Below are 288,358 nucleotides of genomic sequence, written 5' to 3' on the forward strand. Positions count from 1 at the left end.
TGATGCTGTCAACAAGGCTGCCCAATTGTAGCAGGTGTCTGATATCATTAAGCTTGTTGATAAAATTTCACAGATGGTCTCCTTCAGCTGCTCCAGATTGTCCTCTGTTTTTTCTAATCATTCAGTAAATACTGTCTACAGAGTAATAAAAGACTGGCTAGATTCATTGTCAGTAACTGGCACATAACTCAATATTTTCAAAAGTCCATTGACTTCCATGTAAAAAGAAACACAAATTTCTACTGAGGCTTTTATTCTATGCTCAGGATTTATAATATCATTGGTTAGATACCTAAATTTGCATTTGCAAACAGATCAATAATAGGTCTTGTGATCACAGTGTATAATTTGCTGTTAGACAAGATATGATCATATATTTAACAGTGCAGACTAATATCTTTTTCATGGAAAAAAAAATGTACTAGATCTGTACTCAAATGCAAAAGCTCCATAATAAAGTTGTCTAGTACTATAGATATCATAAATCTCTTCACTTATGAAGTTCAAACAGTACTAACTATTATTAAAAATATCTTTCATTAAGTATTAGCACATTTAGAAATAATACTGAAATACCTGGTGCTTCTTTCACACTACTGGCTTTATCACTTCTGGCTAAATAAGTAGAGTTAGAATAATTCTCGCTTCTGGCTAAATATGTAGAGTAAATAAGTTACAATGGTGCAAACAGACTCTTATTCTAAACTGGTGGTAAATGCTATGGTGTTCAGTCTTTAAGCAGACTATCTTTTTTTTCACTTAATAAATATGATCTTTACCTATAAATCAATGCTTTATCAGCCTTGGCCAAAGAGAGGTAGACAGTGATCAATAATAATTTAGCATAAAATTTGAATCATTCTAGTATGTTAAAGCAAAGAGTACCCACACACATGAATATAAACAGACATGTCATTTGTAACCTCTGTCCAGTTTACCTTTCTACTTATCAAAATTCCTGACCTGTAAATGAATCTGTAAGTTACATTTAGTTCAATCTATATTCATATGATTTTTGAAAGACTGACTGACTGACCAACTGTAAAGTGAACACATATACAAAGCAAGCAACCAAGAAGTGCTGCAAATACTACAATACCTTATCCATCCTTTCTACATACACTAAATAGGATAGACAGTAAATCATTGTGCCCTATAAACAGAAGATTCTCCAAGCTCTAACATCTATAGATAGGTAAAATCAGACAGAGGCTAGATCACTCACCCAGGTCCATGATAGGAATGCAACAAAATGTGTATGATAACCTTTATGATTATTACCCAAAAATCATTGCAATCATCCTCTCAAGAGTAACATAAAAATCTAACAAAATATTATAACAATCCATAAGTTGGATAGAGTTGTGCGCAGGAGGATGGATGTGCTGGAAATGAGATGTTTGAGGACAATGTGTGGTATGAGGTGGTTTGATCGAGTGAGTAACGTAAGGGTAAGAGAGATGTGTGGAAATAAAAAGAGCGTGGTTGAGAGAGCAGAAGAGGGTGTTTTGAAGTGGTTTGGGCACATGGAGAGAATGAGTGAGGAAAGATTGACCAAGAGGATATATGTGTCGGAGGTGGAGGGAGCGAGGAGAAGAGGGAGACCAAATTGGAGGTGGAAAGATGGAGTGAAAAAGATTTTGTGTGATCGGGGCCTGAACATGCAGGAGGGTGAAAGGAGGGCAAGGAATAGAGTGAATTGGAGCGATGTGGTATACCGGGGTTGACGTGCTGTCAGTGGAGTGAATCAAGGCATGTGAAGCGTCTGGGGTAAACCATGGAAAGCTGTGTAGGTTTGTATATTTGCGTGTGTGGACGTATGTATATACATGTGTATGGGGGGGGGGGTTGGGAAAGTAATCGCAATGTATAGTGTTTTGATTATCATAATATCTCTGTCACATAATGTGACAATGTATTTCACAATGATATAACCATCCTGAATTAAATGTTGGGAGTTTAGTCTTCACCAATACAATTAAATATCTGTATTCAGTAATTACTTTGAAGATAAAAGTACAAAACTTCAGACAATTAAATTTTTTTGCTTTCTTACATACATTCTAATAACACAATAAGAAAAGTACATATATCTTTGATAATGTGGTCAAAACAAAACTAGAAAATGAAAAGAACTGCAAGGTTTACACTTCAGTCTCTCTACTATGAAAAGATCCATAACACATGCCATGCCTCTTTTATTCAAGGGTAAAATTCCTTCATACAGAGCTTTGTAAAAGCCAATCTGTGCAACCACAAGTATGAACAAAATCTATGTGAACATCACTACTTAATCATATATACAGTGCTGAGGAAAACTTAAAATTTCATTATGAAAGACTTCTTTCTATACCTGGCAAACATATGAACTAAAGAACTATGCTTCTAGGCTAAAACAGTAAGGGAACAACACCACCCAACTACTGGAGAGTCAGTCTACCAAACAATGCTTAACCAATCCTCCGTCAACTAGCTGTTTAGTTCCTTGCGTTAAACCTTACCAAAAAGATATAGTACCCTGCCTTGTAGCAGGTAGGAAGGTAGTCGGCCCTTTCAACAGGCATAGGACTTACAACACGTCAGAATCAGGATATACTGTATAAATTCGTTATGAACAAGCTTTGCATGTGTTGAATCTGTGCTATATTAATGATAGGATGGGTGATATCCAGGAAATAGACAGGAAAATGTGATTGTGTTTCCCTGAGGAGTGCATTTCCTGATATATGTATGTACGTTTGGTGGGGTGGTGTTAAGATTGGGTTGAGAAGGTGGTTGTTTAATGCATGTCATATTTTTTTCAGTGTGTTTGTGTTTTGTTATTATGTTTCCAAGGGGTAGGAAGGATCTGAGACTAGTTTTTGCTGAAGTGTGAGGCAGAGGTAGGCTTTTAATTTCTGCTTGGGGGTTGGTGATTAGTTGTGAAGTTCACTGGGCGTAAAGGGTCTAATGCTGTTGCAAGGAATCGAGTGCCAAGCACATTGAGATGGGATCGTGTGAAAAGGATCTTTGTTTTATTGTGCAAATATTGAGTATTTGTGGTTGCTAAACAACCAATGATTGTTCCGAGTGTTCCCTTTTGTGTAGTTTTCCTCTTTGTCATCTTTGATTTTGAGAGGATAGAAGACTAAGCATGTGAGGCATAGTTACAACTGAAATCAAACAGCAACAGACCATTGGGTCCCCATGAGGCTGTTTGTGATAGTGGAAGGAATTAGTCATTTATTAATGTGGTAAGAGTAAAGAGAGAGATTTTTCAAAGAGAAAGACCTATGTACTTATTGCATAGCTAAGGAGGTGCAAGTAAATTTAGTTATGGATTTGAAATAAAATATTTAGCACGTCTGTGCTTAAACATATTTATGGTATGGCTTTCAGTTGCTCTAATGGGTAAATTGTTCCATATGTTAACGATTCTGTTGAGGAAAAAAGTACTCGTCTCTTTGAGGTATATTGTTTGCCCACTACTAAGAGTTATATCAGATTAATATGTTTTAAAGTAGCTTGTGAGATCAAAACCATTGAAACCTTTAATTTGAATACTTGTATTAGAACACTTCTTAACCTTCACTTTTCAAAGAAAAATAAATTCAATTCTTTTATTCAGCTCTCGTAGGATTTGCTTCTTAGGCCAGGAATCATCTTGGTAGCTCACCCCTATATTCTCTCCATTCTGTCTGTCTTTCCTCAAGTAGGTTGATCATGATTGGATGTAATACTCCAGATGGGGATGAACCAACGAGTTGTAAAAAGAGTAATTTCTTGAGAGTTAAATTTAAAGCTCCTGCCTATGAATTCAAGAATTTTGTTCAGCCATTTTACTGTTTCTATGCACTGTTTACTTGGGTGTAGGTCACAAGAAATTATCACAATCCTAAAGCCTTTTCCTTATTTACCTTTTGCAGCTTGACAGAATTCACATTATAATTTGCCTCTTAATTTTTATTACCAATATGAAAAACTTTTTTTTTTTTTCATTTTTCCAAAAGAAGGAACAGAGAAGGGGGCCAGGTGAGGATATACCCTCAAAGGCCCAGTCCTCTGTTCTTAACACTACCTCGCTAATGCGGGAAATGGTGAATAGTTTGAAAGAAAGAAAGGATGTAAAACTTTGCACTTATCAATATCAAAATTCATTTGCCACATACTAGCCCAGTCCATTACTTTTTTCTAAGTTAGTTTAAGGCTGCAGATGTTCAGTTTTTGATGAAGATTTACTTCCCAACTTATTATTGTTTGCAAATTTAGAAATCTTACAATGCAGCCCATTATCAATATCATTAATGTATATGAGAAAGACAACTGGTCCCAATCCCTCACAGCACACTTGTTACATCTAACCATTCACTTTGTTTACATCTAACGTAACTAAAACTCTTAAGGTTTTCCCTTTGCTATCTTCAGCAATATACACTTCACACTGACATTTGCTTTGATGCATAAGTCTTAAAACTCTAAAGGTTTTTCTTTGCTATTTTCAGCCATATACACTTCACACTGACATTTGCTCTGCTTGGGTTAACAGAGTGATCGAAGACTTCTGTGGAGATAACGACATTCTCTTCTGGGTGAGCCAATGTTCCAACTGTGTAATGTAGAGCTGCATGTTTGTTGTTGCTATTTGTGAGGTCATCTGGATATGAAAGGTCTTTCATGTTGTTTTCTGAAAGAAGTGGAAGGTCATGTAGAAAGAAATTCATGGGAGATGGATAAAAGAACAGCCCTGTGTTGCCCCTACGTAGAATTTCAAGGTTTTAGAGGTAATGCCCTTGTGAGTGCCTCTGCCACAGTGGCTGGCAATGAATTTGGCCAACCATTTCATCCTTGTTTTGGAAATGGTGACTAGTAGCTTATGTGTAAAAATGATTCAGGGATAGTGTCCAATGCTCTGCTGATGTCTATTCACTCGCATTTTGCAAAAAGAGTCATGGTTGCTTGAAGCCATTTAGTGTGTTCTTTAAGATCACTTTGTAGAGTGGTGGTGGAGTGGTTGGGTCTGATGAGATGTTGTGTAAGTTAGATATAAATTGCTCCATTGTTGAAATTTTTTTCACAGTTCTTGGATACTGAAGACAAAAGTGATATATGGCAGCTAAAAAGGGGAGCTGGGTGGTAAGGAGGACTTTAGGACCTGGTATTATGTTAGCAAGTTTCCAGATGTTAGGGACTTTGTTGTGTAGCCAGGAGTAGTTGGAGATGTCTGGAAGAGCTTGGATTCCAACAAGGCCCCCTGTTTTATGTAGAAGCTGTTGTCAGGGCCTGTTGTGGCCCATATATGAGGGCTAGTGAGCAGATGATGATATCTTGTGAGATTGGCTGTTGGAGGTGGTGTGTTAGCAGATTGAAGATACTGAAAACTTGCTGTTGGTTATGAGCAGTTCACCTTCAAATCTTTGGTGTGAGTGCTGAGCCAAATGGGTTGATGGGCATTGAAATCTCCACTCAGATACATGTTGAGTATGCTGGTAAGGCCTTGGGTTTGAAATGCATTACTTGTGTTATGAGGGGTGGATGGGCAGTTGTTTCTGGATGGATTTCATGTACGTTTTTTATGACTTTTCTGTTTAGGAGTAAGGTTGGTTTGTGGCTGATAATGAGTAGTGTCTTGTGAGTTTGTTTATGTGTTCTTTGGAAGAAGAGATGTCATTAGAATGGTACAGGAGTGCTTCAGGAGCTTCGGCTGATTAGTGCAGTAAGTGCAGATCTTCTTTAATGTATGCCTGAATTGGTTGCTGTTTGTCTTGCATTGAGGAAGGAATGCCAATTTGTAGTTTGCCCTTAAGTGACTTAGTTGGTGATGGTTTTCTTCTATCTTTAGATTTGTTCTCTACTTTCTATTGATGATGAGTGACTCTATCAGTGCTGGGTTCTTTGTTTTATGAGTGTTCTCTACTTTCTATTGATGATGAGTGACTCTATCAGTGCTGGGTTCTTTGTTTTATGAGGTGTGTAACTTATGGAGAGAAGTTTGGGTTATTTTTCTATGTACTTGTGGTAGCTAGCTTGGTTGGAGATGTTGGTAAAATATGAGGCAGAAATATCTTGGGATGGGATACCATCTATACAGAAATTTTGGGTTAATCATTTTGCTTTCCTGTAGTCTTTTTTTCATTGTTGTGTGGACTGTGTGGGCTAGGAGGAATGTTAACAGGATGAGCTAGTGGTCAGAGGACAGTACACATAGCATGCCTCAAGTGGCCCATGTATGAGGGCTGGTGAGCAGATGATATCTTGTGAGATTGGCTGTTGGAGGTGGTGTGTTAGCAGACTGAAGATACTGAAAACTTGCTGTTGGTTTACGAGCAGTTCACCTTAAAATCTTTGGTGTGGGTGCTGAGCCAAGTGGGATGGTGGGCAATGAAATCTCCACACAGATAAATGGTAAGGCCTTGCAGTTGGGGAATATATCTGGAGGGGCTTATAAAGGTGTTGATTACGTTGTAGTTAGTACTGTGAAGTTGTTTTCTTATGGATGGTATTTCTGGGGAGTTGTCAATGTCTGTGAGCTGCTTTGTAGTGTCAGTGGTGTGGGAGAATATTATGTTCTGGTAGACAAGTGTTATGATTTCTCCTGTTTGTCCTTGTTTGTCTTTACTTATGGTTATGTAGTTGTAGAAATGTGAGAGGGTGGATATGAATGTGGACACTGGTTTCTTGGATTAGGATATGTGAATGTTGTGTTCTCAGAGTTGGTTGAGTATTTGTGAGTTCATTTCTGATGACATCGGGGTTAAGTTTCTGGGTGTTTAGTTTGTTGCTGGGGTTCTGTGGAGTAGCAGGATTTGTTAGTAAAGGGCAAGGCTGTGCATTTTGTGCTGTTGCTTGTTCGGTATGTGCTAGGGGTGAGATTTATGAGGGGATTTTTGGAGTTACTGTCTAATTGGGTGTTTCATATCCAATGCTCTGAGTGGTCTTTTATGGATGACTGTAATGTGCAATAGAGGTGGTACCATTCAATGCAACTGGAGCATCTGATGCAATAGTGTGTTTGGCACTGTAGGTAGAGACCATTATCTGCCAGCTGTGAAAAAATGTATGAGTGTGTTAAATGTTTGGGTACAACTTGTGGTCCAGCACAATGAATGGGGACAGCTTGAAGTTGTACACTGTATGAAAGCTGCAAAATGGTGTCTCTTGTGCGGTAGGAGGACATGTAGTGGGCACCTGGTTGAAAACGTTTTGCTTTAGACAACTATTAGCATAAAATCAAAATATACATCAGAAGCATGGCTTTATTCAGATAAACCACACATTAAGTTCCCTTTCCTCAAAACAAGTATCTAGTTTCTCTTTCTTACACAAAATAACCAACTCATATCCCATACACACCACAATTTCAAGCTTTTATATTTCATTTGTACAGGGTAATGAGATACTGTATACTACAGCTATATTCACTAGCATGCTGGACGGCTGCAAAATCAAAGCCGAGTCCATTCTTGCATATTATCTATCTGCATTGAGAACCATCCACAAGGGTGAAGCTGAGAAGTTTCTCAGCTGATCATTGTATTTTCCTTTTGGCCTCACAACAGGGCAGTAAATTTTGGAGGAATGGATGCAGTATAGCCAGATTACCCTAAGAACTGGATACCACCATCATTTTGCTCAGGGTTGAAGGTCCCTGTTCTGTAAAATTCATTCACATTAAAGGTGTATGCCTACATGCACCTGATCTACCCTACATATATGAAATGAGGTTAAGGGCAATTGATGGCAAAAATCTAATTCACATACGAATCACAGGGAACAATCTATGTTTCAAAAAGGGCCTCAGCTACAGCATAAACTTCACACATTTCCAACTCCATCGGCTTCATCATCCTGAGCACCCGTATGAAAACAGACTGTTCATGAAAACACTACGTTGAAGCTTAAAAAGCTTGAGACACATTCATTTTGAAAATTGAAAAAGCCCTGCAGCTTGTAAAGCTTAAGAATCCCACATAACTTGAAAACCACATGAAGTTCTTGACACTTACAAGTTCACTGTTGAATGCCTCTCACTGTTCTGATTTTTTCCAGGAAGTGAAAAAAAATAGTGTATCACTTTCCATAAACCCATAAAAATAAGATGTAGACTAGCACTTCCAATATCCAACTGCTGCAACAGTTGGCTGCTTCACTGCTGACATGTGAAAATTAGGGAGGCCTGTTCTGCTAACTAGGAACAGGCAATATATGGATGACATCAATATCTAAGAAGCTTAAGCAAAAGGGCTTAAATTGGGAGGGGTCACATCTTCTCAGCTCACAGCTTGTGAAACATTAGTAGCTGGATATTGAGGAATGTGAAGCCACTCTGATAATCCACCCTTCCTTTGGATGGGTAGGGCTTTTCATTTCCTTGTCAAATATAGAGAGCATATATACTTAAAATTTATTCAATATTTGACCATATGCTAAGTAAACACAGAGATACCTTGATTATATATACTGGGACAAAATTTGGCATACTTTATGTTTTACACCTAACAACTGTGAGCTACTGAATTTAGCAAGGCCTATGTACAGTACTCACTCAACATTTAAATATCTAGAGATAAATTTTTGTAATTTCCCTGATGTATCTCATATATTCTAGTGTGAATAAGTTAAACAATGCTAATGACTATTTACATAAGTGACCCTCTTTTTATATTCCATGAAATGCCTTCTCTAATATCAAAGGGCATTCTCATACCTTCTATCAAATCTTTTAACCTTTTTTAGTACAACACTTTATCATCATTACTGCCTTTTACCTATCTCTATTTACCTTAAATCTATTTTCAATAAATCTTTCATCATTTCCCATCTTTAATGGTCTTGGGAACAGTAGCTTAAGCTTTTAAAACGAACTTATTCCATGTTAAATAATTTACTCTTCTCTCTAAGTACATATCAATATTCTTCAGCATCAAGAGTCCATATTATAACATATACATAGACCAAAATCAAAAGACAAATAAAATAAAGGGCAGACTGATGGAGAAGCATGTGAACAGACACACAATGCATACATTTGTATAAACATAAACATAAAAAAAATATAAAATGCATACACATGCAAGAACAAGGACACACACACTTTTCTCTCTCGTTTGACAGCTCTATAATTGCCCCTCTTGACTCGATGAATATACTTGGTATCACTGTAACATAAACTTTTTCTTGGAAACCCCATATTACAGAAATCGCCAAGTCTTCCTCTATGAAACTGGGAGTCCAGATGTCGAAATTTCTTCTTTTTTTTTTTTTTTTTGAACAGTTGCTCTGTTTATACAAAGGATTGATCCATCCTTGTATGGAGTACTGCTCTCACATCTGGAGTAGTTCTATCTCTGCACCCTTACCTGACAAGAGTCAAAAGTTGTCTACCTATAAACTCTCCAGACTAACTTCAAAACTTGACTAGCTTGCCCTTTGCTGCAATGTTGGTTCTCTTTTCCTCTTCTAGATGTATTACTTTGGTTTTTGTTTCCAAGAGTTGGCTGCCTGAGTGCCCCTACCACTAACTAAAACAATCAACACTCCGCAAGCTGCTGCATCACATGATTAGTGTGTGGCCGTTGGCAACTATAGGGTGGGCTGTTACATTACTTATTTCTTTCCCTACACTTTAAAGCTTTGGAACTCTCTACCCTCTCATATCTTTCCCAATAACTATAACCTGGCACAAATTAAAAGACAGGGTTTAAATTCCTCTAGAATTCATAAGTACTCTCCGTTGTCTCTTCTTTCTCCCTTTCATACACCTCTCTATATTTCAATTAAGACCCAGTCTTAAGGTGGACTTTGTCCATGATTGTAACCAGCAAAGTAAAAAAAAAAAAAAATACACACGCAATCAACAAATGTTCTGTAATGTTCTCAATTGCTATTTGTAAGTTATCAATCACAACAAAAACAGATATCAAGATATCTTGGTAAACATCCTCTTTGCTCATTTGCCTTTTACTTTCACAATTTTTCAACTATCATTCACATCCACTTTGTTTGTTCACTTTGCTCTGATTTGTATCTCATCAACTGCCATGTTTTTCAAAGTTTAGGATGCTAATCAGTTTGCTCCCTTCTCCTTGCCAATAACAGCATCAGTCCCACTCCAATCTCTACTGAAATATAGGGTTCACTGTCCTTCCATCACTCTGTGAAATGTGCACATACAAATGCTTTTGCATTAAAATACCATTGATCTCAGTATTCAAGACCTAAAATTTTTCATTCATGTAATTTTTCATATCCATTTTCTATCCATAACCAAATTTTTCATACAAAGACTGCTTTTATGTAAAATCACTCATTCCTAAATTAGTATGCACAGTACATGAATTTGTATAAACACAGCACACATACACAGTATATGCAGAAAGTAATCTGACGTCCCACATACCTAGTTATCAAAGGAATATAACTCTATAGAACTACCAAGTATTAAGGGGAAAGTACTGCATCCATACTTAAAACACAGATTCACTTTGGTTATATTTTCTCACTCTTATATCTAAACAACTGCTACATAGCTGGAAGGCAAATACTGTTGAACACTATATTTGATTAACATTTTTCTTTGTTACTGGACATTTTTGCAAGATATATATCCATTCATTTGCTTATCAATGAATAATCTCTCATGATTAAAAAAGGAAACTCAGGATTTCTCTTGAAAAAACAGAAACAAAACATGCTTTGATAGTAAGTTCCTAATACTTTTCTACACAAATAATCAACATAAAAAGTGATACATGCCCTTCAAACTGACTAGTTTACAAAACCATATCACTGGCTAAGCAAATGACATCACCTGAAAAATACAATAATCATCCTGATTAAGGCATTTACTACAGTAGAATTCATGGTCATACAGAATGTTTCGCACCTTATGCATTCAAATTACAAGAAATGTTATACTGCAGTGGGGCATTTGCCCATAATCTTAACTGCATAGGTCATAGATAATATATCTAAAAAATTCTTAGCATCAAGAATATATAAATACTGGAACTATCAATATCAAATACAAGATAAGATATATTGTTAGCCACTATGGCACTGGGTCAGCATAATACTGCAGGTATACATTAATGTTTGAATATCTTTTTTATCTTGATGTACATAGTGTATATGTAACCACAATACTGAAATGCAGCATATCAAGAATAGCTGTGTGCTCAAATATATACTCACACAGAAAGAGAAAAAATTGGTTTTGAAGCATAATACTTATTTCTCTTCATGTCCAACAAGTAAGCATTTGAGTAAGATACCTTTCACCTGTCTGAGTACAAGGTATTAAGAACACCACTAAAGAAAGACTTAAAACAAATAATGAGACTGGTTACCAATGGCTCACCAATCATGAAATGAGTTGTCTTCTAGTTTGATCACACATTATCTAAATCAATCAAAGCCCTGAGATAGTAGCCTCTTTAATACTGATAGCAGATGAGCAGTTCCTTCAGTCATGCCTATCTTAAAAGTGTGAAAGCATGGATAAGTGGTCATGTACCTGATTACTGGACATACACAGTAACTGTTCCACTGAATGAAAGTAAATGGAGTAAATGTGAAACCTTAGTTAATACAGGGCAGCATGACCATGTAGAATGTATGGCAGATGATAAGTCAGTAAAGAAATATGCATCAGTCAAGGAGAAGTTGAAGACTGTGGGTGAAATGGATAGAAGCTAAGAGAGAATTAATTAGGATTAAGAGTATTTCAGATGAAGATCCCACAGAAATTGTGAAATCAGATACAAATGAGGCATTTTTTGTACAGAAATGGTGTGAATGGAGACATTAGTTTCACTTAACAAAACACCTTAATGTGCAAAGTGTTAAAGCAAGAACTTTTGTGAATGCATTACTCCATCCTTCACTTTGATACTGATAATGGGTTAAGGATGGATATGAATATCACGAGCTATATATAATTGAGCCTGCTCATGAAACTGGAATTACTGATGATAATTATTCTTATAACCTCTGCCCTTTCTGGGTAATGTTAGTACTATTCAAAGGACCTTGTTTGTACACTTAGTCTCTGTCATGTATAATGAAGTAAAAGCAAAGTCTACTATCCACAGCCAAGCACTGTAGATTACCCAATAGTTTACCTTGACTGCTTCATAAGCCCTCGTTCAGCCATTAACAGCATGATGCTACCTAAAATCCACACCATTCCAATTCTCTCAATCAAATACATGCCATTCACATTCTTGAACCACTTGGATCCACATGCCCCAAATCCTCCTTAAGTCTACCCTTTCATCTCCTTGGATTACCCTGTGAGACAAGGAATTTTGTGGGTGTAAGAACTGAGAACTAAACCTAAAAATTGAACAACTAGTTGTAGGAAATACCAAATCATCCTAACATATATAGCTATGGAGTGTTGCAGCAGAACACAATAGCAATGTGAACAAAGGAATATATATGGGGAGCATCACCTGCTAGCCTTGCCAGCATATACACTTGCAAACAGCCTCTTAAGCAATAAAATGGGTCAATGCAAAAATTAGGGCAAGACATACTGATGAACATTTGCGTAACATTTTAAGATCAAAGGTCATATGCACTGAACTTGACATCACTGCCCTTTCTAACAAAATGCCACCCAAATATCACATTGACTAAAGAGGTAATTTCATGTTGGTATTATTGTTTTTTGATCAGCTAAGTATCTTCAAGAGTGACTGCATTTTTTTCCTTAAATTCTAAAGCTTAGTCATTAATGTAATACTTTTGAAGAAACAATATTTCTGAAGGTTAGTGGGTAGTTTTCATGGTAGTATACTTTTATGTATCTTAGCTGGGTATTCTCAAATGTAATCATACTTTTGATTTCATATCAATCATTAAGATACACTTCATTGCTGATTTTTGTAATGGGTGACAATTTGCTGATTAAGATTCTTTTTTTTTTTTTTTTTATACTTTGTCGCTGTCTCCCGCGTTTGCGAGGTAGCGCAAGGAAACAGACGAAAGAAATGGCCCAACCCCCCCATACACATGTATATACACACGTCCACACACGCAAATATACATACCTACACAGCTTTCCATGGTTTACCCCAGACGCTTCACCTGCCTTGATTCAATCCACTGACAGCACGTCAGCCCCGGTATACCACATCGCTCCAATTCACTCTATTCCTTGCCCTCCTTTCACCCTCCTGCATGTTCAGGCCCCGATCACACAAAATCTTTTTCAGTCCATCTTTCCACCTCCAATTTGGTCTCCCTCTTCTCCTTGTTCCCTCCACCTCCGACACATATATCCTCTTGGTCAATCTTTCCTCACTCATCCTCTCCATGTGCCCAAACCACTTCAAAACACCCTCTTCTGCTCTCTCAACCACGCTCTTTTTATTTCCACACATCTCTCTTACCCTTACGTTACTCACTCGATCAAACCACCTCACACCACACATTGTCCTCAAACATCTCATTTCCAGCACATCCATCCTCCTGCGCACAACTCTATCCATAGCCCACGCCTCGCAACCATACAACATTGTTGGAACCACTATTCCTTCAAACATACCCATTTTTGCTTTCCGAGATAATGTTCTCAACTTCCACACATTCTTCAAGGCCCCCAGAATTTTCGCCCCCTCCCCCACCCTATGATCCACTTCCGCTTCCATGGTTCCATCCGCTGCCAGATCCACTCCCAGATATCTAAAACACTTCACTTCCTCCAGTTTTTCTCCATTCAAACTCACCTCCCAATTGACTTGACCCTCAACCCTACTGTACCTAATAACCTTGCTCTTATTCACATTTACTCTTAACTTTCTTCTTCCACACACTTTACCAAACTCAGTCACCAGCTTCTGCAGTTTCACACATGAATCAGCCACCAGCGCTGTGTCATCAGCGAACAACAACTGACTCACTTCCCAAGCTCTCTCATCCCCAACAGACTTCATACTTGCCCCTCTTTCCAAAACTCTTGCATTTACCTCCCTAACAACCCCATCCATAAACAAATTAAACAACCATGGAGACATCACACACCCCTGTCGCAAACCTACATTCACTGAGAACCAATCACTTTCCTCTCTTCCTACACGTACACATGCCTTACATCCTCGATAAAAACTTTTCACTGCTTTTAACAACTTTCCTCCCACACCATATATTCTTAATACCTTCCACAGAGCATCTCTATCAACTCTATCATATGCCTTCTCCAGATCCATAAATGCTACATACAAATCCATTTGCTTTTCTAAGTATTTCTCACATACATTCTTCAAAGCAAACACCTGATCCACACATCCTCTACCACTTCTGAAACCACACTGCTCTTCCCCAATCTGATGCTCTGTACATGCCTTCACCCTCTCAATTAATACCCTCCCATATAATTTACCAGGAATACTCAACAAACTTATACCTCTGTAATTTGAGCACTCACTCTTATCCCCTTTGCCTTTGTACAATGGCACTATGCACGCATTCTGCCAATCCTCAGGCACCTCACCATAGCATTAGTTTGAAGTTTGTTATATCCAAGTTCATCAGTTGGATATTTCGTGTAATCATATTTGATTATATTATACAGGGACCTCTTGATCTACCTATCTGTATCTCTGATGCATGTTCCCTCTGGGAATTCCCACTGAGAGATGGTCAAGGCAAAAGAGTCTCCACTAATCCCTGTCCTTACATGCCTCCCTCGCATTCACCATTCCATGCATTCTTCCAACATTTCTCTTCCTCCAGTATTCCTTCAACCTATTTGCCAATGTCACTGGTGGTCTTCCTCTTGCTACAAACCCCTTTAATTATACTGTCATACATGCTCCCAGTCTTGCATTCTTTCAACATGCCAAAACCACCTCAAAGTATAACATTTCATCCATTCTACCACTCCACAATTCACACCCTTTGCATTATCTGCCATACCACATCTCTCATACACCCCTGCATTTCTGTCTTCATTCCATCTAGTCACACCACATGCATTTCCACAGCCATGTTTCAGCTGCATAAGTCAGGGTTGGGAGGACTATGTTGTCCCCTAATCATCTCTTCACTTCCATACTTACACCTCTACCCTTCATTATTCTATTAAGGGACCCAATGACTCTTCTACCCTGTACTACTTGCTCCCTTATCCCTCCCTCCATACCACCAAACTTACCCACAACAGCTCCTAAATACATATACTCCCTTACTTCTTCCAGTCTTTATCTCCTATATCCAAAGCATAATTTAGTACACTTTCTTCTTTTACTCTAAATAGTTTTACCAAATCTATACTTTCACTCTGTTTACTTTCAAACACCATTACTTTACTTTTCCTCACCTCCAATTAAACACATCATAAAACATACAACCTTCTACAACTCCTCTTCACTCTCAACAAACAACACGGTATCATCTACAAACTGGTTTGCCACTGTCCACCATATCTCACTGCCACAATCCATCTCTGCTCCCCTTTTCTCTAGTTTTGCTTTCATCTCTCTTATCACTCCATCATATGAATATCAAAAAGCCATGGTGACATATCACACACCTGCTTCACACCTATATGTACCCCAAAACTTTTGCTCAACTCTCCATCCACTCTCACACATGCATTTGCTCCTCTACAGAAGGCTTTCACACCATCCAACAGTTGTCCCCCTACACCAGACATCTTTAACACATTCCACAAAGCATTCCACTCAACTGTCATACGCTTTCTCCAGATCCATAAAAGCTGCAGACAACTTATCAACTTTCGCTAAATACTTTTCCATGGTCATCTTTACAATGAAAATCTGATCCCCACATCCCTACCTTTCCTAAACCCCTTTGCTCTACACTTATTCTACATTCAGTCACTTCCATCACTCAATCAATTGTTTTCCTGTGAATAAAGGAACAATAATAGCTTCCACCCAATCATAAGGCACAATCTTCTGTTTCCATGCTAAATTACATATCAGATGCATCCTTTCTATCACACTTTCTCCTCCATACTACAGCATTTTAGCTGTAGTCAAATCCACTCCAGGTGCCTTTCCTACCCTCAGCACTTGTATCCACTTCCTTCCCTCCTCCATACCCATGCATGTAACAACTGCTGCCTCCCTTCCTCCCACATTTATAAGTTCTTCAAAATACTCTTTCCATCTTCCTTTCACTCACTCCTTTTGATTCAGCAACTCCCCCTTCCTTACTTCTCGCATCAACATTTCCACGCTTACATCTACCTCTTTCCTTTTTCACCTCCTTCCAGTTAAGTCTCCTATTATCCCAAAACTTTTCACTTAACTTTCTTCCAAAATCTTCAATTACTCTTTCTTTGCTTTTCTGTTTCAGCTTCTTAACATTCGACTTACATATTCTATATTCTTCCCTCACAGCTTGCTGAACTTCCACTGGTACATTCCTATTCAGTAATCTACCATATCCCTTTTTCTTCTCCTCCACAGCCTTCTAATCTCTTCTGTCCACCATGCACTGCCCTTTTTATTCCTATATCTCCTGACCTTGTATCCAACTACTAATTTTAGAACCTTTCATAGTATTCCTCTAAACACCTCATTCATACATGACTGAATCCCTACATTCACTGCATTTCCATGAAAGCTTTCAGTTACCTTCCTTTCATACTCCTCCCTGCATCTTATCTTATTCTTCTCCCTTGCCAATACTTTTGCCTCTCCATTCTTCCTTATACCATACCTCCACTTCTCCCTGATCCTCATCTCTGCAAGAACTGCCAAATGGTCAATCTCCAAAGAATCCTCTCACAACTCTAGCAACTAGCATGGCCTTTCTCAATCTTTCATCTACTGCCACACAGTCAATCAAAGCCTTTTGCTCTTCTCTTCCATTATTCCTCATCTCCGTATATCTGTTGATCATCTTTTGCTGAAAAAAGGTGTTTGCAAAGAATAAACCCCTTTCGGCACAAATATCCACAAGATAACTTCCATTATCATTTACTCAAAGCACTTCCCATTTACCAATTATCTCGCCAATTTCATCACATCCCACTTTTGTAATAATATCATCCAATAAGACCATGTTTATCTCCTTCTCAAAACGTTTATACAATCATTCAAATTTCTCCAGAAAAACTTCATTTCATCCTTACCTCGTAGAGTCTTCATTAAATGACTTATGCCATTCCTAGAATGACACACACAGTCCATTTACATATTTTTTTTAATCAATGTGAGCTTAAGGTTGGAATAATGCAGTCATCATTAGGCTGGCAGCAAAGTGCTGTGGCACTGCCAGCTCTGTGCAAAAAGCACCATGTACACATGGTGTGGATACAGTCTCTATAGTTATGGAGAGCTGCAGCATTCTGTATATTGCACACATTTTGCCCTTTGCATCACTCTACCAAAGTGTCTTTTAAGTTCTCCTGGTACCAGTGGTGCTAAGCAGCATTAGGCCTTCACCAGTGAGGTTAAAATGGATTTGCTCAAACATTATGAGGTGAATGAACAGCTGATATTATGAGTGCCATTGGACTTGGTGAAACTACTTTATGGACTATTTGTTGTAGTACAGAAAAGAATGAGGACAGTGTTAAGAGTAAAACATTAAGCAGTGCATCTAAGACCTCAAATTCCCGAAGTTCAAATATGGAGAGAATGGAACCAATCTTGAGCACATGGATTGAACACCAAGTGCAAAAGTATTTTCTCACTTGCAAGACATTAGTGAAAGCATTTCACCACATTGACCTTGCTCTTGCTTTATTTGACAAGGCTAAACCAAACACAGAATGCCATTCAAAGGTGTTCCCATAATGTCTTCATTGACATCAGGTGCTAAAAAGAAATACACTATGAGAAAAAAAAGAAAGCTAAACAGATAGATTTCTTTTTGAAGAAAAAGGACACTCATAGGAGGACCAATAGCTGAACTCACTTGAACATCACTACCACCTTCTACAACTACATTATCAGACCCAGATGATGACCCCCTTCCCCAATAACTCCTCCTCTCACCTCCTCCCTCTCCATCCATACCAGCAAACAATTCAGAAACAGCAGTAAATGTAAGTGTTGCAAATGAAATTATGCTTTTTATAAATATTTATTCATTCTACTTTGTCGCTGTCTCCCGTGTTAGCGAGGTAGTGTAAGGAAACAGACGAAAGAATGGCCCAACCCATCCACATACACATGTATATACACACACGTCCACACACGCACATATACATACCTATACATCTCAACGTATACACATATATACTCACACAGATATGTACATATATTCACAAGTACATAATTCATACTGTCTGCCTTTATTCATTCCCATCGCTACCCCACCACACATGAAATAACAACCCCCTCACCCTGCATGTGCATGAGGTAGTGCTAGGAAAAGACAACAAAGGCCACATTCGATCACACTGTCTCTAGCGGTCATGTATAATGCACCGAAACCACAGCTCCCTTTCCACATCCAGGCCCGACAGAACTTTCCATGGTTTATCCCAGATGCTTCACATGCCCTGGGTCAATCCATTGACAGCACGTCGACCCCAGTATACCACATCATTCTAATTCACTCTATTCCTTGCACGCCTTTCACCCTCCTGCATGTTCAGGCCCCGATCACTCAAAATCTTTTTCACTCCATAGAATCCATAATTCAATATTATTGTACCTTATATTTCCTGGTATGAGTAAACTGTATCTTAAATTTCAGGGTATGTGTAAATTGAATTTTACAGTGGTAAAAAATTTGGTACTGTCTTAGTAATAATGAAACCTTCTAATCTCCATCATTTACATCATTCAGTTTACACAACCATTTTCAAGAACGTAACTACTGTATAAATCGAGAGATCACCATACTGATGAGTTACTAGTTTGTTTTACTTTCATGTTCATCAAAAATAAAAACTTAGATTTTGATTTTTTTCATACTAACATTAACAATCTTTCATAATTTGCATGCTGTTTAAGGAAGAGGTACAGATAAAGATTTGTACATTTCCAATATCTAACTTATTAAACAGGAAATCAGGTAAGTAAGCAATTAATTCAAATTTCCCCTTTTGAAATATGGCGCTTCATCACACATTCAACCATTAAATGTGGCCCACTGTGCAAAATGGTTGAGGACCATTGTTTTAGAGGACCTACACATATTCTATATATTAGTGCTATACCAAAGACATACAACGTATGTTAACTCACGTATTTGTATATAACTCTGTTACAAGTATTTCTTTCATTCTACAATGGAAAACGGAAATTCTACTGAACTCGCCCTCCTCTGCCACCCCTTAGGAAGATCTATGCATATCATCATTGCTGTACCACTGCCATACAAGGTATGTTAGATTTATTCTGTTTATCTTTTTTATCTTATTTGAATTTTTTCTTTGGAAAGAGAAATTCTGAAGACTTATTTTGTTCCTATCACAAACAACTCTTTACAATTCATTTGGGACTTTAGGGTTAAAGTGAAAGCATTTAGCATCCTGCTGATGCTTTCTCATAAGACATGGGGAGCACACTACACAATATTACTGTGGATGTAGTCATCACTAGTTCCTAGCAGGCTAGACTATGGATGTGAGGCATATTCAGCATTGCCCACAGTTCTCAAGAAGATGGATCCTGTCTGCAATGAAACTCTGTAGATCTGCAATGGGATACTTCATTCTTATGCAGTATAATCCATTTGTGTATAGTGCAGAACTATCTCAATAATTTCATCAAGAACTGTGAACTTAATTTACTGCAACAGGGTGGGCAGTCCTTGGTGGGAGAATGACAGAATTTGTAATGGATCACATTTTGAATCTCTTTGGGATCTTGCCAGTTGGAGTACCCCACAACACACCATGGATTTGATTGCAATGGAGAACAGGGAAGCATCAAAGAGGACATCAAGCAGAAATTCCAAGAGCACACTTCAAAGCATCAAAGTTCAATAGAATATACAATGATGGCTCCAAATCTGATAATGGCGTACATTTAGCAGCAGTGAACAGTTAGAGCATCGCTCGAGCTAGCCTACCTCCTGTAACTTCCTCCTTCAGTACTGAACCTTGTACCATACTACTGGCAATCAAGAAGACTTTGCAAGCTATTGCCAGACTGAATTAACCAAACCAAGTGATGAAGAACATCAAAGACTGGCTTGCACATGTCGGCATGACATAAAACAATATCTCTATGATGGGTTTCGGCCTATATTCATATTTGTATGAACAAACAAGTTAATCAGCAGATAAAGGCAGTTGCAGCTGCTTGTTTTGTTGCTTGTTTACCTCTCCAACAACAATGATATAAGGCCATAGATATGAGGAATCTCTACAATAAATGGAGTCAAGTAACAAACAACAGGCTGTGAAGAATTAGTGCAGGTCTTGGTAGCTGGGTAACAAGTGTTCACAAAGCAGAAAATTAGATGTGGTTCATGCTAAACTATGGACCTAATACACAAGATTGACTTGTGGTGTGGGGGGTTAATAGCAGGAGACGAAATAATAGATTACCATAACAGTCAGTGCTTGCATGGTAAGTCTCCTTTTAAACTTAAGAATATATTGGAAAAATTCTGTATTGTTCCTGATCTGACTGATTTCCTAGAAAACCAATATGCTACACAAGATGCAGTTTATTCTAAATGGATTTTATCCATAAATATACCAAGGTATCTCATTGTTTTGGAAACTTTAAATTCAACATTCTTATATCTTTAATATAAAGGTATAATCGATATCAATATTTTAGAATCTTTAAGATGTTTCGAGTTCTAAAAAATGGATATGTGCCACTATTAACCATTGCTTTTAACATGGCAGTTAATCATATCTCACTAGTCAATCAATCAATCCATTCGCAGCTTTAATATTTGATGAAAAAGGGGGATCACAAAAAGTAATTTCTCATAAGTTTCCTTATAAGAACCATGAGAGGCAAAAGCTACTTGAGTACTGGGGATCTTGGCCTTAATTGTTGGGACTCAAGCAAATAATTTGAGCTGTGGCTGAAATAGTGTCTAAAGAACACATGGAAGGCATGAACATCACAGCAGATGGAAAGGTATACATGCACTTAAAGAAAGGTGATAGTAAAAGAGTTAAAAATGCAGAAAGCTTTTGTTGTAACTCTGGCTTAGAGAGAGAGAAGACCCACCCTTGATATATGAGCAGTGCTTTATAAAAAAAAGCTACTTACAACAAAAAATAATTTTGGCATCTATACAACATCCCAGCTTTTTCAAAGCAGATTTTGTATCATTAATTATGTGAGGTTTATCAGGAAGAATAAAGGATACGGTTATGCCCAACATGCTTATGTTCCTGCAAAGTTGACTTGTAGGGTTTTGAAAATCAAAAATAGGAATTGAGTGAGATTCACACAGAGATAAAGGTATACAATCCCTGCACCACTAAACAGTACTATACTGAATTTAACTAGTTCTCAATTAATAAGCCCAGGAACTTAACCCCAACTACCATCCTGTAATTCAATTCAAACTTTAAGTGCCATGTCCACTTCCAAGTACAGGTAAACCACCGATTTTCTGGCACTCTTGGTTCCAAAGCCTTGCCAGATTAACCATTATGCTGGACCAACCGTAGACACATTAATAATAATTCATCAACACACCTCTAACCCACTAATCATATATCTCCCATGTGTCTAAAGTATCCTATGGACTGCTAGAAATTTAAATAAAACAAATATCAAATGTAAATTAAATAACTAAATGAAATACATTATACACCTGCTCAGGACTGAGGTGCTCGTCAGCTAGGAGTTTTGCAAATTCGTTCACACATTCAGCAGCTCCTTCGTGGTTTGCAGGCCGCATTTCTCCACAAACTTTATTCATGGAAATTCCATGATGCTTCCTGAATCCTTAAATCGATCCTTCACTATAGTCACACTCGTGCTGTAATTTTAGCTCTCTATGGAACAACTTAGCCTGGTCCATCATCACACTACCTGACAAGTCCACTTCATCACTCCGATTTTGTCAAAACCATTCCATCATCACTCGATCGTGCTCAGTACTCTTACCATATTTCATAGTTTTTCTAATCATTTGCTTCATGGAATCACTGTCTGCATAGAATTTAATCATTTTCTCCCTCTGCTTCTTTATATCATAAACAGTTGATGAACCAATACTGTAGATGTTACACAGCTTGCGCACCGAAACACCACATTCCATTTTTTTCAACAGTTCTACTTGGATTGATATGGACTGGTGTTTACATTTGACACCACAACTGACACTCTCACATGTCTTAGAAGCCATAGGTAGGGTTAAATTTAAGCAAAATAAGCTAAGAATCTCACAGAATTGTGATATCACCACCAACAAGTGCAGTGTAAAGAATGTAAATAAGCACACCCTACACACAATGTCATCTATGGCCGTCTGGTGGCCGCAGTAATTTCAAGTTCCCTCAAATAATTTTGTCCGGACTAAGGAGGTGCCGAACCATCAGTTGCCAGAAATTCGGTGGTGTATCTGTACCTATAACTCTCCAAAATCTTCAGATCTCCCCACATAATCTCAAACTTAAACCATCCTCCGTCATCCCTCTGCACCTCATTACCTTAAATCTTGTTTGCATTAACTCTCAGCTTTCTTGTTTTCCACATAACTCTATCACACACTTCAACAGTTTCTTTGTAGAGTATGCCATAAGAGTCATGTTATTCACAAAGAGCAACTGATTTACCTTCCATACCTCCCTAAACTCTAGCATACTGGAGATCCACCTTCTTCACCAGCCTGTTTACAAACAGAGTAAATAGCCAAGGTGACATAACACATCCATGATGTAGACCAGTCTTCAAAGGGAACTACACATCTTCCCCCCTTCCTACTCGCATACATGCCTTACTATGACACTTAAACTATCCTACCAAAAATAAAGATCTAATAATGAACATAATGCATGAACACCATGCTTTGCCCATGACAATTCTATCTGTATGTTGGTTTTTGGTATCCATGTTGAAGGATGTGTATATATCTCATAACTGAAGGATTCAAATCAACTTAGCTCATAATCAGTAAGTTCTCAGTGGCTACTCATTTAAGAAGAGTACATCTACATTGCTTCATAGTTAATACAACACAATCTATTGGGTTTATCTTCCTGTCTCTATGGATTGTTATCAAAGACAGAAAAACTGGAATAAATCAACACATTGCACATTCATAAATCAAGATTATCTAAAAATGCCTTCTTGATTCCATTCACTTAATACATTTTCTTGGCAATAAAATTGGATGAGAAACATACTGAAACTCAACTGCTTCATGTTCTAATCCATTTGAACACACATTGACATAATCTCTACTTGATTATGCCTCATACTTACTAACCGACTAAATACTCTGACAGCCATAAGAGGTAAAATTTGTGGAGGCAAATTCTCAATAAATACTGTTTTTAAAATGCTTCCCAAGTTACAGTAAAAATTAAATCCCTGTAACAAAAGACAAGCATGTTAAAATTTCCTATGAATACAATGTTACCTATGTATCTGATCTCCACAGGTGTTATAATTAAGTACATATTGGAACTTCTCTAATTTCTTGTCAGTAAGCAATTAAGTACCTTTCATCTTACAATCTTTTAAGATACAGGAAAATAGTTAATCCCATCCACTGGAAAATACAGCATTCTACTGTATTTCTGTCCTATTGAACTTTTTACACAGCTGACTCATACCATTAACTATAAGATGTCCTATTTCTATAATACATCATATTAATAATACAACTTCATGCCATATGAATTTTGGTTAAGTGGAAGATATCAAAGAATATTCCTGAACACATCAATCTACTACAGCTGCAAAACAAATTACATCTAAAATAATTCTGGAAATCTTACAAAAAATTTGACACATTTTGTAAGAAAAATCAATAAGGTGTATAAAAGTGACATTGAACATTGACACTTCCTTATTCTAACAAAAGGAAATATTTCTACAGTTGTCTATGCTTTCTTACTTTTTGAAAATAACTTAAACTTCACAATATTTCTTACAGATGATGGATATTTTGCAGTCTGTAGAGCATGTCATGATATAAAAAAATTAAAAGAACACTTCAAATAAACATAAACATTGAAGTGAAGAAAGAGAAAATTGAAAATGGCTGTTATTAAAGCTATATGTTGTAAGCAGGATATGGGAGGAATATTCTGGATAGATACTAAATGTAAGGTGCAAGGAATATTTTCATACACCAGTCCATGAAAGAATTAGACTGGGAGACTGAATACGAAAATGGATCTAATGTGATAAAAAATACATCAAAGTGTAGAGTTGACTACAGTGGACCATGTGACTGGAAATTTATTGAGGAAGGAACTGATGAGCTGTGCAGAGGTTTTCACATTTCATGTCACAATGTATCTTACCACAAGAAATGATGGATGTAATAACTTTACTTTTTTATATAAGCAGAGTCTAAAGACTAAAGAAACAAGGAGGTAAAATTTACAGGACAGGAACAATTATGATTTAAAAATTGGTGTTACTGGCAGCTGTCTGCATAAGGTTACACCATTTGTGGAAAGTTGCCTTCAGCGAGGTTGTAACACCACTGGATGAAGAGTATAATGTCTTCAAGGAACTTCTCATTTTCCTGTTATGGGCTGCAACTTAGCCTTGAAGATGCAAAAATCCCATAAAAAGGGTCCTTGGGTTATCTAATCTAAAGAATTTAAAATCTATGGAAGAGAATGGTTGTAAGCATCTGATATTTACCATAAAAATGATAGATTAAAAAGTGGCTCTGAAGAAAGACTGGGATGGATTCATAAGCATTAATCTGATGTACAAGCAAAAATATATGGAAGAGGCATAAGGTTGAGTCATAAACTTTCAAAAATATTTTCTCTTTTTCATGTTCTCTTATCTCAATCCTGGAATGAACTCATAGGTAATGAAGAACAACTTTTTAAGTCGATAACATGATGTAAAACAATTTCCGATAAACAGTTTCAGCTACCCAGGATCTACTAAATTCACTAATCAAGACACATGAGATATGACATTAATAACAGTCAGTTTTACATATATATATATATATATATATATATATATATATATATATATATATATATATATAGGGGATAGGGGAGAAAGAATACTTCCCACGTATTCCCTGCGTGTCGTAGAAGGCGACTAAAAGGGGAGGGAGCGGGGGGCTGGAAATCCTCCCCTCTCAATTTTTTTTAATTTTCCAAAAGAAGGAACAGAGAAGGGGGCCAGGTGAGGATATTCCCTCAATGGCCCAGTCCTCAGTTCTTAACGCTACCTCGCTAACGCGGGAAATGGCGAATAGTTTGAAAAAAAAAAGAAAAAAATAGATATATATATATATATATATATATATATATATATATATATATATATATATATATATATATATATATATATATATTATCCCTGGGGATAGGGGAGCAAGAATACTTCCCACGTATTCCCTGTGTGTCGTAGAAGGCGACTAAAAGGGGAGGGAGCGGGGGGCTGGAAATCCTCCCCTCTTGTTTTGTTTTTTTTTTCCAAAAGAAGGAACAGAGAATTGGGCCAGGTGAGGGTAGTCCCTCAAAGGCCCAGTCCTCTGTTCTTAACACTACCTCGCGGGAAATGGCAAATAGTTTGAAAAAAGAAAAGAAATATATATATATATATATATATATATATATATATATATATATATATATATATATATATATATATATATATGCGGGGGGGTGGGGGGAGGGCGGGGAATGGAGTGGGTTGGATCGATGTGGTATACCGGGGTTGACGTGCTGTCAGTGGATTGAATCAGGGCATGTGAAGCGTCTGGGGTAAACCATGGAAAGCTGTGTAGGTATGTATATTTGCGTGTGTGGACGTATGTATATACATGTGTATGGGGGTGGGTTGGGCCATTTCTTTCGTCTGTTTCCTTGCGCTACCTCGCAAACGCGGGAGACAGCAACAGAGCAAAAAAAAAAAATATATATATATATATATATATATATATATATATATATATATATATATATATATATATATATATATATATATTTTTTTTCATACTATTCGCCATTTCCCGCGTTAGCGAGGTAGCGTTAAGAACAGAGGATTGGGCCTTTGAGGGAATAACCTCACCTGGCCCCCTTCTCTGTTCCTTCTTTTGGAAAATTAAAAAAAAATGAGAGGGGAGGATATATATATATATATATATATATATATATATATATATATATATATATATATATATATATATATAATATATATATATCACTAACTGCAACTAAGATAAAGTCTAAATTTGGTTTTTCAAATGGAATGAGGTAGACAAAGGATGGCAGCACTTAAAATGTAAAACCCCACTGCATGTGAATTATAACCACTGAACAGTTTGGGTGCAATATTTTAGAGAATTTTAAAACCCAAAAAATTCCTGAGTACAGTTTATACAGTAAGAATTCATGAAGTAAATATATTTGCATATTCCATGTACTTTCTTTGGATGGGTGTAAGTACTCTGTTTATTAGCATTACCAGATTCTATCTGTTATAGTTACGCTGTGAGTGAAATGTCACCTTCAGCGAGGTTGTATCACCATAAGTGGATGAAAAGGGGTACCATCTCGTCAAAGAACTTTTCGCTCCGAAGTTCATTCTTTCCCAGTTACTAATTGTACTGTAACCCTGAAGCACAATATCCCCAAAGAAGGGATCTTGAGGATATATGATTTAGCAATATAAAATAATCTATGTATGTACAAAATCACAATTACATTGTACATTTGTATTAAAACTGACCAATCACTAATATGTAACAAATTTAGTACTTTCAAACATCATAAAAGCCAAAATTTTCATATCCTAAAATCGGAACCAAAGAATAATTACGATAAGTGTGGGGCTTGTTTTTCAATGCAATTAATACAGCATTACCTAAAAGGCAATTTCTTCATACCTAGGGTGCCATTTCAAACATCATTAGGTTCAACAAAACATCCCCCTTGAAGAAACAATCCATCAATCACCGTGAGACATCCATAATTATAGGGCTGTGCTAGCTATGTCACTGAGAAATAAATGAGCATCCACTTGCAAATTCATAAAAATCTAAAGAGAGCTAAATACATGTTTTGAAGGCACAAGCAGAGCCCTACAAACATGTAAAAAAGCATGTGCTCAGACAAAAGATCAAACAACAATGTATACCCTGAAATGAAGTGTATCTGTGAGGATACCCCTCCTTCAAACACCGAAAATCGAGAAGGCCGCAAGATCCCAGTTCTATCTATCTGTCTATATCTCTGAAACATGTTCCAATTGGAACTCCTTCAAAGGGGTGGCCACCGCAATATAGCTGCCATAACAAGTGAACTCCAGTGGCCCTTCTTAGCCTTTAGTGCCTCATCCTTAACAGGCTACTGGCAGAGGGTACTCTAGTGCAGTCTTTACTGAGGTTCCTACCTAATGTTCCTACTGACTACTTCTATCTAATGCTCCTACCAACTACTACTGCTTAATGCTCCAGCCTAAATGTTCCTACCTACTACTTCTATCAACTGCTGCTTCCATTTTGCCAAAAGGCAGGGCTAGCACATTGTGCTCACCACAGGGAAAACTAGAGTTATGAACAATGAGCTGTGTGAGTTAAGTGCTGTCAAGTGTTACGTACAACAAGGAGAGTGTGCAATTGTGGAGAGAATGCCAGTAGTCCACGTGTTAGTGAAGCAGAAAGAAAAGACAGCTATCTAAGTCAGAGGAGTGCAACTTGACATCCACTGAAGCTCTGGCTCATTAAACAGATGTCACTAACCCTCCCAAGACCAGGTGGGTAGTACTGGTAATATACCTTGCTGGTCATTGGCTGCCTACCAACTACTACCAATTCACAAGGATTTAATGGCCTTACAGTAACCAGTCCAGGCGTATGGTGTCACAGCATGAAGGTGAAACAAATGTGACTGCCAGTCAAAATCATTTCACTGCTGACTACTGGTGTCTGTGCCACTAGCATGTTACAGGTTGTTCCTCTTTCATCCAGCAACCTTGGGACCTGGCCATTACTGACTACAGAAAATGATGGAAACAGAAACTGACCACCTAAGTCATACACAATTGATGATCTGATCTCATTGTACTCACACAAATTCTTTACAGAAGTTCTTTTATCTAATCTTTTCAGTAACTTCACCTTTTCAAGCAAAGATAATGATTTACGCTTCTGCTTATTAGCACTAGCACCATCTTCTGCACCTCTCAGTCTCTTGGATGATATCCTAATGGGCTACAATACAGCCGAATATAAGACATTAACAGGACTGTTAATTAGCTTGGCTGCAGTGTAATCAGATTTTGGCACCTTAGAACTGCTAACAGTGCCCTCCTGGTGGCAGATCCCCAAACTAATAACTAATAGCAGCAGATTCAAAATGTGCCAGACCATGGGAGCTGCCAGACCATTCCTGGTGGCAGATCCCCAAACTAATAACTAATAGCAGCAGATTCAAAATGTGCCAGACCATGGGAGTTGCCAGACCATAGAGCACCAGATTAGAGAGGTACAACTTGTACTGCCAAGAATAAATGAATAGTTTTTTTAAAAAAAGAAAGAGGGAAGGAGGGTAAATGCATGCTCATTGGCCTCTGCATGTGGTAATGTTTTTTATCCTTCTTAACCCACACATCTTACCTTTTTACAAAGACCTCTATGACCATCAGAGAGCATATCCAAAGGCAGGAGGGACTTCACAAATATCTAATGGACTAAACTAAGAAAAAAAATTTGCCCTTGATTTTTATAACCCCTGATTGGAACTATCCTCTTCTAAAGGTGGTGCACCCAAAACTAAACAAGGAAGGTTCACCAGATAGAAATGGAGAAATCAGTGAACTAAGGCGACTCATGAATGCCACAGACCTGTCTTGTTAATCTCATCCAATGACAGTTTTTTTGAAAAAGGAAACTTCCTTTCATTATGGGCTTTAACAGGCAGCCTGGGCTGTGAAGGGAGTAACAACTATTTGATCTAACTAGAAATGTTCCATGCTAATAAAGGCTTCTGGAAGCTTGGATGATTAAAAAGTTCTAAGTAGTTTTCTGTGAGATAAAGTTATCCTTTAAAATTGTTTCCTGTTGCATAAAGAATAATGCTCCTACAAGAAAATTCTCTTGGACTACGTATATTAAGAGAGTTACTTTTAAATTCAACCATCCCATTTTAAGCCAAGGTCTTTGGGTTTGCATCAGTCATTGCCCATTTAAGGTGATCTTCAAATCTAAGAAGATTCCTCCTGATTCTAAAACTATGAGGAACAGGGTTTTCATAAAAAGACAGTAAGAAGCCATACTCTCTGTAAAATTAAAAAGCAAAATATCCAGGATAACTGACAATTCTTTGACAAAGAGGTTTCCTTACAAAATCTCTTCTCTAATCTACTCCATAGAGGGAGAGAAACACTGTCAGATCCCACAGATGAAGGCCTCTGTAAAGCACTTGAATTAACCAAAACAGTGTTACTATTTATACTTAAGCAGACTAGAGAAAAATTCTAAACAAGTCTATCATTTACAACTTTTCATTCAATCTTCTAAAAAAGAATGAACAGATTTCCAAACAGAATGGTATTGTCTTTGTGAGGATGGACAAACATTATGTCAGAGATCAACTGTTGTGCATTCTCCAAACTTTCTTCTAATCCAAACATGAAGATTCAAAAACAAGAAATCTGATGATGAATCAGTCCTACAAGGAGATGGTTACTGAGGAGACTGAAGAAGCTTGCAAAGGAACTGGTGCACCTACAACAGCCTTTTGCACCATGGCTGCTGTACCTATTCTGAGGTTACTAAGAGTCCCTGAACCTTAAAATCATCATGAGAATCGTCTTCTCCAAGAACCTTTAACATAGGAAAATAATAAATATGATTACAAACATTCCCATCTTATATATACCAGAACATGTAATATCACACACACGTCAATGTAAACAATTTTACCACTTCATGCCCATTCTTGGTAACAGGTTCAATTCTTAGGTATACAATGATAAAAGTGTTTACATTGACTTACATGTGAACATCTCATGTTATGATATATAAATATTATTGAGATGCCCCCAAGTTGATCTGTGGCATCCTCAGGATCAGGATGTAGGCTGCCTGTCTCCTCCTACTGGCCCACAGTGAGTGGGTGGGGCCCTAGATCTGTAGATAGCCATTCCAGCAAGATAGATTTTAGCCCAACGGTGGTCAAGTAGTTATGCCATCCACTTGTTGTTCAAGATAATGAGGTTCAATTCTCAGGAAAGCATTGATAAAATTGTTTTCATTCCAATCTAAGGTTATGGCAATGACCCCTACTGCCCGAGCTGAAAATTTGGAAATATAGGCCAGTGAAAGACAGGCCTTCATGACAAAAATATTCACCAGAGGGTTCACTTCTGATGACAAGAATCCACGTGAATGCAGCTATTCCTAGTATCATCTTGGATGACTGTTCTTGACCTTAATAGGATGTCAGCCCAAATGCTACACACTAAACTTGGAAAAATGCTTGAATAAACTGTTTCTTTGAGGTAGCTAAGGTATGAATGAGAGCTGTTGCCTCTAAAAGAGGAAGAAAATGGCACATGTCCTTATTTATTAAACACTATTGTGTTGATGTCCAGCATAAATTATAATCCTTAGCCTGACTTCAAATAATTTTGAAAGATTAGTCAAAGACCTGTCAACTTCTGTATCTGTCAATATTTCTACTACGTGACCTTTAGAAAGTGACAACCCCATCCAAAGTTCAGTAACTCTGTCCAAATCACCAGCAGATTTAAGATGCATCTGTTAGAACCATCAATGTATGTCTGACATTTCTGTCAATACTATCTGTGGAACAACCGAGGGTCTCAAAACAATGAGTCGCTTCATATTTCTCTCAATGGAACACCACTAAAGAGCTTCTTCACAAAGCTCTTGTAGAATGTCTCAAGATGTCTTCTTGTACAAGAGAGAACCTCTTCATCAAAACGGCCATTCTTTTGGCTTTTACTGTTCACATAACTGCAAATCCTTACAAAACTGAATCATTCCAGGAAACCATCTAAAAGACAACGATATACCGCTATCTGAATTAGCAGTGTGGCAGTCACTTCCGAAAAAGCCACAGCTCTGTCTGCTGAAAGGCAAAGCAAACTCTTTCTTGAGCACAAATCGATCCTGAACCATGTGAACCTCTGACCTGGAACATTCTCAGACTCTCCTGCATTTAAGATTACAACCTGCTGGAAAAGATTTGTGATAAACCTACTTTTCTTGGTGCACTTTTCTTTTGAATCTGCTTTTACCAGAAAATTGAGATAATAAAGCACTAAAGCTTCATCAACATTTGTCCTCTTAAAAAGGCTGAAATCAAATAAATATAAATCTGTATCTTGGTCTCTGAACTGCTAAGACTTGCTGCATACCTTGAAAGTGAAATTACTCCTCCTGATATGAATCAGAATATTCAAAAAAGGATCCTTCAAATCTAGCCTGAGTGGTTCTTGCATCCCTGTTTAAGATACCATTGACACTTTCCATTGTGGCTTTTCTTAAACTTCATTGTTTTCCTTCTTTGTTTGATTTCAAAAAATCTAGAACCATTATTATCTTCCTTGAACCTTTCTTTACAAAAAAAAAAATCCCTAATTTCATTTTACTGGATTTATCACATTTTCATTACTGATTTTAGTTTAATACTGTAGAGCCCTTTAAAGGCTGCCAGGGTTTAGCCTGCTACTTGCGGAGAGAGATTCTTGAACTGAGCCCTGACTCTCTCGATAAATTTTCTTACAACTGATGTCTCTACCAATTATCCTGAGAAAAAGTCTTCAAAAACTGTGCTCTATCCCTGATGAAACTTGTCTTCTCTATTACACCATCCTTAAAGAGGACCTGGAAGATTTTGAAGATAACTCTCCTGGAAGCACTTCCTTACAATCATATAGGGCCGTTCTCTTAGCCTATTCATACTCTACTCTGCCTACACTTCCTGATTTCTTAAAACTTGTTGACAGATAAATGATTACCTTAAACTGAACAGATTTCCACAAATGTAGAGCTTTCTGAATCACATTAACAGGAAAGAGGGACTTGCAGAAAGCAAAGCCTACAACTACTCTCATTGATCTGCCTTCCTATGAGAATCTACAGCTTCTATAATGCACTTCCCTTTCATTTCAGGCAATACTGAATGCTCTGTAAGGGTTTGAGAATTGGTTAAAGGCATGCTCAAAAAAAATTCTAGAAAGTCCAGCGTAAGAGATAAAAGGATGGAAATTCCTTAACTTTGCTACAGAACTTAGCTCATACTTTATGCAAGCTTCACTTAAGATTGCTAAAAAAGGCACTTATATGAAAAACTGCCTTCCTTGTTTGTTGTAACATTAGAAATATTTCTTCAGCATCAAAGAAAATACATTTAAGTCTGCCTTTGCTCACAAGCCAACTAGGTAGATATTCTACAACTGTCTGAAATTTGTCATTTGTAAAAGCAAGAACAGGATATCCTAGTACTATTCAGTCTCATCTCAAAGTTCTTCCATCTTCAGTGCAGGAGAAGGTCTTAGTGTCATGTTTTACACAGAAGACAACTTAGAGACTGCTGCATCTTCTTGTTAATTCACAAAAAAAAGGAACTTTTCATTTCCCTTTCTTATAATCCATAAAAAATTTGCCCTGTCCTTGGAAAGTGCAAATTGTGGTAGGTAATGCTTTCCAATAATAGTATACCCAAACACTTGAGGGCTATCAACCACTTCCAATCGGCAGAACATCTCTCTGGGAAGTACATTTAGAATGCAGGTCATCATTCTCAATTCCCAATACAACCAACCACATAAAAGACTCGTTGAGGAAGCAGCTTGCCCCAGAAGAATCCTAAAATTTTCTGCTAGCAGTGAAGATATTCTGAAACGAAGGAAATCAACTACATCAAGGTAACACCAAAACACCCCTAAGAGAATACCTTGAGGGACTCAGAGCAAGTGAAAATACTTCAACTACAGTTCTGCATATCAAAGAACTACAAGCTCTCATAAAATACTTCTTTAATGATATATTTGCATACCTGGAAATATCAGTCAACAAAGGAACTGCAGTGCTCATAACCCATGTTTATGACAACAAAAGCTAGGGTGTTTGGATTATCAACAACAAAAGCTTTGCTGAGGTTACATAAGGACCAGTCCCATTAGGGGATAAAAAGATTCCTCCAGGTAGACACCAGAAATGATTCCCTTCATGATTCTGCCAGATAAACAATGATCAAACTGGCTTCCCTAGTTCATCACTGGTATACTTAAAGGGACATGGGAACCTTAGATGGCATCTAGGGAAATGCTACCTGATTTGGTACTCCTAGTCCACAATTAGTACAATAGTCAAGGCATGGGATCTTCAGCCTCAGAGTCTGTTTCTTGTCTGCCCTACCAATGACAGGTTTACAAGCTAATCTCAACAAAATCTCTAGCAGTGACAAAAGTAATGGCAAAATAAGCAATCTAATTAATGGTAAGGGCTGCTTGATAGACTGGTCTTGTTGAGAATCAAATCCTCATCCTCTTACAAGGTTGTTAACATTCCATACATTATGTATGACCATCAAAAACCAGGTCCATACACACTATTTCCACTATGAAATTCTTAGAATGAAAGATATCACAGTAAACCATTACAAAATCATAAAAGAAAAATACAAAAAAAGAAGCATAAAAGCATATACAAAATGTATTAGAAGGGTTACTTATGTCAAAACAAAGTCGAAGGTCACTACCATACTATGCCAGCTGAGGCTGCCACTGTCCTCAAGCATAATAAATAAATAAAAAAAGATGCCAATCAGATATAAAGGAGTACCTAGGTGAAAACACCATAAACCACATAAAGACATGAACAAACAGAACACAAAATGACAGAGTGAGCAAGCAGAATGAATGGTGAGGTTAGCTGCCTCCACCATTTCACCTTCACACTACAGTTATAAGTATGAGGAGGGTATTGTTTAGTTTTCATCCTTAAACTCCTTTCATTATCATATAACAGTCCTTAACTCTTAAGTGCAAGATGCCTTCCTGTGTTTCCACCTCAAAATGGGCAAAATTAATCTTCAAATTTTGATTCCCTTCTCAAAATGAAAGAAGTACATATAAAACAGGTGTGCTAACATAACTTATATGTTGGTGGTTTGGCCAAAACATTAATGCACAGACTGCCCAGTCAAGGTGGTAGAGAAGGGTTGAGGAACCTGATGTATGGTAGAGGATTAGTTAGGAACTGTTCTGTGTGTGTGTTAATCTGCAAGATAAGTCCTATAAATGAGCATCTACAAGCCCTGTATATTTCATGATGGTTGAGGGGTGAATGTCCTCATGAATATATCTCATTTCAAGGAGTATGCTGGTGTTTTAACCCCCATCAGCTAACTTCTTTCTTAGGTGCTCAAAGGAATCTGTGCATTATGAAATATACTTAATCCTGTAACTTCACCTTTAACTTAGGTGACATTATTATAAAGGTTGAAGAGGAAGTTTTATAACTGATTTTCTTCATAATCAAAGATATGGGCATAGTTTTCCCAGTCTATAATAGAAAAAATCAGAGATATTCCTTAAAATATTTCCCAGTCAGCATTTCATCTCTGTACAATATTCTACAAGTTACACATGCTTAAAATTTACAATGAGTAGGTACAAGCTCTATATGGTTCCCCTTCCTGTAAAGGTGAGGAGTTCAGTATATGTCAGTATAAGGCTTTGTACATTTAAATACAATAATATTTCTTTTAAATTAAGCATGCTTTAACCTACATGCAGAGCTGGGTTACACTGCTAAAGGGAAATCACATAATTATTAACAAGCTTGTTTGACTGTAGAGATATTCCTGTAAGGCAACCATCTTTTGATGTCAAGAAATTATCTATCAACATTTAAGCATACTCTAGTATGCATAGGAAAATCTTTGCATATAAATCTGTTTTCCCTAGAGATGAAATTCTGCACTCAGAGGAATTTCAATGGACACATGATTGCTTAAACTCCTGTCTAATCAAAGCAGCTAAACTCTGACATAGGTGTACAAATATCCAAACAAAATGTCATCTGTTGTGAATAGTATTTTTCTTATAGACTTACCATTCATGGCCCTCAAGGCCAAATAAACAGCTGCCAAGTCTTTACATCCCAATTACGATAGACATTTGACCTAGACATAGACAACTACATTGCAAGTGGTTATACAGAGGATTTGTTAAAAAGCACTCTTCATCTAAATGGAAGAGATGTTCATGTATCCTTAAAAATTTTATTCACATTCACTCTCAACTTTCTCCTTTTACACACTCTTCCAAACTCAGTCACCAACTTTTGCAGTTTCTTAGTTGAATCTGCCACCAGTGCTGTATCATCAGCAAACAACAGCTGGCTCACTTCCTAGGCCCTTTAATCACCCACAGACTACATACTCGCCCCTTTCTCCAAGACTCATTCATTTACCTCCCTCAGCACCCCATCCATAAACAAATTAAACAACCCTATATATATATATATATATATATATATATATATATATATATATATATATATATATATATATATATATATGAGACGTTTGAGGACAATGTGTGGTGTGAGGTGGTTTGATCGAGTAAGTAACGTAAGGGTAAGAGAGATGTGTGGAAATAAAAAGAGCGTGGTTGAGAGGGCAGAAGAGGGTGTTTTGAAATGGTTTGGGCACATGGAGAGAATGAGTGAGGAAAGATTGACCAAGAGGATATATGTGTCAGAGGTGGAGGGAACGAGGAGAAGTGGGAGACCAAATTGGAGGTGGAAAGATGGAGTGAAAAAGATTTTGTGTGATCGGGGCCTGAACATGCAGGAGGGTGAAAGGAGGGCAAGTAATAGAGTGAATTGGATCGATGTGGTAGACCAGGGTTGACGTGCTGTCAGTGGGTTGAATCAGGGCATGTGAAGCGTCTGGAAAAGGAAAAATGGAAAGCTGTGTAGGTATGTATATTTGCGTGTGTGGACGTATGTATATACATGTGTATGGGGGTGGGTTGGGCCATTTCTTTCGTCTGTTTCCTTGCGCTACCTCGCAAACGCGGGAGACAGCGACAAAGTATAATAAAAAATAATATAAAATATATATATATATATATATATATATATATATATATATATATATATACACAATATGCAGGAGGGTGAAAGGCGTGCAAGGAATAGAGTGAATTGGAATGATGTGGTATACCAGGGTCGACGTGCTGTCAATGGATTGAACCAGGGCATGTGAAGCATCTGGGGTAAACCATGGAAAGTTCTGTGGGGCCTGGATGTGGAAAGGGAGCTGTGGTTTCGGTGCATTATTACACGACAGCTAGAGACTGAGTGGGAACGAATGTGGCCTTTGTTGTCTTTTCCTAGTGCTACCTCGGGCACATGAGGGGGGAGGGGGTTGTTATTTCATGTGTGGTAGGGTGGCAATGGGAATGAATAAAGGCAGACAGTATGAATTATGTACATGTGTATATATGTATATGTCTGTGTGTGTATATATATGTATACGTTGAGATGTATAGGTATGTATATTTGAGTGTGTGGACGTGTATGTATATACATGTGTATGTGGGTGGGTTGGGCCATTCTTTTGTCTTTTTCCTTGCGCTACCTCGCTAACGCAGGAGACAGCGACAAAGCAAAATAAATAAAAAATAATGTAAGAAATGATCAGGTTATAAATCTGAATATACAAAAGAGGGTGAATGTGTTAGAAATTCAGTGTTTGAGGAAAATATGTGGTGTAAGGATGTTTGAGTAAGAAATGATGAGGTATGAGAATGATATGGGAATAAAAAGCGTATGGATGAGAGAGCTGAAAAGGCTGTGTACTATATGGTTATACAAACAATGAGTAAGGATAGGTTGACAGTGAGGACATATTTGTCAGAAGTGGTAGGAACTTGGAGAAAGGAAAGGGTAGGCTGAACTGGAGACGGAAGCTCAGAGTGGAAAAGGTTTTGAGAACTCAAGGCATGAACATGCAAAAAGTGTGAGACATGCACAAAATAGAATGAATTAGGGTTATGCAGTACACAAGGGGCAACACAGTAAATGGACTGAACTTGGACATGTGAAGTGGCAGACGGAAATGCAGAAAAATGTGTGTGCCTGGTTGTGCACAGAGGGTTGTTGTTTCAGGGCATTATACATGACATACAGTGATTGGATGAGAGTGAATGATGCCACTGCTTTATTTCTTCCTGGCACTACCCAGCTGAAGTAGAAAATGGAAAACAAGTATGAAAAAAAAGAGGAAAACTTATACAGTGATATGTCTTTAATCCAATGATCTATGGTCTATAAACATCTATGGTTTGGAAAAAATCGATTTGGCTACTTCAGCAATATTTCTATAGTTTGGGAAATTGCTAATATCTGTAAACACCAAATACCACCAAACAGCCCTGAAATTCAAGAGGAATGCAATAAAGATGGTGAATTATACCTATAATACTGTAGAAGACCCAGTTGACTGAAAAAATTTGTTTATATCAAGAGAAACTGCACAAGTTAGTAACTGAGTTTGGTAAAGTGTGTGAAAGAAGAAAGCTAAGAGTAAATTTGAATAAGAGGAAGGTTATTAGGTTCAGCAGGGTTGAGGGACAAGTTAATTGAGAGGTAAGTTTGACTAGAGTAAAATTGGAGGGGAAAGCTAAGAGTAAATTTGAATAAGATGAAGGTTATTAGGTTCAGCAGGGTTGAGGGACAAGTTAAATTGGAAGTAAGTTTGAACAGAGAAAAATTGGAGGAAGTGAAGTGTTTTACATATCTGGGAGTGGATTTAGCAGCGGATGGAACCATGGAAGCGGAAGTGAGTCACAGGGTGGGAGAGGGGGCAAAGGTTCTAGGAGCGTTGAAAAATGTGTGGAAGGCGAGAATGTTATCTCGGAGAGCAAAAATGGGTATGTTTGAAGGAACGTTATATAGTTCTGAGGCATGGGCTATAGATTAGGGCTGTGTGGAGGAGGGTGGATGTGTTGGAATGAGATGTTTGAGGACAATATGTGGTGTGAGGTGGTTTGATCGAGTAAGTAATGAAAGGGTAAGGGAGATGTGCGGTAATAAAAAGAGTGTGGTCAAAAGAGCAGAAGGGGGTGTGTTGAAATGGTTTGGTCACATGGAGAGAATGAGTGAGGAAAGATTGACAAAGAGGATATATGTGTAGAGGTAGAGGGAACAAGGAGAAGCAGGAGACCAAATTGGAGGTGGAAGGATGGAGTGAAAAAGATTCTGAGCGATCAGGGCCTGAACATACAGAAGGGTGAAAGGCGTGCAAGGAATACAGTGAATTGGAATGATGTAGTATACCAGGGTCGACATGCTCTCAATGGATTGAACCAGGGCATGTAAAGTGTCTGAGGTAAACCATGGAAAGTTATGCAGGGCCTGGATGTGGAAAGGGAACTGTGGTTTCAGTGCATTACACATGACGTAGAGACTGAGTGTGAACGAATGTGGCCTTTGTTGTCTTTTCCTAGCACTACCTCACGGGGGGAGGGAATGCTATTTCATGTGTGGCAGGGTGGCAACGGAAATGGATGAAGGCAGCAAGTATGAATATGAATGTGTATATATGTACATGTGTGTGTGTATATGTAAGTATACGTTGAAATGTATAGGTATGTATATGTGCGTGTGCGGGTGTTTATGTATATACATGTGTATGTAGGTGGGTTGGGCCATTATTTTGTCTGTTTCCTTGCATTACCTCACTAACGTGGGAGAAAACAATTAAGTAAAATGAAAAAAAAAATAATCAACAGTTTACTGCTTTTCTGTAAATATTTTTCATGAAATGGTAACATGATCTCCATACTTTCTGTTTTCTAGAAAATAAGTATTTTTCAAGACAAAACAGTATCTCTCCCAGGAAGCAAAAGAAAGTCATATAAGAATAATATAACAACCAAGAAACAGTCCTCCCCTTATCCAGGAAGAAATAACAGGCTACCAAGTAGTGTACTGTTAAAAGTGTGGTGAGCACTACACTGTCTGGTGAAGGCATGCCATGCTTGGCAGAAGTTATTTCTTTATTTGTTAGCGCAAACTACATTTCCTATTAATGCCTCATATATAAATATTGTTCCATATGTCTCCACTGCTTATGAAGATGTGTATGTATTTCCATTATAGCACTCATTGTGTGGTGTTTGGTGAGATTTGTTGTTTAGGGAGATAACAACTGGAAGATGTTCCTTACATTTCACAACAAACATAATCTAACACAATGATTACCAATTAGGATACATCTATACTCTTTCCCAACTCATTTCTCTCAATAGTTAATGCATAGCATGTATTCTGTTGTTGCACGAATGACTTGAAAACTGTTGGAATTGAGTTAATACACAAAGAGACATGATTTTGATTCATTATACATACAGTGCCCTTCAAAAATTGATGCCAGATTTTTCTGTTGTTAATTAATGCATTATCATTACATTAAGCTGTAATGTATCTTAACCGATATCAACATTCACTATACGCTTTATCTTAGGTCATAAAGTTAAGAGACTAATAAGCATGGACTTCCTATTGTAAGCATTCAATAAAATTTTCAACTTTTTCAATTACATATAGTGCAAACATTGAAGAGTTTGTGTGGCATTCATCTGTCTGAGCATCCCAATTCAATGTGAACAAACATAGCATTCTAGTCCCTCCATGCTCATTCCCATTGAGTGAGAGCTAAATACTGAAGATGTACTTCTGGTTAACGGTACTATAGTGCTGCTAAAACGAGTGAATGCCCAGCATTATGGGTAAGAAAAGCTCAGCATCTAGTGTAGTAATAATGGATGTATCAATCTGACAAAAGATACAACAGTAGATGACAGTAATGCAATAAAGCAAAACGATAGTGATATCAGAAAAGCACTTACATTTGCCATATGTGACACACAGATTGGCATATGTGAGAAAATCCCCATTAAATAAAATGAGGTCTTTTGGAAACATTGGCTTCATTTAATGATTTCACTTAGGGCAACACTTTTCAGGAATACATCCAGTACATTACACAAGGAGTCTGTGAATTATATGACTGCATTCTCTTACTAGAATTAGCTTGCATTTTCACACTTTATTCTTTGTTAAACCATCAGAATCCTTGCAAATGCTCATTATCTATACTTAGGAAAAATCACTAGTTCAGCAACTGCTTGGTCCCAATCATGCTGAACTAAAGATATTTCACAGTATATATAAAAATTTTCAGGTGTTACTATATTCTGCCTGCATGATGTTGCACTGCAAGTGAAAATACCCCTTTGGTGAGGTTGTTTCATTATGAACAAATGGAGTATAATATCACTCTTCACTCTAAAGGAATCTATCTCCTCCCTGCTAATGATTGTAATGCAGCCTTGAAGCTGTGTAAAATGGGTTCCTGGATTTATATTATTAAAAAACATCATTTTTCATACCAGAGCACCATGACACTACCTGGGTGGCACCCAACATGCACCACTACATCACATACACAGAATACTGGCATGCCCAAACAGTGTCTCCACCACCAAAGAAATCTACCATCGATCTCTCAACCCCTGACAGACAACCATGAGTAATTGGGTTTTCTATATCTAGGTTCTACTTCTTTGACAAGACAGGACTGGAAGCATGTGAACTTCAATTCTATGTTGTAAGCAGTACAGAGTTTCATGACCAGTACAGTTACAAGGTTTAAATTCTAATCAGTCACTAATCTTTTACACACACTGTAGAAGTAATACTGTATAACAGAAAATATTTCAGAAACAGACAAAAAATTATTTAAAAAGATTTAAAAAAACAGAGCACTTTCTTATTATGAATCATGCCATATGCAAGGAATAAATTAGGTTCAAATAAATTATGGGTAATATAACGACTTCTGCAGCTCAAATAGTTGAAGAATCAAAGAGCACTTTGAGCAACATGATCTTGACTTTCAAAAGTTTTGTTGATTTCATCATCTTCCCAGTTCTGGCAATGTGGAGCCCAAATTTCAGCTGCTCCCCTGTAAAAAGGAATAACTTTTTAGTGATAATCTAGGTATCTGAGTTAAAAAATCAATATAAATCCCATGAGTCTTTTTCAGTTACAAATTCTCTTCTTTTAGTCAGCAATCAGGCTGTCAAAAGAATAAGCTGTTTCCTTTGCATCTAGCACAGATATCCTAAACAATACAACTTTTCTTTCCTACATAAATGAGTTAGCTGTGATAAATCATATATCCCATGTGTTACACAGGAAAAATTCTAAACAAAAGTAAACACCATATACCGACTGAACTAAAAGCATCCATCAAAAGGAAAAGGAGGAAGTCGAGTGTAAATGCGAATAAAAGCAAGGTTATTAGGTTTAGCAAAGTTGAGAAATGGGTTAGTTGGGGTGTGTGTTTGAATGGGGAAAACTTAGTGGAGTGAAGTGTTTTAGGTACCCAAAAGTGGATATGCAAGCTATAATATACCAGAACAGCAGTGTCAGTATCCCATCCTTGCCTTCATGTAAATAAAGTACAGTTTTCACATGAAGTTCATTTGAAAATCCTACAAACAATAAAACTCCATGATTATTAAATGGGAATTTGGAGGATAGTAACAGAGATTCAAAGAACAACACCTACTTGTTTGCAGCTTATAGTTTCATTACTGTCATTCTTCAGTTTTTCCTGGCTCACTGTAACACAATCATGGGAAATTTCATTGTTCTATATAGTTCTTCCCAAGCTTTGTTATATTTAGTTTTATATAGCAACAAACATGGAATGGGTAAAACAAGCCCTAATCATGGCCAATTTATGTAAAAAGGAAACAGAGTAAGAAAAAGCATAAAGAAATTAATTAGAGTTCTTTAGGTGTCAATGTACCTGCCTCTTAAAGGTATAACAGTTACAGGAAGACAGGAGGAAAAGAGTAACATATCTTCACTATTCAAGGAAAGGAGGTATCGTAATGGTCTATCCTACTCTGGAACATCTCCATAATGAAGCTATGAGAAGCATCATCTATCTGCAAAACACAAGTCCAAGCCCTGGTGGCAGGGACACATACCTCATAAGAGATATGGCCAAAACAATACCTGTAAAATAGGGAGAGGGAGGCAACATCACACTGCACAGTGGGGGATGCCTAAAGAGAAATGACACCTGAGGAATTAATAAGACAGAAGGTTTTTGATTCCAATCTAATGAATGAAGAGGGTGGAAGAGGAGCCATTCCAAATATGTGAGCAGTAACCTATAATGGGATAAATAAGACCCATTTACATATGATATAGTGTAGCTGCAACAGGGAAAATAATTACAGCTCGTATACAACATCCCTAGCTTTTGGGAAACAGATTTTGTAATGCTGATTATAGGGGTTTTCAGGATAGTGTGGAAGTATGGTAATATCCAACACATTATGTTCTCACAGGGATGAATCATGGTTTTATCCGAAACTGAAGAGGGAAATGAGTGACAGTAAAAGACACAAGCAGATATTGTATTTCACCACTACTAGAAGATTCAGACCCTCTACTGAACTTTGGACTCAGAATTACACTGAGGAGATGCTCCAAAAACAACAAACATTTACTGTGTTTTCTCAGGGATTGATAGAATGGCATTGTTTAGTGATATAACCATTAGTCCCCATCATTTTCCTCTTCATATGTCCCATATAATTGGCACAATCTTCCCACTCAACCCTAACATATTTTCCCCAAAACATATCACTGTAGCAGCTAACAATTTCTATCATGCCTACAAAAAGGATGAATTTTTGGCAACTGTGAATGGAGGTTAGTCATCATGTGTCTGACAACTACCCTCATGTGTCTATAAACAAAAGACGGACAGCACTAGTTTTCTAGAGTATAAAATGGGGATGGGGTTGTTAGGGAGGTGAATGCAAGAGTTTTGGAAAGAGGGGCAAGTATGCAGTCTGTTGTGGATGAGAGAGCTTGGGAAGTGAGTCAGTTGTTGTTCGCTGATGATACAGCGCTGGTGGCTGATTCATGTGAGAAACTACAGAAGCTGGTGACGGAGTTTGGTAAAGTGTGTGAAAGATGAAAGTTGAGAGTAAATGTGAATAAGAGCAAGGTTATTAGGTGCACTCGGGTTGAGGGTCAAGTCAATTGGGAGGTAAGATTGAATGGAGAAAAACTGGAGGAAGTGAAGTGTTTTAGATATCTGGGAGTGGATTTGGCAGCGGATGGAACCATGGAAGTGGAGGTGAATCATAGGGTGGGGGAGGGGGCGAAAATTCTGGGAGCCTTGAAGAATGTGTGGAAGTCGAGAACGTTATCTCGGAAAGCAAAAATGGGTATGTTTGAAGGAATAGTGGTTCCAACAATGTTGTATGGTTGCGAGGCGTGGGCTATGGATAGAGTTGTGCGCAGGAGGGTGGATGTGCAGGAAATGAGATGTTTGAGGGCAATATGTGGTGTGAGGTGGTTTGATCAAGTAAGTAATAATAGGGTAAGAGAGATGTGTGGCAATAAAAAGAGTGTGGTTGAGAGAGCAGAAGAGGGTGTTTTGAAATGGTTTGGTCACACAGAGAGAATGAGAGGAAAGATTGACAAAAAGGATATATGTGTCAGAGGTGGAGGGAACGAGGAGAAGTGGGAGACCAAATTGGAGGTGGAAAGATGGAGTGAAAAAGATTTTGAGTGATCGGGGCCTGAACATTCAGGAGGGTGAAAGGCATGCAAGGAATAGAGTGAATTGGAACGATGTGGTATACCGGGGTCGACGTGCTGTCAATGAATTGAACCAGGGCATGTGAAGCATCTGGGGTAAACCATGGAAAGTTCTGTGGGGCCTGGATGTGGAAAGGGAGCTGTGGTTTCGGTGCATTATTACATGACAGCTAGAGACTGAATGTGAACGAATGGGGCCTTTGTTGTCTTTTCCTAGCGCTACCTCGCACACATGAGGGGGGAGGGGGTTGTTATTTCATGTGTGGCGAGGTGGCGATGGGAATGAATAAAGGCAGACAGTATGCATTATGTACATGTGTATATATGTATATGTTTGTGTGTGTATATATATGTATACGTTGAGATGAAGAGGTATGTATATTTGCGTGTGTGGACGTGTATGTATATACATGTGTATGTGGGTGGGTTGAGCCATTCTTTCGTTTGTCTCCTTGTGCTACCTTGCTAACGTGGGAGACAGCGACAAAGCAAAATAATAATAACAATAAAACTTAGTATAATACTTTCCCAAAAACAAATCACCCCAGCAGTCAGCAATTTCTATCCTGCCAAGGAAATGGACACTTTACACATTACAGTGTATAAAAAAGGAACTATTTTTGTATTACTAGGTTCATAATAGCACTTTTGAGCGATTTTATTGTTCTAATACAGCAGTTCTTTTGTAGCAATTTGCTGGTCACTTCCTGGCAAGTTTACCCTAGTATTGATTGGTTTTCCTCCAACTTTGGTTGCTACTGTAGAATCCAAACTACTTTTATTATGAATATTTTGTTATTGTACCTTTAAACATAAAGTTGGGGGTAATACTAATTTTTTGTATTTCTTAATTTGCATTGCATTTAGGCACTTTTGTGGGAATTCACCTTCATTCTCATACTGTAGTGTTCACCTAGTTGAACTGATCATGGGAAACCACAGAACAGTCAACAGGACTTGGTCTGAATGGGGGCTTTGGTTTTAGTTCCTTATACATAAGAACTAAAGAGTGGATATAGGCAAATGAGGCTTCCTTCATTTGTTCCAGGATTAACAAAAAACTTAGCTTTCTGCAGATCTCTTCATAGTGAGTATAACTTTGCAGCCATTTTAACCCTTTTGCTGCATCAAGCATACATACCCACTCACACATATTTCTGTTAACTATGACAATCAGACTTGTCCCATGGCTTCAGAAAACTCTTCTTTGTATCAAAACAAGTGGAAATGCCATCTACATCCTTGAAAAGCCCACCACACCATGCTTGCTACCATCTATAAGTAACTTTACATTTAATGTTTGTATAAAACCATAATGTGACCGAACACAGAGTGAGCAGATGTCTCATTTTCTGGGTTTTGGGGTTGATTTTTTTGGTTTATTGTATGTTATATCTTACAGATACATTCAGCCTCAAAGTATCTATCCTTTGATATACAATTATATGCCTGAAAGTTTCTAATAAACTGCTAAAATACCTATATATTTCAGTGCTTATGGAATTTGCATTCAGTTTTCTTCATTTAGTCCACATATATGATGTATTACCTTGGATTCTTATTTTTGGCAAATACAAAAATCTATCGCAGATGGCATGGATGCTGTTGTGCATAATCTGAAGTCTCTGGATCACTATCTATGTCTCCACTTATATATTGGATTTGAGCCACTCATGTTAATTCTTCTCATAATAGCTCAACTAAAACAAATCATTCTAAAATCTTAGGACTTATGCAATAGCAGTATTGGCAGTCTTAACAGATTTCTGGAAAGCTAACAGTGTTACAAGAAATTTACATAAATGATGCAAGGGCAGAACATTAAGGTGACATCCATTACTGCTGAATTTCATCTTACATTTATCAAAAAAGTACTGCTTGTCCCAACTGCAGTCTATCTATCTATCTATCTATCTATCTCCCATCATGGGATGGCCGTGGCAAAAGAGTCTACTTTATCCCTGTCCCCACATGCCTCCCTTGCATAAACCCTTCCACGTATACTTCCTCTGTTTCTCTCCCTCCAGTATTCCTCCACCCTATTTGCTCATGTGACAGGTGGTCTTCCACTCACACCACCCCCTTCAATCATACTACCATACACTCTGCTTGTAAATCCTCCCATAATCCTCTCTTCACTTCCATATTTACACCTCTACCCTTTATCATCCTATTAAGGGATCCAACGACTCTTGTACCCTACACTGCTCTCTCCCTTATCTCCACACTTACCCAAGACAGCTACCAGATGCTTAAATTCCCTCACTACCAGTCTTTTTCCCCCCATATCCACAGCACAATCTAGTACACTTTCTTCTTTCACTCCATATGATTTTGCAAAATCCACACTTTCCCTCCACTTCCTTTCAAACACCATTACTTTACTTTTACTTGCATTTACCCTCAATCTCCTCCACTTACACACATCATAAAACACACACAACCTTCTGCAGCTTCTCTTCACTCTCAACACAGTATCATCTGCAAACAGGCTTGCCACAAGCTACCATATCTCTGCCACACTTCATCTCTGCACCCCTTTTCCTTAATTTTGCTTTCATCTCTCTTATCACTAAATCCATATATATATTAAAAAGCCACAGTGACATCACATAACCCTACCTCACACCTACATGTATCCCAAAACCTTCACACAGCTCTCCATCTACTCTTACAAATGCATTTGCTCCTCTATAGAAGGCTTCTACACCATCCAACAATTTCCCCCTATACCATATATCCTTAATGCATCCCACAAAGCATTCCACTCAACTCTGTCATACACTTTCTCCAGATCTATAAAAGCTGCATGCAACTTCTTATCTTTCGCTAAATACTTTTCCACTGGTCATTTTACTGCAAAATTCTGATCCACACATCCCCTACCTTTCCTAAAATCTCCCTTGTTCTTCACTTACTCTACATTCAATCACTTCCCTCACTATGTCAATTAAAGTTCTTGCATACACTTTTCCTGGTGTGCTAAACAGACTTAATCCCCTATAATTGCTACATACATCCTTGGCACCTTTTCCTTTGAATAAAGGAATAACAATAACTTTCACCCAATCCTCAGGCACAACCTTCTGTTTCCATGCATGCACTCTATCACACTTTCTCCTCCATATTTCAGCATTTCTGCCATAATTCCATCCACTCCAGGTGCCTTTCCTACCTTCAGCCTCATTACTGCCCTTCTTACCTCCCTCTTAGTTATAGGCCCCTGCACTTATATCCTCTTCCTTCCCTCCTCCACACCCATGCATATAACAACCGCTGCCTCCCCTTCTACATTCATCAGATCTTCAAAATACTTTTCCCATCTCCCTTTCACTTCCTCCTTTAGATTCAGGAATTCCCCTTCCTTACTTCTTACAGTAACATTTCCATTCTTACATCCACCTATTTCCTTTTTCACCTCCTTCCAGTATAGTTCTTATTATCCCGAAACTTTTCACTTTCTTCCAAAATCTCCATCTACTCTGTCTTTGTTTTTCTCTATTAGCTTCTTAACATTCCACTTACCTATTTCATTTTCTTCCCTCCTCCTTTGCTGAACTTCCACAGGTACATTCCTACTCAGCAATCTACTATATGCCTTTTTCTTCTCTTCCACAGCATTTCCAATCTCTTCTGTCCACCACGTATTGCCCTTTTTATTCCTGTATCTCACTACCTTGTATCCAACAAATGATTCTACAATCCACAAGTATTTCTCTAAATACTTGAAACACCTCATTCACACATGACTGCATTCCTATATTCACTGCAATTCCATCTAAGTTTTCAGTTACTACTCCCTATATTTTTCCTGATTCATCTTGCTTACTAACACTTTTACTTCACCATTCTTTCTTACACCATACCTCCACTTCTCCCTCATCATCTTAGCTGAAAAAAGAAGTTTGCAAGAGATAAATCCCTCTCAGCAAAAATATCGACAAGATAGCTTGCATTCTCATTTACTCCAGGCCTTCCCCATTTACCAACTATCTCACCAATTCCATCATATCCCACTTTCATATTCATATCATCCAATACGACCACATTTTTCTCATTCTCAAAACCATTTATACAGTCATTCTGATTCTTACAGAAAAGCTTCATTTCATCCTTATCTTGTACAGTCTTCATATTCACAGGCACATATACATATACCCATGCATACTTCACAATCCCAATCTTTCCTTTCATTCACACTTTTCTTGATCCATATCATTCAATGCTCTGTAACGCCCTCCCATACTCTTGGTGATAGTAGAATTACACATCCTTCTTTTCCTCTTCCCCAATAATTTTCACTCATTCCTGTCCACACAACACCTCCTTCCATGCCCTTCCAGAACTTGCATTCATCATTTCCATTTGCATTCCACACACCCTGTCCAAGGATATGGGTTTCCCCAATCCCTAGCACATCCATGCTACAACTTTACACCTCTCCACAATCTCACTCCTTTTATTATCCCCAATTATCCCATTCACATTCAGTGTCATTACCCTCAATCACTCATTCCTTTCAACCCTTGACATAACTGGTAGACTCCAGTGCCACTTCTTAGCCTTTTGTGCCTCACCCTTGAAAGGTTACGGGCAGAAGGCAACTTCAGTACAGTGTCTCCAGAGGTAGTGAGGCTCAAAAATTTTCAAAACTAAAAGTAACAGCACACCTATAGTGTTTCTCCAAATTTAAAACTTTTGCCCTGATGTAACTGGGTAATACCTACCCCCTTAGTTCCACCCCTAAGGGGTGTACTGAGGAGGTTACCATGAGATGATGGGGTGTGACTTGGCTACTCCAGTAAAAGTAGAGTACCCCTCAAGGTGCTGAAAGTTAATACTTTTCCCAATTTCGAGCTGCTTTACTTTACACAGTAGCAGCACCCCCTACTTCTCTGGTTACAATACATTTTTAAAGGCGATACACAGCTAAGGTTTGTTGTGGGTACAGATATATGATACTCTTACGGTGAAATCATTGTACATCTAGTTGCTGAGACTAGTGTTTCTAACAGTGTGAGCACTAGCAACCAACCTCATTGGGCTTCAGGCTATCTTGAAGGAAGGATTTTTTTTTTTTTTTTTTTTTTAACATCTAACTGGCTGGCATTTCATTTTGGAAATTTTACTTCTGAGTGCAGTATTTCTTCCACATGTACTCTAAGATGGTTGGGTCTTACATTTTTAAGAAAGAGAAAGCATGAACTCTTGCCTGGTAGCAAAAATGTGAGACTTCTATGTGCCAAGAATGCACAATCAGGTGGCTGCTCCCTGCAACACCTTGTCAGTACCTTGCCTCATTCAGGAAATAAAAACCCTATGGACCCAAAATATGTACAAAATGGACATAAAATACTTCAGGAACCCTACCAATTCCATGCCCAGAACATCAGCAGGTGGTAATTAAGGTCAAAGGATAGATAACAAAGTACTGAAATCTAGGTGTGATATTGCCTTTGAAAATGTATGAGGAGGCAGACAAAGTTTATTGTGGACACTATATATATCTTGTAAATTCATAGGCCTGCTAGTTTCTCAGATGTCCATTTTTTCTATGTTTTAACTGGCAGTAAAGGATTAGGTCACATCAAGTACTGATAAAGCATAGTAAATGACAAAAACTGGCTAAATATGGGAAAGAAATGATTCAAAGAGAGAATATATAACTAAAAGATTGGCTTACAAGAGAATCATATTCTTTTGTTGTTGATTTAAGTATACTATATGATTTTGTGCCTGCTGACATTTTGTGAAAAGGTAAGTGTATTCAAGCTCTCATATTGAAAATAAGTCAGGAAAGAAACTATAAATATATATATATATTTTTCTTTTTCTTTTTGCTTTGTCGCTGTCTCCCGCGTTTGCGAGGTAGCGCAAGGAAACAGACGAAAGAAATGGCCCAACCCACCCCCATACACATGTATATACATACGTCCACACACGCAAATATACATACCTACACAGCTTTCCATGGTTTACCCCAGACGCTTCACGTGCCCTGATTCAATCCACTGACAGCACGTCAACCCTGGTATACCACATCGCTCCAATTCACTCTATTCCTTGCCCTCCTTTCACCCTCCTGCATGTTCAGGCCCCGATCACACAAAATCTTTTTCACTCCATCTTTCCACCTCTAATTTGGTCTCCCACTTCTTCTCGTTCCCTCCACCTCCGACACATATATCCTCTTGGTCAATCTTTCCTCACTCATTCTCTCCATGTGCCCAAACCATTTCAAAACACCCTCTTCTGCTCTCTCAACCACGCTCTTTTTATTTCCACACATCTCTCTTACCCTTACGTTACTCACTCGATCAAACCACCTCACACCACACATTGTCCTCAAACATCTCATTTCCAGCACATCCATCCTCCTGCGCACAACTCTATCCATAGCCCATGCCTCGCAACCATACAACATTGTTGGAACCACTATTCCCTCAAACATACCCATTTTTGCTTTCCGAGATAATATTCTCGACTTCCACACATTCTTCAAGGCCCCCAGAATTTTCGCCCCCTCCCCCACCCTATGATCCACTTCCGCTTCCATGGTTCCATCCGCTGCCAGATCCACTCCCAGATATCTAAAACACTTTACTTCCTCCAGTTTTTCTCCATTCAAACTCACCTCCCAATTGACTTGATCCTCAACCCTACTGTACCTAATAACCTTGCTCTTATTCACATTTACTCTTAACTTTCTTCTTTCACACACTTTACCAAACTCAGTCACCAGCTTCTGCAGTTTCTCACATGAATCAGCCACCAGCGCTGTATCATCAGCGAACAACAACTGACTCACTTCCCAAGCTCTCTCATCCCCAACAGACTTCATACTTGCCCCTCTTTCCAAAACTCTTGCATTTACCTCCCTAACAACCCCATCCATAAACAAAGTAAACAACCATGGAGACATCACACACCCCTGCCGCAAACCTACATTCACTGAGAACCAATCACTTTCCTCTCTTCCTACACGTACACATGCCTTACATCCTCGATAAAAACTTTTCACTGCTTCTAACAACTTTCCTCCAACACCATATATTCTTAATACCTATATATATATATATATATATATATATATATATTTATTTATTTATTATTATACTTTGTCGCTGTCTCCCGCGTTTGCGAGGTAGTGCAAGGAAACAGACGAAAGAAATGGCCCAACCCCCCCCCATACACATGTATATACATACGTCCACACACGCAAATATACATACCTACACAGTTTTCCATGGTTTACCCCAGACGCTTCACATGCCCTGCTTCAATCCACTGACAACACGTCAACCCCGGTATACCACATCGCTCCAATTCACTCTATTCCTTGCCCTCCTTTCACCCTCCTGCATGTTCAGGCCCCGATCACACAAAATCTTTTTCACTCCATCTTTCCACCTCCAATTTGGTCTCCCTCTTCTCCTAGTTCCCTCCACCTCCGACACATATATCCTCTTGGTCAATCTTTCCTCACTCATCCTCTCCATGTGCCCAAACCACTTTCAAAACACCCTCTTCTGCTCTCTCAACCACGCTCTTTTTATTTCCACACATCTCTCTTACCCTTACGTTACTCACTCGATCAAACCACCTCACACCACACATTGTCCTCAAACATCTCATTTCCAGCACATCCATCCTCCTGTGCACAACTCTATCCATAGTCCATGCCTCGCAACCATACAACATTGTTGGAACCACTATTCCTTCAAACATACCCATTTTTGCTTTCCGAGATAATGTTCTCGACTTCCACACATTCTTCAAGGCCTCCCAGAATTTTCGCCCCCTCCCCCACCCTATGATCCACTTCCGCTTCCATGGTTCCATCCGCTGCCAGATCCACTCCCAGATATCTAAAACACTTCACTTCTTCAGTTTTTCTCCATTCAAACTACCTCCCAATTGACTTGACCCTCAACCCTACTGTACCTAATAACCTTGCTCTTATTCACATTACATCTTAAACTTTATTCTTCAAACTTTACCATAATCATCACATTTCTCAGTTTTTTTTCCATGAATCTACACCAGCGTTATCAGTAGCGAACAAACATGACTATTTCAAGCTTCTAATGCCCAACAGACTTCAACTGCCCCATTTCCAAACTCTTGATACCATAACGCCCATCCATAAACAAATCAAACAACCATGGAGACACAGCTCCATGCGCAAACCTACATTCAATGAAAACCAATCACTTTCCTCTCTTCCTACACGTACACATGCCTTACATCCTCGATAAAAACTTTTCACTGCTTCTAACAACTTGCCTCCCACACCATATATTCTTACATATATATATATTATATATATAATATATATATATATTTATTTTAATTTATTATTATACTTTGTCGCTGTCTCCCGCGTTTGCGAGGTAGTGCAAGGAAACAGACGAAAGAAATGGCCCAACCCCCCCCCCATACACATGTATATACATACGTCCACACACGCAAATATACATACCTACACAGTTTTCCATGGTTTACCCCAGACGCTTCACATGCCCTGCTTCAATCCACTGACAACACGTCAACCCCGGTATACCACATCGCTCCAATTCACTCTATTCCTTGCCCTCCTTTCACCCTCCTGCATGTTCAGGCCCCGATCACACAAAATCTTTTTCACTCCATCTTTCCACCTCCAATTTGGTCTCCCTCTTCTCCTTGTTCCCTCACCTCCGACACATATATCCTCTTGGTCAATCTTTCCTCACTCATCCTCTCCATGTGCCCAAACCACTTCAAAAACACCCTCTTCTGCTCTCTCAACCACGCTCTTTTTATTTCCACACATCTCTCTTACCCTTACGTTACTCACTCGATCAAACCACCTCACACCACACATTGTCCTCAAACATCTCATTTCCAGCACATCCATCCTCCTGCGCACAACTCTATCCATAGTCCATGCCTCGCAACCATACAACATTGTTGGAACCACTATTCCTTCAAACATACCCATTTTTGCTTTCCGAGATAATGTTCTCGACTTCCACACATTCTTCAAGGCCCCCAGGATTTTCGCCCCCTCCCCCACCCTATGATCCACTTCCGCTTCCATGGTTCCATCCGCTGCCAGATCCACTCCCAGATATCTAAAACACTTCACTTCCTCCAGTTTTTCTCCATTCAAACTCACCTCCCAATTGACTTGACCCTCGACCCTACTGTACCTAATAACCTTGCTCTTATTCACATACATATATATATATATATATATATATATATATATATATATATATATTTTTTTTTTTTTTTGCCGCTGTCTCCCGCGTTTGCGAGGTAGCGCAAGGAAACAGACGAAAGAAATGGCCCAACCCACCCCCATACACATGTATATACATACGTCCACACACGCAAATATACATACCTACACAGCTTTCCATGGTTTACCCCAGACGCTTCACATGCCTTGATTCAATCCACTGACAGCACGTCAACCCTGGTATACCACATCGCTCCAATTCACTCTATTCCTTGCCCTCCTTTCACCCTCCTGCATCTTCAGGCCCCGATCACACAAAATCTTTTTCACTCCATCTTTCCACCTCCAATTTGGTCTCCCTCTTCTCCTCGTTCCCTCCACCTCCGACACATATATCCTCTTGGTCAATCTTTCCTCACTCATTCTCTCCATGTGCCCAAACCATTTCAAAACACCCTCTTCTGCTCTCTCAACCACGCTCTTTTTATTTCCACACATCTCTCTTACCCTTACGTTACTTACTCGATCAAACCACCTCACACCACAAGGTTATTAGGTACAGTAGGGTTGAGGGTCAAGTCAATTGGGAGGTGAGTTTGAATGGAGAAAAACTGGAGGAAGTAAAGTGTTTTAGATATCTGGGAGTGGATCTGGCAGCGGATGGAACCATGGAAGCGGAAGTGGATCATAGGATGGGGGAGGGGGCGAAAATTCTGGGAGCCTTGAAGAATGTGTGGAAGTCGAGAACATTATCTCGGAAAGCAAAAATGGGTATGTTTGAAGGAATAGTGGTTCCAACAATGTTGTATGGTTGCGAGGCGTGGGCTATGGATAGAGTGGTGCGCAGGAGGATGGATGTGCTGGAAATGAGATGTTTGAGGACAATGTGTGGTGTGAGGTGGTTTGATCGAGTAAGTAACGTAAGGGTAAGAGAGATGTGTGGAAACAAAAAGAGCGTGGTTGAGAGAGCAGAAGAGGGTGTTTTGAAATGGTTTAGGCACATGGAGAGAATGAGTGAGGAAAGATTGACCAAGAGGATATATGTGTCGGAGGTGGAGGGAACGAGAAGAGGGAGACCAAATTGGAGGTGGAAAGATGGAGTGAAAAAGATTTTGTGTGATCAGGGCCTGAACATGCAGGAGCGTGAAAGGAGGGCAAGGAATAGAGTGAATTGGAGCGATGTGGTATACCGGGGTTGACGTGCTGTCAGTGGATTGAATCAGGGCATGTGAAGCGTCTGGGGTAAACCATGGAAAGCTGTGTAGGTATGTATATTTGCGTGTGTGGACGTATGTATATACATGTTTATGGGGGGGGGTTGGGCCATTTCTTTCGTCTGTTTCCTTGCGCTACCTCGCAAACGCGGGAGACAGCGACAAAGTATAATATAAATAATAATATATATATATATATATATATATATATATATATATGTGTGTGTGTATTATCCCTGGGGGATAGGGGTGAAAGAATACTTCCCACGCATTCCCCGCATGTCGTAGAAGGCGACTAGAGGGGACGGGAGCAGGGGGCCAGAAATCCTCCCCTCCTTGTATTTTTAACTTTCTAAAATGGGAAACAGAAGAAGGAGTCACGCGGGGAGTGCTCATCCTCCTCGAAGGCTCAGACTGGGGTGTCTAAATGTGTAAGGATGTAACCAAGATGTAAAAAAAGGAGAGATAGGTAGTATGTTTGAGGAAAGGAACCTGGATGTTTTGGCTCTGAGTGAAACGAAGCTCAAGGGTAAAGGGGAAGAGTGGTTTGGGAATGTCTTGGGAGTAAAGTCAGGGGTTAGTGAGAGGACAAGAGCAAGGGAAGGAGTAGCAGTACTCCTGAAACAGGAGTTGTGGGAGTATGTGATAGAATGTAAGAAAGTAAATTCTCGATTCATATGGGTAAAACTGAAAGTTGATGGAGAGAGATGGGTGATTATTGGTGCATATGCACCTGGGCATGAGAAGAAAGATCATGAGAGGCAAGTGTTTTGGGAGCATCTGAATGAGTGTGTTAGTGGTTTTGATGCACGAGACCAGGTTATAGTGATGGGTGATTTGAATGCAAAGGTGAGTAATGTGGCAGTTGAGGGAATAATTGGTATACATGGGGTGTTCAGTGTTGTAAATGGAAATGGTGAAGAGCTTGTAGATTTATGTGCTGAAAAAGGACTGGTGATTGGGAATACCTGGTTTAAAAAGCGAGATATACATAAGTATACGTATGTAAGTAGGAGAGATGGCCAGAGAGCGTTATTGGATTACATGTTAATTGACAGGCGCGCGAAAGAGAGACTTTTGGATGTTAATGTGCTGAGAGGTGCAACTGGAGGGATGTCTGATCATTATCTTGTGGAGCCAAAGGTGAAGATTTGTATGGGTTTTCAGAAAAGAAGAGTGAATGTTGGGGTGAAGAGGGTGGTGAGAGTAAGTGAGCTTGGGAAGGAGACTTGTGTGAGGAAGTACCAGGAGAGACTGAGTACAGAATGGAAAAAGGTGAGAACAATGGAAGTAAGGGGAGTGGGGGAGGAATGGGATGTATTTAGGGAATCAGTGATGGATTGCGCAAAAGATGCTTGTGGCATGAGAAGAGTGGGAGGTGGGTTGATTAGAAAGGGTAGTGAGTGGTGGGATGAAGAAGTAAGATTATTAGTGAAAGAGAAGAGAGAGGCATTTGGACGATTTTTGCAGAGAAAAAATGCAATTGAGTGGGAGATGTATAAAAGAAAGAGACAGGAGGTCAAGAGAAAGGTGCAAGAGGTGAAAAAGAGGGCAAATGAGAGTTGGGGTGAGAGAGTATCATTAAATTTTAGGGAGAATAAAAAGATGTTCTGGAAGGAGGTAAAAAAGTGCGTAAGATAAGGGAGCAAATGGGAACTTCAGTGAAGGGCGCAAATGGGGAGGTGATAACAAGTAGTGGTGATGTGAGAAGGAGATGGAGTGAGTATTTTGAAGGTTTGTTGAATGTGTTTGATGATAGAGTGGCAGATATAGGGTGTTTTGGTCGAGGTGGTGTGCAAAGTGAGAGGGTTAGGGAAAATGATTTGGTAAACAGAGAAGAGGTAGTAAAAGCTTTGCAGAAGATGAAAGCCGGCAAGGCAGCAGGTTTGGATGGTATTGCAGTGGAATTTATTAAAAAAGGGGGTGACTGTATTGTTGACTAGTTGGTAAGGTTATTTAATGTATGTATGATTCATGGTGAGGTGCCTGAGGATTGGCAGAATGCATGCATAGTGCCATTGTACAAAGGCAAAGGGGATAGGAGTGAGTGCTCAAATTACAGAGGTATAAGTTTGTTGAGTATTCCTGGTAAATCATATGGGAGGGTATTGACTGAGAGGGTGAAGGCATGTACAGAGCATCAGATTGGGGAAGAGCAGTGTGGTTTCAGAAGTGGTAGAGGATGTGTGGATCAGGTGTTTGCTTTGAAGAATGTATGTGAGAAATACTTAGAAAAGCAAATGGATTTGTATGTAGCATTTATGGATCTGGAGAAGGCATATGATAGAGTTGATAGAGATGCTCTGTGGAAGGTATTAAGAATATATGGTGTGGGAGGCAAGTTGTTAGAGCAGTGAAAAAGTTTTTATCGAGGATGTAAGGCATGTGTACGTGTAGGAAGAGAGGAAAGTGATTGGTTCTCAGTGAATGTAGGTTTGCAGCAGGGGTGTGTGATGTCTCCATGGTTGTTTAATTTGTTTATGGATGGGGTTGTTAGGGAGGTGAATGCAAGAGTTTTTGGAAAGAGGGGCAAGTATGAAGTCTGTTGTGGATGAGAGAGCTTGGGAAGTGAGTCAGTTGTTGTTCGCTGATGATACAGCGCTGGTGGCTGATTCATGTGAGAAACTGCAGAAGCTGGTGACTGAGTTTGGTAAAGTGTGTGAAAGAAGAAAGTTAAGAGTAAATGTGAATAAGAGCAAGGGTTGAGGGTCAAGCCAATTGGGAGCTAAGTTTGAATGGAGAAAAACTGGAGGAAGTAAAGTGTTTTAGATATCTGGGAGTGGATCTGGCAGTGGATGGAACCATGGAAGCGGAAGTGAATCATAGGGTGGGGGAGGGGGCGAAAATCCTGAGAGCCTTGAAGAATGTGTGGAAGTCGAGAACATTATCTCGGAAAGCAAAAATGGGTATGTTTGAAGGAATAGTGGTTCCAACAATGTTGTATGGTTGCGAGGCGTGGGCTATGGATAGAGTTGTGCGCAGGAGGGTGCATGTGCTGGAAATGAGATGTTTGAGGACAATGTGTGGTGTGAGGTGGTTTGATCGAGTAAGTAATGTAAGGGTAAGAGAGATGTGTGGAAATAAAAAGAGCGTGGTTGAGAGAGCAGAAGAGGGTGTTTTGAAATGGTTTGGCCACATGGAGAGAATGAGTGAGGAAAGATTGACCAAGAGGATATGCATGTCGGAGGTTTAGGGAACGAGGAGAAGTGGGAGACCAAACTGGATGTAGAAAGATGGAGTGAAAAAGACTTTGTGTGATCGGGGCCTGAACATGCAGGAGGGTGAAAGGAGGGCAAAGAATAGAGTGAATTGGATCGATGTGGTATACCGGGTTTGACGTTGAATCAGGGCATGTGAAGCGTCTGGGGTAAACCATGGAAAGTTGTACGGGGCCTGGATGTGGAAAGGGAGCTGTGGTTTCAGGCATTATTGCATGACAGCTAGAGACTGAGTGTGAACAAATGGGGCCTTCGTTGTCTTTTCCTAGTGCTACCTCGCACACATGAGGGGGAGGGGGATGGTATTCCATGTGTGGCGAGGTGGCAATGGGAATGAATAAAGGCAGACAGTGTGAATTGTGTGCATGGGTATATATGTATGTGTCTGTGTGTGTATATATATGTGTACACTGAGATGTATAGGTATGTATATTTGCGTGTGTGGACGTGTATGTAAATACATTGTGTATGGGGGTGGGTTGGGCCATTTCTTTCGTCTGTTTCCTTGCACTACCTCGCAAACGCGGGAGACAGCGACAAAGCACAATAAATAAAAGCAAATAAATATATATATATATATATATATATATATATATATATGTATATATGTCCAGTTAAAAGTTACTGGTATATCAACTGACTAATTGTGATACTTATATCAGGAAACTAGTTCCATATATTGCAGCTTGCATTAACTTTTCTACAGTCACATATTAATCAATAAAAACACAGAGTTGACCAGTATTGCTTACAAGAGGTATTTGCTTCATGATCTCAAATGACATGCTTACACTCATTTCTACTAGAAAATAATGCCTCTGACATTAACTCTAATACACACAGAATGAAGACCGAAGATTTTCATCTTCCTTTGTGCAAGATAAATGAACATCAGTTCAACATTCTGTGGCGTAAGGAACATTAGAAGAGTGACCTGCTTCATAAAAATCTGGAAATGGAAACCAAAGTGATCAACACTTTTTTATAATCATTTTGAAAATCTGTATATTTGCTCTCGAGTATGGTACTGGAAGCATTAACAGAATATGCAAGACTGTGGTTACTCCAAGAAAGAGAGGTCACCTGTGAGGTTAGATTACTGGAGTACAATCTCCTTAAGAACTTCTCACTCTAAGAGAGTCCATCCATTTCTTACTATTGATTGTACCACATCCTTGAATCTAGAGGAACTCCAGGAGAGAACTTCCTGGGCTTATATAAAAGTAATAAAGTAATAGTATTGATAATAATGATAATATAAAGTGTGTGAAAGAAGAAAGCTAAATGTGAATAAGAGCAAGGTTATTAGGATCAATAGGGTTGAGGGACATGTTAATTGAGAGGTATGTTTGAATGGAGCAAAACTGGAGGAAGTGAAGTGTTTTAGATATATGAGAGTGGATTTAGCAGCGGATGGAACCATGGAAGTGGAAGTGTGTCACAGGGTGGGGGAGGGGGACGAAGGTACTAGGAGTGTTGAAGAATGTGTGGAAGGAGAGAACGTTATCTCAGAGAGTAAAAATGGGTATGTTTGAAGGAATAGTGGTTCCAATAATGTTATATGCTTGCGAGGCATGGGCTATAGATAGGGTTGTGTGGAGGAGGGTGGATATGTTGGAAATGAAATGTTTGAGGACGATATGTGGTGTGAGGTGGTTTGATCGAGTAAGTAATGAAAGGGTAAGAGGGATGTGTAGTAATAAAAAGAGTGTGGTTCAGAGAGCAGAAGAGGGTGTACTGAAATGGTTTGGTCACACGGAGAGAATGAGCGAGGAAAGACTGACAAAGAATACATGTGTCAGAGGTAGAGGGAATGAGAAGTGGGAGACCAAACTGGAGGTGGAAGGATGGAGTGAAAAAGATTTTGATCAATTGGGGCCTGAACATACAGGAGGGTGAAAGGCTTGCAAGGAACAGAGGGAACTGGAACGATGTGGTATATCATGGTCAATGTGCTGTCGATGGATTGAACCAGGGCATGTGAAGCATCTGGGGTAAACCATGGAAAGTTTTGTGGGGCCTGAAAGTGGAAAGGAAGCTGTGGTTTCGGTGCATTACATATAACAGCTAGAGACTGAGTGTGAACGAATGTGGCCTTTTTTGTCTTTTCCTAGTGCTACCTTGCGTGCGCATGGGAGGAGAGGGTGCCATTTCATGTGTGGCGGGGTGGTGACGGGAATGAATAATATATGTCTGTGTATGTATATATATGTATATGTTGAAATGTATAGGTATGTATATGTGCATGTGTGGACATGTATGTATGTATATACATGTGTGTGTGGTGGGTTGGGCCATTCTTTTGTTTGTTTCCTTGCGCTACCTTGCTAACGCGGGAGACAGCGACAAAGTATAATAATATAAAAATATAAATAAATATATCTATATGTGTGTGTGTGTGTGTGTGTGTGTGTGTGTGTGTGTGTGTGCGCCACTCTTCTTATGTTTCCTGGCACGACCTCGCTGACACAGGGAAAAGGCAATCAAGTATAATAAATATTAATGAATACAATATAAGTTGGTAAGGATATTTAATGCATGTATGACTCATGGTGGGGTGCCTGAGGATTGGCAGAATGCATACATAGTGCCATTGAACAAAGGCAAAGGGGATAAAGGTGAGTGCTCAAATTACAGAGGTATAAGTTTGTTGAGTATTCCTGGGAAACTATATGGGAGGGTATTGATTGAGAGGGTTAAAGCATGTACAGAGCATCAGATTGGGGAAGAGCAGTGTGGTTTCAGAAGTGGTAGAGGATGTGTGGATCAGGTATTTGCTTTGAAGAATGTACGTGAGAAATACATAGAAAAGCAAATGGATTTGTATGAAGCATTTATGGTTCTGGAGAAGGCATATGACAGAGTTGATAGAGATGCTGTGTGGAAAGTGTTAAGAATATATGGTGTAGGAGGCAAGTTGCTAGAAGCATTGAAAAGTTTTTATCGAAAATGTAAGGCAAGTGTACGAGTAGGAAGACAGGAAAGTAATTGGTTCTCAGTGAATGTAGGCTTGTGGCAGGGATGCGTGATGTCTCAAAGGTTGTTTAATTTGTTTGTGGATGGGGTTGTTAGGGAGGTGAATGCAAGAGTTTTGGAGAAAGGGGCAAGCATACAGTCTGTAGTCTGTTGTGGATGAGAGGGCTTGGGAAGTGAGTCAGTTGTTGTTCGCTGATGATACAGCGCTGGTGGCTGATTCGAGTGAGAAACTGCAGAAGCTGGTGAGTAAATATGAATAAGAGCCAGGTTATTAGGTACAGTAGGGTTGAGGGACAAGTCAATTGGGAAATTAGTTTGAATGGAGAAACACTGGAGGAAGTGAAGTGTTTTAGATATCTGGGAGTGGATTTGGCAGCGGATGGAACCATGGAAGCGGAGGTGAGTCACAGGGTGGAGGGAGGGGGCAAAAGTTCTGCTAGCATTGAAAAATGAGTGAAAGGCGAGAACATTATCTCGGAAAGCAAAAATGGGTATGTTTGAACGAATAGTGGTCCCAACAATGTTATACAGTTGCGAGGAGTGGGCTATAGATAGTGTTGTGCGGCGGAGGGTGGATATGTTGGAAATGAGATGTTTGAGGACAATATGCGCTGTGAGGTGGTTTGATCAAGTAAGTAATGAAAGGGTAAGAGAAATGTGTGGTAATAAAAAGAGTGTGGTTGAGAAAGCAGAAAAGGGTGTATTGAAATGGTTTGGTCACATGGAGAGAATGAGTGAGGAAATATTGACCAAGAGGATATATGGGTCAGAGGTGGAGGGAACGAGGAGAAGTGGGAGACCAAACTGGAGGTGGAAAGATGGAGTGAAAAAGATTTTGAGCGATCGGGGCCTGAACATGCAGGAGGGTGAAAGGCATGCAAGGAATAGAGTGAATTGGAACGATGTGGATGTGGTATGCCGGGGTCGACGCGCTGTCAATGGATTGAACCAGAGCTTGTGAAGTGTCCTGGGATACACCATGGAGTCTTGTGGGGCCTGGATGTGGAAAGGGAGCTGTGGTTTCAATGCATTATACATGACAGCTAGAGACTGAGTGTGAACGAATGTGGCCTTTATTGTCTTTCCTAGCACTACCTCGCGTGCATGCGTGGGGAAAGGGGTGGTCATTTCATATGTGGTGGGGTGGCTACGGGAATGAATGAAGGCAGCAAGTATGAATTATGTACATGTGTAAATATGTATAGGTCTGTGTATGTATATATACGTATACACTGAAATGTATAGGTATGTATATGTACGTGTGGTGTGTGGACATGTACGTATATGCATATGTATGTGGGTGGGTTGGGCCATTCTTTCGTCTGCTTCCTTGCGCTACCTCGCTAACGCGGGAGAGAGCAACAAAGTATAATAAAGTAAATATATATTCGCCATTTCCCGCATTAGCGAAGGTAGCATCAAAAACAGAGGACTGAGTCTTAGAGGAAAATATCCTCACTTGTTCCCTATCTTTGTTTCTTCTTTTGGAAAAGTAAAACAAGAATGGAGGCATTTTTTATATGTAAAAAAAAAAATCAGATTGTTATAAAAATAAATGAGACAAAAATATATGAGACTGTTTAGTACTATACTGAAAACTTGCAGAGAAATTATACTAACAAAAGGCTTGCATAAAACAATGCTCTCTGTGTGTAATACTGAAATCAATAAGGCCATCTATGTTCAACTAACCTGAGCATATTTCTATGCATTGTTGATGCCTGGTACCACAAAATCATTCCCAAAATGGCTGACCATGTGCGTAAGGGACCCAGAAACAAGGCCATTGTCCCATATGCCAGCCAGAAGAAATATGCAGTTATCATCTATAAAAAAAAAAAAAAAAGCAATGTTATTAGGCTCAGAAGGGGTGAGGGACAGGTTAATTAGGAAGTAAGTCTGAATGGAGAAAAATTGGAGGAGAGTGAAGTGTTTTGGATATCTGGGAGTGCACTTAGCAGGGAATAGAACCATGGAAGTGGAAGTGAGTCACAGGATGGGAGAGGGAGCAAAGGTTCTCGAAGCAACGAAGAATGTATGGAAGGAGAGAACGTTATCCCAGAGAGCAAAAATGGGTATGTTTGAAGGAATAGTAATTCCAACAATATTATATGGTTGCAAGGCATGAGCTATAGATATGGTTGTGAGGAGGAGGGTGGATGTGTTGAAAATGAAATGTATGAGGACAAAATGTGGTGTGAGGTGGTTTAATCGAGTAGGTAATGAAAGGGTAAGAAATATGTGTGGTAATAAATAGAGTGTGGTTGAGAGAGCAGCAGAGGGTGTATTCAAATGGTTATCTCACATGGAGAGAATGAGTAAGGAAAGATTGACAAAGAGGATATATGTGAAAGAGGTGGAGGGAACGAGAATGTAATATGTATAATAATAGTAATAAATTTATTATACTTAACCAATCAGAAAGGTACTGCAAGGAAACAGGCGAGGAATGGCCCAACCCACCCACATGCACATGTATATACATTAATGCCCACGCATGCACATATACATACATATACATTTCAACATAGAAGGTGACTAAAGGGGATGGAAGCAAGGAACTAGAAACCCTCCCCTCCTTGTATTTTCACTTTCTAAAAGGGGAACAGAAGAAGGAGTCACACAGGGAGTACTCATCCTCCTCGAAGGCTCAGATTGGGGTGTCTAAATGTGTGTGGATGTACCCAAGATGAGAAAAAAGGAGAGATAGGTAGCATGTTTGAGGAAAGGAACCTGGATGTTTTGGCTCTCAGTGAAACGAAGCTCAAGGGTAAAGGGGAAGAGTGGTTTGGGAATGTCTTGGGAGTAAAGTCAGGGGTTAGTGAGAGGACAAGAGCAAGGGAAGGAGTAGCACTACTCCTGAAACAGGAGTGGTGGGAGTATGTGATAGAGTGTAAGAAAGTAAGCTCTAGATTGATATGGGTAAAATTGAGAGTTGATGGAGAGAGATGGGTGCACATGCACCTGGGCATGAGAGGAAAGATCATGAGAGGCAAGTGTTTTGGGAGCAGCTGAATGAGTGTATTAGTGGTTTTGATGCACGAGACTGAGTTACAGTGATGGGTGATTTGAATGCAAAGGTGAGTAATGTGGCAGCTGAGGGAATAATTGGTATACATGGGGTGTTCAGTGTTGTAAATGGAAATGGTGAAGAGCTTGTAGATTTATGAGCTGAAAAAGGACTGGTGATTGGGAATACCTGGTTTAAAAAGAGAGACATACATAAGTATACGTATGTAAGTACGAGAGATGGCCAGAGAGCGTTATTGGATTAAATGTTAATTGATAGGCGTGCGAAAGAGAGACTTTTGGATGTTAATGTGCTGAGAGGTGCAACTGGAGGGATGTCTGATCATTATCTTGTGGAGGCGAAGGTGAAGATTTGTAGATGTTTTCAGAAAAGAAGAGTGAATGTTGGGGTGAAGAGAGTGGTGAGAGTGAGTGAGCTTGGGAAGGAGACTTGTGTGAGGAAGTACCAGGAGAGACTGAGTACAGAATAGAAAAAGGTGAGAACAAAGAACATAAGGGGATTGGGTGGAGGAATGGGATGAATTTAGGGAAGCAGTGATGCCTTCTGCAAAAGATGCCTGTGGCATGAGAAGCGTGGGAGGTGGGCAGATTAGAAAGGGTAGTGAGTGGTGGGATGAAGAAGTAAGATTATTAGTGAAACAAAAGAGAGAGGCACTTGGACAATTTTTGCAGGGAAATAATGCAAATGAATGGGAGATGTATAAAAGAAACAGGCAGGAAGTCAAGAGAAAGGTGCAAGAGGTGAAATAGAGGGAAAATGAGAGCTGGGGTGAGAAAGTATCATTAAATTTTAGGGAGAATAGAAAGATGTTTTAGAAGGAGGTAAATGAAGTGAGTAAGACAAGAGAAGAAATGGGAACATCAGTGAAGGGGGTAATGAGGAGGTAATAACAATTAGTGGTGAAGTGAAGGAGATGGAGTTAGTAGTTTGAAGGTTTTTGAATGTGTTTAATGAAAGAGTGACAGATATAGGATGTTTTCGTCAAGGTGGTGTGAAGTGAGAGGGTCAGGGAGAATGCTTTGGTAAACAGAGAAGAGGTAGTGAAAGCTTTCCAGAAGATAAAAACCGGCAAGGCAGCGGGTTTCAACGATACTGTAGTGGAATTTATTAAAAAACGGAATGACTGTGTTGTTGACTGGTTGGTAAGATATTCAATGTATGTATGGTTCTTGGTGACGTGTCTGAGCATTGGCAGAATACATGCATATTGCTATTGTACAAAGGCAAAGGGGATAAGAGTGAGTGCTCAAATTACAGGGGTATAAGTTTGTTGAGTATTCCTGGTAAATTATATGGGAGGGTATTGCTTGAGAGGGTGAAGGCATGTACACAGCATCAGATTGGGGAAGAGCAGTGTGGTTTCAGAAGTGGTATAGGATGTGTGGATCAGGTGTTTGCTTTGAAGAATGTATGGGAGAAATACTTAGAAAAACAAATGGATTTGTATGTAGCATTTATGGATCTGGAGAAGGCATATGATAGAGTTGATAGAGATGTTCTGTGGAGGGTATTAAGAGTATATGGTGTAGGAGGTAAGTTGCTAGAAGCAGTGAAACGTGTTTATCAAGGATGTGAGGCATGTGTATGAGTAGGAAGAGAGGAAAGTGATTGGTTCCCAGTGAATGTTGGTTTACGGCAGGGGTGCATGATGTACCCTTGGTTGTTTAGTTTGTTTGTGGATGGTGTTGTTAGGGAGGTGAATGCAAGAGTTTTGGAGAGAGGGGCAAGTATGCAGTCTGTTGTGGATGAGAGGGCTTGGGAAGTGAGTCACTTGTTGTTCACTGATGATACAGCGATGTTGGCTGATTCGGGTGAGAAACTGCAGAAGTTGGTGACTGACTTTGGTAAAGTATGTGAAAGAAGAAAGTTGAGAGTAAATGTGAATAAAAGCAAGGTATTAGGTTCAGTAGGGTTGAGGATTAAGTTACTTTGGAGATAAGTTTGAATGGAGAAAAGCTGGAGGAAGTGAAGTGTTTAGACATCTGGGAATGGATTTGGCAGTGGATGGAACCATGGAAGCGGAAGTGAGTCACAGGGTGGGGGAGGGGGCGAAGGTTCAGGGAGCGTTGAAGATTGTGTGGAATGCGAGAACGTTATCTCGGAGAGCAAAAATGGGTATGTTTGAAGGAATAGTGGTTCCAAAAATATCATATCGTTGCAAAGCATGGGCTATAGATGGGTTTGTGTGGAGGAGGGTGGATGTGTTGGAAATGAAATGTTTGAGGACAATATGTGGTATGAGATGGTTTGATCGAGTAAGTAATGTAAGGGTAAGAGAGATGTGTGGTAATAAAAAGAGTGTGGTTGAGACAGCAGAAGAGGGTGTATTGAAATGTTTTGGTCACACAGAGAGAATGTGTGAGGATAGATTGACAAAGAGGATATTTATGTCTGAGGTGGAGGGAATGAGAAGTGGGAGACCAAATTGGAGGTGGAAGGATGGAACGAAAGAGATTTTTAGCGATTGGGGCCTGAACATACAGGAGGGTGAAAGGCGTGCAAGGAATAGAGTGAATTGGTATGATGTGGTGTACCAGGGCGACATGCTGTCAATGGATTGAACCAGGGCATGTGATGCATCTGGGGTAAACCATGGAAAGTTTTGTGGGGCCTGGATGTGGAAAGGGAGCTGTGGTTTCGGTGCATTACACGACAGCTAGAGACTGAGTGCGAACGAATGTGGCCTTTGTTGTCTTTTCCTAGTGCTACCTCGCCCGCTCAGGGTGAGGGGGGGTGCCACTTCTTGTCTGGTTCCCAGTGAATGTTGGTTTACAGCAGGGGTGCATGATGTCTCCATGGTTGTTTAATTTGTTTATGGATGGGATTATTAGGGAAGTGAATGCAAGAGTTTTGGAAAGAGGGGCAAGTATGCAGTCTGTTGTGGACAAGAGAGCTTGGCAAGTGAGTCAGTTGTTGTTCGCTGGTGGCTGATTCAGGTGAGAAACTGTAGAAGTTGGTAACTGAGTTTGGTAAAGTGTGTGAAAGCAGAAAGCTGAGAGTAAATGTGAATAAGAGCAAGGTTATTAGGTACAGTAGGGTTGAGGGACAAGTCAATTGGGAGGTAAGTTTGATGGAGAAAATCTGGAGGAAGTGAAGTGTTTTAGATATCTGGGAGTGGATTTGGCAGTGGATGGGACCCCGGAAGCGGAAGTGAATCATAAGGTGGGAGAGGGGGCAAAGGTGGGAAGAGAGATAAAACTGGGTATGTTTGAAGGAACAGTAGTCTTAACAATACTGTATGGATGCCAGGCATGAGCTATAGATAAGGCTGTGTGGAGAGTAGATGTGTTGGAAATGAAATGTATGAGGACAATGTGTGGTTTGAGGTGGTTTGATTGAGTGAGCAATGGAAGGGTAAGAGAGGGGCATGGTAATGAAAAGATTGTGGCTGAAAGAGCTGAAAAGGGTGTGCTGAAATGGTTTGAATACAGGGAGAGAATGAGTGAGGGAAGGTTGATGTGAGATGAAGATTTTGGAAAGCTAATGGTCTCGTGACCATTTTTTCAAATTGTTAAGTTGACAACTTGTACAATCAGGTGATAAGTTGAGGAAAATCTGCCAATTCTTGAACATATATGCACAAAATTCCAGGCAAAGTTTATGCCTTTATGCATAAATAAGAGTTTTGTGCTGTGGAGAGGTCATCTGGGAGAGTTCACCAGAGATGTGTTCTCCCTAACACAACACTGTGTTCAAATACACAGTGTACATTATAAGTATCTTTACTTTTCACATGAAAATTTTCATATCATATAAAAGCAGTTATCTATATAAAGCTATTGCTATACTTTCCCAAAAATATTATAAAGCTGCTACAATGTGTGTCTGGCAATGTAGAAAAAGCCGTGTAACCTTAAAAGTATGCAAATGTTAATGGCAAAAGGACTGCCAAATCCCGATGAGTCTTACAATATCACCATCAAGACAGAGTATCCAATCCAATTTCATTATCAAATATACTTTATAAAATATCTTTTTATTTTTGTAATTACTGCCACAAAGGGGATATGCTATAAAAGTAACCAGCCATAGTGCACTGTTAAATGTCCATACCATTGCAGCACACCCTCTTCAGCTTTCTCAACCATATTATATTTATTACCACATCTCTCTCTTACCCTAATTACATTACTTGATCAGCCCTCCTCACACCCCATTGATCTCAGATATTTCATGTCCAATGTTTCCTCCGCATATTCTCATCTATAGCCAATGCCTCGCATCTATACCATCGTTGGGACTGCTATACCTTCAAACGTACCTATTTTCACCTTCCCATATAGCAAACTCTCTACACATTCCTTAATGATACCAGAACCTTTGCCCCCTCACCTGTCTGATAAATCAATGCTGCTTCTATGGTTCTATTTACTACCATGTCCACTCCCAGGTTTCTAAAACAAGCCACTTTGCTGAATTTTCTACTTTCATATCCATACTAACCTGTCTCTCTGCACTAATAACTTTGCTTGTATTCACATCTACTCTCAACTTCCTCCTTTCACACACTCTCCCAAACTCAGACACCAGCTTCTCCAGTTTCTCACTTGAATCTGCCATCATACCCATGTTGTCAGCAAACAAAAACTGTCTCACTTCTCAAGCCCCCTCACCCCTTACAAACTGCATACCTGACACTCTCTAAAAGACCCTTGCATTTTCCTGCCTCACCACCTCACCCATGAACAAATCAAACAACTATGGTGAAATCACACCTCTGCCACTGACTCATCTTCAACTGGAAACACTCAACCTCCTCTCTCTAGCTACTTGCATACACTCCTTAGTCTCTTGATGTAAACCCCTGACATTCTTCAGTGCAAAGACTGAATCACACATCCTTTACTACTCCTGAAACCATAACTAGTTCAATCAGCTAAACAGCCACAAAATTCTACCCCCATTAACATATAAGCACTTCTAAAACTGAAGAGTCATGAGATTATAAGTAAAAAAAACAAGCAGCCAGTAGGTGGCTAACAACCAAGGAGGTACATTACCAGTGCCACCCACTCAGGTATCAGGAGGGTTAGTGATGCCTGTATAGTAAGCCAGCCCTTCATTGCTAGTCAAGTTGCAATCCTCTGACTCATTTAGCTGTCACTTCTTTCTGCCTCAACCACATGTAGACTACAAGCAATCTGTCCACAAACATACAATCTCTCCTTGTCATACATAACATTTGACAACACTTAACACAGCTCATTCTTCGTAACCAGATTTTCCTGCAGTGAGCACTAACTGCTAGCCCTGCCTTTTAGCAAAATGTATGGAGCAATACATGGAAGTTGTAGGTAGGAACATGTAGGCAGGAGCACTGTGTAGAAAAATCAGTTAAGTAAATAAGAGCATTAGGTAGAATAGGAAGGAACATTAGGCTGGAGCGATAATGGGTACAAGTAGTCAAAGGGAACATTAGGTATTAGCCTCTGCAAACACTGTGCTTGGTTGCCCTCTGCCAGTGGCCTATTAAGGGTGAGACACTTAAGGCCAAGAAGCAGCACTGGAGTTCGCTAGTTATAGAGACTCTATTGCCGAGGCCACCCACTTCAAGGAGTCCAACTGAGAACAAGTGTTAGAGATACAGATTAGATAGACAGATAGACAAAAGACATGATGCTCTGGAAGCATCAAATGCCAGAATTACATTTACCACTCTCCTTTAAGTTACAACTATTAAGTGAGCTGTTTCAACATCTTAAGCTACTTCAGTGATCACATACCACACATAGGACTACAAGTATGACTCCTGTTATCATGTAAAAAAGCAGTAATAATGAGCAACAAATATCTACTAAATCTAAGTGAAAATCTACAATATAAACATGCAAGTAGATTAAAATAACTAAAAAATAATTAAAACAGAAGAAAGGGATACAGATTCATGTGAGAAACTGCAGAAGCTGGTGACTGAGTTTGGTAAAGTGTGTGAAAGAAGAAAGTTGAGAGTAAATGTGAATAAGAGCAAGGTTATTAGGTACAGTAGGGTTGAGGGTCAAGTCAATTGGGAGGTAAGTTTGAATGGAGAAAAACTGGAGGAAGTAAAGTGTTTTAGATATCTGGGAGTGGATCTGGCAGCGGATGGAACCATGGAAGCGGAAGTGAATCATGGGGTGGGGGAGGGGGCGAAAATCCTGGGAGCCTTGAAGAATGTGTGGAAGATGAGAACATTATCTCGGAAAGCAAAAATGGGTATGTTTGAAGGAATAGTGGTTCCAACAATGTTGTATGGTTGTGAGGTGTGGGCTATGGATAGAGTTGTGCACAGGAGGGTGGATGTGCTGGAAATGAGATGTTTGAGGACAATATGTGGTGTGAGGTGGTTTGATCGAGTAAGTAATGTAAGGGTAAGAGAGATGTGTGGAAATAAAAAGAGCGTGGTTGAGAGAGCAGAAGAGGGTGTTTTGAAATGGTTTGGGCACATGGAGAGAATGAGTGAGGAAAGATTGACCAAGAGGATATATGTGTCGGAGGTGGAGGGAATGAGGAGAAGTGGGAGACCAAATTGGAGGTGGAAAGATGGAGTGAAAAAGATTTTGAGTTATCGGGGCCTGAACATGCAGGAGGGTGAAAGGCGGGCAAGGAATAGAGTGAATTGAACCAATGTGGTATACCAGGGTCGATGTGCTGTCAATGGATTGAATCAGGGCATGTGAAGCGTCTGGGGTAAACCATGGAAAGTTCTGTGGGGCCTGGATGTGGAAAGGGAGCTGTGGTTTCGGGCATTATTACATGACAGCTAGAGACTGAGTGTGAACAAATGGGGCCTTTGTTGTCTTTTCCTAGCACTACCTTGCACACATGAGGGGGGAAGGTGATGTTATTCCATGTGTGGCGAGGTGGCGATGGGAATAAATAAAGGCAGACAGTATGAATTATGTACATGTGTATATATGTATATGTCTGTATATATGTGTACATTGAGATGTATAGGTATGTATATTTGCGTGTGTGGACGTGTATGTATATACATGTGTATGGGGGTGGGTTGGGCCATTTCTTTCGTCTGTTTCCTTGTGCTACCTCGCAAACGCGGGAGACAGCGACAAAGCAAAATAAATAAATAAGATCTATAAAAGCCTGCAGAGCAACAAAAGCCAGGCAGCAAGCCTAAGTACCACAAGAACTAAAAAATTATTAAGCTTCAAGCAAACAGTTAAAGGTATACCCAGTGATATCAGCCTAGCGGCAGTTGCTGATTGGCTGAGAGTGTACCCATCTAGATGAGCATCTAACTGCAGACACCAGTGATTCATTCAAAAAGAGTAAGTGTAGGCTGCTGCCTCCTCATTGAATATGAGGCTAAACAAGCCCAAGTTGGTATATTACCAATAGAAATAGGAATATATTACATAGAAGAAGTCAGTGCAAACATTAGGAATTACCCTCTGCAAGCACTGCCCTCGAGTTGCCCTCTGCCAGTGGCCTGTTAAGGGCAAGGCACCAAGGGCTTAGAAGTGGCACTGGAGTTCACTAATATGGAGATATATTGCTGTGGCAATCCTTCAGAGGAAGTTCCAGGAGGGAGCAGGCATCAGAGATACAGAGAGAAAAATAGGTAGATAAATAGACATAAAGATACAGATGTCTCTGAGTTTATGGAACAGACCATAAAGGAAAGAAAGACCTGAATATCTACCTCAACAAAGACAATGGTTTTGGGATATAACTTTAAAACAACATATCTTCTCATACCCTTATGGTCCAAGATGGTAACAAAAAAGTCAGATTTGGATAAAGGAACATATCCATTTTTTCATTCCTATCAAATAAATATTTACATTTGAGAATGGGCAATGTAGCCACCTGTAAGTTTTGAAACTTTTGATCCATGTTGTGGAGCTGAGGAGAGACATAACGCCAACAGAAGAACTGATACACTGACTGGATAATGTTACCAGACAGTGTCTGCAGTATCCTTTTAATTCTCTTTATAAAGGGTTGGTCTTACTGTCATATCAAAATTCCAGCATATTCAAATCTTGAAAATAAATACGATTTTTCTTTAATTTATGTTTAAATTATTTGTGTTGAAATAAATATGTTACATAATTAATAAGTATGTTTTTACAACAATGCATAATGAAAAGATACTGTTCACATTAGTAAATGGATATGATATGCTAGGAAGAGAGGGTCAGCATGATGGTTACCAGAATGCAAGAGGTTAAGATTTGCTTCTTGGGAAAGGGAATTATGATTAAAAATAAACAGCAAAAGTAAATAGCACATGATGTCATCATGGCTGTTTATTATGTTATGGATGGGGTGGTGAGGGAGGTAAATGCAAGGGTCTTGGAGAGAGGGATAGGCTATGCAGTCTGATCAAAAAAGGGGGGCCTAGGAGATGAGGCAATTATTATATACTGATGACAAAGCACAGGTGGCTGATTTGAATGAGAAAGTGCAGAAGCTGGTGTCTGAGTGTGGGATAGTTAGTGAAAGATACAGATGAAAGAAAATGTAAATAAAAGCAAGGTCATTAGGTTTAGCAGTGTAAAGAAAAAGATTAGCTGGGGTGTGTTTGAATGGAGAGGACATGGCAGAAATGGAACCATGGAAGCTGAAGTGAATCACAGGGTGGGGGAGGGGCAAATGTTCTGGAAGCCTTAAGGAATGAGTATAGAGGTCATTATCTGGGAGGGCAAAAATGGGTATGTTTGAAAATAGAGTGGTTCCAACAGTGTTACACAGATGTGAGGCATGGACTATACATGATGATGTACAGAAGAGGCTGTGTCAGAAATGAAATGTTTGAGGACATCAGGCGATATGTGGAGGGTTGGCCAAGTAAGTAATGATAGGGTAAGAGAGATGTGTAGTAATGTAAAGAGTATACTTGAGAAAGCTAACAAGGGTGTGTTGAAATGGCTTAGACATTAAGAGAGAATGAGTGAGGAGAGGTTGAAAAAGATGACATAAGTGTCAGAAGTGGAGGAGTTATGGAAGAGGAGGAGACCAAATAGGAGATGGCAGGATGGAGTGAACACGATTTTGAGTGTTTGGAGTGTTTGTAATTACCTGTTTATAATAACAAATTTGTAATGCATGGAAAGGGAGTTTTATAGTTTTATACTCATGAGGAGCCCCATCACTTGAACATTCTCTACTATCTTAGAGACAACTTCTTTAATTTATGTATGCTGTCTGCATTATCCATGTTCTTAGTCATTCTTTCCCATTCATCCACCACTCATACTATAACAGTACTTCTTCATTTTCTTTTTTAACAAGTTTCTTTTTGTGTACAGTCCTCTGGTTGCCCTATCCATGCATCTCTTGAAGAACAATTCACTGACCCCACAATCATTCTGTTTGAAAAGCTTAAAGTTGTGATCAGGTCATTCCTCACTATCATCTCTTCCAAGGTAGACAAATCTTAAAGACTTTAGCCTTTCCCTGCAAACTTAGCTCTCTTAATTCTGGTTTTAGCTTTGTTGCCTTCCTCTGGACCTTCTCTAATAGCTCTATGCTTCTTTTGTGCAATGACCAAACTAAAGAAGCATATTCTAGCTTTGGCCTTATGCAGCTTGCTAAATCTTTCCTTATCCATATATTGAAAGCTATCTTGATATATGCCAGAAGACAGTTTGTCTCCTTTACTATTCTCCTAATGCAAGATTCTGGCAACAGGTTTGGGACTGTTGACTCCCAAGCCCTTCTTACTCAAAGAATCCTAAGCTTATTAACTGCTTGATAATACTACCATATTGAAGTCTTTCACCTTGTTCCACATCCTCAATGCCATACATTTTATTGATCTGAATTTCATAAACCTTGCATCAGGCCCACTCTGGGGTTTGTTTAGGTCCTCTTGTAAGCTAATGCAATCCTCCTCACTTTTTACTTCCTTCATGACTTTTGCATTATCCACAAACATATGCTGGTTGGAATCCATACCTTCAGGCAAGTCACTCACATAAAATCAACAGTCCCAATTGGAATGCTGGGGCTCCACTGGAGACCTTCACTCATTTGTAAAAGATCCCTCTGACAAGTGTCCTTTGTTCCGATCCACTAAGATAGTCCTCTATCCATGGGAGGAGTCACCCCCTTATTCCTGCTTGGTATTTCAGCTCCTTAATCAGCCTTCTATGTGATACTGTGTCAAATGGTTTTTTGGTAGTCAAAATATAATCAATCTACCCAGCCTTCACTTTTTTTCTGATACAGAGCTCACTCTTGCATAGAAATCTAAGAGGTTAAATACAAAGCCTCCTTTCCCTAAAACCATGTTGCCTCCCACTCACATTATCTCACCTTTGTAGAAACTTAGAAAGTCATGCAGTTGCTTTATGATTAACTTTTCTAGTACCTTACAGACCACATCTGTCAAAGAGTGTAGTCTTCCTAGTCTCCATTCTTAAAGATGGGTATGGCATTTGCCCATTCATTCTCCATTGGCACTCAGTCTTTCTCTAGTGACATCTTGAACAGTATTTCTGGAGGCCTGCCTGTGTTACTGGGCTCTGCGTACAAGAGGTTACACTATAAATGAAAAGTTACCTTTGGCAAGGCTGTATCATTGTGAGTACAGTCTTGTCAAACAACTTCTACTCCAAAGAAGTTTACATTTCCCTGATTATGAAAGTAGCACAGTCTTCAGCTGCAGGAGCCTCTTTGTGTAACAGCAACTGTGTTCGATGTACCGTGACAGGGTTTTACAAAACAAAAATTCATTATCAAGAAGCTCATTAATAAATCTCCACTGCACAAAACAGCCTGGCTAGGACTCATAAGCAAAAAAGGAGAAAATATAAAATGGATTTAAGCATTTATAGGTCAATGCACTACTATATGGATAAATTCTTTATCATATAACTATTACCATGCTATTAGCCCACTTTTTACAATTATTCTCACCTGGACAGTAATGAGAAGTAACATACACACGTGTCGGCACAAGTATCGAGGGAAGCTACACAAAGGGTCAACATATAACGACCAAAATCTGAAATAAAAAAGACAACTACAGTCACTTCACCAGTTTCTACTTAATATCCTGAGTAGGCTATGCTAACTACTAACAACTCTTATTCTACAATAAGGTTTCCTGACAATATCAAAAAATTACTCGATATAATACACGCTGATCAATTAGACTGAAGTCTTCAAATAATGTTAGAATATAAGTTTTGAAGAATAAAACCCTTTTTCCCAACCAAAGGTAGAGCTCTATAAGAATCTAACGGAGCTTAGATAGCAGGATGTAAAATCCATATCTATTTATATTCATTTATCTATCTTGCTTTGTCGCTCTCTCCCGCATTAGCAAGGTAGTGCAAGGAAACAGACGAAAGAATGGCCCAACCCACCCACATACACATGTATATACATACATGTCCACACACGCAAATATACACACCTATACATCTCAATGTATACATATATATACACACACAGACATATACATATATACACATGTACATAATTCATACTGTCTGCCTTTATTCATTCCCATCACCACCTTGCCACACATGAAATAACAAACCCCCTCCCCCCTCATGTGTGTGAGGTAGCGCTATGAAAAGACAACAAAAGCCACATTCGTTCACACTCAGTCTCTAGCTGTCATGTAATAATGCACCAAAACCACAGCTCCCTTTCCACATCCAGGCCCCACACAACTTTCCATGGTTTACCCCAGATGCTTCACATGCCCTGATTCAATCCATTGACAGCACATCGACCCCGGGATACCACATCGTTCCAATTCACTCTATTCCTTGCACGCCTTTCACCCTCTTGCATGTTCAGGCCCCGATCACTCAAAATCTTTTTCACTCCATCTTTCCACCTCCAATTTGGTCTCCCACTTCTCCTCGTTCCCTCCACCTCTGACTCATATATCCTCTTGGTCAACCTTTCCTCACTCATTCTCTCCATGTGACCAAACCATTTCAAAACACCCTCTTCTGCTCTCTCAACCACACTCTTTTTATTACCACACATTTCTCTTGCCCTATTATTACTTACTCGATCAAACCACCTCACACCACATATTGTCCTTAAACATCTCATTTCCAGCACATCCACCCTCCTCCGCACAACTCTATCCATAGCCCACGCCTCGCAACTATATAAGATTGTTGGAACCACTATTCCTTCAAACATACCCATTTTTGCTTTCCGAGATAATGTTCTCGACTTCCACACATTCTTCAACACTCCCAGAATTTTCGCCCCCTCCCCCACCCTATGATTCACTTCCGCTTCCATGGTTCCATCTGCTGCCAGATCCACTCCCAGATATCTAAAGCACTTCACTTCCTCCAGTTTTTCTCCATTCAAACTTACCTCCCAATTGACTTGTCCATCAACCCTACTGTACCTAATAACCTTGCTCTTATTCACATTTACTCTCAACTTTCTTCTTTCACACACTTTACCAAACTCAGTCACCAGCTTCTGCAGTTTCTCACATGAATCAGTCATCAGCGCTGTATAATCAGCGAACAACAACTGACTCACTTCCCAAGCTCTCTCATCCACAACAGACTGCATACTTGCCCCTCTTTCCAAAACTCTTGCATTCACCTCCCTAACAACCCCATCCATAAACAAATTAAACAACCATGGAAACATCACACACACCTGCCGCAAACCTACATTCACTGAGAGCCAATCACTTTCCTCTCTTCCTACACGTACACATGCCTTACATCCTCGATAAAAACTTTTCACTGCTTCTAACAACTTGCCTCCCACACCATATATTCTTAATACCTTCCACAGAGCACCTCTATCAACTCTATCATATGCCTTCTCCAGATCCATAAATGCTACATACAAATCCATTTGCTTTTCTAACTATTTCTCACATACATTCTTCAAAGCAAACACCTGATCCACACATCCTCTACCACTTCTGAAACCACACTGCTCTTCCCCAATCTGATGCTCTGTAAATGCCTTCACCCTCTCAATCAATACCCTCCCATATAATTTACCAGGAATACTCAACAAACTTATACCTCTGTAATTTGATCACTCACTCTTATCCCCTTTGCCTTCGTACAATGGCACTATGCAAGCATTCCGCCAATCCTCAGGCACCTCACCATGAATCATACATACATTAAATAACCTTACCAACCAGTCAACATTACAGTCACCCCCCTTTTTTGATAAATTCCACTGCAATACCATCCAAACCCGCTGCCTTGCCAGCTTTCATCTTCCGCAAAGCTTTTACTACCTCTTCTCTGTTTACCAAATCATTTTCCCTAACCCTCTCACTTTGCACACCACCTCGACCAAAACACCCTATATCTGCCACTCTATCATCAAACACATTCAACAAACCTTCAAAATACTCACTCCATCTCCTTCTCACATCACCACTACTTGTTATCACCTCCCCATTAGCCCCCTTCACTGAAGTTCCCATTTGTTCCCTTGTCTTACGCACTTTATTTACCTCCTTCCAAAACATCTTTTTATTCTCCCTAAAATTTAATGATACTCTCTCACCCCAACTCTCATTTGCCCTCTTTTTCACCTCTTGCACCTTTCTCTTGACCTCTTGCCTCTTTCTTTTATACATCTCCCACTCTTTTGCATTATTTCCCTGCAAAAATCGTCCAAATGCCTCTCTCTTCTCTTTCACTAATAATCTTACTTCTTCATCCCACCACTCACTACCCTTTCTAATCTGTCCACTTCCCACGCTTCTCATGCCACAAGCATCTTTTGCGCAAGCCATCAGTGCTCCAATAAATACATCCCATTCCTCCCCCACTCCCCTTACCTCCTTTGTTCTCACCTTTTTCCATTCTATACTCAGTCTCTCCTAGTACTTCCTCACACAAGTCTCCTTCCCAAGCTCACTTACTCTAACCACTCTCTTCACCCCAACATTCTCTCTTCTTTTCTGAAAAACTCTACAAATCTTCACCTTTGCCTCCACAAGATAATGATCAGACATCCCTCCAGTTGCACCTCTCAGCACATTAACATCCAAAAGTCTCTCTTTCGCGCACCTACCAATTAAAACGTAATCCAATAACACTCTCTGGCCATCTCTCCTACTAACATACGTATATTTATGTATATCTCTTTCTAAACCAGGTATAAAACTAAGGGAATTAATTTATTTATTTATTATTTTGCTTTGTCACTGTCTCCTGCGTTAGCGAGGTAGCGCAAGGAAACAGACAAAAGAATGACCCAACCCACCCATATACGAGAGAATGGCCCAACCCACCCACATACACATGTATATACATCCCACATACACATGTATATACATACACATCCACACACACAAATATACATACCTATACATCTCAATGTATACATATATATACACACACAGACATTTACATATATACACATGTACATAACTCATACTGTCTATCCTTATTCATTCCCATCGCCAACCCGCCGCACATGAAAAAACATCCCCCTCCCCCCACATGTGTGCGAGGTAGTGCTAGGGAAAGACAACAAAGGCCACATTTGTTCACAGCGACAAAGCAAAAAATATATATATATATTATTATTATTATTTTTTTTATTTTGCTTTGTCACTGTCTCCCGCGTTTGCGAGGTAGCGCAAGGAAACAGACGAAAGAAATGACCCAACCCACCCCCATGCACATGTATATACATACACGTCCACACACGCAAATATACATACCTATACATCTCAATGTACACATATATATACACACACAGACACATACATATATACCCATGCACACAATGCACACTGTCTGCCTTTATTCATTCCCATCGCCACCTCACCACACATGGAATACCATCCCCCTCCCCCCTCATGTGTGCGAGGTAGCACTAGGAAAAGACAACAAAGGCCACATTCGTTCACACCCAGTCTCTAGCTGTTATATGTAATGCACCGAAACCACAGCTCCCTTTCCACATCCAGGCCCCACACAACTTTCCATGGTTTACCCCAGACGCTTCACATGCCCTGATCCAATACACTGACAGCACGTCAACCCCGGTATACCACATCGATCCAATTCACTCTATTCCTTGCCCTCCTTTCACCCTCCTGCATGTTCAGGCCCCGATCACACAAAATCTTTTTCACTCCATCTTTCCACCTCCAATTTGGTCTCCCACTTCTCCTCGTTCCCTCCACCTCCGACACATATATCCTCTTGGTCAATCTTTCCTCACTCATTCTCTCCATGTGCCCAAACCATTTCAAAACACCCTCTTCTGCTCTCTCAACCACGCTCTTTTTATTTCCACACATCTCTCTTACCCTTACGTTACTTACTCGATCAAACCACCTCACACCACACATTGTCCTCAAACATCTCATTTCCAGCACATGTACCCTCCTGCGCACAACTCTATCCATAGCCCACGCCTCGCAACCATACAACATTGTTGGAACCATTATTCCTTCAAACATACCCATTTTTGCTTTCCGAGATAATGTTCTCGATTTCCACATATTCTTCAAGGCTCCCAGGATTTTCGCCCCCTCCCCCACCCTATGATTCACTTCCGCTTCCATGGTTCCATCCGCTGCCAGATCCACTCCCAGATATCTAAAACACTTTACTTCCTCCAGTTTTTCTCCATTCAAACTCACCTCCCAATTGACTTGACCCTCAACCCTACTGTACCTAATAACCTTGCTCTTATTCACATTTACTCTTAACTTTCTTCTTTCACACACTTTACCAAACACAGTCACCAGCTTCTGCAGTTTCTCACATGAATCAGCCACCAGCGCTGTATCATCAGCAAACAACAACTGACTCACTTCCCAAGCTCTCTCATCCACAACAGACTGCATACTTGCCCCTCTCTCCAAAACTCTTGCATTCACCTCCCTAACAACCCCATCTATAAACAAATTAAACAACCATGGAGACATCACACACCCCTGCCGCAAACCTACATTCACTGAGAACCAATCACTTTCCTCTCTTCCTACACGTACACATGCCTTACATCCTTGATAAAAACTTTTCACTGCTTCTACCAACTTGCCTCCCACACCATATATTCTTAATACCTTCCACAGAGCATCTCTATCAACTCTATCATATGCCTTCTCCAGATCCATAAATGCTACATACAAATCCATTTGCTTTTCTAAGTATTTCTCACATACATTCTTCAAAGCAAACACCTGATCCACACATCCTCTACCACTTCTGAAACCACACTGCTCTTCCCCAATCTGATGCTCTGTACATGCCTTCACCCTCTCAATCAATACCCTCCCATATAATTTACCAGGAATACTCAACAAACTTATACCTCTGTAATTTGAGCACTCATTCTTATCCCCTTTGCCTTTGTACAATGGCACTATGCACGCATTCCGCCAATCCTCAGGCACCTCACCATGAGTCATACATACATTAAATAACCTTACCAACCAGTCAACAATACAGTCACCCCCTTTTTTAATAAATTCCACTGCAATACCATCCAAACCTGCTGCCTTGCTGGCTTTCATCTTCCGCAAAGCTTTTACTACCTCTTCTCTGTTTACCAAATCATTTTCCCTAACCCTCTCACTTTGCACACCACCTCGACCAAAACACCCTATATCTGCCACTCTATCATCAAACACATTCAACATATATATATATTTGTTTCTTTTTTCTTTCAAACTATTCGCCATTTCCCACATTAGCAAGGTAGCGTTAAGAACATGGGACTGGGCCTCTGAGGGAATATCCTCACCTGGCACCCTTCTCTGTTGAGATGTATAGGTATGTATATGTGCGTGTGTAGACGTGTATGTATATACATGTGTATGTGGGTGGGTTGGGCCATTCTTTCATCTGTTTCCTTGTACTACCTCGCTAACGCGGGAGACAGCGACAAAGTATAATAAACAGATAAATCATACACTGTAATTACACCATGAGTGTAAAGTCATCTTCAGTGAATATGTAACATTGTTAATGGAAGAAAAGGAATACAGTTTCACCAAGGGACTTCTTATCCCAAGTGATTCCATCATTCTCCTGTTCCTGTTGGAAGTATGGTCTTGAAACTAAAAATCTACAAACCCTCTTCAACTGAAATCAATTCAACAACATGTGAACAATCTCAGTCCTCCTTTTTAAATAAAATCACTGGTTTTAACTCTTTTATATCTTAACAGTATTTTCAACCTTCATAGCACAGTGGTAACTGCACAGTCTTCCTAAACACTCAGATTACCTTACATTCACATATATTCAAGGGAAAAATTATGAATAACAATCTATGACAATCTGCCTGTAAGTTTTGTATTCTCCTTTGGTTATGAGAAAAGTGAAACAGGTATCAGAGTTATAATATAGCATTTATGAATACTTGTTAGGAATGAATATTATAATAAGAATAATTCAAAAGAAAAAGTCACAAACACAATTTATGTAAACTTTATAGTATTACATATAATTTGTAAATTACTAATATTTTACCTAAAATCAATACAGTGTGCCACAGCCAAGATGAGTGGGAGATGGAAGACCAACATCTGAAAAGAAAATTCAATGTGAAAGAAAATCAAAAGGGGCTTGAATGAGGCATGCTAGAAAATTCTGTCAGGTATGAACAGAAGAGTCCAGCTACCCTAACAAAGTATCACTAATTTCCTAACTTTCATCTGTGGGCCATATCTAATCACATCCCACAAAACAAATGAATTTTCAGGTACTTAATCCCCACAAAAAGTTTATAGTCTGCAGTATGATCATTGGTTAACCAAAAGAGAAGTACTCACCACAGAAAGTCAGGTTCACAAGCACTACACATCGACAGCTTGGTGAGTGGTAGGTGCATGCTTTTTCTGGGCAACTTTACCATAAATGCAAAACATTAATCTATTCATTCAAAATCAATCTTTTTACTGAAGAAGTGTGAGAAATACATGCAAATAAGACAGACAACTGTGTAAATGAGGAAGCGAAACATAGCTCATCTGCAGCCAGAATGCTTTCTCAAAACTCAACACATGACAAATGATACAATTTACACAGTCAGGAAAACAAAATATATACCCTGATTTGCTCTTTACATACCAGAAAAAATCAAAATGGGAATACATCACCACCACCAATACTTGATCCTCAACTATCTTCCCCAGTGATCATACTGCAGGCTGTGACCTTTGTGTGAAAAATAAGTACTTGGCAGCATTTACCAATCAGCTTAGGAACTGAATAAAGGTAATCTATATATTTCTATCATGTCATTTTCCATCACCACAGGATAGTGACACATCCAGGATCATTACCAAACTTTGAGGATGCCACCAGTTCAACCCCTTAAAGTCTTGAATAAATAAAATGATGCTCAAAAATTATTGAAAGAATTCTAAATATCAGTTTGGCTATTACATCAATGTAACAGGCACTATCTACTTGCACTGACAAAGAGAATACATGATGAGAATCGGATTTATTGTCCTACTTGAGCAGTATTTGCTGCTGTTGATTTATGATTCTGTACACTGAAAATGCTACTGACAATCTCAATAATCAATTCTTAAAGAAGAAAAAACTGCACTTTTAGAATTAAATCTATCCAAGTTCCTACTTCCCTATCCAAATATATTAAACAGAAAAAGACTGAGTATTACAAGGAGGGGAGGCATAGAGATGAAAAGTGTAAAGTGGAATTATCATTCACATTTACATGATTTCAGGAACCCTTTCTCTAAAGAGGTCCCTGCAATTTCAAGTTGGCACTATATTCAGTAGCAGGGAAACAATGGACTCTTTTGGAGAGGGAAATTCTTTTATAAAACTACGCACTCATGAACATGACAATACAGTCTTGTCAAGGGTAACTTTCACTTGAAATGCAACCACAAGCAGATGGAATTCATTGACATGTGTTCGGTGAAATCATTAGCATAAATAATAAAATGTTTAAAGTTGGAGTGTGATCATTCAAGGTTGGCTGGTTGGCTTGTTTGAGCTTTATGTCTACCAACAGCTAGGGTATTAAGGCCATCAACAAGTTACTACACTCACCAACTGAAATATCTTGAATGCATCCCTCAGGTATCAAAGATAATTCTGAGACCATATTCACTCTCAATATGCATGTGGTCCATGGTATTCATGGAGAGTAGACAAGAGGAAAGAACCCTGAGAAACATCAGTGCCATAGGATAAGGGAGGAAGTCAAAACTACTACAATGAAACAGCCAGAGAGGAAGCTATGCATTACAAAGCAGAGGAAAGCAGAAAAAGCAAAATAAGAAAACAATTTAACAAAGACTTATACCACACCCCATCAAATTTGGAGATACTGGGAGCCACAAATAAAGTTTCATCAAAATCCCTGAGACAAGAGAACCAAAGGTAAGACACCCAGCTCTAATCTCCAGTAAACTCCATGAACGAGGAAGACCAGAGGTAAGTCACACAGAAGAGATCTCTAGCAAACGTAGAACTTCAAAATCTGTACTGGTGATAAGAAAGAAGAGAATGAGATTCTACATGTTTGGTAAACAAAAGATTAAGGATAGTTTCAAAAGTTTTGAAGAGAGCAGAAGCGAGAGCAACAGAGTAACAGTTGAAACAGCAATTTTCCTTTCTTAGGGATTGGGTGCATCAAGGTATGCTTCCAAGAAGAAGGAAAAATCTCGGTATTTAGAAAAAAAAACAAAGTAGGTGAGCTAGAACTGGACCTAACCCAAAGGCTCACTCCTTTAGTGTTGAAGAGTTATGTCATCTGGGTTATATGCTTTGTCCACTTAGAGATGGGAAATGTAGGAGATAGCATGGGTTCAGCAAGAAGACACAGGTAGTGAAAGATCAGATGGAGAATCATTTAAAATGCATCAGCAGAAATTAAGATATTAAAGAGGATGATTTTATCACATGGTGAGTAAACTGTAAATTGATCAGGATGGAAGAGAAGGGGAAAAGTTGAATTACAAAAAGTATTGGATTTGCTTTTGCTTATGGAACAGACAGATTTGTCTGTAGTATATGTCAAATCAGCACTCTTTCTTTTAATGAAGGTGTATATGACTTTAAAAGAACAGCTTTGTACCAATTCTGAGCAGAAATGAAACCAGCATGGGAACCATGGATCTGGAAGAGTTTCATGGTCTGATATGCTCTGTCTCTGAAGTGAAAGGCATTCGAGCAGAAGCTATCAAACCATGACTTGGGAGAGATAGATTGGAGGAGAGAGCTTGTAGCATTCCAACCCAGCCAAGAAAAAATCTGCTATACATTCAGCACAATATGAGGCATCCCTGCCAGCAAACCAGTGACCATCCAAAAAACATCAGTAGTGAGCTATGCTGGGATGACTGCTGAGCTCTTCCTAAGTACTAAAGTTGACATTCTAAGAGATGGAAATAGAAGCTTTGCATGCCCATTAAAAGGTTACATTAATAAGATTACGGTGACAATCTTGAGGGAGCAGAAATAATGTACTGGAAATGATGGTGAAAGAGATATGTGGATGGGTAACAAAGGACTGCAGGTAAGGAGAGAGAGAGAGGAATAGATACACAAGAGAATATATCTTTGGGAAGGATGTAAAAAGAGCAATTTAGTACAAATGGGAAGGTGAGCAAGACAGTATAGAATAAAGGTGAAACTGCTATGAAGTGGATTTGAAAACAGTATATGGAAACACTGAAATGTTGTCAAATGTCTGACGACTGAAAAGAGGCAGCAACTGCCCAACAATATACATAAAAAGAAAGTAAAAGCAACAGCCTGAATGACATAAAATAGCTTTCCTTAGCATAGTTGGCAAGGCATAAGGTAAGATAGTGAGTGGAGTGATAATGTTACATGGATTAGTGGACCATCTATTAGTGAAGAATGAAGAACAAGGTGGGTTTAACAAGGGAGGACAACATTTGCATCTGATTTTTGTAGTTGGGCTAAAATCTGAGAAAGTTCTCCAGCAAAAGATGATTCTTACAACATTTACATTTAGAAAAGACATATATGATAAAGTGGTTACGAAAGCTCTCTGGGAAGTTCTGAGTCTGAATGGTTTGCATGGAAGATCTTTGGATGCTGTTGAGAACTTTTATAACTGGTGCTTATGCACCTGGCCATGAGAAGTAATGTCATGAGAGGCAAGTGTTTTAGGAGCAGTTGAGAGAGTGTTAGCAGTTTTGGTGCAAGAAGCCAGGTATGAGTGATGGGTGATTTGAATGCAAAGGTGAGTTATGTGGCAGTTGAGTGTGTAATTGGAATGCATGGGATATTCAGCGTTGTGAATGGAAATGGTGAAGAGCTTGTGGATTTGTGTGCTGAAAAAAACTGGAGATTGGTAATATCTGGTTTAAAGAGAGAGATACACACAAGTATATGTATGTGAGTAGGGGAGATGGTCAATGGGCATTATTAGACTACATATTAATAAATAGGCATGTAAAAGAGAGACTTTTGGATGTACATTGCTGAGAAGGGCAACTGGTGGGATGTCTGATCGCTATTTTGTGGAGGTGAACGTGCAGATTTGTAGAGGTTTTCAAAAAAAAAGAAAAATAAGGAAAGAGAATGTCGGGATGAAGAGAGAGGTGAGAGTGAGATTGGAAAGGAGACTTGAGTGAAGAGATCCCAGGAGAGATTGAGTGTAGAATAACAAAAGGTGAGAGCAAAAGAAGTAAGGATAGTGGATGAGGAATGGGATGTCTTTAGGGAACCAGTGATGACATGTGTAAGAGATGCATGTGGCAGGAGAAAGGTGGGAGGTGGGCAGATTAGAGAGGCTAGTGAGTGATGGGATGAAGAGTTAAAGTTACCAGTGAGAGAGGAAAGAGAGGCGTTTGGACAGTACTTACAAGGAAGGAGTGCAAATGACTGGGAGAAGTATAAAAGAAAGTGGCAGGAGGTCAAGGGGAAAGTGCAAGGGTTGATAAAGATGCAAATGAAATTTGGGATGAGAGAGTATCATTAAGCTTTATGGAGAATAAAAATATATTTTGGAAGGATGTAAATAATGTGTGAAAGACGAGAACAAATTGAAACATCAGTGAGGCGAAAGACGAGAACAAATTGAAACATCAGTGAGGGAGGCAACGGGGAAGTGATACAGGTAGTGATGGAGTGACGAGATGGAGTGAGTATTTTGAAGGTTTGTTGAATGCATTTGATGATAGAGTGGCATATGTAGGGTGTTTTGGTTGGGATGGTTAGCGAAGTGAGAGAGTCAGGGAGAGTGGTTTGGTGATGAAGAGAGAAGTGATGAAAGCCTTGCAGAAAATGAAATCTGGCAAGGTGGCAGGAGTGGATGGTATTGCAGTTGAATTTATAAAGAAAGAGGGTGACTGTGTTGTTGATTGGTTGGTAAGGATATCAAATGTATGTATGGATCATGGGGAAGTGACATGATTGGCAGAATGCATGTATAGTGGCACTGTATAAAGGCAAAGGGGATAAAGGAGAACATTCAAACTACACAGGCATAAGTTTGTTAAGTATATCTTGGAAACTGTTTGGGAGGGTATTGACAGAGAGGGTGAAGGAAAGTACAGAGCATCAGACTGGGAAAGAGCAGTGTGGTTTCAGAAAAGGTAAAGGATGTGTGAATCAGCTGTTTGCTTTAAAGAATGTGTGTGATAGATACTTACAAAAACAGATGGATTTGCATGTGGCATTTATGGATATGGGGAAGGCATATGATAAGGATGACAGAGATGCTTTGTGGAAGCAGTGAAAAGATTTTATCATGGGTGGAAGCCTTGTATATGAGTTGGAAGAGAGGAGAGTCATTGGTGCCCAATGAAGGTTGGTCTGCAGCAGCAGAGTATGATGTCACCATGGTTGTTTAATTTGTTTATGGATGAGATAGTTAGGGAGGTAAATCCAAGTCTTGGAGAGAGGGGTGAGTATGAAATCTTTGGGGGATGAGAGGGCCTGGGAAGTGAGTAACTTGTTGTTCATCAATGATAAAGCACTGGTGGCTGATTTGAGTGTGAAACCATAGAAGTTGGAGAATGAGTGTGTGAAAGGAGAAAGTTGAGAGTAAATTGTGAATAAGAGCAAGATTATTCCGTTCAGCAGGGTTGAGGGACAAGTTAGTTAGGGTGTAAGTGTGAATGGAGAAAAACTGAGGAAGTGAAGCATTTCAGATATCTGGAAGTGGACTTGGCAGTAAATAGAACCATGGAAGCAGAAGAGAGTCATAGGGTTGGGGAGGGGGTGAAGGTTCTGGGAGTGATAAAGAATGTGTGAAAATAGAGAACGTTATCTCGGAGAGTATAAATGGGTATGTTTGAAGGAATAGTAGTTCCAACAAAGTTATATGGTTACAAGGCATGGGCTACAGACAGGTTTGAGCAAAGGAGGGTGGATGTGTTGGAAATGAAATGTCTGATGATAATATGAGAGGTGGTTTGATCAAGTAAGTAATGAAAGGGTAGGAGAGATGTATGGTAATGAAAAGAGTGCTGTTGAGAGAGCAGAAGAGGGTGTGTTGAAATGGTTTGGACATGTGAAAAGAATGAGAGGAAAGGTTGACAAAGAGAATATATGTGTCAGAGGTAGAGGGAACACACAGAAGCAGGAGAGCATATTGGAGATGGAAGGACGGAGTGAAAAGGATTTTGAGTGATCAGGGCCTGAACATGAATGGGGGTGAAAGGCATTCATGGAATAAAGTGAACTGGAACAATGTGGTACACTGGGGTCAATGTGCTATCAATGGATTGAACCAGGGTATGTGAAACATCCAGGATAAACCATGGAAAGGTCTGTGGGGCATGGATGTGGATCGGGAGCCGTGGTTTCAGTGCATTACAAATGACAGCTAGAGAATGAGAGTGAGCGAATGTGACATTTCTTTACCTCTTTCCTGGCACTACCTTGCTGATGCAGAGGGAGGCAATGCTATTTCCTTTGGGGTGGGGTGGCAACAAGAAAGGATGAGGGTGTGCAAGTAAAAAACTGTACATGTGTATATATCTATGCGTAGGTGTATGTATGTGTATTTATTCATCTATTCATTATACTTGATCGCACTTTCTTGCATCAGCAAAGTAGCACCAGGAAACAGACAAAGAAAGACCCATCCACTCACATACATATATATACATACATGCACATATATTTACATATACTTAGATATACCTATCAACAAATACACATATACATACATACAAGTACACAGACATGCAAGGAATAGAGTGAATTGGAACAATGTGGTATAACAGGGTCAACGTACTGTCAATGGACTAAGCCAAGGTGTGTGAAACGTCTGCGTAAAACCATGTAAAGGTCTGTGGGGCCTGGATATGAATAGGGAGCTGTGGTTTCGGTGCATTACACACCTGGATACTTTGGCTCTGAGTGAAACGAAGCTCAAGGGTAAAGGGGAAGAGTGGTTTGGGAATGTCTTGGGGGGAAAGTCAGGGGTTAGTGAGAGGACAAGAGCAAGGGAAGGAGTAGCCCTACTCCTGAAACAGGAGTGGTGGGAGTATGTGATAGAGTGTAAGAAAGTAAACTCTAGATTGATATGGGTAAATCTGAAAGTTGATGGAGAGAGATGGGTGATTATTGGTGCATAAGCACCTGGGCATGAGAAGAAAGATCATGAGAGGCAAGTGTTTTGGGAGCAGCTGAATGAGTGTGTTAGTGGTTTTGATGCACAAGGCCGGGTTATAGTGATGGTTGATTTGAATCCAAAGGTGAGTTATGTGGCAGTTGAGGGAATAATTGGTATGCATGGGGTGTTCAGTGTTGTAAATGGAAATGGTGAAGAGCTTGTAGATTTATGTGCTGAAAAAGGACTGGTGATTGGGAATACCTGGTTTAAAAAGCGAGATATACATAAGTATACGTATGTAAGTAGGAGAGATGGCCAGAGAGCATTATTGGATTACGTGTTAATTGATAGGCGCGCGAAAGAGAGACTTTTGGATGTTAATGTGCTGAGAGGTGCAACAGGAGGGATGTCTGATCATTATCTTGTGGAGGCAAAGGTGAAGATTTGTAGGGGTTTTCAAAAAAGAAGAGAGAATTTGGGGTGAAGAGAGTGGTGAGAGTAAGTGAGCTTGGGAAGGAGACTTGTGTGAGGAAGTACCAGGAGAGACTGAGTACAGAATGGAAAAAGGTGAGAACAAAGGAGGTAAGGGGAGTGGGGGAGGAATGGGATGTATTTAGGGGAGCAGTGATGGCTTGCGCAAAAGATGCTTGTGGCATGAGAAGCGTGGGAGATGGGTTGATTAGAAAGGGTAGTGAGTGGTGGGATGAAGAAGTAAGATTATTAGTGAAAGAGAAGAGAGAGACATATGGACAATTTTTGCAGGGAAATAATGCAAATGAGTGAGAGATGTATAAAAGAAAGAGGCAGGAGGACAAGATAAAGGTGCAAGAGGTGAAAAAGAGGGCAAATGAGAGTTGGGGTGAGAGAGTATCAATAAATTCTAGGGAGAATAAAAAGATGTTTTGGAAGGAGGTAAAGTGCGTAAAACAAGGCAACAAATAGGAACTTCAGTGAAGGGGGCTGATAGGGAGGTGATGACAAGTAGTGGTGATGTGAGGAGATGGAGTGAGTATTTTGAAGGTTTGTCGAATGTGTTTGATGACAGAGTGACCGATATAGGGTGCTTTGGTCGAGGTGGTGTGCAAAGTGAGAGGGTTAGGGGAAATGATTTGGTAAACTGAGAAGAGGTAGTAAAAGCTTTGCAGAAGATGAAAGCCAGCAAGGCAGCAGGTGTGGATGGTATTGCAGTGGAATTTATTAAAAAAGGGGGTGACTGTATTGTTGACTGGTTGGTAAGGTTATTTAATGCATGTATGATTCATGGTGAGGTGCCTGAGGATTGGCGGAATGCTTGCATATTGCCATTGTACAAAGGCAAAGGGGACAAAGGTGAGTGCTCAAATTACAGAGGTATAAGTTTGTTGAGTATTCCTGGGAAATTATATCCGAGGGTATTGATTGAGAGGGTGAAGGCATGTACAGAGCATCAGATTGGGGAAGAGCAGTGTGGTTTCAGAAGTGGTAGAGGATGTGTGGATCAGATGTTTCCTTTGAAGAATGTATGTGAGAAATACTTAGAAAGCAAATGGATTTGTATGCAGCATTTATGGATCTGGAGAAGGCATATGATAGAGTTGATAGAGATGCTCTGTGGAAGGTATTAAGAATATATGGTGTGGGAGGAAAGTTGTTAGAAGCAGTGAAAAGTTTTTATCGAGGATGTAAGGCATGTGTACAAGCAGGAAGAGAGGAAAGTGATTGGTTCTCAGTGAATGTAGGTTTGCGGCAGGGGTATGTGATGTCTCCATGGTTGCTTAATTTGTTTATGGATGGGGTTGTTAGGGAGGTGAATGCAAGAGTTCTGGAAAGAGGAGCAAGTATGAAGTCTGTTGTGGATGAGAGAGCTTGGGAAGTGAGTCAGTTGTTGTTCGCTGATGATACAGCGCTGGTGGCTGATTCATGTAAGAAACTGCAGAAGCTGGTGACTGAGTTTAGTAAAGTGTGTGAAAGAAGAAAGTTAAGAGTAAATGTGAATAAGAGCAAGGTTATTAGGTACAGTAGGGTTGAGGGTCAACTCAATTGGGAGGTAAGTTTGAATGGAGAAAAACTGGAGGAAGTAAAGTGTTTTAGATATCTGGGAGTGGATCTGGCAGCGGATGGAACCATGGAAGCGGAAGTGAATCATAGGGTGGGGGAGGGGGCGAAAATTCTGGGAGCATTGAAGAATGTTTGGAAGTCGAGAACATTATCTCGGAAAGCAAAAATGGGTATGTTTGAAGGAATAGTGGTTCCAACAATGTTGTATGGTTGTGAGGCGTGGGATATGGATAGAGTTGTGCGCAGGAGGGTGGATGTGATGGAAATGAGATGTTTGAGGACAATGTGTGGTGTGAGGTGGTTTGATCGAGTAAGTAACTGTAAGGGTAAGAGAGATGTGTGGAAATAAAAGAGCGTGGTTGAGAGAGCAGAAGAGGGTGTTTTGAAATGGTTTGGGCACATGGAGAGAATGAGTGAGGAAAGATTGACCAAGAGGATATATGTGTCGGAGGTGGAGGGAACGAGGAGAAGAGGGAGACCAAATTGGAGGTGGAAAGATGGAGTGAAAAAGATTTTGTGTGATCGGGGCCTGAACATGCACGAGGGTGAAAGGAGGGCAAGGAATAAAGTGAATTGGAGCGATGTGGTATACCGGGGTTGACGTGCTGTCAGTGGATTGAAGCAGGGCATGTGAAGCGTCTGGGGTAAACCATGGAAAGCTGTGTAGGTATGTATATTTGCGTGTGTGGACGTATGTATATACATGTGTATGGGGGGGTTGGGCCATTTCTTTCGTCTGTTTCCTTGCGCTACCTCGCAAATGCGGGAGACAGCGACAAAGTATAATAATAAAAAAAAAAATATATATATATATATATTCACCTCCCTACCAACCCCATCTAGAAACAAATCAAACAACCATGGAGACATCATGCACCTCTGCCACCAACCAACTTTCACTGAAAACCACTCACTTTCCTCTCTTCCTACAAGTACACATGCCTTTCATCCTCGATAAAAACTTTTCACTGCTTCTAACAACTTGCCTCCCACACCATATATTCTTAATACCTTCCACAAAACATTTCTATCAACTCAATCATATGCCTTCTCCAAATCCATAAATGCTACATACAAATCCATTTGCTTTTCTAACTATTTCTCACATACATTCTTCAAAGCAAAACCTGATCCACACATCCTCTACCACTTCTGAAACCACACTGCTCTTCCCCAATCTGATGCTTTGTACATGCCTTCACCCTCTCAATCAATACCCTCCCATATAATTTCCCAGGAATACTCAACAAACTTATACCTCTGTAATTTGAGCACTCACTTTTATCCCCTTTGCCTTTATACAATGGCACTATGCAAGCATTCCGCCAATCCTCAGGCACCTTACCATGAGTCATACATACATTAAATAATCTTACCAACCAGTCAACAATACAGTCACCCCTTTTTTTAATAAATTCCACTGGAATTCCATCCAAACCCACTGCCTTGCCGGCTATCATCTTCTGCAAAGCTTTTACTACCTCTTCTCTGTTTACCAAATCATTCTCCCTAATCCTCTTACTTTGCACACCATCTCGACCAAAACAACCTATGTCTGCCACTCTATTATCAAACACATTCAACAAACCTTCAAAATACTCACTCCATCTCCCTCTCACATCACCACTACTCATTATCACCTCCCCATTGGCCCCCTTCACTGATGTTCCCATTTGTTCCCTCGTCTTATGCACTTTATTTACCTCCTTCCAAAACATCTTTTTTTTCTCCCTAAAATTTAATGATACTCTCTCACCCCAACTCTCATTTGACCTCTTTTTCACCTTTTGCACCTTTCTCTTGACCTCCTGCCTCTTTCTTTTATACATCTCCCACTCATTTGCATTATTTTCCTGCAAAAATCGTCCAAATGCCTCTCTCTTCTCTTTCACTAATAATCTTACTTCATCCCACCACTCAGTACCCTTTCTAATCTGCCCACCTCCCACGCTTCTCATGCCACAAGCATCTTTTGCACAAGCCATCACTGCTTCCTTAAATACATTCCATTCCTTTGTTCTCACCCTTTTCCATTCTTTACTCAGTCCTTCCTGGTACTTCCTCACACAAGTCTCCTTCCCAAGCTCACTCACTCTCACCACTCTCTTCACCCCAACATTCTCTCTTCTTTTCTGAAAACCTCTATATATATTCACTTTCGCCTCCACAAGATAGTGATCAGACATCCCTCCAGTTGCACCTCTCAGCACATTAACATCCAAAAGTCTCCCTTTCGCATGCCTATCAATCAACATGTGATCCAATAACGCTTTCTGGCCATCTCTTCTACTTACATATGTATACTTATGTATATCTCTCTTTTTAAACCAGGTATTCCCAATCACCAGCCCTTTTTCAGCACATAAATCTACAAGCTCTACACCATTTCCATTTACAACAATGAACACCCCATGTACACCAATCATTCCCTCAACTGCCACATTACTCACCTTTGCATTCAAATCACCATTAACTATAACCCGGTCTCAGGCATCAAAACTACTAACACACTCATCCAGCTGCTCCGAAAACACTTGCCTCTCATGATCTTTCTTCTCATGCCCAGATGCATATGCACCAATAATCACCCATCTCTCTCCATCCACTTTCAGTTTTACCCATATCAATCTAGAGTTCACTTTCTTACACTCTATCACATACTCCCACCACTCCTGTGTCAGGAGTATTGCTACTCCTTCCCTTGCTCTCGTCCTCTTTCTAACCCCTGACTTTCCTCCCAAGACATTCCCAAACCAAACCACTCTTCCCCTTTACCCTTGAGCTTCGTTTCACTCAGAGCCAAAACATCCAGGTTCCTTTTCCTAAACATACTACCTATCTCTCCTTTTTTCTCATCTTGGTTACATCCACACACATCTAGACACCCCAATCTGAGCCTTCGAGGAGGATAAGCACTCCCCGCGTGACTCCTTCTTCTGTTCCCCCTTTTAGAAAGTTAAAATATATATATATATAAACGCCCACATGCACACATATACATACCTATATATTTCAACGTATACATACATATACATACACATGTACATACATACACATGTACATATTCATACTTGCTCTTTCATCCATTCCTGCTGCCACCCTGCCACACATGAAATAGCATACCCCCCTCACTCATTCTCTCCATATGACCAAACCATTTCAACACACCCTTTTCTGCTCTCTCAACCACAAACATTTTATTTCTGCACATCTCTCTTTCCCTTTCATTACTTACTCGATCAAACCACCTCACACCACACATTATCCTCAAACATTTCATTTCCAACACATCCACCCTCCGCACAACCTTACCTAAAGCCCATACCTTGCAACCGTATAACATTGTTGGAACCACCATTCCTTCAAACATACCCATTTTCACTCTCGGAGATAACGTTCTCACCTTCCACACATTCTTCAAAACTCCCAGAACCTTCACCACCTCCCCCACCCTGTGACTCAATTTAGCTTTCATGGTTCCATCCACTGCTAAATATACTCCCAGATATCTATAACACTTCACTTCCTCCAGTTTTTCTCCAGTCAAACTTACCTCCCAATTAACATGTCCTTCAACCTTATTGAACCTATTATCCTTGCTCGTACTGACATTTACTCTCGGCTTTCTTCTGTCACACCTTACCAAATTCAGTCACCGACTTCTGCAGTTTCTCACCCGAATCAGCCACTAGCGCTGTCATCAGCGAACAACAACTGACTCACTTCCCAAGCCCTATCATCCACAACAGATTGCATACTTGCCCCTCTCTCCAAAACTCTTGCATTCACCTACCTAACAACCCCATCCATAAACAAGTTAAACAACCATGGAGTTATCACGCACCCCTGCCACCAACCGACATTCACTGGGAACCAATCATTTTCCTCTCTTCCTACTCGTACTCATGCCTTACATCTTTGATAAGCACTTTTCACTACTTCAAGCAACTTACTTCCCACACCATATACTCTTAATATCTTCCACAAAGCATCTCTATCAACCCTATCATATGCCTTCTCCAGATCCATAAATGCCACATATAAATCAATCTGTTTTTCTAAGCATTTCTCACATACATTCTTCGAAGCAAACGTCTGATCCACACATTTTCTACCACTTCTCAAACCACACTGCTCCTCCCCAATCTGATGCTCTGTACATGCCTTTACCCTCTCAATCAATACCCTCCCATATAATTTCCCCGGAATACTCAACAGACTTATACCTCTGTAACTTGAACATTCACCTTTATCCCCTTTGCCTTTGTACCATGGCACTATGCATGCATTCCACCAATCCTAAGGCACATCACCATGAACCATACATACACTGAATATCCTTACCAACCAATCAACAACATAGTCACCCCCTTTTTTAATAAATTCCTCTGCAATACTACCCAAACCCACTGCCTTGCCAGCTTTCAACTTCCGCAAAGCTTTCACTACCTCTTCTCTGTTTACCAAACCATTCTCCCTGACCCTCTCACTTTGTACACTGCCTCAACCATCTGCCACTCTATCAACAAACACATTCAACAAACGTTCAAAATATTCACTCCACCTCCTTCTCACTTCACCACTACTTGTTATTACCTCCCCATTAGCCCCCTTCACTGATGTTCCCATTTGTTCTCTTGTCTTATGCACTTTACTTACCTCCTTCCAAAACATCTTTTTATTCTACCTAAAATTTAATGATACTCTCTCACCTCAACTCTCATTTACCCTTTTTTTCACCTCTTGCATCTTTCTCTTGACCTCCTGCTTTCTTTTATACATCTCCAAGTCATTTGCACTGCTTCCCTGCAAAAATCATCCAAACGCCTCTCTCTTCTCCACTAACAATCTTACTTCATCCCACCACTCACCACCCTTTCTAATCAGTCCACCTCCCACCTTTCTCATGCCACAAGCATCTTTTGCGCAAGCCATCAATGCTTCCTTAAATACATCCCATTCCTCCCCTACTCCCCTTATGTCATTTGCTCTCACCTTTTTCCATTCTGCACTCAATCTCTCCTGGTACTTCCTCACACAAGTTTCCTTTCTAAGCTCACTTACTCTCACCACTCTCTTCACCCCAACATTCTCTTCTTTTCTGAAAACCTCTACAAATCTTCACCTTTGCCTCCACGAGATAATGATTAGACATCCCTCCATCTGCCCCTCTCAGCACATTAACATCCAAAAGTCTCTCTTTCCCACACTTATCAATTAACATGTAATCCAATAACCCTCTTTGGCCATCTCTTCTACTTACATACATAGACTTATGTATATCTCTTTTTAAACCAGGTATATCCCAATCACCAGTCCTTTTTTGACATACAAATCTAAGAGCTCTTTACCATTTCCATTTACAACACTGAACACCCCATTTACACCAATTATACCCTCAACTGCCACATTACTCACCTTTGCATTTAAATCACCCATCACTATAACCCGGTCTCGTGCATCAAAGCTACTAACACACTCACTCAGCTGCTCCCAAAACACTTGCCTCTCATGATCTTCCTCTCATGACCAAGTGCACAGGCACCAATAATCACCCCCCTGTCTCCATCCAATTTCAGTTTTACCCATATCAATCTAGAGTTTACTTTCTTACACTCTATCACATACTCCCGGAACTCATGCTTCAGGAGTAGTGCTACTCCTTCCTTTGCTCTTGTCCTCTCAGCAACCCCTGACTTAATCCAAAGACATTCCCAAACCACTCTTCTCCTTTGCCCTTGAGCTTTGTTTCACTCAGAACCAGAACATCCAGGTTCCTTTCCTCAAACATACCACCTATCTCTCTTTTTTTCTCGTCTTGGTTACATCCACACACATTTAGACATCCCAATCTGAGCCTTTGAGGAGGATGAGCACTCCCACACATGACTCCTGTTTCCCCTTTTAGAAAGTTGAAATACAAGGAGGGCAAGGTTTCTATTTCCCTGCTCCCACCCCCTTTAGTCGCCTTCTATGACACACAGGGAATACGTGGGAAGTATTCTTTCTCCCCATCCCCAAGTATATGACACTGCAATCACGTATAATAAATAATAATAGTAGATATGTCTGATTAGCTGGTGGTATGAATGAATTGGATGAAATAAATGTGAGAATGTATGAAGGCTGTATAATGTCCCCATGGTTATCTAATGTTCTTATGGTGAGGTGAATGTACAGTGGGGTGACTGTGAAGTATTACCAAATCATGGAGAAAAAGATTAGAAACTAATAAAGTTACTATATGAAGACGATACTGTGCTGTTAGCAATATCAGAGGAAAAGCTGGATAGAATGGTGGGTTGTATGAGTAATGTTTAGAGGAGTATGCAGTTTTTGAAAGTTAAAGAATTGAAAGTTGCAGATGAGTCAACATATTTAGGAGTGAACTTCAGTATGGGTGGTAGTGGGAAAGCTGAAGATGAAAGCAGTCATTTGTAGGGGAGAAAAACTAGATGTACATAAAACTTTGGCAAATGAGGAAACATGAACATTGTGTGTGTAGGATGTTTGCATAAAGGAATACTTATCCCATTTCTGATGTATGTGTGACATCCAATTTCATACTGATCAAGACATGTAAAAAAACAAGAGCAGTACAGATGGATAATTTGCACAGCACAATTGGCAGTAGGAGTACAGATCAAGAAGAGAATGGATGTGTGAAAAGGCATGGGTTATATAATGAAATCATCAGAAAGTGCACAGATACAAGCCTTTCAGAATGGTTTGACTGCACAGAATATATGGCAGAGGATTGAGTGGTCAAGAAGATATAAAGTACCACAACAGAAGGTACAAGGAGGAGAGGTGCACTACAAAATTGATGGATAAGATGCAGTGGGAGTAATGATCTAGGATAGGGATATTTCTGGTGGTACAAGCAATAATCCAGGACTGAATGCAACAGAAAAACTTTGTGTAAGACTGCCATATTCAGTATGTCATTTGCAACAAGAAAAGCTCCAGATGAATGGAAGTTTGCCAATGTAACACCGATAATCAAAAAAGGTAATAAATCACTGCCCGGAAGTAATCGTCCTAGTAGACTAACATCTATAGTTGGAAAATTTATGGAAACCATCATTGGAGATAAAATTGTAAACCTTTTAGAGGATCACCACTTAATAAACAATTCTCAGCATGGTTTTCAATGAAAAGACTCATGTATGATGAATCCTCTTGATTTCTTTTATGATCTAATCAACATGTATGATGAGAGTAAAGCTGCTGATGTTATCCATCTAGACTTCTAAGAAAACTTTTGATAAGGTTCCACATCAAACATTACAAACAAAAATCAAGGCACATGGCAATGATGGGTTTGTACTTTAGTGGATAAAAAATTGGTTAATTGACCACAAAAAAGTGATCAACGTCAAGCCTCAGAGTGGTCTACGTAAAAAGTGGAGTGACACAAGGATCAGTCCTGGGACCGGTTCTCTTTCTCATATATATTAATGATACTGCATTGCAAGATATCACAATTTGCTGATGATACAAAGCTGGGAAATAAATCTATAAATGAACTTGAAGGTATTCAGCTTTAGAGTGTAGAGTGACACAGCCAAACTGAACTAGGCTCATAAGTGGCAAATGAATTTTATAACTGATAACTGCAAAGTTTTACATAGTGGTAATACAAATGAAAAGGCAAGCTACAGTATGAATTCTTTTAAACTGCACAAGGAAAATGAGGAGAAAGACTTAGGTACAACAATCTTTGGTGACCTAAAACCAAGTAAACAATAAAGAGAAGCAGTGAAAAGAGCAAACAAAATTCCTTATTTTCAAGTGTTGAGCCTTCGAATCTTAGTCCAGGGAAAATCACCCTTGCTCTTTACATTTCATTGGTTTCTCCACATCTTGAATGTTGTGTTCAGTTTTGCTTACACTACCTAAAAAATATATAGCATGGAAAGAGTACAGCATCAAGCCACCAAGATAACTCCCAGACTGAGAGAAAATCTTAGAGATGAGATTAAACAATTTGAATATATTTAACTTAGAAAACTTATGGCTAAGAGGAGATCTAATAGAAGTACTCAGAATGATCAAAGGCTTTGATAATCTTGATCTACCAAGTTACCGAAGACTTGATTCATCTGATTTTACTCGTAGTAATGGATACAAACTCGTGAGTATACAATTTACCTTGAATGAGGCAAAGTACTTTTTCTTCAACATGATTGTTAACATATGGAATGATCTGCCAAGTAAAGAAAGTGAAAGCAGCGCTAAAAATACATTTAAGAATACACTTGATATATACTTCATTTCAAGTCCCCATAGTCAAAATGACAATTTGCAGGTAATTCTCTTTGAGTTGTTTGTATGCCTTCTAACTATTACCATATCATTTTGTAAGTTTCTGATAACTTATACTATCACAAATAGCCTCAAAAGGACCCAGTGGTCTGTTGTTGTTTGAATTCCTTTGTATTTCTTTGTATTCCATTCTAATATGGTGTGAATGGAGATGTCAGTCTAACTGGGAAAAACTAGGCTAACTGGAAAAGTAAGAAACACTTATGTACATGTGGAAGTCAATGTTTCACTTTACAATGCTGGGCATGGGTTGATGATGTGTGTAATCTGAAATGTTACATGTACTTAATTCATACCAAGAAAAGTGAGAATGTGGTCAATGGTGCTTGACAGCTATATGACAGCTATACAAGGAAATCAAATAATCAGTCTGTGACTGATTTTGAATGGCACTATCTCATTCTGCAATAACAAATGCATGTCACATCTGGATATCTATGTATCTGCCTACTCTAAGAAAACATCTTTTGATACTTACATTAATATCAATAACTACAACTCAAATCAGTTCACTAGATAGCCAAACCTTGCTTCTGTCTACCAAAAAGGAGCAAAAAAGTCCGACTCAGTGAAAAAGTCACACTTAAAACCAAGACATGCTTACTGTGCACTTATGTCGAGTGCATTTGCTCAACATTATCCAAATCCATCAGTAGTTTCTTTGAAACCATTGCTGTGAACATTCCATCCTTCAAAAATCAATGAGAAAGGAGGTAACTGAAGGAGACATGTATACTATACAGTCTAGACATGTACGACATGAAGTAACCCTATTCACTTTTATAGAAGCCGATATGACAGGTAAAAACATGCCAATTATGGCTATCTTGGATGGAAGCTAAGATCTTTCTTTTGTAACTGTTCACCGTTTCTCACTTTAGTAAGGAGGCATCTACAACAAGAGACTGAGCCTCCTCAAATGAAAAATCCTCACATGACTCCTTCTTCAGTTCCTTTTTTGGAAAGGGAGGGAGAATTTCCAGCCTTTTTTTTCCCACTCCGTTTTTGTCATCTCCTATGACATGCTGGAGATAAAGTACATGGGTAGCATTCTTTCTCAATTATCACAAGCTATGATAATGAGAAAGAAACAAATATAACAGGGATTAATCTGAGCACCTTAAGTGCTTGTAGACTCAATTCTTAATGGGGGAGAGGCTATCAAAAGGGAGAAAGGCAAAAGAAGAAAAAAATCCACAGCTTTGCTGCTTACGGAAAGGAAGAGGTACTGTGATGGTCAATTCTCATGTGACTGGCCTCTGCACAGATACTAAGGTAATCAGTAAGCAAATGTGTGCTGCAGGTACAGGTTTTAGGGGCTGGGACACATGCAGTTAAATCATGAGACAAGTATCCCTATAAACAATGATGCTTTCCTCAAATCCAAACAGGATAACCTCTTTTCAAACAGCCTTAATAAAGAAAAATCCAAAAATTCAAGAAAAATTACTCTGAAAACTACAGCTATGGAAACTTTGCTGGATAAGCATAGTCATGAAAGGCAAACAGTTGGATTATACTTTGCATATGCAAAGTGGAAGGTGACTTACTGCAATCTAGTCAGTGGCCCTTTTAAAATTCAACTATAGTCCTTCTAAATATGTGCAGCACCCAAGAGATGCATGCCTGGGAATAGTTTCTATGTTTGAAAGTCAAATGCCATCTACTAGAAAAAATATACTTGATCTATTTCAGTATGTATTACACATCTTAAGCAAGTTTAAAAACAAGATACTACAAGTAAATGAATAACTGGAATGAGTGCATCATACAGGGCCTAAGAGAGATTAATCTCTGATGATATTAAACAAACATCTTACCTGGAAGAAACCATATGCATATGTTAAGGATCCTGGTAGGTAGCTTCTATTGACAAAAGTTCCCCATGCAAAAACAACTCCAATGTGATCTTCAATCACTTCTCCTACAAACCATGGACCTGAAAACAGAAGTAAATGTAAGGACCAGATAAAGGGACAAATAAAATGGATAGTATACATCATATTAAAATGATGACTTTTTAAAATCAATGGGTGACCTTTATAACACTTGTACATAATCATAAATTTCCTGGGGCAGAAAAGTAACTAAGTATTCCATAAGTCTTCTCCTGTAATGCAGTGGGCAGGTACATGCAGAACTTTTGAGGAACAATATAAATTTGAGAATGAGTATGAAAGCAGCAAGTGTGGGTGTAGGTGAGAGACTGTAATTATGTAACCCCATATGTATGTAACAATATCATTACTTTAACTCACACCTTATAATAACATTATCATGTCAGCTAGTTAGTGGAGTATAGCAATGATTGTGTTATGTCCCATACATCGTATATCAATTTAGTTAGCCATCGACTTGTGGCATCTCTTATTACCCACAAGTCTTCTCTTTTGATCAGCTGTTGTCCTTGGTGCATCGTTGTATTGTATGTTTCTGCGTATTGTACCGTCTTACCAGAAATAGGGACCCACTTGTCTACAAAGTGTGTTTCAGTCATCCTTCAATACCCTGACTGTATTCACACCAACATACATGGTGCAGTGAGTAGGATATGGACAAGTCACAGTGTATCTCCATGCTGTCTCATACTACCCCTCCAGCCATCTTGTGCCCCATGACTTTTTTTAGCAGTGGATTTTATGGGATATGCACTTGCAGTGACAGTGTTTGTGCTTTTCTGCAAGTGCAATGTCAGTGCAAGTGAAGTGTAGTGTTGTGTGTATTGTGTTTCCTTCATGGCCATTATGTGGGTGCTGGGTGGCCCCTGTTTCCTGGCTGGTGGGATCACAAAGTGAGCGTCCATTCCTTATCAATTCTCGAGCAGCACTGCTGTAGCCCGAATCGCCTCTCCTCTACCCACCACGTGCACACACACACACACACACACACACACACACACTGACACAATAATTTTTTTCTTATTAACTTTTAGTGTTGCCTTGTAGATCTGCACAACCAGTTCAAGCTGCTGAGGCATTGGTTTGCATTAGAAATAAACATAGTGCACGAATATGCCTTGCAGTCAGCACCATCAGCAGCAGCAAGCTGCTTCCTCTTGCAAATCTCCAACCTCCCATGACTCCTAACACACTTCATCTCCTTGTGCTACCCGTTCTCCTTCATCTCCCATCACAGACCTCGTTTTGTTCATAAAGTGGATGGAAAAACAGCACAGGGAAGATGAAATGTGAAGAAGGGAGGAAGCTCAAAGTCTTGAAGAAGACACAGCTCACTTCAAGGCTCTCTTCTCAAGACTTGTGGCACCTTGGCATAAGTTTCATCATCTCTTGCATCAACTGTAAGCCCAAGATTCATGCCTATGATGCCACTTGGCCACCCTTCCACTCCTGTACAACCTAAAGCCTCCGCTCAACCACACCACCTCTTTCACCTGATGTTACTTACTAGAACTTCAGAGTGGAGGAGATGGACAGCCTATGCTACAATGATGGCTCTACAGAGCTTTCCACAGCAAAAGCAACTCATACAGCTATGTATGTGCTTGTCTCTCGAGACTCTATGCATCTTGGAGAATATACAGCAGGTGTCCCCAAACTTCATGTCGTCTGTGGAGGCCATGCTTGACATTTTAAGAGAACACATCAAAGGCAGGAACTCATTTTGCAAACAGATGGAAGGTGAAACCTTTGATGATTTTACAAATGTCTGAAGACAGCATCCAAGGAAGTCAATATCTGTAAAGGTCACCACCAGCAGTGTGAGGAAACCCAAATCAAGCAAGTGATTTTAATGGGTGTCAAGGATGAGGAGCTAGTACAATACCTCATCTCCCTTGACACTTCCTCCTCTCTGCAGGATGTAGCGATGACATGACACTTATAGCAATGACATGACACTTCAATAAGGCAACAAGAAGCGCAACTTCAGCTGCACAGGCTCCCCCAACAGCAGTGAGGGCCATGTCACAGTACAAGAAAGGGAAGCAAGCACACAATGCTACTACTATTTTCCCACCCAGCACCCTTTGCAACAGCAGTGGTAGGCAATCATGCCTAGCTGCCAAGGTGGTGTAAAAGAGTTCTGGCAGTAAGGGCCACTGGTCTCACATGGTGCAGTGTCCTGCTAAGCACACTCGGTGTAAGGTGTGCAATCACATAGGCCATTGACATCATATAGACCATCAAGACAAGCTCAAAATAAACCCAAGGGATAGTGAAGGCAGTCTAAGCAACACTCTTCCACAAGTGAGGTGCACATACAGTTGCCTGCTTAGACACAACAGGATCCTGAACAGTGCCTGAGCCATATCAGACGGATGAGCTCACCCTCGCGGCCCAGGATTCACTTCCCTCAGCCTATCAGTGCTACCATCACCCATGGTACCACGTCATCTTACTTACTGATGATTTCTGACACTGATGTCATAGACCTAGACCTACAACATCTACAACATCTGGGACTTTCCCAGTACACCCTCAAACCACCCCCAAGGCTACATGCTTCACAGCCGACAGTTCTGAAATAACTCTAGCTTTAGGATCTTTCCAAGCAGATATTACCTTTGGCAAGAGGTCATGTGATGCTTAGATTGATGTGCATGATGGCATTCTAACTCCTCTGTTATCATACAAACACCGCCAGGAGTTTCCTAACATCTCCAAGGACTTTAAGCCCATCCTCAAGGTGAAGCACGTCAACAGGCTGCACGCAGTGAGCACTGATGATCCTGCCATTGCACCACCTTCCTCTACATCACCACCACTCCCTCTCACTTCAGATGCTCGAGAATCTTTCCTGAGGGAATTCAGCAGCATGCTAGCAACAAAGGACACATTATGGGCCATGTCACTCAAGCCAATGATAGGCCCCCTGTGAGGATTCACCTGAGGGAAGATACAAAATCCTTTGCCATCCATACCCCTCAGCTGATTCCCTTCGCTTTCCGTGAGTCAGTGAAACGAGCTGGACTCTATGGTTGCCTTGGGTATCATCACACCGGCTGGTGATGACCTCTTGTGGCCATTGCCAAGAACAAAGGTAGAGTTAGAATCACCACTGACCTGTCCAAGTTAAATATCCAGGTGTCACATCCAACGCATCCCTCTCCCATGCCCTTTGCAGCAATTTGTAAAGTAGACCCAAAGGTGCGCTTCTTCACAATCGCTGACACTTCAGATATTGCCAAGGCCCCCATGAATTTCGCTGCTACAGGAGACGTCTTCTGTCTCCAAAGTGATACTGCTCTACAAGGTATGAGGAATTGTGTGAGTCATCAATGGCATTCTCTTATATGATGAGGACTACTTCACCCTCCTCTGCTGCATCCATGACATGCTCTCCAAGTGCCAAAGGCTCGGGATCACTCTCAATCTTCAGTATCCTTCTGAGAAAATCAGTGCCATCAAGGACTTCACAACTCCTGCAACCCTGACTGACCTTCGGTCTGTCATGGGATTCATCAACCAATTGGCAGAATTTTCTCTGGACATTTCCGCAACTGCACAGCCACTTCGCCCATGATGAGCCCCAAGAGGACTTTCCTTTGTACCCCAGACCATGATGAGGCATTCCAGCACATGAAATAGGCCTTTGTCAAGTCTACCCATCCTCACAATATTTAACCCAGCCTTACCCATCATCTAGGAGACTAATGCCTCCTGCTTGTATGGAATTAGATATGCTCTACTACAAGACCAAAGTGGGGTGACATTCCAACTTGTGTAGTGTGGCTCTAGGTTTCTGACCTATGCAGAAACACACTATGCCACCATCAAGCTTGAACTGTTGGCTGTGGTATGGGCCATGTTGAAGAGCAGGTTTTACTTCATCAGCCTGAACACTTCGAGTCTGTCACCAACCATTGCCTACTCACACCAATCCTTAATCACTACTTGCTGGATGCAGATGAAAACCCTTGTCTCCAGTGCTTGAAGGAAAAGCTTTCAGTATACCTCTTCAGAGCAGTGTGGTGCACAGGTAAGTAGCTCTGTATCCCAGATGCTTTGTCCTGCTCTCCTGTAAGCCACACCCCCCAGAGGATGAAATGCTAAGCACAGAAACTGATGTCTCCATCAGGACCATCATTACTTTATGGGCCAAACAGCCCCTTGCCAGTCCCTAGGGTTTGAAGTTTTCACTTGATGACGGCAAGGCGGTGGAGGATCTACAGACCACAGCTCTAGATGACCCTTCCTAAATCAGGCTCATCGACTGTGTGAGAAATGGTTTCCCTTGTCACCACTACAACCTTCATAACTCACTGCTCCTGTACTGGAAACTGTGTGACAACCTCTACTATGGTGGGAACCTCGTCCTTTATGGGGCACGTGTCATTGTACTTGCTGCCTTACGTCGCCAAATCTTAGATTGTCTCCAAGATAGCCATCGAGGTGTGGAGGACACCAGGCAATGGGCAAGACAGGATGTATTCTGGCCTGGCATCAACTCCGATATGGTGAACATTGCTCGTGCATGTGAGCTGTGCCAGGTATTGCAGCCCAGCCAACAGCAAAAGCCCCTACTCTGTGACAACAATCCCACAGGGCCCTTCAATTTCATGTTTGCTGGCTTCTGCAGTGCAACAGGGAAGTATTTTCTTGTCATCATCAACCATTTTTCTGTTGGCCTGTTGTGATACCGTGCAGCAACAATATGTCTGCCATCACTACCTGCAACTTCAGACTTTAGGTCCATGATGTAAGCATTACTGAGTGTCCTAGGAATGACGGAGGGGCCCAGTTCACAAGTCGGGATGTTGCAGCATTCCCTGACTGTTGGGGAGTCTGACACATAGTGTCACTGCCACATTACCTGCAGTCTAATGGCTACGCTGCGGCTGCTGTTAAGTCTGTGAAGCACCTCATCCTGAAAGTGGCTCCTTCTGGCAACATTGACTGCAAGAATTTAAACCAGGGACTGCTAGAACTTTGCAACACCCTGAATCATGCTGGGCACTCCCCAGCACAGGTCTTATATAATTGCCCCCTTCACTCTTGGATCCCTGCTCACTCCCAGTCCTTCTCAGAGGAGTGACAGGTCAAGACCAAAATATGTGACTGCCAAACTGCTGAGCGTGCTCAGGATGCTGCAGCCTGCTATGATTAGTACACCCGTCCCATTCCCAGGTAGAGTGTGGCAAGTAAGTTCGCATCCAGGATCCGACCTCTCTTTGTTGGAACAAAGTGAGAACTGTCATGGGCATCGGCAGGTCATAGGACAACCAGATGCAGTTACCTAGTGGTCATGTGTGGTGGAGAAACTGCCATTTCCTTCATCCAGTGAAGTGTCCCACAGATGGCCCCCTTACCATGCATGAGTCCTTTGTCCTCCCCAGGTGAACCAGTGCCTCGCCACTCACAGCAGCTTAAGAACAAGAAATCCACTCAAAACATTGCTATGAGTGTATAAGGGGGAGGGAGGTGTAAGAGGTTGTAATACTTTATAATAATATGATCATGTCAGCTAGTTAGTAGCATATGGCAATGACTGCCTTACATCCCACATACTGTATATCAATTTAGTCAGCCACTGACTTGTGGCATCTCTCATTACCCATGTCTTCTGTTTTGACAGGCTGTTGTCCTTGTGCATTGTTGTACTATGTGTTCCCATGTATTCTATTGTGTCTTACCAAAAATATGGACCTACTTGCCTACAAAGTGTTTCAGTCATCCTTCATTACCCTGACTGTACTCACACCAACATAAAGTGTAAATATAGCAGATGACTGAAATCATCACTAGGGGTGAAAATGCTTCATACACAGCAATATTTCCAAGGTGGAACTAAGGCCAATCAATCCACTTTCTATTCAATTATCTCTATGGTAATAATGATTCCACCTACCAACAGGCATGTAAACAGCAGTTACAATAAGTGGCCAAAAGAGTCTATCAACAGACACTAAGACCCATAACTTGCGCAGCCAAGTATTACAGATCTTCCATCTTGGACGTGGACGGATCATGCGCCGTTCTGAAAGGCAATGATACAAAAAACAATTATATAATCCAAATTGTGTGTAAATATGGGCAGACAGAAGAGTAACTATGAAAATAAAATCACAAAGGATGCAAGCAAAATCCTTTTCTATATGTTATCTAAACATGTTTGAGAGATGAGAAATTCTACCTTACCCAGTACTAAGTGGTGAATGTAACGCAGGATACACAGTGGAATTACACAGATGCATACCATAATGCCAAACAGGAACTGGAACTGAGGTGGAAAAATACACATTAATGCTATATGGAATATAATGTCTTGTAAACTATAGTTAATGAGCTGAAAAAGAAAAAATAATGATCATAAGCAACTTCTCTCTGTATCTAGATGGTTCTTCTGCTGGATGTGAAGCAAGAAGGCTACAAAGCTATTCTAAGTGGTATCACAACAGCAAGACAAACTACTCTCTACTAATGGCTGTCCAGGCTTAACCATTCAGAAATTGATCTGAAATGAATATCAGTCATCCAAAACCCCAACTACTGTGCCAACCCTACTTTAACCCCAACAATCTACTTGGTTCTAGTTCTGATGTGATTCTAGAAATCAAAGGTGAACATTTCATTCACCTCAAACATATACTCCCTATACACCACCTTCATATTTTAATATCTATAAATAAGAACAGGACAGTCAAAAGTTTTTATCGAGGATGTAAGGCATGTGTACGTGTAGGAAAAGAGGAAAGTGATTGGTTCTCAGTGAATGTAGGTTTGCGGCAGGGGTGTGTGATGTCTCCATGGTTGTTTAATTTGTTTATGGATGGGGTTGTTAGGGAGATAAATGCAAGAGTTTTGGAAAGAGGGGCAAGTATGAAGTCTGTTGGGGATGAGAGAGCTTGGGAAGTGAGTCAGTTGTTGTTCGCTGATGATACAGCGCTGGTGGCTGATTCATGTGAGAAACTGCAGAAGCTGGTGACTGAGTTTGGTAAAGTGTGTGGAAGAAGAAAGTTAAGAGTAAATGTGAATAAGAGCAAGGTTATTAGGTACAGTAGGGTTGAGGGTCAAGTCAATTGGGAGGTGAGTTTGAATGGAGAAAAACTGGAGGAAGTGAAGTGTTTTAGATATCTGGGAGTGGATCTGGCAGCGGATGGAACCATGGAAGCGGAAGTGGATCATAGGGTGGGGGAGGGGGCGAAAATTCTGGGGGCCTTGAAGAATGTTTGGAAGTCGAGAACATAATCTCGGAAAGCAAAAATGGGTATGTTTGAAGGAATAGTGGTTCCAACAATGTTGTATGGTTGCGAGGCGTGGGCTATGGATAGAGTTGTGCGCAGGAGGATGGATGTGCTGGAAATGAGATGTTTGAGGACAATGTGTGGTGTGAGGTGGTTTGATCGAGTGAGTAACGTAAGGGTAAGAGAGATGTGTGGAAATAAAAAGAGCGTGGTTGAGAGAGCAGAAGAGGGTGTTTTGAAGTGGTTTGGGCACATGGAGAGAATGAGTGAGGAAAGATTGACCAAGAGGATATATGTGTTGGAGGTGGAGGGAACGAGGAGAAGAGGGAGACCAAATTGGAGGTGGAAAGATGGAGTGAAAAAGATTTTGTGTGATCGGGGCCTGAACATGCAGGAGGGTGAAAGGAGGGCAAGGAATAGAGTGAATTGGAGCGATGTGGTATACCGGGGTTGACGTGCTGTCAGGTGGGGAGTATGTGATAGAGTGTAGGAAAGTAAACTCTAGATTGATATGGGTAAATCTGAAAGCGGATGGAGAGAGATGGGTGCTTATTGGTGCATAGGCATCTAGGTATGAGAAAAAAGATCATGAGAGGCAAGTGTTTTGGGAGCAGCTGAGTGAGTGTGTTAGTAGTTTTGATGCACAAGATCTGGTTATAGTGATGGGTGATTTGACTGCAAAGGTGAGTAATGTGGCAGTTGAGGGAATAAGTGGTGTACATGGGGTGTTCAGTGTTGTAAATGGAAATGGTGAAGAGCTTATAGATTTATGTGCTGAAAAAGGGCCGGTGATTGGGAATACCTGGTTTAAAAAGAGATATATACATAAGTATACAAATATAAGTAGGAGAGATGGCCAGAGAGCATACTGGATTATGTGTTAATTGATATGCGCATGAAAGAGAGACTTTTGGATGTTAATGTGCTGAGAGGTGCAACTGGAGGGATGTCTGATCATTATCTTGTGGAGGCGAAGGTGAAGATATGTAGAGGTTTTCAGAAAAGAAGAGAGAATGTTGGGGGTGAAGAGAGTGGAGAGAGTAAGTGAGCTTGGGAAGGAGACTTGTGTGAGGAAGTACCAAGAGAGACTGAGTACAGAATGGAAAAAGGTGAGAACAAAGGACGTAAGGAGAGTGGGGGAGGAATGGGATGTATTTAGGGAAGTATTGATGGCCTGCGCAAAAGATGCTTGTGGCATGAGAAGCATGGGAGGTGGGCAGATTAGAAAGGGTAGTGAGTGGTGGGATGAAGAAGTAAGATTGTTAGTGAAAGAGTAGAGAGAGGCATTTGGATGATTTTTGCATGGAAATAATGCAAATGAATGGGAGATGTATGAAAGAAAGAGGCATGAGGTCAAGAGAAAGGTGCAAGAGGTGAAAAAGAGGGTAAATGAGAGTTGGGGTGAGAGAGTCTCATTAAATTATAGGGAGAACAGAAAGATGTTTTGGAAGGAGGTAAATAAAAAGCATAAGAAAAGGGAACAGATGGGAACATCACTGAAGGGGGCTAATGGGGAGGTGATAACGAGTAGTGGTGATGTGAGAAGGAGATGGAGTGAGTATTTTGAAGGTTTGTTGAATATGTTTGATGATAGAGTGACAGATATAGGGTGTTTTGGTCGAGGTGGTGTGCAAAGTGAGAGGGTTAGGGAGAATGATTTGGTAAACAGACAAGAGGTAGTAAAAGCTTTGCGGAAGATGAAAGCCGGCAAGGCAGTGGGTTTGGATGGTATTGCAGTGGAATTTATCAAAAAAGGGGGTGACTGTATTGTTGGCTGCTTGGTAAAGTTATTTAATGTATGTATGACTCATGGTGAGGTGCCTGAGAATTGGTGGAATGTTTGCATAGTGCCATTGCACAAAGGCAAAGGGGATAAGAGTGAGTGCTAAAATTACAGAAGTATAAGTTTGTTGAGTATTCCTGGGAAATTATATGGGAGGGTATTGACTGAGAGGGTGAAGGCATGTACAGAGCATCAGACTGGGGAAGAGCAGTGTGGTTTCAGAAGTGGTAGATGATGTGTGGATCAGGTGTTTGCTTTGAAGAATGTTTATCTTATATTTATTACACTTTATTGCTGTCTCCCACGTTAGCGAGGTAGCACTAGGAAACAGACAAAAAAATGGCCCAACCCACCCACATACACATGTATATACATACATGTCCACACACGCACATATACATACCTATACATCTCAACGTATACATATATATACACACACAGACATATACATATATACACATGTACATAACTCATACTGTCTGCCCTTATTCATACCCGTCGCCACCCCGCCACACATGAAATAACAACCCACTCCCCCTGCATGTGCACGAGGTAGCGCTAGGAAAAGACAACAAAGGCCACATTCGTTCACACTCAGTCTCTAGCTGTCATGTATAATGCACCAAAACCACAGCTCCCTTTCCACATCCAGGCCCCACAGAACTTTCCATGGTTCACCCCAGACGCTTTGCATGCCCTGGTTCAATCCATTGACAGCACATTGTCCCCGGTATACCACATCATTCTAATTCACTCTATTCCTTGCACGTCTTTCACCCTCCTGCATTTTCAGGCCCCGATTACTCAAAATCTTTTTTACTCCATCCTTCCACCTCCAATTTGGTCTCTCTCTTCTCCTCATTCTCTCCAACTCTGACACATACATCCTCTTTGTCAATCTTTCCTCACTCATTCTCTCCATTTGACCAAACCATTTCAATACACCCTCATCTGCTCTCTCTGCCACACTCTTTTTACTACCACACATCTCTCTAACCCTTTCATTACTTATTCGATCAAACCACCTCATACCACATATTGTCCTCAAACATTTCATTTCCAACACATCCACCATCCTCCGCACAACCCTATCTATAGCCCATGCCTTGCAACCATATAACATTGTAGGAACCACTATTCCTTCAAACATAACCATTTTTGCTCTCCAAGATAACGTTCTCACCTTCGACACATTCTTCAACACTCCCAGAACCTTCGCCTCCTCACCTATCCTGAGACTCACTTCTGCTTCCATGGTTCCATCTGCTACTAAATCTACTCCCAGATATCTAAAACACTTCACTTCCTCCAGTTTTCTCCATTCAAACTTACCTCCCAATTAACTTGTCCCTCAACCCTACTGAACCTAATAACCTTGCTCTTACTCAAACTTTCTCTCAACTTTCTTCTTTCACACACTTTATCAAACTCAGTCACCAACTTCTGCAGTTTCTCACCCAAATCAGCCACCAGCGCTGTATCATCAGCGAACAACATCTGACCAACTTTCCATGCCCTCTCATCCATAACAGACTGCATACTTGCCCCTCTCTCCAAAACTCTTGCATTCACCTCACTAATAACCCCATCCATAAACTACCATGAAGACATCATGGACCCCTGCTACAAACCAACACTCACTGGGAACCAATCACTTTCCTCTCTTCCTACTCGTACATATGCCTTACATCCTCGATAAAAACTTTTCACTGCTTCTAGCAACTTACCTCCCACACCATATACTCTTAATACCTTCAATAAAGCATCTCTATCAACTCTATAATATGCCTTCTCCAGATCCGTAAATGCTACATACAAATCCATCTGTTTTTCTAAGCATTTCTCACATACATTCTTCAAAGCAAAAACAACTGATCCACACATCCTCTACCACTTCTGAAACCACACTGCTCTTCCCCAATCTGATGCTTTGTACATGCCTTTACCCACTCAATGTCCTCCCATATAATAACCCAGGAATACTCAACAAACTTATACCTCTGTAATCTGAACACTCACCTTTATCTCCTTTGCCTTTATACATTGGCACTATGCATGCATTGTGCCAATCCTCAGGCACTTCACCATGAACTATACATACATTGAATATCCTTACTAACCAGTCAACAACACAGTCACCCCCTTTTGCATAAATTCCTCTGCAACACCATCCAATCCCACAGCCTTGCCAGCTTTCATCTTGCACAAAGCTTTCACTCCCTCTTCTCTGTTCACCAAACCATTCTCCCTAACCCTCTCACTTTGCACACCACCTTGACCAAAACACCCTATATCTGCCACTTTATCATCAAACACATTCAACAAACCTTCAAAATACTCACTCCATCTCCTCTCACTTTACCACTACTTGTTATTACCTCCCCATTAGCCCCCTTCACTGATGTTCCAATTTGTTCTCTTGTCTTACGCACTTTATCTACCTTCTTCCAAAACATCTTTATTCTCCCTAAAATTTAATGATACTGTCTCACCCCTACTCTTATTTGCCCTCTTCTTGCCTCTTACACCTTTCTCTTGACCTCCTGCCTCTTCCTTTTATACATCTCCCAGTCATTTACACTACTTCCCTGCAAAAATGGTCCAAACGCCTCTCTCTCTCTCTCTTCTCTTTCACTAACAATCTTACTTCTTCATCCCACCACTCAATGTTCTTTCTAATCTGCCTACCTCTCACCTTTCTCATGCCACAAGCATCTTTTGTGCAAGCCATCACTGCTTCCCTGAATACATCCCACTCGTCCCCCACTCCCCTTACATCTTTTGCTCTCACCTTTTTCCATTCTGCACTCAATCTCTTCTGGTATTTCCCCACACAAGTCTCCTTTCCAAGCACTTACTCTCATCACTCTCTTCTTTTCTGAAAACCTCTACAAGTCTTCACCTTCGCCTCCACAAGATAATGATCAGACTATATCACAAATATAAAACGGTCATTTTTCCCTTTCTAAACATTCTAAAAACTTGAAAGTAGCACCTGATAGCTTCCAATGGATCAAATTTAATGGCTTATGACAAAATGTTTACTAGTAGGAGTATGGAAAGAGTCCTACGAAATTTGGTGCTTTTATCCAAAGTGCCCACTTCATTTTGGTAAGCTGTTTGATTATACAGAGAATTCACCTTACTAAGCACATCAAGGAAGATATAATGAAAAATCATAACTCAGAGGATGAAGAGTGCAGGATAAATAAAAAGTAGAAGAAAGATGAAAAAGAAAGTGCATATGCCAATAAATTGAACTGCGCTGTAGGGAGTACTGAAATATAAGGTATAGAAAGAATTGCTGGATAAAACAATACCACCAATGAAATATGACAAGCATGTCCACCCTCTTCCCCTCCCTTGTACTTATGGCCCAAGACTCGCACCCACACAACACTGTTGGAACTACTATACCTTCAGACATTATCCATCTTTGCCCAAACAATCAATGATGTCCCCTTCTAAGCACTCCTTAATGTAACTATAACCCAAGTCCCCTATTCCAGCCCAAGACTCATTTCAGTCCCTAAGTTTCCATCTGTTGCTAACTCTACTCCCAGGTATCCAAAGCACTCTGATTCCCCATTAAAAAATCACCCTCAAAATATCCTGTAATTAGGCTAACCCTTTAAACAAAATTCAAGGTCACCAACATACAGTGGCAGGTGATGCTACTGTTGCCTCCAAACACAATGGTTCTCAAAATACAACAAAGTACATTCAGTTCATGTTAGGAACAACCCACGAATGAAAGAAATATAACAATCTGACATCTTGTCAGAAAAAAGTTAAGAAACCGCAAGCTGATGATGATTCATGCAATGGTCAGCAGGTATGCCATATGTCAAAAGGAAATAGGAAATGAATGGGGTTGTGTAGTGGCTTGGTGTTAAATAACCTCCATGCCATGATGCTATAGGCATGGCCAGTTAGTCCTTTGTGATCATTGAGTCTTGTGAGCATTATCTGCCATCCTCTTGGGTTTTATGATGATTGAAGAGGTTAAATCCTTATGGCTGCACCTCATTCTAGGAAGTAAAATGGCATTTCAACCCCCCACTAAGCAAGTGCTCTCTTGAATGTTCAATAAACTCTATCCACAGGTGATAAAAATACATAAAAGCTTAAAATATTTGAGATGACTGTAATCTTTCCTTCCTATACCTTCTATTCATTTACAGTCAGTGCAAAAAGGTTAATTAATGTACAATAAGCCTTTTTTGGAAAATAAAGATTACAAATACTCACAAACATGGAGATGTTGGACATGAGGAGTGCTCTTGGCCAGAAACGAAAAGAAGGTTGCGATTCATCCAAAGAAAATGGTTGTGTTGCTGTCGACTCTCGACCATCAACATCTCGTGCATACACCTGTTAGATAAGTCAACATAAACAGATATAGAGGTGAATGACATTTGGTTATCTTACAGTAACAGAAAAATATTCACAATAAATGGATATTGAGGTAAAATATTGCAATAGTATAATCTGCAAAGACATATGTTTGAAGGTATAGCAGTGCCGACAGTTACATGTGGATTTGAGTGTCAGGCCTTGAATGCAAATGAAAGGAAGAGGGTGGATGTATTGGAGATGACCTGAGGCTTACCTGAGGAAGATATGGTGCAAAGCAGGTTGACTTTGTTGGGAAGGAGTATCAGAAAGGGGTGCACTAGTAAGTGCAGTGAGAATGAGAGAGCAAACCTGGTTGTGTTGAAATGGCATATGAAAAGAATGAAGGCAATAAAGACTGACTCAGAGGATCTGTATATCATATATGAAGGGAAAAGTAGCGTAACATCCTCTACACTGGTATGAGATGGTAATGAGTGGAAGGGGAAGGGCCTGAGCTGGTAGCATGGATGCTTTATGTCTATAAAAATATACAATTATAATTTTTTCCAGGCATGATTTCATTCTACATATAATGTAGTGAATGTGTTCCTTCAAAGCACTTCTTTGAGTGAAGTTACTTTTAAGAGAGCCATCATTACCATATGCAATGTTAAGGGGATATATTGCTGAGGAATAATTCTGAAAACGTTTTCTCAAATACATACTCTTCTCTGTTATTCAAATACATCAAAGATTATTATCATAGGGCAAAGTAAAGGTTTACTGATATCAAGCCAACTTTGTGCACTATCACCTCACACTAACAAATACAGTTTTATGTCAAGACATATTTTTTCTGTTTCTTTCATGTCAGTGAGCACTTTCTTGCTTACTGTCACAGGATTAAAATAAAGTTTTATCTATGTATCTATTTAAGTCTCTGATGCCTGTTCCCTTCTGGAACTCCCTCAAAGGGGTGGCCATGGCAATAATCTCCATAACTAGTGAACTCCACTTCTTAGCCTTTTGAGCCTCATCCTTAACAGGCCACTGGCAAAGGGCAAGTCTAGTACACTGTTTCAAGAGGCTCCTACCTAATGCTTCTACTGACTACTTCTACCTAATGCTCCTAACTAATGTTCCTACCAACTACTTTTACCTAATGTTTCTATCTAATGCTCCTATCTAAATGTTCCTAACTACTACTTCCATCAACTGCTCCTACCATTTTCCCAAAAGACTGGGCTTACAAATAGGGCTCACCATAAGAAAGTCTAGAGTGTGATTGAGTGTTGCCAAGTGTTATGTGTGACAAGGAGAGATTGTATGTTCGGGGACAGAATGCCAGTAGTCCATGTGTGAGTGAGGCAGAAAGAAAAGACAGCTTCCTGGGTCAGAGGAGTGCAACTTGGCAACCACTGAAGTGCTGGCTCACTACACAGCCATCACTAACTCTCCAAATACCAAGGTGGGTAGCACTGGTAAATTACCTCCCTGGCCATATAATGTTTTAATGAAGCAAATATTTAATACTTAGTTCAAACTGTATAAAAAACATACAAATAACTCAGCAGATTGAGGAGAAGTGTTAGTTTTCTGCCTGCAGGAAATGTGGATGTACAGGCAGATTACTTTGTTGGATGAACAAACAACAGTGTTTGCACTCTTGTGTAATCTAAAAGTTAAGCATCTTGATATTATGGATGTTTACAGTACAATGTATTTTTTATTAAACTCTTTATGGATGCTTACAATACAATGTATTGCTTATAAAACTCTTACTTTTCTGAGCTAAAGAAAAGCAGGTAGAGGACAGTAATCGATATAAATCAAAATACAGTACAGTACTATTTATATCCATCCTTGTTAATGACCAGTGACATTACCCTCAAATGATATTGCAAAAGCATTTATCATTCTTATTCCTAGTGATATTACCCTGCACTGATATTCTATGTACTGAGTATCAAGTCTTCCAATTTCAAACTATCTTAATGGCATCTTCCTCTCCAGTAGCCCCTTCTAAGCATAAATACTGGCACCTGAACAAAGCTGACTGGAACAATTTATGTAACTTCTTTTCTGACTTTCCTTTGGTAAATTACTGTCTCTTATGTGGTGATGCTTCTATCTCTGCCAATGCATTACAGAGGTTATTCTTGTGGAAATGGAAGCAATTATCCCCTCTTCCTCCAAGATGATTTCTTTATCCAATCCATGGTTCAACTGTTCCTGTTCTGAGGCCACTCAAATGAGGGATCAGGCAAATTGGGCTTGGAAAAACTCTCCTTCTTCTGGCTCCCATTCAGCTTCTGTCATTGCCTGTAATCGCTGCAAGGACATTATCCATAAGATGAAGCATTTCTTTATTCAAAGGAAGCACGATAACCTCTCCTCATCATCCACTAATAGGTCTTTCTGATCTCTACCTAAGGGCATCTCTAACAACTTCTGTCACTTTACCTTTCCTTCACTTTTCCATTCTGACAGTACTATTGCTCTCTCCCACCGACAAAGCAACTTGGTACCTGGTCCTCCTCTAACTCCACCTTGGATGGCTCTAACATTGCCTCACCCTCTGAGGCTCCTCTTACTAATCCTATGCCTCTTCCCATAATCTCTTTTTTGGACTGTCCAAAAAGCAATTCTTTCTCTGGGCACAAGCAAGGCATATGGTTCTGATTGCATCCATCCCTGTGTACTGAAAGAGTGTTCCTCTGAACTTGCACCTGTGCTTGCTCATCTGTTCCGTTTCTGCTTAAAAACCAAAACTTTTCCTTGGAAACGTGCATTGATACATCCCATCCCACAGAAGGGTGACCATTCTGACCCCTCTAACTATCATCCTACTGCTTTGACATCTACCATTTCCAAAGTCTTTCAATCCATCCTCAACTCCCATATCCTTAAACATCTCGAAAATCACAGTCTTCTCTCTGACTACCAGTGTGGCTTCTGTAAAGCGAGATCTACTAGTGATATTCTTTCCTATCTTATTAATATCAGGTCATCATCCCTGAAAGACTTTGGGGAGTCACATGTAGTTGCCCTTGACACATCTAAGGTTTTTGACAAGATGTGGCATCAGGGTCTCATTGCTAAGCTCCCCTCCTTTGGCTTCCCTCCCTCACTTTGCTCTTTCATATCAAGCTTCCTCTCCAGCCCATCTATCTCTGTGGTTGTTGATGGATCAAACTCCCCCCTTTTTTCCATTAACAGCGGTGTCCCTTATGATTCTCTCCTGTCCCATACACTTTTTCTCCTTTTTTAAATGATTTCCTCTCCTCCACAAATAATTCAATGCACTCACACTCATGACTCAACATTGTATTCATCCACATCCTTCAATTCTACTCCCTCTTCTCTCACTCAATCAGCATCTCATCTTGACACAGCTTCCTTAATAAACTCAGACTTGGACAGGATACCTCAGTGGGGTAGACAAAATCTTGTTAAGTTTAATGCCTCCAAGACCCAATTTCTACCCATTTTCCTATCAAAAACTACTCACAACTCTCGCCACTCCTTTGACAGTTCCTCATTTCCACCACTTGACTCAATGAACATGCTTGGTATTACTGTAACATCCTCTCTTTCTTGGAAACCCCACATTACAGGAATAGCTAAGTCTGCTGCTAAGAAACTGGGTATCCTGTTTAGATGTCGAAACTACTTCCCTTTATCAAGTGTTCCCAGTGTTGAACTATCACTTTAATAATGATTATTAAGTGTTCCTATCACTGAACTATCACTAACATACTCATAATCAGTGTTAAATTATCGTCTATTTGAAATCAACCTGTAGCCCATTATTAACCGTGTACCATATCTACTATAGCAGTGCCTTAGTGTACTGTGAACTGATGCAATGAGTTTATCTCATTTGACTGTTAATTGTCCACTGGTGGCACACCCTCTTATTATCCTACCTAGTTGGGTAAAATTATCTTTGACCAGGGATAGGATAGCTAAATGTGTGTTATCTTTTTGTAGGAATAAATAACTTCTTTTGACACAGGGTTCCTTCCGTGTGTTTTTCTTCTTTTTCTATCCTTTTAGAGGGTGCAAGTGTATTTACTAGTCTTTTCACTGTAAAGGTATGCAACTTTTTTCCATGTATTTCTTCATGTTTTATGTACTACCCTTGCCAGCACCATATATTGTTTGAATTCTGTATTCATCCTGGTTGACAAACTACATTAACTAAACTGGCCCCAGCTGGGACTTTATTGCACCCACTTCACAATACTGTAATGTGAGACCTTATCCTAAAGTACCTGCCAATGAAGTATGCATGAGCAGGCCTGTGACATTCATACTGATGCAAATCACTTTACCCCTACTAGAATTGTGTTGGTGTCTGCCATATAAGTTGGAGCCCTATAGCAAGCAGTGGCAACTATGTGACATGCCAGCATAACACACGAGCCCATCTCAGTAACAGTGTAGCTATCACAGCAGATGGGAATGCCTTGTGCTCCACACTTATGCCCTGCATTTTCATTGTTTTTTCCCTTTTTGTACCTCTACCACCTGCTATTGTTGACAAGGTAGCATCAAAAGTTGTACTTTACAGGGTAAATAAAGCATTTAAGAAAATTTCTAATACTACTGATGTGAGCCTGAGATCAGTACAATACTAGGTGAAGAAATTTAATAACAGCAGTGGCACTGCTAGACCAACCCATGTGAAATGCCCTGAGAAGGCCAGAAAAGTCTCTCTGTGTACTCTGAATGATTTAAAACATCAAGTGGATGTAGATACACACTTGAGTGCAAAAGAAAAAACCCTACACTACTCAGTGATGTGTCGGTAAGGACAGTGCACTGTCACTTACATGGGGACCTCAAGTACAGGAGCTGCAGGCTGCATCCCAAAGCATTCGTAACCTGTAAGCACCAGAAGAAAAGAATTGATCTTTGTAAGAAATGTTTAGCGTGGAATAAAGCTAAGTTCAGAAGTGTCTTGTGGAAGAATGAGTCAAGCTTTCCAGTGACAGGTAGCTGTAGTGGGTGTGTGCAGTCAACCAGGCTGTGGTCCATTTGACACTAAGCACAGTGCAAGTACTGTAAAGTTCCCTGCTTGCCTTATGGTATGGTGCTGCTTCAGTTATTATGGTGCCGGGACCTTGTAGTGTTGCCAAAGATTGAAATTATGAACAGACACAGTTACCTCAAGCTACTGTGTAACTAATGGGATTTTTTCAGTGACTGGCCTGGGAACTCACCGGATTTGAATCCATTAGAAAATTTGTGGGTGCTTATGAAGATGAAATTACACTGCAGGGATATTTCATTGCTACCTAGGCTGTAGGCAGCTATTTATGAAATTTGGGCACAGATGAACCCTAGATGGCTTAAGAACCCTGCTGGCTCAGTTCTTACTTATTTCTATGAGTGCATAAAAGGAAACAAACCAATAAAGTTCTAGCTGGCGATGAATACACAGTTTTTCTGGTTTTATTTCATGCTCATCCTTGATGGTTATGCCACAGCCCCATTATGCCTACTTTATTGGTGGGCACTGAATATCTTAGCTCATGACCTGTGACAGTATTTCATTTATCAACTATATTTAAATAAGTTTTGACAGATGTAATGACTTTGTTTTAAGGCAATGGTGGTGGATGGTTGTAAAAGAATACCAGCAGTATCTAAATGTTTAAACAGCTACTTGATGGTAAAGGAGGTTTAAGAGATGGGGCCGCATGATTGATAAATAGCCTCATCATATCATACAAATGAGTAATTATACACATATGTGTGCATAATACCAATGTTTTTGTTCAAAATGATATCCATTGATAAGTGGTAATTTCTGGAAAGTCTGTTAATCCCACGTAAATAAAGGTAGCAACAAAAATTTCACATAGCACAGAAGAGGCTCATTCAGCAGGGTAAATACAAGCTTAATATCAGTAATGTGGCAGTTGAGGGAATAATTGGTATACATGGGGTGTTCAGTGTTGTAAATGGAAATGGTGAAGAGCTTGTAGATTTATGTGCTGAAAAAGGACTGATGATTGGGAATACCTGGTTTAAAAAGCGAGATATACATAAGTATACTTATGTAAGTAGGAGAGATGGCCAGAGAGCGTTATTGGATTACGTGTTAATTGACAGGCGTGCGAAAGAGAGACTTTTGGATGTTAATGTGCTGAGAGGTGCAACTGGAGGGATGTCTGATCATTATCTTGTGGAGGCTAAGGTGAAGATTTGTATGGGTTTTCAGAAAAGAAGAGTGAATGTTGGGGTGAAGAGGGTGGTGAGAGTAAGTGAGCTTGAGAAGGAGACCTGTGTGAGGAAGTACCAGGAGAGACTGAGTACAGAATGGAAAAAGGTGAGAACAATGGAAGTAAGGGGAGTGGGGGAGGAATGGGATGTATTTAGGGAATCAGTGATGGATTGCGCAAAAGATGCTTGTGGCATGAGAAGAGTGGGAGGTGGGTTGATTAGAAAGGGTAGTGAGTGGTGGGATGAAGAAGTAAGAGTATTAGTGAAAGAGAAGAGAGAGGCATTTGGACGATTTTTGCAGGGAAAAAATGCAATTGAGTGGGAGATGTATAAAAGAAAGAGACAGGAGGTCAAGAGAAAGGTGCAAGAGGTGAAAAAAAAGGGCAAATGAGAGTTGGGGTGAGAGAGTATCATTAAATTTTAGGGAGAATAAAAAGATGTTCTGGAAGGAGGTAAATAAAGTGCGTAAGACAAGGGAGCAAATGGGAACTTCGGTGAAGGGCGCAAGTGGGGAGGTGATAACAAGTAGTGGTGATGTGAGAAGGAGATGGAGTGAGTATTTTGAAGGTTTGTTGAATGTGTTTGATGATAGAGTGGCAGATATAGGGTGTTTTGGTCGAGGTGGTGTGCAAAGTGAGAGGGTTAGGGAAAATGATTTGGTAAACAGAGAAGAGGTAGTGAAAGCTTTGCGGAAGATGAAAGCCGGCAAGGCAGCAGGTTTGGATGGTATTGCAGTGGAATTTATTAAAAAAGGGGGTGACTGTATTGTTGACTGGTTGGTAAGGTTATTTAATGTATGTATGACTCATGGTGAGGTGCCTGAGGATTGGCGGAATGCGTGCATAGTGCCATTGTACAAAGGCAAAGGGGATAAGAGTGAGTGCTCAAATTACAGAGGTATAAGTTTGTTGAGTATTCCTGGTAAATTATATGGGAGGGTATTGATTGAGAGGGTGAAGGCATGTACAGAGCATCAGATTGGGGAAGAGCAGTGTGGTTTCAGAAGTGGTAGAGGATGTGTGGATCAGGTGTTTGCTTTGAAGAATGTATGTGAGAAATACTTAGAAAAGCAAATGGATTTGTATGTAGCATTTATGGATCTGGAGAAGGCATATGATAGAGTTGATAGAGATGCTCTGTGGAAGGTATTAAGAATATATGGTGTGGGAGGAAAGTTGTTAGAAGCAGTGAAAAGTTTTTATCGAGGATGTAAGGCATGTGTACGTGTAGGAAGAGAGGAAAGTGATTGGTTCTCAGTGAATGTAGGTTTGCGGCAGGGGTGTGTGATGTCTCCATGGTTGTTTAATTTGTTTATGGATGGGGTTGTTAGGGAGGTAAATGCAAGAGTTTTGGAAAGAGGGGCAAGTATGAAGTCTGTTGGGGATGAGAGAGCTTGGGAAGTGAGTCAGTTGTTGTTCGCTGATGATACAGCGCTGGTGGCTGATTCATGTGAGAAACTGCAGAAGCTGGTGACTGAGTTTGGAAAAGTGTGTGGAAGAAGAAACTTAAGAGTAAATGTGAATAAGAGCAAGGTTATTAGGTACAGTAGGGTTGAGGGTCAAGTCAATTGGGAGGTGAGTTTGAATGGAGAAAAACTGGAGGAAGTGAAGTGTTTTAGATATCTGGGAGTGGATCTGGCAGCGGATGGAACCATGGAAGCGGAAGTGGATCATAGAGTGGGGGAGGGGGCGAAAATCCTGGGGGCCTTGAAGAATGTGTGGAAGTCGAGAACATTATCTCGGAAAGCAAAAATGGGTATGTTTGAAGGAATAGTGGTTCCAACAATGTTGTATGGTTGCGAGGCGTGGGCTATGGATAGAGTTGTGCGCAGGAGGATGGATGTGCTGGAAATGAGATGTTTGAGGACAATGTGTGGTGTGAGGTGGTTTGATCGAGTGAGTAACGTAAGGGTAAGAGAGATGTGTGGAAATAAAAAGAGCGTGGTTGAGAGAGCAGAAGAGGGTGTTTTGAAGTGGTTTGGGCACATGGAGAGGATGAGTGAGGAAAGATTGACCAAGAGGATATATGTGTCGGAGGTGGAGGGAACAAGGAGAAGAGGGAGACCAAATTGGAGGTGGAAAGATGGAGTGAAAAAAAATTTTGTGTGATCGGGGCCTGAGCATGCAGGAGGGTGAAAGGAGAGCAAGGAATAGAGTAAATTGGATCGATGTGGTATACCGGGGTTGACGTGCTGTCAGTGGATTGAATCAAGGCATGTGAAGCGTCTGGGGTAAACCATGGAAAGCTGTGTAGGTATGTATATTTGTGTGTGTGGACGTATGTATATACATGTGTATGGGGGGGGGTTGGGCCATTTCTTTCGTCTGTTTCCTTGCGCTACCTCGCAAACGTGGGAGACAGCGACAAAGTATAATAAAAAAAAAAAAAAAAAATATCAAATCATTAATGAGGTTGTAAATACAGCACATTATACCTATCTTTCTCTAACCATGTCCAAGTATAATACATTCTGTATAAACAGCAAAACAGCACACCATTCCCATACTTCATCTATTTACAAAAGTTCTAATTCTTCCTGATCACCTTGTCTTCAGTTTTTAACAACAATTAAATACACTATCTTCCCTTAACTTTTGTATATATTTTGCTGACTTCAAAGGGCTGTCATCTACATCCACAACTCAGTCTGTGACCAAGCTTCTTCATGAAAGAGTGGCCCACTAGCCATTTTTATGATGCTTGTCTTATTTTCCTACAGGTTGTGCATCCAGGATGGTATGGTACACACTGAAACGGAACAGATCCTTTTTGAGGAAATCCATGGGTCTTTCCATGGTATTCTCAATATTTGCCATCAGTAGGTTAAATGTGAATCTCAACATTTATGCTGTTTCTTTTGTTGATTCTGACAGCATTTCTGCTCTGCAACAGTTCTACTTACATATTCTTCCCATACTATCATTTGTACACAGGTTAGGGACCAATCCTTCCATCATTTCTGTATATCTTATGAAGCACTATTCACAGTTGCAGTACAGTGAGTAAAGCATTAGAACTTTTGGCCTATTCAAGTCACTGCAGGCTATGAGGAGATCTATAATAATTTTCAAGCAACAATTTTTTTTTCAACTGGTTATGTAAGCATACCCAACTCCGGCTAGGAGAAAGAAAATGCTTTGAACTCTGGTCTCATCAGTGGTCTTCCTTCCCTTGTCATAATAATTCTGCAAAGATGAGGTAATCCACCGTTCTCAAACCTACAGTTTTTATGCATTCCTTTTGCATTTTGACAAGTCCTATTTCTGTTTTGTACTTGCTATGGGAATTGACTTCTTTGTTCCTCCCACTGTGGAAGAGGTAAAACATCTCCCCACTGGAAGACTTGGTCGATAACAATTAGCAGGTTTTCCATCTTCTCAAAGAACTAAATTACTATCATAATTCTGAAGTCATCTGCAAACGTTGACACCAAAGAATTAAGAATATCGTGAAGAAAAAGCTTACACAACTGTGAAAACAAAAATCAGAGAGCATGAGAAGAAAAAGAAATGTACAGTACAGGGAAGGATAAGTCTAATTATTGGAAAATATTCATTATGAGATAATGTTAAGTCTGAGAATGTGGCAGCCAAAAGAGCAGTACTGCAGTACCATTAAGGCCATAGAAATCAACCATCATTGTGGTAAATAGTAATCCCATTGCCCTTCCCACTGTAATGCTTTTCTGGGTGACTAAGGCCAAGAAGACTACTGCAAAAGTAAATATCAATGATGTGAATAAAATCAATGTTGTTAGAGATCTCATATGTTAAAATGATCCAGCATAAGCAATTATATAATGACAGTATTTACATATAATTGTAATTACTTCAAGCATGTGTAATCCAGATGCATATCTGCTGGCATTCCACTTGACAACATAGAGTGGCCCTTTTACATTGGAAAGCATGAGCCACGCATCAGAGTCACTTAATTTTACTCGAGCTTCAGCAATAGGAGAGAGAGACCATACTAGGACTCTGTAAAGAAGAGAAAGTGTTAATAATTCAAAATGACCATGAAAACATAGTCAAGTGCCTAATCCACTACCCACACCAATACAAACTCTGATATTACTTTTCTATGCTATATTCAATTTTTCTTGCTCTATCCATTCTTCACCTCATTTTTCCCACAAAAATACATTTCAAATGCATCACAACTCCAGAAAGCCAGCCTTTCAACAAAAACTAAAGTATCATAACCTTCACTCCCTTGAACTCATATCAATTTCTAGGCATCCAAAACAAACTGCTTCTCATAACCTCAAAACCATGGTGTGCATGCTTTATTACATGTAATACTCTTACCCTATCATTCATTTCAACCTCAATAGACAAAAACATGCATACTTGCTGATATCCCACTTTGGTATTCATCATTCCCTTTATCTTCTCTCAAAATCATATCTAAAACCAGATGTTTTCATACTGTATTTCATGGAACCCTGAGATTATGCAGAAGCCTGATGGAGATACTATTTTTGTGCTAATTCATATATAAAGGTTCTGTGGCTTCAAAATGTTTGAAAACCCCTACCCTAAACCTTAGCTCATACTCTCTGGGCTTTAACTATAAAACTGACATTAACTATTCACACCTTCACCTATAAAAAAGAACAAAATCAAAGTCTACATCATCTTTCAATGGACCATCATTCTTATATACCCCAATATATACTACTTAGCAGTACCTAGAATGGCAACTCGTTACTTTTTCTTTCACGTTCTTATCAGTACTAACCTCTTCAGCTGGCCTTGAATCTAGCTTAAAGTTATTTTGGGGGTCAAGTCAAAGGCCATCTTCACTCCATCCTCAAAACCACATGCCTATACCATGAACCCTACAGTTCAGGTCAAGGACGTGTCCACTACATTCTAATCTTCACTAATTCAATGCCGCTGTTGCTATTGCTGCCATGCTTTTCTGCTACTATGCTTCTATGTTGCAGGTATTGCTGCTAAGGATATCATCATTACACCGAACTAGCCCAGCTTAGGGTTTATGGCATTCATCTGGCATTGTATCATCTTTCCACACACAGACACGTAAACTCACCTCAATTACAATATGGGTATGCAACCCCATGATCCATTTTAACAGGGTTCTTCTTCAAAGCTGCACTCCATGTAACAGCAGGGTACGGTGAGCTAATGGGAGCTGTACTCTTTTTATCTGCTGCTAATAATAAAGCCTTATCAAAGGTGCCTTCTCACTTAGTTACTTTTACTACTGACAGATGATGTCTAACGACACCTACATTTCCCTAGTTTTTATGCTTTTTAAGGTTCAAGTCATGGACAAAATTCCACATCAAGGCTGGACCTTATTGAAACATAGCGAGGTTAATGAAAGGGAAAGAGAAGAGAGTTATTGACCTACTCCTCGAACCATGGTATATTTCACTCTGTATCACCGTCCTTCATTCCTTACTTACGTTCCTGGTCATATACTGTACTATATTACCTTTCTTCCCTGATGGACATTTTGTGGAAGGAGAACCTCATGCACTAATCATGAGGTAGCTAAATCTCATGCTCTTTTTTCTGACATAGTAAAGGTGTTGAGAGGGGAAGAGAAGTCTTTCTATGCCACTGCATGTATAAGCAAATTAAATCAGTGCTTATACCATTGCCTAGAGTTACATCATCACTGATTACCTATCACACTGTATTATGGGAAATCATGAGAACATGGGATTTCCAAATTTTTCATGTCTATGATAACAGAAAAATCAAGACTGCTACCCTCTAGGAGACAGAGAGATGACATACTGTTCAAGAGTAAAAGTAATCTAAATTTGACCAGGCATCTTACAAGAACTGCCTGTAATGTAACAACACTCTTAGCATGGAACCCATGATCAAGGTAGGAGGTGCTGCAATAAATCTGCAGGCATATTTCTGGCTCCATGCTCAAGGTCTCCATGGGAATCTAGGTTCTCCTAGTCTATTTCTCTGTAACTGAAATTCCTCATTATCAAAAATTTACCTTCTTCTAAGAGGAAGCATCTTGTTGCTACCTTCATCACCCTCATAGTTTATTATTTTGTAGATTCACCTGTTATGCAATACTGCAGGTCTTAAATGACAAGTATTATCAATACATATCCTATCCACAGTAATCTTCTCCATTATGTGTTGTCTGAAGATACCATAAACTGATATTTCCAAGAATTTCATGGAATCCCTGATTGAGAGGGTTCGATACCCTACTCCTTTATTTTCTCTATCCCTTCTTGCCACTGTGTATCCCTCTGGACAAACTTGGTTAAAGTTCATTAGTAAATTTCACCTCCACCTCTTCCAATCACAACTCTCTTACCTTAATGTCTGATAATTCTCCCTTAACTTTTAATGTCATTACCAAAAGAATACTTTATTTTCAGTGAACTATGCCGTTGGTATCATTCCTAGGTCTTAAACCACTTTCAACTTCTTGTGAACATCCTTAAGGCTTCCCATTACTAGTTCTACTTGTAGGGTTTCACTCTCCATCAAGTTGCTATCTGCCACATTCTGAACCATCATAGAGCAAGCTTTTATACCTTTTCTTTCATGGAGCTATGCACTGCTTCCGTCCCATGTTATTTTTCCTTACTCATCCTCATCTCATACAGTTCACCTGCCATACAACATCCCTCTACTTCTCTTCTATCTCATCTAACCCTTAATATTCTTCTACTAAAATGTTAAATTTCACTGCACTCATAATTTTCTCATTTCCTATATTTTATAATACATCTTGAGTAAGCTTACGTACATAATGTTATCAATACACTTATTGGATTAACATGAACTTTCTTAATATATATTGATTACTACAATTAGAACATAAACAGACCTGATATGTGTTGATGCCTGAATAAGGTGAAGTGGTTCATGGTGCTTCATAGCAAACAATGCATGCTTAGGATTTGTAACAAGGATGATTGGCCATGTACCATGTGTCACATCAGTAAAAGAAAACAGACCATGGTCTACTGCTGCAACCCGAAAACTGCAAAGGAAAATACATACATTCTTTTTATATCACTAACTGTCCTTCAAACCAACAAAATTAAGTGGTATATCATGAACATGTATTTCAACTTTCTAAAAGGGGAAACAGGAGTCACGCGGGGAGTGCTCATCCTCCTCGAAGGCTCAGATTGGGGTGTCTAAATATATGTGGATGTAACCATGATGAGAAAAAAGGAGAGATAGGTAGTATGTTTCAGGAAAGGAACCTGGATGTTCTGGCTCTGAGTGAAACAAAGCTCAAGGGTAAAGGGGAAAAGTGGTTTGGGAATGTCTTGGAAGTAAAGTCAGGGGTTGGTGAGAGGATAAGAGCAAGGGAAGGAGTAGCACTACTCCTGAAATTGAAGTGGTGGGAGCATGTGATAGAGTGTAAGAAAGTAAACTCTAGACTGATGTGGGTAAAGCTGAAAGTGGATGGAGAGAGATGGGTGATTATTGGTGCATATGCACCTAGGAATGAGAAGAGAGATAAAGAGGCAAGTGTTTTGGGAGCATCTAAGTGAGTGTGTTAGTAGTTTTGATGCACGAGACTGGGTTATAGTGATGGGTGATTTGAATGCGAAGGTGAGTAATGTGGCAGTTGAGGGAATTATTGGTGTACAAGGGGCGTTCAGTGTTGTAAATGAAAAGGGTGAAGAGCTTGTAGATTTGTGCACTGAAAAAGAACTGGTGATTGGGAATACCTGCTTTAAAAAGAGAGATATACATAAGTATACATATGTCAGTAGGAGGGATGGCCAGAGAGTATTATTGGATTACATGTTAATTGATAGGTGAGCGAAAGAGAGACTTTTGGATGTTAATGTACTGAAAGGTGCAACTGAAGGGATGTCTGATCATTATGTTGTGGAGGCGAAGGTGAAGATTTGTAGAGGTTTTCAAAAAAGAAGGTGAAGAGAGTGGTGAGAGTAAGTGAGCTTAAGAAGGAGACGTGTGAGGAAGTACCAGGAGAGACTAAGTACAGAATGGAAAAAGGTGAGAACAAAGGACGTAAGTGGGAGTGGGGGATGAATGAGATGTATCTAGGGAAGCAGTGATGGCTTGCGCAAAAGATGCTTGTGGCATGAGAAGCATGGAAGGTGGGCAGATTAGAAAAAGCAGTGAGTGGTGGGATGAAGAGGTAAGATTATTAGTGAAACAAAAGAGAGAGGCACTTGGACAATTTTTGCAGGGAAATAATGCAAATGAATGGGAGATGTATAAAAGAAACAGGCAGGAGGTCAAGAGAAAGGTGCAAGAGGTGAAATAGAGGGGAAATGAGAGCTGGGGTGAGAGAGAGAGTGTTTTAGATATCTGGGAGTGGATTTGGCAGCTGATGGAACAATGGAAGTGGAAGTGAGCCATAGGGTGGGGGTGGGGTTGAAAGTTCTGGGAGCATTGAAAAATGTGTGGAAGGCAAGAAAGTTATCTTGGAAAGCAAAAATGTATATTTTTTTTTTTTTGTCGCTGTCTCCCGCGTTTGCGAGGTAGCGCAAGGAAACAGACATAAGAAATGGCCCAACCCACCCCCATACACATCTATATACATACGTCCACACACGCAAATATACACACCTACACAGCTTTCCATGGTTTACCCCAGACGCTTCACATGCCCTGATTCAACCCACTGACAGCATGTCAACCCCGGTATACCACATCGATCCAATTCACTCTATTCCTTGCCCTCCTTTCACCATCCTGCATGTTCAGGCCCCGATCACACAAAATCTTTTTCACTCCATCTTTCCACCTCCAATTTGATCTCCCACTTCTCCTTGTTCCCTCCACCTCCGACACATATATCCTCTTGGTCAATCTTTCCTCACTCATTCTCTCCATGTGCCCAAACCATTTCAAAACACCCTCTTCTGCTCTCTCAACCACGCTCTTTTTATTTCCACACATCTCTCTTACCCTTACGTTACTTACTCGATCAAACCACCTCACACCACACATTGTCCTCAAACATCTCATTTCCAGCACATCCATCCTCCTGCGCACAACTCTATCCATAGCCCACGCCTCGCAACCATACAACATTGTTGGAACCACTATTCCTTCAAACATACCCATTTTTGCTTTCCGAGATAATGTTCTCGACTTCCACACATTCTTCAAAGCTCCCAGAATTTTCGCCTCCTCCCCCACCCTATGATCCACTTCCACTTCCATGGTTCCATCCGCTGCCAGATCCACTCCCAGATATCTAAAACACTTTACTTCCTCCAGTTTTTCTCCATTCAAACTCACCTCCCAATTGACTTGACCCTCAACCCTACTGTACCTAATAACCTTGCTCTTATTCACATTTACTCTTAACTTTCTTCTTTCACACACTTTACCAAACTCAGTCACCAGCTTCTGCAGTTTCTCACATGAATCAGCCACCAGCGCTGTATCATCAGCGAACAACAACTGACTCACTTCCCAAGCTCTCTCATCCACAACAGACTTCATACTTGCCCCTCTTTCCAAAACTCTTGCATTCACCTCCCTAACAACCCCATCCATAAACAAATTAAACAACCATGGACACATCACACACCCCTGCCGCAAACCTACATTCACTGAGAACCAATTACTTTCCTCTCTTCCTACACGTACACATGCCTTACATCCTCGATAAAAACTTTTCACTGCTTCTAACAACTTGCCTCCCACACCATATATTCTTAATACCTTCCACAGAGCATCTCTATCAACTCTATCATATGCCTTCTCCAGATCCATAAATGCTACATACAAATCCATTTGCTTTTCTAAGTATTTCTCACATACATTCTTCAAAGCAAACACCTGATCCACACATCATCTACCACTTCTGAAACCACATTGCTCTTCCCCAATCTGATGCTCTGTACATGCCTTCACCCTCTCAATCAATACCCTCCCATATAATTTACCAGGAATACTCAACAAACTTATACCTCTGTAATTTGAGCACTCACTCTTATCCCCTTTGCCTTTGTACAATGGCACTATGCACGCATTCCGCCAATCCTCAAGCACCTCACCATGAGTCATACATACATTAAATAACCTTACCAACCAGTCAATAATACAGTCACCCCCTTTTTTAATAAATTCCACTGCAATACCATCCAAACCTGCTGCCTTGCCGGCTTTCATCTTCCGCAAAGCTTTTACTACCTCTTCTCTGTTTACCAAATCATTTTCCCTAACCCTCTCACTTTGCACACCACCTCGACCAAAACACCCTATATCTGCCACTCTATCATCAAACACATTCAACAAACCTTCAAAATACTCACTCCATCTCCTTCTCACATCACCACTACTTGTTATCACCTCCCCATTTGCGCCCTTCACTGAAGTTCCCATTTGCTCCCTTGTCTTACGCACTTTATTTACCTCCTTCCAAAACATCTTTTTATTCTCCCTAAAATTTAATGATACTCTCTCACCCCAACTCTCATTTGCCCTCTTTTTCACCTCTTGCACCTTTCTCTTGACCTCCTGTCTCTTTCTTTTATACATCTCCCACTCAATTGCATTTTTTCCCTGCAAAAATCGTCCAAATGCCTCTCTCTTCTCTTTCACTAATAATCTTACTTCTTCATCCCACCACTCACTACCCTTTCTAATCAACCCACCTCCCACTCTTCTCATGCCACAAGCATCTTTTGCGCAATCCATCACTGATTCCCTAAATACATCCCATTCCTCCCCCACTCCCTTACTTCCATTGTTCTCACCTTTTTCCATTCTGTACTCAGTCTCTCCTGGTACTTCCTCACACAAGTCTCCTTCCCAAGCTCACTTACTCTCACCACCCTCTTCACCCCAACATTCACTCTTCTTTTCTGAAAACCCATACAAATCTTCACCTTAGCCTCCACAAGATAATTATCAGACATCCCTCCAGTTGCACCTCTCAGCACATTAACATCCAAAAGTCTCTCTTTCGCGCGCCTGTCAATTAACACGTAATCCAATAACGCTCTCTGGCCATCTCTCCTACTTACATACGTATTCTTATGTATATCTCGCTTTTTAAACCAGATATTCCCAATCACCGGTCCTTTTTCAGCACATAAATCTACAAGCTCTTCACCATTTCCATTTACAACACTGAACACCCCAAGTATACCAATTATTCCCTCAACTGCCACATTACTCACCTTTGCATTCAAATCACCCATCACTATAACCCGGTCTCGTGCATCAAAACCACTAACACACTCATTCAGCTGCTCCCAAAACACTTGCCTCTCATGACCTTTCTTCTCATGCCCAGGTGCATATGCACCAATAATCACCCATCTCTCTCCATCAACTTTCAGTTTTACCCATATTAATCTGAGGACAATATGTGGTGTCAGGTGGTTTGATCGAGTAAGTAATGAAAGGGTATGAGAGATGTGTGGTAATAAAAAGAGTGTGGTTGAGAGAGCAGAAGAGGGTGTTTTGAAATGGCTTGGTAACATGGAGAGAATGAGTGAGGAAAGACTGACAAAGAGGATATATGTGTTAGAGGTGGAGGGAACGAGGAGAAGTGGGAGACCAAACTGTAGGTGGAAAGATGGAGTGAAAAAGATTTTGAGTGATTGAGGCCTGAACATGCAGGAGGGTGAAAGGCATGCAAGGAATAGAGTGAACTGGAATGATGTGGTATACTGAGGTCGATGTGCTGTCAATGGATTGAACCAGGGCATGTGAAGTGTCCGGGGTAAACCAAGGAAAGTTTTGTGGGGCCATTCTTTCGTCTGTTTCCTTGTGCTACCTCGCTAACGCGGGGGACAACGACAAAGAATAATAAAAAAAATCATGAACAAACTTTGAGCTTGTATCTCCATCAAAAAATGAAACTGAATTGAGGAGAAAATAATTGTACTAACAATTTTGTGTTTAAAAAAGCAACATCTAAGCAATTCATTCTCTGCCTTGAAATTCATCAATATGGTTTCACTTCTACACATTACAAAGGAAGATGCCATATTCCTTATAGCTCATCAAAAACAAAGTCAAAGCAACAGAACCTTTGTTAAACATTATGGGTATTGAATCACTTTACACTTTCATATGGTAAAGATCCAACAACAGCACTCAAAACATTTGTTGAAGAATTCTGTAGAGTAGTGTGGCTATCAACAATCTAAAACAATCACTATAAAATAATATCATATATTTTAAAGATGTGGGCTCCCCTAAGCAATTACATACTGGAGGAAAGCAGGAATGACAGAGCAGGAGTACACAGCATGGTAAAAATACTGAGAAGCAGTAATAGGAGAAGAGGAAAATACTATTTGAAGGATAGTTATGGAGACTCTCTAACCATGGCCATCCCTTTGAGGGAGTTCCTACAGGAAATGGGCATGAGAGATACAGTTAGGTAGATAGATTATTTGAAGGACATTGTGGGGGTCTGAAAGTAAGTTCCACACCACCAGTGGAGCTGTAATTTGTATCTTCCTGAAGAAAACAGCTTTGATATGGGAGAGATTTTTCCTCCATTGAAATTAAACATGTGCTATCAAACTTTTGTCAAAACTGTGCTGATGAGCCAACAGCAACTGCAGTGATTCATATGTGAATATAAAATTTCTGATAAGGTTTTTACCAATACATGCACAGCTAGAATCCATCTGCATCCAAAATCCATTCAAGCAACAAAAATAGATGAGCCTTTCCAAATCTGCATTATCCCCAAAAGAATTTCATAATCACACCTCAGATCTGGCCACCACCATTAATGATTGTTTCAAATCTTCATCTGCTCTCTTTACTTTTCTTGTTCACTGCTTGATGAGTACTCATCCTTTCCTTTTCCATTAACTTCTTTCACATACCTTCTTGTGGCATCTTCATCTAACAACCCTCTTTTCTCCCTTACTGCAATTTTCATATCCTTATTCAACTATGCCATTCCCTTCTTTCTCACATCCTTCTACCTTGATTTATATCATTCTCATGCTACATTCTTAGTCATTTCTCTATCTTTCCCAAATGTCAGTCACTCAACATTTTCTCTCTAACCAAATATTCAATTTTCCTTTTAGCTCTTAATATCATATAGTCGACTCTGGAAGAAAACACATAATAAATTTCAAATACCAATCAAGTGTATGCTGCAAAGGAGGAATTAAAGATAAGTAAAACAAAATATTTCCAAATAAAACTTTTTCTTGGGAGCCCTATTCTCAACTTTTGGAGACATCCTTATTCTTAGTGCTATGAGGACCAAACATCAGATCACATTGTTGCCTCTGCTGCTGTAAGCAGCTGAGATCTGGACCTATGATAAAGTTTGAATGACCTAAAGCAAAGGCAGCAATAATCAAACCCCTCTGGGTGATCCTCAAAGAAACGTATTTATTCATTTTATTTATATTGCTTTGTTGCTGTCTCCTGCGTTAGCGAGGTAGCGCAAGGAAACAGACAAAAGAAATGGCCCAACCCACCCACATACACATGTATATGCATAAATGTCCACACACATAAATATACATACCTATACATCTCAACATATACATATATATACACACATAGACATACACATAATTCATACTGTCTGCCTTTATCTATTCCCATCACCACCCCATCACACATGAAATAACAACCTACTCCCCCCAAATGTGTGCGAGGTAGACTAGTAATCAAACAAATTAATCAATGTAGTCAGATTATCAAGAGACACAGAGGAAAATTGAGAAGGTTGGGGCATGTTTATCATATGAACCTGACATGACTTCCATTTTCAACAATGAAGTGGTGGTCACCATGTAATAGCCTACTGACCTAAGAAAGGTGGACATACTGGGTACAAGAGAGCTTCTGAAATTCAGGAGTGTTCACAAGACACAGATGTAGAGAACTAACAGATTTTCCAAATGGTTAGCGCAAGCCTAAGTGGAAAGACACAAATATATATTCAAGTAAGCTTCCACCTTCAACATTACAGTCTCCCTCATCTTTTGCTACTTTCCAAAAAACAATCCTTCATTTCACAAATGCATTGTTACAAATGCATATTATCTATCATCCACTGTACACCAAATAAGCCTATGAATTAATATGATCCTGAAAAAACTGTTATGGTAATAATAAACATTTTACAAAAGTTCCTGCCAACAACTAGGATTACAATCCTGAAAGATGCCATGGCTGACAAAAATGTGGTTAGCAAGGTACAGGGCTTAAGGGAAATATAGGGTTAGGGGAACTAACCCTTGAGATACATACTTTCAATGAACACTTCTGAGTTAAAAATAAGCATGCTACACCTTGAAAACAGTGTTTATTCAATATATTTGATAACAGTTCAAAGAACTGAAGTACAAAACTATAAGGAATAATAAAATGGCAGTATGTTACCACTAATGCTGTTCCTCTGCACTCCCACAAAGCAATCAGCCAGCTAAGCCGCATAAAAGGCTAACTCAATGATTCCCCTAGCAACTTCATCCAGTTATGACACTCCTCCTGTCTCTTCCTTGAAATGGTGAGCCACAAGTAGCTTGCAATCAGATATCACTTGCCCTATGTTTGAATTGAATTTCAATGGTGCTGTGAAAAACTGTGGGCTCTCAAAACTTAATGTAACATTTAGCAAAAAAGGTATATTATTCTACCAAACATTCTTAAAACCATGGTTGGCAAAACCATGGTACGCAAGAGGTCTCTGTATATTCCACTGATCCTTTTTTTAATCCTAATTGCCTTTCTCTCCTTCATTAGGCAGCATCATGCACAGATGAACAATGATCTTACTTACTCATATCGTCTCTAGTTGTCATATGTATTGTACTAAACCTGTGTCTACCATACACAACTAAAACCCACATAATACTCCACAGTTTAACTCGACCACTTTATATACAGGGACCTCTCAATTCATGTGATACTTACATTCTTGAAAATGGTCACATGCATCAAAAACAAGTAACTCAAATAATGCAAGCACTAGAGATTAAGGAGTTTCATAATCAAGATGGCACCTAATGAAAAACTACTGTATACATGTACCAAGAACTATAAAATACTATAACATAACCTGACAGTCCTCCATTCTCTCCCTAGAAATGGTGGGCTACAGGTTGCCTGCAATCACATGTCATTTGCCCTATGCTTGAATTAAATTTTGATGGCACTGTGAAAAATGTGGACACTCAAAACTTTATGTCACATTTAGCAACAAAGTATACATTATTCTACTGTGTACACTCAAAACCATGACTGGCAAAACCATGGTAGGCAAGGGGTCTGTATATTTCATAGATCCTTTCTTTAATCCTAAATGCCTTTCCCTCCTTTATCAGGCAGCATCATGTAAAGATGAATAATGATCTCCCTTACTCATATCCAGTCTCCAGCTGTCATATGTATCATACCAAACTGCATCTACCATCTGCAAATAAACCCCGCATAATACTCCACTCTTTAACTCAGCCACTTCATATAAAGGGACCTCTCAATTTACATGATTGATACAATCTTGAAAATGGTCAAATGAATCAAAGACAAGTAAATCAAATAATGCATGCAATGGCAATTAAGGGTTTCATTATCAATAAGGCAGCACCAAATATCATCCTAATGAAAAGCTAAAGTATATATGTACCAACAACAGTAAAATACTATAACATACATTCAATCAATTTCACCCATAATCGAACTTCGAGAATACGAGGTCTTAAATGGATCTTCCCTGCATTATCATGAATGGTTTATGAAGTAGATTCACGAAGTCCAAAAACATGCTTAATTCAAGAATACGAGGTCTTAAATGGATCTTCCCTGCATTACCATGAATGGTTTATGAAGCAGATTCACTAAGTCCAAAAACATGCTTAACATCAGCTGTTCATTCACTTTTCTCAAAACATTCGAGTACATCCATTCTAACCTCAATGTTGATGGTCTTACACTTCTTCATACCACTGGTACCAAGAGAACTTAAAAGACACTTTGGTAGCATAATGCAAAGGGTAAAATGCACTAAACATACAGTATACTAAAACACAAATTACTGTGGCACTCCATGACTATAAACTGCATCTGTGCCATGAGTACGTGCACTTCTTGCACAGCAACTGCAATGCCATACCACAACTCTGCCAGCCTAATGTTGATGATGATGATGATGACTGCATTATTCCAAATTTAAGCTTAAAGTAAACTGCAAAAGGTGTTTATTTTATTCTAAATATGGTGTAAATCAATTACACATAAATCAAAAGGTACCTACACCTTAGTTCATCCTATCAGCAGCAAATCAATCTCTATATACCTCATTATTTCAATTCCTTCACTCCAGTTTATACCTCTTACCCTCCTATATTAGAAGCCAAAATGCTCTTAAGCCTCCTTAATTATATTCTTCCATCTTCATCTTGGGCGTGCTATCTAAATAAATTACTAAAGTAAAGGTTAATTCTGTGTAGTATAGCATATACACACAAAATGGCATAACACCACTATACAACAGGTGATCCAGTTATGTAAAAAAATATAGCACAGACCAGTTAGCCAACATCACATAAATAAAAGTATATGAAAGAGTGAAAAATGAAACACAGCATGGAAGATCTTGATAGTAACAACTCCATAAACAAAGGCCACCACAAATTTGTTCCGTGCAAAAGTACACAAATAAATCTACTACAAAAATTCACTACAGTGACATATGTGAAACTAATGCAAGGGAAAAGAATGGACACATTTTCCTCAGCTTTGCAAAAACATCTGACCAAGTAAAACTATGCTTCTATTAACTTTCTTCCTTCCCATACATTCATACCATCTTCCAAAAAGCATTTCTATCAACCCTATCATAAAGTTTCACCAGATCCATAACAGCCGCACACCAATCCCTCTCTTTCTCTTCTAAGTATTTCTCACACAACTTCTTCAAAACAAACATCTGATTCACACATAATCTACAACTCCTTAAGCCTCATTGCTCCAACCAAATACTATATATCTATGCATGTCACCATCCTCTCAATCAGCATTCCCCCTTACAAATTACTAAGTATACTCAAGAGACTTACAAGTGTATGTCTGTAATTTGAGCATTCACTTTTGTTCCCCTTGCCTTTATGTAATGGCAATATATAGGCATTCTATCAGATCTCTGGCAAAAACATTGAAAATCCTGACAAAACAATCAACAATGTCATCACTTTCTTGACAAACTCAGCCATAATTCCAATAACTCCAGTTGCCTAGCCACTCTCTGTGTATGCAAAGCTTTCACCGGCTCTTCTCTTTTCACCAAACCATTTGCCATGGTTCTCTTGCTTCACATATCTCCACATCTCAAACACCCAACACCTGTCATCTTGTTAACTAACATGCTCAACAATCCTTCAAAATATTCATGCCATCTCTTTCCCTCTTCTTTGTCTGTTATCACTTCCCCATATGCTCCTCTCTGATGATCCTGTTTGTTCTTCTCACAATACTCACCTGAAACCTTTTCTAATATTCTCCCTGAAGCTTGCAGATAATCTCTAACTCCATCTCTCAGCTGCCCTCTTTTTCCGCCCCTACATCTTTCTCTTGTATATCTCCCATTCACTTGTACTTCTTCCTTGCTGGTATTACCTGTACTCCACTTTTTAACTCTTTCACTATCAAATTACCTTCCTCTTCCCAACACTCAATACCTTCCCCAAATGCCGACATTCCACCTTCCATATGCAACACATTTTACCAAAACAAGAACACAATGTTTCAAATACCTTCATCCAAATTCTCTTGGTATCTTCAAAAACAAGTCTTTTCTCCAAGATCATTCATGCTCACCACCCTCTTCACACCCAGATGATTTTCTCTTTTCTTAAAGCTACTCCTTGGAGACTCACCTCCACCAAACAGTGATACGACATCCCACCACTGCCTTTCTCAGCACATTCACATCCAACAGTTTCTCCTTTGTATGTTTATCAATTAGCAAATAATCCAATAAAGCCCATTCACTAAATACCTCTTTCACCCTCAAACACTTAAGGATGCACCTTTCCTAAACAGCGTATTCCAAATGACCAGATCTTTATCAGCACACAGTCAACAAGCTGCTCATCAATTTCTTTTACACAGGGTGTCCCATGTCCCCCAATCATATCACTAACTACCACATCACTCACTCCTGCATTCAATTTCTCATTGCTGATATTCAATCCCTTGCAGTAAAATTGCTGACTTACTAACTCAGTTCCTCCTTAAAAACTTGCCTCTTCTTCTCACTCCCCTTGCTACCAGATAAATAAGCACTGATAATCACTTACATTAGTCTACAACTCACTTTCTTCTACTCCTTGATACATCCTCACAGCTCTTCCCTTGGCAGAAGTGCCATCCCTTCCTTTGCTTTCACACAAATACTAACACATTACAAGAACTTTTCCCTCAGCAAAAGTGCCATCCCCTCCTTTGCTCTTGCCCTCAAATTAACCCCAGACTTTACCCCTTGGACATTCCCAAACAATCATTCTTCTTCCTTCTCCTTGAGTTTACTTTCACTCTGAGACAAAACATCCAGATTCTTCTCAGCAAACATACTACCTGTCCCTCCCTCCCTTCTCACAATGGTTACATCCATGCACATTCAGACATCCTAGCCTAAGGCTTTGAAGAAGAAGAGCACTTTGTTTTTGGCTCCTGTTCCCATTTGTAGAAACTAAAATACAAGGATACTATGGAATGAAGAGTGACGAAATTCAATTAGTTCTAAACCAACCAGGCTGAGCAGGATATATAGGCCTGCAGGTTGAAGCCTTAAACAGTTTGGTTAAACAACAATGCAAAACAGCAGCTAAGAATCAGCCCTTGCTGTAGGGGTAGAAAAAATCTGAAGACGATGTCAAGTAAATTCCAGGGACTCCCTCAGTCTCATTTGCTCCCAATTATGCCATTTTTCATTTAATTTCTCATGGTATCTCTGCACAAAACTCCTATTCCAAACTCATTCATTTACTTTTCATAGACCATTTCCTCTTTTACTAAACCAACCAACAACAGTCATCTTGCCTTCATCAAAAAATAATCACATCCTCCCTGCAGCCACTCTCAGCCCATTCACATCCAACAATCCCTTTTCTGCACTCCTGCAAATTAACATATAATCCATCAACACCTGTTGACCCTCAACCCCACTCACCACACATGATTTACATGTACCCTTTCTTAAACCATGTCTTCCCAAACATCTTTCCTCTTTTTGTATACAACACAATAATTTTTCCATGGTCATACACATAAGGAACCCCTAGCCCACAATAATTCCCTGAATTTCCACATCAGTCACCTGCACATACAGATCCCCTTGTACTACAATTCAATCTCTTGCATCCAATTTTACAAAGAATTAACTCTGCTCCTCCCAAAATGTGTCCCCTTTCTTCACTCCTCTTACTTTCTGGTGCATAAGCACAAACAATCACTAACTTCAAATGGTCAATCTTCATTCCAGACCACACCAACAGTGAACTCAACTTTTTGAACTCATAAAAGACAGTCACACACCTCATTCCATATCAAACTTACCGCCTGCCACCCTTTCCTTGAATCTTGTGCTCTCAGTAACTCCAGACCTTATCTTCTAAACATTCCCAAATAGTTCTTCCCCCTTACCCTTCAACATTGTAAGGCTCAGGTCATCTAGGTTTCTCTCATCATAGTTAAAACCATGCACATTGTACCATCTCAGCTGAGCCTTCAAAAACATTCCTTCAATTAGCTCCTTCCTCTGTTCCAATTTTTGGAAAAAGATAATACATGAAGCCCTTGATTAACATCAGTAATGTGTTTCTGGAAAATTACTTTAATCAAAACTATGCTTTTTCCATACTTAAATGCAAACTGTAGTATTTTTTCTCTCAATTACTACCACAGATATACTGATATATAACCACATGTTATAGTTTGGTAAAGTGTGTGAAAGAAGAAAGTTAAGAGTAAATGTGAATAAGAGCAAGGTAATTTGGTACAGTAGGGTTGAGGGTCAAGTCAATTGGGAGGTAAGTTTGAATGGAGAAACACTGAAGGAAGTAAAGTGTTTTAGACATCTGGGAGTGGATCTGGCAGCGGATGGAACCATGGAAGCGGAAGTGGATCATAGGGTGGGGGAGGGGGCGAAAATCCTGGGACCCTTGAAGAATGTGTGGAAGTCAAGAACATTATCTCGGAAAGCAAAAATGGGTATGTTTGAAGGAATAGTGGTTCCAACAATGTTGTATGGTTGCGAGGCGTGGGCTATGGATAGAGTTGTGCGCAGGAGGATGGATGTGCTGGAAATGAGATGTTTGAGGACAATGAGTGGTGTGAGGTGGTTTGATCGAGCAAGTAACGTAAGGGTAAGAGAGATGTGTGGAAATAAAAAGAGCGTGGTTGAGAGAGTAGAAGAGGGTGTTTTGAAATGGTTTGGGCACATGGAGAGAATGAGTGAGGAAAGATTGACCAAGAGGATATATGTGTCGGAGGTGGAGGGAACGAGGAGAAGTGGGAGACCAAATTGGAGGTGGAAAGATGGAGTGAAAAAGATTTTGTGTGATCGGGGCCGAACATGCAGGAGGGTGAAAGGAGGGCAAGGAATAGAGTGAACTGGATCGATGTGGTATACCGGGGTTGACGTGCTGTCAGTGGATTGAATCAGGGCATGTGAAGAGTCTGGGGTAAACCATGGAAAGCTGTGTAGGTATGTATATTTGCGTGTGTGGACGTATGTATATACATGTGTATGGGGTTGGGTTGGGCCATTTCTTTCGTCTGTTTCCTTGCGCTACCTCGCAAATGCGGGAGACAGCGACAAAGAAAAAAAAAAAAAAAAAAAAAAATAACCACATGTAAATGTTTTCTATGCCACCATGAAACAGTTCAACAAAACATAACATTACGAGACAGACAGCAATGCACAGAGGTTTTGTCAAAAAATTCTGCAGATTAACTTCACAGATAATTAAGCAGAAGTATTTATTCTTTCTGTCTTGCAAGAACAAGGGAAGAAGTATTTAACAGCTCCATCATGATGAAAGATCACTGTATCTGGCACCTGTGTACAAACGATGACATACTGACACGACGTGCCTAGCACTAACAGGACTATGTATTAACGCTGAGACAAAAGATGTCAGTATTTTCCACACTTTAAACAGTCATACACTCTTTGATGTAGGAAAGCATTAGAAAGGGAGGAAATGGCATTTATAAAAAGTGTGGGGAAAGAATGCTAAGTATAAGGAGGGCATTCTTATTAATGGTTGCTGTTCAGTGTACTGGTGATAGAAGGTGAAGTGGCATGTAAAGCAGTTTGCATCATGTGGTGGAATGATGTGATATGATTTGAGGTAAACTGCACTTCTCCCTACTGAATCCAAAACATAGAGAGTAAGAAAGAGTAAAAGTATTGTAAGTATTAATTAGCTTAGCAACTTACATCCGTCCATCTTTCCAATCTCCCAACTCAAGTTCTAATGAGCCAGTGTGCTGACGTGTGTACATGTTTGGAACAAGGCCACCCAGTGTGTGTAGGTGACCACACATGTAAGCTAATCCACGACCCATGACACGTCGTATCCCTGGCTCTGGTGAGAGTATGCACGAAGTTGGGTAATGACCAAACCATATAGTGTAGTTGTTACGCTTGCTGGCCATCTCAAATTCTTCAAGCACTCTCATTTCTGAGGCAGTAACCATTCCTGAGGAAAAAATATAACACAATAGACTATTGTGATCTGAAAAAAATAAAGCATATGAGCTCATGCATAATAATAAAAGGAAAAAAAAATATCTGATTTTTTTTATATCAATAAATTCCATCTTCTCGACCAAAGAAATCAGTGTGCATTTTTTCTTCAATCTTAATGAAAACATAAGAGGCTTTACACTAGTGAAAAACATGTCTATCCTATACTAATTTGCCCCTACCAAGAATTTCCCTACAAGTTAGCAGAATAAATTACACAAAGTATGAGAACACATGAACAATACAGCCACAGTTACATTTAATGCATGCAAAAGGTTTAGTCATAATATGCCTTGAGGGTAGTCCAAAAACTCTGCTTACAAAACACACAGAAATTTTACACCCAACTGAACTCCTTTGCCATCAGATATGATTTCTTGAACCTGCTCAGCTGCCACTCTTACTAAGAGTTTTTGACTGCAAAGGTCATTAGAAGGTTACTACAACCTTTACAAGGATAGGCAGGCCAGGTGATTGGCGAGGGTAAATCGGGAATCTTGCTGAAAATTCTCACAAACTCAAAGCCAATTTTTTCAGTAAATTGTCATTTCCCCTAAACAGTCTGAACTAAACATCTGAACTTATCAACATGTTCATATTCATTCTCTACTGGGATGGACTGTTTAAGACACAAATGACTTGCTGAAGTCCTAGCCCATCTCTCACTTCCAAGGGTTAGCGTCCATCTTTGTAAAGATATCAATTGTCTCTCCAATCAATCATTAGCAAAAATCTTTTTGGATTCAAGATAAGGAGTTCTGAAACTCTCCCCAATCATGCATTCTACCACCAATACTCGAATGGACAATCCTAGACATTCTCCTAACCAACTATGAAACTTTCATTCTTGAATATGAAACTTGACTCCCAGAATTAACAGACATTTCTCAGTCATTACACTCCCAGCATAATGCAAAAACTGAGCTAAGCATAATATATTTCCTCAAAGGAAGCTATCAATTGTAACTCGGGAAGCTTTCTGATAAGGAGTTTAATTTTTAGCCACAAAAGATGAAGTGGGGCACAATGTAAGAACTGTCCTATTCCTTCCAAAACAAAATACTGTAATTCCTTTTCCTTAAAAAGGAATACAACTCGCTGAGCTTCTCCCAGTAGCCAGCCCTACAAATAACAGGGTTCTCAACAAATACATATTCAAACAATGGGGTGAACTAAAAACTCCTGGAGTGGAAAAAGCACATCACTTCGCTCAAAAACATATCTGGCTCTCTCGGAAACAGGTTTGGCTTCGGATTTAAAAACATATGTTTTGAAATTTGAGAGATCCTTTCTCTTTAAGGTGCTGACCCACAAGCGTGAAAGAATTTCTATGATGTATTCAAAGAAAATCAGGGTATGAACCTTCCAAACCTATATCTTTCTAGTGGGGAAACACTGGCTTCGCCAATCATCGCTATCCTCCCAATACGCCCACCTTCAGCCAATCAGAGACTGTCATGTAGATGACATCAATGACACACTTCTTCCAAGGTGTCTGGAATCTCAGAATTTGCAAATCATTGGTGTCAATCCCTAGAGGTCATAGTTACATAAAGGACTGATAACAGGAGACCTGATAACAAGGCTGTCTATAAAAAATAATGAAAAAATAAATATAGTGGCAGAAACAGGATAGCAATGCAGAAGGCACCTCCCCATCCACCTCTCCCTCCAGCTTAACCGCTGGCTGGAAAAAGATGTGAAAAATACTATGTAGTACTGTGATAAGATACTGGCATGGAAATCTTAAAGGAAAACGTGCAATGGCAAAAGTTTCTAAACAGTTTGATATCTGCTCAGAGGCTGTATTCTGAAAAAACAAAGAATAGTTAATGAGAATATAGTTCCCTTACTGATAAGAGATGTCATTGAAATATATGTATAGCTTCAATCTGATGGTATTCATAGGTCTAACCTCAATTTAACAGGATCTATAGTCTTGCATTTACTACTTCAAAAGGTAGTACATTCCAATGCTTCACCATCAGAGGAAGTTTATTCCAATGCTACATCACTTTATGCACAAGTGAAAAAAAATTTCCTTACATTGCTATAATATCCACCTTATATCTTCATACCATTATGTCTGGTAGGTGTCTCTATCTAAGATGAAGAAATTTTTGTATGGTGCCACAGAAATTATCTAGTATTTTCAACACTGCTATCAGGTCACCCCACATGCTAAAGTATTTAAGTCTTTCCTTGTACTGTTTATTTCTAAGTGAAGGGATTAGTTTGGTTCTCTTATTTGAATTCACTAATGTTCTTCTTCATCTCTGACCAGGTTTGGTGACCAGAACTGAATGACATACTCTGAATGAGGTCTAACCATGGCTTTCTGTAAGGGGTGAGTATTGCCCTTTGTCTTGTACTTTACATTTCTATCTAAGAAACCTAGCATCCAATTGGGCTTATTGTAAGCAGCTAGACATTGTTTGCCATATTTGAGGTAATTACTGATGGTGATATCACTACTGTCTTTTTCTTCTTTAACTTCTCGTAGAGATTTACCAAGCATCTGTACATATGATTTATATATATTTTTGACACCAAAGTGCATAAATTTGGATTTGCCTACATCCATCTGCCAAATAAATGTTCACTCAATCAGTTTACCTAAATCCATCTTCAGGTAGTCTTGCACAAAGTTGGCTAAGTTTTCCAATTTGGTGTCATTGACAAATTCTGAGATTCTACTTGGTAAAGCTATCTCTAGATTTTTGATGTGTATATATGTGTATGATGAAAAATAGAAAAGAATCGTCCAACTGTCGTATATATCACTAAATATTCATCCAAATTTATTAAACAAGATACCTTATTCTGAAACCAAGTTGATAGTTGTTATTAATCTATTTTCTTCTGGATTTTTAACAAATTTTATCTCTTAAATATTGTTTTAAATACTTTAACCAGAGCCAAAGTGAGGCTAATGGGGAAATGGTCAAAAAACATTTCCTGTTATCACTTTTGAAAATTGTTGTTGTGGTAGGTAACTTCCAGTTATCAAAGATTTACTGTTCTTGCAATGATTGGGTAAGTACTTTGTAACACGAAAAACTAACTGTCAGCTAGCTTCTTTCAGTATTCACGGAGAGATATCATCAAGACGAAGTGGTTTGTTTGGATTTAGTATCTCTAGGGCATTCAACATTCTGAATGTCCAACTTATCACTTTCAGATCAAAATGTGGAATTTTTTCTGAATCACAATGAAATTTTGTTTCCTAATTCACCTCCATGTCATGCATGCTGCTGTACAAGATCTGGCCATCACATGGAATGCTAACTTTACTTCAAAATTTGCTATATTTTCCCACTGCCATGATATTTGTTTCTGTATTCTAATATAAGTAAAAATGGTAAATAACTGGAATTTTTAAATTTCTGAATACAGAATCAGTGAAGCTGCAATGTATTCAAATTAGTGTGCAAGTACAGGTGTCATCATGCCAAGCTGACATATATGCACCTCCCAAAATGATCTATGGGTGAATGCAGTGCTGGCATTTTTTCCAGCTTTAGTAGTAGGCTACTAGTTTAATATACATGTAACTAACAAAGGTAAACATCAGCTGGGATCTTACGTGAAGACAGAAACTATTGAAAATCATACGACATGCAGAGCTGGTGTTATGTAATTCACCATATGATGCACAAAACAGTAAAAGGGCAATATACCCAACACAAGTTCCTGAAGGTTACAAATTATTTGGCATACTCAACTTTTTTTTTCAACTATGAACCCTCTCTGTCTGCTCCCTTGGGATCTTATCTTTTTTTTCAGTCACCTCCATCAGGACACAACTTTCCTGTATCACCCTTAAAAAATCAACTTTGACAGTCTAAGAGATCTCAATGTTCTTCCTTATGCAGCTTTCATACTGACTTTCCTTGGGACAAATATTGCTTTGCCAGCTGGGGGAACCTCCAGTTGTGCTAACTATATGGTAGAGGTCATCTTCATATGGCCATGTCCCATATCCCTTCCACAAAACTTTACTTTTTAGCTGTGGTCTGTGTGACCATGTTCTGATGCTTGTTACATAAGAAGACCAGCTTACTGGACAAAGGAACTAATTCCTTCTGCACAACATTCTACCTTCGTGTCTGCTCTTCCTAGAGTCATGCAGATTTTCATGCAAAGAATGTGTGTTGATTTAAACTCTTTATCAAACCATAAATTTCTCTAGTCTTTACTAACATCATCCCAACAACTTTTGTAATCTAATCTCCCTCATAATTGCCCTTCTAACCTCCCTTTTTGCTATAGGCCATTGCACTTGTATCCTCTTCCTTCCATCCTCCATACCCATGCATGTAACAACTGCTGCCTCCCTTTCTCCCACATTCATCAGTTCTTCAAAACACTCTTTCTATCTTCCTTACACTTCCTTCTTTTGATTCAGCAACTCCCCTTCCTTACCTATCACATCCGCATTTCCATTCTTACATCCAACTCTTTCCTTTTTCACTTCCTTCCAGTATAGTTTCTTATTATCTAGAAATTTTCCACTTAACTTTCTCCCAAAATCCTCATCTACTCTTTCTTTGCCCTCCTCTATCCACTTCTAAATATTCTGCTTACATACTTTATATTCTTACCTCCTCCTTTGCTGAACTTTCACTGGTTCATTCCTATCAAGCAATCTACCATATGCTTTTTTCTTCTCTTCCACAGCATTTTCAATCTCTGTCCACCATGCAATGCCCTTTTATTCTGATAACTCATGACCTTGTATCCAACTACTAATTCTACAACCTTTAATAATGCCTCTCTAAACATCTTAAACACCTCATTCACACACAACTCCATCTCTACATTCACTGCACTTCCATCTAAGCTTTCAGTTACCTTCCCTTCATAGTCCTCTCTGCATGTTTTCTGATTCATCTCGCTTGCCAATATTTCTACCCCTCCACCCTTCGTTACACCATACCTCCACTTTTCCCTGATCTTCATCCCCACAAGAACTTCAAAATGGTCAGTCACCAAAGAATCCTCTCACAACTCTAGCATCTAGCACGAACTCCCTCAACTTTTCATCCACTGCTACATAGTCAATCAAAGCCTTTTGATCTTCTCCTCTGTCATTCTCTATCCATGTATATTTGTGGATCATCTTGTGATGAAATAAAGGTATCTGCAAGGAATACACTCCTCAGCCCAAATATCCACAAGCTAACTTCCATTCTCATTTACTCCAGGCACTCCCCATGTACCAATTATCTCACTAATTTCATCACATCCCACTTCACATTCATATCACCCAACACAACCATGTTTCTCTCATTCTCAAAACTATTCATACTGTCATTCAAATTTCTCCAGTAAAGCTTCATCTCATCCTTAGCTAATAGTCTTCATATTCACAGGTGCATTTTCACATACCCATGCATTCTTCACAATCCAATCTTTCATTTCCCCCACATTATTCTTGATCCATTCTATCCATGCCCTGTAATACCCCCCCACACTCTTGTTGATAGCAAAAGTGCAAATCCTTCTTTCCCTCTTCCTAGACAATTTTCACTCATTCCCGTTCATACCACATCTCCTTCCATGCCCTCCCACATCTTGCATTCATCATTTCCATTTTCATTCCAAGGATATGAGTTTCCCCAATCCCAGCACATCTTAAATACAACTTTTTAAACCTCTCCACATGCTCCCTCCTTTTACTCTCACCAGTCATCCCATTTACATTCACATTCAGTGCCAAAATCCTCGGCATAACTGTTAAACTCCAGTGCTGCTTCTTAGCCGTTTGTGCGTCACCCTTGACAGGTCACTGGCAGAGGGCAACTACAGCACAGTGTTTCTATAGGCAGCGAGGATCAAATATTGTCCAAAAAGTAAAAAGTCACAGCACACCTCAGTTGTTTGTCAAAAAAAAGGTTGTCCTCTCCTACTATAAACTTTTCAGCTTTAAGAGCCAGGCCAAAAAACAGTTGAGGATAATAAAGTCCTTTTATTCTTTTTCCCTTACTATTCTTTTCCCTTACTATTCTTTTTCTTTTCATTTAAAATGGTCATGATCAACACAATTTTGCCATCACACTAGCTACAATAAAGATAACATCAACTGCAAGAAGTTCCAAAATCTAAATTAGTATCTCTTTAAAAAAAGAATTGAAATCAATACATTTGACAACTTATTTCTTGCTCCCCACTATTATCATTTATACTTGTGTATAGTTCAATTTCATGAGTAAGTCATTGTCAACCCCCCAAATCCCTCCCACCCCCACTGCAAACATTCAATTAAAAAAATCCTGATTTTTCTTTTTATAATATAACTCATGTATAAATCAACCTAAATTTTGTAGGGATACCCTAGGCATACCAGTACCTACCTTATGCTCCTCACTCCTCCCCCAGACCCATCATGAGGGGTTATCACTGTGTGTATGTTATGCATCTTATCTCCTAACCCATTATTTTCACTTATAAATATATGTAATACATTCCACTTGTATTTAGTGAAGTACTTACTTAACTGTAGGGTTAAATGAGAGACTATATCCATTTCCCCTTGCATATTCATATGCATGGCAAATAAAAAGTGTTGTCAGAGATCAAAATACCAAATATAATATTCAGCTCACCAAGACCCTTATAATACATTTCATATTACAAAACAATCAGTTATGTAAGATTATTAAGCTAAGTATAATGTGCAACATAAGTACAAATGGAAAGTTCTACGAAATATCTACCAGTACAACAGAATATCAGCATCCCAGTGACGTGTGTTTCTGAAAGCACTGTAAGACGTAAGACTCGTTTAAAAGGATATGAACAAAAAATCAGATTCAATTTTCATTTTACCCGTAATATTAATGCATTTTTGTATTTCAAAACACACAATAACATATATCAAACTACTCTATGCAATCAACTGCAGGGATTGAATCTATAACAAAAATATTTACAATACATCAGAACAGAAACACTAGTCCACAGTAGGCAATTGTAGGCTAGAGGAGCTTCAGCTTAGCCTACTGAAAGTATGTAGCTAGTGTACACCAGTAATACACCCTGAAAATGCATACACTGGACTTGCATTATCCAGCTGACAAACTCCATTACTTCATGGTGTAAGCCCAACAAAATTATGTATGGGCTACCATGATGATCCGCTGATGGCAATCAAAAGGTCCCCCAAGGTGACAGAACAGACCCCTCATCTAGGCCTGCCACATCCACCAGCTATTTCCCACTCTAATGCCATACTGTGTGGACTCAAGCTATCCTTCTCTATAATCTGCAACAATGTGCAAAGTCGATCAGTTCCCAGCATTACTTCAAGATGCCTAAGTGTCACTCAAGTGCTAATTCTACTTCTCTAAGTTCCAAGTCTACCTCCCCAAGTACCAAGAAGATTAACATAACTTTCAGTATATGGAAATGTGAGTCAGTCATCAAGCAAACCAAAGCTACAAGCTGCATCATCTGCTAGTGTCAGCCAGTATGAGGAAAATGATATTGCTGCCTTAGGAGTCATGTTTGACTTGGAGTAGACCAGGAATCAGTTCTTAATACTAAAGTGAATTAAAATTTGTAGTGATAAAAAGTATCTTAAAATGAAATAAAGGTTGAACCTCTTTCATCTGGCAACCTTGGGACCTGGCCATTCCTGAACCACAGAAAATGCCAGCAAATAGAAATTGACTCCTAAGGGAACCCCCTATGTAAACATATTCCCAAACCCTAGTCTTGCCAGCTCATTCCACATACATATTGCTGTGTTATCAAAGGTAGAACAAAGCTTAAAATTGGAAATAATACAGCCATTAAATCTTTCACACAAGGTTTTTATTGTAACATCAATTTACATCATAAGGACCCCAGATGGAGACTCCTCATTATCTTGGAAAAGGATTTTTCATGGCATATGACACCAATACAGAGCAGATTCGTTAGCAATATACATTTGTTCTGGGGCTAAGTTTTCTGCTCCCAATAACTGTGCAAATTCACCCACAAACTTTGTTGCAGCTTTGTGACGAGTAGGTAATGTAACAAACAACCATAGGTTGGTAGTTGGCTTTGGTCAACATTTGTTACTACCGCTGTCTTATCATCATCAAGGCAGCCAGCCTGTGCTGCATCAGTCTCAGCCAGGCAGCCAGCTTGTACACTCTCTCTCGCTCTATATGTAATGCTGTTGGTTGTTTGATGGAGAATGGATTCTTTTTATACAACCTTACACTACAAACTTCCATATCAGCACTACGCTTTTCTCCACACACGTGCTGAAATTCTATCCATCCACTTAAATTTGTGTAACCACCCTTGTGAATATTCAGTCACGGTCTAGTTTTAGTTCTCTATCAAAAACTTTGGCCTGCTTGATAAGCATCTCCCCAGAAATGCTTACATGTTCATTATGTCGGAATTTAAACCACTTCACAAATGCATCATCAGATTCTGTACTCCTGGCACCTTTCAAAGTTTTCCAAAACTTTAAACTTAGCTCAGCTGCAGTGTAAACAGATTTTGGTGCCTTAGCGCTGCTAACAAAGCTGCCCTGGTGGCAGATTCAAAATGTCAGACCATGAAAGTTGCCAGTCCACAGAGTGCTGGCTGGATTAGAGAGGTACTGCCTATATAGTAATGAGGGAAAATGTATCGTCTCTGGAAATGATGAAGTATAGTAATGTGAGGGGAAGAAATGCAATGTCAAGTAAAGTTGAAATAGTTATGCAAAAAGTTAAAACTGTTTGGTGATACAGCAAAAACAAAAAGAAAGCCAAAAATGAGTAATGCTTTGTTTACTCAAGGGGTGAATGAGACTTGTAGCTCCAGGGTCGAATATGACCTGTGGCATGGGTGACAAGTCAGCCCAGCACCAAGGTGGCATGGCAGCAGGTTTTCTGTGATGGAGAGCTCAATCACCATGTATTTGTTATTTTCTTGGTATCTGTCAAGTTCTAACATTATTTCTGTACTCTGAGATATACATTATATGTACAACATATTTTTCTGTCTTTTAAAAAGTCTTCAGGTATATAGCAGTAATTCTCAGTCCCATTCATGTGATATAACACAGGTCCACTGCATCTGGTAACTATGTTCAACTTCCCTAAAATATCACTTGTGTATAGGGTACCCTCCCTACTTTTTGCATAACAATTTGGTCAAAAATAATAATAAACCTACAACTATGCATATCCGGTACCTATGTACTTCCTCTCCCACCTTGCAACACTCTTGCCTCAATTTTTCATGGTATCTCTCACAGAAGTCTCTTTTCTAAGTTCACTCACTTTCACAGCTTCCTTTCCACATTGCATTTCCTCTTTCCTAAAACCACTACAAGCCTTCACAGACCTCTCCTTCTCCTTGAAAGTATGCTTTACTGCTGTCTATCCAACTATTGCACAATTGCTCTCACTTCTGCAATCTCCAAAGTCTTTGCAGCTCTCTTTAACTGATTTTCTCACATGCTTTGAATCTCATTCCCTTCTTGCTGATCACTGATAAAATGTCTGTGACGAAAGGTATACTGGTGATCTCTCCTAACTGACTCAATGCTGGTCCCCCCATCTCTGGGATTTTGGAAAATCTGTTGTTGAGGCCCTTGACATCTCCACAGCATTTGACAGGGTGTGGTACAAGTCTGTATTCTAAACTTTCCTTCTTTAGTTTTTCTGCTTGCTTCTCCCTGTTGTTTAACCCTTCAAGTGCTTCCATCATCATCCAGCAATCTTTATAGAAATGCTCCTATCATTACAGGATGAATTAACTTTTCCTGTGTATCTAAATATCCAGCTGACTCTTCATACCATTGATAATCATTTAGGTCTCTTCCACTGCCAGGAAGGTGCGAGGAAAAGGAATGGTTTCCTTTAGAGTCATACAACTACCCTTGTAAGTGCACAGCTATCAACCTGAGGTTATGCATACATGCTGACCTCACAGACAATAAGAGGAATATTGAGAGACCCAAATGATGAGGAGTACCTGTACACATCAGTTGGTAGGGATGGTGAAAAACAATAACACGAGAAACAATAAGAAAAAGTGACTATGAGAGTCATTTTAGTGGGATTACATATACAGAAAGACTGGCACAGGTGGTCAAGGCCATCATCCTTATCAACCTTGTACAGGCATCCATGCATCAGACAGACTGGTAACCAGGAAGGTATGTCATGACACTTGCTGGAGCCAATGCCATACATGCACATACACCATACGATGAGAGCAAAAAAGAAAATTAGCTGGCATACAATGTTGGAAGTGTGGTGTTAATCTATGTATTGATGACTGTTTCAGAAATTTGAATACCCTAAATAAATACTAAAATCAATAACAGAGTGCTGAAAATATATATAGATAAAAGTGTAGTATACAAAATCATACTAAGTTTACTGTGTACATAAAAGTACAAGTATGAACACTTAAAGTGTACCTTATTTTAAAAATCATTCATCTTATTCACCAACAACACTGTACCTGCATAAGAAACCAGTGTAAATTGTGACAAAAAGTGATGGGAAAAACTAACCACACCACCATGTCCATTCCTCTTACTGTTAGATGAGGAAAGATCACACCAGGCTTGCCGGCACCAGGATCTACTGCATCTTACACACACTCCAGCAGGCTAAAACAAAGGTAGGTATATGATGTTTTCGTGTATTTTCATCCGATATTTGCTTTTTTCCACACAATTGCATACAAATCTATGACTTCACAAAGGGAAAGAAAGAATCTGATTTTCTATCGCATATGGGGATAAACTCCAAAGGGAATACCGCACTACTGCTTAAGAGTAATGCACAGCTATCTCTCATGTCACTCCATTGCAGTAGTCACTGATGAGGTGACTTACTCCTCTTACCCTAACCACAGTGGTGTACCCCTGGGTTCTATCCTAACAGCTACTCTCTTCTCTCCATAAACAGTCTCTCTTCTCTTACCCTAACCACAGTGGTGTACCCATGGGTTCTATCCTAACACCTACTCTCTTCTCTCCATAAACAGTCTCTCTTCAACTTGTACTCTATTAACTCCTATGCTGATGAATCCAACCTACATACTTCAACTCCATTTCCCATCCCTCTTCACTCTCATACTCATTCTCCTTCTTGTATTGAAAATATCTCTCTTAATTTGGACCTGTGTTGCATTTCAGAATTGGGAAGCAGTAACCTGTTTAAGTCAACAGTGCTAAAACAAAATTTCTAACTATACCTGCTAAATGTCACTCATTCCCCTATGTTCAATTTCACAATACCATAATTCATTCCAGCAGTAACATCAAAGAGTTGGAAATGATCATATCCCTCACTCTATCCTGGAAACCCTATATAATCAGCATCATAATATATGCTTCTCAAAGTTGGGGGTGTTGTATAAGTGCCATAATCAATTTTTGACTTGAGTAGCTATTTCCTAGCCACAAGAGTTTATTAATCCTAGTAAGGAGTACCAATCACATATTTGGGGTGCCTCTTCTTCATAGTTTATTGTCCAGAACAGAATCAAAAGCCTCCCATCTCATTCATTCTTCAGATATCACCTCCCTCCAACCATCCCTTTCTGTTCATTATGATGTTGCTGCCCTCTCCCCATTCTACATGTATCATTTTTGCCACCACTCACATGCGTTGACACCAAAAGTTCTTGCCACCAAAACTAAGACCTATTGCACATGTCTGCCTGTTACTTCCCATAGTTTCTGTGTGGAGACACCAGCCACATAAGGATCAACAATTATGATAACTCTTTTCTTCACACAGCAAAGTTGTGGTATTCTCTTCCCTCTTTTAACTTTCCCTCTTCCTATAACCCTTCTACCTTTAGGTGTCAGATCTATAAATATCTCAGAAGATCTAAGTAACTTCATTCTTTCTCTCATACACTATTTTCTTTTCATGTGAGATGACTAAGACTGCAGTATGTTTTGCTAACGTCATTATTATTATGAACCAGCCAGGACATAAGAAATGGTCTCAGAAAACCATAGAAAAGTCTATGGGGTCTGTTTGTGGATAGAAGGCCGTGGTTTTGGTGCATTACACATGACAGAGAGAGAGTGTAATTAACAAATTTGTAATTATCTATTTCTACTGTACAGGGAGGCAAGTTTTACACTCATGGGACCTCATCTCTTGAACACTCACTACTATCATACAGCCTCTGAAGTTTATGTATGCTGTCTGCATTAACCATGTCCTCAGTCAATATGTTCCATTCACCCACCACTATTTTGCTATAAAAGTATTTCTTCAAATCCTTATCTACAATTTCCTTACTTAATTTCATGCTACATCCTCTGGTGTTTTAACCCTACATCTCTGGCGATCTCTTTTAAGAACTTTAAGGTTGTGATCAGGCCACTCCTCAGTCTTCCCTCTCACAAGGTGGGTAAATTTAAAGTCTCCAGCCTTTCTCTGTAAATTACCACCTTAATTCTAGTACCATCTTTGTTGCTCTCCTTTAGACCCTCTTTATGAGCTCTTTGTGCTTTCTAAGTGCAATGACCAAACCTGAGAAGCATATTCTAGTTATGACTTCATATAGAATATGATTAGTTTGCTAAATATTTCCATATCCATATAATTGAAAGCTATTTTGATAATTATCAGCAAACAGTTTGCTTCCTTAACTTTTCTCCTTATACTGTTTGGGACTCTGACAACAGGTTACAGACAATGTCTATTACCAGGGTCTTCCCACACACAATATCTTGAAGTTTATCATTTACTGCTAGGTAATAATCATATTGAAGCAGCCTTTCAAAATGTTCCATCCTCAATTCTTTACATTTGCTGAAGTTGAATTTCAATCATGTTTAAGACCAACTCTGGAGTATGGATATGAGTGAATGACACTATTTCTTTGTCTTTTTCTAGAGCTATCTTACTAACATGGACAACAGCAAACAGGTATAAAAAAGATATGTTTATAAAAAAGATATGTTATTACTGCTATCACTAGCAGTAATAATATATCTTTTTTTATACCATTTCATGTGGAAAGGGAGCTGTGGTTTCACTGCATTACACATAACAGCTAGAGACTGAGTGTGAACGAATGTGGCCTTTGTTGTCTTTTCCTAGCACTACCTCGTATGCACGTGGGGGGGAGGGGGGTGCCATTTCATGTGTGGTGGGGTGGTGGCGGCAATGGATGAAGGTAGCATGTAGAACATGTGCATATGCGTATATATGTATTTGTCTGTGTATGTATACGTTGAAATGCATAGGTATGTATATGTGCGTGTGTGGGCGTTCATGTATATACATGTGTATGTGGGTGGGTTGGGCCATTCTTTTGTCTGTTTCCTTGCGCTACCTCACTAATGTGGGCGACAGCAAACAAAGTATAATAATAATGATAATAATAATAATAAATTATCATTACTATCATAATTACCAATATCATAATTATCATTATCATTATCACAAATTACAATCATGCATTCATCTCCCAAAATGAAGGCCAAAGTGAGCCACTGAGTAAAAATAGATGCTAAGGTTCTGGGTGGATTGTGGAGTTTGTGGCAGGCGAGGTTTGTGTCTGCTAGGGCAAATACGGGTATGTTTGATGGTGTAGTAGTCCTAACAATTCTGTATGGATGTGAGTCATAGGGTGGGAAAAGGGGGCTAAGGTTCTGATTGTACTGTACTATGGCATGTATGGAAGGAGACATCTATATTTGTTAAGGCATAGATGGGTATGTTTGAAGAGATACAATAGTCCTAAGAGTTTGTACAGATGTGAGTCTTGGACCTTGAATGCAAAAGAATGGATGAAAAGGGACATGGAAATGAAATGCCTGTGGTGTGAGATAGGTTCATCGTGTGAGAATTGACACTGCAATTACATATTTGTACTCTTATTACCTATGGTATTTGTACACTCATGGGATCTTGTCTTCTGAAATTTCCCTGCCATCAAGTGGTCTTATAAATCTTTGTAAACTGCCAGCATTTACTGTCTCTTTCACTAGTTTATTCCAACCATCCATCACCTGACATTAAACCAGTACTCCTTACATACTTTTTATTTTTCTGCTCAACTTCTTGTCATGGGCTTTGGTTACTCTGATACTGCATCTCTTGAAGAACTGTTCGCTGTCAACATTTTCCAGCTGATTCAGAATATTGAGGGATGTTATCAGATTGATCATTCCCTTCTATCCTCCTTGAAGGCAATCTTTTTAGCCCTAAGTCCTCTTAAATCATGTGCCATCTTATTTGCTTTTCTCTGAAGCCAAAGAGATCTCTGTACTCCTTTAGGTGGTACTCTGGCTTGTAAGGCATATTACAATTTTTGTATGTGTTAAGAATTGTTTATCAAGCATATCCTTATCCATACACTTGAATGTGATTCTAATATCAGCCAGCAGATAGTCTGCCTCCTTTCCAATTCTCCTTTGGTGCAGCTCTGGCAACAGATAAGGCATAATGTTAATTCTTAGTTTCTTTCACACAAAGATTTCTGTAATTTGCTTCCTATCCTCATTACCTTGCACTTACTAAGAAATGACTCTCAAAATACACTTCCTAATCGGGTTTGGAGTTTGTCGAAGTCCCCCTGCAAGCTTATGTAATTATCATTCTTCATGTCTCTGATAAACATTCCATCTTCCATGAACATGTTTAGGTAGGAGTCCAGTCCAATGGGCAAGTCAAATATATGCATCAAGAAAGGTAGTGGGCCCAAGACAATGCATGCCACTTATGACCCCAGCGCACTTTTAGCATGTGCTTCTTACCTGTGTATTTTACATCCTTCCACAAAGATAATCTTTTATCCAGTGAAGGAGTCTGCACCTCATTCCTGCTTGTAGCTCAAACTTCCATATCAATCTTCATTGGAGCAGTATCAAAGCCTTTTGGCAGTTCAGGAACATAAAGGTTATCCATCCATTCCTCTGATCCAAGTTATAGATGTCTGGAAGATTGGTAATACATGACCTCCTTTCCCTGATACTTTGTTCCCACTCAGTGATTCAGTTTCTCCTATGTAAGTAATTGTTCATTGCCTCTGTGATTATCTTTTCCAGTTTAACCAACAATGCTTGTTATCAAGACAGGCCAGTAGTTCAAAGTGATTTCCCTATCACCTTGCTTTACTACAAGCACAATATTAGCAGTCTGCATGTGTCCCTACTCCCAATGATTAGACCCAAGACATGCATCTGGCTACCTGCTTCCCACAGTTTCTTTGTGGAGACCAGCCAAAGCAGACTGGCCATTATGATCTTTCCTTCATCAGCTATGCTATGGAATTCTCTTCCTATTTCCATCTTTTCCTGTAACTTTTCTACCTTTGAAAATCAGGTCTACAAACACTCATGAAGCCTGGTCAATTTTCATTTTCTTTTTCTTGCACTTTTTTCCTTCGACTGAGGCATGTTTTACCCAACAGGTGGTAAGCAGCCACCAAGCAGGGAGGCATGGTAAGCAGAGCCATCAAACAGGTAGGTCTATTACCAGTACTACTTGCTTGAGTATCGAAAGGGTTGGTAACGGCTGCATTGAGAGCCATAACTTCAGTGGTTGTCAAGCTGCACTCCTCTGACACAAGTAGTTGTCTTTTCTTTCTGCTTCATCCACACATGGACTGCCGGCATGCTGTCCACAAATATGCAATCGCTCCCTGTCACACATAACACTTGACAACGCTTAACTCATTCTCCATACTCCAAATTTTTCCTGTGGTGAGTGCTATGCTCTAGCCCTGCCTTTTGGCAAAATGAAAAGAGCAATAGATATAACAGGTAAGTGGGAAAATTAAACAGGAGCATCAAGCAGAAAAATTAGGTAGAAGTAGCAGGTAGGAACATTAGGTGAGAGCATTAAGTGGATGTAATAGATCAGAACTTTACATAGACACATTAGGTAGAAGTATTTAGTAGGAACATTAGGTAGGAGCCTCTGAAAAGACTGTGCTAGGGCTTCAAACACATTACAAAGAAGTATTTGGTAGGAAGATTAGATAGGAGCCCTATCAGAGCCTGTTAAGGGTGTGGTACTAAAGGCTAAAAAGTGGCAATGGAGTTTACCAGTTGTGAAGGCTTCTGCTGTGATCACTCTCTTGAGCGAGTCCCCGAAGGGAATGGGCATCGAGATATAGATAGATAGATATATGGTTAACTCTGCCACATAAGTCATTATGAAAAAAAAGAATGCCCTCTACTGTACCTTCAGAACATCCCTTTCCTCATGTGACCTACATAAAAAATATTCAGAGGAGCCAAGCCGGTGCCTCTGCAAATTCCTTCAGAATGCATGGGGAGACTTCATCAAGGTCAGGGGAATTATATAGATCAAGTTGTTTTAAGAGGCTTACTATATCATTTCCGTCAGTTTACATACCTTCCATGACTTCTTCCTCTCCCATCATGGTATAACTGGGGAAGTAGTGTCCTTCAATGAGAAAACACTTTAAAATCTATTATTCACTCCTCTTATATTTCATCATTCTCCTAAGAACTTTTCCCTCTGAGTCTCCAAGTTTAATTAGCTGCCCTTTTACTGAAAGTTTACTCTTTATAGAAAATAGCTTTGGACAGTCTCTTACTTTATCCACAATGTTATCTCAATCAGTCCATTTCTCTGAGTGTATGAGAGAATATGTTTAATGAAGTACAATTTAACAATATCCTAACTCTTTCTTACATTTCTTTAGTTCCTCACAGTTCTGTTGATAGACAAAATATTACTTGTCAGCAATATTCCCAGTGACATTACTTATCATACATACTACAGGGTAACACTTAGCCCCTCTCCCCTTCCATAGTATCCCTAAAAACTAACTAGTTCACCCTCAAATTATCAATGCAGCAGCACTTGGCTTGCACCTTCTCCTACTTCCAATATATTCTTTCAAGTAAAACTAAGCACCCTGTATTTCATATTTCAAATCATGATATCTCAGTGTTTTGTGTAGTATTCTGTTAAAGCAAATTACAGTAAAAAAATGTGTTAAATAATGTATACTAACAGCTAACCAGTATTCTAAATACTCATTAGACTGGAAAACTCACTTGAACAGAAGGAGATGGGCCTCAACTGGTCCACATAAATGAATTCCCAATGAAACTACAGGGAGAAAGTATCTATGTAAAAGGATGTCTGTTCAAATTTCCGTTTGTCACAAAGTGACTTGTATTATGTGAGATTCTGCAAGTATAATAAAATAACACAGACAAACATGATGTATGTGCATACATGTATAATGGGTGACTGTATGTGTGCATTACAAAAGATATGAAAATATGTGCATGATTAAAAACTAAGTTTGAGGACACAGTGATGAATGGATGAAAGTTAGAAACATTACTGAAAAGAGTTTTCATGTCGGTAAGTGCACATTAATCAAGGAAGCATAACTTCTGGATCCTATTCTACAAGACTTCTCACATATAAAGAAATGAACAATGTCGCCACTGGAAAAAGAAATGGCATGTGCTTCTTTTTCATGGGTATTTGTATGCCAGCTGACATTAATGAACTTACCAATAAAATTGAAAGGCCTCCTAGGCCCCGGCAGAAGACAAGCATCAACAGCAATGAAGGTCACAGAATCAGAACCTTGTGAGTAAGTATACATGTACGAACGCTGGTGACGCTGGCCTTGAATACTGTACCTCTGGTAGAAATTTTCTTCACTAGCCAAAGATGGCACATTGAAGTTGTCTGTATGAAAAAAATCAAAAATTTTTCAACCAATGAATCTAAAATTCTATATTTGTGAATATCTGACATATATGTTACTTCCTTCTTTTCCTTCCTACTACCAAAAACTTTTACACAAAATGAAAGAATGCAAGAAAGTATATAAAAAGGGGCCATATATGGGACTGTATTTACTTGTGTAGAGTCAGGTATGGTACTGTGTATTTGTTTGTGTAAAGCCTAGTATGGAACTGTGTAGTTACCTGTGTAGAGCCAGATAAGGGACTGTGTAACTATTTGTGCGAAGCTAGGTATGGGACTGTGCATTTACCTGTGGAGCGAGGTATGAGACCATGTATTCATCAGTGTGGAACTAGATATAAAACTATGTATACAAGTGTGGAGCCAGTTTTATGACTGCGTATCTCTGCATGCAAAACCAAGTATGGGAATATGTACTTACCTTTGCTGAGCCAGGTATGGGGTTGTATATTCACCCAGATAGAGTCAGGTATGGAAATGTTTATTTAGCTGTGTAGAGAGAGGTATGGGACTGTGTATTTACCTTTGCTAAGTCAGGTATGGGACTGCGTATCCACCTGTGTCTAGCCAGGTATGGGACTGTTCATTTCCCTATTTACAGTATGGTATGGGAATGTTTATTTACCTGTTTAGAACAAAGTATGGGGCTGTGCATTTAAAAATGAGTAGAGGTGTATTAAAAAAAACATTTAAAGCACACCTTTAAGAGGTCATCAATAAAATGCTGAGATAATACATGAACATATTTTACAATTAAAAAATATATGATCTGACAATCAGGAACTTCATGAAATAGCAAAACCTAGAAAAATAACTAGCAAACTTATGTTTGATTCAAAAACAAAAAATGTGCTAGGTATGTGACACAAGATGAAGGTGAGAAAGAGTAAAGGACCTGTATAATCAAAAATCATTCTAAACAATTAAGTAATGTTGAATTATCATTACACCCCAGCACTCATTATGGATTATGTTACACGATAATCATCAGATGACTTTTTACAAAATAAGAATTCCAGAATTTCTACAAAAGTTGTTAATGATCTTCCATTATCAACTCAAAAATCATAATCTATATACTTTATTTCTGTGGATATAGGAGTAAGAATACTATTCACCATCTCCAGCATACAATATGAGGTGACTAACGAGGGTAGGATTAAGGGCTAGAGACCTACCCCTCTTGTACTATCAATGTCCAAACAGATAAAAAAGCAAAAACAGTTAAGTAATTATCTGTTCTTGAAGGCTCAGGATTGAGTATCTGAATGAGCACTGCTGTAACCCAGATGAAATGAAGGGAACCACAGGTTATAAAATAGCATTATCTATCACATCCATTCCCTAGCTGAGATGTATAATGCACCAAAACCAGAGTCCCCTATCCACAGGTATGTCCAACAAACCATTCCATGGTTTTTCCCCAACTGCTTCCTTTGCCCTAGTTCAGCACACTGATGGCATATTGCCCCCTATATACCACAACACTAATTCATTCTATCCTATCTTTCACCTTCTTGAAAGTTCAGACCCTAGTCTTTAAGTCTCTTTCTCACTTTCCTTAAAACTTTTTGGTCTTTCCCCCCCATGCTCCCTCCACTTCTGACACATATATCCTCTTAGTCAGCTTTTACTGAATAATCCTTTCCATATTTACACACCATTTCAGTACACACTGGTCAGTTTTCTGTCAAATTCAACTTACCACCATGGAACATACTGAAAACAAATCAGACGAAAATAAATGACAGCCTAATGAGTAAAGTAAAATGACAACTCAATATAGTGCAAGGATAAAAAAAGATATGTGCAAGAAACAACTATAGGAACATTTAAATGGTTACATGACATGTAGTTGGAATTAATCACAGATAAACCGAGAACAAATAATAATGTACTGCAGGTGGCACTGAAAAGAATAGTCATATTCATCCAGCAAAACATGTAGAGAGGGCTCTGCACTAGCGATACCATTCTAGCTAAGTCTCAACAAAGGCACTTATAGGTAGGCAGGAATACTGTCATTGCTCATGTGATCAACCTGTCTCATACCAGGCATCATCCTCAGCCATTTCATTTCAAACTCATCCACCTCTTCACTTTTTTTTTCAATCAGAGCCTAACTCTCACAAAAACTGTGGGCTATAAATAAGGCTGGGTAGAGGAAGGTGGATGTGTTGGACATTAAATGTTTGCAGACAATACATAGTGTTAGGTGGTTGGATCAAGCAAGTAATGAAAGGGTAAGAGAAAGGTATGGTAATAAAAAGAGTGCAGTTGAGAGAGCTGATGAGGGTGTACTGAAATGGTTCGAACATATGAAAAGAATGACTGAGGAAAGGTTGACAAAGAGGATATACGTGTTAGAAGTGGAGGAAATAGTGAAAAAGATTTTGAATGATCGAGAACTGAACATGCAAGAGGATAAAAAGTGTGCATGGGATAGTGTGAATTGGAATGATATGATATAGAGGGGTCACATGCTGTCAATGGACTGAACCAGGGCATGTGAAGTGTTTGGAATAAACCATGGAAATGTCAGTGGGACCTGATTGTGGAGAGGCAGCTGTGGTTTTGATGCATTACACATGAAAGCTAGCAAATGGATGTGAACAGATGTGGCCTTTCTTTTTCTGTTAATGACCCTACCTTGCTAATGTAGAAAATAGTCAAGTATAAAAAATCTTTTATTCATGTTTGTTCACCATTTCCCACAATAACAAGGTAGCACTAACATACACTATGGTACTGTCGGTGTGGTTGGCTAGGTATGATCATTATCATCATTATCATAACTTTCTTTCTTTTAAACTATTCGCCACTTCCTGCGTTAGCGAGGTAGCGTTAGGAACAGAGGACAGGGCCTTTTTTGGAATATCCTCACCTGGCCCCCTCTGTTCCTTCTTTTGGAAAATCAAAAAAAAAAAAAAACGAGAGGGGAGGATTTCCAGCCCCCCGTTCCCTCCCCTTTTAGTCGCCTTCTACGACACGCAGGGAATACGTGGGAAGTATTCTTAATCCCCTATCCCCAGGGATAATATATATATATATATATATATATATATATATATATATATATATATATATATATATATTTTTTTTTTTTTCTTTTTTTCTTTTTTTTTGCTGCTGTCTCCCGCGTTTGAGAGGTAGCGCAAGGAAACAGACGAAAGAAATGACCCAACCCACCCCCATACACATGTATATACATACGTCCACACACGCAAATATACATACCTACACAGCTTTCCATGGTTTACCCCAGACGCTTCACATGCCTTGATTCAATCCACTGACAGCACGTCAACCACGGTATACCACATCGCTCTAATTCACTCCATTCCTTGCCCTCCTTTCACCCTCCTGCATGTTCAGGCCCCGATCACACAAAATCTTTTTCACTCCATCTTTCCACCTCCAATTTGGTCTCCCTCTTCTCCTCGTTCCCTCCACCTCCGACACATATATCCTCTTGGTCAATCTTTCCTCACTCATTCTCTCCATGTGCCCAAACCATTTCAAAACACCTTCTTCTGCTCTCTCAACCACGCTCTTTTTATTTCCACACATCTCTCTTACCCTTACGTTACTCACTCGATCAAACCACCTCACACCACACATTGTCCTCAAACATCTCATTTCCAGCACATCCATCCTCCTGCGCACTACTCTATCCATAGCCCACGCCTCGCAACCATACAACATTGTTGGAACCACTATTCCTTCAAACATACCCATTTTTGCTTTCCGAGATAATGTTCTCGACTTCCACACATTCTTCAAGGCCCCCAGAATTTTCGCCCCCTCCCCCACCCTATGATCCACTTCCGCTTCCATGGTTCCATCCGCTGCCAGATCCACTCCCAGATATCTAAAACACTTCACTTCCTCCAGTTTTTCTCCATTCAAACTCACCTCCCAATTGACTTGACCCTCAACCCTACTGTACCTAATAACCTTGCTCTTATTCACATTTACTCTTAACTTTCTTCTTTCACACACTTTACCAAACTCAGTCACCAGCTTCTGCAGTTTCTCACATGAATCAGCCACCAGCGCTGTATCATCAGCGAACAACAACTGACTCACTTCCCAAGCTCTCTCATCCCCAACAGACTTCATACTTGCCCCTCTTTCCAAAACTCTTGCATTTACCTCCCTAACAACCCCATCCATAAACAAATTAAACAACCATGGAGACATCACACACCCCTGCCGCAAACCTACATTCACTGAGAACCAATCATTTTCCTCTCTTCCTACACGTACACATGCCTTACATCCTCGATAAAAACTTTTCACTGCTTCTAACAACTTTCCTCATATATATATATATATATATATATATTTTTTTTTTTTGCTTTGTCGCTGTCTCCCGCGTTTGCGAGGTAGCGCAAGGAAACAGATGAAAGAAATGGCCCAACCCACTCCCATACACATGTATATACACACGTCCACACACGCAAATATACATACCTACACAGCTTTCCATGGTTTACCCCAGACGCTTCACATGCCCTGATTCAATCCACTGACAGCACGTCAACCCCGGTATACCACATCGATCCAATTCACTCTATTCCTTGCCCTCCTTTCACCCTCCTGCATGTTCAGGCCCCGATCACACAAAATCTTTTTCACTCCATCTTTCCACCTCCAATTTGGTCTCCCACTTCTCCTCGTTCCCTCCACCTCCGACACATATATCCTCTTGGTCAATCTTTCCTCACTCATTCTCTCCATGTGACCAAACCATTTCAAAACACCTTCTTCTGCTCTCTCAACCACACTCTATTTATTTCCACACATCTCTCTTACCCTTACATTACTTACTCGATCAAACCACCTCACACCACATATTGTCCTCAAACATCTCATTTCCAGCACATCCACCCTCCTGAGCACAACTCTATCCATAGCCCACGCCTCGCAACCATACAACATTGTTGGAACCACTATGCCTTCAAACATACCCATTTTTGCTCTCCGAGATAATGTTCTCGACTTCCAAACATTCTTCAAGGCTCCCAGAATTTTCGCCCCCTCCCCCACCCTATGATTCACTTCCGCTTCCATGGTTCCATCCGCTTCCAGATCCACTCCCAGATATCTAAAACACTTTACTTTCTCCAGTTTTTCTCCATTCAAACTTACCTCCCAATTGACTTGACCCTCAACCCTACTGTACCTAATAACCTTGCTCTTATTCACATTTACTCTTAACTTTCTTCTTTCACACACTTTACCAAACTCAGTCACCAGCTTCTGCAGTTTCTTACATGAATCAGCCACCAGCGCTGTATCATCAGCGAACAACAACTGACCCACTTCCCAAGCTCTCTCATCCCCAACAGACTTCATACTAGCCATTCTTTCCAAAACTCTTGCATTCACCTCCCTAACAACCCCATCCATAAACAAATCAAACAACCATGGAGACATCACACACCCCTGTCGCAAACCTACATTCACTGAGAACCAATCACTTTCCTCTCTTTCTACACGTACACATGCCTTACATCCTCGATAAAAACTTTTCACTGCTTCTAACAACTTGCCTCCCACACCATATATTCTTAAAACCTTCCACAGAGCATCTCTATCAACTCTATCATATGCCTTCACCAGATCCATAAATGCTACATACAAATCCATTTGTTTTTCTAAGTATTTCTTACATACATTCTTCAAACCAAACACCTGATCCACACATCCTCTACCACTGCTGAAACCACACTGCTCTTCCCCAATCTGATGCTCTGTACATGCCTTCACCCTCTCAATCAATACCCTCCCATATAATTTACCAGGAATACTCAACAAACTTATACCTCTGTAATTTGAGCACTCACTCTTATCCCCTTTGCCTTTGTACAATGGCACTATGCAAGCATTCCGCCAATCCTCAGGCACCTCACCATGAATCATACATACATCAAATAACCTTACCAACCAGTCAACAATACAGTCACCCCCTTTTTTAATAAATTCCACTGCAATACCATCATTTATATTTACATTCATTACACTTGATCGCCATTTCCCTCATCAGCGAGGCAGCACCAGAACGAGCCATCCTCTCATGTCACATATATATACAAAATGCACCTACACATACATATACATACATATGCATATCAACATATACAAATATACATACATATACATACACAGACATAAACATATATATACATACACAGACATATACATATATATATATTTTTTTTTTTGCTTTGTCGCTGTCTCCCGCGTTTGCAAGGTAGCGCAAAGAAACAGACGAAAGAAATGGCCCAACCCCCCCCCATACACATGTATAAACATACGTCCACACACGCAAATATACATACCTACACAGCTTTCCATGGTTTACCCCAAACACTTCACATGCCCTGATTCAATCCACTGACAGCACGTCAACCCCGGTATACCACATCGATCCAATTCACTCTATTCCTTGCCCTCCTTTCACCCTCCTGCATGTTCAGGCCCCTGATCACTCAAAATCTTTTTCACTCCATCTTTCCACCTCCAATTTGGTCTCCCACTTCTCCTCGTTCCCTCCGACACATATATCCTCTTGGTCAATCTTTCCTCGCTCATTCTCTCCATGTGCCCAAACCATTTCAAAACACCCTCTTCTGCTCTCTCAACCACGCTCTTTTTATTTCCACACATCTCTCTTACCCTTACGTTACTTACTCGATCAAACCACCTCACACCACACATTGTCCTCAAACATCTCATTTCCAGCACATCCATCCTCCTGAGCACAACTCTATCCATAGCCCATGCCTCGCAACCATACAACATTGTTGGAACCACTATTCCTTCAAACATACCCATCTTTGCTTTCCGAGATAATGTTCTCGACTTCCACACATTCTTCAAGGCTCCCAGGATTTTCGCCCCCTCCCCCACCCTATGATCCACTTCCGCTTCCATGGTTCCATCCGCTGCCAGATCCACTCCCAGATATCTAAAACACTTTACTTCCTCCAGTTTTTCTCCATTCAAACTTACCTCCCAATTGACTTGACCCTCAACCCTACTGTACCTAATAACCTTGCTCTTATTCACATTTACTCTTAACTTTCTTCTTTCACACACTTTACCAAACTCAGTCACCAGCTTCTGCAGTTTCTCACATGAATCAGCCACCAGCGCTGTATCATCAGCAAACAACAACTGACTCACTTCCCAAGCTCTCTCATTCCCAACAGACTTCATACTAGCCCCTCTTTCGAAAACTCTTGCATTCACCTCCCTAACAACCCCATCCATAAACAAATTAAACAGCCATGGAGACATCACACACCCCTGCCGCAAACCTACATTCACTGAGAACCAATCACTTTCCTCTCCTCCTACACATACACATGCCTTACATCCTCGATAAAAACATAAAAACAGACGAAAGAAATGGCCCAACCCCCCCCATACACATGTACATACACACGTCCACACACGCAAATATACATACCCACACAGCCCTCCACGGCCCACCCCGGACGCTCCACATGCCCTGATTCAATCCACTGACAGCACGTCAACCCCTGTATACCACATCGCTCCAATTCACTCTATTCCTTGCCCTCCTTTCACCCTCCTGCATGTTCAGGCCCCGATCACACAAAATCCTTTTCACTCCATCTTTCCACCTCCAATTTGGTCTCCCTCTTCTCCTCGTTCCCTTCACCTCCGACACATATATCCTCTTGGTCAATCTTTCCTCACTCATTCTCTCCATGTGCCCAAACCATCTCAAAACACCCTCTTCTGCTCTCTCAACCACGCTCTTTTTATTTCCACACATCTCTCTTACCCTTACGTTACTTACTCGATCAAACCACCTCACACCACACATTGTCCTCAAACATCTCATTTCCAGCACATCCATCCTCCTGCGAACAACTCTATCCATAGCCCACGCCTCGCAACCATACAACATTGTTGGAACTACTATTCCTTCAAACATACCCATTTTTGCTTTCCGGGATAATGTTCTCGACTTCCACACATTTTTCAAGGCTCCCAAAATTTTCGCCCCCTCCCCCACCCTATGATCCACTTCCGCTTCCATGGTTCCATCCGCTGACAGATCCACTCCCAGATATCTAAAACACTTCACTTCCTCCAGTTTTTCTCCATTCAAACTCACCTCCCAATTGACTTGACCCTCAACCCTACTGTACCTAATAACCTCACTTCCCAAGCTCTCTCATCCCCAACAGACTTCATACTTGCCCCTCTTTCCAAGACTCTTGCATTTACCTCCCTAACAACCCCATCCATAAACAAATTAAACAACCATGGAGACATCACACACCCCTGCCGCAAACCTACATTCACTGAGAACCAATCACTTTCCTCTCTTCCTACACGTACACACGCCTTACATCCTCGATAAAAACTTTTCACTGCTTCTAACAACTTGCCTCCCACACCATATATTCTTAATACCTTCCACAGAGCATCTCTATCAACTCTATCATATGCCTTCTCCAGATCCATAAATGCTACATACAAATCCATTTGCTTTTCTAAGTATTTCTCACATACATTCTTCAAAGCAAACACCTGATCCACACATCCTCTACCATATTCATACTTGCTTGCCAACAGCCATTCCTGGTGCCACCATCTGCATCAGCAAAAGAGCAACAGGAAAACAAACAAAAAAGTCCACATTTGCTCACACTCAGTCTCTAGCTGTCATGTGTAATGCCTCTAAACCACAGCTCCCTATCCACATCCAGGCCCCACAGACCTTTCCATGGTTTACCCGAGATGTTTCACATGCTCTTGTTCAGTCCACTGACAGCACATCAACCTCAGTACACCACATCATCCCCATTCACTCTATTCCTTTCAGACCTCTCATCCTCCAGTAAGTTCAGGCCCCAATCTCTCCAAATCTTTTCCACTCCATCCTTCCATCTCCAATTTGGTCTCACACTTCTCCTTGTTCCCTCCACCTCTGACACATAAATCCTCTTCGTCAACCTTTCCTCACTCATTCTCTCCATATGTCCACACCATTTCAACACACCCACCTCTGCTCTCTCAACCACACTTTATATTACCACAAAGCTCTCTTACCCTTTCATTGCTTACTCGATCAAACCAACTCACACCACATATTGTCCTCAGACATTTCATTTCCAACAAATTCACCCTCCACCATACAACCCTATCTATGACCCATGCCTTGCAACCATATAATATTGTTAGAACTACTATTCCCTCAAACATTCCCATTTTTGCTCTCCAAGATAACATTCTCTCTTTCCACTTCTTCATTGCTCCAAGAATCTTCACCCCTGCCCCCACCCTATGACTCACTTCAGCTTCCATGGTTCCATTCACTGCCAAATCCACTCCCATATATCTAAAACACTTCACTTCCTCCAGTTTTTCTCCATTCAAATCTACATCCCAACTAACTTGTCCCTCAACCCTGCTGAACTGAATAACTTTGCTCTTATTCAAATTTACTCTCAACTTTCTCCTTTCAAACACTTTTCCAAACTCAGTCACCAACTTGTGCAGTTTCTCACTCAAATCAGCCACCAGTGCCTGTATCAACAGCAAACAATAAGTGATTCCCTTCCCAGGCCCTCTTATCCCCAACAGACTGCATACTCGCCCTTCTCTCCAAAACTCTTGTATTCACTTCAGTTACTACCCCATCCATAAACAAACTGAACAACCATGGGGACATACACAACCCTGCCACAGACCAACCTTCACTGAGAACCAACTGAACAACCATGGGGACATCACACACCCCTGCCACAGACCAACCTTCACAGAGAACCAATCACTCTCCTCTCTTCCTACTCGTACACATGCCTTACACCCTTGAAAAAATTTCTCTGCTTCTAGCAGCTTACCTCCCACACCATTCATTCTTCAGACCTTCCGCAAAGCATCTACATCAACCCTATCATATGCCTTCTCCAGATTCATAAATGCTACGTACAAATCCATCTGTTTTTCTAAGTATTTCTCACATATGTTCTTCAAAGTAAACACCTGATCCACACATCCTCTACCACTTCTGAAACCACATTGCTCCTACCCAATCTGATGCTCTGTACATGCTTTCACCCTCTCAATCAATACCTTCCCATACAATTTTCCAGGAATACTCAACAAACTTATGCCTCTGTAGTTTGAACACTCACCTTATCCTCTTTGCCTTTGCAAAATGGCACTAGACATGCGTTCTCCTAATCCTCAGGCACTTCACCATGATCCGAACATATACTGAATATCCCTACTAACCAATCAGTAACACAGTCACCCCCTTTCTTCACAAATTCAACTGCAATACCATTCAAACCCACTGCCCTGCTGGCTTTCATCTTCCACAAGGCTTTCACCACTTCTCTCTTCACCAAACCATTCTTCCTGACTCTCTTACTTCACAACCATCCCGACCAAAACATCCTACATCTGCCACTCTATCATCAGACACATTCAACAGTCTAAATACTCACTCCATCTCCTCCTCACTTCATCACTAACTGCTATCACTTTCCCCCTTCACCAATGTTCCCATTCGTTCTCTCGCTTTATGCACATTATTTACCTCCTTCCAAAACATCTTTTTATCCTCCCTGAAGTTTAATAATACTCTACCACCCCAACTCTAATTTGCCCTCTTTTTCAATTCTTGCACGTTCCTCTTGACTTCTTGCCACTTTCTCTTATACATCTCCCAGTCATATGCACTCCTTCCTTATTAGTATCATTCAAATGCCTCTCTTTTCTCTTTTATCAACAACTTTATTTCTTCATCCCATCACTCACTTCCATTCTAATCTGCTCACATCCTCTCCTCCTGTTTTCTAATTTTCCAAAAGAAGGAACAGAGAATGGGGCCAAGTGAGGATATTTCTTCTAAGGCTCAGTCCTCTATTCTTAACGCTACCTTGCTAATGTGGGAAATGGCGAATATGTATGAAAAAAACTAATAATAATAATAATATCTATCATCTATTATACTTTGTCACTGTCTCCTGCGTTAGCAAGGTAGTGCAAGGAAACAGACAAAAGAATGGCCCAACCCACCCACATACACATGTATATACATAAACGTCCACACATGCACATATACATACCTATACATTTCAACGTATACATACATATATATACACAGACATATACATATATACACATGTACATATTCATACATGCTGCCTTCATCCATTCCTGCCGCCACCCCGCCACACATGAAATGGCACCCCCTACGTGTGTGCGAGGTAGTGCTAGGAAAGACAATAAGGCCACAATCGTTCACATTCAGTCTCTAGCTGTCATGTGTAATGCACCGAAACCACAGCTCCCCTTCCACATCAAGGCCCCACAAAACTTTCCATGGTTTACCCCAGACACTTCACATACCCTGGTTCAATCCACTGACAGCACATCAACCCCGGTATACCACACTGTTCCAGTTTACTCTATTCCTTGCACGCCTCTATTCCTAAGATAGTTCCACAATGTATCCTGTGGTTCATTCTGACAGTGCCATATACCCTGGCTGAGCCTACTGACAACATTTCATCTTCTATATAACAAATCTATTCGAATAATTCAATCCCATGCTCACAAATTACCCTCCTAATTGTTCATGCTCCAATACTCGAAAGTTTCCTTTATTCCATCCCTCCATCACCTTCTTGGTTTCCCCCTTCCCATTCTTCCCTCCAATTCTGACTAGTTGATCTAAGTCAGTCTTTCTTTGCTCAGTCAGTCTTTCTTTGCTCATCTATGTGTCCAAAACATTTCAGCATAACCTGATCAGCTTCCCCAATCAGACTGTGCCTACAACCACACCTCTCTCTAATACTAGGGGTCCCCAAACTACAACATCCATACTTATAAACGAGCTCCAAAAAGCAGTATCTAATTCCTAGTCTAACACACAACCAATCACTCATACTAACAAACCATGGAACTACTTATATGTGCATCTTTTTTTATCAAGTGAGCTTAATTTGATGTTCTAATAACCATATTTACTACAGATTACAATATCTAACACATTACTACAGTCAGATATAGGTATTTATGCTAATTTCATGCACTGCTTCTATTTTCAGAGTTAAAAGAATACAACTTGCAAAGAGGTAGGAACATAACATGTTTGTGTCAGGGATCCCCTGTACTATCATTCCTTAAGTGATCTACCTGCCTGACACTTGGCAAATACCTCAGACACTTCCTTTCCAACACACCCACTCTTTTCCTTTCTTTTGCATTCAAGGTCATGGTACATCTATAAAATACTGCTGGAACCACTAAACCAGTTTTTTTAAACCCTAATAAGCAGTAACATCTCCTCCCAAATGCTCTTTAACCCTTTCACTACAGTGTTCCTAATATCCACATCACACACTGTGTGCCAGAGATTCTCAGGTATTCTAAAGAAATATCCACATGTTCATTACCACAATTACCTATTATTACAATTACCAGGAAGATAAGTTTCTGAATAAAATTAGATCTAACCCAAACTGGTTAAACTAAATCCTTACTATTTGATACTGCTCCACTGCCAGGTGTGTGAGGTATGCCAGGAGTACTGTAAGGCATGTGTAGTGAGATATGTGGTAATTTGGAAGTGTCACAGGCCTGATTATCTTGCTACATGGTTGCTGAATCCAAAAAACAAGCATGTACTGGCTTCATATGTTTTGTGATAGGTTGATAAAGGTGAATTCCCATACAAACACCACATTTTGGGTAATATTTCAACCCCCAGCAAGCAAGTGTTCTTCCAGATACTTAAAAGGCTCTGACAATATGTGGAAAATTTTCATAATCATGAGAGTTAGTGCAGCAAGAATAAATGTTACAAACATTAAGAAAATGACAAAGTATAAGTGACATAATGACAGGAAACTGATGATGCATATTGGTAGGTACCATACCAAAAGCAATGCTACATAGGGCAAACAATAAAGATTATGAAAGATCAGAATTAATCATATTAGATTACAAAACACTCAAATACATATATTACCATGATTTCCTCTAATATCAAGCCAAACTGTCTTGTTCAGTACCCCCGTTGAATGCAGAATATCACTGTATGTGGCCCATTCCTCAATGTACTGCTGAGAACCTAGCATATCAGCATTTTTGGCATCAGTTAAGTCACCTGCAGGATAACAAGCAAATAAACAGTAGTTGGCAAAATAATTACACATCCAGGAGACATCTTTCACTTTAGCATTACTAATCTACAGATTATTCATATAAGGAGATGATTATATATATGAAGAAAGTTTTCCTAATGTTAATATTCACTTATGGTCCTTTGGAATTCACTCAAGCCTAACTACAACAAACTAAAGTGAAAAAAACTGTTTTAACGTTAAAGTCAAAATAAAATATCATTGATTCTAAAACTGTATCTCAATCTACAAACACAAACTTTCCCTCCATCTCTCACATAAGAATTGACAAAATATAATTCACATGATTTTTTATCCTTAATCACAAATTTTCTTTATTCCTGGAGACAAAAGAATAAGAACACTAACCATGTATCACCAACATGCTCACATGTTGTATGAGGTAGCTATAAGGGGCAGGAGCAGGGGAGAAGCAAGAAGCTATCCCCAACTTGTATTATCATTTTCAAAAACTATAAACGAAGGAAACAGCCAAGCAAGGATTTCTCCTCAAAAGGCTCAGGCTCGGGTGTTTGAATATGCATAGATGTAACCAGAATAAGCAAAAGGGAGACATGGGTACCATGTGTAATAAGAGGATCCTACTTGCTCTGGCTCTGAATGAAACAAAGTTGAAGGGGAAGGGGTACTAATGGTTTAGGAATGTTCAAGGGATAAAGTGTGGGTCATTATGGAGGAGCTGTGGAACTGCGTTACAGGTTGTAAGGAAGTGAGTTTAAGACTGATGCTGGTTGGAATGAAAGTAAATTATGACGGATGGTTGATGTTAGCCCTCAGACATCTGGCAGTAAGTGAAAAGAAACAGAAGCTTAAGAGTGCTTTGCCAATTTTGATGCAAGGGTTAGAATCTTCAGGCTATCAGATCTGAATGTAGAATGGCGGATGTGGCAGTTGACAGTACAATTAGGGGGCATGGGTCACACAGTGTAAATGAATATGGAGAACAGTTCCTGAATTATGTGCTAAAAAAGAAGAGAAGATTGGGAATACTTGGTTTAAATACTTAAGAATAAAAGGGGAAGAAAGTAAGTACAAAAGTGAATAGAGTTAGGATCACTAAGCATTATTTGATTATGTGCTAACTGACAGGAGTGCAAAGAAGACTGATGCATGTGGATGTGCTGAGAAGGGCAGTGGGTGGAATGTCTGGTCGTTTCTTGGTGGAGGCCAATGCGAAAGATTAATGTGTTTTTAGGAAAAGAGAAAATGACTTGTGCAAAAGATGTGGTGAAAGTGAGTGAGCTTGGAAAACAGGCTTGTGTGCAGAGATACCATGGGAAACAATGAAAATCAACAAAGAATGAAAGTAAATGAAATATGGGGAGTAGGAGAGGATTTGAAGGAATCTAGAGAAGAAGTGCCTACACCTATGCATTAACATGTGGCATGCCTAAGGTGGGATCTGGGTGTACAAGAAGGGCAGTGAATGATGGGAGGAGAAAGTTAAACTGTTAATGAAAGAGAAAACAGTGTTGTGTGGATGGCATCAGCAAAGCAGGAGTAAGAGTGATGGAGATGCAGGACGTGAAGTGAGGAGGTGAAGAGAAAGGTACAGGAGCTGAAAAAGAGGACACATGAAGGATGGGGTGAGAGTACTGATAAACTTCAGGGAATAGGAAAAGGTTTTGGAAGTTTTTGGAAGGAGGTGAACAGTGTCAGGAGAGCTAAAGAATAAAAGGTAACAGGAATAAGGAAAATAGATGAGAAAGTGGAAACAGGAAAAGGTGAAAAGAAGATGAGGGTGGATGTGTTGGAAATGAAATACTTGAGGACAATTTGTGGTATGAGGCAGGTTTATCACAAGGAATGACAATGCAATGGACAAGTCTGGCAGTAAGTGTAGTCTGATTGTGATAATTGTTCAGGGTCTACTGAAATGGTTTGGACATCAAGAGCATAAGTAAAGAAAGACTGACTAGGAGGATATATGTCTAAAGCAGAGGGAGGAAAGAGAATTGATAAACCAAGATGTAAAGATGGAGTTAGGGAGGTTTTGGGGTATCAGGGCCTGGACATTCATGAGAGTGAAATACATGCATGGTATAGGAGTAGTATTGATGTGGTATACAAAGGAACTTGCTGTCAATGGGCTGAACCAAGGCATGTGAAGCAGTCTAGGTAAACCATAGAATAGTTTGTAGCCCTAACTCTGGATGTGTTATACATGACGGCTAGAGAGTGAACGTATGGAAATAAGGGAGAAGCAATAGCATATAAAAAACTAAAAGTAACACATAAAATCAACAATGCTATGCCTGTTTCTTCCACCATCCAATGGCATGATCTCACCTTGTACATCTCACAGCCAGCTAGCAATTGGTCTCACTCATGTTCAGTTTTACAAAGTAAAAATTAACCAAACCCACGAGTTTTAACAGCAGAGATTTCTAGAATCTAAAGCAAGATTTGGAAACTGCAAGTCAACTGGCATACAGGAGGGTAGACAATCACTTATGAGCACTAGATCTGAAAGTAAATCCTATGCTGCATACCAGTGATGATAATACTAATGTGTGTAAAATCAATTTCTAACTGAAAATTATGCTTTTGCAATGTCTACAGAAAGTTCTGCAGGCACTGGTCCTCCCACTAACAGAGTCAGTATAAGTGAACATGCTGTTTAATGAATGCATCAACTTCCCTCAGCAAGTCAAATGGCTAAGAAGTGGAATTAATTCTAAAGTGATAAACTTTGCAAAGAGAAGTTTTTCTAATGCTTGTTATCTGTCCTAGCATCACCAAGATGACACCTGGTCTAAAGACACTATGTAACATTGAGTAAAATTTTTGGAAAGGCCTATGGATGTTTATATAATTGGCAAGCTTCTTTCATGAAAACATGGCTGCAAAAGAGAATTTGTTCCTTAAACACTTGGATCTTCACAGAAACCTCAGAAGATGATTTGATGGTAAAAGGTAATTACTTTACTGTACCTTCCCAAGGGATAGTACTTGTTTAACTGTTGCATGAAAGTGTATGGTGTTACTGAACTATGCCTGCCTGTGGTTACACTGCACAGGAAGTCACCTTCATGAGGTTGTATCAGTGTCTGCTGATGTAATGGAGTACAGTCTCATCAAAGAACTTCTTACTCCAAAGGAATCCTTATTTCACTGCTACTGAAAGTAGAACAACCTTGGAGCTGCAGGTGCTCCTTGAGAAGGGCTCCCAGAGTAACATCAGGCTTCTTTCAAGACATTTTATAAAAAGATAAAGTAAATGTTGTACGTCCATCATATCACAGTAAAGCAACAGAATCATTCTTAATCCCCCCCCCCAAATAAACTCAAGAAACTTAAACTAGGTTGGTTATATATAATAATAATTATAAAAAAAAATTCATACATGTTTGCTATTTCCCGATGAAGAAATGGCCTCATTCACTCACATCCAATCTCTAAATGTCATGTTTAATGTGCCATAACCAGAGCCTCCTATCCAAAATCAGGTCCCAGAGACTTTTCCATGGTTTCTCCCAATCATTGCCCTCATTCAGCCCACTAACAGCATGTCATCCCCAGTAAACCACATTGCTCCAATTTGCCTTCTCCCTTTTTCCTCGTTCTCTCCGCTTATAAGTATGCCCTCTTAGTCATTCTTTTCTCACTCATGTATGATATGCCATAACCAGAGCCTTCTATCCCAAATCAGGTCCCAAAGACTTTTCCATGGTTTCTCCCAATCATTGCCCTCATTCAGCCCACTAACAGCATGTCATCCCCAGTAAACCACATTGCTCCAATTTGCCTTCTCCCTTTTTCCTCGTTCTCTCCGCTTATAAGTATGCCCTCTTAGTCATTCTTTTCTCACTCATGTATGATATGCCATAACCAGAGCCTTCTATCCCAAATCAGGTCCCAAAGACTTTTCCATGGTTTCTTCCAATCATTGCCCTCATTCAGCCCACTGACAGACTGTCATCTCATGTAAACCACATTGCTCCAATTTGCCTTTACCCCTTTTCCTCATTCTCTCCACTTATGATAAGTATGCCCTCTTAGTAATTCTATTCTCACTCATCTTCTCCAGTTCCAAACCATTTCAGCACACCTCCTTCAGCTCTCTCATACATACTCCCCTTACTACCCCAATCCTCACTTATCCCCATCATTTTTTATTTGATCAACCCTTCTTACACCAAAGAATGTCCTCAAACATATCATTTCCAATACAGTCACCCCTATCCTATACATTTTTGTCTGAGGTCTCCTCCTCTCATCCAGACAGTACCAAGAGATAACTATACTATCATACATACCCATCAATGCCCTTAAAGAAAGTGACCTCTCTTTCCACACATTCCTCAATACACCCAAGACCTTCTCTCCTTTAACCACTTCATTGCTTACTTTACCTCCCATGATTCCACTCGCTATTATATCCACTCCTAGATATCTAAAATACTCTGCTACCTTTAAGTTCACCAATCAAACTCATACTCCACATAACCTCTCTCTCGTTGCTAACCTGGCTTTTATTCACATTTACTCAACTTTCTCCTTTCACACACTCTCCCAAATTCAGGCACCAGCATATGCAGTGCTGTTTCATCAATAAACAACAACTGACTCACCTCCCAGGCCTCCCTAGCAGACTCCATCCCTGCTTCTCTCTCCAACACCCTTGCATTCACCTCACTCATAAACAACTTAAACAGCCACACTGTGATATCATATACCCCTGCCACAGCCCTACTTTCACATGGAACTGCTCATCCACTCATACACATGCCTCACTCTCTTGATAAAATCTCCTCACTGCTTCTAATAATATTTCATGTATATAATCGTTGCTTCCCACGTCAGCGAGGCAGTGCCAGGAAATATACAAATAATGGCCCATCCACTCATATACACATTATATATACATACAATAATAATAATAATAATAATAATAATAATAATAATAATAATAATAATAATAATAATAACAGATTGGGGAAGAGCAGTGTGGTTTCAGAAGTGGTAGAGGATGTGTGGATCAGGTGTTTGCTTTGAAGAATGTATGTGAGAAATACTTAGAAAAGCAAATGGATTTGTATGTAGCATTTATGGATCTGGAGAAGGCATATGATAGAGTTGATAGAGATGCTCTGTGGAAAGTATTAAGAATATATGGTGTGGGAGGCAAGTTGTTAGAAGCAGTGAAAAGTTTTTATCGAGGATGTAAGGCATGTGTACGTGTAGGAAGAGAGGAAAGTGATTGGTTCTCAGTGAATGTAGGTTTGCGGCAGGGGTGTGTGATGTCTCCATGGTTGTTTAATTTGTTTATGGATGGGGTTGTTAGGGAGGTGAATGCAAGAGTTTTGGAAAGAGGGGCAAGTATGAAGTCTGTTGGGGATGAGAGAGCTTGGGAAGTGAGTCAGTTGTTGTTCGCTGATGATACAGCGCTGGTGACTGATTCATGTGAGAAACTGCAGAAGCTGGTGACTGAGTTTGGTAAAGTGTGTGGAAGAAAGTTAAGAGTAAATGTGAATAAGAGCAAGGTTATTAGGTACAGTAGGGTTGAGGGTCAAGTCAATTGGGAGGTGAGTTTGAATGGAGAAAAACTGGAGGAAGTGAAGTGTTTTAGATATCTGGGAGTGGATCTGGCAGCGGATGGAACCATGAAAGCGGAAGTGGATCATAGGGTGGGGGAGGGGGCAAAAATTCTGGGAGCCTTGAAGAATGTGTGGAAGTCGAGAACATTATCTCGGAAAGCAAAAATGGGTATGTTTGAAGGAATAGTGGTTCCAACAATGTTGTATGGTTGCGAGGCGTGGGCTATGGATAGAGTTGTGCGCAGGAGGATGGATGTGCTGGAAATGAGATGTTTGAGGACAATGTGTGGTGTGAGGTGGTTTGATCGAGTAAGTAACGTAAGGGTAAGAGAGATGTGTGGAAATAAAAAGAGCGTGGTTGAGAGAGCAGAAGAGGGTGTTTTGAAATGGTTTGGGCACATGGAGAGAATGAGTGAGGAAAGATTGACCAAGAGGATATATGTGTCAGAGGTGGAGGGAATGAGGAGAAGAGGGAGACCAAATTGGAGGTGGAAAGATGGAGTGAAAAAGATTTTGTGTGATCGGGGCCTGAACATGAAGGAGGGTGAAAGGAGGGCAAGGAATAGAGTGAATTGGAGCGATGTGGTATATCGGGGTTGACGTGCTGTCAGCGGTTTGAATCAAGGCATGTGAAGCGTCTGGGGTAAACCATGGAAAGCTGTGTAGGTATGTATATTTGCGTGTGTGGACGTATGAATATACATGTGTATGGGGAGGGTTGGGCCATTTCTTTCGTCTGTTTCCTTGCGCTACCTCGCAAACGCGGGAGACAGCGGCAAAAAAAAAAAAATAATAATAACAATAATAATAATAATAATGATAATAATAATAATAATAATCTCACCTTTGCATTCAAATCACCCATCACTATAACCTATTCTCATGCATCAAAACTGCTAACACACTCACTCAACTGCTCCAAAAACACTTGCCTCTCATGATCTTTCTTCTCATGCCCAGGTGCATAGGCACTAATAATCACCAGTCTCTCTCCATCCACTTTCAGTTTTACCCATATCAATCTAGAGCTTACTTTCTTACACTCTATCACATACTCCCACCACTCCTGTTTCAGTAGTGCTACTCCTTCCATTGTTCTTGTCCTCTCACCAACCCCTGACTTTGCTCCCAAAACATTCCAAAACCACTCTTTCCCTTTACCCTTGAGCTTCGTTTCACTCAGAACCAAAACATCCAGGGCTCCTTTCCTCAAACATACTACTTATCTATCCTTTTTTCTCATCTTGGTTATATCCACACACATTTAGACATCCCAATCTGAGCCTCTGAGGAGGATGAGCACTCCCTGCATGACTCCTTCTTCTGTTTCCCCTTTTGGAAAGTTAAAATACAAGGAGGGGAGGGTTTCTAGCCCCCCATTTCCGTCCCCTTTAGTCGCCTTCTATGACACGTGAGGAATGCATGGGAAGTATTCTTTCTCCACTATCCCCAGGGATATGGCAGTTGAGGGAATAATTGGTGCACATGGGGTGTTCAGTGTTGTAAATTGAAATGGTGAAGAGCTTGTAGATTTTTTGTGCTGAAAAAGGACTGGTGATTGGGAATACCTGGTTTAGAAAGACAGATATACATAAGTATATGAATGTAAGGAGGAGAGATGGCCAGAGAGCATTACTGGATTGCGTGTTACTTGATAGGCACGTGGAAGACAGACTTTTGAATATTAATGTGCTGAGAGGTGCAATTGAAGGAATGTCTGATCATTATCTTGGGGAGGTGAAGGTGAAGATTTGTAGAGGTTTTCAGAAAAGAAGAAAGAATGTTGGGGTGAAGACAGTGGTGAGAGTAAATGAGCTTGGGAAGGAGACTTGTGTGAGGAAGTACCAGGAGAGACTGAGTGCAGAATGGAAAAAGGTGAGAGCAAAGGACATACGGGGAGTGGGGAAGCAGTGATGGTTTGCGCAAAAGATGCTTGTGGCATGAGAAGCATGGGAGGTGGGCAGATTAGAAAGGGTAGTGAGTGATGGGATGAAGAAGTAAGATTATCAGCGAAAGAGAAGAGAGAGGCATTTGGATGATTTTTGCAGGAAAATAGTGCAAATGACTGGGAGATGCATAAGAGAAAGAGGCAAGAGGTCAAGAAAAAGGTGCAAGAGGTTAAAAAGAAGGCAAATGAGAGTTGGGGTGAGAGAGTATCATTAAATTTCAGGGAGAATAAAAATATGTTTTGGAAGGAGGTAAATAAAGTACATAAGACAAGAGAACAAATGGGAACATTGGTGAAAGGGGCTAATGGGGAGGTAATAACAAATAGTGGTGATGTGAGAAGGAGATGGAGTGAGTATTTTGAAGGTTTGTCGAATGCGTTAGATGACAGAGAGGCAGATATAGTGTCTTTTGGTTGAGGTGGTGTGCGAAGTGAGAGGGTCAAGGAGAATGGTTTGGTAAACAGAGAAGAGGTAGTGAAAGCTTTGCCTAAGATGAAAGCTGGCAAGGCGGTGGGTTTGGAAGGTATTGCAGAGGAATTCATTAAAAAAAGGGGATGACTGTGTTGTTGACTGGTTGGTGAGGATATTCAGTGTATGTATGGCTCATGGTGAAGTGCCTAAGGATTGGCAGAATGCATGCACAGTGCCATTGTACAAAGGCAAAGGGGATAAAGGTGAGTGTTCATATCATAAAGGCATAAGTTTGAGTATTCCTGGGAAATTATATGGCAGGGTATTAATTGAGAGGGTGAAGGCATGTACAGAGCATCAGACTGGGAAATTACAGTGTGGTTTCAGAAGTGGTAGAGGATGTTTGGATCAGGTGCTTGCTTTGAAGAATGTATGTGAGAAATACTGAGAAAAACAAATGGATTTGTATGTAGCATTTATGGATCTGGAGAAGGCACATGATAGAGTTGATAGAGATGCTCTGTGGAAGGTATTAAGAGTGTATGGTGTGGGAAGCAAGTTGCTAGAAGCCGTGAAAAGTTCTTATTGAGGATGTAAGGCATGTGTACAAGTAGGAAGAGAGGAAAGTGATTGGTTCCCAGTAAATGTTGGTCTGCAGCAGGGATGCGTGATGTCTCCATGGTTGTTTAATTTGCTTATGGATGGGGTTGTTAGGGAGGTGAATGCATGAGTTTTGGAGAGAGGGGCAAATATGCAGTCTGTTGTGGATGAGACGGCTTGGGAAGTGAGTCAGTTGTTATTCACTGATGATACAGCACTGGTAGCTGATTCGGGTGAGAAACTGCAGAAGCTGGTGACTGAGTTTGGTAAAATGTGTGAAAGAAGAAAGTTGAGAGTAAATGTGAATAAGAGCAAGGTTATCAGGTACAGTAGGGTTGAGGAACAAGTCAACTGGGAGGTAAGTTTGAATGGAGAAAAACTCAAGGAAGTGAAGTGTTTTAGATATCTGGGAGTGGATTTGGAAGCACATGGAACCATGGAAGCGGAAGTGAGTCCCAGGGTGGGGGAGGGGGCAAAGGATCTGGGAGTGTTGAAGAATGTGTGGAAGGCGAGAACGTTATCTCGGAGAGCAAAAATGGGTATGTTTGAAGGAATAGTGGTTCCAACAATGTTATATGGTTGCGAGGCATGGGCTATAGATAGGGTTGGTTGTGTGGAAGAGGGTGGATGTGATGAAATAAGATGTTTGTGGACAATCTGTGGTGTGAGGTGGTTTGATCAAGTAAGTAACGAAAGGGTAAGAGAGATGTGTGGTAATAAAAAGAGTATGGTTGAGAGAGCAGAAGAGGGTGTATTGAAATGGTCTGGTCACATGGCGAGAATGAGTGAGGAAAGATTGACAAAGAGGATATATGTGTCAGAAGCGGAGGGAACGAGGAGAAGTGGGAGACCAAACTGAAGGTGGAGAGATGGAAGTGAAAGAGATTTTGAGTGATCAGGGCCTGAACAAGCGGGAGGGTGAAAGGCGTACAAGGAATGGAGTGAATTGGAACAACGTGGTATACCTGGGGTCGACATGCTGTTACTGGATGAAACCAGGGCATGTGAAGCATCTGGTGGTAAACCAGGAAAAGTTTTGTAGGGCCTGGATGTGGGAAGGGAGCTGTAGTTTTGGTGCATTATATATGACAGCAGGAGACTGAGTGTGAACGAATGTGGCCTTTGTTGTCTTTTCCTAGCACATGGCGAGAATGAGTGAGGAAAGATTGACAAAGAGGATATATGTGTCAGAAGCGGAGGGAACGAGGAGAAGTGGGAGACCAAACTGAAGGTGGAGAGATGGGAGTGAAAAAGATTTTGAGTGATCAGGGCCTGAACAAGCAGGAGGGTGAAAGGCGTGCAAGGAATGGAGTGAATTGGACCAACGTGGTATTCCAGGGTCGACATGCTGTTACTGGAGTAAACCAGGGCATGTGAAGCATCTGAGGTAAACCAGGAAAAGTTTTATGGGGCCTGGATGTGGGAAGGGTGCTGTAGTTTTGGTGCATTATATATGACAGCAGGAGACTGAGAGTAGAAGAGGGTGTTTTGAAATGGTTTGGTCACATGGAGAGAATGAGTGAGGAAAGACTGACAAAGAGGATATATGTGTCAGAGGTGAAGGGAACGAGGAGAAGTGGGAGACCAAATTGGAGGTGGAAAGATGGAGTGAAAAAGATTTTGAGTGATTGGGGCCTGAACATGCAGGAGGGTGAAAGGTGTGCAAGGAATAGAGTGAATTGGAACGATGTGGTATAACGGGATCGACGTGCTGTCAATGGATTGAACCAGGGCATGTGAAGTGTCTGGGGTAAACCATGGAAAGTTTTGTGGGGCCTGGATGTGGAAAGGGAGCTGTGGTTTCGGTGCATTATACATGACAGCTAGAGACTGAGTGTGAATGAATGTGGCCTTTGTTGTCTTTTCCCAGCACTACCTCGCGCACTTGTGGGGGAGGGGGCTGTCATTTTATGTGTCACAGGGTGGCGAAGGGAATAAATAAGAGCAGACAGTATGAATTATGTACATGTGTATATATGTATATGTCTGTGTGTGTATATATATGTATACGTTGAGATGTATAAGTATGTATATGTTCGTGTGTGGACGTGTATGTATATACATGCGTGTATGGGTGGGTTGGGCCATTCTTTCATCTGTTTCTTTGCGCTACCTTGCTAATGCTGGAGACAGTGACATAGTATAATAAATAAATAGCAAAACTATCTATACAAGTCCCTGTTTCCACCAGGCTACTGGTATGGAGTACTTTTATTCCAAGCCCTGTAAAAGTAAGAACAGTGCCTTGGCAGCTGGGTGTAAAAGCTATTCAATCAATGACTTCAAATCATCTGTCATAAAAATAGCAAAAATGGTGAAGGGATCATAACCTATCATAGGTGATATAAAGTATTAAGAAAGGAATGAAAGCAAATGTACACTACCTCTCTTGTCAAGCCTGTATCTGCTAAAACATTATGTCATGACCCAAACAAATATGAATAGTTTTCACGTAGTGACATTAGTAACTAGAGTTAATGCAAGTCCCTTATTAAGTATCTTACCCTCAACTTCATGCCTGCTTATTTTCGTTGGCAAGAACCTTATAATTTTTGCTCTACGGTAAGGAAAAATCATAGGCATGAACAGATATTTCCTTCAAAATTGAAAATTGTGTCATTTTTCCCTACTCTTCTGTCAGCATACTGCACATAGTGCTTTAATATTCATAGTCTTCTTTACGTTAAGCATCCATTATAAATCATTTTAGTGAGTCAAATTTTCACATCCAACAAGCGTCCATTCAAGTACACGGGTATAGTAAACTACAGTATCTGATAGTAAGTCACAATGAAGTTCCTAATCAAAAGTTTTCTTGAAATTTAAACGTTAATCTAGCTACCCTGGTAATGCTGTGGTCAAATCCATAGGCAGAAAGAAATGCCAATGATGACCCCACAGAATCTCTCTTTGGTTTGTGAATGAATACTTTAATCATATACATATATCAACTTTGATTATCCCTGGGGATAGGGGATGAAGAATACTTCCCACATATTCCCTGCGTGTCGTAGAAGGCGACTAAAAGGGGAGGGAGCGGGGGGCTGGAAATCCTCACCTCTTTTTTTTTTTTAATTTTCCAAAAGAAGGAACAGAGTGGGGCCAGGTGAGGATATTCCACAAAGGCCCAGTCCTCTGTTCTTACCGCTACCTCGCTAACGCGGAAAATGGTGAATAGTTTAAAAGAAAGAAAGATATCAACTTTGAGTGCATGGTAAATAATCTAACAATGCTATAGTAATGTGGATAAGTTTTAAGTTCATATGAGAGCTGTAAGGCAATTTTCATATACTAATACTATTCTATTAATCTTCATTCCCAAGTACAAAATGTAGAATGAGCTGTATACAGCATCTAAGTTCACTCAAGAATATTTTCAAATTAAGTGAATAAAATCATCCAAAGTACTTAATCTTCCACACAGCACATCAGCTTCATTCATCAATTAAGGATAATCTCCCCACTCACACCCAATCCTCACACAAAGAGCCCCCATTGCAAACTATACAGGAAATTCCTCTAGCACCCATTGTGCAAATATCTCTAGTCTCAAGACAATGCTTCCACTTTATGTATCCATCTCTTTTGTTGTCTAACTCTTCTTTTCTGGAACTGCAAACTTCACATTCAGAGGAAGAAGACTGACATCATGGACTGAATAAACCTCTGTACTTTCATTACAATGTGAAAGCCCCTGCAAGTAAACATAGTGAAAACAGTGGTAACCTCATACAACACTAGAACAACTTCATTGAAACGTTACATAAATGCTAAAGTCATGAGACAAAAAGAATATTTTCTCACTAACCAGAAGCAAGGACAACTGCAGGTTTGATAGCTGATACAGTAGAAAAGGAAAACTCTCGAAACTGTGTTGCTCTTGAGGGATCTTGAAAGACACTGAGATGTAGATCAGATATCTATAATTGAATTAAAAAATTTGGTTAATCTTCTGACTTCAAAGTGCTGTAAAAAAATTTCAAAAATATGTTTTCATCTGACCTGTTATTCCTTCACTCAACAATAACAAAACATCCCAAAGGAAGCATAAGTAATATGAATCTTCTGAAGCTGGATAAGCTAAGATGAAGAATACTAATGCTTGAGAACCTTGTTCCAAGAGTATATCTTGATGAATGTCTAAATCCTCCCATACTTGTTTAATATCTAAGGAACTCTAGAACATCTTTTCAAAGACTGCACTTGAATCCATTAAACATCATCTAAAACTATAACTCATTAACAAGCCCCAATGTAAACAGTATAGTGAACCCCTTTATTTTATCAAATCACTCAATCCATATATAAACAACTATGATACATCTCAAAATGAATAATGGAGCAGAAAGGATGTATAAATCCTCTCAAACACCATCATACTACAAATCAGAGGGAAACATCTCCATCAATATGATTTTCCTGTTCTCAGGTTTGAGGCATAATTCAAACAAAACATCTAAGGGAAAGGGTGAAATCAATTCCACCCACATTTAACAATTTACACCTATATATCTAAGCAAATTATTTTGGCAGAGTATAACGAACCATTTAAAGCAAATCACTTTGGCTGCCATCATGACTTGGTGGAAAATAACAATAACAGACAAAAAACAATGACCTTAATACTTTGAAAATAAGAATGATGAGCTGCAAATTCTTCCCTCAGAACATAAACCATCCATGGAAATCTTTATTATTCCTCTAAGCTTTAAATCTCCTACATTTCATTAAAACCTAGACCTGTTTTTTCCATAAACCAACTGCAAAAAGGAAAGTAATGCTTCAACTAATTTCAATTGTTTTGATGGTTCACTGATAATTTGTTTTACAAAATGAAAGGCTATTGGGGCCTAGTTGTCAAAGGAGGCTGTGGTTTTGGTATATCATACATGACAGCTAGAAAATGGATGTGAAGAAATAAGGCCATTTCTTCGTCAGTTCCTGGTGCTACCTCGCTCATGCGGGAAATGGGGAACAATGACAAAAGAAACAACAAATGTCAGCGCAAACTTCAGAAAATTAAAATCCATTGAAGACTGTAAAATGGTAGAATGCCCTCAATGCCCAAAAGAAAACTAAACATCAAGTAACTAGAGATAACTAAAGTTGCTTTTCATATACTAGCTTCATTAATTAATGTAATCCATTTCAACTTTCAAACAAATTTTTTACCCAACTGCTTCTGCTTTAGCAAGGTTGCATCATCAACTAACATAAAACAGCCTAATTTGCACACAGACACTCTCTAGCTGTCATGTATAATGTAATGAAACCAGAGCCTTTCATGCACAGCAAAGCCCAGACTATTCCATGCTTTACATTGACTGCTACATATGCCTTTGCTCAGCCTACTGACAGCACATCCCCCACCCAATATACATACTGATCCATTTTATTCAACTCTATGCACACCTCATTCTCCTGAATATTCAGGTCCCGGTATATCAGAGTTTCCTTAACTTTATCTTTCCATCTCCTTGCTCTTCCCTTCTCCTTTCCTCCTTCAACCTCTCACATAAAGATCCTCTTGTCAAGCTTTGTTTGCTCATCCTCTGCAACAAAACACACTTTTCTCTTACATTGACATTTCAGCCCTTGTGTTTCCATCCACAGCCACATCCACTCCCAACTACCTACAGCATTCCACTTCCTCTCGTTGTCCTCTTTCAAAATTACACTGAAAGTATGCTGCTCCATCTCCCTTCTGCACACCATTATCTTACTTTCTTCAAATGCATTCAAAACTTTAACACACTCTCCCATACTCTGTTAGCAGCTTCTGGAGTTTCTTACGGGAGTCTCTCACCAGATCCATTTCATCTGCAAACAGCAACTGATTCACCTCCCATGCCCCCAACTCCTAGCTTACCACAGACCAATCCTTCACTATAAGACCCTTGCATTCACCTCCCTCACCATGCTGTTCCTATCACTACATGACCTCATACCCTCTAAGGCTGTACTACACTCAAGTGTAAGGATAGGATGGATTCCTTTGAAGCAAGTTCTTTATTGAGACTCTACTCCCTCTCGCTAACTGACAATGAAACAGCCTTAAGCAGGTGCAATCCAAGTATAGGTACTTCAGAATCTGGGAAAGGTCTTAAGCTGCCACATATCAGCCTTGAAAGCCATTTTGAAGCAAATAAAGGCCAACAATGCCATACAGCCATAAAGGTTGCACTTAGTTCACTGCACTCATTCAAAATAGGTGACCAATCCATTTCACATCATAATGAAGGTGCCCCAGGTCAAAGGCGGCAGAATCCAAGGGCACCAAAGCCTGGGTGATGAAAGTCCGACAAAGGCCACTCTTCGAGTTCCAGACTTACTATAGCTTCATGTACCATCTAAGATGCCCTTCATTATGTGTGTAGCTACTTCAAAATTTGGGCATGATTTTAAGTGCCTGCACACTGGTCTTGAGGCCCATGCTGAGGCCACCAGGGGCCATCAAATGCCACTCCATTTTTGAAAATTGCACTTATTCTAAACAGGCAATTTAGGAGCCTCAAATCATAGCAAAGATATCTCAGGATCAAAGGCAGGAACCAAGGGTACCAGAGCCTGGACTTAAAAGCCATGTCCAATTTTAAAGATTCAAACTTACTACAGCTTTATGCTGTACCAAAAGGCCCCAGACCTCTGGTGTGATTAATTCAGAATTTGGGCAAGGGTGTAAGCTATGGCATGCTGGCCTATAAGGCCACCCCATCCTTACAGATTCCAGTCAGTTTACTGCATTCACTCATAATAGGTAACCTGGCAGCCTGAATCATAGTAAAGGAAACTGTGGATCAAAGGAACGATTCAGGGGGTACCAGAGCCTGATCTTCAAGCCAACAAAGGCCACCTTTCAAGGTTCAGACTTACTACTTCTTTATGGTATTCATTCAAATCAGAAGTGACCACACATTTCATTTTTTCTAGTCAATCTTGAAGACCAACAAAGGCTATTTTCATTTAATCTTTTTTATAAATATTTTTTCCCTATATCAACAGGTAACTCAGCTGTCACCTAATACTTTCTTCCTGCTATTTGAATTTCTGCAGTACTACAGAGGCTTACAACAATAAAATCAAAACACCAGAGCTCATGATGCATTTTCCTTAAAGTAACTTGGTTACAACTAAAAAAATGATGGGAAGGGGTGGGTCATGTCCTGAGCATAGACAGGAGGGTGTGACTCATGTTTGTCTGGGGAGTTCAGTTTATGATGGGTGTATATCTGGTAGGTTGGAGTTTAAGACTGAGTTGGGAGATTGGATGTTTAGTGCTTGTTTAGGTTATTTCAGCTTGTATGTGTTTTGCTGGTGCTATAATGCTTGGGGGTGGGGAGATCTGTAAGTAGAGGCTACTCAAGTGTAAGGCAGAGGTAAGCTTTTTATTTCTACTTAAGAGTTGGATGTAAGTTAAAGCGTGGTTTGGGTAGGAGTGGGGGGGACTAGTGCTGTTGCATAGAATTGAGTGCTATGCATACTGAGGTGGGACTATACTTGGAGAATCTGTTTCATTGTGTAGGTGTTGAGTATGTTGTTGAGTATTTGTGGTTGTAATGCAGCCAGAGACTGTTCTGAATGCATTATTCTGTGTGGCTTTCAGCTTTGTTGTATTTGGTTTTGAAAACATGGAAGACCAGGCAGGTGAGGCATAGTTTAAAGTAGAGTGGATGAACTGTTTGTATAGGATACTGAAAGACTCATTTTCTTGTCTAAATACGGTGCCAGTCAGTGATGTGAGGGCATTTAGTTTGCATGATGCTTTTGTGATGAAGTTGTTGATGTGGGAAATGAATGTAATGTGTGTGTCATATGTGATGCCAAGAATGGTTTGTTCTTTGTTCCATAGGAGTGACTGTCCATTCAAGATGACTGGAGGACCTATGCTGGATTAGTGTCTGTCTGGGGTTACAAAAGTGACTGAAGACATCAGTGGAGATGGAGGCATACTGTTCTTGGTGAGCCACTATTCTAACTGTGTAATATAGTGCTTCATGTTTGATGTTGCTACTGGTATCAGGGTGTTGTAATGTCATTGTGAGGTTACATATGAAAGGACCATCATGTTGAGGTTTGCCTATGGTAATGGGAAGTCGTGCAGGGAGGAGGAGTTGAAGAGCCCTGGAGAAAGAACTGCTCCTTGGGAACTCCAGAGTAAAGTTTGTTTTAACAGTGAAGCTATTGTGAGTGACTCTGGCATACAGGCTGGCTATGAAACTTGCTAACTACTTTTTGTACTTGCTGTGGAGGGTGGCATCAATCATTTTTGTCTGAGGATGTGCAAGCAGCATCAAATGCTGTGTAAACATCTATTGCCATTAGTATTGTGCAGGAGGAGGTCATGCTAACTGAATCCATTTAAGATATATTGAGTGAGGTTAGTGTGTAGTGTAGTGGTATGTTTTCTTTTGGGTCTACAGCCTTACTATGTGGGTGAGAGTAGATTGTTTTGATTGATTCTGTTGTGGGTCAGATTTTCAAAGAGTTTGGATAATGAGGGTAGAAGTGATATCAGGCAGTAGAGGGAGGGGGAGCTGGGTGGTTTGGGGGGCTTTACAATTAGCATTATGCTGGCAAGCTTCCAGATGTTAGGGATTTTGTTGTGCAGCCTGTAGGTGACTTCTTTAATTGCTAGGATTGCAAATGGGTCAATATGTTGTCAGGGTCTGTAGCAGGAAAGTTCTTTAATAAAAGCTAGGATTGCAAATGGGCCATTATGTTGTCAGGGTCTGTAGCAGGAGAGTTCTTTAAGCTTCTAATTGAACTGCTTGTGAGTCGTGGGATGGAATGTTAGTGGGCAGTTGTTTCTGGATGGACTTTGTGAAGGTTTTTCATGACTTTCCTATTCTGGGGTGGGGATGGTTTGCGGCTGATTTTTGAGAAGTGTCTCAGGATTGCAAATGGGCCAATACGTTGTCAAGGCCTGTAGAAGGAGAGTTCTTTAAGGTTCTAATTGCACTGTTTGTGTGTGATGGTGAGACTTGTTAGTGGACCATTGCTTCTGGATGGATTTTGAGTAGGTTTTTCATGACTTTCCTGTTCAGGGGAGGGGATGGTCTGTGGCTTATTTTTGAGAAGTGTCTTATAAGTATGTCTATGTGCTCTTTGGGAAAAGGAATTTCACTGGAATGGATCAAAAGTATAGCCTACAGCTGCACCCCTTCCACTAGCAGAGATATGTAGACTCCTTTGAAATGAGAATGTCTTTGACCCGAGTGTATCCCCAATAATGAAGCCTCACCAAGGGTGACTTTTCACATGCAGTGTAACCACTTGCAAACAAAGTAGTGGTGAGGGACAGGTGAGCATGCATGACATCAAATGCCATTCACCCTAATTCTAAAATTACCTTATTTGTTGGTTTTTACTATAAGATGTACAATCAAACTCATGAACTGAATCATGCCAAAATTACCATAAATTCATCAAGATGAAATTTAAACAGGAAGGGAGCTAATGGATGAAAGGGACCCAAACAGTTATGGGTCATGATAACAATCTCCAGTCCCTCAATACAGGAATTTTGATATCATAAGAGGACCAAATAAAACAGTTGGTGTACCAATAACCCAACAATTGAACTCTTCTAAGCCTCCCAATATATGCAACAATACAATATCTACAAGGAAAAGGTAATATACTTAACAGGAAAGGGAAGAAAGCAGAGGTAAAACAAGACATGACACAGTGGATGGAGAGAGATGGGTGATTATTGGTGCATATGCACCTAGGCATGAGTAGAAAGATCATGAGAGGCAAGTGTTTTGGGAGCAGCTGAGTGAGTGTGTTAGTAGTTTTGATGCACAAGACTGGGTTATAGTGATGGGTGATTTGAATGCAAAGGTGAATAATGTGGCAGTTGAGGGAATAATTGGTGTACATGGGGTGTTCAGTGTTGTAAATGGAAATGGTGAAGAGCTTGTAGATTTATGTGCTGAAAAAGGACTGGTGATTGGGAACACCTAGTTTAAAAAGAGAGATATACTTAAGTATACGTATATAAGGATGAGAGATTGCCAGAAAGCGTTATTGGATTACGTGCTAATTGACAGGCGCGCGAGAGAGACTTTTGGATGTGAATGTGCTGAGAGGTGCAACTGGAGGGATGTCTGATCATTATCTTGAGGAGGCGAAGGTGAAGATTTGTAGAGGTTTTCAGAAAAGAAGAGATAATGTTGGGGTGAAAAGAGTGGTGAGAGTAAGTGAGCTTGGGAAGGAGATTTGCATGAGGAAGTACCAGGAGAGACTGAGTACAGAATGGAAAAAGGTGAGAACAAAGGACATAAGGGGAGTGGGGAAGGAATGGGATGAATTTAGGGAAGCTGTAATGGCTTGCGCAAAAGATGCTTGTGGCATGAGATGCGTGGGAGGTGGGCAGATTAGAGAGGGTAGTGAGTGATGGGATGAAAAAGTAAGATTATTAGTGAAAGAGAAGAGAGAGGCATTTGGACGATATTTGCAGGGAAATAATGCAAATGAGTGGGATCTGTATAAAAGAAAGAGGCAGGAGGTCAAGAGAAAGGTGCAAGAGGTGAAAATGAGGACAAATGAGAGTTGGGGTGAGAGAGTATCATTAAATTTTAGGTGGAATAAAAAAGATGTTTTGGAAGGAGGTAAATAAAGTGCATAAGACAAGGGAACAAATGGGAACTTCAGAGAAGGGGGCTAATGGGGAGGTGATAAAAAGTAGTGGTGATGTGAGAAGGAGATGGAGTGAGTATTTTGAAGGTTTGTTGAATGTGTTTGATGATAGAGTAGCAGATATAGGGTGTTTTGGTCGAGGTGGTGTGCAAAGTGAGAGGGTTAGGGAAAATGATTTGGTAAACAGAGAAGAGGTAGTAAAAGCTTTGTGGAAGATGAAAGCTGGCAAGACAGCGGGTTTGGATGGTATTGCAGTGGAGTTTATCAAAAAAGTGGGTAACTGTATTGTTGACTGGTTGGTAAGGTTATTTAATGTATGTATGATTCATGGTGAGGTGCCTGAGGATTGGTGGAATGCTTGCATAGTGCCATTGTACAAAGGCAAAGGGGATAAAAGTGAGTGCTCAAATTACAGAGGTATAAGTTTGTTGAGTATTCCTGGGAAATTATATTGGAGGGTATTGATTGAGAGGGTGAAGGCATGCACTGAGCATCAGATTGGGGAAGAGCAGTGTGGTTTCAAAAGTGGTAGAGGATGTCTGGATCAGGTGTTTGCTTTGAAGAGTGTATGTGAGAAATACTTAGAAAAGCAAATGGATTTGTATGTAGCATTTATGGATCTGGAGAAGGCATATGATAGAGTTGACAGAGATGCTCTGTGGAAGGTATTAAGAATATATGGTGTGGGAGGCAAGTTGTTAGAAGCAGTGAAAAGTTTTTACCGAGGATGTAAGGCATGTGTACGTGTAGGAAAAGAGGAAAGTGAGTGGTTCTCAGTGAATGTAGGTTTGCAGCAGGGGTGTGTGATGTCTCCATGGTTGTTTAATTTGTTTATGGATGGGGTTGTTAGGGAGGTGAATGCAAGAGTTTTGGAAAGAGGGGCAAGTATGCAATCTGTTGTGGATGAGAGAGCTTGGCAAGTGAGTCAGTTGTTGTTCGCTGATGATAAAGCGCTGGTGGCTGATTCATGTGAGAAACTGCAGAAGCTGGTGACTGAGTTTGGTAAAGTGTGTGAAAGAAGAAAGTTGAGAGTAAATGTGAATAAGAGCAAGGTTATTAGGTAAAGTGGGGTTGAGGGTCTAGTCAATTGGGAGGTAAGTTTGAATGGAGAAAAACAGGAGGAAGTAAAGTGTTTTAGACAACTGGGAGTGGATTTGGCAGCGGATGGAACCATAGAAGCAGAAGTGAATCATAGGGTGGGGGAGGGGGCGAAAATTCTGGGAGCCTTGAAGAATGTGTGGAAGTCAAGAACATTATCTTGGAAAGCAAAAATGGGTATGTTTGAAGGAATAGTGGTTCCACCAATGTTATATGGTTGCGAGGCGTGGGCTATGGATAGAGTTGTGCGGAGGAAGGTGGATGTGCTGGAAATGAGATGTTTGAGGACAATATGTGGTGTGAGGTGGTTTGATCGAGTAAGTAATAATAGGGTAAGAGAGATGTGTGGTAATAAAAAGAGTGTGGTTGAGAGAGCAGAAGAGGGTGTTTTGAAGTGGTTTGGTCACATGGAGAGAATGAGTGAGGAAAGATTGACCAAGAGGATATATGTGTCAGAGGTGGAGGGAATGAGGAGAAGTGGGAGACCAAATTGGAGGTGGAAAGATGGAGTGAAAAAGATTTTGAGTGATCGGAGCCTGAACATGCAGGAGGGTGAAAGGCGTGCAAGAAATACAGTGAATTGGAACGATGTGGTATACCGGGGTCGACATGCTGTCAATGGATTCAACCAGGGCATGTGAAGCGTCTGGGGTAAACCATGGAAAGTTCTGTGGGGCTTGAATGTGGAAAGGGAACTGTGGTTTCGGTGCATTATTACATAACAGCTAGAGACTGAGTGTGATCGAATGTGGCCTTTGTTGTCTTTTCCTAGCACTACCTCGTGCACATGAGGGGGGAAGGGGTTGTTATTCCATGTGTGGGGGGTGGCGATGGGAATGAATAAAGGCAGACAGTATGAATTATGTACATGTGTATATATGTAGGTGTCTGTGTGTGTATATATATGTATACGGTGAGATGTATAGGTATTTATATTTGCGTGTGTGGATGTGTATGTATATACATGTGTATGTGGGTGGGTTGAGCAATTCTTTCGTCTGTTTCCTTGTGCTATCTCACTAACGCGGGAGACAGCGACAAAGCAAAAATAAAATAATAATAATAAATAAATGTGTATACGAGTGGATGGGCCATTTTTCTTCATCTGTCTCTTGGCGCCAGCTGATTGATGTGGGAAATGGCAATCATGTATAATAAACATGAATAAATATGAAGATCAAAAGGAAAGAAAAAGGATATTGTTCTGCTCTTTATAGCTAGACATGCTGTGGGTCCATACATAAGTAAACCAAGGAAAAACATAAGATCCAAGTTGTTGGAGGGAAGCAGGTCTAGGACATCAGCCCTTCAGCATTTGCTGACTGGAAGATGTGTACCCAAAATATGCAACTGTTGTGGATACTTTTGAGGTGAGTTGCAAAGGTTGAGCAGACTTGCGCCTTATCAAAATACTGAAGATAAGCTGATCTGGATATCCTGAGGAAATATCTCATACTCATGGAATCTTTCCTTCAGGATCATCCAGAGCTTTTCCATGTAGGTAAAGACAATCAACATTTGAAGAACCACATCTTATGTTATCATAGCATATCTTATGCAAACTACATACTTTAGCATGATAAGAGTGTACTTAAAAGAATCAGTGGATGTAAAGTGAAGGTTGGTGTACTCTACTCCTATTCTTAAAACAGTGCATGTTACTAATTGCCAATGGTGAAGTAACTGTTAGACAGCCAAAGGTGGATGTTGCCAGCTAACTTATTTTGGTTGATGGGTTTCAGTAGCTAGTCATCTAAAAAGAAAGCCAGCCTATCAGCTTCGGTAATCTGGTTCCTGTTTTCTGACTACCTGTGAGCCAAAAAAACACATGCCCCTAATCTTGGGTGCGTGGAGGGGGTGAGTGAGGAAAGATTGACCAAGAGGATATACGTGTCGGAGGTGGAGGGAACGAGGAGAAGAGGGAGACCAAATTGGAGGTGGAAAGATGGAGTGAAAAAGATTTTGTGTGATCGGGACCTGAACATGCAGGAGGGTGAAAGGAGGGCAAGGAATAGAGTGAATTGGAGCGATGTGGTATACCGGGGTTGACGTGCTGTCAGTGGATTGAATCAGGGCATGTGAAGCGTCTGGGGTAAACCATGGAAAGCTGTGTAGGTATGTATATTTGCATGTGTGGACGTATGTATATACATGTGTATGGGGGTGGGTTGGGCCATTTCTTTCGTCTGTTTCCTTGCGCTACCTCGCAAACGCAGGAGACAGCAGCAAAAAAAGAAAAAAAAAACATAAACAAAAGTAAAGAAAAATCTAATTTCAAATTATTTCATTTAAAACAAAATCACTCAATCCTAGAAACACTGGAATCTATCCCCACAACTCATCCTTTAATCATGAGGCATTTTATCACTGTTAAGAAATTCTAAAGATTCCTATCACATAAGAGATGAATCACTAATAAGAATGCAACAAAGATAGCAAGTTTAGAACCTTGATAAGAATCACAAGTACACCTCAGCCAATACTCCAAAATACCTAAACTCTTCTGGTTCTGAATGGAGCATAACAATATCTAAATAGAGGGGTACTTACTTTTTGTCACTCCTGTCAGAATAACACAATAATGTGAAGCTAAATAATTTTTCTTCATCATTTCAAACCCATATAAATACTTCTACTTGTACACAGTATAACATACCTGCATAAACCATATAAGATGTTCGGCTTCTGAAGCTAAAGTAATGTGACCTGCACCTCCATGTTTGTTCCCAGTGTCATGTCTCTCATCAGATGGTTCCTTCACATCAACACTTAGAACCCACACCACTTGTCCAACAAGTGAAGCTCCTCCTACAACTAATATGGCCCACACTACAGTTCCTAATGCCACACGCATGACTGAAAATAAGAACACATAAAATACCATACTAGACAGGAAAAACACTATTTAAATGACATGTAGAAATTATAGAAAGGATGATATCAAAGATGTTTTTTTCTGTCCATGTGAGAAGCTTTACATCGCATACTACCCTGAATAAATCAGATACTGCATTTAGTGTATATTCAATATCACTACTTTCAATTTCTAATACACATGTGTGCACCTTCCAATGAGCAGCCTCACCATTATTTATTACATCATCCTGAAATGTGACAATCAGTGTCTGTAATCATCAAGTGCTTTCAGAAATTTCAAAAAGGAATACAAAGAAATCCAAATAGCAACAGGCTGTTTGTAATGGTGGATCAGACCAGAAGTTCACAGATTAATGTGGCAGAGGCAGAAAGACATACAAATACTTCAGACAGACAAATCTGTAAACTTTCCATATGATTAAGAAGGCACTAATAACTGGATTTGAAGAAAAATACTTATCAGGTCTATTCTCAAATGTATCTATGATGCTGCTTTCATCTACTCTAATTGGTAAATCATTCCATATGTTAACAATCCTGTTGAATAAAAAGTACCTTAGTTCACTCTGAGTAAAATTTATGTCCACAAACTTGTATCCATGCGATGAATGAAATCACATAAACCTATCCTCGAGTACCTTATTCACCTATGCATGAGCAATCTAAAAGGTTGTCAAAATGCATTTTATCTGGCATAGTCTACATCCTAACTCTAACTGACTTACCCTGTGATGTTACAACTTTAAATTTCTTCCCTTTAGTAACAATTCTCTTTAATCTCTACCATAATTTCCACTCCTAGCCTAGTGTTTCTGCCTATTGAAACACAAAATGCCCCAATGTTCACCTCATGGATTTTGAACCTCCCAACACTGAAGCCACCTGTCTTAATATTTATTTACCTTATCTAGCTATTTAGCTATAAACCTAGTTTAAAAAGAGGGATATACAAAAGTATTCATGAGTAAATGGTCAATGAACATTACTGGATTATATACTAATTGACAAGCATGCAAAAGAGAGATTCTTGGATGTGAATATCCTGAGAAAGACAAATGGTGGGATATCTAACCATTACCTGGCATAGGCTCTTATACTACAAAACTATTTCTTAACATCTAACAAGTTTCTTGCTTCATTTCATGTCATGTTCTCTGGTTGCTCTATCCTCTCATCTTCCAAGGAACTGTTCACTGTCTACATCTTCAATCTGATTTAACAACTTATAGACTGAGATCAGATCATCCCTCATTTCTCTCTTTCAAGCTGGAAAAACTTAAGGCTTCTAGTCTTTCCTTGTAATTCACTCATTCTGATACAATCTTAGTGTCCTCCTCTGACCTTTTCCATCAGCTCTTTGATCTTCTTTAAACACGATGACAGAATTTGAGGAGCACATTCTAGCTTTGGCTTTGTACAGGAAATGAACAGCTTCCTATACATTTCCTTATCCATGTACTTGAAACCTATACTTATATCAGCCAGCATACAGCTAGTGAGTGTATGTGTGTAGTTAAGAATTTGTCCATGAGAGAGTTTCACACACTATCTTTTGCACTATAAAGAAGACTTTTCAATCTTTGTAAGTTTCTGACACTCAGTCTCCTTGCTTAGACCATTTCAGTCATCCACTACCCTTAAACTAAATCATCATTTCTTTTAATCTTTTTTAACAATCCTCTTTTTCAGCTTCTGATAACTGTGGTACTGCACCTCGTGAACTGTTGACTTTCAGTATCATCCAGCTGATTTAGGAACTTAAATGCTGTTATCAGGTCACCTCTCCCTTCTGTTCTCTGTGTCTGACAGCTGCATAGCCTTCAACCTTCATTGTAGCTACACTCTTAATGCTATTCTAATGCTTGCCATCATATAGTTTACCTCTCATAATTTTCCTAATATGGCACTCTGGTGACAGGTTAGGTTCAACATTGAACCCCCAATCTCTCACACATCAATTCCTGTAGCTTATTTTTCACTCTGTAATATCCATACTAGGGCCTTCTTTTGCTGGATCCCATCCTCATTACCTTGCACTCATGTGGATTGAATCTCATGATTCATTTATCACACCAACTTTGGAGTTTGTCCAGTTCTCCTAAAATGTGATGCAAACATTTTCATTTATTTCTTTCATGGCCTTAGCATCACTTACAAACATATTCTGGCAAGTCAATTATGCAAATCAAGAATATAAGCAGGCCTACGACCAAGTCCTGTGGCACTCCACCTTTAACCTCCGCCTATTTTACGAATGTGCCTCTTACCAGCATCCTTTGTTCTGTACCTCATAGGTAATCCTCAATCAAACAAAGGAGTTTACCTGTTATTCTTATCTGTATCTCAAGCTTCTTAATCGAACCCTTATGTGGTATAGAATCAAAGGCTCTCTGGCAGTCTAGAGAAACAGTCTATCCATCCATCTCTGGTTTAAGACCCCCATATGTTTCTAGTGTATGCCTGGTACCACTATAATCAGAATAATGACAATATTGAAAATCAATAAAGGAAACTGTCAGATATGACTGGTGGGTTAAATAACATAAATTTAAGAACACTGGAGGTAAAAGTAACTAAGAAGTGACCTGATTCAAGTATTCAAAGTCAAATGTGGATTCGGGGATCTAAACTCGGCAAACCATCTTTGCGTTCCATACAGGGTTAACTAAAGGGCAAGCCTAAAGAGTTTACTAACATGAAGATTGAATACCAGAAAATACTTCTTCATCCAGTGAACTGTCAATGATTGAAAAAACTTCCTTCAAAGGCAGTTACAACAAACACTGTGTATGGTTGCATGGCAAGAATTAATGCAATGATAAGACACTTCAGGAAGCAACCAAATGAGCCAGTATTTGGCTTACTGCCCCAGGGGTCCTGTGCCAACTCCCTACTAATACAGTTGGGTGGCACTGGAAAAGCAGACTAGTAAGCACTTTTCCTGATACACATAACTGACTATCACTCATTGAATAGCAGTCGATGTAATATATATATATATATATATATATATATATATATATATACAACAATGTTGTATGGTTGCGAGGCGTGGGCTATGGATAGAGTTGTGCGCAGGAGGATGGATGTGCTGGAAATGAGATGTTTGAGGACAATGTGTGGTGTGAGGTGGTTTGATCGAGTAAGTAACGTAAGGGTAAGAGAGATGTGTGGAAATAAAAAGAGCGTGGTTGAGAGAGCAGAAGAGGGTGTTTTGAAATGGTTTGGGCACATGGAGAGAATGAGTGAGGAAAGATTGACCAAGAGGATATATGTGTCGGAGGTGGAGGGAACGAGGAGAAGAGGGAGACCAAATTGGAGGTGGAAAGATGGAGTGAAAAAGATTTTGTGTGATCGGGGCCTGAACATGCAGGAGGGTGAAAGGAGGGCAAGGAATAGAGTGAATTGGAGCGATGTGGTATACAGGGTTTGACGTGCTGTCAGTGGATTGAATCAAGGCATGTGAAGCGTCTGGGGTAAACCATGGAAAGCTGTGTAGGTATGTATATTTGCGTGTAATATATATATATATATATATATATATATATATATATATTCACGCTTCCCAACTTAATGTGCTCTCTAAGCCCTGCAAAATAAATAAATCGATATCCAAAGTTAACTGCGATGTGGGAGCTACAGCAGACAGACCAATATCAAGATATGTCGGCGAAATAACTAAATTGTATCCTTAATTCATTCTTTGGCATAGTACGACAGTAAAACAAATAGTCATAATACCAGAAAGCTGACTTAGCAACACAATTAAGCATTGAACATTGTTGTTTACTGTAATACAAGAGCCTCGACACTGAATTATACATCAAGTATTAATCATGTCTTAACGTTTGTAATTCAGGCAGATGTGTTTCAAAATCATCTCGTTTACCTGTCTCATGGGAGATGAATCATCAGCTGATTCTGATATGGATCGGTCTGTAGTCAGGCAGTTGACTTGCCTGACTCGAGTTGGATCATCAGCTGATCAGGCTATGTAATCGTCCGTAGTCAGCTGGTTTATGTATCATGCACAGTGGATCATCAGCTGCTCTTGTTATGGATCCACATCAGCATCAGCCTCCATGCGCAGCTGAGTTTATTTTCTTACGTCCGGCATACGATACTGCATTGTGATGATTTCACTGCAGTTGTTGTACGAAGTCAGAATGGACTTTACTCTCATACTCTGTAATCAGTCCACTCTAAAGTAACATGATTGTAATTATTTTTGGACTTTTTCTGATACTGGAAATAATTGCAGGGTGTCATAGTACAACAGAATTCCTGTAGATGAAATACATGCTAATTTCTGTAGTACAGCCATTGAACTGAAAATGAATTTAAAGACTTAATGAGAGTTTAGATATGACCAATTATGCCTAATCATCCCTTAATATTTGCTTCAGTCTTATGAAATCAAGATTTAGCACATTTACATTTAAAGCACATTTACCTCGTATGATTGAATTTATAGATCATAATACAATTATACATTTTTCTTTCAAGTTCTGGAGATGCAATTAGTACTAACATCCGCATAATGGAATAAAACAAGGTACATTTTCAAGCCATGAGATGTACCGTACTTGCGAGGAACGAACTGTACTGCCATCTATCGGCTGTATAGAGAACTACTCGATGTAAACAAGCCAGAAATATCGACCGGGGATATAGACCTTAGCCTTACTTTCCGGTGCCTCGTAAGTTCTCTCACATTGAGTTTATCGTCGGTCTACTAAACATATATCTCTGAATGCTGATCTTCCCTTACGGTTAGTAGTTTTATTCACAACTTCCTATTAAAGCTGAATAAATACTATTTTGAAGAGGATGCGTCTCCGCCATCGGCTTCGGACGAGTTGTCAGCTAAACCTAGTTTAGATAGGCTTCCTCGGTTATGTAAAAACTTATTTAATGGTACAGGAGTATTACAGTATTAAGTTGCTAATGAATTTTATTGTACTGAGCATTGTTTTCCGGTGGAAGAAGAACGGTATAAACATTCTTAAGTTGTTGAATTTTAAGTAATTGTTGACACCGCCCATATTTTATGTATTTCATATTTGTAGATTATAGCATGAAAATATCGGTTTATAAGGCTCATAAGATATTCCAGGTAATTATGTTGTTTAAGGGCACCGTGAGAGTTGCTTAGGAGCATCAAAGACTTTGTCTTTATAATGGTAGAGTATTAATACTAACTTTATTTACTTATGCAACCTTAGGACTACATTTGTTCAAGGCTGTTGACACGGCCATTGTCTGTTCTTGATTAGATAGATTGTTGATATGGCTGCCTTGGGTTGGGCCCCAAATATTAGAGCAAATGTATGGATGTTTCATTTTAAAGTTGGTGAAACTCCAAAATTTACAGGACCTTTGAAAACCTCATCTGACTTTCCCAGTCAGCTGAGATATATTTCAGTATTCAATGTCTTAAGTGAAATATACCAGTGGCATTGCCATCTGCCCCATGGTGAAAAATGTATATCATAATGTTTCATGACCTAGGATGAGGTTTTTGTGCATAAACCTCTTGTTCGTTAGATGTAAACACGGGACTTTGTCGCATATTAGGTAAAAGCCTGATTTAACTCCACTTTGCCATTAGCTTTAGATATTAAGTGATTCTGTTTAGCAGTACTGGTGAAGTGTTTAGAGAATACAGTTGCAATTGTGGATCAGTTGTTATAGTTTCTTGAACACTAACAATCTGGTTGCAGTTCAGGATTATGTATATAAGGGAAAATGTAGTATTAGATTTTGTTACAATAAGTAAAACATAATCAGTGGAGCCATGGAAACCTCACTTAGCCAAAATGTTTAGTTGAAATATACCAGCATCAAATTGGTCTGATGGAGATTACATGGCCTCTTGGTTTGTTCTCTGTTTGTTGATGTTCGATGGGATTTTTGTAATGCTCACCTATGGGCATCTGTTTCAATTTGACTATAATGTTGAACATTAAGATCTTGACTGCTAGGGAGATTAGGTGATGTTTTCATAAGTTCTGTCAATTTTTTTTTTCTTTAAGGGTTTGCCCACTTTTACATTGATTAACACCACATTTTCCTAGGATACAACCTACACCACTATCACCTTATTCAGCATCATTAAGTAGAATATGGTACTCCAAATCATGCTCTACGGTTCTTGTATTCTGTTAACACTACGCTATCATTGCAGAACAAACACCACTAGTGATGCAGAGCTAAACTGGACTCTTATCAAGTATTTTTCAAATGATATTGAAAATAAGGTAAATCTCATAATTTGTACTATGTATTCTTATTTCATTAATCTTATCATTTATACTATGTACAGAACAAATTTTGCCCTCTCAGTTACACTACATACTTTTTTTCATTAATTTCTGTTCAGATGCTATGGCAGTAACCATCAGAAGCAAGGGGCATAGTGGCAATAGCAGCAGCCATTGGAAGGGAGAGAAACTGCTCGTGGCTATAGCTATCAGTGGCCATGGCAATAACCATTAGAAGGAAGAGTGACTAATGCTTCTTAAGATTAATAAAACAGAAGAAAATCTTGCCTGACCTATCTCACCTGAATTCCTATACTTTCCTTCTCTTTATCAACAGAACATATGAATACCTCACCTAATATCCTTTAACCACAGATATACTTTAATTTTCAGTGTTGCAGATGAAATATTCCAACAGTTGTTGTCTACCACAGGTGAATGGGTCATACTTACAGGGAGGGAGTTCAAGTAATTGGGAGAAGCACAAGAGAAAGCAGCAGGAGGTCAAGAGGAAGTTACAGGAGCAGAAGAAATGAGCAAATGAAAGTTAGGGGGACAAGTGTTGGCAAACTTGAGGAAGAATAAGAAAATGTTTTGAGAGGAAGTTAATGGCATTATAAGATCACGAGAACAAATGACAACATTGGTGAAGGGGCAAATGGAGTGGTGGTAACTGGCAGTGATGAGATGAAGAGGAGATGGAGTGAGTATTTTGAAGGTTTGTTGAACGTGTTTGATCACCGAGTGGCAGATGTAGAATGTTTCGGTCATGTAGGTATGCATAGAGATATCATGGCTGGAGTGGATGGTATTGCAATTGAATTTCCAAAGAAAACAGATGACTGTGTTGTTGATTGGTTAGTTAGGATTTTCAGTTAATATATGGATCATGGAGAGGTACCTGAGATTTGGCAGAATGCATGTATAGTGCCGTTGTATATAGGGAAGGGAAACACAAGTGAGTGTTTGAATTACAGAGGTATAAGTTTGTTGAGTGTTCCTTGTAAGTTGCATGGGAGAATGGTTATTTTGAGGGTGGTTTCATGCACAGAGCATCAGACGGGAGAAGCAATGTGATTCTAGGAGTGGTAAAGGATATATGAATTAGGTGTTTGCTTTGAAGAAAGTGTGTAAGAAATACTTAGACAAACAGAAGATTTGTATGTGGCATGTGAGCATTTGGAGAGAGCATATGATAGAGTTGATAGAGATACTTTGTAGGAAATCTGTTAGAGGCAATGAGGAGTTTTTATCAAGAGAGTAAAGCATGTGCAGAAGTTGGTAAAGAGAAGGGTGAGAGGTTAGGTGGATATGGGTCTTTGACACAGGTGTGTGATTTCACCATGGCTATTTACTTTGTTAAAGGATAGAATGGTGAGGAAGGTAAATGCAAGTGTCTTAGAGAGAGAGAGAGAGGCAAGTATGCATGCACTCTGTTGGGGTTGGGGGGAATGGGAGATGAGTCTGTTGTTTGCTTTATGATGCAGTGCTGGTGACAGATTCATGAGAGAAAATGCAAAAGTTGGTGTCTGAGTTTTGGAGTGTGAAAGTGGAAAGAAACAAGCTAGTTAGGGTGCGAGTTTGAGTGGAGAAAACTCAGAGGAAATGAAATCGTTACATAGGAATGGACATGGCAGTAGATAGAACCATTGAAGCTGAGGTGAGTCATCGGGTGGATGAAGAGGCAAAGGTTCTGGGAGTATTAAGGAATGTGTGGAAAGAGAGGTCCTTATTATAGGGTGCAAAGATGGATACGATTGAGGGTATAGTACTCCCAGCAGTTTTAGTGGAGGAAATGAAATCGTCACATAGGGATGGACATGGCAGCAAATAGGACTATTGAAGCTGAGGTGAGTCATCAGGTGGATGAGGGCACAAAGGTTCTAGGAGTATTAAGGAATGTGTGGAAAGATTGGTCACTATCTTAGGGTGCAAAAGATGGATACGATTAAGGTTATAGTACCCCCAACGGTGATGTATAGATGCAAGGCATGGGCCATAGATAATCATGCATGTAAAAGGGTGATTGTTTTAGAAGTGAAGTGTGGTGTAAGGTGGGTCAATCAAAAAAGAGTTGGCAGGGAAAGAAAGAGATGCAGTAATAAGAGTACGGTTGAGAGAGATGAGTTTGATGTACTGAATTGGCTTGGACATGTGGAGAAACTGACTGAGGAGAGATTGACAGAGAGGATGTATTTGGATACTCAATTGGACATGGAAGGATGGAATGTTTAGGGCCTGAGTGTGCTGGAAAGGCATGCAAGAGATTGAGTGAATTTGAGCAATGTGAGTACATATGGTTTTGTTGTCAGTGGATTGAACCAGGACATTTATCTGCATTGCATTTTTTCTATTCATTTTGGGTAGACCAGACCATCAGCTAGCCTGGACCCTCTTCCCCCAAGTAGTCAGGATTAGCTAGGATACTCTTTAATTTGGAGTTTACATAAAAAAACATTTAGAATATGGGCCATCTCTGTGCATACCAGTATAGTACCATTGGTGATGGGGATGTCTGGTGTTATCAAGTTCCTTCTTGCACACGTGGATGGCTGTACAGTGTGTCCATTTTAGACTCTTGAGGGTATCATCAAAAACTGATAGTGGTATTTTTTTTTGTTGCAGTGGAGAAAAGTCTAACAGCACATTTATTAGTTCTGGAAATTTATTAGACTGCAGTTGAACAGCACATCCAAAGTGTTGATCATCTTGAAAATCAGAAGTTGCAACAAGAAGTCACTCTTGTTAATTCTTGGCATCTGTGAGGGAGAAAAGATAAAAGAGTGCATTTGAGGTGAACTCTCACCAATTTGAACTCCTGGACATTCATGTGTCGCACTGGGCTCTTACATTTTGTACAGTAACAAGTATAGTAACTCTGCATTGATAAGTTCATGTCTGGCAGTCTTTGCATCTCAGGCCACTTGATGCTTGGGTTTAGCCAAAGTAATTTTTGCCACAAGTGTAACTCTTTACTTGGCTAGGCTATGTCAGTTTGTCAAGGGCTCTTACATAAGTACTTTTGAAAAACACTTCAACAAGCTTACTGGTAACAGTCAAACCTGATAGTCAGATGATGCATGGGCCTTTAGTTTTGATAATCACTGCATCATCAGATGTAAGATAAAGTATTTGATTAGGTGGTTTTACTCCATAGAATTTCTCTCAGAAAGATGAGATAATCCCCTTATTGTGGTTTTCATCAGAGTCCAGGTATTCAAAACCCTCTATTACTTCCATCAACATTAATCATCACATCTGTCCTTCTGCCTAAGCTTTAGTGAGAAGAGAGAGAATGTTTTCCCTCTTTTTGACTGAAGGTAACAAAGTTGTTAATTATCCAAACCTGAACTTATATTTGATAACCCCACTGTACGTTCATAGAATGCACCCATCCAAGTTGCCTTTGGCAGAGTAAATTTCCATTCATTATCATGATTGATATCATGGATATTGATTAGAGGATCATCAAGATCAAGAAATTTAATCATAGTTTCAAAGTCTACTGCTTTTGTCTGATGTGGTTACTTTTAAACAGGGATGTTTAGCAACAATTCTTCATAACAATTAGCTTCTCAGGATATACTGTAGCACACAGTAATATAAAAATGTAAATTTTCCCAGAAGTGCATCCTCTGTATTGGGGCTATGATATTGCCACTATACTCATTCAAGCTGTTTGAAAAAATTGATGCAGTTGACTTGTTCACTAGGTAAAGGAAGACTAGGGAGTTTCAAAGGTCTCCCTTTGTTAGGAATTATGAACACTTGTCAGTCCTTAGGAAACCAGGACTATTCATAGAGATGCAGAAGTGTTAGATACATCACCATGTGACACTTAAAAATGTAAGTTTCTCTTTATTAAGGTTGAGAGCTTTGATTTATGAGAATGTGGAAAGCAGAATTTAATCATGTATGTTAGTTCACTATAGTGTGAACTACCTGTACAGTGAGATGACCAACCATTCTGTTCAGTTCTGTCTAGCATGCAATACAGGTTCATCTCCATAGAGCAAAAGTGGCAACTTTTGTTCTATTTCTTCATTAGTTATCAGACCACAACCACCCTACCCCACTTTCATCTCATGTACCGTAACGCCTTATCCATAAAAACATTAAATAACCATGTTGAGATCACACAGAGTTCATGACTACCATTGTTTATTTCAAACCACTCATCCATACCACCACTTTCCTTTCTGTTGTATCATATGGTGACCAACATAGCACTGGCAAAGCATGCCCCAATCCAGGTCATTTCAGGTAAAATTAGAAAGTTAAAGATAAAGAAAAGGGGTATTAATCAAGACCCCAATATTTTCCTTGTGTAGGGTCTTCCTCCTTTACTCTTGCACGTGTGTTACTTCCCGCGTATTCCCTGCGTGTTGTAGAAGGCGACTAAAAGGGAAGGGAGCGGGGGCTGGAAATCCTCCCCTCGTTTTTTTTTTAATTTTCTAAAAGACTGATCAGAGAAGGGGGCCAGGTGAGGATATTCCCTCAAAGGCCCAGTCCTCTGTTCTTAACACTACCTCGCTAATGCAGGAAATGCCGAATAGTATGAAAGAAAAGAAAAAAAAGCTCTTAACAGCATTCAGTTGTTCAGTTAAAGCTTGTATGTATTTTGTTCATGTTAAAATTACCTAACTAACCATTAGGTTTTGTGCTTCATACATTCCTGAAAATCAGTGTTAGTCAAAAGTCATAATGTGAATATCATGTAGTCAGAATTTCCCAGAGAGCTTCCCTGTTACTTTATCATGTGATTCTTCTGAATACAAAAATGCAGCTTGCACCTCTTTTATGTAGATCTTCCTTTACAAAATTAAGCTGAATTCTCCAGTCAGTGTAATTCTTAGTTCAGGTTTTCCTAGGTTCTTCAGGATCCATGTCTGTTTTTATACACTAAATACCTCAAGTTGGGTGTTTGGTGACACATAGATTGCATTGATGTTTTTGTGTAGGTTGCAGTAGATTGCAATGCAGTTTGTTCCGTATGCATTTTTCCCATCTGTTCTTGATTTTTGTCCATTTCAGATAGCAAAAATTGAATGAGAAAGGGGGTGGAGGTTACATAGCAAGTTAGAAAGCAGTCTTTTAGCGAAGATTAGCCATAAAAAGTTGTGGACAAGTTGCAGTCAGTATCCCAGCAGTAATGCAGTAACTCTCATTCCCTGTAGACCACCCACAGCCTAGGAGGAAACTGACAGTTAATGTGAACAGAAGTAAGGTGATGAATTGCATCGGGAAGATGAAAGAGGAAAGTTTGAGAGTAATTGTAAATAAAGTGGGCTTGGAGGAAGTGGAGTGTTTTAGATATTTGGAAGTGGATATGACAGTATATGTAACTGTAGGAGCTGAAGTCATTCATGGTTAGAAGGGCTAATCTAGGTGCATTAAGGATCATGTAGGATAGGTAAGAATGGGTATTTTTTAAGGTGTAAAACTTAGTGTTGTATGGATGTGGATCTTGGGACTTGAATGTAAACCAAAGGAAGAGGATGCATGTGTTGGAAATGAAATGCATGAGGATGATATGTGGTTAAGACTTGTTGATTATGCGAGTAAGGATTTGATAGTATGGCAGTTTGATTGAGAGAGTTGACCAGGTTGTCCTGAAATAGTTTGATCCTGTGACAAGGATGGACAAAGTTTGTGCATGAAGATATGTGTATTTCATAAGTGGAGGAAGCAAGGGGGATGGGGAGACAAAGGAGATAGAAGGATGGAGTTGGAGGTGCTTAGCAGTAATAGATCATTAGATGGAATGATTTGGGGGTGACATGCTATCACTGGGCTAAACCAAGACAAATGAGGCTGTTGAGTCAAAGGCAGTCCAATTTATCAACTCTCCCATGCTGACTTCAAAAATTTACCCACTTTTCTTACAACAGAATGTTGGTTAACTTTCCCTCTTCAATAGGTATTAATTTGGTAGTTGCTCTCAAAAGCTGGCTGCTAACTGTTGTATCACTTGATTACTATGTGGCCACTGGTTTCTCCGGTGGACAGTTTTCATAACTGTTTCTTTCCCTACGCCTCACATCTTTGGAACTTTCTATCTTCTCATGTTTTCCCAGTTCAGGCTTTCTTTGGAGACAAGACATATTTCATTACTCTTGAGGCTTTGCTATTGATTGTTTTAAATTTTGCAACAGATATTTGAGAATGAGGCAACATATATGAAATTAACAACTAAAACTGTTGCTGTTTGTGGAAGCTATCTGTGGTAGGATAGTTTGACTTAAAACCAAAGTACAGTCAAGTAGTATCCATTATAATGGATTAATTTGTGGTCAAGAAAAAGCATATTACTGATAAGCAATCATCTCAGACCCAACCAGTAGAAATTGAGGATGGAGGAGAAACAAGTTGTCAACAGGCATACTGCTTTGAGGGACAGCTCACCAAAAATAGAAAGGTATGGGCGATAAAAGATAAGCTTAGAAAATTTCAGTAGACGTGAATGGAGGAATTTTTCTTAGTGCCTCGAGATACAAATTCCCTTTGTTTGATTTGTCAGTTGTGCTGTGGTTTCAAACATGGAAATTTAAATCATTTCAGAACCACATATCCCATCTTCAATAAGAAGTACCCACCTGGGAGTAACCTGAGGAAGAATGAGATTAAGTAACTTACTGCACACATAGTAGTACAGCAAAAACTATTTCACAGATCAACCTCTGCTGCTAAAAATTTGAGAGATATCATTTGAAATTGCATGGATCTTGGCTAAGCATAAAAAGGCCTTTACAGATGCAAAGATAGTTAAAGAGTGTTGTTTGGCTTCAGCAGAAATAATGTTTGCTGACTTCAGTGACAAAGATGAAATCATGAAGCAAATAAAAGGACTACAGCTAACAGACACAACAGTAATGAAAAGGATAGAAGAACTTGGTTACAACATTCATGACCAGTTGATTGCAGATTTATCTGTTGCACCATGTTTCATCATTGCATTGGATGAAAGCACAGATATGCGTGATGCTGCTCAGTTGTGTGTGTGGGTCAGATTTCTGAAAGAAGACTCTTTTCAAGAAGAATTATTGTGTATTACTCCCTCTAGGCCAAATGAGAGGAGAGGATATTTAAACTGCCCTGATATTTTTCAATGAGAAAATATGGAACTGGTCAAATCTGCCATCTGGGTACACTGATGGGGCTACTAACATGAAAAGAAAAGTGAAGGGAGTTGTTGGTTTGACGAGGATACCTAACTTTGTTCCTTTTCATTGCATCAATCCCCAGGAAGCAGTTGTCGCAAAATCAGAAAAAATGTGATGCAGCTAGTTGTCAATGTGGTCATTGTTATTGTTTCACAAGCACTAAATCACCGCCAGTTTTGTGTACTGTTGAAGGAGTATGAGTCAGAATATTGTAATTTAGTGATGCATATTGAGGTAAGATGGCTATCTCATGGCAGAGTACTTAAATGATTTTTTTAGCCTTCTGCCTCAAATTTTTGAATTTCGTGCAAGTAAAGGAAGAAGCAAGCCAGAACTGGAGAACTCTGAATGGATGATGAAGATGGCTCTGTTGACTAGTATCACCTCTCACCTGAATTTACTGAATATCCATTTGCAAGGCAGAAATAAGCATCCTGGAACTATGCTACATTTGGTCACAGCATTCCAAAACAAGATTACAACACTCTTTATACCAGATAGACTAATTTTTCACTTTTCAAGGCTCAGAATAGCCATCATGAATGATCCAGAATATTTGCAATTTTTCAGCTGTGATGCATTTGATGAAGTACTGAGGGAGGAATTTCAATCAAGATTCAGTGATGTAATGGAGTACAGGGATTTTTTCAATTTTACTGAAAATATTTTCCCTTTCATGTTTCATTGTCGTCTCTGACCTCTGTTATCATAGCCCTCTGACCTGATCGTACTGCAGTGGAATGTGAGATTGTTGAGCTGTAAACAAATGACATCGTGAAAACCCTGAATGCTCAACTTAAGCAGATGTCTACCACATCTGGCACTTGGTCTCTGACACAGACTATCCATTTTTGAAGCAGTGTGTGCAAAAGGTGATGTCATTTTTTGTTAGCACATACACATGTGAATCAACATTTTCAGCAATGAACTTTATGAAGAGAAAATAAAGAAGCTGATTGGCCAGTGCACATCTGAACTGCCTTACAAGGATTGCAGTGACAAACTACAAATGTTCAATGAAAAGAGTTGAGCAGCAGCTAGCACACTTCCGCTTATTAAAGCATGCCTCCATATCACGTCATTGTTTGCGCAGTTGCACGGCCCAGGCTAGGCGAGGTTGTCAACTAGTTGTTGATAATGTAAATAATGTGTACATAGTGTGAATGATAACATTAATGTAGTGAGGAGGAGGAGAAGGAGATAGAGTAACCCAGCCACGTGACTAGGTTGGACAAGCCAGTCTGTTTTGGTGCCAGTCCCAAGCCTGGATAAATGGGGAGGGTAGATGTCAGGAAAGGGCATCCAGTCAATAAAAATCCCTCCAGCACATAATGACAAATCACGAAAAGTGTATGATGGATGGGTGTGTGGCTATCAGAGCAGTGGCAACCCTATTGCCTCCCACCACTCATCCCCCCACAGCCAGTACCACCAGGCCTCCACCTCACCCACGGACTCATCCCCCACTTCCTTGCCCCATGCATCAGTAGAATGGTAAGTCCATGTATTTGTTTACTATCTGTAACATGCTCAACTATTTCATAAGACTGGATTTGCAATTTTTAGAAATTCATTTATGGCCTAAAATACCTGCCTGAGGGTTACAGAGGCGTACTGGGTAACCACCTCGGAGTCGGTAATGTTGGTCTTTAATCAGTTACCAGTTATAACATGATATATACTATTACCATGTCTCATTTTTATTTATTACCATATTGCACCAGCAGCTCAGTATTATTCAATTTAGTTGAGTTATGCTAACTTACAGTAGCTGCAGCTTTCTCAGTGAACATGTTTTACTTTCCTGAAGTGGCTCCTTTTCAGAAATCAGTTAATGACACTGTGGTAGAGTGCCACCAAAGCATATATGAAATATTGATGCTGGGAAAGAGAATGGCTATAAGTTTTTTAATTTGCTGAAGTATTCAACAAAGCAAACTACCATTCTGTTTGAAAAACAACTAAGTAGAACAGAAGAGGTAAATCAGGAAGATGGAAAATGGAGTTTCCAACAAACAGATTTCAAAGTACTTACAAAATAAACTATGTTGAATGAGGAAAATATTCAAGAGGAGTTCCTCAAGGTATTATATTGTATTCACCTTTATCCTTTCATGATCATGATATCTGACATTACAGTGATATAGAATCCAGAGTACTGTATTATGTTTTGCATTCAGCAGTAGAGTGAGTAAGAAGTTAAGCTTAGGAAAAGACAAAGGAAAATTGTAAGACTGAAACAAAGTCAGGAAAAGACAATGAAGAAATTTAAGACCTAAACATGATATACAACTGCAAAGAGGAAAATCTAATGGTATAAAGTTAGATGAAATTTGCAAAGCTAAGTCATGGAAAAGTATTCATCATAATGAAGTGGCAAGAAAATTAGTAAAGAAAACAGAATTGAAGGCTTAAGATTTATCATAAATGAAATGCCAGAACATGGAGGCCTAATTGATAAATCCCATTACTTAGTAAAGTATGAGGAGTGAGGAGAATTTTCACCAAAAGAAAATTAATGATGGAAATGTTTAAGATATACATAAAGTCCTCTTCAAAGCAAGGTGAAATCATCAAGAGAGAAAGAGTTAAGAAACATTTAAAATGCAAAATCAAGAGAACAGAGCATAGGAATTATGAGAAATTGAAAGAATTTGAATTCCAAAGCATAGAAAGGAGGATACGTGCTAATCTGCATGTCTATGAATTCAGAATATACAGTTAGCTTGGATAGAATTATATCAACTGGGAAATGAATGAGTTGACTGAGTAAGACCTTAGGGAAAAAAATCATATTTGTTTGCCACTTCCCACATAGTGAGGAGGCATCAGGAACAAATGAAGAAAGGCCTCATTTTGATACATCCACTCTCCCCAAAACTTGAGCCATTGTATCAACAGCCAACCCTTCCATAACTTTTTGAGGTTTTACCTGGCTGAATCATATTCCCTTGTTCAGCTCTTAACAGATCATTGCCTCCTGTTAACCACATTGCTCCAATTCAGTTTATCCCATTCATACATCATACCCACCTGAATTTTCAAGCCGTGATCGCTCAAGGTTCCTTTCATTCCATCCTTACACCTTCTTGTTCTCTCCGACTCCCAACTTGTATAACATTTTAGTGAGCCTCTCCTCCCTCATCCTTTCCATATATCCAGACCATATCAGCCCTCTTCAGCTATCTCATGCATACTCTTCTTACTACCACACCTTTCTCTTTCCTTGTTATTTCTAATTTGATCAATCCAGCTTCAAACTTTTCATTTCCAACTGGTTTATGTTTCCATTGGAATCTACCATCATCAGTGATGAAAACCAGTCTGACTCATTTTCATGCTTCAAGCAATTTTATCTGAAAAATTTTGATCATATTCATGAACTGAAGAAGTGCTTTTTTATTGTAGGTAAGATTTTGTGCAAACTTTGATAGTTACCAAAATCCTATCCTCACCATTAGCATATCAGAATCTTTCCTTCCCAGACATACACCAGAAACCTTCCCATATCATACACATCATGCACTCTCTTTCAGGACACATCCTTAAACTTTTTAAGATTCAGAACTAAGTATGGTAATCATTATGTTAATGCCCAGTTCTGTGAATGTGCTAAGCAAGTTATATGTATAATGTGAAATCATGCATGTTTATGAATTGAAAGCCTTCTTGATCCTTAGTTGTTGTATAATTGCAGTTACATAGAGGTATTTTTTACTTTACAGCTTGTGGCCAGATGGCAAGAGTTGGAGGTGAGCTAGTTGGAGGCGAACTAGGGGTTGTACTCGAAGAAACTGGAGTAGGGGTAACATTTGTTGATCCACCATCTTTAGAGTCCTCAGGTCTAACTGAAGATGCACTCAACAGTGATCTCACAGTTTGTCAGTACATACTCCCACATGATGTCACAGGTAATATTCTTTATTTAGTTTTGCCGATTTCAAATACATTGGGAGATCTTGCTGCAGAGTGAAAAGAATTTGTACTAATTTTAATGAGCACTTTCTAGGAATACAGTGATGCAGAATCATGCAAATATCTCATTTAGAATGAACTGCTGTAAGGTGTCCTTCCCAGGAAAGAAAAAATTGAATGTTACTCTGAAGTGTTTACATTTGTTAAAGCATTAACTGTATTAGGTTTTTGTAGTATTGTGGGGATACTAAGAAGGAGGGCATGTTAATGCTGTGCAAAACATAAAGGGAATTGTAGAAAAAGAAAACAGAAAAGGCTGAAAAAGAACTTGGAATAGTATTGGCTGTCTGAAAATTTTGATTGATGTGGTACATGAAAATGTAAGCAAATGTCCAGCCCATCTCCAAACAAGGAAAGCATCAGCTGACTCATTGCTCTCACTTTGCTGTCTCCAGAAGTCTGAAACTCTGCTACACTCTGACTTTCTTGAACACAGATTTTCTTTCCCTTTGAGAGCTTCAATAATACTTTTATAGTGCAAAGTCTGTTGGTGATCTTCTCTCCTGTATAAGCTACCTCTGGCCCTCCTCTATTAAAGATTTTGGTTAGCCTTTTGCCACAGCCCTAATCATCAAGCACTTGACAGGTTGTGGCACAAGTCTTTGCATTTAAAACATAATGTCTTTGGCTTTTCTTTTGCTTTGTTCTCTGATACTTAGTTTCTTTTCCAGTCTTTCTATTGCTATACTCATTGATGGAATGACTTCTTACTCTTATCCTGTCAACAGTTTTATCTCTTCAGGTTCTCTTCTTCCTCTTATCCAGCCACCAGTCGTGTCCCTCAGGGTTCTAACTTATTGCCTACCTTCTTTCTTCTCTCCATAAATGATTTTTCTTCAACCTCTAACTTTACTCTTATGATGACCCTATCCAGAAACAAATTAAACAGCCATAGTGACATCACAGTCATCAAACAACACTGTTGTAGACCCACCTTCAACTGGTACCACCTAACTTCCTCTCTTTCTCCTTGCACACACATCTTATTCTTTTGATAAAAACTCTCCCCTGCTCCAAGGAGCTTTCCTTTCATACCATGTATTCATAACACCTTCCACAGAGCACCCTTTCCAACCTTGATGATGTGCATTCTCCAAATCCATAAACTCATCATACAAATCTTTCCATTTCTATATGTACTTCTTACACTATTCTTAAAGTAAACATATGGTTTACACATCCTCTACCATTCTGAACTCACACTGTTTCTCCTTAGTGTGATGCTCTGTTTATGCCACCAACCACTCAGTCACCATTCTCCCATACAGTTTACTTTTTGTCTCCATTGCCTTTGTATACCAGCACTATACAAGCATTCCACCTATTCTTAGGGATCTCACCATGAGCCATACATACAATGAAAATCATAACTACGCATCAACAACACAGTCATCTCATTTCTTGAGAAACTCAACTGCAGTCCCATCCACTCCAGCCATTACACAAAACTTTCACCATCTCTTCTCTTTTCACCAAACCACTTACCGTAACTCTTTCACATCCTTGACCCAAACACCCCATATCTGCTAACCTTTCATCTAGCACATTCAACAGTCCTTTTCAATTTTCACTCCATCTCATCAGTTCTTCCTTAATTGTTACCACATTCCCATCTGCTCCCTTCATTAGTGCACCTATTTGTTCTCTTGTTATCCTTACACTATGAACCTCCTTCCAGAATATATCCTAATTATCTCTGAAGTTTTCCAATACAAGGGGCTAATACTCATTTTAGGTGGCTTGTTAAAGAAAAATATGGGAATGAGTGATTGAAGCCCATTGTGTATGGGGGATTATGTTCAGACCAAAAGATTTCCTTAGTCTAATTTCATATTTGGAATATACTTGAAACATCTTAAGATCCTTATGCCTCACTTTCATGATATAGATTAGACTCTCTGATTCAGTAACTGTTACCATTTCACTGGTAAATCAGACAACATTAAATGATCATTTGCTGAGAATGCTGATGATGAGGGATTGAGCAAGATAGTGGTGGAGTGGGATGGGGGTTGAGTGAATAGTTTGTCAAGCCTTCCAAATGACTTCATCCATTTCAGTATGTAATCTTTGTTTTTGATGTCTTTGGGCACTATTAGATCTCACTTTAGTGGCATGTAAAGAATACAAAAACTTTGTGTTCCTTATGTGACCATCAGTGTCTAGAGTTGGATAAGAATTTAATGTTTTGCTTGGTATCATTATAAAAGGCATTACAACTGATAGATTTTAGAGTATACTGAAACGTTTTGTAATTGATGGAAAAGAATATTGAAAAAATACCTAGATTTTCTTCGATTCTATCATTATTTAAAAATTTTTTGGCATTCTATGAACTGTCTGATGCTAAGATGTTACTTTCGTACTCTCTCTACCCATCTCTCATTTGCCCTCTTTTCCAGTACCTGCACCATCCACTCTCTCCTCTTCTCTACAACTCCCAATCACCCACACTCCTTCCTTTCATGTAACAGCCATACACCTCTCGTTTTCATTAAGACCTTTATTTCCATATACCACCTCTCACTACCCTTTCTTACCTGCTCACATGCCTCATTCTGCATACCACATACTTCTGTTGCTCACTGCTTCCCTAAGCACCTCTCATTTTTCACCCACTCCCCAAGTTTCATTTACTCTCACCTTTTGCCTTTCTCCATCCAATCTGTCTTGATATTTCCTCATACAAGCTTCTTTTCCATGCTCACTCACATTTACCAGCCTCTTCCCACTCATATTATTTCATATTTTCATAAGTCCTTTACAAACTTGCATCCTCACCTCCAACAAGAAGTGATGAGACATCCCACCACCTGCCTCTCTCCAGACATTTACTTATGAGAGTCTTTCTTTAGCCAGTTAATCAGTTACTACATAAGTAACACCGACTTGCCATCTGTCTCGTATATTCTTGTATACTTATGTATTTATCCCCTTTTTGACCATTTATTTCCAGTCACATTTTTCACCTTAACTCAATAAGCTGTTCATCATTTATGCCACATTTATGCCACAGAATTATATGGTCAATTGCCACATCACCCACTCTTAGATTCAAATCATCCATCACTAATATTCAGTTGACCACAGCAAAATTGCTGATGTTCTCACTCATCTCCTCCTAAAATACTCACCTCTCTTCTTCACTCCTCTTGATGCTAGGTACATGAGCACAGACAATCATTTACCTCTTTTAATCTACTTCTCTTTTTATCCACGTTAATGTGGAGCTCCTTTGCTTTTACACTCACACTAACCCCTGAATTTATCCTTAAGACATTACAAATCCATTTTTCCCCCTTCTTGGTGAGCTTAGCTTCATTCAGAGCTAGAACATCCAGGTTTTTCTCCTCAAACATGCAACTTATCTCATCTTCTCATCTTGGTTACATTCACACACATTCTGACTTGGCTCCCTCATCTCTTTCATCTTTGAGAAATTGCAATACAAGGCATGGAGGATGTATATAGAATATAGTTTTACAAGATGAAACTATTTTGATTTTTGTTTTCAATTTTATTACTTTAATGCATTCATGGCACAACACATCAGAGATAATGGTCCCCAGTCCAAAAAAGTCAAATACTTTCTTTTCCTCTCAGAATATCTTTATATTATGCATAAGTAAATGAAATACCCAAAAAGGCAGAATGGTGGTCATATATCTCTGTGACTGTATAATGATTGTTTTTCTAGGCATGATTTTACCCTGAACCATTTATGTTAAGCACAGTACACACTAGTATTTTTCCAGGTGTGAATTCAAATTCTTTAAGCACACTTCACATCTGTATTAGCATTTTATGTATTATGTACGCGAGCGGATCTTTGTTCGTTTACAAGAATTAGAGTACAGATAATTTTCTTATCTCCAAAAATGTAAGCACTGATAGTGCATGAATTATTAGATTATTCTAAAACTAAATTTTCACTTTTTGTGTATTTTGAGTTGTTAGAGATCTGGCACTTACATGAGACATCACGAGATATCTTTGCACCTGATTCATTCATAATCGTCTGTAACTGCATTGTGTGAAATGGTTACCATCTAGTTCATAGTCACAAATGGGTATTGGTTGGGTAAGTGACAACTGAGTGGTGAGCTACCACTTCATTGGTTGTCAAGTTGCTCTCCTGTGACCCAGTTAGTTGTCTTTCTTTCTACCTCACCCACACATAGACCACTGGTATTTTGTTCACAAACTTACAATCTTTCCTTTTGCACATAATTCACATGCCTCATTCTTCATAGTTGTAGATTTTCCTGTGCTGAGCTGTATGCACTTGCCCTGCCTTTTGGGAAAATGGTAGGAGCAATAGACAGAAGTGGTGGGTTAGAACATTTAGGCAGGAGCATTAGGTAGAAACATTAGGTAGAGGTTATTGGTGGGAACATTAGGTAGGAACCTCTGCCAGCACTGCATTAGGGTTTCCCATCTGTCAGTGGCCTGTTAAGAATGAGGCACAAAAGGCTAAGAAGCTGCACTGGAATGTACAAGTTATGAAGACTCTCCTCTTGCCATGGCCACCCCCCTTAAGGGAGATCCAGGTGGGAACAGGCTTCAGAGATCTAGATGAATAGAGAAATAGATTCACAGTTACACATTTAATATGAATATAATGGAATTTTTGGAGACCATTGTAGAGCCATAACAAAAACAAAACTTAAAGTATTTTTATTTGTTTTTCATTGCCAGAAAATACTTAGAAATATTCTACTTCTAGCTCTTATTCTGCATGCACACATAATTCCTATTCTTTTTCAGTGAAATATTATGATGTACACAAGCTTACTTATTGATAACTTTTTTCATTAATTACCTTGTGCTTCATACATGTCGTGTGATTGTGGGGGCATACATGTAACATCATGCAAGGTTAATGAAGATGTACCTTCTATAATGATTTATGGGTGACTGAGGAGCGTGATTCATCTTCCAGCAGTGATGGAAGGTTTTTCAAGGTGTCTACAAGTAATTGATTGTCATGGACATGTGGCATCACACTTAAACTGAAGCACAGGCATCTCCCATGATTATCTTTGGATGACTGAGGTGTATGATACTTTTTCCAGCTGTGGCAGAAAGTTGTTGGAAATGTTTATGGGTAATTATTGGAATCAAACATCAGTTGGGATTTCAGATGAGTCAGAATTTTAAAACACTGTGCGTCACTTAAAGCAGTGAGCTTGAAGTGCCATGTTTAATGCATGGAGCACTGAAAGGGTTTGTTCATCTTGGATGCCTCATTGAAATTGTCCAGCCATCCAAATTTTCCTCTTATCCAACTATCTGCAGGGCTCAGCTCGTTTGAAATTGATGCTTTCACCATATTTGTCCATGACATTGAATGCTTCAGTATAGATGAGTACTGGGGAGGTAACGCTGTAATTAATGTTTTGAGTTTTAACTGTTTAGCAACTGTTCAGTCATTTTTTGATGTTTTTTGTGTGTTTTTTGCCAACTTGAACATGACTGGTTGGTTCTGTACATTAAGATAACTGGTTTCTTTATTCATTCCAGTGAGAAAAGCTAACAAAACTCATACCAAATATCATACATAGAACCTTGAAATATATGGATATAGATGTCCAGTTCGCACATTCCATCCATTTTTTCTGGGTTATGCTATTTGTATATAATGGTTTTTGGGTAAGTGCTGCAATTGCAAACAGTGGTGAAGAGTTTAATGGACTCTTTAAGCACAGTAAACAAAGCAGTGATCTGAAATTTATGTGCCATAGATTTAGAAAAAGTATACAGTATACAGGGCTGGAGTGAAGAAGGCTTTTGGGGTATCGAGCTGTGAACATTAAAGAGGATGAGAAGTGTGTGTTGAATAGAATGCATTGAATGAGTGTATTACATAGGCCAGGGGGAACATGCTGAACATGGTAAACCATAGGGTCTGGTTATTGATGTTAGGTTTTGGTACATAGTATTTGACAACTCAGAAGTTGATGAATGCAGATGAGGCTAGTGTTCATTTGTTCTTATTACTACTTTGCTAAAGCAGGAAAGGCAGTTAGGTTTTATGAAAGAAATAGCTTGAGCAAAAAGGAACTTTGGAAAGTTGTAACTAAATGTGGAGGGGCATAAAAGACTGCTGAATGCTGCTTAGAGCTCTTAAAATGGAAATTTTGCCTATGCAGTATGATAAGATGCTACTAATTAAGCAATCTGAGGGGTTGAAAGTGAATGCATGTACAGTATGAGCAAGTCATTTAATTTGAGAGAGATGGACATCTCTTCAATATTGGTTTAAATTTGGAAGTAGAGGCTGGAAAGGAGTATAGTTATGATATCTGGGGGCTGTGATTAGTAAGAATGGCAGTTGGAAAGCAGAATCTTCGAGGTAAGTAATCCATGGAAGAACAGTTGCAGGCATTCTGAGAGCTTTAGTGACTGGAAAAGAAAGTTAGTGCTTAATGTTGAAGAAGCCTTTAAGATGAAGTACTTTAACCAGCTTTCATGTGTAAACATGAAATCTTGATTGTTCTAGGTATGATCAGGTAGATGTTAAGGCGTGAGAGAGGGTTAGTGTGTTTCTTATAGCTGGACTTAGATCAGTAGATCTTGAAAGATGTAAAAGATGAGCAGTATGAGAAAGATTTTTTAGAGGAGATAGATGAAAACCTTTTAAGCTGTTATGGCTAGTGCTGTTTATGGCAGGTGAGGGGTCCTTTTTAACAAGTTTGCAGGTATGTATTGAGAAAAAGTAGATCGAGTAAAAGAAAAGTAAATTCTTTCTTTTTTATTTTGGTTAATGAGAGGGAGAAATAAGAAAAGAGGAAAAGTGTTTCAAGAATTTTGGAGGAAATGGAAAACTTGCCCTTTGAAAAAGACCTTGACATAGTTGTTAGGGAAGACATTAGGAGGTAGAAAGTTCCAAAATATGTGCTGATGGCCACATGGTAGTTATTGAATGTAGTAGCTTGCTGAGTCTTAAATGATAGAGCTAACTGCAGAGATACAGAAGCAGCCAACTCTTGGGAGCAAAATCAGTGGTACCTATAGACTTATAGAGAGGGAAAGTAAACCAACACTGCAAGGTAAGGCAATTGGGTTTTGTGGTTAGACTGGGAGAGTTGATAAGTCAGGCTATTTTAGACTAGCCTCCGGTAAGTAAGTATTAGAGCTAGGACAACCCCAGATGTTAGGGGAGTACTTCATATAAAGACTGATCAGTTCTTTATATAACAGAGCAGTTGTTCAGCAGAGAAGTTACAGCATCTAAACAGGGCTCCCAGTTTCTTAAAAGCAGAATTAGCTCATTTTGTTGTATGCAGTTTCCTAAATATTACAGTGACACCAAGTAAGTTCATTGTGTTAAACAGTAGAATTACAGATCCATCAAAAGAGATAGGGAGGGTTGAAAGGGGTTTTTAGACAGAGAATTGGGCAGAAACTTGGTTTTGGAGGCAATGAACTTAACCAGGCTAGCCTCCATCTACCCTACTGAGATATCCTGTCCAAGTCTGAGTTTAAAGAGGAAGCTGTGGAGGGACAAGATGCATTTTGAGTGAAAGAGGATGGAGCAGGTTTGAAGGTGGAGGAATGCAGTGTTGAATTCTCTGTTTATGAGTTTATTTTGTTATCTGCTGAAGAAAGGAAATCATCATTAAAAAGGAAGAAGAGTGAAGGAGACAAAACAAAACCTTGAGGGGCATCTCTGGTGATTGGAAAAGGAGGAAAGGTTGATCCATCTACAACTACAGAGACAGATCACCCAGAGAGGAAGCTGGATTTGAGAAAGCAAATAGAAGGAGGGAAGGCAGTGGAGGGGAGCTTGGTGTTTATGCTGTTAAAAGCTTTTGATAAATCAAGTCTACCCCATAGGATTCTCCAAAATCTTTCAAATATGATGAATAGACATTAGTAAGATAGGAAAGGATATCACCAGTGGATCTTGCCTTACAGAAACCAAATTGATGATCAGAGAGAAGAATGTGTTCAAAATATTTGAGGACATGGAAGTTTAAGAGGGATTCAAATGCTTTAGATACATCAGAAGTCAAATTATACAAAATTAAGATTAAAATGGGATGTGCTAATGCAGATGTCCATGAAGAAGTTGCACTTTATAAACAAAAACAAAACAAACAAGCATGCACAGGGACATGTTCAGAAGCATATTCCTTCACTAGATGGGGATGGATACCATATGGGCTACAATCCTTGTTTTTTCTTGAGATAAGTTGCTTTCTGGACAGTACTAAGAAAGATTATGGGGATAAGCATAGGATTTGTATGATTAGCATCAGGAGGTGAGGGAAGATCAGTCTTCCATGCTGGAGTTAGAATAGAAAGAGAACGAAAAAGAGTTGCTTTCACATTGCGAGAGACAGCTGTAGTACCTTCAGATCAGAAAAGTAAAGGAGAGGGAATACCACAGAAGTTTTTCAAGATAACTTTAACCAAAGACCAGAAAGACTTAACTGGATGAAGAGGTGAGGTTATTGCAGTATCTACAGAGTGGTTACAGGAATGCTTCATGTACAGACAAAGTACTTGTACTGATTATGGGCAGAGATAAATGTTGAATGGGAGTTGGAAAAATGAGAGTCTTTCCAAAAGTAGTATGCCAGGTCCCATGCCTGAATGGCCTCAGAACAGGCATGGTTGAATGATAGATTGAAAGAAGTGGAGATTTTGGAGGAAAAAGGGATATATGCCCCATTTACACACCTAAAACCTCTGCTTTATGTTCAACAGAGACAAAAGCATCACCTGAGGAGAGGCAGTAATCTGCCAAAGTTATGTCAAAAGATAATTTATGCAAGTTATTACAGTCAGCATTATCAAGATACAAAGAAGGGGCTGCTTGAGGAGGAGGAAGAGGTGCATTTAGTCATATAAGAGATATGTTTACAAGAGCTTATCAAGTGAATCTGTAAGAGCGATGTAAAATATACACGCATACCATTGTTTTTTCATTAGCTATATAGTTTTATCATTTCACTGTGAGTTGTACATATGTAGTTTCATCTCATGAATGTGTTTATGGGCCCACTGCTTAATGCTTAGTCTGTAAGAACCAAGCACAAGGTATTGTTTAGTCTTTTGTAACATGTAAAGCGGACCTGCAGACGACACAAGGAAATTCTGAATGTTCGCCCAAACACACGTTGTTATGGAATGGGTGTTGACAGGCCTAGATAAAAGTTGGACTAAGCAGCCAGCTCAGGACATACACTCTTCAGCCTCGATACACAGACTATTCATGTGTCGTAGAGTGTCATCAGACCGTAGTCCAGAGTACTATAGATGTTATATTTATATTTATTATACTTTGTCGCTGTCTCCCTCTTTAGCGAGGTAGCACAAGGAAACAGATGAAAGAATGGCCCAACCCACCTACATACACATTTATATACATACACGTCCACACACGCAAATATACATACCTATGCATCTCAATGTGTATATATATATATATATATATATATATATATATATATATATATATATATATATATATATATATATATTTGCCCTGGGGATAGGGGAGAAAGAATACTTCCCACGTATTCCCTGCGTGTCGTAGAAGGCGACTAAAAGGGGAGGGAGCGGGGGGCTGGAAATCTTCCCCTCTCGTTTTTTTTTTAATTTTCCAAAAGAGGGAACAGAGAATTGCGCCAGGTGAGGGTATTCCCTCAAAGGCCCAGTCCTCTGTTCTTAACGCTACCTCGCTAGTGCGGGAAATGGCGAATAGTTTGAAAGAAAAGAAAAGATATATATATATATTTATTTTGCTTTGTCGCTGTCTCCCGCATTTGCGAGGTAGTGCAAGGAAACAGAAGAAAGAAATGGCCCAACCCACCCCCATACACATGTATATACACACACGTCCACACACGCAAATATACATACCTATACATCTCAATGTACACATATATATACACACACAGACACATACATATATACACATGCACACAATTCACACTGTCTGCCTTTATTCATTCCTATCGCCACCTTGCCACACATGGAATACCATCCCCCTCCCCCCTCATGTGTGCGAGGTAGCGCTAGGAAAAGATAACAAAGGCCCCATTCGTTCACACTCAGTCTCTAGCTGTCTTGCAATAATGCCCGAAACCACAGCTCCCCTTCCACATCCAGGCCCCACACAACTTTCCATGGTTTACCCCAGACGCTTCACATGCCCTGATTCAATCCACTGACAGCACGTCAACCCCGGTATACCACATCGATCCAATTCACTGTATTCCTTGCCCGCCTTTCACCCTCCTGCATGTTCAGGCCCCAATCACTCAAAATCTTTTTCACTCCATCTTTCCACCTCCAATTTGGTCTCCCACTTCTCCTCGTTCCCTCCACCTCCGACACATATATCCTCTTGGTCAATCTTTCCTCACTCATTCTCTCCATGTGCCCAAACCATTTCAAAACACCCTCTTCTGCTCTCTCAACCACGCTCTTTTTATTTCCACACATCTCTCTTACCCTTACATTTCTTACTCAATCGAACCACCTCACACCACACATTGTCCTCAAACATCTCATTTCCAGCACATCCACCCTCCTGCGCACAACTCTATCCATAGCCCACGCCTTGCAACCATAAAACATTGTTGGAACCACTATTCCTTCAAACATACCCATTTTTGCTTTCCGAGATAATGATCTCGACTTCCACACATTCTTCAATGCTCCCAGGATTGTTGCCCCCTCCCCCACCCTATGTTTCACTTCCGCTTCCATGGTTCCATCCGCTGCCAGATTCACTCCCAGATATCTAAAACACTTTACTTCCTCCAGTTTTTCTCCATTCAAACTCACCTCCCAATTGACTTGACCCTCAACCCTACTGTACCTAATAACCTTGCTCTTATTCACATTTACTCTCAGCTTTCTTCTTTCACACACTTTACCAAACTCAGTCACCAGCTTCTGTAGTTCCTCACATGAATCAGCCACCAGCGCTGTATCATCAGCGAACAACAACTGACTCACTTCCCAAGCTCTCTCATCCACAACAGACTGCATACTTGCCCCTCTTTCCAAAACTCTTGCATTCACCTCCCTAACAACCCCATCCATAAACAAATTAAACAACCATGGAGACATCACACACCCCTGCCGCAAACCTACATTCACTGAGAACCAATCACTTTCCTCTCTTACTACACGTACACATGCCTTACATCCTCGATAAAAACTTTTCACTGCTTCTAACAACTTGCCTCCCACATCATATATTCTTAATACCTTCCACAGAGCATCTCTATCAACTCTATCATATGCCTTCTCCAGATCCATAAATGCTACATACAAATCCATTTGCTTTTCTAAGTATTTCTCACATACATTCTTCAAAGCAAATACCTGATCCACACATCCTCTACCACTTCTGAAACCACACTGCCCTTCTCCAATCTGATGCTCTGTACATGCCTTCAACCTCTCAATCAATACCCTCCCATATAATTTACCAGGAATACTCAACAAACTTATACCTCTGTAATTTGAGCACTCACTCATCCCCTTTGCCTTTGTACAGTGGCACTATGCACGCATTCCGCCAATATATACACACACACACACAGACATATACATATATACACATGTACATAATTCATACTGTCTGCCCTTATTCATTCCCATCGCCACCCCGCCACACATGAAATGAAAACCCCCTCCCCCCGCCTGTGCGCGAGGTAGCGTTGGGAAAAGACAACAAAGGCCACATTCATTCACATTCAGCTGTCATGTATAATGCACCGAAACCACAGCTCCCTTTCCACATCTAGGCCCCACAAAACTTTCCATGGTTTACTCCAGATGCTTCACATGCCCTGTTTCAATCCATTGACAGCACATCGACCCCGGTATACCACATTGTTCCAGTTCACTCTATTTCTTGCATGCCTTTCACCCTCCTGCATGTTCAGGCCCCGATCACTCAAAATCTTTTTCACTCCATCATTCCACCTCCAATTTGGTTTCTCATTTCTCCTCATTCCCTCCACCTCTGACACATATATCCTCTTAGTCAATCTTTTCTCACTCTTTCTCTCCATGTGACCAAACCATTTCAAAATATCCTCTTCTGCTCTCAGCCACACTCTTTGTATTATCATACATCCCTCTTAACCTTCATTACTTACTTGATCAAACCACCTCACACCACATATTGTCCTCAAACATCTCATTTCCAGCACATCCACCCTCCTCCACACAACTCGCAACCATATAACATTGTTGGAACCACTATTCCTTCAAACATACCCATTTTCGCTTTCCAAGATAACATTTTCAACTTCCATACATTTTTCAACGCTCCCAGAACTTTCCCCCCCTCCCCCACCCTATGCTTCACTTCCACTTCCATGGTTCCATCTGCTGCCAAATCCACTCCCAGATATCTAATACACTTCACTTCCTCGAGTTTTTCTCCATTCAGACTTGCCTCCCAGTTGACTTGTCCCTCAACCTTACTGTACCTAATAACCTTGCTCTTATTCGCATTTACTCTCAGCTTTCTTTTTTAACAACTTTACCAAACTCAGTCACTAGCTTCTGCAGTTTCTCACCTGAATCATCCATCAGCGCTGTATCATCAGCGAACAACAACTGAACGTACTTATTTTTCTAATAGAATTGTTAAGGCCACCTGAAATTCATTAAGTGCCATGGAATGAAGAAGACGATCCCAGATGTCAAGTGGTGGTAGCAATGACCAGCCCACATGCTGAATTTGCAGTGCTGAGTGATTCACCTGGACTCCTGTTTTTGGCCCACGAACATGACTGTGGGTAATCTCAAGCACTCCCGAAGGCCTCCATGAAGACATCGACAATCCTGGCACGTTCCTCCTGTGGACATAAAGGACTGAACTTGCTATTTTCTTGATTTTTACATCCAGTGCTTTTCCATGTATAGCCATCACTCATCATGGCTTGCAGAAGCTTGAGCCAGATTGTGGCCAAGTGATGTAAGAGCAATGTAAAATGTACACACATACCATTAATTTTTCATTAGTTACGAGTAGGAAGAGAGGAAAGTGATTGGTTCTCATTGAATGCCGGTTTGCGGCAGGGGTGCGTGATGTCTCCATGGTTCTTTAATTTGTTTATGGATGGGGTTGTTAGGGTGGCAAATGCAAGAGATTTGGAGAGAGGGGCAAGTATGCAGTCTGTTGTGGATGAGAGAGCTTGGGAAGTGAGTCAGTTGTTGTTCGCTGATGATACAATGCTGGTGGCTGATTTGGGTGAGAAACTGGAGAAGCTGGTGACTGGGTTTGGTAAAGTGTGTGAAAGTAGAAAGCTGAGAGTAAATGTGAATAAGAACAAGGTTATTAGGTACTGTAGGGTTGAGGGACAGGTCAATTAGGAAGTATGGAGAAAAACTGGAGGAAGTGAAGTGTTTTAGATATCTAGGAGTGGATTTAGCAGCGGATGGAACCATGGAAGCGGAAGTGAGTCACAGGGTAGGGGAGGAGGCAAAAGTTTTGGGAGCGTTGAAGAATGTGTGGAAGGCGAGAATATTATCTCAGAAAGCAGAAATGGGTATATTTGAAGGAATAGTGGTTCCAACAATGTTATATGGTTGTGAGGCATGGGCTATAGATAGAGTTGTGCGGAGGAGGGTGGATGTGTTGGAAATGTTTGAGGACAATATGTGGTGTGAGGTAGTATGATCGAGTAAGTAATGAAAGGGTAAGCGAGATGTGTGGTAATAAAAAGTGTGGTTGAGAGAGCAGAAGAGGGTGTTTTGAAATGGTTTGGTCACATGGAGAGAATGAGTGAGGAGAGATTGACAAAGAGATTATATGTGTCAGAGGTGGAGGGAATGAGGAGAAGTGGTAGACCAAATTGGAGGTGGAAAGATGGAGTGAAAAGTATTATGAGTGATCAGGGCCTGAACATGCAGGAGGGTGGAAGGCGTGCAAGGAATAGAGTGAATTGGAACGATGTGGTATACTGGGGTCGACGTGCTGTCAATGGACTGAACCAGGGCATGTGTAGCATCTGGGGTAAACCATGGAAAGTTGTGTGGGGCCTGGATGTGGAAATTGAGCTGTGGTTTCAGTGCATTGTACATGACAGCTAGAGACTGAGTGTGAATGAATGTGGCCTTTGTTATCTTTTCCTAGTGCCATCTCGCGCGCATGCGGGGGGAGGGGGTTGTCATTTCATGTGTGGCGGGATGGCGATGGGAAAGAATAAAGGCAGCAAGTATGAATTATGTACATGTGTATATATGTATATGTCTGTGTATGTATATATATGTATACGTTGAGATGTATAGGTATGTACTTGTACATTTGTGGACGTGTATGTATATAGATGTGTATGTGGGTGGGTGGGTGATTCTTTCGTCTGTTTCCTTGCACTATCTTGCTAACGCAGGAGACTGACACAGTATAATAGTAAAAAAAAACTATTTTTATTATTTCATTGTGAATTTTACATATGTCGTTGCATCACATTGAATGTCTTCATGAGCTCACTGCTTAGTCTGTAACATTTAAAGTGGACCTGCAGACGACACAAGGAAATTCCAAACGTTTGCCCAAACACATGTTGTTATGGAATGGGTGAACCATAGATGTGTGTTCTTATTTCAATAAGGTGAGTTTGAATGGAGAAAAACTGGAGGAAGTGAAGTGTTTTAGATATCTGGGAGTGGCTCTGGCAGCGGATGGAACCATGGAAGCGGAAGTGGATCATAGGCTGGGGGAGGGGGCGAAAATTCTGGGGGCCTTGAAGAATGTGTGGAAGTCGAGAACATTATCTTGGAAAGCAAAAATGGGTATGTTTGAAGGAATAGTGGTTCCAACAATGTTGTATGGTTGCGAGGCGTGGGCTATGGATAGAGTTGTGCGCAGGAGGATGGATGTGCTGGAAATGAGATGTTTGAGGACAATGTGTGGTGTGAGGTGGTTTGATCGAGTGAGTAACGTAAGGGTAAGAGAGATGTGTGGAAATAAAAAGAGCGTGGTTGAGAGAGCAGAAGAGGGTGTTTTGAAGTGGTTTGGGCACATGGAGAGAATGAGTGAGGAAAGATTGACCAAGAGGATATATGTGTCGGAGGTGGAGGGAACGAGGAGAAGAGGGAGACCAAATTGGAGGTGGAAAGATGGAGTGAAAAAGATTTTGAGTGATCGGGGCCTGAACATGCAGGAGGGTGAAAGGAGGGCAAGGAATAGAGTGAATTGGAGCTATGTGGTATACCGGGGTTGACGTGCTGTCAGTGGATTGAATCAAGGCACGTGGAGCGTCTGGGGTAAACCATGGAAAGCTGTGTAGGTATGTATATTTGCGTGTGTGGACGTATGTATATACATGTGTATGGGGGGGGTTGGGCCATTTCTTTCGTCTGTTTCCTTGCGCTACCTTGCAAACGCGGGAGACAGCGACAAAGTATAATCAAAAAAAAAAATATAACACTAAAGGCCACCTGAAATTCATTAAGTACCATGGAACAAAACGACAACCCCAGACTACAATTTGGCTGGTGGTGAGAATGTGCTCTACAGCATGAAGGATGGTTAGAATGGCAGATCCATAATATTAGGAGAGTGGTAACAGTAGTCAGGTATATGAGTTAGGTGGGGGCAAGTGGATTGTGAGGGCTTCAGTCTCCCCACCGTGTGTATGGAAGGAGTACAACAATTCCCCAAGATGTACAATAAGTCTCAGGTAGAGGCCTTGACCTCACCTAATTTTCAATGAGGAAAAGCTTGAAGGGAAGGAATATTATAGATAATATCTGGGAATTGATACCAAACACTAACATTTTAAGATTTTGTGCAAGATTGGTAAGAAGACTATCCTTCTCCCAGTAAATCAGTTTGTTTCATTTGCTTGGTGAAAAATGTTAAAGATACCTCATCATGATAGACCTAGATCTAGGATACTTATGAGTGGATTTTGAGGTTATAACTCAGGAATAACGGAAACATATAGTTGATAGAACAACCCCAAACATTCAGTCAAAGTAACTTTAAATGATATTTCTGAAACATGAGAGTCTGAAAATTAGGTAATTTTCTGAAAACAGAAGCCCATGCATATTTTTGGGAGAATTGTGTTAACAGTCCCATATTCAGCATTCCATGAATGAATTGTAATCATGTATTTTTGTTTTATATGTTGTAGCAGGTGTAATATAATAAGTCTGCTAATTTGTGTTAAGTTTTTCTATTCTTTGTGTGATTACAGTTGCTGGGTTTGAAGAAGTTGTGGAAGAAGTGGAATTGGGGTCTCCATCCTGGGACAACCTCAACAAATCTTCATCCTCCTCTTCTCTCAGTCATGACTCAGGAATTAGTGCTGATCCCAGTCCTGATGTGTTTTTCACACTCATAGAAGAGACTGTACCACCAACTGGTCTCCTTGCTTCTTCTCCCAGTCAAGAGGGAGGTGAAGTAATTGTAGAAAGAATATATGAAATGAAAGATGATCTGTGTTTCACAGAAAATGCACATGAGATAAAAGATGAACCTTTGGAAACAGTGGAAGAGTCAGTTGAATTGGAAAGAGAAGAGCAAGTGATAGAACAGGAGGAACCTTGGCTGGAACAAAAAAAGAGTGAGGAAGAAATTAGTAATGAATGTGAAATGAATGGGGTAGAACCCAAAAAGAGCACCCGTGTAAGAGTTGTAGCATATCATTGTACTGACTGTAGTGTGAATTTCACTGATGAAGCTGAATTTAGAGCTCATATGGAAGCTCATTTGATTAAACTGCAAAATTCTTGTGCACTCTGTAGCACAGAATTCTCAACAAAATCAGAACTGCAGGATCATATCAAAGAACATTTTTCTAAAAATTCCTCACACTCTTGTAACATATGTGAGCAAAAGTTTGTATCGAAAAGTGGGTTGAAGCGACACAAGAGACAGCTTCATAGCTGTGGTGGTGGTGTTGTAGTTCTTAATACTGAAATGCATACTGCAAGAAAACCATTCACTTGTGATGAATGTGGAGCCACTTTCACTCAGAATGGTTCTCTTCAGGTGCATCTTCGTCGTCATCGAGGAGAAAAACCATTCACTTGCCAATTATGTGGTAATAGCTTTACCAGGGCACACAGTCTTAAAGTGCATATGAAAACACATACAGGAGAAAAGCCCTATGCATGTGAATATTGTGGTGCATGTTTTGTTACATCATCTCATTTAACTGTTCACCGTCGAACTCATACTGGTGAAAGACCTTATTCATGTAGTGATTGTGGAGCAACGTTTATCACTACCTCACATCTGAATGTTCATCGTAGAGTGCACACTGGAGGAGGAAATGTCACTGCCAATCCTGTTAGTTGCCCACAATGCCAAGCCACATTTAATGATCCAGCCCAGCTTCGTCATCACCGCCGCACTCAGCACCGTATAAATCATCAGCAAAGCACACAGGTGTCATGTAAAGTGTGTGACAAGCGATTTCCAAACTCTCGTCAATTAAGTAACCATATGGTTCATGAGTGTGGCTGAGTTTGGCTTGCATTAGGGGGTGTGATGGCATGTCTAATAGAAAGAATACTGTGGTTATCACTAATATTAGTGATTATCAGTATGTTCCAGCAAATAAACCAACAGTTATCTGAAGTCAGAGACAGTCAAGGGAATTCTGGAGCATTTAAATGATGGTTTGTAAGACCAGTAACAGAAAAAGCCTCATATTTTAAAAGATGGAAATTTTTAATAGAGCGGGGCCTGTTGGTTGCCGCTGACTTCAGAGTAATGTTGAGTCATATGATTGCCTTTGTAAATGTCTCCAAAGTGGCATGAAAACCACCCTAGTAGTCTGTCATCTGGCGGAGGTCAGTATCTCCCATTACAGTAGTCATGTAGCTAGTTGTGGAGTAGACTCAGGTGGGTAGTGTTTGGTTTTGTTTTTTAGAAGATGCTGCCTTTTGATGCAAGTAGGAAAACCAAAGATTTTGAATTGTGCCATGCTTCTGTGGTACAAGTACCATAGAGTTTTATTTGTATAAACTGTTAAAAGTGTATTTCCTATTTATTTATGTACAGTATTGATCTTATTTATTGACTTGCTTGTATTGCAAAGACTGGTGTATATACTGTGCACTGACAGGAGCAAATTTTTATATTTATTTACATATTTATTTATGTATCAGTAATGTAACAAGCAATACATGTATTGATGGAAATCTCATATGCTTCATTGTACAACATATTTCTGATGCACCATGATTTTTCACTGTTCATTGAATGCTTAATAATTCATGCTTACCAATTCTTTATTGTTATTAATATTTTAGTCAAGTGAATATCTTCACATACACATAGAACAAATACCTAGTCATTATATAGATACCAAAACAATAATTACTTTATTGTGTTAGGGAAGTAATTACTTTATTGTGTTAGGGAAGTTCTTTAATTGCTTGAAAGTAGAACGTTTGTTCAAAGCTATTGAATAGAATTACAGGGTCCTCCTTCTCGAACCAAGACACATGGTATTCTTAAAAGAATCATGAAAAGCAGTGGTTGTGGTTCTCTAAAAAAAAATTATGAATATACATTATAGAATGATGCTTTCATTCATGTTGGTTGAAGCATGAGGCATCATGCCTGAAGAATTAAGTCATTGTTTAAATGCATTGAAATAATGGAACAAAGATATATTAGAATAGCATCTATATTTTATATTTGTAGAATTGCCCTCTACACAAGCTTAGGTGGAAAAAGATGTATTATTTTTTTTTGATTGCATGAAGATGGAGCATTAAGTTTATTCCAGTCACTGAGACTTTTTTTTTTGTTGAATGTATAAAATCAAAGGACACAAAATATACATTTAACTTTATAACTGAAAGTTTGAGGAAGACACTAAAATTTACAGAAAAAAATTAAACTGCAAGGCAGTATAAAAGTTATAGTGTGTTAAATTTTGATAAATTGTAATTCTATTGTATAGAAATTTATGGCCAGTGCCCACATGGAGTCAAACTACTGTGTTGACACTGTTCTGTTGTACTATCACAAGCTCGTACCCATTATTACATTGGTTTTGATTCAATGATATGAAGGTAATTATCAGAATGAAGAGTAGCATAAACAGTCTTCGCAGTGTCTAAGCTTATTTGTAGGTTTACTCCATAAAGGGTATTATTATAGAAATGGTAGGCTTTCCTCTGTAAGTTTTAGATAAACAGTGAAAGAATTGGTCAGGCTTAAAAAACTATTTCTTTGAAGACATCTTTTAAGTTGAAATAAGGGTCTCTTTCAGTTTCTGCATTAGCACCTGACCAAATGTTTTTCAAATGGTCTGAGTGATGATGATAGTAGGATGAAATATGGCCTTCCATTAATAAGCATTTCTTACTCCCAAATTTAGAATTTTGTTTTATTTTTTGTGAGAACATAATGAGGAGAAACCATTTTTTCTGAAATTTAGAAAGCATCTGATATACTGCTAACATCAGTGAAAAGTTTTGTTTGTTGCTAAAGTTTGAGATGTTTGTGCTTTTGACAGAAATATATTTATCTTCCAACCAAGATGCTGATCTGTCAGGTACTTTGGGACTCTGATGAATGAAAGAAGTATTTGAAATACTATGATAAAACCTCAATATGAAGAATATTGTTATGCATATCTGTAGTCTGGATCTGCAGTCATCACCCATCACCCTTCACAGTGATATCAATTTTAGATTTGCATTTTATTTGATAATTTAATGTGATGTATTAACTTTGCTAACTCCATAAGCTGATCAATATGTGAAACAGATAGATGAATTGAAGAAATGTAATTTTTTCTTGAAGTGCTATAAACAGTGGTATTATACCAGCATAATTTTGGCAGAGCTTCTGGAATTTACCTATGCATTTCCTCATTTTGAATGACAAACTGTAAATTTTCAGTTTTCTAGTACTGTATAATTTCACATTTTGTGATAATACAGTTTCATAATTTCAAAATATTAGGAACATAGAATTCTTTTATTTATTATCTGGCATTTAGATGAAATTAGGTTTCTTGCTTACCTGTATTATTATCTGAAGATAGTTTTGCAATTGTTAAGTAGCAAATTTTTTTTCAAAAGTTCAGGTACTCATAGATTTATATCTATAGTGTACCAATTATATTTATGTAAGAACATGATCTTGGTATTTCTGCTCTTTATTACAAACACTCATTAGATATTATGGGTTATGCAGATCAAAGAAGGAATTAAACAGGATTTTGCATTTTATTCACATTTTGCTTACTTTTTTTTTTTTTTTTTTTAGTGATAACTTAGGGTCTATTTTAGATTTTCAAAGCTGAATTAAAAAGATAAGATTAGGTTGTGCAGATAAAGTTCTGAATCATGAACACAATAAGTTAACATGAATCACATGTTGCAGAAGAGGGTGTGTTGAAATGGTTTGGGCATATGGAGAGGAGTGAAGAAAGACTGAAAAAGAGGATATATGTGTCAGAGAGGTGGGTACAAGGAGAAGCAGGAGACTAAATTGGAGGTGAAAGGATTGAGTGAAAAAATTTTTGAACAATTGGGGCCTGAACATACGGGAGTGTGAGAGGCTTGAAAGGAATTAAGTGAATTGTAACAATGTGGTATACTGGGGTCAATGTGCTGTCAGTGGACGGAACCAGGGCATATGAATCATCTGGGGTAAACAATGGAATGGTCTGTGGGGTCTGGATGTGGATATGGAGCTGTGGTTTTGGTGCATTACTTGACAGCTTGAGTCTGAGTATGAATGAATGTGGCCTTTTTGTCTGTTTTCCTGGCACTGCCTCGCTGAAGCAGGGGGTAGCGATGCTGTATCCTGTAGGATGGGGTAGCGCCAGGGATGGATGAAGGCAAGCAAGTAATGAATATGTACATATGTGTATATATGTATATATCTGTGTATGTGTATGTGTATATGTTGATATGTATGTATATGTGCGTGTATGGGCATTTATGTATATATATGTGTATATGATGGATTGGCCATTCTTCATCTGTTTCCTGGCACTACCTCACTTGACATGGGAAACAGCAATTAAGTATGATTTTAAAAAGTACATGTGCTTCTTAATAACATTAAAAGACAATGTTTTTGTTGACACATTGTTTTCTTTAGTTACATTGAAAAACTGCTATGTTTGGGAAATTCTTAAGCAAAGGCTTAAGTTCACTAACTGCATATTAGCCATGGGATCAGCTGTCAGTGCATTTTCATGAACCAGATAGTATCTGTTAAGACTTATACTACACACACACTGCAGTATACTAGGCACAAGTTTTATGCTATCACGCATGATTGTTCGCACTCTTGCCAGCAACCAGGCTTCTCTCAAAGATTGAGACTTTCCAGTGTTACACATTGTTGATTCTTTGCCAAAGCCCGAGGCATGACTGCTCAGGAGTACTAGGGAGGGTGTCATAGGACAACTGAATACATGTCACTTCAGAAATGAGTCATTGCACACATCCAATAACCTCGCATCCTCATGGGTCATGTGTACATACAGTGTTGTTCTGTCCTCTCTGAATGTGGTGTTTTGATTTATAAATTTAATAATTTGCTGCAGGATGAATGCAGAAACATAAAACTCGAATATGGCTCCATGATATCAACAAACATTTTACAGTTCTATTGTGGATGAGAGAGCTTGGGAAGCGAGTCAATTGTTGTTCGCTAATGGTACAGCACTGGTGGCTGATTCCTGTGAGAAACTGCAGAAGCTGGTGACTGAGTTTGGTAAAGTGTGTGAAAGAAGAAAGCTGAGAGTAAATGTGAATAAGAGCAAGGTTATTAGGTACAGTAGGGTTGAGGGACAAGTCAATTGGGAGGTAAGTTTGAATGGAGAAAAACTGGAGGAAGTGAAGTGTTTTAGATATCTGGGAGTGGATTTGGCAGCGGATGGAACCATGGAAGCGGAAGTGAATCATAGGGTGGAGGAGGGGGTGAAAGTTCTGTGAGCGTTGAAGAATGTGTGGAAGTCGAGAACATTATTTCAGAAAGCAAAATTGGGTATGTTTGAAGGAATGGTGGTTCCAACAATGTTGTATGGTTGCGAGGCATGGGCTATAGATAGAGTTGTGCGCAGGAGGGTGGATGTGCTGCAAATGAGATGTTTGAGGACGGTATGTGGTGTGAGATGGTTTGATCGAGTTAGCAGTAATAGGGTAAGAGAGATGTGTGGTAATAAAAAGAGTGTGGTTGAGAGAGCAGAAGAGTGTGTTTTGAAATGGTTTGGTCACATGGAGAGAATGAGTGAGGAAAGATTGACTAAGAGGATATATGTGTCAGAGGTGGAGGGAACGAGGAGAAATGGGAGACCAAATTGAAGGTGGAAAGATGGAGTGAAAAAGATTTTGAGTGATCGGGGCCTGAACATGCAGGAGGGTGAAAGGCGTGCAAGGAATAGAGTGAATTGGAACGATGTGGTATCCCGGGGTCGACGTGCTGCCAATGGATTGAACATGGATTGAACCAGGGCATGTGAAGCGTCTGGGGTAAACCATGGAAAGTTCTGTGGGGCCTGGATGTGAAAAGGGAGCTGAGGTTTCAGTGCATTATACATGACAGCTAGAGACTGAGTGTGAAGAAATGTGGCCTTTGTTGTCTTTTCCTAGCGCTACCTCGCACACATGTGGGGGGAGGGGGTTGTTATTTCACGTGTGGTGGGGTGGCGATGGGAATGAATAAAGGCAGACAGCATGAATTATGTACATGTGTATATATGTATATGTCTGTGTGTATATATATATGTATACGTTGAGATGTATAGGTATGTATATTTGCGTGTGTGGACGTGTATGTATATACATGTGTATGTGGGTGGGTTGGGCTATTCTTTCATCTGTTTCCTTGCGCTACCTCGCTAACACGGGAGATAGCGACAAAGCAAAATTAAAAAAAATAAATAACTTGATTATCAGGTATCTGGACAGGAGTTGATTATAATTCAAATTGCTGTAACTTTTGCATGATATGCATATCTCATGTGCGTTTCCAGTTTTTTCACTGGTACTAAACATATCCTTTTGCATGGCATTGTGAGGTGGATTGCCTGGTGATATTGGGTGTGTGACAACAGAAAACAAGAGTATGAGGCTGAGAAAAAGATTATAAATGTGTTTGGGAGATAATCTAGAATGTGACTTACTGGGAGATAATCTAGAATGTGACTTACTCTAGAATGTTTCCATATTTTGCCTGAATATATCATCAGAACGAAATGAAAACACACTTAAACCTTGGCTCACAACACAAATTTGAATACAGTTGTGAGAGCTCGAACACAGACAGCTAGATAATTAAGGCTTATTTGTACTGTTCAGGATTCATGTGTTTTGTATATGTGGTTGGGTTGATATCTTGCTCTCAGACAGTTCACATTAATTCAGAAGTTGAGATATCCAGACAGTAAACGTATGTCCATGATTAATTAGAAGATTCTCCAATAAATGTGATCAGTGGCATGATTTAGTGTTGGGTATACATGTGTATGTGGGTGGGTTGGGCTATTCTTTCATCTGTTTCCTTGCGCTACCTCGCTCACGCGGGAGATAGCGACAAAGCAAAATAAAAAAAATAAATAACTTGATTATCAGGTATCTGGACAGGAGTTGATTATAATTCAAATTGCTGTAACTTTTGCATGATATGCATATCTCATGTGCGTTTCCAGTTTTTTCACTGGTACTAAACATGACCTTTTGCATGGCGTGGTGAGGTGGATTGCCTGGTGATATTGGGTGTGTGACAACAGAAAACAAGAGTCTGAGGCTGAGAAAAAGATTATAGATGTGTTTGGGAGATAATCCAGAATGTGACTTACTGGGAGATAATCTAGAATGTGACTTACTCTAGAATGTATCCATATTGTGCCTGAATATATCATCAGAACGAAATGAAAACACACTTAAACAAACCTTGGCTCACAACACAAATTTGAATACAGTTGTGAGAGCTCGAACACAGACAGCTAGATAATTAAGGCTTATTCGTACTGTTCAGGATTCATGTGTTTTGTATATGTGGTTGGGTTGATGTCTTGCTCTCGGACAGTTCACATTAATTCAGAAGTTGAGATATCCAGACAGTAAACGTATGCCCATGATTAATTAGCAGATTCTCCAATAAATGTGATCAGTGGCATGATTTAGTGTTGGGTAAAATATTTTAAGATAAATCAATTGAATTACTGACATGAGAAGAAGATTGACAGATATGGGTATGTTTCGTAGGAGAATTTTCTTTCATACTATTCGCCATTTCCCGCATTATCGAGGTAGTGTTAAGAACAGAGGACTGGGCTTTTGAGGGAATATCCTCACCTGGCCCCCTTCTCTGTTCCTTTTGGAAAATTAAGAAAAAAAAGATGAGAGGGGAGAATATGTCTGCATAAACACTCGCAAGAGTCACTTGTATGTTTAAAAATTTGTATGTTGAAAAACAAAAAATTGAAAATGTAGTTACAAGCATCAGTTTTTTAAAGTTTTTGCCATACACCTGACAAAACAATTCACAGAAAAACAAAATCTTGCCCATAGAATGGGCAGTACAGTGAATGAAAACTGAAAAGATATCGATATAACATGGTAATGCAAAATAGGATTAGAGATATGAACCATTAGGAAAGTTCCTGAAATTGTGGAAATTTTTTCTTTCATTTATCAATTCGGGGTTTGTTAGGTAAACATTTCTTACATAGAATACAAAATTAAAGGTTTCAAAGGAGTTTTAATCTACTTTATAAAATTATGAATTGATCCTTAATGCATGCATTGAATGATTTTCTCAGTACAGTTTATTACAAATAATATACTATGTATATATATATTTTTTCATACATATTCGCCATTTCCCATTTTAGCAAGGTACCATCAAGAACAGATAACTGAGCCTCAGGGAAAATTCTCACTTGGCCCCCATCTCTGTTCCTTCTGTTGGAAAAGTAAAACAGGAGGGGAGGATTTCCAGCCCTCCCAATCCCACCCCTTTTAGTTACCTACCACGACACACAGGGAATACCTGGGAAGTATTCTTTCTCCTCCATATGTATATGTGAAGCGTCGGGGGTAAACCACGGAAAGTTTTGTGGGGCCTGGATGTGGAAAGGGAGCTGTAACTTTGGTGCATTATACATTACAGCTAGAGACTGAGTGTGAACGAATGTGGCCTTTGTTGTCTTTTCCTAGCGCTACCTCACACACGTGTTGGGGAGGGGGTTGTCATTTCATGTGTGGCAGGGTGGCAACGGGAATGAAGAAAGGCAGCAAGTATGAATTATGTACATGTGTATATATGTATATGTCTGTGTATGTATGTATATGTATACGTTGAAATATATAGGTATGTATATGTGTGAAGGGCGCAAATGGGGAGGTGATAACAAGTAGTGGTGATGTGAGAAGGAGATGGAGTGAGTATTTTGAAGGTTTGTTGAATGTGATTGATGATAGAGTGGCAGATATAGGGTGTTTTGGTCGAGGTGGTGTGCAAAGTGAGAGGGTTAGGGAAAATGATTTGGTAAACAGAGAAGAGGTAGTAAAAGCTTTGCGGAAGATGAAAGCCGGCAAGGCAGCAGGTTTGGATGGTATTGCAGTGGAATTTATTAAAAAAGGGGGTGACTGTAGTGTTGATTGGTTGGTAAGGTTATTTAATGTATGTATGACTCATGGTGAGGTGCCTGAGGATTGGCGGAATGCGTGCATAGTGCCATTGTACAAAGGCAAAGGGGATAAGAGTGAGTGCTCAAATTACAGAGGTATAAGTTTGTTGAGTATTCCTGGTAAATTATATGGGAGGGTATTGAATGAGAGGGTGAAGGCATGTACAGAGCATCAGATTGGGGAAGAGCAGTGTGGTTTTAGAAGTGGTAGAGGATGTGTGGATCAGGTGTTTGCTTTGAAGAATGTATGTGAGAAATACTTAGAAAAGCAAATGGATTTGTATGTAGCATTTATGGATCTGGAGAAGGCATATGATAGAGTTGATAGAGATGCTCTGTGGAAGGTGTTAAGAATATATGGTGTGGGAGGCAAGTTGTTAGAAGCAGTGAAAAGTTTTTATCGAGGATGTAAGGCATGTGTACGTGTAGGAAGAGAGGAAAGTGATTGGTTCTCAGTGAATGTAGGTTTGCGGCAGGGGTGTGTGATGTCTCCATGGTTGTTTAATTTGTTTATGGATGGGGTTGTTAGGGAGGTGAATGCAAGAGTTTTGGAAAGAGGGGCAAGTATGAAGTCTGTTGGGGATGAGAGAGCTTGGGAGGTGAGTCAGTTGTTGTTCGCTGATGATACAGTGCTGGTGGCTGATTCATGTGAGAAACTGCAGAAGCTGGTGACTGAGTTTGGTAAAGTGTGTGAAAGAACAAAGTTAAGAGTAAATGTGAATAAGAGCAAGGTTATTAGGTACAGTAGGGTTGAGGGTCAAGTCAATTGGGAGGTGAGTTTGAATGGAGAAAAACTGGAGGAAGTAAAGTGTTTTAGATATCTGGGAGTGGATCTGGCAGCGGATGGAACCATGGAAGCAGAGGTGGATCATAGGGTGGGGGAGGGGGCGAAAATTCTAGGAGCCTTGAAGAATGTGTGGAAGTCGAGAACATTATCTCGGAAAGCAAAAATGGGTATGTTTGAAGGAATAGTGGTTCCAACAATGTTGTATGGTTGCGAGGCATGGGCTATGGATAGAATTGTGCGCAGGAGGATGGATGTGCTGGAAATGAGATGTTTGAGGACAGTGTGTGGTGTGAGGTGGTTTGATCGAGTAAGTAACGTAAGGGTAAGAGAGATGTGTGGAAATAAAAAGAGCGTGGTTGAGAGAGCAGAAGAGGGTGTTTTGAAATGGTTTGGGCACATGGAGAGAATGAGCGAGGAAAGATTTACCAAGAGGATATATGTGTCGGAGGTGGAGGGAACGAGGAGAAGAGGGAGACCAAATTGGAGGTGGAAAGATGGAGTGAAAAAGATTTTGTGTGATCGGGGCCTGAACATGCAGGAGGGTGAAAGGAGGGCAAGGAATAGAGTGAATTGGAGCGATGTGGTATACCGGGGTTGACGTGCTGTCAGTGGATTGAATCAGGGCATGTGAAGCGTCTGGGGTAAACCATGGAAAGCTGTGTAGGTATGTATATTTGCGTGTGTGGACGTATGTATATACATGTGTATGGGGGTGGGTTGGGCCATTTCTTTCGTCTGTTTCCTTGCGCTACCTCACAAACGCGGGAGACAGCGACAAAGTATAATAAAAAAAAATAAAAATAATATATATATATATATATATTTTTTTTTTTTTCGCTGTCTCCCGCACCTTGATTCAATCCACTGACAGCACGACAACCCCGGTATACCACATCGCTCCAATTCACTCTATTCCTTGCCCTCCTTTCACCTTCCTGCATGTTCAGGCCCCGATCACACAAAATCTTTTTCACTCCATATATATATATATATATATATATATATATATATATATATATATATATATATATATATATATATATATATACGTTGAGATGTATAGGTATGTATATGAGCATGTGTGGACGTGTATGTATATACATGTGTATGTGATTAGGTTGGGCCATTCTTTTGTACGTTTCCTTGCGCTACCTCGCTAACGCGGGAGACAGCGACAAAGTATGATAAATAAATAGAAAAATATAAATATAATTTTTCATACATATTCGCCTTATCCCACTTTAGTGAAGCAGCATTGAGAACAGAGGAGTGAGCCACAGAGGAAATATCCTCACTTGGCCCACCTCTCCGTTCCTTGTTTTGGAAGATTATAAACGGTAGGGAAATATTTCCGGCCCCCCCGCTCCCTCCCCTTTTAGTCACCTTCTGCGACATGCAGGGAATATGTGGGAAGTTTCTTTCTTCCCTACCCCCAGGATATATTTATATATATTCATATTTTTATACATATGCACCATTTCCCACATTAGCAAGGTAGCGTTAAGAACAGAGGACTAGGCCTTTGAGGGAATATCCTCACTTGGCCCCCTTTTCTGTTCCTTTTTTGGAAAAAAAATGATAGTATGAAGGTAAAGTTGCAGTAGGAGTTTATACAATTTTATTTAACGTAATTTTTCTATACGTGTGGCATGACATGTTTCGTGGAGACAATCCACCTCATCAGGTGCCAGTGCTTAAAATTATTTAAATCCCAACATCGCAGTTGATTCCCGCCATCCAACACCAATCTTTATAGACCAAGTGCTGAAAGTACATCATCTACTGTACCTTTAGAGATTGCTTGATAAATATCAAGTAAGCATTTTTGATCGATAGTCATTTCATCAGAGTCTACTTCAGTATCTTCTGATTCCATAGCCTTGGAATTTTGTCAAAAGTCTGGTAACTGTTTGTCAACTTCTATAAATTCAGTTGGTCCACTCGTTCTACCATCCGTAATTGTGATCAGATGCTTTAAAGGCAACTCATTAGCATGAACCTGGCAAATAAGCCATTGCAATGGCTTGCCGATATTTTGTTCTAGAAGTGTTATTACTCCATTTTTAGGGCATGTATTTACAGCATTGCCATCGTGCCCAATTGCTCTGAAATATGTTAGATCAACACCTGATGAAATAAGAAAACCTTGCATTTTTTTTTTTTGCAATATCACTGTCATTACCAGAATTTGCAGTAACATGGATAATATCTTTTGATCCTAGCTCTTGTTGGAGACAAATATGCTTTTCATTTATGATGGATTTTGAAAATTTGCTGCCATTTTGTTTTCTGATAATAGTTTTATCCTTGAGCCCCTTAAAGTGTATCACAAAAGGATTAGTTGTGTCCATCTCGCTGCACTGTTGACTTTCACAGTGAATTTTGTTTATCAAAAACTGAATTGGTATTGCTTTCATCAATTTCATGTATATCATGCAGTAATGAACTGGAAATAGTTGCAATTGCCCTGTCTGATACACCTGTGCTGTCACAAGTACTACAAGAGATGAAGACAAATGGCCTAGTTCAATGTCTTGTTTATGTTTATCATTATTTTTGCATTCAGACCTTTTTCTAATCCTCATGCTTTCTTGATGGTCTACACCTCTGGACATTTACAAGCAGCAATATCTAAGTGTTTTGGCATGGTCCTGAAATTCATTGAGCTTCACTTGATATGAGGCAGTATCTTTTCTGTCTTTATAGTGGTATTTTGTGTGATAATTATTGATCTTTAATACATTTTCTATACAGTAGGAATTGATGCTGACCACCAGATTTCCATAAAATTAGTAACTACATCACAAAAACCTGAAAATCCTGGTTCTTTTGAAGTAGAGAATGAAAATTTATTTTGCTTTAACTGTCGTGCTTTCATCAAATCTTCATATGTTGGTAAAACAGTTTGTTTAAGCTCTGGTTGGCCAAATATAGGGTGCATAGTTGCATGCGTAGTGCTGTGGCTTGCCATTTCACTGATGAAAATAACGTATGACACCATTTCTCTAAGAGCACTCAAATGCGACATAGATAAGCTATCCCTTCGCTGGTTGAGCTAATGAAATCCGAGCTATCACGCACTTATCACAATTAACATGAGCATGTAGATAAAGAGCACATAATTGGCTAGTTTCTATAGGGAAATAATGTTCAGTGCTTGAAAGATGTTTAACCATTAAACGGGAAGCTACTTCAGTTGGGATAGATACTAGATTTTGCACTTATGGGGGAAATAATCTAGCTTTCATCATGCATGGATTAGATAAGTTGTTGGAATATTTGTCTGAACTTCACAAAATTTAAGTGTACCTAAAACATCATTATTGTAGCACCTGTGGCTGATAAATATTGCCATTAGAATTTTAGTGACTTTTTAAGATAGGTGGTATTCTTAGTAAAAAGGTATATTTTCAGTTTCCTTGAAGGGGCTGAAGGAGTTCTTCAATTACTTCGAGATTTCAGAAATACTTAAAGTGTATTTCTGTAAAATTAATCCTCATACTTTTTATCATACTTTGTCGCTGTGTCCCGCATTAGCAAGGTAGTGCAAGGAAACAGAAGAATGAATGGCCCAACCCACCTACATGCACATGCACATATACATACCTATACATTTCAATGCTTTTTTTTTTTTTTTTCTTTTGCCGCTGTCTCCCGCGTTTGTGAGGTAGCGCAAGGAAACAGATGAAAGAAATGGCCCAACCCACCCCCATACACATGTATATACATACGTCCACACACGCAAATATACATACCTACACAGCTTTCCATGGTTTACCCCAGACGCTTCACATGCCTTGATTCAATCCACTGACAGCACGTCAACCCCGGTATACCACATCGCTCCAATTCACTCTATTCCTTGCCCTCCTTTCACCCTCCTGCATGCTCAGGCCCCGATCACACAAAATCTTTTTCACTCCATCTTTCCACCTCCAATTTGGTCTCCCTCTTCTCCTCGTTCCCTCCACCTCCGACACATATATTCTCTTGGTCAATCTTTCCTCACTCATTCTCTCCATGTGCCCGAACCATTTCAAAACACCCTCTTCTGCTCTCTCAACCACGCTCTTTTTATTTCCACACATCTCTCTTACCCGTACGTTACTTACTCGACCAAACCACCTCACACCACACATTGTCCTCAAACATCTCATTTCCAGCACATCCATCCTCCTGCGCACAACTCTGTCCATAGCCCTCGCCTCGCAGCCATACAACATTGTTGGAACCACTATTCCTTCAAACATACCCATTTTTGCTTTCCGAGATAATGTTCTCGACTTCCACACATTTTTCAAGGCTCCCAGAATTTTCGCCCCCTCCCCACCCTATGATCCACTTCCGCTTCCATGGTTCCATCCACTGCCAGATCCACTCCCAGATATCTAAAACACTTCACTTCCTCCAGTTTTTCTCCATTCAAACTCACCTCCCAATTGACTTGACCCTCAACCCTACTGTACCTAATAACCTTGCTCTTATTCACATTTACTCTTAACTTTCTTGTTTCACACACTTTACCAAACTCAGTCACCAGCTTCTGCAGTTTCTCACATGAATCAGCCACCAGCGCTGTATCATCAGCGAACAACAACTGACTCACTTCCCAAGCTCTCTCATCCCCAACAGACTTCATACTTGCCCCTCTTTCCAAAACTCTTGCATTCACCTCCCTAACCACCCCATCCATAAACAAATTAAACAACCATGGAGACATCACACACCCCTGCCGCAAACCTACATTCACTGAGAACCAATCACTTTCCTCTCTTCCTACACGTACACATGCCTTACATCCTCGATGCATACATACATATACATACCCCACTTGAAAATAAACATATTATTAGCTTTAGATTTTTTCTATGAATGTGCATTTTTTATACATTGTTATTCCATTTTTGAGCCCCTCAGGAGGTTAAAGATATTAGCACATTAGGCATTATTTGACTACATATTAATTTGTAGGTGAGGAAAAGAGAAACTTTTGGACGTAAATGTGCTGAGAAAGGCAGCTAGTGGGATGTCTGATCACTATCGTGTGGAGGCAAGGTTGAAGATTCGTAGAGGTTTTCATAAAAGAGGAGACAATATCTGTGAGAAAAGAGTAGTGAGAGTAAGTGTGCTTAGTAAGGAGACTTTTGTGAAAAAATACTAAGAGAGATTGAGTGTAGTAGAATGGTAAAAGGTGAGAGCAAATGAAGTGAAGGGAGTGGGTGAGGAATGGGAGGTACTAAGGGAAGCAGTGATGCCATGTGCAATAGATGCATACAACATGCAAAAGGTGAGATGTGGGCAGATTAGAAAGGGTAGTGAAAGGTGGTATGAAGAAGAAATAAAGTTGCTAGTGAAAGAGAAAGAAGAGCTGTTTGGTGATACTTACAAGGAAGGAGTGCAGATGATTGGGAAATGTGTAAGAATGTGGCAGGAGGTCAAGGAAGGTGCAGGGGTTGAAAAAGAGGGCAAATAAGAGTTTTGGGGAGAGAGTATCATTAAACTTTAGAGAGAATAAAAAAATGTTTTGGAAGGAGGTAGATGATATGCAAAAGATAAGAGAACAAATGTCACCATGGTTGTTTAATTTGTCTATGGATGGAGTGATGAGGGAGGTAAATGCAAGTTTTGGGGAGGGGCAAATAGGCAGTCTCTTGGGGATGAGGGGGCCTGGGAAGTGAGTCACTTGTTGTTCACCAATGAGACAGCACTGGTGGTTGATTCGCATTAGAAACTGCATAAGTTGGTGACTGAGTTTGGAAGAGTGTGTGAAAGGAGAAAGTTAAGAGTAAATGTGAATAAAAGCAAGTTTATATTAGGTTCAGCAGGATGAAGGAACAAGTCAGTTGGGATGTAAGTTTGAATGAAGAAAAATTGGAGGAAGTGAAGTGTTTTAGATAAATGGGAGTTGACTTGGTAGTGAATGGAACTATGGAAGCGAAAGTGAGTCGTATGGTTGGGGGGGGGGGAGTGAAGGATCTGGGAGTGATGAAGAATGAGTGGAAAGAGAGCTCATTATCTTGGAGAGCAAAAATGGGTATGTTTGAAGGGATTGTAGTTCCAAAAATATTGCATTCCTGGCGCCACCCCATGCCACAGGAAACTGCATTGCCAACCCTATATCAGCAAGGTAGTGCTAGAAAGGAGATAAATAAGGCCATATCCACTCATCTATTGATAGCATGTTGACTCCAGTATGCCACATCATTCTGATTTACACTATTCTGTACATGCCTTTCACCCTCCTGCATGTTCAGGCCCCTCTCGCACAAAACCTTTTTCACTCCATCCATCCCCCTCCAATTTGGTCTCCTGCTTCCTGTTCTCTCCACTTTTGACACATATATCCTCTTTGTCAACCTTTACTTACTCATTCTCTCCATATGACCAAACCATATTAGCACACCTTCTGCTGTCTCAATCACACACTTTTTATTTCCACACGTCTCTCTCACCCTTTCATTACTTACTTGATCAAACCACCTCACACCACATATTTTCCTCATACATCTCATTTCCAACACATCCACCCTCCTCTTCACAACCTGTCTATAGCCCATGCCTCACAACCACATGATATTGTTGGAACTACTATTCCTTCAAATATACCCATTTTTGCTCTGAGATAACATTTTCTCTTTCCACACATTCTTCTTCAGATGTTATTCCTGGGGTTAGGGGAGAAAGAATATTGCCCACACATTCCCTGCATGTCATAGAAGGCAACTAAAAGGGGTGGGAGTGAGGGCTGGAAATCATCCCTTTTTGTTTTACTTTTCCAAAAGAAGGTGGCCAAGTGAGGACTTTTTTCTTTTAGGGCTGTCATCTGTTCTTGATGCTACCTCACTAATATGGGAAATGGTGAATGTGTTTGAAAAAAATTTCATACATGTTCACCATTTCTTCCATGTGTATGGTAGCATCAAGAACAGATAACTGAGCCTTAGAGGGAAAATGTCTCTCTTAGCTCTTTTCTTTGTTCCTTCTTTTGGAAAGTAATGCAGGAAATGAGGATTTTCTGCAACCCACTCTCAGCCCACTTAGTCACTTATGATATGCAGAGTATATGTGTACAGTGTTCTTTCTCCTCTATCCCCAGGAATTATATATATATATATATATATATATATATATATATATATATATATATATATATATATATATATATATATATATATATATTTTTTTGCTTTATCGCTGTCTCCCGCGCTTGCGAGGTAGCACAAGGAAACAGACGAAAGAAATGGCCCAACCCACCCCCATACACATGTATATACATACGTCCACACACGCAAATATACATACCTACACAGCTTTCCATGGTTTACCCCAGACGCTTCACTTGCCTTGATTCAATCCACTGACAGCACGTCAACCCCGGTATACCACATCGCTCCAATTCACTCTATTCCTTGCCCTCCTTTCACCCTCCTGCATGTTCAGGCCCCGATCACACAAAATCTTTTTCACTCCATCTTTCCACCTCCAATTTGGTCTCCCTCTTCTCCTCGTTCCCTCCACCTCCGACACATATATCCTCTTGGTCAATCTTTCCTCACTCATTCTCTCCATGTGACCAAACCATTTCAAAACACCCTCTTCTGCTCTCTCAACCACGCTCTTTTTATTTCCACACATCTCTCTTACCCTTACGTTACTTACTCGATCAAACCACCTCACACCACACATTGTCCTCAAACATCTCATTTCCAGCACATCCATCCTCCTGCGCACAACTCTATCCATAGTCCACGCCTCACAACCATACAACATTGTTGGAACCACTATTCCTTCAAACATACTCATTTTTGCTTTCCGAGATGATGTTCTCGACTTCCACACATTCTTCAAGGCTCCCAGAATTTTCGCCCCCTCCCCCACCCTATGATCCACTTCTGCTTCCATGTTTCCATCCGCTGCCAGATCCACTCCCAGATATCTAAAACACTTCACTTCCTCCAGTTTTTCTCCATTCAAACTCACTTCCCAACTGACTTGACCCTCAACCCTACTGTACCTAATAACCTTGCTCTTATTCACATTTACTCTTAACTTTCTTCTTTCACACACTTTACCACTTTACTTTATATTTTTTTTTTTTTTTGGCGCTGTCTCCCGCGTTTGCGAGGTAGCGCAAGGAAACAGACAAAAGAAATGGCCCAACCCACCCCCATACACAATGTATATACATACACGTCCACACACGCAAATATACATACCTATACATCTCGATGTACACATGTATATACACACACAGACACATACATATATACCCATGCACACAATTCACACTGTCAGCCTTTATTCATTCCCATCGCCACCTCACCACACATGGAATACCATCCCCCTCCCCCCTCATGTGTGCGAGGTAGCACTAGGAAAAGACAATAAAGGCCCCATTCATTCACACTCAGTCTCTAACTGTCATGCAATAATGCCCGAAACCACAGCTCCCTTTCCACATCCAGGCCCCACACAACTTTCCATGGTTTACCCCAGACGCTTCACATGACCTGATTCAATCCACTGACAGCACGTCAACCCCGGTATACCACATCGATCCAATTCACTCTATTCCTTGCCCTCCTTTCACCCTCCTGCATGTTCAGGCCCCGATCACACAAAATCTTTTTCGCTCCATCTTTCCACCTCCAATTTGGTCTCCCACTTCTCCTCGTTCCCTCCACCTCCGACACATATATCCTCTTGGTCAATCTTTCCTCACTCATTCTCTCCATGTGCCCAAACCATTTCAAAACACCCTCTTCTGCTCTCTCAACCACGCTCTTTTTATTTCCACACATCTCTCTTACCCTTACGTTACTTACTCGATCAGACCACCTCACACCACACATTGTCTACAAACATCTCATTTCCAGCACATCCACCCTCCTGCGCACAACTCTATCCATAGCCCACGCCTCGCAACCATACAAAATTGTTGGAACCACTATTCCTTCAAACATACCCATTTTTGCTTTCCGAGATAATGTTCTCGACTTCCACACATTCTTCAAGGCTCCCAGGATTTTCGCCCCCTCCCCCACCCTATGATCCACTTCCGCTTCCATGGTTCCATCCGCTGCCAGATCCACTCCCAGATATCTAAAACACTTTACTTCCTCCAGTTTTTCTCCATTCAAACTTACCTCCCAATTGACTTGACCCTCAACCCTACTGTACCTAATAACCTTGCTCTTATTCACATTTACTCTTAACTTTCTTCTTTCACACACTTTACCAAACTCAGTCACCAGCTTCTGCAGTTTCTCACATGAATCAGCCACCATCGCTGTATCATCAGCGAACAACAACCGACTCACTTCCCAAGCTCTCTTATCCACAAGAGACTTCATACTTGCCACTCTTTCCAAAACTCTTGCATTCACCTCCCTAACAACCCCATCCATAAACAAATTAAACAACCATAGAGACATCACACACCCCTGCCGCAAACCTACATTCACTGAGAACCAATCACTTTCCTCTCTTCCTACACGTACACATGCCTTACATCCTAGATAAAAACTTTTCACTGCTTCTAACAACTTGCCTCCCACACCATATATTCTTAATACCTTCCACAGAGCATCTCTATCAACTCTATCATATGCCTTCTCCAGATCCATAAATGCAACATACAAATCCATTTGCTTTTCTAAGTATTTCTCATATACATTCTTCAAAGCAAACACTTGATCCACACATCCTCTACCACTTCTGAAACCACACTGCTCTTCCCCAATCTGATGCTCTGTACATCCCTTCACCCTCTCAATCAATACCCTCCCATATAATTTACCAGGAATACTCAACAAACTTATACCTCTGAAATTTGAGCACTCACTCTTATCCCCTTTGCCTTTGTACAATGGCACTATGCACGCATTCTGCCAATCCTCAGGCACCTCACCATGAGTCATACATACATTAAATAACCTTACCAACCAGTCAATAATATGCATATATTTGATTATATGTATTATGCTTTGTCGCTGTCTCCTACATTAGCGAGGAAGCGCAAGGAAACAGACAAAAGAATGGCTCAACTCACCCACATACATGTACATAAACGCCCACACGTGCATACCTATACGTTTCAACATATACATACATATACACAGACATATACATATATACAGTTATACATATTCATACTTGCTGCTCTCACCCATTCCCGTCCCCAACCCCGCCACACGTGGAATAGCATAGTGAGGGCTAAATATCCTCCTCTCCAGTTTTTACTTTTCCAAAAGAAGAAACTGAGAAGGGGGAGTAAGTGAGGATTTTCCCTCTTAAGCTCAGTCCTCTGTTAGCGAGGTAATGTTGAGAACAGAGGACTGAGCCTAAGAGGGAAAATCCTGACTTGGCCCCCTTCTCTGTTCCTTCTTTTGGAAAAATATAAACTGTTGTGGAGGCAAAGAGGAAGATTTGTAGAGGTTTTTGAAAAAAAGAAGAGAATACGTCGGGGAGAAGGGAGTAGTGAGAGTAAGTGAGATTGGAAAGGAGACTTGTGAGAAGAAATACCATGAGAGATTGAGTATCGAATGGCAAAAGGTGAGTGCAAATGAAGTAAGGGGAGGGGGTGAGGAATGGTACACATTTAGGGAAGCAGTGATAGCATGTGCAAGAGATGCATGTGGCATGAGAAAGTTGGGAGGTGGGCAGATCAGAGAGGGTAGCAAGTGGTGGAATGAAGAATGAAAGTTGCTTGTGAAAGAGAAAGAAGAGTCATTTTGGTGATACAAGGTAAGAGTGCAGATGACTGGGAGATGTATCAGAGAAAACGGCGGAAGGTTAAGAGGAAGGTGCAGGAATAGAAAAAATGGACAAATAAGAGTTGCAGTGAGAGAGTATCATTAAACTTTAAGTAGAAAAAAAAGATGTTTTGGAAGGAGGTAAATAATTTATGAAAGACAAAAGAACAAATGGGATCTCGGCAAAGAGGACAAGGGGTAAGGTGATAACGGGTAGTGATGGAGTGAGGAGGAGATGGAGTGAGTATTTTGAAGGATTGTTAAATGTGTTTGATGATAGAGTGGCAGATGTAGGGTCTTTTGGTCGAATTGGTGTGCAAAGTGAGAGAGTCTGGGAGAATGGTTGGGTGATGAGATAAGAGGTGGTGAAAGCCTTGCAGAAGATGAAATCTGGCAAAGGGTGGGATTAGATGGATTGCAGTGGAATTTAATAAGAAAGGCGGTGATTGTGTTGTTGATTGGCAAGTAAGGATATTCAGTGTATGTATTGATCATGGTGAAGTGCCTAAGGATTGGCTGAATGCATGTATAGTGCCACTGTACAAAAGCAAAGGTGATACAGGAGAGTGTTCAAACTACAGAAGCATAAGTTTGTTGAGTATACCTGGAAAATTATATGGGAAGGTATTGACTGAGAGGGTGAGGGCATGCACAGTGCATTAGACTGGGGAGGAGCAGTGTGGTTTTAGAAATTGAGGATGTGTGGATCAGGTGTTTACTTTGAAGATTGTATGTGAGAAATACTTTGACAGATGGATTTGTATGTGGCATTCATGGATCTGGAGATGCTCTGTGAAGATCTTCAGAATATATGCTGTGGAAAGAAGCTGCTAGAAATAGTAAGAAGTTTTTTCAAGGTAGGAAGAGAGGAGAGTGATTGGTTCCCACTGAAGGTCAGTCTGTGGCATGGATGTGTGATGTCATCATGGTTGTTTGATTTGTTTATGGATGGAGTGACCAGGGAGATAAATGCAAGAGTCTTAGAAAGAGGGGTGAGTATGCAGTCCGTTGGGATGAGAGGGCCTGGGAAGTGAGTCAATTGTTACTCGCCGATGATACAGAACTGGTGGCTGATTTCAGTTAGAAACTGCAGAAGTTAGTGAATGAGTTTGGAAAAGTGTGAAAGGAGAAAATTGAAAGTAAATGTGAATAAGAGCAAGGTTATCTGGTTCATCAGGGTTGAGGTATAAGTTAGTTGAGAAGATAGGGTTGATAGAGATACTTTGTGGAAGATATTAAGAGTATATGTGTGGGAGGTAAGTTGCTAGAAGCAGTGAAAAGTTTTTACCATGGATGTAAGGCATGTGTGCAAGTAGGAAGAGAGGAACATGATTGGTTCCTAGTGAATGTTGGTTTGTGGCAGGAGTGTTTGATGTCTCCATGGTTGTTTAATTTGTTTATGGATGGGGAAGCGAATGCAAGAGTTTTGGAGAGAGGAGCAAGTATGCAGTCTGTTGTGGATGATAGGGCTTGGGAAATGAGTCAGTCGTTGTTTGCTGATGATACAACACTGGTGGCTGATTCGGGTGAGAAACTGCAGAAGTTGGTGTCTGAGTTTCGTAAAGCATGTGAAAGAAGAAAGTTGAGAGTAAATGTGACTAAGAGCAAGGTTATTAGGTTTAAGAGCAAGGTTATTAGGTTCAGTAGGGTTGAAGGACAAGTTAATTGGGAGGTAAGTTTGAATGGAGAAAAACTGGAGGAAGTGAAGTGTTTTAGATATCTGGGAGTGGACTTAGTAGCAGATGAAAACATGGAAGTGGAAAAGTCTTAGGTTGGAGGAGGGGGCAGAGGTTCTGGGAGCTTTGCAAAATGAGCAGCGCTAGCAAAAGACAACAAAGGCCACATTCATTCGTTCACAATCAGTCTCTAGCTGTCATATATAATACACCAAAACCACAGCTCCCTTTCCACATCCAGGCCCCACAGAACTTTCCATGGTTTACCCCAGACGCTTCACATGCCCTGGTTCAATCCACTGACAGCATGTCAACCCCGGTATTCACTCTATTCCTTGCACGCCTTTCACCCTCCTGCATGTTCAGGCCCCGATCATTCAAAATCTTTTTCACTCCATCTTTCCACCTCCAATTTGGTCTCCCACTTCTCTTCGTTCCCTCCACCTCTGACACATATATCCTCTTGGTCAATCTTCCTCACTCATTCTCTCCATGTAACCAAACCATTTCAAAACACCCTCTTCTGCTCTCTCAATCACACTCTTTTCATAACCACACATCTCTCTTACCCTTTCATTACTTACTTGATCAAACCACCTCACACCATATATTGTTCCCAAACATCTCATTTCCAACACATCCACCCTCCTCCGCACAACTCTATCTATAGCCCAAGCCTCGCAACCATACAACATTGTTGGAACCACTATTCCTTCAAACACCCATTTTTGCTTTCCAAGATAATGTTCTCACCTTCCACACATTTTTCAATGCTCCCAGAACTTTCACCCCCTCCCTCACCTTGTGACTCACTTCTGCTTCCATGGTTCCATCCGCTGCCAAATCCAGTCTCAGATCTGAAACACTTCACTTCCTCCAGTTTTTCTCCATTCAAACTTAACTCCCAATTAACTTGTCCCTAAACCCTACTGTACCTAATAACCTTGCTCTTATTCACATTTACTCTCAGCTTTCTTCTTTCACACACTTTGCCAAACTCAGTCACCAGCTTCTGCAGTTTCTCACACGAATCAGCCACCAGCGCTGTATCATCAGTGAACAACAACTGACTCACTTCCCAAGCTCTCTCATCCACAACAGAATGCATACTTGCCCCACTCTCCAAAACTCTAGCATTCCCCCCCATCCATAAACAAATTGAACAACCATGGAGACATCATGCACCCCTGCAACAAACTGACATTCACTGAGAACCAATCATTTTCCTCTTCGTACTCATACACATGCCTTACATCCTCGATAAAAACTTTTCACTGCTTCTAACAAATTGCCACCCACACCATATATTCTTAATACCCTCCTCAGAGCATCTCTATCAACTCTATCATATGCCTTCTCCAGATCCATAAGTGCTATGTACAAATCCATTTGCTTTTCTAAGTATTTCTCACATACATTCTTCAAAGCAAACACCTGGTCCACATCCTCTACCACTTCTGAAACCACACTGCTCTTCCCCAATCTGATGCTCTGTACATGCTTTCACCCTCTCAATCAATACCCTCCCATATAATTTCCCAGGAATAATCAACAAACATACCTCTGTGATTTGAGCACTCGCCTTTTTCCCCTTTGTCTTTTTACACTGGCACTATGCAAGCATTCCGCCAGTCCTCAGGTACCTTCCATGAGTCATACATACATTAAAATCCTTACCAACCAGTCAGCAACACAGTCACCCCTTTTTTGATAAATTCCACTGCAATACCATCCAAACCTGCTGCCTTGCCGGCTTTCATCTTCCGCAAAGCTTTTAGTAACTCTTCTCTGTTTACCAAATCATTCTCCCTAACCCTCTCACTTCGCACACCACCTCAACCAAAACACCCTATATCTGCCACTTTGTCATCTAATGCATTCAACAAACCGTCAAAATACTCACTCCATCTCCTTCTCACATCACCACTACTTTATTACCTCCCCAATAGCCCTCTGTTCCCATTTGTTCCCTTGTCTTATGCTCTTTATTTACCTTCTTCCAAAGCATCTTCCTATTTTCCTTAAAATTTAATGATTCTCTCTCACCCCAACTCTCATTTGCCCTCTTTTTCACCTCATACCTTTCTCTTGACCTCCTGCCTCTTTCTTTTATACATCTCCCAGTCATTTGCACCATTGACAAAGAGGATATATGTGTCAGAGTTGGAGTGAACAAGGAGAAGCGGGAGACCAAATTGAAGGTGGAAGGATGGAGTGATAAAGATTTTGAACCATTGGGGTCTGAACATAGAGGGTGAGAGATGTGCTAGAAATAGAGTGAATTGAAATGATGGGTCGATGTGCTGTCAGTGGATTGAACCAGGGCATGTGAAGTGTCTAGGGTAAACCATTGAAAGGTCTGTGGGGCCTGGATGTTGAAAGGGAGCTGTGGTTTCAGTACATTGGGCATGATAGCTAGAGACTGAGTGTGAACAAATGTGGCCTTTTTTTTTTTTTTCCTGGTGCTACCTTGCTGCTAGTAGTGGTGGTGGTGGTGGGGGGGATGCTAGTTCATGTGTGGTGGGATGGCAACAGGAATGGATGAAGGCAGCAAGTATGAATATATACTTGTGTATGTATGTATATGTCTGTAGATGTATATGTATGTATACGTTGAAATGTATATACATGCATATATGCATGTATGGGCGTTTATGTATATACATATGTATGTGGGTTGGTTGGGCTATTCCTCGTCTGTTTCCCTGTGGTACCTTGCTGACACGGGAGATGTCGATTAAGTGAGTGTGTCAATAGTTTTGATGCACAAGACCGGGTTATAGTGATAGGGGATTTGAATGCAAAAGTGAGTAATGTGGCAGTTGAGGGAATAATTGGTGTACATGGGGTGTTCAGTGTTGTAAATGGAAATGGTGAAGAGCTTGTAGATTTATGTGCTGAAAAAGGAGTGGTGATTAGGAATACCTGGTTTAAAAAGAGATGTATATAAGTATATGTATGCAAGTAGGAGAGATGGCCAGAGAGCATTATTGGATTACGTGTTAATTGATAGGCACACAAAAGAGAGACTTTTGGATGTTAATGTGCCTAGAGGTGCAACTGGAGGGATGTCTGATCATTATCTTGTGGAGGCGAAGGTGAAGATTTGTAGAGGTTTTTAGAAAAGAAGAGAGAATGTTGGGGTGAAGAGAGTAAGTGACCTTGGGGAGGAGACTTGTGTAAGGAAGTACCAGGAGAAACTGAGTACAGAATGGAAAAAGGTGAGAACAAAGGACGTAAGGGGAGTGGGGGAGGAATGGGATGTATTTAGGGAAGCAGTGATGGCTTTTGCAAAAGATGCTTGTGGCATGAAAAGCGTGGGAGGTGGACAGATTAGAAAGGGTAGTGAGCGGTGAAATGAAGAAGTAAGATTATTAGTGAAAGAGAAGAGAGAGGCATTTGGATGGATTTTTGCAGGGAAATAATGCAAATGAGTGGGAAATGTATAAAAGAAAAAAGCAGGAGATCAAGAGAAAGGTGCAAGAGGTGAAAAAGAGGGCAAATGAGAGTTCGGGTGAGAGAGCATCATTAGATTTTAGGGAGAATAAAAAGGTGTTTTGGAAGGAGGTAAATAAAGTGCGTAAGACAAGGGAACAAATAGGAACATCAGTGAAGGGGGCTAATGGGGAGGTGATAACAAGTAGTGGTGATGTGAGAAGGAGATGGAGTGAGTATTTTGAAGGTTTGTTGAATGCAATAGATGACTGAGTGGCAGATATAGGGTGTTTTGGTTGAGGTGTTGTGTGAAGTGAGAGGGTTAGGGAGAATGATTTGGTAAACAGAGAAGAGGTAGTAAAAGCTTTGCGGAAGTTGGAAGCCGGCAAGGCAGTGGGTTTGGATGGTAATGTAGTGGAATTTATTGAAAAAGGGGGTGACTGTATTGTTGACTGCTTGGTAAGGTTATTCAGTGTGTGTATGACTCATGGTGAGGTGCCTGAGGACTGGCGGAATGCTTGCATAGTGCCATTGTACAAAGGCAAAGGGGATAAGAGTGAGTGCTCAAATTACAGAAGTATAAGTTTGTTGAGTATTCCTGGTAAATTATATGGGAGGGTATTGATTGAGAGGTTAAAGGCATGTACTGAGCATCAGATTAGGGAAGAGCAGTGTGGTTTCAGAAGTGGTAGAGGATGTGTGGATCAGGTGTTTGCTTTGAAAAATGTATGTGAGAAATACTTAGAAAAGCAAATGGATTTGTATGTAGCATTTATGGATCTGGAGAGGGCATATGATAGAGTTGATAGAGATGCTCTGAGGAAGGTATTAAGAATATATGGTAGTTGATAGAAGCAGTGAAAAGTTTTTATCGAGGATGTAAGGCATGTGTATGTGTAGGAAGAGAGGAAAGTGATTGGTTCTCAGCGAATGTTGGTTTGTGGCAGGGGTGCGTGATGTCTCCATGGTTGTTTAATTTGTTTATGGATGGGGTTGTTAGGGAGGTGAATGCAAGAGTTTTGGAAAGAGGGGCAAGTATGCATTCTGTTGTGGATGAGAGAGCTTGGGAAATGAGTGAGTTGTTTACTGATGATACAGCGCTGGTGGCTGATTCGTGTGAGAAACTGCAGAAGCTGGTGACTGAGTTTTGTAAAGTGTATGAAAGAAGAAAGCTGAGAGTAAATGTGAATAAGAGCAAGGTTATTAGGTACAGTAGGGTTGAGGGACAAGTCAATTGGGAGATGATTTTGAGTGGAGAAAAACTGGAGGAAGTAAAGTGTTTTAGATATCTGGGAGTGGATTTGGCAGCTGATGGAACCATGGAAGTGGAAGTGAATCATAGGGTGGGGGAGGGGGTGAAAGTTCTGGGAGCATTGAAAAATGTATGGAAGTTGAGAATGTTCATTGAAAAATGTATGGAAGTTGAGAACGTTATCATGGAAAGCAAAGATGGGTATGTTTGAAGGAATAGTGATTCCAACAATATGTGGTGTGGGGTGGTTTGATCGAGTAAGTAATGAAAGGGTAAGAGAGATGTTTGGTAATAAAAAGAGTGTGATTGAGAGAGCAGAAGAGGGTGTTTTGAAATGTTTTGGTCACATGGATAGAATGAATGAGGAAAGATTGACAAAGACGATATATGTGTCAGAGGTGGAAGAATGAGGGGTGGGAGACCAGATTGGAGGTAGAAAGATGGAGTGAAAAAGATTTTGAGTGATCTGGGCCTGAGCATGCAGGAGGGTGAAAGGCGTGCAAGGAATAGAGTGAATTGGAACGATGTGGTATACTGGGGTCGACATGCTGTCAATGGATTGAACTAGGGCATGTGAAGCGTCTGGGGTAAACCATGGAAAGTTTTGTGGGGCCTGGGGCCTGGATGTGGAAATGGAGCTGTGGTTTCAGTGCATTATACATGACTGCTAGAGACTGAGTGTGAACAAATGTGGCCTTTGTTGTCTTTTCCTAGCACTACCTCGTGCACATGCGAGGGAAGTGGGTTGACATTTCATGCGTGGCGTGGTGGTGACGGGAATGAATAATGGCAGACAGTATGAATTATGTACATGTGTATATACGTATATGTCTGTGTGTGTATATTTGTGTATATGTTGAGATGTATAGGTATGTATATGTGCATGTGTGGACGGGCATGTATATACATGTAAATGTGGGTGGGTTGGGCCATTCTTTTGTCTGTTTCCTTGCAATACCTCACTAACGTGGGAGACAGCGACAATGTATAATAGATATATAGACATGAATGAATAGATATATATATATATTATTATTATTATTATTATTATTATTATTATTATTATTATTATCATTATTATTGTTGTTATTATATTATTATTATTATTATTATTATTATTATTATTATTATTATTATTATTATTATTTTATTTTGCTTTGTCGCTGTCTCCCGCGTTTGCAAGGTAGCACAAGGAAACAGACAAAAGAAATGGCCCAACCCAACCCATACACATGTATATACATACACGTCCACACATGCAAATATACATACCTGTACATCTCACTGTACACATATATATACACACACAGACACATACATATATACCCATGCACACAATTCACACTGTCTGCCTTTATTTATTCCCATCACCATTCCATTATTATTATTATTGTTATTATTATTTTATCCCTGGGGATAGGGAGAAAGAATACTTCCCACGTATTCCCTGCATATCGTAGAAGGCGACTAAAAGGGGAGGGAGTGGGGGGCTGGAAATCCTCCCCTCTTGTTTTTTTTTAATTTTCCAAAAGAAGGAACAGAGAAGGGGGCCAGGTAAGGATATTCCCTCAGAGGCCCAATCCTCTGTTCTTAACGCTACCTTGCTAACGCGGGAAATGGCGAATAGTTTGAAAGAGAGAAAAGAATTATTATTATTATTATTATTATTATTATTATTATTATTATCATTATTATCATTATTATGATAATCGCTGTTTCCCGTGTCTACAAGGTAGCTCCAGGAAACAGACGAAGAATGGCCCATCTACTCATATACACATAAGTATACATAAATGCCCATACATGCACATATACATATAAATATCACTGTATACATACATATACATACTCAGACATATACATACATACACATGTGCATATTCATACTTGCTTGCCTTCATATACATATACACATACATACATATACATACACATACATTAACATATATACTCATGTACATTTCATACTTGCATGCCTTCATCCATTCCTGGCGCTACCCTGCCCCACAAGAAACAGCATTGCTGCCCCATTTCAACGAGGTAGCGCCAGGAAAACAGACAAAAAAGGCCACATTTGTTCACGCTGTCTCTAGGTGTCATGTGTAAAGCACTGACACTACAGCTTCCTATCCACATCCTTGAAAACAAGGAAAGGTCTGTAGGGCCTAGGTGTGAATAGGGAGCTGTGGTTGCGATGCATTACACATGACAACTAGATAATGGATGTGAGTGGATGTGGCCTTTCTTTGTCTGATCCTGCCACTACCTCACTGAATACATGGCCATGAGAAGATAGATCATGAAAGGCAAGTGTTTTGGGAGCAGTTGAATGAGTGTTTTGATGTAAGAAACTGGGTATAAGGGATGGCCAATTTGAATGTGAAGGTAATCAATGTGGCAGTTAAGGGTATAATTGGAGCACATGGGGTATTCAGTGTTATGGATGTAAGTCATGAAGAGCTTTCGGAGTTGTGTTCTGAAAAAGGACTGGTATTGGGAGTACCTGGTTTAAAAAGAGGATATACACTAGTGTATATATGTGAGTAGGAAAGATGATCAGCAGGCATTGTAGGATTACATGTTGATTTATATGCATGTAAAGTAGAGCCTTTTGAATATAAACGTGCTGAGAGAGGTAGACAGATTAGAAAAGGTAGTGAGTGGTGGGATGAAGAAGTAAAGTTACTAGTGAATGAGAAAAGAGAGGCGTTTGGGCACTACTTACAGGGAAGGGTTGCAAATAATTGGGGGATTTATAAGAGGAAGTGGCAGGAGGTCAAAAGGAAGATGCAGAGGTTGAAAAATAGGGCAAATGAGAATTAGAGTGAATGAGAATCAGTTAGTAAACTTTAGGGAGGATAAGATGTTTTGGAAGGAGGTAAATAATGTGCAAAAGACAAGAGTACAAATGGGAACATCTGGTGAAAGAGGCAAAAGGAGAAGTGATAACAGATAGTGATGAAGTGAGAAGGAGATGGAGTAAGTACTTTGAAGGACTATTAAATGTTTTGATGATAGAATGGTAGATGTAGGGTGTTTGAGTCAGTGTGATATGCAAAGTGAAAGAGTCATGGACAGTGGGTTGGTGAAGACAGAAGAGGTGTTGAAAGCTCTGAATAAGATGAAATGTGGCAAGGCAGCTGTAGTGGATCATCTTGAAGTTATTAAGAAAGGGGATGACTGTTCTTGATTGGTTGGTAAGATTTTCAATGTATGTATGGATCATGGTGAGGTGCCTGAGGATTTGTGGAGTGCATGTACAGTGCCATTGTATGAAGGTAATTGTTCAAACCTCACAGGTATGAATTGTTGAGTATACCTGGTAAGTTTTTAGGGTGAAGGCATGCACAGGGCATCAGTTTCGGGAGGTTCAGTTTGGTTTCAGATATGTGAACCAGGTGGTTACCTTAGAAAATTTGTGTGAGAAACTATTAGAAAAACAGATGAATTTGTGTGTGGCATTTATTCATCTAGAGGAAGCATATGATAGAGTTCAAGACTTGTGTATGAGTAGGAAGAGAGGAGAAAAAATTTTTCCAAGTGAAGTTTGATCTGTAGCAGAGGTGTGAGATGTCACCATGGTTCAATTTGTTTATGGATGGATTTGTGAGGGAGGTAAATGCGAGAGTCTTGGATGAAGGGGCAAATATGCTGTCTGTTGGGGATGAGAGGGCTCAGGAAGTGAGTCAGTTGGTGTTTGCATGGGATTCATGTGAAAAACTGTGGGAGATGGTGACTGAGTTTGGAAGAGTGAGTGAAAGGAGAAAGTTAAAAGTGAATGTGAATAAAAGTAAGGTTATTTGATTTAGGGTGGATGATGGACAGTTTAGGCTCTGAGCTTGAACGGAGAAAAATTGGAGGAAGTGAAGTGTTTTAAATACCTAGGATTGGACATGGCAGCAAATGGAAGTGAAGTGTTTTAGATACCTAGAAGTGGACATGGCACCCAATGGAACCTTGGAAGCAGAAGTAAGTCATAGGGTAGGGAAGGGAACGAAGGTTCTGGGAGCAATGAAAGATGTGTGGTGAGAGAAGAATGTTATCTCAGAGAGCAAAATTGGGTATGTTTGAAGGAATAGAAGTTCCAACAATATTTTATGGTTGCGAGGCATAGGCGATAGATGAGACTGCAGAGGAGGGTGGACATGTTGGAAATGAAATGTTTGAGAAAAGTATATGGTGAGAGGTGGTTTGATCGAGTAAGTGATTAAAGGGCAAGAGAGATGTGTGGAAATAAAGAGAGAGTGATTGAGAGAACAGAAGAGGGTGCACTGAAATGGTTTGGAAATATGGAGAGGATTAGAGAGGAAAGTTTGACAAAAGAGGGTATATGTATCAGAAGTGGAGGAGACAAGGAAGATAGGGAGACCAAACTGGAGATGGTAGGATGAAGTGAAAAAGATTTTGAGCAATCGGGGCCTTAACATGCAGGAGGATGAAAGGCTTGCACAGGATTGAGTGAACTGGAATGATGTGGTATACTGCGGTCAACATGCTGTCAATAGATTGATCCAGAGCATGTGAAGGGTGTGGAGCAAACCATGGAATGGTTTGTGGGGCCTGATTATGGATAGTGAGTTGTGTTTTCAGTGCATTACACATGACAGCTACAAAATGGATGTGAGTGATCAGGTATGACTTTTTTTTTACTCACCATTTCCCACACTAGCAAGGTAGCATCAAGAACAGCCTTAGAGGGAAAATCCTTACTTGGCCCCCCTCTCTGTTCCCTCTTTTGCAAAAGTATAACATGAGAGGAAGATTTGCATTTTAATCACCTTCTACGACATGCAGGGAGTACATGGGAAGTATTGTTTCTCCTGTATGCACTTTAAGAACATAAACAGATGAGGGAATATGTTAGGCAGTGAGACTGTCAAAATGACCGCAGTGAGACTGTCAAAATGTATTGAAGACCATAAAAACACAATCTAACCCATCTTGCTAGCATTGAGTCATGAAAATGTGGCTACTACAAACAAATTAATTATGCTATATTTAACACTACCCTAACTCTTACGAACATTCTGGAATTATCCAATCCTGAAATTTTGTTCTTGGCCATTTTAACAGCTCAACCTCTTTGGAGATCCTTCATATATTTGAATGTTATCTCAAACTGAAAGGGATTGAAGAACAGAAATAGGTAATCAAGCAATGCTCACACACACACACACACACACACACACACACACACACACACACACACACTTGCATACACACATACGTTGACCATCACTGCAGTCCTAACAGCTCATGGGAATAAGTGGTTGCCTTACACTAAGCTAATTGTGGACACACTTCTGTCACCATCCCTGACCTTCTCTTCAATAACTGTTCGTGATTTTGTGAGGGAGTGTGGCACTTACAAAACGTTATGCTTAACTTGAACCACCTCTCTTCATTGGCCAAAATGGCATGCATTTGCATCATGCCATATATTGGTCTACTTTCAGTGGCTGATTCATATCTCAACAAAGCTTATCAAAGTAAGCCAAGTCTTGACCAAAATTTTTGTAAAAAAATACCTTGCACATGGTACAAGTGATCTAATAACATTTTGAATGGAAACTTGAAAGTTTAAGAAAAGTTGATGATGTTTTATTAACTTGCTTACTTAGCATTATTTCAAAAAAAAAAAGTTTCTGAGGCCCTAATCAAAGCCATCTCATCAATGTGAAATGTCTGCAATAAACCATGAAAAGGTCTATGGGGCCTGGATGTGGATAAGGAGCTGTGCTTTTGGTGCATTACACATGACAGCTAGAGACTAATTGTGAATGAATGTGTTTTTTTTTTTGTTTTGTTTTCTGCCACTGCCTTGTTGAAGCAGGGGGTGGCGATGCTGTTTCCTGTGGGGCAGGGTGGCACCAGGAATGAATGAAGGCAAGCAAGTATGAATATGTACATGTGTATATATGTATATGTCTGTGTATGTGTATGTATATGTATGTGTACATACATACATGTACATACACATAGACATATACATATATACACATGTACATATTCATACTTGCCGCCTTCATCCATTTCTGTCGCCACCCTGCCGCACAGGAAACAGCATCCCCCCTCTCTATCGAGGTAGTGCCAGGAAAAGACAAAAAGGCCACATTTGTCCACACTCAGTCTCTAGCTATCATGTTTATATGCACCAAAACCACAGCCCCCTTTCCACAGCAAGGCCCCACAGACCTTTCCATGGTTTACCCCAGATGCTTCACATGCCCTGGTTCAATCCACTGACAGCAAGTTGGCCCTAGTATACCACATCATTCCAGTTCACTCTATTCCTTGCACTCCTTTCACCCTTCTGTATGTTCAGCCCCAATCACTCAAAATCTTTTTCACTCCATCCTTACACCTTCAGTGTGGTCTCCCGCTTCTCCTTCTTCCCTCCACCTCTGATGCATATATCTTGTTTATCGATATTTCCTCACTCACTCTCTCCATGTGTCCAAACCATTTCAACACACCTTCTGCTTTCTCAACCACACTCTTTTTATTACCACACATCCCTCTTACCCTTTTCATTACTTACTCGATCAAACCACCTCACACCTCATATTGTCCTTAAACATTTCATTTCCAACACATCCACCCACCTCCAAACAACCCCATCTATAGGCCATGCCTTGCAACCATATAACATTGTTGGAACCATTATTCCTTCAAACATACCCATTTTTGCTTTTTGAGATAACATTCTCTCCTTCCACACATTCTTCATTGCTCCCAGAACCTTCACCACCTCCCCACCCTGTGACACTTCCGCTTCCATGGTTCTGTCCACTGCTAAGTCCACTCCCTAAATATCTAAAACACTTCACTTCCTCCAATTTTTCTCCATTCAAACGTACATCCCAATTAACTTGTCCCTCAACCCTACTGTACCTAATAACCTTGCTCTTATTCACATTTACTGTCATCTTTCTCCTTTCACACAATTCAAACTCAGTCACCAACCTCTGCAGTTTCTCACACTAATCAGCCACTAAAGCTGTTTCATTGGCAAACAACAACTAACACTTCCCAGGCATTCTCATCCACATCAGACTGCATACTTGCCCCCTCTCCGAAACTCTTGCATTTACCTTCCTAACCACCCCATCCATAAACAAATTAAGCAACCATGGGGACATCACACACCCCTGCCACAGACCAACATTCACTGGGAACCAATCACCCTCCTTTCTTCCTACTCGCACACATCCCTCACATCCTTGGTAAAAACTTTTCACTGCTTCTAGCAACTTACCTCCCACACCATATACTATTAAAACCTTCCACAAAGCTTCTCTATCGACCCTATCATATGCCTTCTCCAGATCCATAAATGCTACGTACAAATCCATTTGTTTTTTGAAGTATTTCTCACATACATTCTTCAAAGCAAACACCTGATCCACACATCCTCTACCACTTCAGAAACCACACTGCTCTTCCCCAATCTGATGCTCTGTACATGTTTTCACCCTCATAATCAATACCCTCCCATATAATTTTCCAGGAATACTCAACAAACTTATACCTCTATGTTTCCCTATTTAGAAATTTAGATACAAGGAGAGGGGTTTCCAGCCCCCCGCTTCCACCCCTTTTAGTCGCCTTCTACGACACTCAGGGAATACGTGGGAAGTATTCTTTCTCCACATGACAACTAGAGACTGAGTGTGAATGAATGTGGACTTTGTTGTCTTTTCCTAGTGCTACCTTGCATGCACGCGGGTGAAGGGGGGTGCCATTTCATGTGTGGTGTGGTGGCAAAAGGAATGGATAAAGGCAGCAAGTATGAATATGTACATGTCTGTGTATGTATATGTATGTATACATTGAAATGTATAGGTATGTATATGTGCGTGTGTGGGTGTTTATGTATATACATGTGTATGTGGGTGTGTTGGGCCATTCTTTCGTCTGTTTCCTTGTGCTACCTCGCTAACACGGGAAACAGCAACTATGTATAATAAAAAAAAGTTTGAATGGAGAAAACTGGAGGAAATGAAGTGTTTTAGATATCTGAGAGTGGATTTGGCAGTGGATGGAACCATGGGAGTGGAAGTGAGTCACAGGGTGGGGGAGGGGCAAAGGTTCCGGAGCATTGAAGAATGTGCGGAAGGCGAGAACATTATCTTGGAGAGCAAAAATGGGTATGTTTGAAGGAATAGTGGTTCCAACAATGTTATATGGTTGCAAGGCATGGGCAATAGATAGGGTTGTGCAGAGGAGGGTGGATGTGTTGGAAATGAAATGTTTGAGGACAATATGTGGCGTGAGGTGGTTTGATCGAGTAAGTAATGAAAGGGTAAGAGAGATGTATGGTATTAAAAAAAAGTGTAGTTGAGAAAGCAGAAGTGGGTGTATTGAAATGGTTTGATCACATGGAGAGAATGAGCAAGGAAAGATTGACAAAGAGGATATATATATGTGTCTGAGGTGGAGGGAACAAGAAGTGGGAGACCAAATTGGAGGTGGAAGGATGGAGTGAAAAAGATTTTGAGTGATCGGGGCCTGAACATACAGGGGGTGAAAGGCGTGCAATCAATAGAGTGAATTGGAATGAAGTGGTATACCGAGGTCGACATGCTGTCAATGGATTGAACCAGGGCATGTGAAGTGTCTGAGGTAAACCATAGAAAGTTTTGTAGGGCCTGGATGTGGAGAGGGAGCTATGGTTTTGTTGCATTAGACATGACAGCTAGAGACTGAATGTGAACAAATGTGGCCTTTGTTGTCTTTTCCTGACGCTACCTTGCACGCTCGTGGGGGTAGGGGTTGCTATTTCATGTGTGGTAGGGTGGTGATGGGAATGGATGAAGGCAGCAAGAGGGAATGGGTACATGTGTATATATGTATATGTATATTTATATGTATATGTATATGTATATGTTGAAGTATAAAGGTATGTATATGTGCGTGTGTCGGTGTTTATGTATATGCATGTGTATGTGGATGGGTTGGGCCATTCTTTCATCTGTTTCCTTGCACTACCTTGCTAACATTGGAGACAGCAACTAAGTATAATGAATAAATGAATATATATATATATATATATATTTTTTTTTTTTTTTTTGCTTTGTCGCTGTCTCCCGCGTTTGCGAGGTAGCGCAAGGAAACAGACGAAAGAAATGGCCCAACCCACCCCCATACACATGTATATACATACGTCCACACACGCAAATATACATACCTACACAGCTTTCCATGGTTTACCCAGACGCTTCACATGCCCTGATTCAATCCACTGACAGCACGTCAACCCCGGTATACCACATCGATCCAATTCACTCTATTCCTTGCCCTCCGTTCACTCTCCTGCATGTTCAGGCCCTGATCACACAAAATCTTTTTCACTCCATCTTTCCACCTCCAATTTGGTCTCCCACTTCTCCTCGTTCCCTCCACCTCCGACACATATATCCTCTTGGTCAATCTTTCCTCACTCATTCTCTCCATGTGCCCAAACCATTTCAAAACACCCTCTTCTGCTCTCTCAACCATGCTCTTTTTATTTCCACACATCTCTCTTACCCTTACGCTACTTACTCGATCAAACCACCTCACACCACACATTGTCCTCAAACATCTCATTTCCAGCACATCCATCCTCCTGCGCACAACTCTATCCATAGCCCACGCCTCGCAACCATACAACATTGTTGGAACCACTATTCCTTCAAACATACCCGTTTTTGCTTTCCGAGATAATGTTCTCGACTTCCACACATTCTTCAAGGCTCCCAGGATTTTTGCCCCCTCCCCCACCCTATGATCCACTTCCGCTTCCATGGTTCCATCCGCTGCCAGATCCACTCCCAGATATCTAAAACACTTTACTTCCTCCAGTTTTGCTCCATTCAAACTTACCTCCCAATTGACTTGACCCTCAACCCTACTGTACCTATTAACCTTGCTCTTATTCACACTTACTCTTAACTTTCTTCTTTCACACACTTTACCAAACTCAGTCACCAGCTTCTGCAGTTTCTCACATGAATCCTCCACCAGCGCTGTATCATCAGCGAACAACAACTGACTCACTTCCCAAGCTCTCTCATCCCCAACAGACTTCATACTTGCCCCTCTTTCCAAAACTCTTGCATTTACCTCCCTAACAACCCCATCCATAAACAAATTAAACAACCATGGAGACATGGTGGCTGATTCATGTGAGAAACTGCAGAAGCTGGTGACTGAGTTTGGTAAAGTGTCTGAAAGAAGAAAGTTAAGAGTAAATGTGAATAAGAGCAAGGTTACTAGGTACTGTAGAGTTGAAGGTCAAGTCAATTGGGAGATAAGTTTGAACGGAGAAAAACTGGAGGAAGTAAAGTGTTTTAGATATCTGGGAGCGGATGGAACCATGGAAGCGGAAGTGAATCATAGGGTGGGGGAGGGGGTGAAAATCCTGTGAGCATTGAAGAATGTGTGGAAGTCAAGAACATTATCTCGGAAAGCAAAAATGGGTATGTTTGAAGGAATAGTGGTTCCAACAATGTTGTATGGTTGCGAGGCATGGGCTATGGATAGAGTTGTGCGCAGGAGGGTGGATGTGCTGGAAATGAGATGTTTGAGGACAATGTGTGGTGTGAGGTGGTTTGATCGAGTAAGTAATGTAAGGGTAAGAGAGATGTGTGGAAATAAAAAGAGCGTGGTTGAGAGAGCAGAAGAGGGTGTTTTGAAATGGTTTGGGCACATGGAGAGAATGAGTGAGGAAAGATTGACCAAGAGGATATATGTGTCGGAGGTGGAGGGAACGAGGAGAAGTGAGAGACCAAATTGGAGGTGGAAAGATGGAGTGAAAACGATTGTGAGTGATCGGGGCCTGAACATGCAGGAGGGTGAAAGGCGGGCAAGGAATAGAGTGAATTGGATCGATATGGTATACCAGGGTCGACGTGGATTGAATCAAGGCTTGTGAAGCATCTGGGGTAAACCATGGAAAGTTCTGTGGGGCCTGGATGTGGAAAGAGAGCTGTGGTTTCGGGCATTATTACATGACAGCTAGAGAATGAGTGTGAACGAATGGGGCCTTTGTTGTCTTTTCCTAGCGCTACCTCGCACACATGAGGGGGTAGGGGGATGTTATTCCATGTGTGGTGAGGTGGCGATGGGAATAAATAAAGGCAGACGGTATGAATTATGTACATGTGTATATATGTATGTCTGTGTGTATGTATATGTGTACATTGAGATGTATAGGTATGTATATTTGTGTGTGTGGACATGTATGTATATACATGTGTATGGGGGTGGGTTGGGTCATTTCTTTCGTCTGTTTCCTTGCGCTACCTCGCAAACGTGGGAGACAGCGACAAAGCAAAGTAAATAAAAATATATATATATATCATTTTTTTTCTTTCATACTATTCGCCATTGCCTGCGTTAGCAAGGTAGCATTAAGAACAGAGGACTGGGCCTTTGAGGGAATATCCTCATCTGGCCCCCTTCTCTGTTCCTTCTTTGGGAAAAAAAAAAAAAGAGGGTAGGATTTCTAGCCCCTCGCTCCCTTCCCTTTTAGTCGCCTTCTAGACACGCAGGGAGTATGTGGGAAGTATTCTTTCTCCCCTATCCCCAGGGAATGTAGGTTTGCGGCAGGGGTGTGTGATGTCTCCATGGTTGTTTAATTTGTTTATGGATGGGGATGTTAGGGAGGTGAATGCAAGAAATTTGGAAAGAGGGGCAAGTATGAAGTCTGTTGGGGATGAGAGAGCTTGGGAAGTGAGTCAGTTGTTGTTCGCTGATGATACAGCGCTGGTGGCTGATTCTTGTGAGAAACTGCAGAAGCTGGTGACTGAGTTTGGTAAATTGTGTGAAAGAAGAAAGTTAAGAGTAAATGTGAATAAGAGCAAGGTAATTAGGTACAGTAGGGTTGAGGGTCAAGTCAATTGGAGAAAAACTGGAGGAAGTGAAGTGTTTTAGATATCTGGGAGTGGATCTGGCAGCGGATGGAACCATGGAAGCGGAAGTGGATCATAGGGTGGGGGAGGGGGCGAAAATCCTGGGAGCCTTGAAGAATGTGTGGAAGTCGAGAACATTATCTCGGAAAGCAAAAATGGGTATGTTTGAAGGAATAGTGGTTCCAACAATGTTGTATGGTTGCGAGGCGTGGGCTATGGATAGAGTGGTGCGCAGGAGGATGGATGTGATGGAAATGAGATGTTTGAGGACAATGTGTGGTGTGAGGTGGTTTGATCGAGTAAGTAACGTAAGGGTAAGAGAGATGTGTGGAAATAAAAAGAGCGTGGTTGAGAGAGCAGAAGAGGGTGTTTTGAAATGGTTTGGGCACATGGAGAGAATGAGTGAGGAAAGATTGACCAAGAGGATATATGTGTCGGAGGTGGAGGGAACGAGGAGAAGAGGGAGACCAAATTGGAGGTGGAAAGATGGAGTGAAAAAGATTTTGTGTGATCGGGGCCTGAACATGCAGGAGGGTGAAAGGAGGGCAAGGAATAGAGTGAATTGGAGCAATGTGGTATACCGGGGTTGACGTGCTGTCAGTGGATTGAATCAGGGCATGTGAAGCGTCTGGGGTAAACCATTGAAAGCTGTGTAGGTATGTATATTTGCGTGTGTGGACGTATGTATATACATGTGTATGGGGGTGGGTTGGGCCATTTCTTTCGTCTGTTTCCTTGCGCTACCTCGCAAACGCGGGAGACAGCGACAAAGTATAATAAAAAAAAAATATATATATATATATATATACATATATATATATATATATATATATATATATATATATATATATATATATATATATATATATATATATCCTAGCCTGAGCCAGGTACCCTTTTTATCGACCAACCTCTAAAGTTGGATGGACAGCTGGGTTGACTGTGGACCAACTACCACAACCAGGATTTGAAGCTATGTGCTCGTCCCTGGATGGCCCATGAATGTTTTACAGTCAAGAATGCTAGCCCTTGCATCACAGAATTCTAGCCTGTTTGGCATTTTATATCAGATTATTTTCAATTAAATGATATAGTTTTGATTAATGGAGATATGAATGGGGCATTTTCCCTTACAAAATCACATGTAAATTTTTCACAGGAATGTTTTTCAAACAGATTGGTTTCATTCAAGGATGATATGTAACAAAAGATTCTAAGTAAATCAAACATGATGTATAACAAAAGATTTTAAGTAAATCTAACTCAAAAAGTAATTCATCTGGTTAAACATTAAAAAGTCAGATTAATTTTGTATAAGTAAATTGTATGTTTCATGGTACCAGTTAAGACATAAAACTTTGTTCTGTGATGATATCTGTGAACTGTCATACTTAATTTCTTTTTTATACCATTAATAATGACTCTCCTACAGTGTTCTTAAAATTCTTAAATAAGTGAAGAAGCACATATTAAGTAGTGTAAGAAGGTATCATTGCTGGAATCTTAGTTGGAGGTTCTCAGAAGACTTGAAAATGATGATTTGTCTCAGTGCCTGGCTGGCTTATTGTGTAAACAAGTCAAGCATACATGCTGTCATAAAGAACATAGACAAAATTAGGAGCCTACCTGTGGATTTATAGAGAGGAAGACCATGCACGAGACAGTCAACCTTTACTCTTTCCACACACAGCCCTGTAGTTCTTTTCACTCATAATGTCAGCCTCTCATCATGCAGAGAACAACACTGTATTGATGAATAAAGTATACTCATGTTCATCCAATAACATTTACAGTATTTTGTTATCCATTTGCTATTAGTGTTTGCAAGAAAACTTATTACAATTCAGAATCTTTACAAAAGGGGAACTTTAGCATCAACTAAGAAAGATGTCCCCATTTGCTATGAAATCCTGTTTTCATTTATGCCTGATTTGCTTTATCTGGATTCCAGAAAACCAGAAGTTTCAGAAATCTGTATATTTTTGAAACTGGCAAGTTTTGAATGTGGCGGGCTTCATATATCAAATAGACCATGCTTTAGAAGGTTGTTAATTTGTATCTCTTCGATACAATTTCATTCATGATTTTTCATTGTTTATATTTTACGTATATATTAGGCTATGTCCCAGAAAACCAGAAAATCCTGTGACTAAAACTGACATGACACTGAGGTAATAAGATCAAGAATTTGGGATTTTGTTGAGATCACTGATTGACTAGGAGGCTACCCACACTTCTTCCTTATATATATATTTCTATGAATAACTAGTTTCATTATTACAAAATTTGTAAAATGCACTCATTTTAAGAGGACACAATGAGATTGGTGGAATATCTATATCATGGGTGGCGTCAAGTACTGCATACCAGTTTCATTTATTTATTTTTTTTTAGATGATGGCATTATATTATGTGTATCATGTTTCATAATACATTACTGTATGAGGGGGGTTTATTATTGTTGTTATGAAGTAAGTTGTCAACAAATGTACTGTGTACTATATTCAGCTTTACATATAGTTTAGGAGATATTAAAAGACTATAAAAAGTGTACACTGTGCAGGGAATTCTGAATAAGTAAAACTAGTATATCAGATGCTTTGCCTCTGTAATTACAAGACAATTTCCATTATTGTACTGTACTAGTGTCACTCATTTTGTAAAGATAGTGACAGTTTTCAACCATATTTATTACTGCATAGCTGGAGCAGTTATCAACCATTACCATAGCATTCATGGTGGTCAATAATAAATGAAACAGTTTTCAAGAGTTGATTGGAAATTGGATTTGATGAATTATGTATAGCTCTGATATTTTAAGATTAAAAATTTATTCCATTATTGTGTCTTCCAGAAGTTTTAATGTTTGTAGTATTCATAATAACTTTTTTCCCTGGGGTACATTAGCTGGGTAATCTAAAATGCTAGACTTTCCTGTTCCACCCATGTACATAACCCTGATTTTAGAAATTCATGTCAGAGGTGTCAGAGTTATAGTCATAATTCTAAATCTTTCTCTTTATATGTAATTTGATTTTAAGTTGAAATCATTATTATTATTATTACATATGTTGATCGTTTTGAGTGTTATGGTTTTCTCTGTAGTTATTACGAATTATAACTGGATAAATATCTAGGTGATCAGTAAAAGTCTGTGAGGCATGATCACTGTAATTTGTGTAAGTTATGTTATCTCATGGATGGGAGATAGGTTGATGCATAACTCAATGTAACTTAACAGAACCCTATTATTGAATGCTATGGAATGTGCATAGCAGATGAAAAAATGTTTTTATGTACCGGTAACTTAATGCTAGTTGGGGTAAAAACTCTTGTGGACTTCAGAAGGATTTTTGTAGAATAGGGGCCAGTTAAGATAATCATGAATTTTTTTTGCTTGTAATGTTAACAATACATTACATTCTCAGGTAGTTATCCACTTTAGTTTTAACCTAACCAAGTTCTTCCTGACTTCTTTGATTGACCTCAGGGTTTCATTATGGTTTAAAGACCCTTTTGGATTTTTTCAGCCTATCAGGTTGGCATGTATTCATTTCCTTGTGATAATGAACTATATTTTTGGTTATAGACTTAAAATCATGTACCTTGAAAATTTGCCGTGTTTGCATTGCATAACATGACTTACTTTGATTGCAGTATCCCAGATGCACTAAGATTAACGTGATCTTCATTATCATTTTATAAAGAATAGCTGCTAAATTTGAAAGTTATATGAATTTTTTTCTTTTTTCTTGTGCTGATTTGGTAGAGGATTTGATGATTGGATCATGATTAATTGTTTATTCACTCAGTAATATAAGCAGCTGCAAGAGACATTTGGTTGCATGAACTTTTCATTATCTTGCAAAAGTGTACAGCACTGCAGGGATGCGATATTATTTTTGTCTTATTTTTCATCCCATGTCAATATGACAGGGCGTACAATTTTTAGGTTTGTGTACATGTTAATCTCTTTGTGAAGCACTGTTTTTATTTCTCTCCCCCTTCATGGCAGAGTCATTGAATATGGTGTCATTTTCTATGTCATTCTTTTCAGTGTTACCACACTGCCTGCATGTGGTTATGCCACAAGTAAAAAGTCTTCTTTGGTGAAGTTATATCACTGTCAGTGGACAAAAAGGAACACAGTCTCGTCGGGACTTCTCACTCTGAAGGAGTCCATCATTTCACTGCTACTAATTGTAGCACAGCCTTAAAGCTGCAGGAGCCCCATAAAAGGGATTCTAAGTTATGTAATTATGTTAAAAAATCCTCTCTTTTCATGGTAGGGGCATGAAACTCAGTGAGAGCTGCATGTCTTTGAGTGGATCTTTTAATAGTTGCATTAGTTTTCTGTGGTTATACATCTAGTAGTTTGATTCAAAATGGGTGACTGTTGGCCATTTTTGTGGTAAAGATTGACAATTTTGGCACTTGTTTAGAAGACAAGGGTATCTGTTTATGACAAATGTGGTCCAGTGTGAAAACTATTTTACTGTAATACAGCTTGTACGTGCATTATGCCTGTATATTATCCCAAAATTGAGCCAGATGTTAGTCAATGCACTCATTCTCATGCAAATAGAATATCAATAAGGTTTATTTATTCTAAAGTAGCATCTCAGAGGCTTCTTATTCTTACATTTGTACATTTTTCCTTTTATATGCAGTATCATTGATGATGCTTATTACCAAAAATGTAAAGTATACATTGAGCTGTAACCACTTTATGTGGTTAAGGCTAGTTTTAGCTTGAAGTTTAAAATTTACTCTAATAAAAACACCAGTAATGGCTGTAGGATTTCATTGAACTTCCCTGCATTCTGTTTAAGAAATAATATCATTTTGCTTGATATCAGAAACAGGAACTGTGCACTCTTCTTAGATATGTTCCTCCCTCTAAACAGTCAATAATGATCTTGGTACTGTAATTGTACACAATATGCATATGTAAATGCAGTAAGCTAATATTGATTTGGAATAGCTTGGAAACATTAATGGGGTGGATCAGACAAACACTGCCCCTGAACATCACTCACACACATATCCGGTGAATTTATGTGAAATATGGACTTCCACATATAAAATGCTTTATACTTTTCACAGCACACACTAAGTTGAGCCATTCACCTCATATACATGCATTTTTATGTTAGAACAAATGAATAAAGGAAAGTGAGATGATAGTCACAAGAGAGTAACACCAGTCATTATAGTACTGATAGATCTCCAGTCCGAAAATCCATAGTTAGAAAATATCCAAGATTCAGATGCCTTAGCATTTAAAATTCTTGACAAAATAGTGCATGAGTTTCTGAGGTTTGAATCAAGGTGAGGCAGTAGCACTTTGTGCTTTCCTGTCATTTCCATGGCTCTTGCATCTCCTTGTAATGGTATCAAACGAGCATCCAACCCCAAACACTTGTCATTTATGTAATCTCCTAACATAACCTTATACCATATTACACACTAGAACAAGGAAAAAAATTGCATAAGTACATTAACTGTTTTTTTAATATTTTGTGCATGTTTATGTACATTACTTGCATATAATATTTAAGACCAAGAATCCACCCAGTAAGATCAGTATGTGTAATCCCCAAATAATATGAATTAAGACTGCTTAGTCCCTAGGAGTTTAGACTGGAGATAAGAAATGGTACTTATCACTGTGTTTGAGATATAGTTCTGTTATAAAGCATGTGACTTATTTCTTTTTGTAATTTCCTGAAACCACTGTACTTGTAATGTTAAACTGCATTGATATAGTAAGTACATATGTACAGTTACATTATATTTCATAGCTTTTTAAGTTTTATTGTGCAGTGCAGTCTGCAATGCCATGACTCATTCAGTATCTGAATCAAAGGTTTTTATGATAATTGTCAAGTATTTTGATTAAGTTTGGCCAAAAACCTTATGAAACAAGATTACAAAATTTAAGGAAAATTGATTAAAAGGAAGTTTGCAATATTTTGGCAGTGTAAAAGATTATACCTTTACCACTGCTGTTGAACACAAACAAGACGTATGATCTCTTAAAGAGGAAATTATTGGTGTTTGCACTATTAGTGATATTCAACATCACAGGGCTCACCCAAATTGATGTTGAATATATTCACTGCCGTCAAATTGTACAGTGGTGGAGTGTGATATACAGTGATATTTCATGTGATGGTTCTATGGTAGTAACAAGGGAAGAACATCTCAGAAATTCTGTATCCTAATCTTGAAAAGTATAAAATCCAAATGTTGAATTTTTAAAATAAGGAAAAGGGAATGAAAATATAAGAACAATCTTAATTGATATTTAGAAATAGATCATATATTAGGGAATTTGATGCATAGATACAGATTTGAAAAGGAGAACTTCAAAAAACAGTGTTCAAAAAACAAATACTGATGAATAAGAGTTTCCAGTTTAATTGTGGAGATTGTGCAGATATTTTTTTTAGCAACAGTTGTAAATATGGATAATTGTAAAATGAAGAACAGTAGATGTTATCATTTGAACAAATTGATACCAGACACAAATGGTGTACTGTACACTCAAATTTATGTTGAAATAATGGACTATACAGCATTCCTTGAAAAAATTATGAGGTTTTTTTGGAAGAGTTTGGTCAAGTCTGAATATCCTGTTTTGAAAAATATCTCTTAATGTGTAATTGTTAAATGTAACATAAGGCTAGATGATTGTAAGAACCAGTTAGGGTCATCGAAGAGGGAATATTTAACAATGTAATCACCAGGATTATTAATGTCATTGTATTAACAATGGAGATATCAGAGATGCAGTGTTAAGAATATTTGAAATATGGAAGCCATAAGATGCTGACAAATTGTAATAAAGGTGTTTTAAACTATACATAAATTCATTAACTTTCATTATATAGAATTACCAATTGAATAATTTTCACCAAGTGTTATTAGATATATAACATTGCCAGCTTACATGTTTGGCATAGGTTGTGCTACAACATGCCTCAGTTAAAGTTCCCATTAGGATTCTTCATAGTTCATGATATGAGGTATTTTGTACTTTTAATAGCTTTTAAGCATTTATCTAGGGTTCCTTGGATTTATATAAGAATCTCTATTGTGCTAAGTTATATATATATATATATATATATATATATATATATATATATATATTTATATATATAAATATATATATTTTTTTTTTTCTTTTTTTGCTTTGTCGCTGTCTCCCGCGTTTGCGAGGTAGCACAAGGAAACAGACGAAAGAAATGGCCCAACCCACCCCCATACACATGTATATACATACGTCCACACACGCAAATATACATACCTACACAGCTTTCCATGGTTTACCCCAGACGCTTCACATGCCTTGATTCAATCCACTGACAGCACGTCAACCCCGGTATACCACATCGCTCCAATTCACTCTATTCCTTGCCCTCCTTTCACCCTCCTGCATGTTCAGGCCCCGATCACACAAAATCTTTTTCACTCCATCTTTCCACCTCCAATTTGGTCTCCCTCTTCTCCTCGTTCCCTCCACCTCCGACACATATATCCTCTTGGTCAATCTTTCCTCACTCATTCTCTCCATGTGCCCAAACCATTTCAAAACACCCTCTTCTGCTCTCTCAACCACGCTCTTTTTATTTCCACACATCTCTCTTACCCTTACGTTACTTACTCGATCAAACCATCTCACACCACACATTGTCCTCAAACATCTCATTTCCAGCACATCCATCCTCCTGCGCACAACTCTATCCATAGCCCACGCCTCGCAACCATACAACATTGTTGGAACCACTATTCCTTCAAACATACCCATTTTTGCTTTCCGAGATAATGTTCTCGACTTCCACACATTCTTCAAGGCTCCCAGAATTTTCGCCCCCTCCCCCACCCTATGATCCACTTCCGCTTCCATGGTTCCATCCGCTGCCAGATCCACTCCCAGATATCTAAAACACTTCAATTCCTCCAGTTTTTCTCCATTCAAACTCACCTCCCAATTGACCTGACCCTCAACCCTACTGTACCTAATAACCTTGCTCTTATTCACATTTACTCTTAACTTTCTTCTTTCACACACTTTACCAAACTCAGTCACCAGCTTCTGCAGTTTCTCACATGAATCAGCCACCAGCACTGTATCATCAGCGAACAACAACTGACTCACTTCCCAAGCTCTCTCATCCCCAACAGACTTCATACTTGCCCCTCTTTCCAAAACTCTTGCATTCACCTCCCTAACAACCCCATCCATAAACAAATTAAACAACCATGGAGACATCGCACACCCCTGCCGCAAACCTACATTCACTGAGAACCAATCACTTTCCTCTCTTCCCACACGTACACATGCCTTACATCCTCGATAAAACCTTTTCACTGCTTCTAACAACTTGCCTCCCACACCATATATTCTTAATACCTTCCACAAAGCATCTCTATCAACTCTATCATATGCCTTCTCCAGATCCATAAATGCTACATACAAATCCATTTGCTTTTCTAAGTATTTCTCACATACATTCTTCAAAGCAAACACCTGATCCACACATCCTCTACCACTTCTGAAACCACACTGCTCTTCCCCAATCTGATGCTCTGTACATGCCTTCACCCTCTCAATCAATATCCTCCCATATAATTTACCAGGAATACTCAACAAACTTTTACCTCTGTAATTTGAGCACTCACTCTTATCCCCTTTGCCTTTGTACAATGGCACTATGCACGCATTCCGCCAATCCTCAGGCACCTCACCATGAGTCATACATACATTAAATAACCTTACCAACCAGTCAACAATACAGTCACCCCCCTTTTTTAATAAATTCCACTGCAATACCATCCAAACATGCTGCCTTGCCGGCTTTCATCTTCCGCAAAGCTTTTACTACCTCTTCTCTGTTTACCAAATCATTTTCCCTAACCCTCTCACTTTGCACACCACCTCGACCAAAACACCCTATATCTGCCACTCTATCATCAAACACATTCAACAAACCTTCAAAATACTCACTCCATCTCCTTCTCACATCACCACTACTATATATATATATATATTTTTTTTTTTTCAAACTATTCGCCATTTCCCGCGTTAGCGAGGTAGCGTTAAGAACAGAGGACTGGGCCATTGAGGGAATATCCTCACCTGGCCCCCTTCTCTGTTCCTTCTTTTGGAAAATTAAAAAAAATTGAGAGGGGAGGATTTCCAGCCCCCCCGCTCTCTTCCCTTTTAGTCGCCTTCTACGACACGCAGGGAATACGTGGGAAGTATTCTTTCTCCCCTATCCCCAGGGATAATATATATATATATATATATATATATATATATTTTTTTTCATTTTGCTTTGTCGCTGTCTCCCACGTTAGCGAGGTCGCGGAAGGAAACAGATGAAAGAAATGGCCCAACCCACCCACACACACATGTATATACATACACGTCCACACACGCAAATATACATACCTATACATCTCAATGTACACATATATATACACACACAGACATATACATATATACACATGTACATAATTCATACTGTCTGCCTTTATTTATTCCCATCGCCTCTTTGCCACACATGGAATAACATCCCCCTCCCTCCTCATGTGTGCGAGGTAGCGCTAGGAAAAGACAACAAAGGCCCCATTCGTTCACACTCAGTCTCTAGCTGTCATGTAATAATGCCCGAAACCACAGCTCCCTCTCCACATCCAGGGCCCACAGAACTTTCCATGGTTTACCCCCGACGCTTCACATGCTCTGGTTTAATCCATTGACAGCACGTGGACCTCGGTATACCACATTGATCCAATTCACTCTATTCCTTGCACGCCTTTCACCCTCCTGCATGTTCAGGCCCCTATCACTCAAAATCTTTTTCACTCCATCTTTCCACCTCCAATTAGGTCTCCCACTTCTCCTCGTTCCCTCCACCTCTAACACATATATCCTCTTTGTCAATCTTTCCTCACTCATTCTCTCTATGTGACCAAACAATTTAAAAACACCCTCTTCTGCTCTCTCAACCACACTCTTTTAATTATCACACATCTCTCTTACCCTTTCATTACTTACTCGATCAAACCACCTCACACCATATATTGTCCTCAAACATCTCATTTCCAGCGCATCCACCCTCCTCCGCACAACTCTATCTATAGCCTACACCTCGCAACCATATAACATTGTTGGAACCACTATTCCTTCTAGCATACCCATTTTTGCTTTCCAAGATAACGTTCTTGGCTACCACACATTTTTCAGCGCTCCCAGAACTTTCGCCCCCTCCCCCACCCTATGATTCACTTCCACTTCCATGGTTCCATCTGCTGCCAAATCCACTCCCAGATATCTAAACACTTCACTTCCTACAGTTTTTCTCCATTCAAACTTACCTCCCAATTGACTTGGCCCTCAACCCTATTATACCTAATAACCTTGCTCTTGTTCACATTTACTCTCAGCTTTCTTCTTTCACACACTTTACCAAACTCAGTCACCAGCTTCTGCAGTTCCTCTCCCGAATCAGCTACCAGCGCCGTATCATCAGCGAACAACTGACTCACTTCCCAAGATCTCTCATGCTCAACAGACTGCATACTTACCTCTCTTTCCAAAACTCATGCATTCACCTCCCTAACAACCCCCATCCATAAACAAATTAAACAACCATGGAGACATCACGCACCCCTGCCGCAAACCAACAATCACTGAGAACCAATCACTTTCCTCTCTTCCTACACATACACATGCCTTACATCCTTGATAAAAACTTTTCACTGCTTCTAACAACTTACCTCCCACACCATATATTCTTAATACCTTCCACAGAGCATCTCTATCAACTCATATACCTTCTCCAGATCCATGAATGCTACATACAAATCTATTTGCTTTTCTAATTATTTCTCACATACATTTTTCAAAGCAAACACATGATCCACACATCCTGTACCACTTCTGAAACCACACTGCTCTTCCCCAATCTGATGCTCTGTACATGCCTTCACCCTCTCAATCAAAACCCTCCCGTATGATTTCCCAGGGATACTCAACAAACTTATACCTCTGTAATTTGAGCACTCACTCTTAACCCCTTCACCTTTGTACAATGGCACTATGCAAGCATTCCACCAGTCCTCAGACACCTCACCATGAGTCATACATACATTGAATAACCTTACCAACCAGTCAGCAATAGTCACCCCCTTTTTTAATAAATTCCACTGCAATACCATCCAAACCCGCCACCTTGCCGGCTTTCATCTTCCGCAAAGCTTTTACTATCTCTTCTCTGTTTACCAAATCATTCTCCCTAACCCTCTCACTTTGCACACCACCTTGACCAAAACTCCCTATGTCTGCCACTCTATCATCAAACACATTCAACAAACCTTCAAAATACTCCATCTCCTTCTCACATGACCACTACTTGTTATCACCTCCCCATTAGCCCCCTTCACCGATGTTCCTATTTGTTCCCTTATCTTACGCACTTTATTTACCTCCTTTCAAAACATCTTTTTATTCTTCCCCAAATTTAAGTATACTCTCTCACCCCAACTCTCATTTGCCCTCCTTTTTGCCTCTTGTATCTTTCTCTTGACCTCTCGTCTCTTTCTTTTATACATCTCCAACTCATTTGAAATATTTCCCTGCAAAAATCGTCCAAATGCCTCTCTCTTCTCTTTCACTAATAATCTTACTTTTCATCCCACCACTCACTACCCTTTCTAATCTGCCCACCTCCCACGCTTCTCATGCCACAAGTATCTTTTGCACAAGCCATCACTGCTTCCCTAAATACATCCCATTCCTCCCCCACTCCCTTTGCATCCTTTGTTCTCACCTTTTTCCATTCTGTACTCAGGCTCTCCTGGTACTTCCTCACACAAGTCTCCTTCCCAAGCGCACTTACTTTCACCACTCTCTTAACCCCAACATTCTTTCTTTTCTGAAAACCTCTACAAATCTTCACCGTCACCTCCACAAGATAATGATCAGACATCCCTCCAGTTGCACCTTTCAGCACATTAGCATCCAAACGTCTCTCTTTCATGCGCCTATCAATTAACACATAATCCAATAACGCTCTTTGGCCATATATATATATATATATATATATATATATATCTTTTTTTTTCATACTATTCGCCACCTCCCATGCCAGCGAGGCAGCATCAAGAACAGAGGACTGGGCCCTCGAAGGAACATCCTCACCTGGTCCCCCTTTCCGTTCCTTCCTGTGGAAAACAAAAAAAAAAAAAAAAAAAAACGAGAGGGGAGGACATCTAGCACCCTGCTCCATCCCCTTTTAGTCGCCTTCTGCGACACGCAGGGAATACGTGGGAATTCTCTTTCTCCCCTATCCCCAGGGATATATATATATATATATATATATATATATATATATATATATATATATATATATATATATATATATATATATATATGGAGAGAATGAGTGAGGAAAGATTGACCAAGAGGGTATATGTGTCGGAGGTGGAGGGACCGAGGAGAAGAGGGAGACCAAATTGGAGGTGGAAAGATGGAGTGAAAAAGATTTTGTGTGATCGGGGCCTGAACATGCAGGAGGGTGAAAGGAGGGCAAGGAATAGAGTGAATTGGAGCGATGTGGTATACAGGGGTTGACGTGCTGTCAGTGGATTGAATCAAGGCATGTGAAGCGTCTGGGGTAAACCATGGAAGGCTGTGTAGGTATGTATATTTGCGTGTGTGGACGTATGTACATGTGTATGGGGGGGGGGGCCATTTCTTTCGTCTGTTTCCTTGCGCTACCTCGCAAACGCGGGAGACAGCGACAAAGTATGAAAAAAAAAAAAAAAAAAATATATATATATATATCAGAAAGCAAAAATGGGTATGTTTGAAGGAATAGTGGTTCCAACAATGTTGTATGGTTGCGAGGTGTGGGCTATGGATAGAGTTGTGCACAAGAGGGTGGATGTGTTGGAAATGAGATGTTTGAGGACAATATATGGTGTGAGGTGGTTTGATCGAGTAAGCAATAATAGGGTAAGAGATATGTGTGGTAATAAAAAGAGTGTGGTTGAGAGAGCATGGGAGAGAATGAGTGAGGAAAGATTGACCAAGAGGATATATGTGTCAGAGGTGGAGGGAACAAGAAGTGGGAGACCAAATTGGAGGTGGAAAGATGGAGTGAAACAGATTTTGAGTGATTGGGGCCTGAACATGCAGGAGGGTGAAAGGTGTGCAAGGAATAGAGTGAATTGGAATGATGTGGTATACCGGGGTCGATGTGCTGTCAATGGATTGAACCAGGGCATGTGAAGCGTCTGGGGTAAACCATGGAAAGTTCTGTGGGGCCTGGATGTGGAAAGGGAGCTGTGGTTTCGGTGCATTATTACATGACAGCTAGAGACTGAGTGTGAACGAATGGGGCCTTTGTTGTCTTTTCCTAGCGTTACCTCACACACATGAGGGGGGAGGGGGTTGTTATTTCATGTGTGGCGAGGTGGCGATGGGAATGAATGAAGGCAGACAGTGTGAATTATGTACATGTGTATATATGTATATGTCTGTGTGTGTGTATATATATGTATACGTTGAGATGTATAGGTATGTATATTTGCATGTGTGGAAGTGTATGTATATACATGTGTATGTGGGTGGGTTGAGCCACTCTTTCGTCTGTTTCCTTGTGCTACCTCGCTAACGTGGGAGACAGCGACACGGCAAAATAAATTATAATAAATAATGTACATATGTATGTGGATGGGCTGGGCCATTCTTTTGTCTGTTTCCTTGCGCTCCCTCGCTAACGCGGGAGACAGCAACAAAGTATAATAAATAGATAAATAAATGTATATAGTTTTTGGAGCATTACTGAATGTAACTTTAAGGGCCACTTGCTGTTACAGCAATTAGATGTGATGCTGATCACTGATGCCTTTGATTCTTCAGCCTGCGGTGGAGAAATCCATATGCATAGACACAAAGATATAACTGTTCTGTATGGTTTGCTTTTCCATAAAAGCCATATGCTCTGGACTGAAAGCCAATGCAGCACAGAGTATCTTTTTTGCTTTTCCATACAAGTTTCATCCATTCATAGGGGGGGAAGGGTTCCTTACCAGAACTTGGTCTTAGGACTTTCGGATCCAAGCTAGTTCTCATATTACTCAGCAGTGACATCCTGTTGAAGTGTCTTATTTGGAATTCGTAAGTGGTTGGATATTCATAATTTTCATGCATTTAAGAGACTTATGCATTACATTGTAGTTTTGTCTTGAACCCCATTTAACAAGTGTGTTGTAGATAGGGTAACACAAATTAAGAGTAATTATCGTTTTACATTTTCTGAAATCATTGTGTATTTGAAAAAATTGGGTTTCTTAAATCTTAATAGTTTTTGAGAGCTTTAGGAACTTATTTGCATTATTGCAGATATGAAATAGTGTAAGAGAAGATTGATAAGCCGTGAGATCCACTTTAAATGCTTGTACGTTTCTGGTTAGACCAACAGGAATTTATTCTATGAATTTGCCTACATTGGCATGCTTATGTGTAAATAACGTAGTCAGCAAAGACCTCTTCATAGAGACTTCTCATATTGTTTTGTTGAATCTTCTAAGTGAAGAGGCATGTAGACCTTTGTGCAATAGGATAAAGTCATTTTTTGATGTTGAAATATACAAATGTTACTATTCTTTAGTTTCCTTTATACCATAAATAAGAAATCATCTGGAGTCACTGTGGCTTTGGGAACATTCCTCAAAGAGCATATCCTTACAAGCTGCAAAGGACAGTCAAAGTAACTAGATTTGGGAGTAATGACTCCATTTCTGGAAAAGTAAATATTATTACTAAAAAAATGAGAGTAAAAGATGTCACACCAAAAGGTTTAATTGCCGTTGAATTTCAATCAATGTGTAAAAACCCATTGTAATTAATGATTTTTACTGCATAGAAGGGAGTTTTGCACTTGATTTACACACTTTACACATAAACATTCTCTTCTGTCATACTGCCTCTTACATTTATGCAGACTATCTGCACTAATCATGTCCTAAGTCCTTCTATTCTACTTATCCACCTTTCTCATACTATAAAAGTATTACAGTACATACTTATCCATAAGTGTCTTCCTTAATTACATATTATGTCTTCTGGTTGCTTTATCCCTACATCTCTGAAAAAAAAAAAACTGGTCTATGTCCATGTCATCAGTCTCATTTAAAAACCTTAAGGTTGTGATCAGATCAACTTTCACTTCTCTCTTCCAAAGTGGGTAAATTTCAAGCCTCCAGCCTTTTTCTCTACTTAGCTCTTTTAATTCTGGTGCATTCATGTTGCTCTCCTTTTCTATCAGCTGTTTATACTTCTTTAGGTGAAGTCACCAAACCTGAGATTCATTTGCTAGTTTGGGCTGCATGTGGATGTGATCAGCCTGCTAATTTTTCCTAAACCATATATGTACTTAAAAGCTGATGCAGCACTTACTAAAGGCAAAGTTACTTCCCCAGGGCAGGATGGCATCACCAATGAAATCGTATGGCTCCTATGCAACAAACATGGCAATCCTCTTCTTGAGCTGTATAACAAGAGCTATGAGACAGGAGTTTTATCTACCTACTCAACAGATAGTCTTATCATTCCAAGAGCTATCAAGCATCTTCTACATACAATTAGCATCTGTCTCCCAATCTATATGGTTCTATGCAAAAAGAGTGTGCATCACTGCATTGCCACCTTTTTAATCCTTCATACAATTACTCTAACTTATTTGACTTTAAAGCTGCTTTTGATTTAGCCAGGTGGTGAAAGCCTTGCATAAGATGAAATTTGGGAAGGATACAGTAATGGATGGTGTTATAGTTGAATTTTTTTAAGAAAGTTAGTGATTTTTTGTTAGGATTTCAGTGTACATATTGATCATGGATAGATCCCTGAGGATTATTCAGAATACATGCATAGTACCATTTTAGAACGACAAAAGGGATGGAGGTGAAGGTTCAGATTACAAAGCTATAAGTTTGTTAATAAGATAATGCTATGCAGAAGGAAATGGATTAAGTGGAAATTTGTTATTCAAGGACAATATGTGGTGTGAGGTGGTTTAAACATGTATGTAATGAAAGGGCAAGAGAGAGGTATAGTAAAAAAAAAAGTGTGCTTGAGAGAGCTGAAGAGGATGTGCTGAAATAGTTTAGACATATGGAGATAATCAATGAGGAAAGGTTGAGAAAGAGAATATATGAGTCAGAAGTGGGGGAAAAAAGGAGACTAAGTTAGAGATGTAAGGATGGGATGAAAAAGATTTTGAGCAATTGGGGCTGAACATGCTGGAGGGTGAAAGGCATACATGGTATAGAGTGAGTTGGAATGATATGGTGTATTGGGGTCGATATGCTGTTCTTGGACTGAACCAGGGCATGTGAAGCACCTAGGGTAAACCATAGAAAGGTCTGTAGGGCCTGGCTGTGAATGGGTAGCTGCAGTTTCAGTGCATTAGATATGACAGAGAATGTATGTGAGCAGATATGGCCATTCTTTGTCTGTTCCTGGTACTACCTTGCTAATGTAGGAAACTATGATCAGGCATGAAAATAGAAAAAAAGGGTTGTTAATTGTACCTGGTAAGTTATATGGGAGAGTGGTGATTGAGAGCTCTCAGTGGTTTCATGCTCAGAGCATCAAGCGGGAGTGATAGAGGATGTGTGGATATGATATTCGCTTTGATGAATATTTATGAGATAAACTTAGAGAGACAGAAGCATTTGTATGTGGCATTTATGGATCTGAAGAAAACATATGCTAGAGTTGATAAAGATGCTTTCTGGATGGTTTTCTAAATATATGGTATGGGAATGAAGCTATGAGAATCATTAAGGAGTTTTGATAGAGTAAGGCCTCTGTGTGAAGGTGGGTCTGCAGCAAGATGTGTGATGTTACCACAGCTGTTTAATCTATTTATGGATAGAATAGTAAGGGAGGTAAATGCAAGGGTCTTGGAGAGAGGGGCAGGTATGCAGTCTTTAGGGGGTGAGAGGTCCTGGTAAGTGACTCATTTGTTGTTTGCTGATGACACAGCAATGGTGAATGACATGAGTGAGAAACAGCAGAAGGTGGTGTCTGAGTTGTGAACGTGGGTGAAAGGAGGAAGTTGAAAGTAAAGATGAATAAAAGGAAGGTTATCAGATTCAACATTGCTGGGAATATTGAGGAATGTGTGGAAAGAGAGGTGAGAATGAGGATGTTTGAAGCTATAGTAGTCCCAAAAATATTGTGTATATGTATGACATGGGCTGTAGAAGAGAATGTACAGAGGAGGGTAAATGTGTGGAAATGAAATATTTGAGGAAAATGTGTAGTGTGAGGAGGGCTGATTGAGTAATTAATAGTAGGGTAATAGAGAGGTGTGGTATTAAGAAGAGCATAGATGAGAGAGGTGAAGTAGGTGTGTTGAAATGGTTTGGTCATATTGAGAGAATAAGTGAGGAAACATTGACAAAGAAGATACATGTCAGAAGTGGAAGGGACAAGGAGAAAGAGGAGACCAAACTAGAAATGAAAGATGGAATGAAAAAGGTTGAGTGCTTAGGGCTTGAACATGCAGGAGGGTGAAAGGTTTGCATGGGTTAGAGTGAACTGGAATGATGTGGTAAACGGGACAACTCGCTGAGTGGACTATACCAGGGGAATAAGTTGCTGGAGTAAACCAGAGAAGTCTTGTGTTCAGGAGGCTGTAATTTCAGTGCCTTACATATGATGCTGAAAAAATGTAAGTTCTCAGTTTTAAAAGTTCCCTTAATCTTTTACATGAGTAGAACAAGACTATTGACACTGCATTCACTGTGTGAACTACTTTTTATTGAGTGTTTTGGTAAAAACCTCTTTGGTTTATTCATGAAGGGTATGGGTGCCTTCCTGTTGCAGCCAGGTAGGGGTTATCAAAAGTCTTAGATATGTTACAATCAGAGGATTTTTCTGTTATTATAGTGCCTAAACTTTTCATATTGAAACATGCACCGTCTAGACAAGTGTAACCCAAACATTATTTATCATGACCCTAAATAGTTTTTTCTCAGCCTGGTGACTCAAAGGGCTGATATGTACTACACAGTGTACACTACATTATATTGTTCATGCAATGTTCACATACACAAACACATGTAAGTGGGCACCAATCACAGAAACTGGAGAAAACAAGTGACATGGGAAATATCTACGGATATATGATCTTGAATTGGGAAAGGGCATAGTCTACTTGAAAGAAGTGTATGGTTTGCAGTGAACATCTTTCTCAGACAATGGAGGGAATCCAAGTGGTTCATTTATGAACTCTCAGAAATATTTTCTTCTTCTGGTCCTACAGTCTGATATAAGGGGACTCTAATAATTCAATTTCAGATTTTTTAAGCTATAATGAGCAAAGACCCTCATAAGCAAGATAGAAAAATGATGGCCCCGACCTAACTGCCATTTGTTAAGTGTCCAATGTAACTTACAATACTGGCAAGTATTCAAATACCATAATTCTTTCCTCTCTGGCATTAAAATCAAGGGCATAGGAAACATCTGGGATAAACCATGGAAAGGTCTGTGGGGCCTGGATGTGGATAGGGAGCTGTGGTTTCGGTGTATTACACATGACAGCTAAAGACTGAGTGTGAACAAATGTGACTTTTTTGTCTGTTTTCCTGGAGCTGAATCGCTGAAGCAAGGGGTAGCCTTGCTGTTTCCTTTGGGGTGGGGCAGCACCAAGAACGGATGAAGGCAAGCAAGTATGAACGTGTGCATGTGTATATATGTATGTCTGTGTATGTGTATGTATATGTATGTATATGTATATGTATATGTATGGAGAAAAACTGGAGGAAGTGAACTGTTTTAGATATCTGGGAGTGGATTTGGCAGCAGATGTAACCATGGAAGCTGAAGTAAGTCATAGGGTGGGGAGGGGATGAAAGTTCTGGGAGCATTGAAAAATGTGTGGAAGGCCAGAACATTATCTCGGAAAGCAAAAATGGCTATTTTTGAAGGAATAGTGGTTCCAACAATGTTATATGATTGTGAGGCGTGGGCTATAGATAGAGTTGTGCGGAGGAGGGTGGATGTGCTGGAAATGAGATGTTTGAGGACAATATGTTGTGTGAGATGGTTTGATCGAGTAAGTAATGAAAGGGTAAGAGAGATGTGTGGTAATAAAATGAGTGTGATTGAGAGAGCAGAAGAGGGTGTTTTGAAATGGTTTGGTCACATGGAGGGAATGAGTGAGGAAAGATTGACATAGAGGATATATGTGTCAGAGGTGGAGGGAACGAGGAGAAGTGGGAGATCAAATTGGAGATTGGAAGGATAGAATGAAAAAAATTTTGAGTGATCAGAGCTTGAACAGGCAGGAGGGTGAAAGGCGTGCAAGGAATTGAATGAATTGGAATGATGTGGTATACTGGAGTCGATGTGCTGTCAATGTATTGAACCAAGGCATGTGAAGAGTCTGGTGTAAACCATGGAAAGTTTTGTGGGCCCTGGATGTGGAAAGGGAGCTGTGGTTTCGATGCATTATACATGACAGCTAGAGACTGAGTGTGAACGAATGTGGCCTTTGTTGTCTTTTCCTAGTGCTGCCTCATGCACATGCGGGGGAGGGGGTTGTCATTTCATGTGTGGCGGGGTGGCGACGGGAATGAATAAGGGCAGACAGTATGAATTATGTACATGCGTATATTTGTATATGTCTGAGTGTGTATATATATGTATACGTTGAGATGTATAGGTATGTATATGTACATGTGTGGACGTGTATGTATATACTTATGTATGTGGGTTGGTTGGGCCATTTTTTCGTATGTTTCCTTGTGCTACCTCGCTAATACGGGAGACAGTGGCAAAGTATAATAGATGGGAATAGGGGAGAAAGAATACTTCCCACGTATTCCCTGCGTGTCGTAGAAGGCGACTAAAAGGGGAGGGAGCGGGGGGCTGGAAATCCTCCCCTCTTGTTTTTCTTTTAATTTTCCAAAAGAAGGAACAGAGAAGAGGGCCAGGTGAGGATTATTCCCTCAAAGGCCCAGTCCTCTGTTCTTAACGCTACCTCACTAATGCGGGAAATGGCGA

The 288,358-nt window shown here is 39.8% G+C and overlaps 2 protein-coding genes across 8 annotated transcripts; one reads left to right on the plus strand and one right to left on the minus strand.

The window, feature by feature from the left end:
- Positions 1 to 36,175: 36,175 nt before the first annotated feature.
- On the minus strand, positions 36,176 to 199,623 carry LOC139759025 (transmembrane protein 62-like). Its single transcript, XM_071680919.1, has 16 exons — positions 199,332 to 199,623; positions 195,222 to 195,421; positions 184,635 to 184,746; positions 172,152 to 172,289; positions 158,918 to 159,097; positions 141,123 to 141,384; positions 126,564 to 126,719; positions 123,550 to 123,700; positions 113,400 to 113,522; positions 106,320 to 106,401; positions 106,030 to 106,158; positions 100,044 to 100,162; positions 80,808 to 80,863; positions 74,260 to 74,347; positions 62,058 to 62,191; positions 36,176 to 41,062 (listed from the first exon to the last, which is right to left on the minus strand). Exons 2-16 carry the CDS (start codon positions 195,417 to 195,419, stop codon positions 40,960 to 40,962), a joined length of 2,031 nt encoding a protein of 676 aa, XP_071537020.1. The 5' UTR covers positions 195,420 to 195,421; positions 199,332 to 199,623; the 3' UTR covers positions 36,176 to 40,959.
- Positions 199,624 to 200,020: 397 nt separating this feature from the next.
- LOC139759026 (uncharacterized) lies at positions 200,021 to 232,649 on the plus strand. 7 transcript variants are annotated; one of them, XM_071680921.1, is made up of 4 exons: positions 200,038 to 200,142; positions 202,140 to 202,408; positions 212,594 to 212,779; positions 229,034 to 232,649. In XM_071680921.1, the coding sequence occupies exons 2-4, from the start codon at positions 202,393 to 202,395 to the stop codon at positions 230,305 to 230,307; spliced, it is 1,476 nt and encodes a 491-aa protein (XP_071537022.1). In that variant the 5' UTR covers positions 200,038 to 200,142; positions 202,140 to 202,392; the 3' UTR covers positions 230,308 to 232,649. The 7 variants fall into 7 exon arrangements, with proteins under 7 accessions (XP_071537025.1, XP_071537022.1, XP_071537024.1 ...); XM_071680923.1 differs by having other exon boundaries at positions 202,161 to 202,408; XM_071680922.1 differs by having other exon boundaries at positions 200,093 to 200,214; positions 202,161 to 202,408.
- Positions 232,650 to 288,358: the final 55,709 nt, after the last annotated feature.

Source organism: Panulirus ornatus, chromosome 32 (assembly GCF_036320965.1).
Source record: "Panulirus ornatus isolate Po-2019 chromosome 32, ASM3632096v1, whole genome shotgun sequence".
NCBI classification, from domain to species: domain Eukaryota; kingdom Metazoa; phylum Arthropoda; class Malacostraca; order Decapoda; family Palinuridae; genus Panulirus; species Panulirus ornatus.

What these genes read in the sequence shown, in the direction of transcription:
- LOC139759025 (XM_071680919.1), bottom strand. Translation starts at nt 195,419, where the DNA reads ATGCGTGTGGCATTAGGAACTGTAGTGTGGGCCATATTAGTTGTAGGA. An exon ending in GATTGGAAAGATGGACGGAT is followed by an intron (nt 126,720 to 141,122) that starts GTAAGTTGCTAA and finishes TTTCCTTTGCAG; the next exon opens with TTTTCGGGTTGCAGCAGTAG. An exon ending in GCACACTGTATTGATTTTAG is followed by an intron (nt 74,348 to 80,807) that starts GTAAAATATTAG and finishes TTTTTATTTCAG; the next exon opens with ATTTTGGTCGTTATATGTTG.
- LOC139759026 (XM_071680920.1), top strand. An exon ending in ACTCCCACATGATGTCACAG is followed by an intron (nt 212,780 to 229,033) that starts GTAATATTCTTT and finishes GTGTGATTACAG; the next exon opens with TTGCTGGGTTTGAAGAAGTT.